Source organism: Paramisgurnus dabryanus, chromosome 15 (assembly GCF_030506205.2).
Source record: "Paramisgurnus dabryanus chromosome 15, PD_genome_1.1, whole genome shotgun sequence".
NCBI classification, from domain to species: Eukaryota; Metazoa; Chordata; class Actinopteri; order Cypriniformes; family Cobitidae; genus Paramisgurnus; species Paramisgurnus dabryanus.
In genome coordinates, this window is record NC_133351.1 from 16,548,975 (window position 1) to 16,785,190 (window position 236,216).

The window sequence follows — 236,216 nt, forward strand, 5'->3', positions numbered from 1 at the left end:
CAATGTGTCATAATGAATTGTAGCGCCTTTACCAGGGGATTCAATTTTCACTCGCTTCAAGGATAACAGCTCAGCCTTGGCAAGAGGAAGACAATTAGACAATTTAGATAGACATAGAGTACATGTGATGCAAGAAACCCCAGGGTCAGTCCCAGGCAACAAATGAATTGATCCAATGGTATAGATTTAATATGAATGCACATGGATAAAGCATTCACCAAATGCATATTCTGAAATTATTTTTTAACAGTGTATATACATGTTTTCACACATAACTCTGAAAAGTAAGTTTAAAAAGTATTTTAAAGGTTACTTCATTCTAAAAATATCTGGGTTATTTTTCACCCATACTGTGTGAATATTAAACGGAACACATGGGTTACAAATGACCAGGTGTTGGATTGTCTTGTAATGCAAACAAGGGGTATGATAACCCATCAGTCGGGTTAAAACAACCCACCATTGCGTCGATTTTAACCCAGCAGTGTGATCTGTCCAATATTTATAACTATTATGCGTCAAAAGTAACCCAGCCATTTTTGTGTGAGTGTTTGTGTTGTCCAACATTACAGAGGAAATACAGTCTTAGAGAGTCAAAGCACCAGAATTTAATGAAGAATGATTTATTTGTAAGAGAACCATATTTGTTTTTTTTGTTTGTTTAATTTTTTTTTTTTATTAAGACTTTAACAAACCATTTCTTTAAGGCATAAGCCAATAAAAAAAGCATTTGCTGAAATGTCTGAAAAACAGTGATAGTGTGACTGCCTCGACCTAAACTAATTTCATAATAGACTAGAAAAAGCGTAGTGTTGTTGACACACCAAGTAATTGCCTTGTCAGATGATGCATGGGCTTAAAGGAAATAGTTAATTGTGTTGCTACTCCATTACACAAACAGTGATAAAGTTTTGATAAAATGACATAATTGACTGAATGTTCAGGTTAGAGGCTAAAACACTTTGCTGTAAATCTACACATATTTGCCGCACCTTCAGAAATCCAATACCCTATCCTATAAATGATTAGTTGTGGTTTAAAAGAGCATATTTTTTTATTTTATTTTTTGTCAAAAATGACAATCGTTTCCCTAGATAAGACCCTCGTTTGGGATCATTTAGAGTCATTTGAAACTCCATTGAAAAAAACTGTTAAGTGTTGAGTTAAGTATTAAATGTTGGGCTCTATTACAGTTTTTTTTATTCGCTTTGGTACTATTTTCACAAGTATGTGGTAAAACTTCAAAACTGTTAGTACAAAACTCAAGGCAGATCATCAAATAGTCAGTTTTTTCAAACATTTAATCACATGTTCAATTGACTTAGTACAACACACAAAATTATACATTCACTTTTTCACAACACTTAATCAATGTGTCATCAAAGAAATACCTTTCATATGAAGTAATTGTCTTTCACAATGCAATGCTCACAATACTTTTGATATGCTTCTCATCTCATTTGCGTAAATACATTTGACCAGCACTAAATCCAACTGATCTTAATGGTTAATCACTGAACCATTTGGTAAACCTATATATTTTCATTTCAACAATATACAGTATATGGATTTTGAGAACTACAGAAATAAAACCTGTGTTTGTGTGTTGGTTTGTACAAACATATAAATTATGTGTAACCACACATGATAAAATACTCTTTATTGCTAATTGATTTTACATAGTGGTAACCAAAGTTGGTCATTACAGTAGATACAGTTTACTGTAAAAGTGGGGGTGAAACACAGGCCATTTATTTTAACATGAAGCAGGACAGACAGCAAGGAATAAGAAGATCTTTTGGACAAGGGATCCGTCAGAGAGGTGGGCATGGGCACCCACAGAGAGGTCAAAGAGGTGTACTGTAATGTAATGTGTGCACTAAATTTTATGTTTTCATTCAGTTACATTATAGAAAGTATAGCTATGTTACAATTATATCTGAAAAATTAAAACTACTGTATTTTGCTCAAATGATTGTAGAGGATGTCTTCATTGATCCTTCACTTGATTACATATAGGATGGATATTTTGGAAATTATAGATTATGTAAGTAATGTAAGTGTATTGCCTAATGTGAAACTGTGTAATATGTATTTTTTTAGTACTGTAGCATATTAATTTCAGCACTTTTAAGGCTGATTTGAAACATGTATCTTGCATTGTTTGCTGTTGGACGAACTGATTGTTAAAAGTACTAAACTGAAAGAAGATCATACCGTTGTGTTTCGGTGATTAAACCAAATGTTCTCATTACATATTACAATAATCTTGAATTTGAAACAATGATTATGTGGACTGAAAACATGTGCAACTTACTGAAAGCATTACATCCAGTTTTGAAAGAATGACTAGCTGCGTTACAAGTGTGATCAGTTTGGATTTTTGTACTAAGAGTTTTGAAAATGTACACCTTACTTGTGAAAATAGTACCAAAGCGAATAAAAAAAACTGTAAAGTCCATTAAAATGAGAAAAATCCTGCAATGTTTTTCTCAAAAAACATAATTTCTTCTCGACTGAACAAAGAAAGACATCAACATTTTGGATGACATGGTGGTGAGTAAATTATCTGGATTTTTCTTTTAAGAAAATTGAATATTCCTTTAATTACAAGTAAACAAGTCTTCAAAAATATGAATTGGCCTTTTTAGTTTGGTGTGTTTTACTGTATGTACCTGGTTATAAGTCAGTGTGGCATATTTTAAGCATGTATATAAGCCTTGAATAAAATTAGCATAAGAACATTATCCTGTCTCAAATAAATGGCAACTTGGTTCAAAAAATTGGTTTTCACTGCAAAAGCATAATTTCTATTATTATGTGGGACGTTTTCCCGGACAGTGATTAGACTAGTCCTAGACTAAAATAAATGTACGTGCTGTCCAAACTGAGAGCAACGTGCACTGACATATCTTAAAGTACATTCATCCCCTTTGTTTAGCCTTAAAATGATAATTAAACTAAGGCCTGGTCCTGGCTTAAGATAATCCCTGTCCGGGAAATCACCCCTTAGACTTGAGTCCTTGGACTTGATCTGATTGCAAATATATCTGTATTTAATTAATGGAAGTCTCAAAAGCATAATTCCTTATTCCTCCCTTTTGTATTAACAGCTAGCTGAAAACAACCTGATGAGTCCATTTCACTCCTTTAACTGTCACTAGCAAAAAACAAATACGACAACATAATCTAATATAATTACAAGTTTGGCTGTTTACATGTTGCTTGCCATTGTTTATCAAAATACATGTTTACTCTGAATGTCTGCCAATGACTCGATGCATTTTGGCAGCAGAATAAATTTGGCAATTAAGCACATTTCTTAAGTCAAATTAAATTCTTGTGACTTTTACTGAGTTTATTTTCAGAGCTCATTAGGTCTGTGTTTAAAGCTTTATACATTTTTACAAAAGTTCAGTTTGTGGGAAAATGAAGGAGACTTCTGGAATGCTATTCTGTTGCTATTGGACATGTGTAGCTCATTATTATTTATTTTTGGATTTTGTCATTATTGTTATTTCTTTATGGTACATACAGAATTAAGATCTTAAAAATATATTATTATTATTATTATTATTATTATGCATGCATTAAAACTCCCTCAATAAAATAATGCCAATTAACAAATTGTCCTTTCAATAAATTGCAATTTTTTTCGCTGGTTATCTAGACTAGAGTTTTGGGGAAGTACAGATCAAGTTTGTGTACAGCTTGAGCCTGTGGCCTTTATGTTCACAACTTTCAAACCTTTACATGGGGTTACAATATAGCAATTATTTTAAAATCAATAAGCCCAACTACTTACCTGGAACCAAAAGCAATTCACATATAAATCATTGGTAGCTGAAAGAGAAGGCAAAGGGGGACTTTATGACATTTGTGGCTTGTGGGGACAATTATTTATTATGTATTATTATACAGGTGAAGAAACAATACCATCTTGCACTCCAGGCTAGGCAAAAATGTTAGTTCATTGTCTAAAATAAAAAGTTACCGTGCAAACTTTGTTGGCATGAATCAGCTGTGTTATTTTTATTTGTCAGTCTATTTACACATCTATAGCACAATTAATTACAACATCTGTTGACTAATGCAGTGGTTCTCAAACTTTTTCAGTGTGCGGCCCCCCTTGTGTACAGTGCATTCCTTTGCGGTCCCCCCAAAGAAAATTTCCGACAAATTTGTTTTAAAAGGTAACATTTTAATTAAACAAAACATATTAAATTCTACAAAATAGTGCTGTTGGTTAGTAGCCTTATTTTTTAAGGTTTAATTACACAGAATTCATGATAAATGAATGTATTTTATAAAATGTAATAAAACTGGGGCCCCCCTGGCACCATCTCGCGGCCCCCCTGGGGGCCCCAGACCCCAGTTTGAGAACCACTGAACTAATGTGCTTTCAAGCAAATAATCAAATAAAAACCACAAGACAAACAGTACAAAGCAAAAACACATGAGAATGACTTTATAATCATGTAAAGCTCAAAACTTGTATGCTTTTGAAAATAAAAAAAACTTTTTGACTTAAAAATATACAGAGAAGGAGCTTGTTTTATATGAAGTGATCAGGAGTTTCAGAGATTGGCTGCAGCAATACAGAGTGCATGATCAACCCTACACTTAAGTATCCACTTAGGGATGAGCAGTAGGGCTTGGCTGGAAGACCTAAGGGATCTGGTGGGTTATACACAGTAATTCAGAGAGATAAATTGACGCTAAAAGATTTGTAGGCAAGTAACAGAATTTTAAATCCACCCTAAAACACACCGGCAACCAATGTAGTAAACATAGAGTAATATTCTCCCTTATTTTGTCCCATTTAGGAGCCAGAGCGCAGCATTTTGCACAAAGTGCACTCTGGCTAATCCCAAAATAAAGTGAGTTGCTGTAGTCCAGCCTAGATGAAATAAAATCATGAATTGCTTTCTCAAAGCCTTTGAAAAAAATAAAAGACTTTGCTTTAAAACATACACAGCAAAAAATAGTAGGCTTTACAACTGAGTGACATCACTCTGACATCACTCACACAGTCACAAAATTTGTTTATTAATTTATAACAAAAAAATGCAACACTTTTCAAACATTGGAGTCCACTTTCTGAAGTGCGTCACACAATATCATTCATTTTTAACAATCACTGCTTGTTACACAACAATAAATGCTAAACTTTATTACTTAATGAAGTTTAATTGGGTTTGAAAGGCTTTTAAAATGAAATAGTTGTTTTGGAACTGGGCCCTCATCTTTATTTGATTCATTTCTTTTAAATTTACAGCTGCAACCCTGACAAATAACATAACAGCAAAGCGAACAAAAACATACCCGACAATTACTAGCTAATAGATTTAGACACAGCCTTTGGCACACATGCTCGACTCAACAGGAGGTCTTTCACTGTTATACAAATCTACATACAATGCACGAAGGTTGGATAATATATAAGTTTTTCTCCATTTTTATTTAACCTGATTTGATAAAGATATCATAGGTCTTGGCAAATAATAGTTTTAAGAAAAATGCAAACACACATTTACAGAAACATCTATTAAAATAGCATTTGTCTTAAAAAAATTATGTGTCCTCTTCACATGAGCTAAAAATAAATATGTTACATCAATTGTGTGAAGACAACTTGATGAACTCCTTTTTAAAGTGGACATCATATTGCGCAGCGAAAAACCATTAGGCCTATAATGTATGAAATATCACATTTCATGGAGGCAGGATTTTACTTACAAATCCTGTCAACATTCTAATTAAAATCTGACACATACATGCAAGAAATGTTCATGTCAGTCCAAGTCTTCTGCTGGACTTAATAAAGTATGTGATGTGTAGTTCAAGACTCTTCCTCATTGCATTAAAGTGGCTGAAAACATGCACTTGCTTGTACATTTATGAAGCAGACTGCTTTTATATTCGAATAAACCTTTTACAGCTAATGGAACGGATATTACCCAGACACATTCAGCCAACTGCTCATTTATTTGGAAATCCTTTTTAAATCCCAAACCATGGAATAGCCTGGGCATCTGGGAAATCTGCGGTACACAACATATGCTATTTCTCACAAGGAAAAACATCAGTTCTCACTGAACCCCCTGAGTTTTTCATTACAGGAAAGAGTGGTCTTAAAATGATGACCCACAACCTCAGTCACGTTACAGCTAGATCATCTAAAAACCAACGTTTTCTCTGTAAGTGCTGAACACTTTACTCACTTTGGCCTTTGCATTATATTCTTCTGTTTGATATAGCATGGATAAATTTGAATACTAAACACAGTATATAATTGCTGCTTCCTTATATTTATTTGTGTTGACAAACGGATTTAAAATTTAAATTTTGTATTAATGCTATTCCTACATCTCTAGCTATATTAATGGTAAGAACTGGTTAATTTGATTGATCTTCGCACGTATGGAAGGTATTTTTGGACTTTTTAAAATTAATTAATTAAATAATACAATAAAAATAAAATTGCAAAATATGTCCCAAATTTGAAAATTAAATGCTAAAATAAAAATTAGAACATTAAATAAAATTTCACTGGGACAGCGACATCCGGCACTCGTGGGTCAGTACAAACGACACAGTAGCCTATCTGTACAGATGTGAAGCCAAGATTAATCCAAACAGGCGCTAAGTTTGTCTAAATGGGCCGGAAAGTCGCTAGATGTGGCAATAAAATCACAGAGTTGGCAACTCTGATTCAGCAAATCCCCCTTTTTTGAGCAAGTAAACCCCACCCACTGTTTAAAGGGACACAAGGCAGCATTTTTATGTTAATAAATCATCTTCGTAAGTCGGTATATGGTTAAATGACTCATTACATGACGAATGAAGACTCTCTCGCCCGCCCCTACCGTCTGTAGGAAGAATACCCCACTTGCAAGTTCGCTGTATCCGACCCGGTGTCCTTCAGTCTCGTATAGTCTTAGACAGAGTCCTGCACGGGTCCATTTTTGGAGACCCGTGTCCGTCCGTACCCGCAAAGTTCAGCACCAGATCCGACCTGTCACCCGTGATAATATCAAAATTAAATCCGCACCCGCCCGGACCCGTTAATATTTGGCCCGTTACCCGACCCGTACCCGCATAAATCACACACTCTAAAATCATTCCAATTAAAGTGCTTTATTTTTTATCTCGTACCTCTCTAAACATCACAACAGCGTCATGAATAGGCTAATGAAACAGGCTAAAGTGCGCTCTGTTTTGTGCCATTTAAGTAGTCTATCGGCACAAATGGAACATGATAACTATACAGAAATAGACATATTAATAAAAATAAAAAAAAACAACCTACCTACACAACCCCTGCTGTGCTCCTAAGTCTCGTCTCGAAATGCTTTCTAAGAGAAGACGTTCAGCTTCCGGCTATCAACAGCAAAACTTTATGCCAGAGTCCCGCAACGCTCGCTTCAACCATAGGGCTCCAAGCATAGACATTAAAAGAAAGGCTCCAACAAACTACGAGAAGAATCAACAAACTGGTCGCGCACTGTTGTAGTGGTGGTGACGTGATGGGTCAAATGTCATATGTTCCGCGTGTAATGGTAATTAGGGCGTGCACACCAAAGCTTTTACCCCCGCGGCCGTTTTTCAAATAAGCCGGCGGTCAGCGGTTTTTCCGCGCTCGGCGCTGAGGGTCGAGAGTTGAAAGAGATTAAAGTTTGGGTGAAATTCTCCGCTCGTCAATGTCAGTTGTCAGTTGTCACACGGCCGTCCAATCACAGTGGAGAAAGGGCGGGACAAGTATCACAACAACCAACCGGCTCACAGCTTAAGTATCACAGCTAAAAAGCGCTTGGCTGAAAAAACAGCCGTGTTTCAAAGTTTGGTGTCACATCATTAGACATACAGATTTTGCACATATTATCATTTGCACTACTACCCGCCCGCGCGGAGTTAATTATCCGCCCGCGGCCCCGCCCGTGAATTTTAGGAATGTCACAATCCACCCGTTTGAGACACTTTTACCCCCGGGTACCCGACCCGTTGCAGGACTCTGGTCTTAGATATAGAACGCATTTACTCCCAGACACTAGGGGGAGCTAGTAGAGAAATAATACTCAGACTTGCCTTGTGTGCCTTTAACATTGAATTTGCATACAAGTTGAAAATGAAAACGAAAATGAAAATGAAAACCAATAAATCAAAGAGAACATTCAATTAAAACTGAACTTTACATTTTAATTTTGTCCCTATTATTGCTTGGGCATGAATAAAAAGCCTTTTGAAAAATGTATTTACAGATTCCTTTTCTTGCCTTTTATTTTAATATTGTCAGTCTTGCCTCAAGATTATATGGAAAATGAAATGTCAAATCAAAAATTTAATTTAATTTTTCAATTTGGCCGGAATGATGCTTCATCATGTTAAAAATGAAAATGAAATTATTTAATATAATGTTTTAATTTTTATTTTATCATTTATTTTTCAAATTTGGGACATATTTTGCAATTTTATTTTTTATTTTATCATTTAATTAATTCATTTAAAAAAGTCCAAAAATACTTTCCATGCATGCTAGGAAAGGGTATCTTAAATTTACCTGCATGTGTCAGGACTTATAAGAGAAAACCAGAGTGACCAAAGTAACCCAGATCCGCACCAGACTTCGGAGTGGATCCGGTGCGGATCTGGGCATAGATTAACCTGAGACATATAATATAGTGGTGGTTTTCAGGACAAGAATTAGCTTAAGCCAGGACTATGCCTTAGTTTAATTAGGAAATATAACTAGGTTTAACAAAGATGCCTTACTAAAAAACATTACTTTTTGAAGCAAATCAAAAGACTCTAATGTATTTTAGTATATGTCAGTGCAAGTTGTTTTCAGTTTGGACAGCTCCATAGTGTTTAAAAAATAATAAAGTCTATAAAATAGTAACTAAATACTGTAGCAACTCCCAAAAGCCAATCAGAGTACTTTAGCAACAGCAGAGCAATATCCTGGCAACCTCTCACAACATCTTTAAATTGTTGTGTTTTAGTCCAGTGGTTCCCAATGCCAGTCCTCGGGGCAGGGGCGTCGCTAGACCCCTTTTACTGGGGCACGTGCCCCACTGTAAATCTTCTGTGCCCCAGTGTAAATCTCAAGTTTACATTTAAGCAGTTAACTTGTGTATTAATTTTCAAATATAATCAAGGCAAAACGGATGTAGTTACCCAATTCACGTTTGAAAAAGCGACGCAGCAGTCGCACTGACGCGTGCATGCACCAATTCATGTCCGTGCGCGTCTATTCAGACATGCGCAGCCGCAAACAAAAGTCACTGTATGAAAACATGACGAGACTAAAAAATAACATGACGAGTTTCTAAATAATAATAATAATAATAATAATCTTTTTTTGACTCGATCGTTATTGGCTCATGTGACGGGCATCATAAATGTTTTGTGCAAAGCAGGGAAAGGGAAGCAAAAACGAGAGATAATGAGTTTCAGAGGAGGTAAGTTAGTTAGTAAGCAGTAACTAAGATAGGTTATTTTGGTAGCAGTCATAAAAAGATTTTTTTTTGTAAAAAAAATAAGTTATTAATCATTTTTATGTAAAATGCAAATGTGCATCAAAATATTTTCTCTGCTGTCATTATTTTCAAACATTTTATGCCTCAAAACAGGTTAATAATGTTAGCATAGATACTTATAGTTATAATACTTAAATATTTTTAAATACATGTTTATCTTTCCCAGTACTTGTTGCAGTGTTGGAATAGTGGGTTAAGCAAAGGAAATTGTATAGAAGTGTTGCACACTTATGGATACTGCAGGCTTTCAAGAAAAAAGTTAAAAAAAAAAATGGGGGGCCTGTGCCCCAGTAGAGCTTTATATCTAGCAACGCCCCTGCCTCGGGGTCCCCCTCCCAGAATATTTAAGATGTCTCCTCCTCATATTAAACACCTGATTTCACTCATCAGGCTCCTTCCAGAATGTTTGAAAAAATTTCTTAATTAACACACTAACAAACTGATGAACTGAATCAGGTGTTTTATATATGGAGACATCTCAAATCTTCTGGGAGGGGGCCATGGGGACTAAAGTTGCGAACCACTGTTTTAGCCTACATAAGCACGCACCACCCACCGACATTTTGATCAGTTGTATGTTTTTGTACAATTTGCTTTCGCCCCTGTGATGCTGGGGGTAGGGTGGTTATGGAAGGGGTTTCATTATTGTTATTGTTTTTTTCCCAAAAAGCGTAAGTTCTTGAACAATTCACCTCGTACGAATTCCTACAAACTAGGCCAACATCCGAACCCTGATAGCAATAAGCTCCGGGACGGATCCGCAACGGATCCAGACCGGAGCTGTCGGCTTCGGAGCAGATCCGTTGCAGATCCGTTCCGGAGCCTATTGCTATCAGGGAATTCCCGTGAGTTTAGGCAACATGCTGAGGAGGCAAAAGGAGGATTTTTGCCGCAAGCAAACTATTGCGTGGACTTTGGGAGCACATTGTTTTCAATTATAGACAGTTGACATCGGACTTGACTGACACTTCATTAATGATGCTTGCAGTGGAGTGCAAACTCGGATAACAGTTTTGTTTGGCACTCCATACCGAAAGCAAAAATCAATGAAAGTAAAATTATTTGATCCCCTGTTTTAGGTATTTTAGAGGACAAAAAGATAATGTGTGCACATGCTGTGGCAATACTAAAGAAAGATTACAGCAGGAATGAGACATTCACCGTGTCAGTCATATGTTATATACAGTTCCCAACAATTCAATAATTCCAATTCAACAGTAAGTAAATGAAGCTTTTCTGCATTATGTATTGCAAAATAATGTAATTGGGGCTGTTTCCCATACAAGGTTTATTCTAGTCTCAGACTAAGATGGATGTTTAAGCTGCCTTAGTTTTGAAACAGGTTGTACTGTGACAAGGCCTGGATTAATCTAAACCTTGTATGAGAAACCGCCCAATAATGTTTGCAGAATTTGCTTCTGTTGCACTAATGTGAGATGCATACTACTAGCATTACTTTTACAATTGCTGCACAGTATGCATATTTTCTATTTTCATAATCCTCTAGATCATGGTGACATAATACGTTTGCAAAATGTGTCACTTTGTTCAGTATTTAATCCTATAATGGAATGCATTTTATCTGACCTTCAATTTCTAGTGAACAGTTCCTGCCAAAATGAAATGTCAACCAGGAGATGTTAGTGACAGCTTCAGTCACACTTTCCATTGATTGTATGAATAAAGAGTAGTCTCAACATTCATCTAAATGTTTTAAACAGACATGAGGGTGAGAGGACTTTCATTTCATTTACACAGATACAGTACTGTGCAAAAGTCTAAGGCCACCATGCCAGAATTAGATTTGTTGCTTTTGCAATGTTGTAGTGATCATATATCATTATTTCTCAGTCTCTTTAATAGACTACATCGAGAAAATACAGGAAATGTGTATAAAGTATTAAAAACCGTATAAAAATGTCAACTGATGTGTAAACTCCCCTTCCACTTGAGCAATAGCAGGAAACTGCAGGATCTCTTAAACCTAAATAAAATTACATCCTAATTAGTTATGCCTAAAGAAGACATTTAGTCCTGAATTTTTTTATTTTTACATAATTCCTGTATTTTCTGTTTGTATCTTAATAAAATAGATTAAAAAATAAATATGGATGGACATTAAAACTTCTAAAACAGCAAATCTGGTGGTGGTGGCCTAAGACTTTTACACAGTACTGTATATGATCATTTATTTTTTAAACCATGCATATCTGTTCAAAATTAACAATGAAGAAAATAAATTAGATCAAACAACTGATATGACTTGCAATGCTAATGAAAGTGAAGAGAAAACGAAACACCCCTAGAAAAAAAACATTTGCCAAGAAAACAAAGTCATCACATTGTCATTTTAATTATTTTTAAAATAAAAAGAATGTATAATACAGTTTCAGGACAATGTTGTTTCTCAATTCCAAGAATGCAAAGAACAATCTTGTGTTCTCATGGAGACTGCTCTTGCCAGGAAACCTTGGAAGAAAGAACTCGGAACGACAGAAAATGCATCTTGAGATGTGCTGTGATCTTCCTGTTGGTTACCTGACCTAATGAGCATATTTTGAACTAAAGTCAACATTAAAAAAATGATAAAGATACTATTATCTACATTATTTATTAGCATTTTTATTGCATGTTATTGTGTCATTTTGTTAATTTTAAATGCATAAATGAAAATAAAAATATGTAGATAATGCTGCAAATGCCTTAAAATTATTTGTGCTTTGCCAAATAAAAAATACATTCAGCAATACATCCCTTATTAAAATGTTTATAAGCAATTGTTTACTTTTGCCATTTACAGTTGCGGCTCGTGACTGCCCATCCGAGGGGCACAAATTCAAAATATGTGTTCGGAGTGTCATGTGTGTTGCTTGTGTTTTCAAAATATGTGTTTGTTGCATCATGCATGTGCATCACGTATTTTGTCAAAATAAGTGCCTGCTACACATGCATAAACCGTTTATGATCAAAGAAACGCTCACGTTTACAAAAAAACACGCAAGATGCTAACAGTAAACTCTGATTACGCATGAGATTATGCGAGTATCTGGCAAATGCGAGCGTCTCTTTTATCATAAACCCTTTAGACGCGTCTGCAGCAGGCACTTTTTTCTGTCATGCACATAGGATCACTCGACGTGCAGAACACATATTTTGAAATTACGAACCACACACATGACGGGCTACATACATGTTGTGATGGACTTCATCGAGCGCCCTCGAAAAAAGAAGTCACCGACCACCACTGGACCACCAGCCTTCTCACTGTAAGTTATGAACTTCTTCCTTTTGTTAAAACAAAAATTACAAATAACAGACTTAATGTAAATAATAGCACAAATAATACATTTATAAGACCAAAGATTGCTTATAAGACATACCAAAAGGGTATGTTAGACCATAAGACATGACAACATTTTGTGACACATAAACAGTAACATATCAAAGATTTGGGTTTTCATTACCGTTCACATAAAATGATTCTGAAAAACTTGCTGTCATATGTCAACACAAGTCACCTCTCAATGCATCTCAATTAAAGGGACAGACAAGTAACACATATGGGAATTTGATGTGAACTTGGGCCACAAGAACAGAAGAACGCATACTGAGAAACGGCCACTGTCTGAAATCCAAGCTAATGTCTTAAAATCTGTTTGAGATTTGGAGCATTAAAGTTTGATTTCATCCATTGATTTTACATTCATTTCAACCATTAGCATGGCCTTACTTATGTCAATATTAAAGGTATCAAGGCTATATTTTCACACAATGATCTTTTCATTATGTGGGATGATTTTCTTTAAAAAAGAAAAAAAAAACTGTAAATCATAAATGATTTCAGCTGAGTTTTCACAGACAGGGTCACATATATGGCCAGTAAACATTCTCAATTCACAGGCCACCGCCAAGTGGCAAAATAAAATTTTAGATCCTGTTCCTACTGCTTCATATATTATTTTAAAGTGAAATAAAAGGTATTCCAGTCCAAACATATATGTCTTTAAATCACATGGAGTCCTATCTCAGTGATTAATGCCTAAATATCTCTCCCCAGCAACCCTAGTTTATACCCCAGGGTGGCAGCTCAAAGTTTGATCAGTGTTGTACTGTTGAATTGGAGAGGCACAGTTGGAAGGCCTGACAAACCTCTTTATGTCTAAACAGAGTCCCGCAGAGGCAATTCAGCTCAACCAGCAACAGAACCACTCCACTTAAAACTCCAGCAACACTATTAGAAACATGGTCTGGTGTATAGTTCACTCAAACAGGAAACTTTTACCACTCTTTACTCTCCCTAACCATATTTTTTCCGTGGATCATGAAAAATTATTTTAGACTAGGGCCAAACTCGGTCCTGGAGAGTTGGTGTCCTGCAGAGTTTAGCTGAAACTTCCCTCAACACATCTTCTTGAAAGTTTCTAGTATGCCTAGTAAGACCTTGATTAGCTGGATCAGGTGTTTGATTATTTGAAGGTTGGAGCAAAACTCTGCACAGACACCGGCCCTCCAGGAGCAGGATTGGACAGCCCTGGACTAAGGAGACAGCATCACTCATGGGATAAACTGCCATACATATTGTATGTGAAGTGAAAGTGACAAGATTGTCAAGTATGGTAGCCCATACTAAAATGTGACCTCTGCATTTAACCATCTCAGTGAGTAGTAAGTCTGTTTTCTTAGACTACAACAAATACACAGACTGTGGGCAACAGTTTACTTCCTGGGATTGTTGACGTAGACAAGGCTGACATTATCATAATTCCTCCCGCTTGGACTTACGGCCTATAAGTTAACTCCTGTAAGCATTGCATAGAGACCGAATCTTTCAAACATAGTAAGGAGCGTCACATTTCCAGGTGACGTCAGAGGTATTCAGGCCAATCACAATTTACAGATTAGCTGGCCAATCAGGTACACAGCGCTTTTCAGATAGATGAGTTTTGTACAAAATCAGTGCGTTTAAGGAAAACTGTATATCTAGAGCTACAAAAATGTACGATATTTGGAAAATAATATGTTGTTTAACCATAAACCATGCAAACACATTGTAACGTTTTTTTTTTTTGTTGCAATGAAATAGGTGAACTTTAATTCATTAAGAAGTAATGCATATGAAAAATGTTACCATTTATACAATGTGAAATTGGAATTAATGCATATGCATTAAAATGGTTTGATTAAGGTGCCTGGAAAGCTTAATATTTTTGGACTTGGCTAAAAAAGAGAAGTTTTCATTGTTGAAACATGGTAAGCATCAATGTGTTTAAAGCTGTACTTTGGATTGTAAAATGACTCTCCTCTCATTTCTGAGCTTTGTGTTTTTTGCTCTCCTTCTCCACCCTGCTGTCTCTGTTATTTCATACCTGCTTTTACACTATATAATCTTGTTCTTTAAAAATCCTAAATGTCTGTCTATGAGTTGAAGAAATGATCTCAGTTTAACAGTATATCAATATAATAATATCAATGTGATGTCATCTGAAAGCATGCCATATGCATATGGATGTATTTATAAGCAACATGAATGGAAGAAATTATATAGCTTTCGAAATACATACTTGTATTATATTACATAGATTACAGTATTCTAAAAGAATAAAAAAGCAACACGATTCTCTGAGGTAAATTACTTCTTGTCCAGTAAAGTGGCATCATCTTAGTTTTGTTCCCACTTCCCAGCAGTAATTATGCCTTTTGTCATTGTTGTCAAAGCAGCAGCTGCATTTGTGCAATTATATTGTGCTTCTAAATATGCATAAAAAGAGTGTCAAACTCATGCTATGAGTGTATAGGGCAGTAAATGCTTTTGTTCATCTATGCATCACGCTTTACTCATGTCTGTCTGTCGGTCTCAATGCTTATCTGTTGAATCTAAAAAAAAAACATCATCCATGCACACATACACAACCTCACGCTATGTAGCCAAATTATTCTAATGCGTTCATAAAATGATGGCAAATTTTAAAATATTAATTCATCTTGAGCAAGATACTAAATATTTACTGCTTGTTTTGATTTACTGCACACAAGCACTTGGTCTTCTTCTTCTATCTACTGTATATTGAGGACACTTATAGACTGTAAAAGCAGGAAGCCCTCAGATGGTAGTGAGGATATTAAATGAAGTACACAAATTTGACAAAAAACTCAATCATGGTTTTATTTAGAAAATGGGACACTTTTGTTTGCATGCACATACACGTTCACCTAGGAAACCGAGCCATATGTTATCACTGCAATCACTAAGCACCGGTTCTTCCAACATTCACCCTGCCACGCTTTCTCTTTTCACAGTATGATCTCTTCTTCTTCGCCTTAACATACCATGCAGTTCTGAGAAGAAACAATATAATTACACAACCAAATACAGCAGGGTTATTATTTTAATAAATGACCATATTGTGTTTTTAAATAGCGCCCTAAAAGGCCCTCAGACGCACAAGAAGCCTTTAAGTTGACATTAAGGACTTACAACAGTATAAAATTATAGGAAGAACTTATGTGGCTTTGAATTGACTTTTGTTCTGTTCAACTGATTTCGATGCAGGCACGTGCACAGATAGGGCTCAACCTGTGCAGAACACATGCCTATGGAATGATATTCCGGACAATATTAAAAAGGAATTGCAAATGGTATTTGCAATTGCGTTTCCTACTTGTGGGTGTAAAAACTGTGACTTAATTCAAACGCAAATGCAAACTGTTTGCATTTCCGTTTACGCGAACGTACAATATATGCCAAATTTCAAATGTAAAATCAAAGTCCATTTGCAATTGAGTTTCCTATGTCTTTCGAGTTATGACCCTGCCATATTTCAATCTCAATTGCAATTCATAATTTGCTATTTCACTTCCTCTAGCATCGCGTACCGATCTTGCCAAAACTCAAATGAAATCGCAATCCTCTTTCCATTTGCGTTTCCAATGCCTGTACTTAAACTTGTCAATCACAGTGTTGGAGGTGGGGTTATATTATAGGGCGTGTTTGGAAGCGACGTCACTCACAGTCGACCACGCTTCACTGCGCTTAAACGGCCACAAGGGGGAGCACAAGAAAAGCTAAAATGATAACGCAGAAAATTTTTTATACATTAAATTATATATTACCTCAGTTATATTGCAGCAATTATTAACCAGATAAGCACCGTTTCAAAAGTGTACGTTTATGAATTAAACGAACGCATCTTAATTAATTGATTATTGACCTTCCCAGCGGGCATATGACCGACCTTCAACGTTGAAATTTGGTTGAAATTAGGTCAGTTGTTTGTTCAACGTTGAAACAACGTTGAAACAACGGTGAATGGTAAACGGTTGAAAAAGGTTAATAAAATGCTTAAAAATCAACGTTGAAATTTGGTTGAAATAACGTCAGTTGTTTGTTCAACGTTGATTCAACGTTGAAACAACGTTGAAACAACAGTGAAGTAAATGGTTGCAGAGAGACAATAAAATAATGTTTTATAATATGTGAATCATTCAGAAAATAAATTTAAAAACTTATTTTATAAAATTGATGACATTATAAAAAAAAATGTAACAAATAATTGAATATACAGGTAGCGACGTAATCTCGCGAGATTACACGAGATTGGACTGTTTTAACGGCTGTCTTCGAGATCTTGCGTATCACACGAGAAAATGCTTCAGAGAAAGAAGAGGTAAGGAAATATAAGTCAATGTAAACGCATAAAGTTATTTTATTCGCATATACAAAGTGGTATGACAAAAAAGCACGATGGCAAATCGGGTTTTTTTCTGTTAGTTGCGAATGTATTCGTTATAGTAGTTAATTTGCTAGTCCACGGGATGTTCCCGCCGAAATTGGACTTCGTTATTATGAATATTAATAAATTAATATGAGGTGTGTTTTTATCAACTTAACCACTTGGTGGTTTTTGCTTCAGAAAAGCAACTAGTTATAAATGTATGGGCTTTTTTGGACAACTTCGGTGAAAAAGTGTTGATTTCGTTGTTCAGTCAGCGTAACTTATATCCGAGAGGTCTTACAGGCGCCACAGACACCTATCAGCCTTTTGTAAGGAGGAGCAGCTCGAGAGTGCGGTGCGGTCAGTGTAAGCTGCTTAGTTTCTCAAATTCATATTACTGATAAAGTGTTAAAACTTAGATGAGATGTTGGTGTTTTATGGCTCACGAATTCGCAATAACGGATACGTATAGCAGTTCGTGTTAATGACATTAATCCAAACTTATTGATGACGTGATAACATGGGCGTCGAATCCAATATTAATCATGCTGAGGTTTTCTCGACGGGGAAATGTGTATAAATGCAGTTATAAAATTAAAAGGGACAAGATAGTCGACGTGACCCTCATGTTTCCATGGCAATCAGTCAATTACATGTTGCGCTTATGACGCTCACCTGCGGTCATTCGCGCAGTATCCATGATGATTTTAAGCGGCATGAAACACTTCAGTTAACTCCTTTGTACGAAAATATCATGTCGTGTAAGTTGGCATGTTCTATTCGAATTGAAATACATTGTAACGGTGTAATTTTGCTTACTTGTTGAATAGTTAGCAAGTTTTAATGGAAATAGAAAATATTGGTTATCTAGACAAATATGCTCTTGTTTTTAGTATATTTTTATAACTCTTTTGTAATGTCTTCGTTATCAGAGCCCTTCAAATTAGAAAAGTGAGGATGATCTTGTCAATGCTGAGATTTTCATGCATCAGCAGCCACTACATCTGGATCAGGTAATATTGTGTTAACCCCGCTATTCTACAATATTTACTTAAATGCAGTATGCAAGTATATGTATTCATGTTCTGATAAAGTCATTATAGAATTCTCTTCCAATATTGCACTAATTTTACTTTTTTATATTTTGTCAAGATTGAACAAGAAACAGACAGCAAGGGTTGTCAGATCAGAAACAGAATGACACACAAACACAAGAAACTTCACAGGTGAGAATTGAGAGTGGCTTTTTAAAAACAACTGCTACTTGTTTCTCAAGACTGGTTTATCATTGTCATTAGGAAAATATAAGAAACTAATTTAGGATACAATGGTTACTTTTCAGCACAGCAATTAATTTCTTTTGTATGCCACTATTCCTTCTACAGTATGTAGGCCTACATATTTCAAACACTTTGTTTTCAGTAGACAGAGACAAAAGTTAATCCAGTTTTCAGAGTGGATGGTGATGCAAGTTTTATAGAGGCTTCATATTGACAGAAAAAAATGGGTCTTTGTGGAGGTGTATTTGACAGCATTTATTTGTTCTTATCTTTATGTATTATGGCTTTAATCATAATTTTTTTAATTGTCAATGAGCTACCACCTACCCTGGTAATGCACCACCAAGATACCATGTTGTAATAGAAATCCGTAATTTACCATTTCTTTTTTGTGAAGCGTCTCCCCTAAAACCTTACAATGCATATTTGTTTTGTAATCAGATCAAATTCTACTAATCCTAATAATTAAGATGCAGTGTTTTGTATTTCACAATTTATGTTTTCTTTTTAAAAGGGGCTATGACTTGTTTTTATTTTATAATGTGTTTTAAATTGTAGGCAGATCAACATGCAATTTGAAGACGTGTGATAAAATACAGAGAGGTGAAGTAGTGTGTCTTTCCAGATGCCCAAATCATTCCCCCTTAAAAGGTAATGAATAGTGTTATGACAAAAAATTTAAACATTCTTAATTTCTTTAAAAGTTGTACTTGGGCCACAGTTTTCTGTATTTCTAACCAAAAGATTACATTTATATTTCTATACTAATGAAATTTGTTTTTCTTTTTCCAAACTTTATCAAATGCAATGATCGCTAAGATGAGCCTGAAGAGGAGATTTGGGAAGATGCTGTTTCGTAAGTCGCTTTGCCAGATCACCTGTGGTAAGTTTGTAAAACATGTATTAAAAATAGGATTAGAACATCTCCTAATCAAAAGTTTTTGATCAGGTCGGGATGTCTGCTAACAAGATGCCTTGCTGGTCTGGGCGAGTTTAAAGGCTTACACAGACAATCCAGAAGTTCTGAAGTCCATCTTCGATTTCATTGGTAAGGGACTACACAAAAGGCTGTTTGACCCACACGTAAAGCAACCTGTCAGTGTTTGCTTTGTTAAGCATCTCTTTTAGGGGTGTTGAAAATATAAAGTTAATATCACTTAAGCATTCAGTATTGGATTCATTTGTAACCACATCGATCAGAAGCACCATTCACTACCATAGTATTCTTTATCCTACTATGTAAGTCAATGGTGCTTCTGGTCAGTTTGGTTGCAGACATTCTTTAATAAATCGTTGTGTTCATCAGGACGATTTAAGGTGTAGAAACATCTCAGCAACCTCAGTTGTTGCAAAGGGTCTGAATATGTATAATGTAAATATGATGTTTTCTTTTTTCATACATTTGCAAAAGTTTCTAAAATTCTGTTTTTACTTTGTAAAAATATCTAAACAATTACAGTATCATGCAACAACATAAAATTGAAAGTGAAAGGTGTATGATTTCTGAATGGACTGTAGATGATCTTAATTGAACCTCATTGTCATCTTCGTAAACACAACAGCTTTGTTCCTTCATCAGATGGCTATGCAATGTTTCAAGTCAGACTATCAAAGAAAACGCATCTTGCCCTGATGTGCAATAACAAGATTTTTTTGTACATGGGCTAAAATGCAGCATTTTTTGAAAATTAAATATCTTGTGTTTTTTTCCCTCCTTAGATGCTGTCATCATATTAAGTACAGCATGAGCCAGAATAGATGGGTGGTGGTGGCCATAAGAAGACTGTCAACTAAACCAACAACAAAATTCATATTTGCAGTTTTTCTTGAATAAAGTTTTTCTATTCAGATTAATAAAATGACTTTTAAACTTAATTTGGTTTTATATTTTATGATTTTATTATATATTTAGAAAATTCCACTTCTGCACTACTAACTGGAAACCTAACTGTTTGAAATAATGTGTTTTATCCATAAAAAAATATTTTTAACAGCTGCTTTCATGTTTATTTGGAAAGGGTAGGCACCTGCCATTTTATTTGTCCACATTTAAACTTTACCTTCCTTAAGTGTTTAGTTTTATGAATGGGGTTGTACTGTAAGTTATGCGTAGCAAGTTGCATTCATATGATAATTGCACTAAAAAGGACACGTTTACAGTAAATCATTTAGTGAGTATTGCAGTGTAAAGTAAAAATCTATATTTAGTGTTAAAAACAACAAGGAAATAGAAGGTTGAAATTGCGTCATGATATCAACCATAATTCACCTATGTTGAAAGTGTGACGTTGAAACAACGTCGTGATTTCAACGTTGAAATTTTTTGCAAAACCGAAAGGTAATCCAACGTTGATTCAACGTTGGTACCTGACGTTGATTCAACGTTGAATCAACGTTGAAATGCCGACTGGGTTCAATTGATTTTGTCAGTAATAATATGGCAGAATGATTTGACATTATCTCATGTCAAACGCTATAAGTGTATTATTAGACGTGTATCATAAGTGTATTATTTTAAACACTTTTGTTTTATTAGAAAAGGTATTATTTTATAAATCAGTCAATGAAGTATGCTAAATGATATTACGATCAGAAAAATAATATGTGAACATTTAGCTGACTTATTGACTAAATGTATTATAAAATTAATGCAGTCTATTATGTATCAAAATATCATATAACCCTTATTTTCTTCAAAAGGTTAACAAAGATTTTGTAACCTTGGTATTTTTAGTAAAACAATATAAAAATGTTAATCTGTCTGACAAAACAAAGAGTGGTCGGTGGCTCAACGGAGTCAGCAATGAGTGACAGCGAGTCGGAAGACGAGTGGTCCCAAAGTTCCCCTTACGAAAATTAACCATGGTTTTATTGTGGTAAAAGTGTAGTAACCATGGTTTTTGGTGTATTGATTACTATCAGCAAAACCATGGTTTTACTACACTAGCATAGTTTAACTATGATTTTTGAAAACCATGGCTGTCAAAACCATCCCAGGTAGCCAGTGCATTCGGGCCAGATCCGGCTGAGTGTCGGCGCACACGGCTGTGTTCTGGCTGCGGCTTACCAGCATTAAGCCAGCACTGGCCCAGCAAAAGTTGCCAGATTCGGCTAGGCTGTGGATATGCGGATTTGGTCCGATTTTGGCTGACAAATGGCATATTTTCCACATATTGGCTTTCACATTTCACGTTTGTTTTAATAAAAATATATTAATTTAACAATTGATATGCATATAATTGTTTCTATTTAATGTTTTGATAATTGTTTTTAGTATTCCTGATTAATGGTAGCCTATGTCAATAAGTGAAAAGTAGTGTGAGGAAAAGTTAAGCTCAGAAATTTTTCCCTAATAAAATAAGGGAAGGGGAGAAGCATATTTTAATGTTAAGAATAGGTTTGTAGAGGCATAAAGTGCCATTAGCCTATTGAATGTAAGTATCTGGGCAATTAAGTTTATCCTGAAATATTTTCTATGTATGTAATATTTCAAAAAACACATATTGTATTAATTAATGGTCAAATACTAAATTGAGATTTTATAAAAACATTTTATAAGCTGTAAACCTTGTCAATTTGTTTACTTTATTACAACTACAATTTTTCAGCCCTTTTCCAGAATTTGAACTAATTTGATCATAAAGATTGATCTATTTATAATTTATCGATTACAATTTTTAGACAATTAAAGCTGGTTAAAGGAACTTTTATTTTGGAAAAAGAACTGCTGCTGTTTCAAGACATGCGCACTAGCTGCGACATCTAGTGACGACATTTACCGGGCTTTAACGGTTGTAGCTGCATGAAGTCTGCTGCAATTTCTCTGAGGTAAGACTTTTTGGAAGTTATTTAACATAATTTTAATGCTTAAAATATTTATACTCTGCACATATTAGATATATGTAAACTTCATTTAAAAGAAGGACAAACTGGTGTGACTGATATAGTATACGTAATTATTTAAATGACCACAATCCCACTTCAACAAATATGTAAATTAGCATTTGAATTTATTATTAAAATACTGAAGTCTTTCTAGATAAATTTGAGTAGAAAATCGATTTTTATAATTTATCTGAGAAGGAGAATTCGGACATAAGAAATGAACTCTGCTCAGTTTAATGAACTTACTTAAACAGTAATATTTCGTTTAGCATAACAAACAAATAATATTTCGCAACTCATAAAACTGGTCTGAGGATTTGCCTCAGCAGTCTATGCAGCAGGCGGGAGTAACTGAGGGATCGTGAAGCTATTCTGCTAAACACTCTTAGCCACCTCAGCCAGTTCCGCTATTATACAGCTGACTGAGGTAATTTTTTTTTACCATGGTATAACTTTGTCTGGTACAGAAAACGTTTTAATTTCACAGAATAGAGAGCATTGCAGCTACAGGACACAGCTAGTAGTTAAACTTCTTTACTTAAAGTGCACCTGCAGTAAAAATATTTCCACCTCACTGTTGCACAACATTATAACCGATTTCATCTATTGAAAGATACTTTGTAGAAAATGAGTGAACCTTAATTATGTAATTATTACTTAACATTTTGTATCTATGATCTGTCTGTCTGTTATACAACTTAACAACTTATTGTGATTGTTTTTGTCACATTTAGATTTCTCAAGATCATCAGTTTGGACAGAATTCATTTGAAGAATTAATGTAAGTAAAAGTACAATATTGGACGGGGCATGGATATTTCTTGGGAATCAGTTTTGTTGCATTGTTAATGTCAGGACTGTCTGAGGGGTCAATTGGGGCCAGAAGTATGATAGGGATTTGTTTAGGGCTACAAATATATATTACAAATAACAAGTCTTTATAAGTCTTTACATTAAGTAGTCTAAACTAAACTTTGATATGTAAACGTTGTTATGTAAACTATAATAACAAGATATTTTATTAGATCACAATTCCAGTTTATGGATTTGGCATTTGCAGTCATTTTGAAAAATAAATATAATGGTAGAGAAAACACAATTATCTGTGGATGTGTGTGATTAAGAGTAAGGAAAACTTACTTTTTTATATAATTGAAAATCTCAAAACAACCCTTAAAAACCAAATTGAGTTCTCTTTTGCTGCATCTTGCAAATATTACAATTTTAAATAGGCAAGGCTTAAAAAGGTATAAAAATAATAATGAACTTTCTCGATAATACAACACTGGCACAATTGGGCATGTAACCGTTTTTTTTTTACCTTAGTGGTGTGCCCTTATTCTAGTACTTATGTTTCTAGTAGCTATGTTTACATGCAACCAATTAATCAGTTTGTAATCGTATTGATGGCTCAATCGTATTAAAAAGCCGTCATGTAAAAACCTTAATCAATACGATTGAGGTAGATTGGATGCAAATTTGAATCGTATTGAAAGGGGTGGTGTAGTCCAATCTGTGATCCGATCAGCAGGAGAAAAGTATGCATGTAAATGCGTGAATCGAAGTATTTTGTCGGATGCAAAAATACATTGTGCATGTGCACAGAAAATTTGTGCTCAAGTTCACGTCGTATATTTACCTCTTATTTGCTTTGGTTTGGCTTTGGGGTGGCATTGCCAAGTCCTCTCTTTTTTTCGTTCAGATTTGGGCTACTGTTTAAACTGTCTTTGCGAGTTGTTTTTTCTGCGGGTCAGATATGAAAGGATTTTGTTCATTAGTTATTGGTATTTGGGCTGTGATAAGTCATTGGGATGCTTTTGGGCTAATTTTGAATGTCCATGGGGATGGTTTTGATATGTGAAGCTGCCAACCCTGGCTGTGCGCTTGCACAGATGTTCGGTTTATATAAAATGTACATGAAAACAAACATTTTGAGGTGCAAACATTTAAACATGTTTAGGGTGCATGTAAACTGTATTGTTGTAACCTTTCATCGGATTAAATTCAGTCGGATTGACAAAATTTTGTGCATGTAAACATGGCCCTTGTGATGACAGTTTGTTCGAGGATAAGAAAACTGCCATCTAGGGTTTCAGAACGAAGCAAGAGCCATCAATATTATATATGTATTGTATGTTTATGTATATATATACATTAGCAAGTAAATGTAATGGTTTTCTGAATAAATATACATAAATAACATAATGTGTCTAAAAATATTACACAAGAAATTCAGATCTTTCATGTGTTTTTCAGAGCACTAGCAGGTTCCAATAAAGGCTGGAACAGAACAGACAGAAAAGGTACAGTATACTTTCTTTCCATGTCCGCCTTGCCCACGCACACATCCGTACCGCTTTAAAAAGTATATATTATTTACAGGACATTCACAAATTTAGAAAAAATGAAGAAAAGTAGCGGCTCCACCACTGCATTGAATATACTGTTCTGTATGAGTGTGCAACTCAGCGTTCCCACAACGCGCACGCTTGACATTTGTTCCTCAGACATGAGGGCTCGCGAAGCACGCACACAGCACGCAGTCAACACATGCGTGATCACTAAACTAAGTTTTCTTTCTTGTTTAAGTGAACATAAACAGCTAGATGTGTCAGTATCAGTATATTAAAGCAGTGCAGTCTTAAAGCTGTTCTGGGTCTTAAAGTGACAATAGCCTACTGCTTTCTGTGTCAGAAATGTTCTTTCCACCCAAAAATGAAAATCACTCACTTTTTTTAACTGAACAACTTTTGCAGCTGCACATTTAATTCATACAGTGAGGACTGTGCAGTGTTTTGTGTGTATTTATTGCTAATGTTAAATCATAGATTCTAATAACTAATATTTTTACATTTAATACAGATGCCTGAAAAGTAAAACAAGATGAGTATAGTGTTATGATAAAAAAAAAACATTTGGTTGCTTGTCAGTAGCATTGTTGTAGTGACAGCCAAAATACATCGGCCTAGGGCTGGGCAATATGGCAAAAATCCATATTGAACGATAATGATATATATTTCGATGTAAGTTGTTAATGCTTCCAGCTTTAAAACAGTATGCCAACAATGACTGAAGCCACAAAAATAAGAGGGTTCATTTATATTTTAATCTGCGCCTCGTCAGTTTTTTAGCTAGCCATACCACTTCCATATAAAGGAATTCGTGCTACCTTTTTGTCCACAATTTATCATCTTTGGATATTCGTTGCCACTTCCACTCATTTTTGTTTAGTTTTTTTGCTGTTGTGTCGAGTTTGCAAAGTAGGAAATGGACTTTGTACTACTCATGTGTATTACATATAGGCCAATGTATTTTGGCTGTCACTACAACAATGCTACTGAAAAGCAACCAAATTTTTTATATTTCCTCTTAATCATAATACTATACTCATCTTGTTTTACTTTTCAGGCATCTGTATTAAATGTAAATATATTAGTTATGAAATTGTCTGTCAACATGATTTTAACATGAACCTTAGCAATAAATACAAATAAAACACTGCACAGTCCTCACTGTATGGATTAAATGTGCAGCTGTGAAATTTATTCAGTTAATAGTAGTGAGGGGTTTTCATTTTTTTTGTGTAATGAACATTGAACACTCAAGACAGCTTTGAACACCCAAGACAGCTTTAAGACGGCACTGCTTCAATATACTAATAAACATACAGCTGTTTATGTTCACTTAAACAAGAAAGAAAACTTAGTGAGCCCTCGTGTCTGAGAACCATATACGAGCTATACATGCTGGTAAACAGGCACGTCACCTTGTGGAAACGCACAGTCGCACACTCATACAGTACAGTATATTCACTGCAGTGGTGGATCTGCTAATTTTCTGTTATGTTTTCAGTTGATAAGATGTGCTTTTTGATTACTGAAATTTAATTTAACCAGAATCCAGAATAAAACGAAAAACACGGAATTTGAGAAAAAATTTAACTGAATCTGGGGATTACAATGTTAATCAATGAAGCTATAAGTCTTCCAACCTAAAGTACCTGTCAATGTTTTTGAAGCAGAATAGCTTGTAGGTAACATTTAACCCTGGAGAACCCACGGGTCAAATGTGGCCAATGTTAATTGATTCTAAGAGAAGGGTTCTTGGGTTCTCCAGGGTTAAACTAACATGCTTGCATTTACCTAATTAAATAATTTTGTTTCTTTTCAAGAATCTGTCAGAAGAAATTCAACTACTGTTCGTGCACCAGATGGTGAAGTAGAAAAGTTCGTAAAAACTTCTGCAGCTTGCATCTGACAGAGATGCAAAAAGAATAAGAGAGCGGGCCTGAAAACAAGCAAATTCAAGGTATTTCAATTGTTGTTAAAGGGATAGTTCAATAGATATTCTTTCATCATTTACTCATCCTCATGTTGTTCTAAATCTGCATGATTTTTTCTGATGAACACAAATTAAGATGTTTTGCGTAATGATGGTAAAAACACAGCACATTGTAACCATTGACTTCCATAGTAGGAAAAAGTATTTTGAAAGTATTGTGATATATGATGAAGAAAATATTTTGATAAATGATGGTTAGCACACAGGTGACGGTACCCATTAAATTCCATCATATTTTTTTATTCCTTCTATGGAAGTCAATGGTTACAATCTGCTGTGTGTTTACCATCATTCCTTAAAAATATCTTCTTTTGTGTTCATCAGAAAAAATTCATACAGGTTTAAAGGTAGGGTAACACATTTTGAAAAATGCTAACGGTAGCCGCCTAGTAATGAAATCACGATCCCACCCTTAAGTCAAATCGCCATCCAAAGTCACGCCTCTTTCAAAACACATGAACATGCACAGATCAGACGGTCACATTTCATGTCTCATTCACCAGTGAGAAAACTTTGCAGTACAAAATGAATAACACTTCCAAAATAACCAACATAAACAACTGGTTTATATCAGAATTAGTTTAAGCACACGTTCGGTTGTGTAGACGTAGTAACTATATCGTTATGCTAATCCGTAAACGAACACAAATTTCATAAGCAACACAATGTTTCATCAAAGTAGAATATCTGAATCCATCTCAATACAAACATATCGCGTACCTACCTTAAAACCAAAATAAACAACGACCCTTTCAGACCCTTTGCCTCCTGCAGCTGTTTGCATCTCGTGCTAAAGCAGTAAAGTTACAGATGTTAATTTGGGTTTTTGCTCTTGCTGATCCAGGCAGTTTTTGCTGTTGTTGTTATAAAAGATGCCTTTCGTTTTGTGGCTCCTGTACAGGTTGTCAATTCAGCAAAAAAGTTTGCTTTTCTTGCTGTTTACAGACAGGAGGTGAGCGCACGTGAAAACGCATCTTAATACCAAGTGTAAACAGCCTCTTAACCAGCATAACTAAAAATCTTTCAGGATCAAATCTGTTACCCTACCTTTAAAACAACATGAGGATGAGTAAATGATGACAGAATTTTTATGTTAGGGTGAACTATTCCTTTAACATTTACCCAATTTAACATTAATGCCTTCAGTCTATCTGATGAAGTAACCATGAGTCATTTTCTGTTCCCCCTCTTATCTCTTTTCTCTCAGTCTTTCCTTCTTTTAGGGTACACTTGAGGAGTGTCCAGATGTTTATTAATGTTTTATTAATGTAATGTTATGTTTCAAATAAACATGTAAACATACTGTATATTTTTCTTTCTTTTTTAAACACCTACAGTAAAGTGTGACACTTAACACATTAAAAGCATCACAAACATTGAGGATAGAACTTCTAGGGCCAGATTTACTAAGCGCTTGCGCCAGCGTAAACCATCATTTTGGCGGTAAATAGCGATGTCGGAATTTACTAAAGACGCGCAGTGGATCATTAGCGCTGAAAAGGTGTGGTCTAGTTCTTTTTGCGACTGACCTGATTGCATATGCATTTCTAGGAGTTTCCCTTTCAGACGCAAACATTTTGGGAGGAGACTATTTAAATGATTCACGCAACGCGATTTACTAATGTTTGCGCATGTGTTATGTATGGCATTTGCGCGACTATTTAACGCCGAAAAAAAGCATGTCTTAAATCATTTTGCGCTCGAAATGGCTGCAATTGTTGTTGCTAGGAGGAGACATCGCAGAAATCAGAGACTGCATGGTAGAAGGGAGAGGATTTCCAGGATCATTTTACCAGATAAGTTCACGCGTCTCTCTGCCTTTATTTATCGGCCTGTATATCACATGCACCTGCAGGAGCATCATCTCTGCTTATTTGCAACCATGCGCTAATTTGCGCTGCTCTTAGTAGATTGGTTGGTCATTATGGAAATCAGCTGTTGCGCCTGTGTTATTTAATTAGCGCTTTTTTAGTAAATAACCCGCAGATATCACCACTCCCATCAGCCATTTTTGGAATTGCGCTCATGCGCTAATTTGCCCTGTTTAGTAAATCTGGCCCCTAATGTGCAGTTTAACTTTTTTTAACTAAATATAATAAAAGTTTTTTTAAGAAGGGATAAGTACATGCCATCTTAAGGGCTAAGGTTATAAAGTATTGTTTTGTGGAAAAAACACTTTAAAAAAAAATTCGGGCTAGTTTCGTCTGAGTGTACAGTTTAACCTGGCATGATTCTGGCACTTTGCTGGCAGTGTCGGCTGACATTAAGCACCCGGACATTGGCCAGTTTTGGCTGAGTGTACAGTTTTAGCTGGCGTGATTCTGGCACTGTGCTGGCAGTGCCGGCTCACTTTAGGCACCCGGACATGGGCCAGTGTACTTGGGCCGATTCTGGGGCGTCATTCATCCCAGAGTTGGCCCTTTTCTGGCAGCCGGAACTGGGCCGTGTTTTTTTTTCTGGCCTGCCGGATTTGGGCCATTATTGGGCCAAACTGTTTTGGCTACCTGGGATGTTTTTTTTTAACTGTAGTAAAACCATGGTTAATTTTCTTAAGGGTCAGGTGCAGCATGAGATGTTTCTCGTCATTAATCGTCGTGGGGAAACAGGATAAAAGCTGCAAATGCGATATTTCTAGAGAGGGTGAGAGAAATATATGTGGACTGGTGCTCTAGAACCCTGAAGAAAGAAAATTTAACCAATAACCAATCACTATTAAAATAAAATGTTATTAGCATGAATTAATGTACCCACATTTACTTGGTACTTCACTAGCTCACATCACATCTGATTAACACAGAATGAGCTCTTTTTTTATTAAAATGCTTTAAAATGGCATCTTTCTTTACTAGCAAGTTAATGCAAGTTTATGCATGCTAATAAACAGTGCTTAAGCTTATTTGGTTAATTGCTGAAATATAACTGAGGTAATATATAATTTAATGTATAAAAATTTTTCTGCGTTATCATTTTAGCTTTTCTTGTGCTCTCCATTGTGGCCGTTTAAGCGCAGTGAAGCGTGGTCGACTGTGAGTGACGTCGCTTCCAAACACGCCCTATAATATAACCCCACCTCCAACACTGTGATTGACAAGTTTAAGTACAGGCATTGGAAACGCAAATGCAAAGAGGATTGCGATTTCATTTGAGTTTTGGCAAGATCGGTAGCGATGCTAGAGGAAGTGAAATAGCAAATTATGAATTGCAATTGAGATTGAAATATGGCAGGGTCATATGGAGGACCACAAGAGTCATGCAAAATGTAATAAAGAACTTCAATATTTAATAACTACCTGGACAATAAAAATAGCAATTAATAGATTTGTTTAAAAATTCATTAATTAATCTATAAATAAATAGACAAAGTTATAAAAAAATCATTTATGTAAGATTTTATTAGGCAATAAAAAGTGAGGTTATAAAAATAACGTAGAAATGAAATATTAATCCATTAATAAATAGTTCAAATTAATATAACAATTTATAAAACAACATAAAATACTCAATAAGTTCATCATTTTAAATTGCATTTATAAATTCTTCATTAAATAATGGAATTTCAAAATGTATTTCAAAAAGCGATTTAAAAAGAGAAATAAATAACTGGATTTATAAATTAAATTACAAATACAGGTTTAAATTAAGCATTTAAAAGGGCATTTCCGTTTAACTTTCCTGTTTTCATTTTCCCAATGATTCTCCTTATTCTTTTCGCTATTGGATTTGCTTTTCGTTTTAGCCTCTCTATTTAGCTTTTCCGTGACTCTTTGGGTCCTCATCTGGGGCATGTTCAATCTCACACCGGTGCGCAACGTTTTGCTACGGTTTCCGGGTTGAACGACATGTTTCCTGGAAACGGTGTGCAACGGAATGCAACAGGTTTTAGAAGCGTTTTCTCTTGTTTGGTGGGTGTGTCAGAAATGTCAGCCCAATCAGCGGCAAGATGTATAAAACCACGCGATAGTAAAGAGACAGCTCTCTCAATGGGTTCAAGTTGGAATGTTGTCTTTCATTTTGGACAGCAAGGTCAGTGACTGTAACATCGAGGGTATTTTACAGTATTAAACACACATTTATAACGATTTCATCAGGCTTTAGAAACATTTAAAAAAGAACACAAAAAATGGCCTCTCAGCTACCGTAGTTGCAACTCTTGCGTCATCACAACAGGGTGTTCAATGCATCACCGTTTCAGTTTAATAAACGTTGTGCAACGTTTTGTCGGGGCTGAACGCAGCCCTGAGATCTATAAATCTGCGCATGACGTACAATCAGAGCCAATCAGCGAGCTTGTTACATCCTCCTGGCCATAGCTAATTTGCATTTCTCATTTGACCATTTGCAAGGACCCAAAGAGTCACGGAAAAGCTAAATAGAGAGGCTAAAACGTAAAGCAAATCCAATAGCGAAAAGAATAAGGAGAATCATTGGGAAAATGAAAACAGAAAAGTTAAACGGAAATGCCCTTTTAAATGCTTAATTTAAACCTGTATTTGTAATTCAATTTATAAATCCAGTTATTTATTTCTCTTTTTAAATCGCTTTTTGAAATACATTTTGAAATTCCATTATTTAATTAAGAATTTATAAATGCAATTTAAAATGATGAACTTATTGAGTATTTTATGTTGTTTTTATAAATTGTTATATTAATTTGAACTATTTATTAATGGATTAATATTTCATTTCTAAGTTATTTTTATAATCTCACTTTTTATTGCCTAATAAAATCTTACATAATGATTTTTTTTATAACTTTGTCTATTTATTTATAGATTAATTAATGAATTTTTAAACAAATCTATTAATTGCTATTTTTATTGTCCAGGTAGTTATTAAATATTGAAGTTCTTTATTACATTTTGCATGACTCTTGTAGTCCTCCATAGGGTCATAACTCGAAAGACATAGGAAACTCAATTGCAAATGGACTTTGATTTTACATTTGAAATTTGGCATATATTGTACGTTCGCGTAAACGGAAATGCAAACAGTTTGCATTTGCGTTTGAATTAAGTCACAGTTTTTACACCCACAAGTAGGAAACGCAATTGCAAATACCATTTGCAATTCCTTTTTAATATTGTCCGGAATATCATTCCATACATGCCCTTTTTGTCCTTACACTCCGAAGTGCCCTTTTTTGGAGGTGTTTTATTATTATTATTTTATATATATAAATTAATGCTATTGTTAAACATTTACCTCTGTCTGTGTGTTTTACAAATATATTTATCAAGTAAAATTATTAAAAAACTAAATATTTTTGGATTCGCTCAAACTGTCTGTCAAACATCTTAACTCCGCCCCCTGAGTGCAGCGAGCTGAAGTTCCACAGCAGTCAGAGGCAGCGGAACGTCTTGCAACGGTAAATAAGTATCTTGTTGTTTGAGTACAATGCTGTCTCATTACGAAAGAAACACTAGTATGTATATAACGGCGCTTGTTTTATAAATTTGAGCAGAGCCGAATTATCCATAGACGGGATTGGTCGAGTGGGCAATCAGGGGGCACTAAGAGCTCCAAACTGCGACCAAATTGAGTTTTTGACAAAGCGCGAGCAGTTTTTAAACAAGTGTTCACCCATGTGAAGGGCATCGTGACAACAATACGGAATGCACGGTCGGGCTTTTACCGCTTTTTTTGCATGACGCGTCTCATTCGTTAAAATGTCTAGCCTACATTAACACCAAAAACATATCAGATTAGAAAGGTCTTAGACATCAGATGCCCAGTTGGGAAAACTGGATAGAGACGAAAAACGTGTAAAGGATACAAGTATGTACATTTTATTGCCCTGTCACTCATTATAGTATGCAATCTGGATATAATTTATTGTATATGCATGTATCTTATGCATTGAATTAGTCAAGGGAGTTGTATGATTGTTGTATGATTATTTGGTTCATAACTTTTTATTCTGAAATCAACTGCATAGAGTTAAGTCTACTTAGTATTTAGTATATTTATTAGTAATGCAGTTATTTGCACCTTCAAAAGACCAAGGTTCCTGGTCCTCAGCACAGTTTTTGCCAGGTAGGCAGAGATACATGTTGAATATGCTAATGGTATGGCTAAAGTATAGTATAATCTCCTATTTTGATCTTTAATCTCCTATTTCCCACTCTTCTCAATCACATACATAAACATGTTAACCAAATAATAAAAATTAGCTTATAAAACAAACAGAATACCTTTTTTTTCTTCAAACATATTTTAATGTAACTTTATGTAAGCAGAGGAAAAAATTAACATTTATATATTCTACAATTAAATAAGAGCGAGTTCACAAGAGCACTTCACAAACACATGACTACAAATAGGCCTAATACAGACAAACACCCAGGATGTAAATTGTTAAAGCCAACTTAAAAGGGCAGATATCGTTTGCACTGTATAATGCCAAGCTATCATAAAATGTCATTTTTCATTCATTAATAGTGATTTTTTTCAATCATTAATAGCGAATAAATATAAAGCTATTAAGATGATTATTAAGTGATATTTATTTGGAGGGGGTGCCCTTTTTCAGTTTCAGCACATGCCCCTCAAAAGGTCTGTGCACGGCCCTGTTTCGATGTATTTCATGTAAAGTCCTCAGGAATAGTTAAGAAGTGAAAAAGAAGTCGGGTTTCCATTCAGAACTTGTACAGCTGTATGAAAGTCGCTGGTTCAGTGAGTCACACGAAGGAAAGTAGAAACGGAGACGTTAACAGATGCTTCACTTGCTCCCTGTGGTTTCTCCTGTGGGGATTTTCTGAGATTCCTCTTACCTGTTTTCCTTAAGGTCATGGCCTCAATCTTTACCTATAATCGCCTCCAACTTACACCACTGAGGTCATTTTTTTTTGCTACGGAAATCTCATTTTTTTAAAGCACATTTAAGTTCAGTAGTCATAATTGTTATGTTAAAGTTTGTTAAATGTTATAGCACTCACGTTGTCGCATGTACAGTAAGAAATGCCTCTATACATTTTTGCTTATAGGTTTAACTTTGAACTGCTTCTCCATGGTGACGACTGGGAACTGCACCGGTTGTGACCACAGAGACTTCATTTTAAGTTGCTTCATCTAAACAGAACTCAAATGCCGAGCTCTTTAAAATTCCATATCCAATTTTACTGCATACTTAGCAGTGGAGATGGATCTTAGAGTTCGAGGAAGGGGAAATTCTCAAAGGAATTGTCAAATCAAAAGTTGGAAAAGTGCTTTGAAGACTCATTCATTTTAGAGCCAAGTGCATAACATATCAAATTAACTTTGCATAATTTTAAATGCTCACATTTGCATTTTATATTCATATAGTTATTTGCCAGACCTATAAAATATTAATATCCATGAATATCAAGACATGGAGCGCAATACTACGCAATATGCAACTATATGGGATTGTACAGAGAGAAATACAACCAAGAGCCCCAATTCAGATATAGAGAAATGACGGCTAATATTAAAGAGATGGCTAAAGACTTAAGACAAAGATAGATTGTTTTCAATCCTGAACAGCTTTCCTCTCTTTGCCATCCAATTATCACAAGCCGAGTTTTCAGGGTCAGCGTTTGAGTTTCAATTTCTGGTAAAGATTTCTAGTCGATGACTGACCTAGCAGTTAGTGAGCATGCTCGGTACGCTGTAATTGAATCTGGCTACCTATTTCCACCAATCTCCTGTTCCTCGAAACTCTGTCTATATAACAGAGACAATGACAGATAAATAGCATCAAACAACAAGATGCAAATTATCCACACCTGTTCCTGCATTCCACAGAAGAAATAGATTTACTTTAAATGAGACAGACACTCTTGTGAGTCATGAATCAAAAACCATTATGTTTCTGAAAACCTCTATGCTTTGCTGCCATCTGCTGTTTGGATTTTATAAATAACATCTACTGCCTGCTGTTCAGATAGGGCTTAAAGGGGACATTTCACAAACAAAAATCTTTGTTGTCCCCAGAGTACATATGTGAAGGTTTAGCTCAAAATACCCCAATGTTAAAATTGCCACTTTGTAGATGTGAGCAAAAATGTGCCGTTTTGGATGTGTCCTTTAAGATGCAAATGAGTATCGCCCTGTCCCAAATGGCACACTCCGGACTTGTGGTCCTCCTCAGAGTCCACACTTTGATGACATCACGTAGTCCAGACTTTAGGGACCCTTGATGCGAGTCCACGTGGGTGCACCGGAGTCGTATTTTGGGACAGACTCGAACATCACACCGGAAATAGGTAGAGAAGTTGCCCGTCAGTGTGAACTCCTCCCTTCCGTCGTCTGATTGGTCTGAATGCCCTTTCGCAAGGACTTCTGGGTTGGCAAAGTGAGCGAAGCCTGCTGCAGTGCGGGCTTCGCTGAAGACCGCATCATGGGGGCAAAGGAGGCGCTAATGAGCACACTTCAAAGCGTAAAAATGACAGATGGGACACCCTACGGACTCGTAGACTAAGCGAGAATGCGCAATTTAAGGCCACGAGACCGAAAGTCCACATGAAGTGCGCCATTTGGGACAGGGCCTTTTTTTGCACTAAATGGCAGTGCAGATTAAGAGGTGTTATTATCCCCTTCTGACATCACAAGGAGAGCCAAATTTCAATGGCCTATTTTTTTCACCTGCTTGTAGAGAATGGTTTACCAAAATAAAGTTACTGGGTTGGTCTTTTTCACATTTCTAGGTTGATAGAAGCACTGGGGACCCAATTATAGCACTTAAACATGGAAAAAGTCAGATTTTTATGATATGTCCTCTTTAAAGGGTCAGTTCCCCCTAAAATGATAAAAAATAATTTTATCATCATTTAATTACCTTTTAGTTGTTTCACACCTGTATAAATCTGTATAAAACATTTTTCAAAATATCATAATTTGTGTTGAGCAGAACAAAGAAATGTATTCAGCTTTGAAACAATTTGAGGGTAAATGATTACAGAATTTTAATTTTTGGTTGAACTACCTCTTAAACAATAACGCTGAGAGGTATGACAGAGGGCTTAGTGTCAAGCTGCACTGTTTGTGAAGAAAACTATATTTAATATTAATAGGCTTTTAAAAATAAAATGTGTGTGACAAAATAGGCAGTACAACTCTCAAAACTGCTTCACTTAGCCAGCAGAAAAATCCTTATTGTTGAGCTCAGCAAAGGCTCAGTTTATTTACTACAGTTTATAAAACAACTCAGTTAAGCTGTAAATGCACACAATAAAAACACTTAATTAAATTACAGCCATTTAAATTCAAAACTCTATAAACAAACAATGGATCATACTCAATAGTCTCACACCAAGGCAACTTGCTGTTTCATTTGCATCTGAGGCACTTCAAACAAAGCATAGCAGCTTTTCATAATGACATAGACATAAAAACACTTTCAATTAGAGTGTAAAAAGAAATAAACAACACCATATCATTAATTGCCATTTGTTGCACAACTATATCAAACCTGACATGTTTATCTGATATAGCAGATGTTTGTTATAATAGTGATGTTTACAAATAACACCTGCAGCATATAAAACGACTCATTAACTTACATTGTGATAATTTTGTAATATATCAAACATAAATTAACATGTCTTGACATTTGTTTACAAATTGAACAAATCTATTGTTTGACCACAGAATGAAACACTTTAATTCTAGCAGTACATGTAAACAATGATTAATGCTCAACAAACCTTGTCTACACTGCAAAAAACTTTCTTACTTAGTATTTTTTCTTGTTTTCAGCAGACATTTCTTAAAATTCTTAAATTAAGATGTATTTTCTTGATGAGCAAAATGACCTAAAAAAATATATGTTTAGACAAAAACTATACAATTTAAGTGAATTTGTGCTTAAAACAAGCAAAATTATCTGCCAATGGGGTGAAAAATATTTGCTTAAATTAAGAGTTTAAGAAAGAAGAAAACTTATTTTAAGATTTTTTTTTCATCCCATTGGTAAATATTTTTGCTTGTTTTAAGTTTTAATTTATTTGAATTGTACATTTTTTGTCTATAAACTAGACTTATTTTCTTAGGCAATTTTGCTCATAAAACTACAGTTTATGATATCATTGGTAGCATGGCTCTTATAAGTTGTTTCATATTATTTACCAATTAAAAGATCAAAATAACATAAGGTATAGCAATAATTGTAAGTATTACATTTCAAATACATTGTTTAAAATAACTTTGTCAATGTTAAATTGTATAAATGTATAAAATCTGGTCCAAATATTCAGGATTATTTCAAGTTATAATTGACCAACATGAATGAACAACACAAGAGATTATGTTTTATTTCATTTTAATGCTACTAAAAATTATTGCACATAGAGATGATTTAAAAATGTTGCGATGAAAAAGGCTGAGTAAGCTAAACACTGTAAGGCAACAGAGCTTCAAGATCAAGTAAAATGTGCAAATTCATTCATAATCAGACATATGTCCACAGTTAAACTGTAACAGAGGATCTGGGTATGTTAAACTTCCTGGCTGAAACCTAATACTATAATAAATCCCAACCAAACACAACCCAACTTAACCAAAAAGTCAAGATACATTGTCGCCTGTACATTAAGCTGTAGTGCACATCACAACATAATTTGGCGTAAAGGTCCCTCATGCTTTTAACTGCAGATGGGATCAATTTCATTGATTTGTCTTTGAGGAACGAGGTTAGAAGAATCTATAGCTACAGTATGAGACTATTTATCACATTGGCACAGGCACATTAAATGGTCCAATGAGGAGGAAACAGAGGCATGAGGTTTAAAAGCCTGCTGAATAATGAAGGTTGATCAGGCATAAAAATCCCCCATCTATCAGCCTATCCATCAATTTTGTATCAGACATCTCTCTAACCTTCAGATATACTGTATACAATAAAAGCAGTTGTAGGTGCAATACACAATTTCCATTTGGTTAGAAAACTGTTATCCAATTAGCACTTGCTGGTATCAAAGCAGCTTTCAAAAGAAATACAAAAGATTGCATGTATTTTTTTCAAGCTACATCATAAATCCCATTATATTTTTTGAGGCGGGTGTTGATTTTTTTCCCTGTTTGTTGGCTTTGAAGTTACAGCAGAATTCACCATTAAAAGGCTTGAGACTATGCGTGCTCTCGGCACAAAGCATTTCACAGACAGGGAGCACCACTAATTGACTATAAAAAAATATAGGGTTGTCCTCTGATGCTTTTGTGAAGTCTAGGGCTGTAACAGAGACAGGTCTGATTTCTTGGAAAGACATCTTTGTATTACAGATATTTTATTGTGCATCACAAAATAAAATGCTTACGGCACCTTTAAGTGTGCAACAAATAAATCCCAAACATTAATGGGTTTTTAACAAAATCACAAACTACCCCATGAGTAAATAACAAGAAAGGCGCCAAATGCACTTATGTGCCAGTGCAATGAGTCCTTCATTTGTGTTAGTACTGTTTGTGCTTAACAGTAAAGGCCATACTGGAGATATTTCAAACTTTCCCATGACACCTAAAGTGTCATTATCATAAACAAGCTCGACTACAACTACACTCCTGCTACAGATTCCTTCAAACATGGCAATAAATATTCATTAGTAAGGCAGACTTCCAATAATCCCTGTATACTGCAAACACAATGTCCAGCAAAACCATCATTCATATATTTAGATGTTAGGAAACTTCAGGCACACAGTTTTTTGTTGGGCTCTTGCTATGCTTACACCCTGAAGTAAGAACCAGCATTTCAAATCGATCACTTATTGTGTGATCTTATCATAATTTTAAATGTTTAATGTGCAAAATCTTACACTATGTCCTAACCACTTGCATGATGAAGCGATGATGTGTATTAACAACAACAGTGTTTCCCAGATGGATGTCATTTGTTTTTGTTTTTAAGAAAGTTAGCATTCAGAAGCTTATTTAACATTTGTGGAGATACAACCAAGTTGATATTACTTTAGCCAAATTTGTAGCCAACTACCAATGAAAATGAAGACAGTGGTCATGTGATCCTTCCTGATATAGTTTAAAATCCAGAACATACTAGCGACCAAGTATTGTTTGAGTGACTGGAACAACCGCAACTTTTATTTGGTTGCATTTTGCTATTGATGTGTCTCGCTGGGAATCCTCGCCCATAGTGAATGGTCCAAAATCCAGTATATTACACATCAACCAAGCATTGACTGGATGTGATTTTGTTCTTCATGTTGATGAGCTTGACACATCGCAGCTGGTTAGGACACAGTGTCTGTACATTTTTTCTTTCAGCTCCCCATCGGCCCGGGTGAACACAGGTACGGTACGCCTCCCTGAGACGTGAAGAGATTGTCTGACCTCATGTCATTGATTTGGATACTCAAAGTCTGTGGTCCTCCAATTAGTGCAGATCTCTTGTCAGTCCGGCAGTTTATCATGCCAAACGCTAATGATGATCTTAACAGGAGAGGTAGTCACAACATTACACAGTGAAGTTTGTGAGAACTCATGGCTCTCTCTCCACGCCATTTCATCTTCTTCTTCTTTTTTAGACTTCGCTCTGGAATGTGTTGTCTAAGAATGTAAAAGCATGAATGAGTTTCAAATCATTTCAAAGGATTGCTTTTTAATAAGATATAACATTTAAATTTAACGTAAAATCTGCATACATAATGACAAGGTGGTATGGTCATTATACTTTCTAACATAACCTTTGACTGTTCACAGAAGTAGGTAATAAGATTTGTATCTTTCACTGTATATCATACTTCTAATACAAGTACACAAGATAAGGTCTTGATAAATACCACATGCATATTTGAGATCATAACTTATTTACCTGATTACTCTGACCAATTCATGAAATGCTCTGTCCACATTCATCGGGGGATCCTTGGCACTTGTTTCAATGTATATAATCTGAAATAATACAATGCAAGAAGTCATCTACATAAACTTTTACTATTCTGAGGCATCACCTTTTAGTCAGCTTAATGAAAAATAAGCTCTATAAAAGTTTATATTTCCATATTACACATATTTTTAATGTTTTTATTTTTTATTTTCTAAAACAGAATCTACCCCAATGTGGTTTCTTTATATAGAAAACTGCCTAATTTCAGTTTTCCATTGAAGAAATAAATTCTGAAACTGAGTAAATCCAGTAATGCAACTGGCTGAGCATTGAGTTAGCAGTACAAAGGTCATGGGTTTGATTCCCAGGAAACACACATACTGATAAAATGTATACCTTTAATAAAAGTGACTGAGCAAATGCATAATGAAGGGACAAATGCTTATAAAACAACAAAAAACTTGAAAAATGTATGAAAGGTAATATAATAAATGAGTTAAAGAACACAAAGTTGACTCTAGCTGGGTTTTCATCACACTGATTTTTATGCACATTTTGAAGTAATGCATAAGAATAGAAAAATGGAAACGCCAAATTTCAAATAAAAATCCTTTAATTCGCAAAAAGTTTCTACACTCACCTGAGGTGGTTTTTGACTTGTGCGAAAAAGAGTAAATGCGAATAATGGGAGATGGAAACACATTTGCCGAATAAATTCTGATGTAGCGAACATTAAAGGATTACTCCACTTTCATTAAAATAAAATCCAGATAATTTACTCACCCCATGTCATTCAAGTTGTTTATGACTTTATTTGTTTAGTCAAGAAGAAATTAAGTTTTTTGAGGAAAACATTTCAGGATTTTTTCTCATTTTAAAGATGTAATTTGTATAATCCACGCCGCTAGAGGGCGCCAGATCAAATCAATAACAATGACGTAGATTAATGATGCTCTGAAGCAGCGTGTACTGATGGGATTTGTTGTCTTTAACTCAAACGCTGATGGTCATCAATCAGACGGGAACGAGAAATCATGTTACACACGTTTTATAAATGTTGTATTTGATAAAGTCTGTTTTTTCCATTATGTAAGGTTTCATGTAATGTTTAAAACGCAATTGTTAGTCATAGATGTTACAGTATTAGTCCAATACGATGGTTTGTTAACACAGCACAGAATTAAGTGTTCAGATGAACAAACTTACCATAAAAAAGTGAGTGGCCCGACAGACGCTACTACTTCCGCATTTGTCCACACTGTTGTCATGTGGTTTTTACGTCAATAAAGGCGGTAACAAAAGGTAACGTAGATATTAACGTCATTTACAGGCGACTGCACTGCCCCGTGTCACTGTTTAGGGCAGCAATTTTCTAATAATTTACAAGTAGTTGAAAACATTATAGATATTGTTAGTAATCAGCTGGAGAAAATATATAACACCGGACTAGTGGTTTGTGGATATTTTACTGCAAATATCTTACAAATTGTACCTTTAATAGACTTTATTGGACGTCAACAGTTTACAGTTTTAATGCAATTTAAAATTGCAATTTCAACGCAGCTTCAAAGAGCTCTAAACAATCCTAAACGATTCATAAGGGCCTTATCTAGCGAAACGATAAGAAAAATACAAAATAAGCACCTTTAAACCACAACATTTTTACCTTACATAAATTGCGTAAGCAGGTCACGTGTTACATTTGTGATACGCACACTTGCGTACCATTTTAAACCATGAACACAAAGACATTAATTAGTGTCATTCCACATACAACAACATCGGATTGGTCCTCTTTTTACACACTTGTAAACACTCGGGCGGTATATGCGCCTACATCATGCGTGACCTTTCGACGTGCTTATGCATTGTGTAAGGTCACGCTGGCACATCACACGGCTAATGTAAGACGAGAAGTTGTGGTTTAAAAATGCTATTTTTTTTTCTTGATTAAAATTGTTTCGCTAGATAAGAATATGCATTCACACGGGACATAAGCATTAACACTTGACGGAAGTTGGCACTAAAAAAGTTGAGAAATGTTCAACTTCTGCCACAAGCAATGGCAATGACCCGACATTGATAGATCCACAATTCAGTTCGGCAACGCATGACATCACACATTAAAAATAAATGAGAAGCATTAATGCTTACGCCCCTTTTTAATGTACCGTTATGCCTCGATTGGAATTGATTAGAGATCTTTGAAACTGCATTTAAACAATAAACTGTCGAGGTCCAATAAAATCTATTTAATAAAGAAAAATTCTGGAATGTTTTTATCAAAAAAAAAAAAAAAAAAAAAACTAATTTCTTCTCGACTAAACAAAGAAAAACATGGAGGTGATTAAATTATCGTGAATTATTTTTTATGAAAGTGGAGTAATCCTTCATACCCACGTGACTGATCATCTAGCTGTATCAGCTGACATACATGGGGCTTGACGTCGTCGGCCTGCCCTTGCTGCTAGTGCCTGCATCAAAATTTCTGCATTTATTTTTCTGTGCACAGCATTCAGTTGGGCAACAACAAGCTGCACTGCTAGTAAGTGTATAAATTGCCAAATCGTAACTAAATGCAGTCCTCGCTCCCTTTTCTAAGCATGCCTTGTTTTATTCCTTGTTGGTTACTAGGTTACCAATACCCCTGTCATTTGCTTAAACAACTTGAAGGGAAGCACCTAATTCGCATTCGTTGGCTTTCTTTTTTTTTGCTAATAGAAAAGATTAGCTTCATGTTTCGATGGAAACCCAGCTTCTGTTAAATCAAATACATTTGTGTGAAGCACCTTAAACACCTGAATTCACTACAAAAGTGATGATTTCCTCATGTGTCAAGCATCTGTTAAATTAATTGTACTCAATGTAGTTTGTTTACCATGCTTGAAAGCTGAACTAAATGTAGTGCTCATGTTTGTGTAATATTAGTTGTGTTATCTCACAGACTCACGTTGTGTTTGGCAGCCATCTCACAGCCCTGTTCATTTGTCACTTTCCTCAGATGAACCAGGTCAACTTTGTTAGCCACCAAAACTATTGGAAATGACTCACTGGTATAGACATGAAACAAACTTAAGATTCTGCTAGGACAAATCTATGTAAAATATATTTCATAAAATAAGATATACAGCCTTTCTGAAGGCACAGTTTAATATCACATTGGTAAATAGTTTTTTGTTGTTGTTGAGTTGTGTATGAGGTACACAGGATTTCTGACCGGTCTTTCACTCGTAGGATGAGCTGGTGAAATCGATCGACATGTTCAAAACTGGCCTTGTCCGTCACAGAGAACACAATGAGGAAACCATCACCGGTCCTCATGTATTGCTCTCGCATGGCACTGAATTCCTCTTGACCCGCTGTGTCTAGAACTGCAATGAACATGAGTTTAGTATTAAAAACAATGTTAGACAAACCTGATGGAAAACCCATCGTTACCAGCTGAGCAGCAAAGCAAAAGCTAATAGACAAGAAATCACCAACTTTTTAACAGATAAAACCAGGATTTTTTAAACTATTGATGAATAAAATAATGTAGCGTACCGTCCAAAATAGCCCACTGGCCATCGATCTCTGTGTGTTTCAAGTAGGAGTCTTCAATAGTAGGATCATAATCTGGCACAAAAATCTTCTGGAAAAACTGGATGGTGAGAGCACTCTTTCCCACGCCTCCATCTCCCACAACCACCAATTTATATGTGGGGAGGTTGTCGCTAGGGACCGCACTGGTTGCCATGTTAACAGCTACACCTATGACAAGAGAAAGAGAGAGGCAGGTGATTGCTGATCATAATTTAGGCCTACGTGTAAAGCTGATGACAGATGATGAGCACTTCTCACATTTTGTGGGAAATAACAAACCTAAAGTTGCTTATTTGAAATGTTGAAATGAGATATTATGTGGGTTGGGAACGGTTTTGCAGTCCACTGAGAGCTAATTTAAGAGAGAGGGATGCATTACTAAGGATATGGTCTAGACGCAGCCAATGTGGTTCTTTGTAATTGCTGCTATTTTCTGCAAAACATCAACTTTTCCAAACCTAAGCAAGCATGTTTTATTTGTTTATTATAGTCACATATAACTTAATTCACAAACACTAAGCTTCAGTAAAGATTGAAAGGAAAGCAGGTTTCCAGTTCAATGATAGCAGTTATGCTTATGTCATGTTTTCTGTATTAAAAAATTTAAAACATTGTTCCTTCCAACACATCTGTAAAAAAGTTTACAAGTCACTCAATTTCATTATGGTTTAAACATATAATAAAAAAACTGTCCTTTATTTATATTAAGGAAGCATACCTAAAGTGACATACTGAAGTCCATTTGTGTGTAAAAGGTGAATTAAACATTTTTTAAATTTTGTATTAAAATTTGCAAATAAAACTATTATAACTTTAATTTTATAGCAAAAAAATACAACAAGTAACAAAAAAATACTGGCAGTCCCAGACAATGCCGAAATATAATCCCATACAGACACGTTAATAAGCATCTGTCTCTTCGCTCTGGAAAATTAAAACACTTTCTCTTACCTAAAAAGATATCCTTTCTCTGACAGAAGGGACTTGTCTTGAGAGCAGCTAGGCTAATGCAGAAATGTTAACTCGGCCTATGAGCAGGGGACTGTGGACCGCTAAGAAGGAAAAGTCTGTCGGTGGGTGACGGCCACCCCTTCCTGCGACCCACAATGTGAGGAAGGAGTAAACTTCCTTCCTAATTCCACCAGGCCTGAGTAAACTGTTAGACACATCTGTCCAGACACACCCCAGAGAAAGTCATCTGTGCTAACCTTACAGTCCTGCTTTTTTGCAAAGGTTAACCCCCCCCCAAAATAAAAAAATCTGATGCCATTCCACCCCTTACCATTAAAACCATTGTTAATTATTTTAAGGGACTTGTGTGGAGATGCTCTAAAGAATGTTCACACAGACCTTTCGATATAATAAAAGCTTGAAGTCACTAGATACATGGTAACATTTAAGGTGATATTGAAAATCTTTCCTGTACCATATATATATATTTGTACTTTTATCATGATTTTATGGCCTTTTGGAGCTTTTTGGTCACTATTTGGTATAAAAGACAGCAACAATCTTCTGTAAATCCTGTATCCTATTTGTCTCCTATTTCCAGTCTGAACTGTGACTAGTATGAGGTGCAAAGTAGGCTTATATTGACTGAAGCTCTGTTATAGGCTATTCCAAATATTATCTTAGTTGTGGGAAAGTAAATCATAACAGGGTAACACTTAGGTTATTTTAAAGTACAGTATAGCAGGTACATTATTATAACATTTATAAACTGATCAGGTCTTAGCAAAAGGAATATTAATAAGAAATTAACGTAGTAGCAGGAGAGAATTTTGTTGTTTTTCTAAGAAGTTTATTGCGCCCTTGATCAGAAATGACTCGGCTGTTTCTGACGTAATCTGTTACATCACAACATAAGTCATTCAATTCAGAGTTATCTGATGAATTTACATATACGCAGACCAATACAAGGGGTTAAAATGGGCAGTTATGAAACAGCCATGTCTGAAATAACACATATGAATGCGACTATTATTAAATGAAAATAAAACTTTGAGTAAGAAACTTACCAGTGATGGGTTGGATAATTTGCCAACTGTGCAAATATCCCAATACCTCATCGACATCCCAGTATCATTTACGTAAGGGTAGTCATGTTCTGAATAAATACCGGATGTGTCCTTAAGAGTAAATGAGCAAATAAAGATAAATCCTCCGCCTTTTTGAAATTACAACGTAACAATCTTCACATCGCAACTGCTGATACTATGAATAGAATGGTTTCGACGGGGTGGATGTGTTTGTGGCAACTTTTATAATGCATCAATGTTTTATTTTGCCGGCAGTATTGCACATATGTTACATACTATTTTGAGTATCCTGCAGTTATTTTCTTACAAACACGGTCTTATTCAAAACACGCAGTCTCAGATTAAAATGCAAAATATTCCCCACAAATACAAATGGACTGTTCCTCTATGATGAAAGTCACATCATCACTTTTAAAGGGGCAGCTTAGTTTATGTGCAAAATAAATAATTAGCTTATTATAATTGAATCTGAGCAATTCCAACGGGAAATCAGAAGTAATTTGCTTTTGCATATCTTTAGGCTGCATTTAGCATCGAATCATCAGCACCATAGAGGCTTATTTAAATACATGAATGATGGAAATCTGTTACATTTAAAGACTAATACAAATTTAAACAAAGTTATAGTTTAATGTCTATCTAATTTTAAGAGGATGAAACTTGGATTTGCAATATATTTGTGTTAATTAATAGCGTTAATTTAATGTATTAACACATTAATACTTTAATATTACTTTAATAATTATTATTACGTTGAACAACGCTCTGTTTATTTTTTGAAGATTAAAGATCTTGAAATTCTTGATAGAAGTAGCATTCATAAAGTCTTCAGCCCATAACTGATTTTTTTGAGCCCAAAGTGTCCTACAGGAGGCGCCGGTGGCTCAAAAATCCCCCGTTGGACAATTGTTTCTGATTGACATTTGTATCTGATTGAATCGAAACATTTGTACATAAGAATCATACAGAGATACTGTAAAATGATTAAATACTGTAAAATGTCAAATTTATTAGACTGTGACCAGCGCTGACAAAAATAGCATGCATTGACAAACTGGCCAAATTAAATTGGTCCTGGCAGCATATCCTTAATAACATTATTTTTTTTTTACTTTTTTTTCATAAATTATATGCACAAACAACATGGCAAAAAAAAAATCGAATAATAGAAGGTTCAGGAAAGGCTTATGTAAATCATATTCTTTTTCTATTATGGTTTTTAGATTAATTGCATTTTTATTTCTCATCAAATTCACGTCCATCCGCTTCTCAAAAAGAAGACTGCATACGTCATCAAGCCTGTTTTGTTTTAGTTAATCCAGCATTACATTGTCAATTCATAAGCATATTACAACAATTTACAATTAACTAAGAATAATAGTCAACTTTATAATTGTTAATATTCTGAAATAAGACAAATGCGACATCCAAAGGATGCCTTCCGTTTGAGAAACGGCCTCTATCTTATCTATCGGAAAGCTGCAGCCTACGGAGGTAGCATATGAAGGCTGCATACGTCATAAAGACGGTCTTGTTTCAGAGTATTAACAATTATAAAGTTGACTATTATTCTTAGTTAATCGTAAATTGTTGTAATATGCTTATGACTTGCGAATGTAATGCTCAGTTAACCCGACTTGATGACGTATGCAGCCTGCATATGCGACCATAGATATGTATATAAAGGCTAGATGGCTCGTCCGCGCTGATGGCCAATTGAGTGGAACGTCCGCATTTTGGCGGCCATCTTAGGACAGGGCGCTCGCTCACTCGTAGCATTGAGTTTTAATGATGCAGGTACTTTTAAATGACCATAACTTGCTTAATTTTTTACCGATTTTCAAACGGATTGGTTTGTTATAAACGTCAAAGATGTACCTATGACACTAAATACGTATACTAAAAATAAATAAAAAATTCATGAAACATGTTAAAGCATCCAGAATTATAGCCACGTTAATAACGTTTGTAAAAAACCAAACCGTTTGTAAATCCGTCAAGAATTCAGCAAGTTACGAGCATTTTAGTTGGCGTATGTCACTCACCTTCCGTCCACAGCAGCAGGGAGCAGCACTATGGCAGCACTGACCTAAGATGGCCACCAAGTGACGACACAGCTGACTCCGCCTTGAGCCATCTAGCCTTTATATACATATCTATGTATGCGACCTCCGACGGCTGCAGCCTTCCGATTGAGAAACAGCCATCGTCAGTGCTGTCGTAAAACTGTCGTAATGTGTTCTTACCTTACGGCAGATGTCTTACCATAACAGTCAGCGTGCTGTCCTTGTGAGAATGAACCTATAATAACAAGTAAGAAAATGCTTATGCACTTTAAAGGTCGGTTGTTTATAACGTTTTTAAACATATATGTTTAGACAAAAGCTCTAAATCAAAAATGTTAATTTTAGATTGTAAATGCCTTGGTTTTACTGTACACTACGTTAATACTGCTAGTAACGTTAGGCAAGGTAAGACATGATTATCTTTCATAGTAGACACAGTACATATACTGCATACATAAAAACTTTATAGACAATGATTTTACATTCATAAATATGTAATTTTTCATTTTGCCATTTGTCTTTTCAGTCTATCTCTGTGCCCAATAAAAGAGAAAAATGGCTTCACGTTTTCTGAGATTCTCCGTGCTGATTCAGAAGTATCGGACACCTCTGCTCCTTGTTGGATGTGGTGGCGTCTTTTCTGCCAACATTTTCTATCACGTCTTCCCAGATCACACATACAGAAAAGTGTACCAGGCCTGGTACAAAGGAGAACCAGTCACCCTTTCCGAGAAGCTCAATAATGTCTTTCAAGAGGTACTGAAAGATTATGCTGTCAGCTGCACTGATAACTTCCATGCTTTTGCTGCTTTTGGATTTCATCCGGTAGGAGCAGGTGTGCCATGGCTTCCCTCTGGAGCACAGATTGGTATTCCAGCCAACTTCAACAGCACCACTGATGATCCATCAGGCATCATCACCCGCACTATTCTAATCAATGGACAAGAGGTGGAATGGGACAGTGATCAGGGTGCTGCCCTCAAAAATTCATTGGTGTTCTCTCCAGAGGCGCAGAAATTTGCTATAGCACGAGAAGTAGCCCGGTTGGCGGCCGGGGGTCCAGTGTTACATGCAGCCGTTGCTCCAGCATGTCTTGCAGGGGCTTGTGTATATAGCGTGGCCCTTAAACAGATCTTTGGTCTCCATGTTGGATCCATCATCTCCCGAGCTTGTGTTAATGTAGTTGCTCTGGGTTTGGGAGTCGTCTCGTATATCTTGACCTCTGATGCTCTTAGTCAGTGGTTGGACTACAGCTCGGACCGTCGTGCAGCGAGCCTGTCAAGCAACTATGCAAAAGGTGGTGTAGAGTTTTATGATAAAATCTTGACAAGGAACAAAACCCTTCGTGCACTGATGGGACCTAAAGGCCAAGAGTTGTACGCCCCCAGTGGAAATTTGTTTCCTGGTCACCTGCTGAAACTCAGACACGCCCCATACACATCTCGACGAGATGGGATTTTAAATTTTTTAAAAAATGAAAAACTGTAAACGGGTTTTTGTTTTTTAAAAACATATATGTGAGAGAATGGCTTATGGTGCCTACCGTGTGAAAATTTTGTCTGGCGGGATCTTGATAAATATTTCTCTGATAAAAAATATAAATTTGAATAAATAATTTATTAGCATATTGTGTCAATTTAAATGCATTAAGTGGTTCACAAATAGAATCTGGTAACAATAATTGAGGTTACTTTTTACATTTCAGCATTGCCATAAGCCAATGATAACTGAAAAGAAGGATTTATTTGCTCTGATCAATTTCATTGGTCCTGAGTTTAAATTTGATATCATAAATGTACTGAATGGAGATTATCAGTGAAAACTGATGTTGTTTCTATTATAGTGTTTCAGTTAAATATTTAAGGACAGTGGCACATTTAAAATTCATTAAAAAGTTTTTTTGGAAAGTCTTTTTGAAGCTCACTTTAATTTTTTTCTTTATTGTCAGTTCTCAAATAAATTCTAAAACAAAACTTTTTACAAAACATATTTATAAACTTTGCTCTAATGTTAAGACTAACCTTGAGAAAGCTCTTTATTGTAAAGTGTAGATACACAATATATAATAATTCTTAGATCTTCAATGATTGAGCTATTTAAAGTTAATCAACTCTATAATAAGTGTCAAAACTGCCATAACATTATTACCACTTGTAATATAGGTCTCCCTTTTGCCACCAAAACAGCCCTGACCAGTTGAAGCATGGACTCCACTAGACCTTTCTATCAGAACCAGCAATACATTACCTACATTTTTCAGCAAGTTTAGCTCGTCTGTTGGCTCGGACCACACGGGCCAGCCTTCGCTCCCCAGGTGCAATAGTGGGCCTTGTCCGCCTATCACCCTGTCGCCAGTTCACTGCTTTTCCTTCCTTGGACCACTTTTGCTATGTACTGACCAATGAGGACCGGGAACACCTCACAAGAGCTGCAGTTTTGGAGATGCTCTGACCCAGTTGTCAATTTGGCCCTTTTTTTTAAAGTCACTCAGATCCTTACGCTTGTCCATTTTTTCTGCATTTCCTGCAAGTGAAGTTCTCAAAGTTGATGTGTTAGAAGCAGGAAAACGAGTGTAAGGATCTAAGCGACTTTGACAAGGGACAAATTTTGATGGCTAGACTGGGCTCTTTTGGTGGCAAAAGGGGAACCTACACAATATTAGGCATGTGGTCATAATGTTATGGCTGATTGGTGCACATTAATCATTAGCAGAATCCGGCCACAAGATGTCGCTATTGTCAAAATAAACACTCTTCACCTCTTATGTGGTATCTAACCCTATTTTTTACAGTCTGCAATCTAGCCCCAGTATTAAAACGCTTTGCATCAGAGTGTGGTTTTACAAGATAACAGCAAGTCATCAATGTTAAACCGACTATATCCACTCTCATTAAATTGGCCTATAAACAGCATGATTGTTTTCATAGATAGCTTTTAAATACCAAGGTGTATATCAAAGTACCATGGTTTCAAGTTCTTACAGTTGGTTTCACTGTACCAACACAGAAATGAGTTCTTCAGGTTTATGAGCAGCTGGGCATTTAAAACCTCTTTACTTAAAAAGTAATAATTTTTTTTTCAATTTAACCAATATAATTTTGGTCCAAATATGTACCATTTTGTTACAGATATGTACCTTTGAGGTACAAAAGTGTATTTGTTTTGTAAAGGTACTGCCCCAGTGACAACTTTTTATCTGAGAGTGTACTTTACACAACCGGGATAAAAAACTTTTTAGAGTGTAATGAATAAAAAGTAAAAAAAAAATAGAAAAATGATAATGCAAAAATAAATAAAAAACTATTTGTTTATAGATTGAATACAGCATGCTACAGTACGGCTAGAGAAAATGCCACGCCTCTCCAGGTTGTGACTCCACCCCCGACCTCTAGTGGCGCTGTTGAGAGTTGTTGCGCCATGTTACAATGTAACACTCAGCACTGCTGTTGCTTCTGCTGCTGGTACAATGTAACAGATCCGTGAACGAGACACAGCTGAGAAAGTGACCGATTCCCATGAGTCGACCTACGGAGTGGGAAATGCGTTATTATTGTCCTGCGATATCTCTTCCATCGCCCTAGCGGTCCATTCACTGGATTGTAACGCGTCGTTGGGTTTACAGAACTGAGTTTATGTGTGGATTATTTGAGGCCCCGTTGAATGTGAGTGTCGCTGGGCTGGAGTGGGTCGGTATGAGGCTTCTGCTGGTCTGAGCGGGGGTCTCCGCTCCTGTGCCGTGGGTCTCTTACGAAATAATATTTACTTAAAAAACTGGACGCCTCTGGAGCAGTTTATGACGGTAAGATTCGTCCTGTCACTTTGCTTTTGCTTTCCACCGTACGAAAAGGCGGTCTTGCTTTGCTGTACACACTAAAACAAAGTTAATTGTTTTCTGCATTACAAGCAGTTACAAATTCTTTACAGTAAGTAATTACATTGCGTTATATCGTACGTGTCTGTTTGACTGGACTCGCTTTCTCTGTTGTTGAGGGCGTTAAAACCAGCATGGGGTTTCTGGCGCTTCAGATGCTCTGAGGGACAATTTTACAGTAGTGTTTTGATAGGAGATATGTTATTATTTACGTCCTTTAAGTGTTTTACTTTTCTCGCAAATAGTTCACACACTAACTTGGTTGGATTGGTAAAAACTAACAAAAAATTGAATAGATTTGAAAGGCAAGGACGTGTTTATGCGACTAGTCATTTATCACAGTCATTTTATTTCTGTCATTGGTTGTCTACATGCCAATGACGTCATCGTTTTTGTCAGGGATTATGAGGCACGTGACGACTCGATTGTTGCGACGTCATGGGGATAGGTAAAACACGAGGCAAAATAACCAGTTATTCATACTTAGAATTCTTATAAATTCATGTGGACATGAGTATGATAGATAGATAGATAGATAGATAGATAGATAGATAGATAGATAGATAGATAGATAGATAGATAGATAGTTAGTACAATATATAGGTCTTCAGTGACATACTTTTATGCAGAAACATCAAAGAAATACTGTACAAGACATAATACAGTACACTTCACAACATACAATGCATATACAGTACAGTTGCCTGTACAAAATCTCTAAAGTGAACTTAATGCCAGGTGGTGTGCAAAAGGATAATTTAAAGGTATCTGTATATGTTTTCTTTTTCTGGTTCATTGGGACCTATGTAGGTAATCCTATTGAGCGGGAGGAATTTTATACAGGAGCAGTGCTGTTCATATTTAGGGTGTCAGCTGTTAGGGGCGCGAGGCCTGCACCAAGGGCCCTGGCAGGCGTTTCTGTGCACCTGAGCCAAAGCTCAATTGGGGGGTTTGAAGAGGGGTTAACAGGAGGCAGGTGTCCAGACAGTTGGAAATGGCAACACCTGCCCATCTCAATATAGGAAACCACATTGCCTGACCTAGCACATTGCAGTGCGAGTTCAAACCTTGTGAGCGCAATCCGTAGCCAAGTTAAGCACCTCATTGTGTGGAGTTTTAAGGGGAATATTAGCCCCACGTATTCCCAGACTGAGCTATTATTTCTTGTAAAGCTGAAGGGCTTTCTTTTACACAGTCTTTCAGGTTGGACTAAGTGATGATCATCTGCAAGAAGCCTTTGTGTCAGTTGTTAAAGTATTTTTATATATGGCATGTTATAAAGACCAGAACTTGCTTAACAGAACTTTTCTGTGAGAAATTGTAGTATATAATGCGAGATTTGGTTGCTGTACCGTTGTTGTGTTTCTGCATTCTTGTTTGACCGCAGTATTCTTCTATATAAGTTGCCAGTTCCTGTGAACTTCACAGTCTGCACTCCAATTAGTCGTTTTGCATCGCTGCACATTTGCCTAAAGTTGAACTCGGCTCAACCTTGGTCCATCGCCAATGTTTTTTATTCACTCGCATCACCAGTTCTCATTGAAAATTAATGACTTGCAGTCTTTTCATCACTGCAAACTTATTGTCAGTGTGTGAACTCCTGCGGTTATAAAAGGAACTTACAAACTTACAGCCACAGTTACACAGTAATCTTATACAAACTATAATGAAAAAAGATATGTTTTAAATTTGGTCAATTAATACAAACAAAGATTTAATGGCAGATTAAAAAACTTTTAACTAAAAGCAATTTTTGGAAGTTACTATGGAATGGCTTTCCAAAATGGCAGATCAGCTTAGCTGTAAGACAACAGATGTCTTTTGAGCACCAACTTCATTTTTGTTAATACGTGAAGCAAGCAGGAAATTACCCTCGTGCCTTTAACCACCAACATGTTTGATTACAAACCACCCATCTCATTTACCTCAGTGGTAGGTAGTTCATTTAGGTACCATAGACCAAGGGCCTCATTTATAAAGCGTGCGTACGCAAAAAAACAGGAGCGGAAACATGCGTATACATTGCTTTGTCTTTAATATTTTTTGGTGTATGCCATTTTTGGCTTTTGTGTTTATGTGGACTTTGAGTAAGGATCCTACCCTGAGTTATATAAATAAGACCCCATGCATCTCATCTCATAGCAGGGGTCTTTTCAGGTCAAACTGAGACGTCCCTAAAGGAGCCAATGTTTCGACAGCTTAACAAGAATAACTTCTGTCTGAGATGGCACAAGGTGCATGACTGGCATTGGTGTCAGTAGAGACTGTTTTGTCAGCACAGTTGTAGTGACTACTCATGTGGCAATCCAAAACAGATCGCCAGCGCCCAGCCACATATCACATGAGTTCTTGATGAAATCACAGAAGCAAAACACAGCTGTGTGTAAAATTCATCCGTGACAGACGCAGGGTTTCACCAGAACTGTGATGCATTTTATTTTGTGAGGCATAGCTTGTTTAATATTCGACTGTCTGATGCTTTAGTAGGATATACTTCTGCATCCTCATCGTAGATTTAGTTAATTATAAAGTTCAGTTACTTTTTTTCTGTTGTCACCAACACACACTCAGCCCTGAGAAAATCACTGACAGCATCACATTTTTGTGGCGAGTATACCAAAATTAAAGGGAGAAGGGGGCTCAAGCTTTCCATTTACTTTGAGATTTAAATCACACTGTGGACAGGAAGACAAAGCATTTATCTCTTAGATTATATTTAACGCTTATTATAGATATAGATGTAAGGGTGAGAGATGACAGATTTTGCCAGAGTAGCATAATTATGTAGCGGTATCTTACCATCTTTTGTTTCTGAAAAGAACTGAGTCAGTAAACTTTACAGCAACAGACAAGTGTAATACACTTCCAAAATAGTGTAATTTCCCTCCTGAATGATCTTTTTTTTTAAGTCAGTAGTAAACATAAATAATGCAGGGTTACAATAAAGTGCTAAGCTGAACTTGCCACTTAAAGATTGTATCATGAAAGACACAGACTAATGTGATTTTTAAAGTCATGTCTGCATCAGAATAAAGGATATGTTGATGCTACTTCTTTAAAATATTCCCTACTGTGTGTCATTGGTTTCTTTTGCATGTCTGCAACTAAACTCAGACAGATAAAAATAGACGGCCTCCTTTTTTCGCTCATTTTTAATGCAAGGTTCGTGACACATCTCAAACAGACAATGAGATGTTTTAAGTATTAATGACTGAAGTTCTTGTGTGTTTAAAGAAAGAGGAAGAAAATCCCACTGTGTTGGTATGTGCTTCGTGTTCCTTTGATTTAACAGTGTGTCTCTCTGTTTGACTTTTTTACAATATGCTTATGTCTGTTGCTTTGAACTAGGGCTGCACGATTAATCGCATACGGTTGTCACGCGCATCTCGTCAATAAAGCTGGTTCCTTTATTAGTAATAAATCGCCATCAGCTGCTTTCAGATGGAGTGGCATTCACTACACAGAGCTGAAGTTCACTAACAAGAGGGGAAATATTGCATTCATAATCGCAGGCGATTCATCTGCAATTATGAATGCGATATTTCCCCTCATGTCATTGGCTCTTTGTAGTAAATGCTGCACCATCTGAAAGCAGCTGATGTCGATTTATTACTAATTAGGGATGGGCATGATTAATCGACGATCGATAATTGATCGTTAAGAATTTAGTCGATGACGTTAATTTGTTATTGATTAATCGAATACTTTATCTAATGCAGGTTGCGTTGCCTAGCGTAGCGTGTGTCTTGAAGCAATTAAATGAATTTCACTGTGTGGCAGCAATTCAACATTTTACCACCAGGGTGCAATATTTGACACCATACTCCGTTATCTGTGACCTTCCGTTTTGATTTCAAAAAAATAATCATGAAGAGGTCATGATTTTTTTGAACAAATGAGGTCTCTGTTTAAGAATGCGGCTCGCAGCTGCAGGTTCCGCTGCTTTAGAGTGCCGCATATTCAAGCGCGTATATGGTCCGTTTGTCTAACTAAATGTAGTTTAACTGTTTGCCACAAGTTGATCTTGTAATAAAGGTCTCATGGAGGAAAACACGCTGTATTTTTGTATTCAACATTTTTGAATAATAAGTTAAATAATTATTTTTATTATAAAAATATTAATGATTAATCGATAGTCGATCGTTAATTCTCCCGACAATCGACTAAAAAAATGTAATCGAATGCCCATCCCTATTACTAATAAAGGAACCAGCTTTACTGACAAGATGCACATGACAATCGCATGCGATTTATCAATGAGCCCTACTTTTGACTTGTGGGAATCAATCATCCAGTTCAGATGTAAAAATTTCATTATTTACTCTGCATCATGCCAGTCCACATGTATTTGACTTCCTTTTTTTAGTTAAAAACAAACAAATTTATATTAATATGCTCTTTATGTGCAGGACTCAAAATGGTAAAGCTGCAGAAAGCACACAAATCCTTCAAAGAAATAATCTAAACCAATCCAGTGGGTTTATGTTTAATGCAGGGTTTCCCGCAGCATATTTCAGTTAAGGCGGCCTGCCTAAGCTAGGAAACCCTACCGCCTTATCTAGGTCGTCCGAAAAAATAAAAATAAATCACTGCACAAAAGGCCGTTAAGTGCATCTCGGAGAATAGCGGGGACGCGCGCCACACGGCCGAAATGAGAAAGACGTGGTCCGGACCATCACTGTCTGGAGAATAACTAGCCAGTTGATAAAACATCTCGGAGAATAGCGCAGACGCGCTTCACACCGCGAGCGTGCACGCGCACCACATGGCTAAAATGAGATAAGATGTAGTCCGTCATGTCTAAAGGATAGCCATTTGATAAAACACGTGTCCGTGAGAACTGTAAGTGGAGTTATGTTTTGGGGTTATTTAAGCCTGTTATTGTATTAGTCTATAAATATTTTATTTATTTATTTTATTAAAATATTTTAATTTTCATCATGACGGATACGCCCCGCCCCTTTGATTGCCACGCCCTCCGCCACACCCACCCGCACAACCCTGCTACCTTAAAGAGTAACTAAACCCCTGGTCAGAGCCTGACTACACCCACTGCAATATTTGAAAAATGCAAGAAAAGTGGGCAGATCCCAATGGAGAGAGAGGGGACGAACTAAGTGTGTGGTGCGATCGTAACAAGGGCGTGGTGAGCTTGAACCTGCTTACGTCACGAGTCATTTTTTGGACACAACATCCAATAGGAAAATTCAACTGCAGTAGCCACCGTTCAACCTGAAGAGGGCAGCACTCAGACGTTTTTACACCATATATTGTAGTATTGAAACACTTTATATCCAAATGTCAAAAAACTTACTAAAATCAATGAACAGCACTAATAAAGCATCATTCTTACAGATCATTAACTAAAAAAAGTTGGTTTAGGGTTTAGTTACTCTTAAACTAACAAATTTTCTGCGGGAAACCCTGTAATGTATGTATTTGTTTTGGTTTTAAATAATGAAAAACCTTAAAATCTGAATAATTTTCTCATACAAATCAATTGTTTCACTTTATACGGCATTTATTAACTCTTTCACCGCCAGCATTTTTCAAAAAAGTTGCCAGCCAGCGTTTTTCATGATTTTCACCAAAGTTTAATGCCTTCCAGAAAATGTTCTTCTTTAAATATATAAACATACAATATAACAAATGAAAGAACAGACCCTCTGCTTTCAAAAAAAAAAAAAAACGTTTCATCCTACCTTCAGTGGTTCTTTTCTAATCAGCTTTTGAATATGGGTAGGTTTCTGCAAAAACACCACATTTTGAGCAAAAAGCAGAGATAATTCCATTTTTGTGACTGACTTTTCATAGGGATCCCATTCAGAGCGATCTTTAAAACAGACACAGACATGCAGCAGCTTGCCATTGGGCAATACTTCCGGGTTTAAAAAGTTGCGGAAGGGCGCCACCTGGTGGATAATAGCGGTATTGGGGAAAGACAGAAAATCTCGTCATTGGCGGGGAAGCGTTTTCTCTTAATTGACGAGATATCTCGTAAATGGCGGTGAAAGAGTTAACATTTAACCAATGCTGTGCTCCATGTTTGTTGCAAACTTTCCTGTTAGTTCATTTATAGCTTATAGTTTGTGCAACATTATATAATATACTATCTTGCATGGATTAATTTCTGTGCGCTTTTTTACTGAGTACCGTAGATAGTGCATTGGTCATGTGTCACCTCAAAAAGCTGCATGATTTAAAGGCAGGGTATTTGATTTTGAAAAATGCAAACTTACCAGACCAGAAGCCCTTTCATGTCTCATTCAACAGCAGTGGCAGCCGGTGACTTATTTTTTTGGAGGGCGCACGATGCAAAGTTTGTTACAACATGTATGTGTGACGCGTGTGCAGCAGGCACTTATTTTGACAAAACGCATGATGCACATGGTTCACATGATGCAACAAACTCATTTTTTTTTAAAACACGAGCAACACACAGATTTTGAATTTGCGCCCCTCGGAAGAGCAGTCACGTGCCACCACTGTTCAACAGTGAGAAAAATTTGCCTCTGTTTACATGCAGGAGGTGAGCGCATGTGAACGCGCTGATGACGTGCAGTATGAATTCTGCGTGAACAAGGCATGCAAAGCACGTTCACAGATAGGCATGGGCCGGTAACTGGTTTCAAGGTTACCGGGGTTTTAAAGACTCAAGGTTTCAAAACCACCAACATTTTATGTGATACCATTTCCAAGGTATGAGCTTTGTTTACACAAAAATAATGAAAGCATGTCATGTAATTTATTTGATGTTTACTTTTAATATATACTAAAGAATATTATAATTTAAGTGCTTTATTTTAACCTGGCATACATGTGTTGCTTAAAAATAAAATGTATTGTGTCCAGTTGAAAAGTTGTTTGTATACACAGACGTTTGAAAATAACATGTTTTAGTGTTGCAATGGCAATCCCGCACCCCTGTGAAATTGTGGGGCCCATGCCTATTCACAGAAGAGGAGCAAAATTGCATGCGTCCAATGCGTTCGATCCGAGTTCAATGATTTGTGGAACATTTTTTGGTCCTACGCCTTTCACAAATAACAAATATTTATAAAAATACATTTAGACAATTTAACGTAGTGTTTGCTATCAGGATGTGAGAAGACTTTCAACCAGCATAACAAAAAAATTTCTGGATCAAATATATGCCTTTAAGTTATATTTGGTGTTCTTCACACAAGCGAATGAGTAATGTGCTAAATGTAATACTTCAGATTAGGTGTTTGTTCAGTTCGCCAGCCGAGTCCGTGCCAATGCAACTAAAAATATCTGCATTTAAAGGAAACAATGTATGCTATATGAAATGACAAAACCAAATGTATTCCATATTAACAAGAACGAACCACAACATTTCATGTAGCCACCATGGCTTTGTTTTCAATATAAAATTGAGAAAATTGTTCTCTCTATATGTGCAGTTATTGAGTGGGTTGAATTAAGTGTTGTTTTATTGCCCTTTTAAATGAGATGGTAGATGTGATGTTTTACAATTAAAGTTGTAAAGCCTTGATGCCTCAGTGACTGATTTTAATTACAAGGCTGTGAATGGAAATCATAAAAGTACTGTTTGGAGTTTTGCTACTTAGTTTATTTGAACGTTTGCAAACTGATTACAGATGCTATCTGTGTGCTTAACTGCAAATGAGACTCATAACCGTAAGGAAGGACGCACTCACATTATCCCAACCAAACCGTGTCCGAACGTGTTTGACCCCCAAAGCTTGGTTTGTTTAACTTGTGTGATCTCTCTGTACTGTGCCCGGGTGTGGTTTGGTAAATCTTAAGTACTTCAAGCTTTGTTGATATGGACAGATAGGCATACATGGATGAAAACAAACACTCATCACATAGATAAAACTGAACAACTTGAATTGTCGTGTTAATTATAAGTCTGTCATAGCTGATATTTGCATCACTACCGTACATGAATTGTAATGGATCTTGTGGTAAGGTAAAATAAAAATCGTGCTTTCCCTTATAATCTCATGTCCGAGTAATTTTTTTGTTTCCCCGTCCCCATTTAAACTGTTTTTGAAGCAGAGTGGTTGGAAAATCACTTGTTTTCTCTTTTTTACTTCCTCCATTAGTTGCATTTGTGGTTACTGTGCCAAATGTAGCCAGAGGCTGCAAAAAATGTCAAGCTCTGTCAGAGATCGGCTTGGTCGTGCCGTGCGTGTAAGATCTGGTTACAAACTCCTGCGGACATAGTTGTACTTACCTGAGTCAGAAGATACGTCCGCTTCCCCACCTTCCAGAAAACACCCTCATTGTACAGTACAGTACAGTTTATGTGGGCTGCTGTTGGCCATCCGCTACAGAGGAAAGGTCTATGTTTGTTCTCCCGAACTGGGAATTAAACAAACTGCAACCCGGCCAACTTGCAAAATGCAGTAGCTATTATTATAGCTTATGTTGGCTATTCTATGCTTTTTCATTTTCTGACTTCATGTTGCAGATGTCTTTATAGAAAGGTGATTTGAAGAAAGATCTGCTGTATTTTTGTTTATTTTACCGTGGTCAGCTGTACTAATATGAATGTAAACCTCTGACAATAGGCATATAGAGACCTTCTACAATAAAGGAAAATTAGTGCTAAAAAGCAGGCACTTTTAAATAAATAATGAGAAACATTTCTCTTGGGAAAATGAATTTTTTTCCTCCAAATTTCAAAATCAAGAACTTTTATAACTTCATATGTGATATTTATATTGACTACTACATTTACATACACCTCCGATTATGCTTAATAAACTCATAACTTGTAAGGTCATGTAAACGTGTGAAACGTTTCATTTTATCAAGGAAAGATCAAATAACGGCTAAAGCAAACTGGATGATTTCTGCTCTTTACTAGGGCTGGGCAAAAAAAATAGATTTTTCGATTAATCGTTTTTTAAAACGTGGTCGATTAAAAATCGATTCTCAAAGAGCAGAATCGATTTTTTTTTTTCATATTTATTTCCGCAAACATTGAACGGAGGAATGGAAGCATTTTAGATTTCGCAAGCAAGACGTGTTGTGGCTTTTAATTTCTTTTTATTAATTACCCACTTGTAAACTGCTGTTCACTGTTCTTTTTTATTAATATAGTATTTGTATTAAATATATATTCATTGAGATGAATCGAGAATCGGGTATAAAAACCTACCTGAGAACCAGAATCGAAAATTTAATCGAGAATCGGAACCGAATCGATTTCACAGATGTAAAGCCACTGCACCGCCATACTGGTACTTCCAAACATTCTATTAAATCTATGGACGTTATCAGATTTTAATGATATAACATCACTTTACTAGTCTTCGTTTTTATATCTGAAGTCTCCCTGTACATTATTACAACGCAAATGTGCTAAGCATGTACATAGTTATTTACTGAAAGTTGTAAATTTTGCTTTTTAAACAATAAGTTAAAATACATTCATCTTCATTACAGGATCAGATCAGAGGACAGACCGCAGCATATTTAGTATTAATGACAAACATGCTCATTCTGAAATCTAAATAATCATGCTTTGTACCGTATGTGCATGCAATTTGCTGGTTTTGTAATTATGTTATCTTTACAAGTTAACTAAACTTATTCAGAGAACGCTTAGGTTACTCACGTAACCCCGGTTCCCTGAAATAACGGGAACGAAGCATTGCGTCAGTTTGCTGACGCTATGGGGGAAACTCCTGTTTACTCCGTGATTGAAGCCTATTGGTTAACGTCTGTAGAAAATACAGACCAATGACGTTTGAGCCCGCGCGGGGGCGTGGCACACGTCCCTATATAAGCCGGTGAAATACGTCAAGAGCTCATTATTATTCGACTGAAGCGCGCAGCCGAATAACACTCGCTGCGTAGACGTTTGTAGCACGGCCAGCGACGCAATGCTTCGTTCCCGTTATTTCAGGGAACCGGGGTTACGTGAGTAACCTAAGCGTTCCCTTTCAATACGGTTCACTTCGCATTGCGTCAGTTTGCTGACGCTATGGGGGAACGTAATCCCATCCCGCCGTGCATACACAACGGACTGAGGTGCCCTTACCGGAGAGACACTGCATGTGGCCCTAACCCAGCATATACATAGCTCTAGCGAGCGCAAGTGTAAGCACCATATATGAGACAGTAATACGCATACAGTGAAGTTTCTAAACGCACCATGATGCATATACAATAGAGCACGAGACGGCGGGTTCCCTGAGCGCGCCGCGAGCTGTGCGTGAATTATTAATAGGTAGCCATGACGGTGAGCTAGCAACGCACCGTGAAAGCATACAGAAACGCAGTCGTGTGAATCATTAAGCCGATAAGACCTGTGCTTGTAAGGCAGGGACATCCAGGCTATAAAATCTGACAAACGTAGACGGCGAGGACCAGCCGGCCGCGTTACAAATGTCAACGATAGAAATCCCTGTAGACCAAGCCCAAGATGAAGCCATACCCCTCGTGGAGTGAGCTTTTAAACCAACTGGACAATGTTCATTCAGGGAGGCGTAAGCCAAAGCAATGGCTTCGACGATCCATTTAGATAGCCTCTGTTTAGTGAGCGGCATACCTAAGGAATGTTGCGCGAAGCTTACGAACAGCTGATCTGACTTGCGGTATGAGGCAGAACGGTCCGTGTATATTCTTAACGCTCTGACGGGGCAGAGCGTGTTCGGGGTTTGTTCGCCGTCCGCCGTCGGAAGGGCGAGAAGTGAAACCACCTGAACTCTAAATGGCGTGGTCAAAACTTTAGGAATGTATCCCGCTCTCGGTCTAAGGATCACTTTGCTATCGTTAGGACCGAATTCCAGACACGACGGGTCAATTGAAAACGCGTGTAAATCGCCCACTCGTTTAACCGATGCCAACGCCAGGAGGAGAGCGGTTTTAAACGAGAGAGCGCGCAGGTCAGCCTGTTCGAGGGGCTCGAAAGGGGGACCGCGCAGCGCTTTCAGGACCGTGGACAGATCCCAAGACGGGACCGTGTTAGGTCGCGGTGGGTTTAGTCTGCGAGCGCCTCTGAGGAATTTAATGATGAGATCATGTTTTCCCACGGTGCGACCGGCGATAAGGGCGTGATTCGCCGTTATCGCCGCCACATACACTTTAAGCGTCGAGAGCGCGCGACCGCTGTCCAGCATTTCCTGCAGAAAGGAGAGAATATGCTCCACTTCACAGGTGTTTGGGTTTAAGTCTTTCGTCGTGCACCAATCAGAAAAAATAGACCACTTTTGAGCGTAAAGGCGCCTGGTAGATGGGGCCCTAGCTTCAGTTAGAGTATTTAACACTCGTCCTGAAAGGCGTGATGGTTGCCGTTCAGAGACCAAACGTGTAGATTCCATAGCTCCGGCTGTGGATGCCATATCGTCCCTCTCGCCTGAGATAGGAGGTCTTTCCTCAGCGGTACTGGCCATGGTGCTGATGTTTTCAGCTGCCATAGGTCGGGGAGCCATGGTTGATTGTGCCAAAACGGGGCGACCAGAATTATCGCGCATTTCGTCTCTCTTATCCTCTGAAGGACCTGTGGTAACAGGGCCACCGGAGGAAAAGCATACAGAAGACACGCCGGCCATGCTTGCGACAGGGCATCGTGATGTCTCGAGAAGAAGATCGGGCAATGCGCGTTCTCGTCTGATGCAAACAGATCGATCTCCGCCCGGCCGAAGACGGTCCATATTCTCTCGACCGTCTGAGGATGCAGTCTCCATTCTCCCGGCGGCGGACCGTTGCGCGAGAGAATGTCTGCACCCGTATTGGCTACACCCGGTACGTGAGTCGCTTTTAACGAACGTACGTTCGCGTGAGCCCATAATAAAAGCCGTTTCGCCAGCCTGGATAGGGAGCGAGATCTCAGCCCTCCTTGGTGGTTTATGAACGAAACCACCGTCATACTGTCCGACCGCACTAGAACGTGTTGATGTTGGAGTTTCGGTCGAAAGTGTCGTAGCGCCAAGATAACCGCCCTAATCTCGAGGTGGTTGATATGTAGCTGAGACAACTGGTTGTTCCACGCACCGAAGGCGAGCTCGCCGTCGCAGTGAGCGCCCCAACCCGTCGCAGATGCATCCGTAGTCACCACTTTCCTCCTGCTCACGGAGCCGAGCTCCGTGCCCGAGAGGAAAAGGTGAGGGGATGTCCATATCGAAAGCGCTTTCACGCAGCTGTACGTGATTTTGATTAATAAGCGGCCCGACAACCAAGCACGGGGCGGAACTTTCGCTTTCAACCAAAACTGAAGCGGCCTCATGAACAGCATTCCCAACGGTATTAGTGGGGATGCTGCTGCCATCAGACCCAACATTTTTTGGAATCGTTTGAGAGGGAGATGTGAACCCGCTTTGAACGATGCCGCCTCGCGTCTGACCGTGAGCGCGCGTTCCTGTGTAAGCCATGCCCGCATCTTTAATGAGTCGAGCGTCGTGCCTAAGAACGCGATTCGCTGCGTGGGGGTGAGCAAACTCTTCTGGAGGTTGATTTTGAACCCCAAATTCTCCAAATGCTGGAGTACAACGGTCTTGTGCGCAGTAATTTCCCTCTCTGACTGTGCTAGAATAAGCCAATCGTCGAGGTAATTCAATATGCGGATGCCGCTCTGTCTGAGAGGGGCGAGAGCCGCATCCGCACATTTGGTAAATGTGCGTGGTGCCAGAGATAATCCGAAGGGCAGAACTTTGTACTGGTATGCTGTCCCGTCGAGCGCGAATCTTAGGAACGGCCTGTGACGTGGCGCTATCGGAATGTGAAAGTAAGCGTCTTTCAGATCCACTGATATGAACCAATCGCCCGGTCGAATTAACGCCATGATTCGTCTGGCTGTAAGCATTTTGAACGGCCGTTTGGCAAGAGCGCGATTCAAAACGCGTAGATCCAATATCGGTCTGAGGCCGCCGTCTTTCTTTGGAACGAGAAAATAACGACTGTAAAAGCCTGATTCGCTTTGATCCGCCGGGACCGTCTCTATCGCGTCTTTTAGTAATAAAGAACGCACCTCTTCCCTGAGGATCTGCATACGATCGTCTGGGACAGTGGTGTAGAGAACGCCGCGAAAACGGGGTGGTCTCCGGGCGAATTGGAGTGAATAACCGTGTTGGATTACGTTTAGAATCCAGCCCGGCATACCGGGGGTGGATTGCCAAACGTGAAATTTGACGGCGAGCGTCGATATGCTTATGGATGTTAAGCCGTGTGTGTGTGTTTGTGTGTACAGAGGAGGAAATTTGCTCTTTTTGTGAAAAGGTAAAAATTTGTGTTTCGCTGTTACAGCGAGGGTGTGTCCAGCGCCCGAGGGGACTGAAACACGCAGAACTTTCGAGGGCGGGCCGGCCGAAGTGGGACCAGAGCCTCTTTTCCTCCTCAGACTCTCTTCAGGGAGGCGGCGCCGGCGTCGGGTCCAGCGTAATCCGAGGACGGGGACCGCGGCGTCGAGGCGGGCCAGCCGGTCGTGCAGGACGCTGGCGCTTGACCTCCGGTTCAGCTCTCTGCTGGGGCTGAGCTGGTGCTGGCTTAGGGCGTTGAGCTGGCGGCGGTTTTGGGCGGCCGGTCTCAGACGCTGAGGCAGATCGTTTAGGTAGAAAATGCCGCATAGCCTGCGACGATTTCTGTGCCTCAGAGAAGCGCTGGGTGAACCCCTCCACAGCGGAGCCGAAGAGCCCCGACGGTGACACGGGCGAGTCAAGAAGGGCAACCCGATCCGTGTCCTTTATCTCCGTCAAGTTCAGCCACAGATGTCTCTCCAGAACAACCAGGCTGGCCATGGCTCTTCCTACAGCCTGAGTGGCGACTTTAGTGGCGCGAAGGGCCAGATCAGTCGCGCTGCGCAGGTTCTGAAAGGTCGACGGGTCCGGACCTGTCTCGTCCATGTCACGGAGGAGCTTTGCCTGGTATACCTGCAGCACCGCCATCGTATGGAGAGCGGATGCAGCGTGGCCGTCAGCGGCGTAAGATTTTGACGCCAGGGTCGATGTCAGGCGACAGGGCTTTGATGGATGGTTCAACTTCGCCCTCCATCCGCCGGCTGAAGACGGGCAGAGATGGGCGGCGACAGTTTCCTCGAGCGGCGGCATCTTGGAGTAGCCGTGTTCGTCGGCGCCGTCCACTACGGAGAGGACGTGGGAGACGGCGCTCTGAGCTCGGGTGGAGTGGGGAGCACGCCAAGATTTGGTGAGCTCCTGGTGAACCTCAGGGAAAAACGGCGCCGGCCGTTGGCGGGACGATTGACGGCGCCCGGGCTGCAGAAACCACTCGTCCAACAGGCTGAGTTGAGGCTCTGACGGCGGCGACCACTTGATGTTGAGCTCCGCCGTAGCTTGCGTCAAGATGCGGATGAGCTCAGAGTCGTGAGGACGCGACTCGGTAGGTTCATCAGCGGCGGCTGCGTGGGCGTCGTCATCCGAAGCCGCCCAATCCTCTAACTCCTCAGAGGATGACATCACTTCCAAGTTGTCACCGGACCCAAAGGAAACCATGCCGCTAGCACTCGGCAGGGGGCGCAGGTCTTCATGGGCGAAGGTGACAGGGTGACGGCGGGGAGACAGAGCACGCGGGGGATGAGCCGGCGTGGACTCGGTCTCAGGGCGTCTTCCAGCTTCACGGCTCCGCTGCTGTTTAGGCGGGAGAGCACGGGAAGCCTTCCGTTTAAAGATCTCGAGGCGGGAGCGCAGCACCGCGATAGGAAGGAGCTTGCAGTGGGCGCAGCCCGCCTCGGCGAGTACGGCCTCGGCGTGGGCAGGACCCAGACAGATGACGCACTCCTTGTGGAAATCCTCCACAGGCAAAGGGGCTCGGCAGGAGCCGCAATGCCGAAGCGACATTATCTCAACGCGCTTCTGCTCTTTTAGATACTCTCTTTTAGGCTCACCGGAAAGCGGCAGGGGAACACGCTGGTGTGTTGTAGTCCGCTGCAGTGCTTGGATCGACGGCGAGTAAGGGCTTCTTCTTCGGAGCAGCGAGAAGGTTCGCGCTGAAGGAGAAAAGTAATGAGCTCTTGACGTATTTCACCGGCTTATATAGGGACGTGTGCCACGCCCCCGCGCGGGCTCAAACGTCATTGGTCTGTATTTTCTACAGACGTTAACCAATAGGCTTCAATCACGGAGTAAACAGGAGTTTCCCCCATAGCGTCAGCAAACTGACGCAATGCGAAGTGAACCGTATTGAAAGGGAACTAACGCTGACCTTGTAGCTTAATATCAAAAAACTTTATTTTTACCCGTGTCATTAACAAAATGCAGCAGACACACTCACCTTAACATTTTTATACATCCCTTATCCTGCCCGATTAAAACATAAACATGGCAAATAACACCAGATGTAACAATTAATTTACTTATACATATCCTAAAAATTAATTTTGTGTGACTGATACGCTGTAAACCAGGTACATTTACATCATGATTTTGAATGTAAGTCAATGACGCCCTCTTGCCAGTTGGGAATACCAAGACGGCCGCTCGTACTCTGTGCTGGCTGTTACGTTAAGTGTTCTCTGCACAATCCAGTCATTTATATAGATCAGTGGACAAATCTCATGTAAAAGCAGGATTTAAATGTAAACGCATAAAAACTGTTTTCTATAATAAGCAGATTTTTTTAAATGCACTCAATGTTATAAGATTGTTAAATTACTGTATATGTGTCTCATTATTATGGCGGTATTAAATTTTTAATACTCTGAAATGTTAAATAAATAAACAAAAATGAATTGCACATTGCAATTAATAGCAAATGCATTACACATGTATTCAACGAAGTTACCATTCCCAATGTTTCATAAAAACTTGGGATGCACCGATAGGATTTTTTTGGGCCGATACCGATTTAAACAGACAACTTCTGGCCGATACCGATGCCGATACCGATATTAAATACTTGTATACAATACTATACAGCTGGTCTATTAGCTAGTTTATTTCTGCATCAAATTATTTTTACTGAACATGGATTGGATCTAATTAACATTCAACTGACCAACATAATAAGAGAGACACAAATTAAGCTTAAACAAATATAATAAGACAGCATGACAACCTTCAAAGGTGGTTTTTGCTATTCAGCATTTATTTTATTAACAACATTAACTCGTTTTTTTACATATAATGGATTTCTTTATGCAGTTAATTAATAGGCCGATACCGATTGTTTTTCTCATGCTATTGTCGATATGCCGATGGTTTCAAATTCATCAAAAATCGGCCGATAAATATCGGCGGCCGATACATCGGTGCATCACTAATAAAAACAATTTACGTATATCAGCCGATATAGCAATTTTTATCTCAGCATTTGATGACGACCTCTTGTAATGTGATTTTTGGTGTGAAATTATCCAGTTTCTCTGTTTGATGAGTCACACATCTATTAAGATGCTGCGGGCTAATGTACAGAGTAACACGCTTGTCTCCTGAGTCATCTGTGTCTTATGCAAGATCAATAGAAGGAAATGTCATTGGGGGTTTCCAACATGCAATGAATCCCTACAAAAGGCTCAAGGCTCAAGTTGACCGGCTAGTCGCACACAGCTTCTATTGATTTGCGCGTCCCTCGTCTGGAGACGTATAATGAATACAGAACATCTCACTTGGGCTAACCTTCTTCTCGGCTTTAGAGTCTCCATTACTAAAGTGCTTTAAAGCCTTTCTGCTGTCTCCAGCCCAAGGGAGGCATTCTTGGGTCTAATGAAGTGAAGTAGATTCATTTACAGGATATTGATTGCTGTGGTAGGAGTCCTTTTATTCAACAGATGTGCGTTCCTGGTTAGTGCTTGCATCTCGGTGGAGACGGCCGGTGTATGAGCAGGAATGTGCAGGGTCCATGTCTCAAGAAATTCACAATTTGATAACAGTGTACAGCCTTTTAACTTTAACTTACTACGGTAAACAGTGCAGGATTGTCCGAACCGTACAGATTTTTTTTATATTAGTTAAACTGGTTGGATTTAGAACTGTAACTTATGGGAAACAAGGTGTAACTTTTCCAGGTCTTTCTGTTTGTACCTGAAAATACATAAAAGTCGTCTTGTGTAAGCTGCTAATAGTTTCAGTTTCTCACCTGGTATGGCAAATATGGTTAGCAGTTTCTGTGTATTTTTCCTTACTATCCACATCCTCATGTTTATAGGGGAAATATGTACTTTTTTTAAAAGTTAAAATACTTTTTTGAGATACTTAATTTATCCCTTTTAACATGCAGAGGAACCCCTTTGCTTGTTTAACCAGTCCAATGTGTACCAAATATGTGAGTATGGTGTGGGACTACCTATTTGGTAAGCAATGGAAGACGCAGTGAATTTTTCAGACGCCTGCTTTTTCTGTTACATACATTTGATGTTTTTAAGTAGCATAATAAAGCATAGAAACATTCATTATTGTTTTTTTTAACCAATATTCATCTTAAGTCTTTTATCAATAAAGGTGAGATTTCCAACATTAAGACTTCCAAAATTCCGTGTTTTCTGTCTATATATGCCAATAATTATTAAAGTTTAGAAAGGAAAAGGATGAGTTATGTTGAATGTAACAGAAGCCTATTCAAGCATGCTTATTTGATTAGGTGACATGCCTCGAGGGATTGGATGGATGAAGTTTGGCTAATGTAGCAGGGATAAAGGTATGCAGAGGACACCTGGGCTTTGCAGTCGCTGTTGTGTTTGCTAACCTTTGCACTCCGTTTATGTGCTTGGAATGCATTAAAGCTGATGTTTTTGGAAAGCAGCAAAGTAAACCATTAAAGTTGGCGTTTCCCTTTTGCTTACGGTTTAGGAGTGGAATTATGTCTCAACATTATACATTGCACAGCATCTGTCTTGCATTTGTAAACTGTATCTGTCTTTGGTTTTGCACTGCTGTTGTGTTTCTTTAATTTATTAACTTTGAGCGGTGCAAAAGAAAGCTACTTTCTAAGCGGCTGATGAATTATGGTGAAATGCCGCTACATCCAAAAGCCAGAGGGCGCTCATGTGCAGAAACACAATATGAGTAGAAGAAAAACCATTACACACGCAGCTACAGGAAATGGCTGAAGCACATATTTATATTGCTGTTCTTCCTTTTTCAGGTTTTTTATGATAATAAAGATTAAAGAATATGTATAATGATTATGTTTGATGGTTAGTGATCGTTAAGAACTTAAGGGCTCATTATAATTGTGCGTAGGTCCTACGTCGTAGCCGCGACGGCGTAGGATTCGCGTCGGTTTTCATTTATACTTTTGCGTCGTCGTCCACGTTGACGTTGTGCATACACGCGCGCAGACCGCTGGTAGGCAGTAACCACGCGTGTAACTACAGTAGCAGCGCGACCGTCAAAGAAGAAGCAGCTTGGCAAGTTAACCCACAAACGAAGAAGAAACAGCAACTTGTTGTGTATGCTTTGAGAAGACCAGCAATGATGGAAGTAAATAAACAGCGACGTTTGTTGCACTTTAACTTAAATCACTCCTCAACTTCAGGGCTCCAGACTGCCCCCAAATGGTCGCATTTTGCCTCCAAAATTTGAGAGTGTGCGACTGAATTTTACATCCAGTCGCACATGTGCGACCAGTAAATTTGACCTTTTTTTTACATGTTAAATGTGAAAGGGACGCGTCAATGAATCCGGAATCTGTGGCAGGCCAATGAGTGTGAGAAGGATAGGGAATGGGCACTGTAAGTGGCTAATGTGTGGAGGGCAGGGCCTGAAATTAACACCCGACCACGTGCCAAATGCGGGTGGATTTTGCAATTGGCGGGTAACACTGTCAATCTACCGGCCACATTGGCGGGTAGCCAATGTGAATCAGTGATGTGCGGGTCAATGTATAAACAACCCGTTTTAAACTAACTTGCCCGCAACTCGGACCGCAAAGTAGTAATTGTTTAAAATAGTTAGCTGGCATCTTAATTTCAAACGACCCGACCGAACCTGGTTCAAACATCATTACAAATATTTTTGGAAGACTCGTAACCGTGGGTGACAGCAGAAACCCGCATATTTCGAATCAACCCGCGCATCACTGAAGCGAATTGAGTGATTCATTGAGAGGATGTGACTGCTGTTTAGCAATGTTTATGTGATTGGAAAGAAGATGAGGCACTTCTCTGACTACGTTTGGAATGTATTAAACTGTTGGTGAGATGGGATGAGAATGCAATGCTGACATAGGCTACAGTACAATGACAATCACAGGTGCACAGATGTGTAGTGCTGTGACGGATCAGAACTCTTGATGTGTAAACTTTAGAGAGAGTTGCGCTACTATGCCTTACATTAACATAGATTTTGCAAATAGAGTAATGAAAAACAACGTATGTGGGGCGACTGTTTATGTGCACAGTTAGGAATTCCCCCTCCGTCTGTGTGTGTGCAGTAGGGATGCACCGAATATTCGGCCACCGAAAATTTTCGGCCGAAAATAGCCCAAAAGAGCATTTTCGGCTTTCGGCCGAAAGACTTTTATCACCGAAACAATACGGCCGAAATGTTGTGATGAGGCAAACAGAAACCGCGCCCTGCACATGCTTGTCTGAAGCAACATGTATGCGGCGTGGATGTATTTAACCGCAAAAAGGCGCTAAAGTACGCACAGAGGCACATGCGGTTGTGTCCGGTCCAGACGTGATCATCACAGTAAGTACGCCCTTCAAAGATCAGAACTCTTGATGTGTAAACTTTAGAGAGAGTCGCGCAAATGTGTCTCATACTGTATAGTCCATTAACATACATGTGCCGAATAAAGCAATGAAAAACAACGTAACGTTTTTATGCTGCGCTGTTTGGGATTCGCCTTCGTTCTCTGTGTGCGCGCGCGTTTAAGTGCCCTCAATAGTGCACACACGAGTGAGACGCAAACAAGCGAACGTAAAATCTTTCTGTTATTGACATGGCACATATAAACAAAATGATCTCCAAAGTATTATTTTTCTAATAAAAACATTTGTTTATGTCTTAAGTGTATGTATAGATTACAGTCAGAAACCAGTCTCTGCTTATTTAAAGAGACACCTCTATTACTTAAGTCTAACAAAGAGACAAATAGCTCTAAAAATAAGAATATATTTAATTTATACATTAAAGACAGTGTTATGACTCATTTAATTCGATTTCTGTACCTAATGCTAATGTTAGCCCTTATTAATGTGCAGCTTTATTCTTTTTTATAAATGTTTGTAATTTCTTTATTTGTTATTAGATTTTCCCCACCCCCTTTTTGCTGATCTGAAAAATAATCCGATCCGTGCCTCAAAAACTGTAATGTGATCTGAACCGTGAGTTCTGTGATCTGTCACACACCCCTAGTAAAGGTAGTACACAGTGATAGCCATAAATGCATTTGTACTAATAATTGGCATAATAATTTATTTCGGTGTTTCGGTTTCGGTTTTTCGGCCTTGGTTTCCTCGTTTTCGGTTTCGGCCAAGAATTTTCATTTCGGTGCATCCCTAGTGTGCAGGTTTAAGGGCACTCAATAGTGCACATACGGAGAGACGCGTTCCAAAAAATCTGCGTACATAAAGTAGTAGGGATGGGCACGAGTACTCGATTGCTCGAGTACTCGAACGTGGCATCGATGATCGATCACGAAAACGATGATCATGTGGGTTTATTAATTTATTTATTGTGGATATGGCGGCATTTGGATGTCTGGTTAGCATTACGAGCGCATATGGTAGTAAAGACTGGGTCTGGAGATGCGTGTTTGACGTCGTGTCAAGCTACGCAGACCGACGTATGACATCAGTAACATTACCATGCGTGATTCAAAAACAAACAGATAATTCCGCGCGACCGCACCGCAGAAACCCGCCGATCCGCGCAGCCCGCGAGCCCGCGAAGCCGGTCACACCTCACATCACTGAGGCACTATGGTTTAAAAGGATGTCGTGATTTTCGGAAATACAGTCAGTCAGGTGCAAAATGTACAGCGCCGTCAAAAGTTCAATGGATTATCATCTCATATTTAAACATCAAATGTCAAGAGATACCAGAGAGCCATACTAGCATTACCATTACATCTTGACTGAGGTAAGAGGACGACACGACACAGCTAAACGCTAAAATGATAGCAAAACACTTAAAGCTGCATAATGTTATGAAGCTTGAGCTTTGACTGGACGTGTTTAAAAGTGCGCCGTTTATGATGCACATCCACAAAGGGAGTTAAACTTTCCTTTCTTTTTTTTTTAGATAACTTGGTTGAAACCTTAGTTGAAGTCTTGCATTTTATGCAGATAGATGCACGTTGTACATTTATGTTGTATAAAGGCTTAATATTATGCAGAGTGCGTCAAATAGAAAGGGCTTCGGTTTGTGTTTATTAACCCTTTAGTTTCACTTCATCACGCAGCTTTTCTGTTAGAGGTTTCTGTTAAAAACATTTGATTAATTAGGAATCTAGTATGTGTTCATTGTTCTGTCAAAGTTTCTTCAAAATTAAGTTTTATTTGAGTGTTTTAATGAAAATATTTTCATTTTCACCATGACGTGTACGCCCCGCCCCTTTGATTGCCCCGCCCCCAGTTAATCGAGTACTCGTTCTTCAGACCTATGGATTAATCGAAATGAAAAAATGACATAAATGCACATCCCTATAAAGTAGTACGGTGTGTGCTCCTAAATTTTCTGGTTGCGCCCCTAAAATTTTCAGTTTGGCCTTTCTTTGTTTTCACCGTCGCAAACGGAAATACTTTTTTTTTACCTGACGGGAGGGGTTCTGGTGGACCAATCACAGCGCTTGCGGTCCGCATAGAACTGATGCGCTGTTTAAAATTTTGCGAGGTGCACGTCAGGCTATGCACAGGCTACGGATAGCCTACGGCGTAGAACTTACGCACGACTATAAATTGGGCTTTACTGGTAAAAAGCCGTAGTACATGAAATAGCTGTGCATATTATTGGCTGTGTGATTCAGAATAGTTATCGGCCACATATTATTAGTGTATATCGGCATTTATTGTCGCATCCCTACTACTTTCATTCAGATGCCTCTACTAAATCAATAATGAATGAGTGTGAATGGCTGGATTTTAATATTTGTTTTAGATGCAGGGGTAGTTGAGATGCTTTATCTTCTGCAAAGTGACTTCAGTAAAATTCAGACATTTTTCATCAAAACTGTTTGAAGGATGAACTTTTGATGGCTCGTTAAGCTAAAACATAAGCTTTCCTGTGTAGCTGGTGTATTAGTTTTATTATCACAAAATGATAAGAAGGTGTCTGTGGTTGGTTTGTGAACTTATATTGCACATGATCTTACTTTGATCTTAAACATGATGCCATCAAAACAATTTGTAGCTTTTGCTATTAACTCTTTCACCGCCAGCATTTTTCATGATTTTCACAAAAGTTTAATGCCTTCCAGAAAATGCTCCTTTTTAAATATAAACATATAATATATGAAATAAAGAACAGACCCTCTGCTTTCAAACAAAAAAATTTGTTTCATCCTACCTTCATGTGTTCTGTTTTTATCACCTCTCAAATATGTGTAGGTTTCATCAAAAACACAAAATTTTGAGCAAAAAGCTGAGATAATTCCATTTTTGTGAAGGACTTTTGATAGACATCAGATGCAGAGTGATCTTTAAAACATACACGGACATACAGCTGTTTGCCCTAGGGCAATACTTCCGGTTTTTATAAGTTGCTGAAGAGCGCCACCTGGTGGATAATAGCGGTATTGTAGATTGACAAGATATCTCGTCAATGGCGGGGAAAGAGTTAAAGTAATATGTGTGTTATGGGCTTTTATAATAATAAAGCAAAGATCAGTAGAAAATCAATGCGTCCTAGTCTTTCTCAAAAATCCTTTGAGGCAGAATGTCCAAATATCCCTGTGAGCTGCTTTGAAGGTCAGAGATATTTCACTGTGACCTTTGCATGACTGAAGATCTATGAATGAGCATGAGAGAAGTTCAGGGGTCGCTGTGGTGGCTCTGATGTTTCTTCCACATAAACCACTCAACCTGCCCACGTGAACTTAAGGATAATAGATTTATCACAGTAGGATCACCAGAAAGTTCATTAAAATATAGAAATATATATGATGCTGTAATTACCATGTAAAGGTTAGTTCACATGAGGTTTTGGCCCCAGTAAAGCATTTCTTTTGTGATGAGCTGAAAAGTGTGTGCAACCAGAATATTTCATATTTTGTCAAATATTTGAATTATTAACAAATTATTTTAAAATTAAAAGTAATGCAGGATATTTTTGGTTAATGTAACCTGTTTACCGTAATGTTTACCGTAATGTAACCAGATATGGTAAATATGCTAAAGTCTCCAAAAGTTGCAGTGTTCCTTTAAGCACTGCATTTTATTTATATTCTGCAAAAAAACTTATTTTGGACACCTTTGTTTTGTAGAGGGGTTATATTAGCTTTGCAACATTTATTTCTGTGGACATTTATGTTTTTTTGATCAACTAAGGTTTTTATTATCTGACCATCAGTGGTGTGTGGCAAAATGAAGGCTGTATAAAAAATGTCAATTTGTCTTGTTTGAGGTGGATCTCAATATGAGACCTCAATGAATGGCAATTAGACAAAATCCTCTTTTTTTAATCATGTCAGTGCTTGTGCAAGCTTTACAGTAATAACAAAAAAGATGTTAAGTAGAAACTGTTTTTGTAGCCGTGGGTGTTTGATGCTGGGAACAGTGGTGCTCAGGGCCCTGTTTGTTGTAAAGGGCTCTAATCTTAAATAAAGTGCTCTAAAAAGTTCTTCATGATTGTAATTACAACAAATTTTAAAATGTTTGATGGGGATGCCTTGTGTTACAGACTCTGGTTGGAGCGTAATGACCGCACGCTTCCGGTTGCCCCCTGGCAGATCCTACAATGTCCGGGCGACGGAGCTGGCACGTGACAGGCAGCGCACCGAAGTGGTCTGCAACGTTCTTCTTTTGGACAACACTGTCCAGCCTTTTAAAGTCAATGTGAGTACCACTTTATAATTAATGCATTGGTATTTGTGGTAGGGGTTTTTTCTAATTCCATGTACAAATAATAAGTAAGTAATGCCTCTCTTAACAAATACCAGATTAAATATTATTAAATATATGGGTATGCTGTACAGCAGTGGTTTTCAAACTGGGGGCCGCGAAATGCTGCCAGGGGGTCCCAGTTTTATGTCATTTTATGAAATACATTAATTTATCATAAATTCTGTGTAATTAAACCTAAAAAAATAAGGCTACTAACTACTTTTTCGTATAATTTAATTTTTTTTACTGTTTTAGAACAGTTTTTTGTCACAAATTTTCTTTGGGGGGGGGGGCGCGAAGGAATGCACTCTACACAAGGGGGGCCACACGCTGAAAAAGTTTTGGAACCACTGCTGTACAGTATGTTATTTTCCTGCATCACAAAAACCCAGCTATTACAGTCGATTGCTTTTGTTCCCCCATTAATCTTCAGCAAGCACCACAAACTTAACCATGTGTTTAAATATTTATAAATCTCATTAAATTTGGAATCAAATGCATTTTCATACCTTGACATTTGATTGATTAAGTGAGGTTTTATTTCTACATTTTTTTAATATAGGGAAGAACTGGGGCGAAAGGTATGCAGGACGAAAGTAACAAAGCGATTTTCTCCGAGCCCTGATTACATTTGCATTCTAAAAACAATGATAGCATCTTAAACAAGCAACCCTTAACAGAGCTGAAAAATATCGTGTAATTTTGTCACCGTTTTGCGCATGTAGGTCCGGAAAGCTGTTTTCAACCACAATAAGTAAATTCCTAAAGTGTCATTTTGTTTTTTTTAAGTAGTTTTTTTCTAATAACACGTTGTGTGTCTCGTTTTATGTGTTAAAGTACAGATCAATCTACATGTTATTTAGTTCTGTAACACATCCTGAAGTTTGCTTTCAAAATAATTTTTCTAAATAAAAGTAAATCGGGTTTAAATGTTCAGAGGTCCTGTCGGGACGAAAGTAACACTTATTGCTTTTGTCCCTCTGCTAATACTGTTGCATTATGTTGAACATTTATATTATTCTAATGTGATTTTAATTACATTTTCATAGTGTTTAAACGGTTGAAAAAATGTTTTATTCTTAACAATTCAACTGTCAGGTTGCTTTTGAAACATTTGATAAAACTGAAATTTTAAATGAAAAATGTAATTTTATTATTTTTTGCAAAGATAAACAATAAAATATGTTTGCAGTTACATACTAATAAGGTCATAGTCATGTATATTTACTAAAAAAAATGTAACACAAAAATCTTATGTTGTGTTACTTTTGACCCACCTGTGTGTTACTTTTGTCCCAAAGTACGAATGAGCTACTTATGTTCAAAGTGAAATTATACTACAGTCGTTTTACATTTGTTCTAACTTTCACCTGGTATTAATAGACCACACTTGTGAGTTATTGACCACAGCAAAAATATATCTCTGTCTGAAACATTTTCTTTTAAAATTAAGTTTTTCTGAAAAGGGTACTTTCGCTCCTGCTCTCCCCTATACTTTGTTACGTAATGTTTGTGCTTGTCATTTATGTAAGTTTCATGTGTAAGCATCTATCATCATTTATCTAGTGCTCCTGTTCCAGCTAGGTTAGTGGTGTTAGTTCTGGTTATAGAAGAAATGCATGCCTGAAATTCCATTGGGATAAAAAGTGTCCTTCAGGGCTCTAAAGATTCAAGTACACACCTGCAATATAGAATTGCTAAGACACGCCCCCACACACGCGACAAATCCACTGCTCTTTTGTTTGCTGTGCTCAATGCAAAACCCATATGTTTATCCCTCCTTTTTTCCTCATTGTAAAAAGTGTTGTGCAAAAGCGTCCTTACAGAAAGCTAGCATAGGTCCTGACATGAAGTAAAGCATAGTGCAAGTTGTGGGTTGTTGGAGGGTTGCTCTGGTTGGTTATATGGAGGGTTATAGAGGTTTGCTCTGGTCATGATCTTTTCTATTAGTTGCATAACCTAAAATGAATCCCTGTGCATCAAGAAGTATTTCCACATATGTATTAAAGTGGGGGATAAACCTGTGACATTATAGCAGTGCCTTTCCCACCCACATTAAACAGATGCTTGTCTGTTATATAAGTCAAGTCTTTCTTTCCATGTTTGTCTGTCATGTTGCGCTTTGATTTGTAACCAACATTTCCAGGAAAGCCAGTCCTCATTGATCATATTTACTTGCTCTTTAGCCTACTAGATTTCTGCACTAAACATCTTAGTGACCTAGATAGTCCTGCAGCAGCAGTGCAGCTAGTCCAGCGGTCCTCCCCTTTATGAGGATAAGGTACATGTGAACAGAAGCATGCACTTTAATGTAAGGAGAGAGGGAGGACCAGAGGCGGATAATCAGGAGGGGGGTGAGGTGTAGAAAACAGGAAGGCTATTATTTGTGTAATGGGTTTTGATGTTGTTGATGTTACAGAGGGCCTATAAAGAATATGTCTTGTCTTTTTGTGTGAAGAGGTGCATGTCTGAAATGCAGAGAGATGGAAGTTTGTTAAAATTAAAAATCGGTTCACTTTATAATTTTCTCTCTATTAAAGTTGTTTGCAATTTCCGAAGTTATGTGATGTACACTAATTTAATGGCATTGTCCTTAAAAGATGTAGTAACAATGCTGCCATAATAAACCACGATAAAGAACTGAATCTGAGGGTATATAGCACTGATCCTCTTCTTTACTTTGCTATGTGTGCACAGTAAGGCCATAAGTATGCATTAAAAATGTAAATAGGGTCTGTTTTGAGATCAGCTTAATTTGTGTTAAAGACTGCTAATCTTCCCTTGATATCAAAACGCGTCACATGTTTAGCCATGAATAGATTGTGTCTCTTTGCCTGGTTGCCGTGTTTAGAGCTGTCTGAGACTTCCTACAGACCTCCTCTAGACAAGCTGCCGCATGTTTGCTTGCATTTCTGTCATACCACTGCTCAAACTCCTCTACCCTTCAGTCCACTTTTTTGAAGATTTGTCATGACTGCTATTGAAATGAAAAGGCAAACGGAAAAAAAACAAATTCCCATGTCATTTACTATTATTAACATTACTGTAAATTCTAGTTACATTTGTGTCTGTGTTATACATGTGCCGCGTTTCATTCTAAAGTAAAGCTTTGCCAGACCGTTTCCTTTTACTCCCAGCTGGTCTGTCATTCAGTTTTGCTCACGTGACTGTTGCCATATTTTGTTTTTCTACAACACTGTGTACATGGGCTGCTCTGTTTGTCTGTGTTTATCGGGGTGCCAGGTGTAAAGATTATGCTGTCTTGGCAGCCCTGGGGCCATTTAAAAGTGCAGAAAAGGGAAGTGAAAGCACGCTAAATGTGCTAATGCTTCGGCTCTGCTGTCGAGATGTTGTAACGGATACGACAGCTAATAAAACCAGCCAGTAAACTTCTGACTGTTTTTAGCTGCTGTAAAGCCCTTGGCTTTTCTTAATATATCTAGATACTTCCTGTCCTGTTTGTGTCCTTTGCTGCTATGCTTTCTATAGATGTTGTCTGAATGGTCATCCTTTTCTGTGAAACGCTCACAGGTGTGCCCAGATACTTGGTAATCATGGTATGATCACACAGATCAGAAAGTCATGCATCATGTTATTACTTTGCTTATCAAAGGTCCCTCGCGATGTCATAGAAGAAACATTTTGGTAGGGCTGGCCGATGTTGACCAAAATTCATATTTCAGTAATTTTGGGATTAATATCTATATATTATTCTGCATAGTGGAATAAATGTTTACATGCAATTTAAGAAAACCTCATGTGACAATTACTTTTATTGAATGAACTGTGCTTACTATGATTCACCCAAATATATTTGATAACGTCCTAACTTTTGTTTCTTTGTGTGCATGCTCTGTAGAAGCACGATCAAGGACAGATCCTGCTCGACGCTGTCTTCAAGCATCTGGAACTGACCGAGAGAGATTATTTTGGGTTACTCCAGGCCGACGATTCCTCTGACAGCCCGGTGAGTTCAAAGGTCAAGCTCAAAGAGGTGATGGAGTCATGCTGTTTTTCTTTCTGGGGTTCATTTGGGAGTTGGATGTAGCATTTGAAGTGTAACTGTAAAAATGTGCAAAAATCGGGTCCCAGAAATAGGTCCATGTTTAAAAATTTGGGACATAATTTGGGTTTAAATAACCTATGTAGATTATCCCCTATTTCTCATTGATAACTGTTTCGTTTTGTAAATTTTAAAATAATCTGAAAGAAATGCATATAAAAAAGTCACAATAGCTGCAGTGTCCAGTAAAAAAAAACACATCAAATAGATGCTGTAGTCTTTATTAGCATTTAAGTTGCATCTTTCATCCATGTACCACCAGTCAGACGAGAGACCAATTTGAGACATGGTTGCATCGGTTTATTTGTAATTAGATCAAAGTTTATTTTAGTCTACAAAACAACAATTTGTCTCTTTGTGTTGTAACTGCAGATAAGTACATTCCTGCCTCCACCATAGCAGAAAACACAAGCCTATTGAATTATTGAATGGCATTAGGTTGTGTTGGACTGTTGCCATGTTATTAAAGGTTCTTCTTCCTCTCACTCTATCTCTGTTTCTCTCCTCCTTTTATCTCCATCTCATCAATACTTTATAGAGGTGGCTGGATCCAAATAAACCCATAAGGAAGCAATTAAAAAGTAAGTCAGTGTATACGAACCTCTAAACTATGATGTTGTTTAGCACAAGATATTGATTATTCTGTCTCTTTTCTTTGTCTTTGTACTGACTCATTCTGATGAATGAAATGACAGGGGGCTCCCCACATCATCTGAAATTCCGGGTGAAATTTTTTGTGAGTGACCCCAACAAACTTCAGGAAGAATATACACGGTAAGTGTGTGGATTTTAAATGAACTGCAAGCCACAGTTTTTATTTACACTCTCAGAAATAAGGTCCAAAAGTTGTTACTGGTGCTGTACATTTTTAAAAATGACACTTTTGTACCGAAAGGTGCATATTATTGGTACATCAAAGGTACATACTTTCTGTACCAAAATGGTACATATTAGGACCTTTTTAAAAGGGACAGTCCCATTGACAACATTGTACATTTTCTCTGAGAGTGAACTTAAATATAAAGATTTAAATAAATGATGTTGCTGACTTGGCTGAAATTGTACACTTGAAAATTTCATGCAGATTCACATTGAAATATTAAATGGTTTTTTTTCTTTTTTTGCCTTTTTCCTAATGCAAATAATTCTTAAACATCGAGGCTCAAGATTATAATAATTTGTCCTATGTTTTTTCATCTTTGTAGGTACCAGTATTTTCTGCAGATTAAGCAGGACATACTTAGTGGAAGGTAAGAGTGATGACTATTTGAATGTAATTTTTTTCCTAAGTCCGTCTTCATTATGGGTTCATTGCAAATGATTTATAACTGATACTTGGACCTCAATTCATATTCCCTTCCTAATGGCCCGTGATTACTTGTTCAATACACATTCCTAATAGTTACTAGAATACAGTAATTTGCGACTAAGTTGACTTTTGGCTTTATCTCCATCAAATTACATGGTTCATTTAATATAATTTATGTTCTTCCTAGACTGCCCTGTCCGCACAATACTGCCGCGCTTCTGGCATCGTACGCCGTTCAGTGTAAGTATGAACCCATTAATGTAGGATCTGATTTTATTATCCATGTAAGTTCTGAAGTTTTTTAAATAAAACTAGATTTGAAACATTGCATGATTGTTTATTTATGGTGTATGTATGGTGTATTAACTTAAAATGTAAACAAGTCAAATCTAGGTGAAAATGCATTTTCCACACCATTGTTTACACAAGAAAAACATTTAATACTTTTCATCTATTTACACCTATTTAACAACACATGATAAAAAGTAAAATCTTTCTACATTGTTAAACAAAACTTACTTACTGAAATATTTTTGTGAAATGATACAAATAAATTATTGATTTTCATTATTATCGAATCACTGAAGCCATACCATTGCAGCAGAATTTAGTTATTTTTCTGTTCCCATTTTGCTCATTTTCCTTTCAGGCAGTATATTAAAGACGTAAGAGCCTACGATTTATACCAAAGTCTATTATTGAGCTTCACAGGAAACTCTGTGTGCAAACCACCAAAATACAAGCATGCAAACTCAGCACGTCACATTCCATCTGTGCATCTCAACGCTCAACAAGCACTAGCTTGTAAAACACATACATGCAAGCAAGAAATCGCTCTGAAGTACAGCAGGAACTAATGGCGCCCAGCACATCATATCAAACCTAACAGCAGTGACGTTGTGTATGCAAGCATGTGTGTGGGTTTGTGTGCTGACGTTTACATATCCCCTGCCCTCAGGGGTCCGCTCGCCAGATTGACCTCAGCAATAATGACTCTTGACAGATTGGCATAGTGAGCACATTTGCTTCGGTCTCTCCGGGGCCTTTAACATGCAGTTTGGGCGCTAAATAGGTCAGAGGGCATTCTGGTGAGCCTTGGACGACACTATCCATTGCAGCCCGTTTTATGTTTGTTTAAAGCTTATTTGACAAGCTATTATAGTGGCAGAACTGATGCTTATTTTTGGTTCGTGTTTGCAGTTTGGAAAGCATTACCAAGCCCTTAAGTATTTTACCTGACAACAGATCATGTAACAGGTGTTTAGTAATGCTAAACCTCTGAATAGCTTTAAGCACGCTGGTAAACCCTTGAAAAGCTTTTATTTTAAATCAGGATGAGTGCAATACTTGGATTATCGGTACGTGGAACTGAACTAATGCTTTTGGGCATTTAAGTCAGTAAAATCCTAGATTACTGTCTGAACACGTTTGCACTGACAACATTTTGACCCCAGGTCAATGATGAATAAGCATGAAGATGATGTAATCTTTGTGTTCATGTAGGTTTTGCATGTTAAAAAAAGAAAATTTTTACAATTTTTAACACGTATTAGTCATTTAGCTTGCAAATATATTTAACAAGGTCAAATGATAAAAAGTCATTTTTCAATACACATTTTGAAATAAAGTGTAAGATTAAATAATACTGCGAGTACCTTACTGTTATTTAATTTATTTGGTTAGCCACACAGATTATGCCAATGACTTACTGTTCATACTTTTGTATACTTGTGTATATATTGGTCCTTTTTTGGCAAAAATGCCACATTATAGTGTGTGTATATGTGTGCGTGTGTGTGTGGGCAACACACAAAGTGATGGATAAAGAGATTTGCCAAACAACTGATCCTGTGCTTTATGCGCGTTTTATGTGCATGTTGTTCTGTCGTGAAACTGGCCTGTTATTCCTAACACTGTTGTTGTAATGTGTGTTTCAGCTGAGCTGGGCGATTACAATGAAGCTGAAAATTCACTGGGATACCTGTCTGAATTCTGCTTCATCCCCAACCAGCCCCAGGGTTTCGAAAAAGAAGTCGCCAAACATCACCAGCAACACAGGTGTGGATTAGACCCTTAACACTACATGCTACTCGAATCAAATATTTCACATTCTGCACTTTACTTTGGAAAAATTATTTGTTGTAATGGGTAGTCTTGTTGACAAGGTCCAGAATTAGTCATTATTATCTTTTAGCTTCTTTGCATAGCTTTTCTAGCCATATGCTGTTGCATGGATTTCTGGAATTATGCCAATAAATGGAAAATTTTTTTTTTGGATTTTACTAGATCATTTCTGTTAATTCAAAAAAAGGTCAAATGAAAAAGGAAGATCTATTTTTGATGTGTTCTACAATCATATTTTGTTGCAATTAAATTATCACAAGTTCCTGTCCAGCTGCTAGGTAACAGTTTCATTTCCTCACCAAGTTTTTATTCTCAGTTGGTGCTTGGAGGGGTACATTTTTGATCCTACCTGTTGATTTCACATTTAGATTGATAAATATGAATTGAAACCCACAAGCTTCCTCAGCACTCATTTCTCAGTATTCCTTCTCTAGCGCTGTGCTGAGAACAGAAAGCTCATTGTGCATCAGGGCTCAGCCACACCGACAAATCGCTGAATTTGCACACTTGCCAATCTGTGCAGTTTTTTACTTTGGTTGTGTACAGAACACCTACAGTACCTGTGCTGCTCTGTCATGTGATCTGATGCCCATTTTAACACTTTATTCTACCTATAGTGGTCTTACACCAGCACAGTCTGAATTCAACTACCTGAACAGTGCACGGATGCTGGAGCTCTATGGGGTGGAACTGCACTATGCAAGGGTGAGTGTAGCAGTTTCATGAGCTTTTACACACATACAGCCTTCATAGTAAATTTAAAAGTTTATATAGGATACTAAAAGGGCCTTGTGGGAAACTGACCACAGGGGTCTCTTTAAACCAGTTTCTGGGTTAAACTGAGCTCTTTTAACAGCATCTTTAAAGGGAAACTCCACTTCTTTTGAAAATATGTTTATTAAAGAGTTAAACATTTTGATTGTTACCGTTTTAGAATCCATTCAGCTGATCTACGGGTCTGACTGTACCATTTTTAGCATAGCTTAGCATAATTCATTGAATCCGATTAGACCATTAGCATTGGGCTAAAAAATAACCAAAGAGTTTTGATATTTTTCCTATTTAAAGCTTGAATCTTCTGTAGTTACATCGTGTACTAAGACTGACAGAAAATGTACAGTTGCGATTTTCTAGGCAGATATGGCTAGGAGCTATACTCTCATTCATGCCGTAATAATCAAGGACTTAGCTGCTGTAACATGGCTGCAGCAGGCGCAATGATATTATGCAGCGCCTGAAAATAGTCCCCTGCTATTGAAAGTAACCAAGGGGACTATTTTCAGACAGTGCCTAATATCACTACACCTGCTGCAGTCATGTTACAGCAGCAAAGTCCTTGATTATTACGCCAGAATGAGAGCATAGTTCCTAGCCATATCGGCCTAAAAAACGTTTAATTTTCTGTCTGTCTTAGTACACGATGTAAGTACAGAAGAGTCAAGTTTTAAATAGGAAAATATCCAAACTCTTTGGTTATTTTTTAGCGCAATGCTTATGGTCTAATCAAATTCAATGGATTATGCTAAAAGTGGTACCGCCAGTCTCGGAGATCACTTGAATGGAAAATCAAATGTTTAACTCTATGGGAGCTGGAAAATGAGCATATTTTCCAAAAAGTGGAGTGTCCCTTTAACATGCAGTCAATAACTAGAGAAAACTGCTTTGATCCCTGAGTTTATAAAAATTATGCATGTCAGACACAAAAATCTATAGGGGTGGTTTCCCGGACAGGGATTATCTTAAACCAGGACTAGGCCTTAGTTTAATTAGGAAATATAGCTAATTTTAACAAACATACCTTACTAAAACATTACTTGCATTTTAAGGTATAACAAAGGGCACTGATGTTTTAAGATCGATGTTTTTAATTTGGACAGCTCATTTATTTTAATCTAGGACTAGTCTAATCCCCATCCGGTAAACCGCCCCATAGGGTCTATAGGGTGATCATACTAGGTTTAAACCAAAATACTTTTTTATTATTTTCTTATTATTTATTGTATTATATACAATTTTTTATGTGTCATGTAAACGAATAAAATAAATAATTTGTTATTATTATTATTATAAAATATGAATTTATTTATTATTTAATCTCTGAGTTGTCTCGAAAGACGTTTGTGGTGGGACCACTTTACTAGGTGACTATGAATTTGCTTCATGTCATTGTAAAATAACGCGCCACATCCATTCCAGGTGTCATCGTAGTCCTGGCATCATGTGTTTAAAACGGCATTATAGCCCTTTGAACACACAGATTGGATACACTGCCAATGATTTTCTGGAATCTCTGCGTGCATTCACACACATCCCATAAAGATCCCGTAAAGAAGCGTGACGTATTTAAAGTCATGCACTTGATAGTTCGTTCCGCAGCATCTAAAGTTGACTTTCTCGCTCGAGAAATAACAACCAAGCATTTTTGTTTAGAATAAGATCATAAAGGAGTGCTTGACGCGCTGTTCTGTCATGCTGGTGAATGATTTCGGCTTGCTGACCTTTCTCGTCGTAAATGTTTATCTGCATTTAAAACCCTTGTGTCAAAGAGCTAAACGATAACTTATTGTTCGGACGGCATTGGGCATCCTCACTACGGCACGCCACTTATGCCACTATTTCAGGGATCAGCATGCTGTGTAAATGAGGTTTAATATAAATAGTGTTTTCGTTTTTGGATAAAGCACTCCTTTGAAAGCTGGGCACCACGCATAGAAAATTTCCTCATTCATTATTTCTCTTCCTCTTCTTGCTTTAGGATCAAAGCAACACAGAGATTTTTATCGGGGTGAACTCGGCTGGCATAGGCATCTTCAAGAACAGGGTACGAATCAACTACTTTCCATGGTAAGTGAGCTTGTTTTATTTGCGTCACTCAAAATTATTCATTGGTAAAGTGTAATGGCTGCGGTTTGGGTCATGAGGTTATATGAGCGTTTTTAGAGCACTGAATGTTATGCACGTTAATAATATCCCTGTGACATCCTATCCAAATATCTAGTTCAACAGCTATCTTCTTTTGCTTTGATTTTTATATTATGTCGATGGTTTATGAACACCTGTTCAACTGCATGCCAAATTCCAGCAAGACGTCATTTGCGTGTCTACGCTGAGATCCTGCATGACGCATCAAAATAACAGCTGATTTATGCATATTCGATGTCAGTTTTACGGTGCAGGACTTTGGACCTCTTTACTATGCACAGTTTTTATGTTGCCTACAATATAGTGATATAAAGAGTTTCCCATATTTTTGTTGCCATTCTAATTTAAATTAGTGTCACTGCATTATAAAAATATCAGAGTGGCTTCTGCATACAAATGAAATTAGATCTTGCAATGATTATTTAGTATTTTCAATGATGTATCGTGCTTGTATGAGTAAAAAAGTGGTTTGTAAGTGCTCAGTTTTTTCCTCATCAGACAAAGCATTAATATCCAACACACAAACACACACCAGGCTGTTCTTTAGACACACAGACCAGCTGCTCTAGCTGTAGTTCAAGCATCTCTTATTTGAAATAGATGCACAGATGCTTTCCAGACCAACTATGTTTAGCCCACAAAAACGGGGTCGTCTGTCACAGACGTTCATAGTGAGATCTCAGGGCAAACGGTTGCGCTTATCAAGGATTCTATCAATCAACCCTGCACTATAAACACAGCAATAGAAAAACATATAAAAAATGCCTGCACTGACTGTTGGCATGTTGCAAGCAAAGGTTGACACTGATGATGAACGTTTTTTACAGACATATGACTTTAGTTCAACTAGCTTGAGTCATGGACCTTGTGTTTGTGTGTGTACTGCAGCATGTGACAGAATGTGTCATAAGTAGGTGACGTTGCGCCGACATGTGTTTGTTCGGACATTGGAGTGTGTTTTTGTGTGTGTGTGTGCTCTGTGGAATATATTTAGCTTTGCGGTGACTCATGTTTTAATACGAGTGGAGTTTACACACACACTAAAATGGGTCAGGAAACTTTAGCAGCTTAAAATGTGTATTTGTTGCTGCCCTTGAAAATGTGTTTTCATTTTACCAACCCCATTATATAATTTTATTCGTTTTTCTCCGTTTCAGGTTGAAGATTGTGAAAATATCTTTTAAATGCAAGCAGTTTTTCATCCAGCTGAGAAAAGAGGCGGTGAGTAAAACAGTTTTCCCCATTTAATTTCTAAATCCCTACAGCGATTAAGATTTAAAGACAACATAAAATGGCATCCGCCAGATTATTAACTTCTGCAATGTAATGTAATGTATTACACAAAGTGAAACCGGACGTATAGCAGGAAGCAATAGAGAGGGCATGACTTAATTTTATTACTCGTGGTTTGACTGAATCACGAGTAGATTATGATACTGCTTTGATCATTGCTTAATATTGTTTTCCCATTGGGCCCATAGCCTTATGTATAGCTGTCTGTCATATTTCATAAAAACATATACCTTCTAATGCACTATGGATAAAAGCATCTGCCAAATGCATGAATGTAATCTTTAAAATAATGTGCATTGAAGAATTGATATAACAACATAACATCTGCATTTTTAAGATGTGTACATGTTATTTCAATATTATGTGATATTATTTGTGTGTTTACTATGTGTGACAAGATGTGTGTTTGTTTACCCAATGCCAGTTTAACTGATTACCATTTGTAAGATCTGATGTCTCCAACAGACATCGTCATTCCCATTAACTCACTGCAGGGAGCTTTCATTTCTATTAATAAACCATCCTGCTCATGCAATATCAAATGATAGAGCATATTGGCTCTGGTAGCACCACCGATCTTTGTTTATTGGAAAGCTTTCTGTAATTACTACCCCGCCGTCAGTGGAGGTGAAATGAGAGAGCCTCTTTACAGCTTATTAATTATGGAGAGTAGATAATGCAGTTCGCTTGTGGGGGAGCGGGACACGACCTGATGTTGAAATCGTGCCATTTGCTGAGGATCAGTGGGAGCCTGCATCCCTAAACCGATTCTCTGTGGCATCAGACCTCAGATCACCCCGGCGATGTGAATAATGCACAGAGACCTTTCAAAGGCAGTTGTACTAAAAGCAGGATTTAATGATGTCATGATCCATAATTGATGCCCAGATGGCACAGCTTGGCTGAGTGGGTCAGATTTCTTTGGAACTGGGTGGTAGCCCTGGCGATTTGCACTACCAAAAACAGAGCGGGAAGTGCATTCCGGAGTCCCCGGTGACCAATGGAGTCTTGCAGTTTGGACTGTCAGTGCTAATAGGTCTCTACAGAGCAGAGCCTTCTGGGTACTTTGGCAAGGTTTCAAATGGAGCCCCTTGTTTTTCATAGTATAACAAGACAGCTGTAGCAAGCAAGAACAGGAGGGTTTTAGCATGCAAACTGACATCTTACAGCTAAAGCGCAGCACGCTGTCAGCGCACGGATTAAAGCACCACCCCTAAAATATCACAACTTAAATACAACAAAAATCTAGATAAACTAGTTGATCATCCTGACCCATCCCTAGTTGTAACCGGTATAATGTGAAACACCTTTGCACCAACCAAGTGTGTGTATCACTGCATAGGACTCACAAGGACCAATAGAACTGTACTTTCTAGAAAGGTCATATTAAATAGAATTTCCACTTTTTTGAAAATACACTCATTTTTTCAGCTCCCCTAGAGTTAAACATTTGATTCTGGAATCCATTCAGCTGATCTCCGGGTCTGGCGCTAGCACTTTTAGCATAGCTTAGCACAATCCATAGAATCTGATTAGGTCATTAGCATAGTGCTAAAAAATAACCAAAGAGTTTCAACATTTTCCTATTTAAAACTTGACTCTTCTGTAGTTACATCGTGTACTAAGACAGACGGAAATTAAAAATTGCGATTAGGCAGATCTGGTTAGGACTATACTCATTTAACTCTTTCACCGCCATTGACGAGATATCTCGTCAATTAAGAGAAAACGCTTCCCCGCCAATGACGAGATTTTCTGTCTTTCCGCAAAACCGCTATTATCCACCAGGTGGCGCCCTTCCGCAACTTTTTAAACCCGGAAGTATTGCCCTATGGCAAGCGGCTGCATGTCCGTGTCTGTTTTAAAGATCGCTCTGAATGGGATCTCTATGAAAAGTCCGTCACAAAAATGGAATTATCTCTGGTTTTTGCTCAAAATGTGGTGTTTTTGCAGAAACCTACCCATATTCAAAAGATGATTACAAAAGAACCACTGAAGGTAGGATGAAACGTTTTTTTTTTTTGAAAGCAGAGGGTCTGTTCTTTCTTTTGATATATTGTACGTTTATATATTTAAAGAAAATTTTCTGGAAGGCATTAAACTTTGGTGAAAATCATGAAAAACGCTGGCGCTGGCTGGCAACTTTTTTAAAAAAACCGCTGGCGGTGAAAGAGTTAATAGTCCCCTGCCATTGAAAGTAAATATTTCATTGCCATTGGGCAGTGCGTAATATCACTACGCCTGCTGCAGCCATGTTACAGCAGCAAAGTTCTTGATTATTACGCCAGAATGAGAGTATAGTTCCTAGCCATATCTGCCTAGAAAATTTCAGCTTTTAATTTTCGTTTGTCTTAGTACACGATGTAACTACAGAAGAGTCAAGTATTAAATAGGAAAAGTGGAGTGTCCCTTTAATAAATGTGACCCTGCTTGTTTTGTTATTTACTGTTTTCTGCATAAAATCATTCAGTACATTCTGTGCAAATATAACCTTGATATCTTAAATATTTACTGAGTAAGGCCATATCAAACATTTAAATCAATTTAAAACCAAAATTGAAATCAAACTTTGGTGTTCCTATTCCAAAATTTGATTTTGAGGCTTTAATCTGGATTAAAGAAGATTTTTTGAAAAATTATGGTAACCACACAGCTGATTGTAATCATTGACTTCCATAGTAGGAAAAACAAATACGATGGAATTTAATGGGAACCATCAACTGTTTGCTTACCGTCATTTATCAAAATATTGTCATCATTTATTACAATACTTCCATAATATGTGTTTTTCCTACTTTGGAAGTCAATAGTTACAATCAGCTGTGTGCTTACCATCATTTATTAAAAAATCTTCTTTTGTGTTCATCAGAAAAAAAATTCATACAGGTTTATAACAACATGAGGATGAGAAAATGATGACAGAATTTTCATTTTTGGGTGAACTATTCCTTTAACACCATAAAGTGTACTTTTTAGAATTTCCTTCCTATTGTATTGCTTGTAAAGACAGTGCAATTTATGTATATTAAATAAAACAGTTTAACTGGGCTTTATTTATTTTATATAAAAATTTTATGGATACAGCATGTTTGATGTTGTATGCATTTAAGTTCATTTTGCTAACCCCTTGCTTTTTCTTTGCCTCTTCTGTGGTTTTGCATACAGAATGAGGTGAGAGATACAATGCTAGGTTTCAACATGGTAAACTACAGGGCCTGTAAGAACCTCTGGAAGGCCTGTGTAGAACATCACACCTTCTTTCGGCTCGACCGTCCTGTTCCCCCGGAGAAGAACTTCTTTGTGCACTACTTCAGTTTAGGCTCAAGGTTTCGTTACTGGTAAGCTTCTTCACTGGTTTTCATTTATCAGAACAACACACATTTATATGTTTTTATATGTTCACTTTTTTATACTGATTTGCAGTTTCAAAAAAGCCTGACTTTAGTCAACACTAGCAAATGCTCTACTAAATTCTTAGGGATAAATCCTGAAAAATTCATGATGCTCTTTTAGGCAATTTTAGATGTTTGGAAACATATTAATAATTTATTTCCCTGTGCTTTTAGATTTATGTTGGTGCCGACTGCCTTATTTTATAGTGTTTTTATTGAATACCATATTTATACAAAACCAGTAAATGTTACAGATACTTTATCATGCAATGTTACAAGCTTAGGTTGAATTGTCATTTGTATCCTGACCAACATTGTTCATTTTCTCACAGCGGGAGGACGGAAGCACAGTCTGTTCAGTACGGGAAGGAAAAGGGAGTCAAGGACAGAATTTTTGCAAGGTATTAATCTGTGCATCTGCTTTGGGTTTTGACTCTGTCCGTCCACCCATCTTCACTACCGTTTTTCTTACAGTATGTATTACAATAACAGTGAGTGTTAGGATCACACACGTTTTATTATTGTTTAGCTTGAATAGCAAGTCTTTTCACTGTGTTTCTTTTACATATTTAATGTGATGCAATCATAATCATGATAAAGTATCAGCCAAGGGACACTGTCATCACATCTGTTTGTTTTTATTCCCAAGAATCGAATGAATTGGAAAGTTATCTAAAGCAATATTTAACCTGGAAGTACAACTATAACATGTTAATTTGTATTTTATGATTGAAAATTAAATAAATACTTTACTAGAGGTTGCTTGTCAAAATGTAACCTGTGCACCAGCACTGAAACATTTAAAATTTTAGGAGATCATTGTAGAGGAACATTGTAAGAGCAAAGGTAAAACTAAAATTTCTAAGAAATATCTGCTTCCGTTTCACAGAAATGTAGACTGGTCTCTTAACTTCTGAACAGTTGCAATCACTTTCATTTTAGCATTTGAGCAAAGGACAAAAAATCCTTTCAAAATCACCATTTGTGCGTTTGTGAGTCACTCTGGTTTGTCAATAGAGGAACTTTTGATAACAGGCCGCTATTTATCTTCCAGATCTCCAAGCAAGCCTCTGGGCAGGAAGTTGATGGGTGTGACAGGTTGGGAAACAGTGAGCAGGACCTCGCTGTCTGAGGAGAGGCTGGAGACCCGCAGCCTGCCCACCCGCTCACCCCCTGGGACGCCCAACCAGTAAGTGTCTCTCGGTTTCAGTTTAAATTGTTGACAACACTAAACTTATATAATCTTCAATTAATCACCCATCAGAGATATTCTTATATAAAGCATAAAAAAGACGATGACTGCAGCAGCTATGATTGCTCTGTCAACAGTAGGAACTGCTTGTATGTGCAAGAGGGTCCCCGTTTACGGCCCTCCTCCATGGGTCACCTGGTGGACCACATCATTCATGCATCACCCAGCCTTCCTGTGTTCTCCAATCACAAATCAGCCTTGTCTACGCAAGCCAATAGCATCAGTCTGGAGTCTACGCCGTGAGTACATCCTATTCTTTCAAGAACTGCTTTGTTTAATGACGTTCCAAAATGTATAACTGATTAAGAAATGTGTTAATATGAAATAAGTTTTGGTAGCACTTTGACTGTCATTTAGTAATCCATTTAATGTTGCTCATATTTGTTTGAACAGTCCCTTAATCATTGGTATAAAAGTTTGACTTTCTTATTCTGCACCCTGCTACAGACATGATGCAGGTAAAATCAGGTGTGCTATTCTCGATGCTCTACTCTTTAACTGTTGTTTAGGTAACCAGGACTACTTGTATCATTTAACCCTTCGTGGCTAATTAGTCAATGGATATTTCAAGTATTACTGCTCAGTCAAACATTATGTAATCTTGTTAATGACTTATGAAAGTGTTTAAGTGTTCTACTTTGCCGAATGAATGAAATTCAGACATTATTATTATGTGAAGCAATGTAATTTTAATCCTACAGTTCCTGAAGCAAAAAAGTCAACAGTATCTTTACATATATTTGTGCCTGGTTATTGTCCTGAAGGAAAATACCACTAAATAGTTTAAACAGAACATTGGTTTTCTTTTTCATTTTAATAGTGTGCTTTATAATGCTTTTCAAGTCTTTATTTTTTGATAGTTTTAACCGCAGAGCAACTGTAGGTTATTGAAGCATTAAATCAATTTAGTTATTTTAAAATGCCATTTGGAGAAGCCACATAGTATAGAGTAAAAAAAGAAAGCGCAAATGTGTTTCTCAAATGTGAACGTGGTTTAAATGGTCTTTTATTGGGTGTTTGTTTTGTCTGGCCATCCAATCGCCACCCTCTGTCTGCAACCCAAACCAGGCCCAAATGGAAACTAAACGCACGCTGCGCTGCTGTAAAACGTGTTTACCGCTTTGAGGGGTGGGCACAATGCTTGGATTTAATGGGTCTGTGGTAAATATGTCAAGGCCTTTGTGCTCTTGAATAGATGTGCAGTATACTTAAGCTTAATGACATGGCCAGCGGTAGATGTTTGCATGGCATGTGGTTGTTTCTGCTTTTGTTCGCTCAGCATGTTCAATGGAAAGGTATCGCTCCCTCCCCCTTTCCTTTGTATTAATCTTTAAGCTGTTGCAGAAGCATCCTGTTTATGATCAACACATTAACGGGCTGTGTCACAAAAGATGCTATTGTTAGTCAGTGGCTATTCATTTATATGAGTCATTTGATTGTCCCTATAAAGTCACAGAATTGCTTAAGATCATTTTGATCAAAGGAATCGGCTTTTGTTTATTCACGTCTTTTAAAGGGTACCTCAACTATGAAGACTTGTAAGCTTTAATACTTTATATTTGTCTTCAACTACTACAATTCCTTGATAGAAACACATTCAAGTAGGTATGTTGACAACATTTCAAAAACCCCAAAGCTCAAAATGTATCACATGACTAGAGCGGACATTCCCATTTGCAAAGATACCTGGATTGTAAATCTGTTGAGGATTGAGAAAGTTATGATATTTTTAATATTAGTAATCAGAGGAAAAAGATATATATGGATGTCAATGGAAGATGTGTGACCGAAAGTGCTGCTTATTCGCATGGTTTTTGCTTGCAACATCAGATATTTGCATGAAATTTTAACAGAAGGTAGAATTTTGTTAGTTCTTTTAAATGAAATCATGAAAATTTACTGTTTTAGTTGGAATGGGCCATTTAGTTGGAATTAGTTTGTCATATTCAGACTCGGACCCATGGTTTTTAGAACGATGCCTGCAGTTCAGGACGTTCGCTAATCTACCACCACAAACGTGACCAAATTTCCGCGATTTATTTAATACCTTCTCCTCCATTTAAGATGAAATTTTGTCAGTACCAAGATAAAATATATGTATTTTGTCACACCTCCTTTTCAGCAGTGCCCCAAATCTAGCGGAAACACACCGTCCGGTTGAAAGTGACACACATTTTCAAACAGTTTCTGTAAAATAAAAACACCTCAGGACTGAAAGCTCAAAATATCAAACGCTCCAGTGGTTCTTCTTCACGTATTTATTGTAGTATTTAGTAAAAAAAAATACTACAACCATGCGGCGAGAAGTGGATATTGAATGACACATTTTAAAGTAACAAGCCGGATGAAACAGAAATTCGATGTGACAATTGCCCGTGATGTCAGCATTGCTAATTAAAGGAGGTGTATGTAGGTTTTTGATTGTACTAAATAAGAAAAATACTATAATATATCTGTACATATTCGTACACCATTTCCAATATTTTTAATTTAGACCAAAGGTACCAAGTTTAACCATTATTCTGCGTTCCGACCAGCCACGGTAGAGGATGCACGTCTGTAGGTCTCACAGCGCGAATGAGGCCACATACCGCCACCTACTGTCTGTTGCATTTATGACTATTATCTTCTGTTTTAAATCATTTTTTGACGTCATGTATTGTGATGTCAACAAAATGGCAGCCTTTTTTTACTAAAGCTTTGACATTTTTACTGTTTTTAATTTCACATTTATATAACCAATCCCAGTGTTAATCTGTAACACCATACATATTTTTATAGTCGGGGTACCCTTTAAATGTTTACTAGACTGAGTAATATCATTCAGTGAATTTAAACACCAAAATTCACATTTCACAGAAGTACACATTATTCAAGTAATGCATAACTATCTTTCTTTCATTCTAAACCGTAGACAAATACACATCTATGCTCTTTTTGTTTGTCACGGTTCCAAATAATGGCATAACCACCTGGTGCCTATCCTGAGAAGTCAGCAAAATTCTGCATGTGCCTTGTAAACAAACAACACATGTTGTCTGTTTTTTGTGTTGTTTAGAATGAAAAATTAAGACTGTCTATAAATATAACCTTTTTTTCTGTTATCTTTTTTACTGCTGCTTGCACGCTTTTGTATTTCAGCGTATGTTAATGTCTTCACTCTTTGGTGGGGGCCACAGCTTCTGTAGTGATGTAAATAAAGAGACAATTCCTACATGTGGCCTTTGACCTGCAGAGCCAGTCTGTTCAGACGCGATGTGTTTAGTTTGCGTCACTTTATCACACCATGCTTGGGTGAGAACACAGCTAGAAATAGACACAAAAAATTAAACAGGGTCACTGTTGAGCCACACATTCAAAACGTTTCCCATGCACCAACCACACGCAATCAGATGCTCGTAAGCCCCCATGTGCTAGTGTTCTTTGGAACCGTGCACTCGCGTGTCACAGCTAAAACACATTGCATTGCGTAATTGAATTGTGAAAGTTCTGTACGTGTTTAGTTCAACCAAATATAACTGAAATATGCTGAACCAGTTTGATGGTTGGTTAAATTCTAGGAATACTGCAAAACATTTGGTGATGCATCATTTATTTTACGTCGGTGAAACTGGGATTTATTAAAGGAATAGTTCTCCCAAAAAAAACAAAACAAAAACAATGAACTACACTCTCAGAAAAAAGGTACAAAAGTTGTCACTAGGACAGCATTTTTAAAAAATGTTTCTAATATGTACCATTTAGGTACAGATATGTACATTTGAGGTACCAGTATGTTCCTCTAAGGTACCAATGTGTACCTTTGAGGTACTAATATGCACCTTTAGGTACAAAAGCGTACTTTATCTGCACCCGGTGACAATCTTGTAACTTTTTTCTGAGAGTGTACTGTTATGAATTGTATGGTCTAGTGGATAACTTATCCTTTTTACCAGCCCTTGGTTACTTTATACTTTCCACAACATAAGGCTAAATTGTCATTAACTAAATGTCGTTTTCTCAGGGTTCTGTTAACATTTCAGCTTAGGAACACACTTTCAAAGCTTTTTTGTCATTTCCGAATGCATTAGGTCTCCAGAAGGTGTTGAAGGTCTGCCCCCTGCACTCCCTCCAAAACAGTCTCGGAAGAACCTGAGCCAACTTATACTGTCCCACTCACAACAGGACTTGGATAACCACATCAACGAAATGTATGATGTCCCCACAGCGACAGAAAAGACTACGGTAATACTACATCCACTGACTCACTTAGCCCAGTCTGTCTATGTGGCGGTTTTTTGTTCCTCTTGACCGGTACTCATCATAGCCTTGTATGCTGCTAAAATAATCGAAACAAGTGATGTAACTTAGGTCTTTGTTTGTAACTCATTTAATTATGTTGGTGTGAACTAAAATTTAAGTTTAAAAAACATTTAAATTCAGTTAATATAACATGCAAATGTTTACTTTGTTTGTTTGCTGCATGTTTAGCCCAATGGAGTCATTCCACATGACAATCTTGTCCTGATCAAGATGAAACCAGATGAGAATGGAAGATTTGGGTTTAATGTGAAGGTAAAATGTTCAGTGTCTAAGACATTTTCTGAAAATTAAATTGTTGATGATTTTGTTGCCTCATTATTGGATCCCTGTCTCCCTCTCTCACACACACACTCTCTTTTTTTCTCTCTCTGTCTCTTTCAGGGTGGTTTTGATCAAAAGATGCCTATTATTGTGTCTCGGGTAGCACCTGGAACACCGGTATGTTTAAATAGTTGTTAATTTTTGTAAATGTTGCAGTATTATTTTCTATAGAGCATCTGGGATTTAAGGGAACAGGCTTACTGAAGAGTGACCCCTAAAGGACCAAGAGTGAACTTTCTTAAAACTTATTTTTGTTGTGTTCGCAAAATGATCTTTTGGATATCTCCTGGTTTTCGACCATACAGGTGTTCAATACCTTAAAGGTGATATATAAAAAACAAAATGGCAGTAACAGATGGTTTAGCGATCTATGGTTCTCAAAAGGACAGATAAATTTGTATTTACTAGGGGTGTCCTCGACTAAGGATTTACATATTCGAATCAGAATTGTCGAATCTTTCCATAGTCGACCGATAGTCGAATCATCTATGTTTGTGTGCATGGGTTGGGAGGGGGCCAGACCAGGTACAAATTGGTAACTTTTATTTTCTTTCACAAGCAGCACACATAAACAACTTTCTGATAAAGTGACCAAAACTGTCTTTCAAGTAATAAACGAAGACAAAACTGACGATGCATTTATATATATATTTTTTAAGGTCGAATGTAAGGCAACATTTGTTTAATTATTCCTCATAACATTTTAAAGCCAGGATCTACAGAACATCACACAAAAATACATTTTGATAACTAAACCTAAAAAAATAACAAAGGGGATCCTACCTTGGAAACTCCGGCTACAATTAAGTGTTTTTATTTAATTTGGAGATAGCGCGTCAAAGCAGTCATGACCAAAAAAACCCGACAAATGAGAAATGACAAATAATTTGTGATTGTGACTGTAAATGATAAAAACTTATCTTTATATACAATTCATTAAACGTTAATTTATAACAAGAAAAACACTGAAATTAATGATTTTATAGACACTACGCGTTATTATTTGGCACAGAAATACCTGCTTGCTTGCTTTGACTTTGATCATCTCTGTATTAACTTTAGATACAGAAAGACCGGATGATATTATTTATTTCAGGAATCTCTTTGCTATCATTTGAAAGTAAACACCGACCCACCATAATATTAAATCACAAGAAAGACATTCGTGTCAGGCAGAAATAGGTTCGGTGCAGATACTAGTTTCCGTTTTATCACCGAAATAAAATAAAAACGGCTTACCTGTTTTGACAAGATAACCACTATGTTTTAAATACATAAATACATACTCGTCGAAAAACATCCGTTTTTTAACGTTTAGTTTGATGAACTCCTAAATATGAGACGCAGAGCACCTAGCCCATTCGGCTAAATTACATGCGCAAGCATGGCCAGCACGCAATAGCGCAAAATCGAAAAGCTATCCAAAATTTACAGACTTAAATTAGATCACAATTTACGTTTATAATAAATATTTTTTTTAAAATAAAATAAGGTCAGAAGTTACAAAGTGCAGAACAAATATGCAAAATGCCTCAAGTGCACGGAAACAAAACACAAGCCAAATAGTTAAATCTGACAACACAAAGTGATTTATAAATAAAATAAAATATAGAAATTATTAAAAGAACGAAAGGCATAATATAATTTGCCAGCTTTGTCTTTTAATGTAGAAACAAAGAGGCAATGGTTTATTAACATAGAAACCTCTTATGGACGTGGTCACAGGGATTGTTGGATTTATTAATGCATTTTAAAAATATTTATTGAAAGCTGCTACTCCACATATTATTTGCAGCATTATCATAATATGCAGTATATTAATATACTGTGAGAAAGCTGTTATATGTGAAATCAGATAATGTGTGCACCCATATACGGCCAAAATTGAATGATCCTCATTTCATAACACATCTGCGACTTCTATAGGGGTTGTAAACATTTAAAGCATAAAAATATTACGGTATACTTCAGTATTTACTGCAGTTTATCAAGTCACAATATTTAATACTATAAAATACTATAATATACATTGACAAATCGAAATTACTATAATATACTAAAGTATATTAAACTGTGTTATTTATTCCAGTTTACTATAGTATATTCTCAAGTGTATTACAGTATTTTTTCTGTTTGTGTTTGTTTGCTTAAAAGTGAATGTGTGGTTTAGGTCGGGTTGGGTCAGCTTTGTTTTTGGGGGCTTTTCCACTGTATGCAGTACAAAGTATCCGATACTTTTTTTAGTACCACCTTGGTCCCTAGCGACCCAAACTGATACCAAAACGTGACGCGAAAACACTGTAGTCAACTGATTGGTCTGAGAGAATCTTCACTACCAGCGTCATTGCTATAATGTAAAAGATTAGCTTTACCTTCATGCTAGCTTGCGCTGTCTCGAGTAAACCTGTTGTCATCTGTGCTCTGCTATAAGTTCTCAAATTCCCTTTTGGCGATGAAAAACATCAGGAACTCCCGACTTGAAGTTTGTGGTGGCACAGTCGCGACGCGCACGTCTGCATATGCTTAAATGCAACTTAAATGGCTTAGAGAAGCGTGTCGACTGACGCAACAGGTGTGTTTGTACAAAAACTGTTATTTGATACAGTGATAAACGCGATGTGCAAACATCTATTTGTGGTGGTATATTTAAATTTTGTGGCGGACTGAGAAATAAATGTATGGGAATGTACAACAACGCTCTCACTTGTATGATGTCAGAGCAGTAGGCAGTGCAAATATAACGACACGCCTATAATCCCTCCCGCTTCGAAGTGTTACTAAACTCAATGGAAAAGCTAACCAAGCCAAAGTGAGATGAGCTGACTCGACCTGACCCAAACCAAACCATGGGGTACTATGCAATGGAAAAGTGGCATAAATGGTACATATCAGGAAAATTTTAAAAGATACCATTCCAGTGAAAAAAAGGTTAAACTTTTGTACATTTTTTTTCTGAGAGTGTGCCTATGTGCCACCATCTTGGCATGGTATCATTTGATTTTGTTGTTAGGCCAAATTCACATGCTATTGTATTGCATTTCTCGTGTTTCTCCTCTAGGCTGATTTGTGTGTGCCTCGTCTCAATGAAGGCGATCAGGTTGTGCTCATCAATGGAAGAGATATTTCCGAGCACACGCACGATCAGGTTGTCATGTTTATCAAAGCCAGCTGTGAGAGCCATCTAGGGGAGCTTATTCTGTTGGTGCGGCCCAATGGTAAGCATTGGTTCTGTGTTTTGATGAGATCTTAATACACTAGCATTTACTGTACCTCCTTCAATTCATGTATACACCTTACAGGCTCAGTTGACGACGTAGCATTAATAATCTCTCTTTGCAGCCATCTATGATGTCGTTGAGGAGAAATTGGAGTCTGAGCCTGATTTTCAGTATATCCCAGAGAAATCTCCCACAAACCCATCTCAGCTGGACCAGGATGCTTGGAGAGACTCCATGTTGCAGCTAAAGGAGGGTCTTCACAGTGGTACTATATTGGCCCATTTTGATGTGAGTCAAGAGTTCACATGATATATAGGTTTAGTATTTAGATTTGTTTGACAATCAACAGTATTGCACCATAAGTTGATGACCATTTTAAAGCCCAAATTTGGGATTGTTTTCTGAAGTAACAAATGGTGGACCTGTTTGATTTAAGGATTTTAAAATAATAATTTAGTTGTGTAAAAGAATTACATTTACTTTTGCCAATTTTGTATGTTTTGATATTGCAGACTTTTTTAAATTTAAAACCTGTAAAAGAAGCTAATGCTTATGTAAACGCATCACTCTAACATACTGTGAAATCCAATATAATCAGGGTCATTCAGGATGTGGTCATATCTGCAAGAACTTTTTATTACTTCCTGTCATTCATCAGTCAGACCTAATGTCTTCCTGTTATTGTGTGTGTGTGCATATGGTGAGCAATGTGTGCATTGCATTGAAAATATGCTCATTTTCCAGCTCCCCAAGAGTTAAACATTTGATTCTTACTGTTTTGGAATCCATTCAGCTGATCTCCAGGTCTGGCGCTACCACTTTTCGCATAGCTTAGCACAATCCATTGAATCTGATTAGTCCATTAGCATTGCGCCTAAAAAATAACCAAAGATTTTCGATATTTTTCCTATTTAAAACGTGACTCTTCTGTAGTAACGTCGTGTACTAAGACCGACAGAAAATTTAAAGTTGCGAAAATTAAAACTTTAAAAACTTTTAATTTTCCGTTGAACTTAGTACACGACGTACCTACAGAATAGTCAAGTTTTAAATAGGAAAAAACTCTTTGGTTATTTTTTAGGTGTGATGCTAATGGACTAATCAGATTCTATGGATTGTGCTAAGCTATGCTAAAAGTGCTAGTGCCACACCCAGAGATCAGCTGAATGGATTCCAAAACAGTAAGAATCAAATGTTTAACTCTAGTGGAGCTGGAAAAAGAGCATATTTTCAAAAAAGTCTCCCTAATGCATAGAATTGCTCATTTTAAGTTTTTACACAGGTTGTTATACAAGCTTTTAAATGTTTGTTTTTATTTTAAAGCAACTGTACCGGAAAAGGCCTGGGATGACAATGTCATGTGCCAAATTACCTCAGAATATTTCCAAAAACCGCTACCGAGACATCTCACCCTGTGAGTATCACTGCATGACATTATGTGTCCATAACCGGTGGAAGTGATAAAAGCCAAATGAGTGCGTGTTTGTTCTCTTATCAGATGATGCAACTCGAGTCATCCTGCAAGGCACAGACGACTATATCAATGCAAATTACATCAATGTGAGTGGCTCATAATTGCTTGGTTATCTTGCACACAAACTCAGACTCTCAAAGGAAGGCCGACTTTGATTTATTGCCTCTCAGCATGTTGTTCTGTTATTTAAAAATTTGCAGATGGAAATCCCTGCCTCCAGTCTTATAAACCGCTATATAGCCTGCCAGGGCCCACTGCCCAACACTTGCCCTGACTTCTGGCAGATGACGTGGGAGCAGGGCTCCTCTATGGTGGTCATGCTTACCACTCAGGTCGAGCGAGGACGTGTATGTGCAACTCCTGATCTTTGAAATTATACCTCGCATAGTGCTTTGATTTTAACAAGGATAGATTGTGCCATGTCTTATTTTAAAACACTTTTTTCTAATGCTGTCTTCACTGCAGGTGAAGTGCCATCAATACTGGCCGAACCCCTCAGGTAGCGCTACATATGGAGGCTTTCAGGTTTCCTGCCAATTGGAGGAGGGAAACTCTGCTTTCTTGGTTAGAGATATGATTCTTACTCACATAGAGGTAAGTGTATTTGAGATTTCAGCATTATTACAACTAAAGTGTGATAGGTTGGACTTTTGTTGCTTTTTTACATTTACAGCTGGTTGCTTGTTGATCATTTTAAAGATGCCATAGTTTGCAATTTATTTTAAACTGTGTTGCAGCTGCTTTTTTGACCCCAGGAAGACTAAATTTACAGTGATCTTTTGTCATAATGTGGTATTTATTTTTTTGCGTTTTTGCTGTTCTGTGTCCTGGTAGAGTGGGGAGGACAGGGAGTTGACCCAGATCCAGTACCTGGCTTGGCCTGATCACGGTGTACCAGACGACTCAACAGATTTCCTGGATTTTGTGTCTCTCGTCCGAAGTAAACGAGCTGGAAAGGATGAGCCTGTTGTGGTCCACTGCAGGTAAATTATAAAGCTTTGGTCCTTTTTATATAATTTTATATTTTGCCTTTATGTTTTACAGGACAATAGCTCACATGTCAATTTTGATAAGCTTTGGTCTTTTTATTATGACGTGATTATAGATACAATGCACAATGAAGTATCTAAGTGTAGTTGTGTGAGATATGTTTAGATGTAAAACATCTTAAAATGAGTGAATTACAGTTGAACTCTCCCTATTTTTCCAGTGCTGGGATAGGCCGGACAGGAGTTCTTATCACCATGGAGACGTCAATGTGTCTGATGGAGTGTGGTCAGCCTGTATATCCACTGGACATCGTCAGAACCATGAGGGATCAAAGGGCCATGATGATTCAGACACCTGTAGGTCCCTATTTATTCTCCTCATATATGATGAGTATTGCACAGCTTTCCCAGTCCTAATAGACCCTTTTACAGCCCATAATTTATTAATATATGTATACACAGTGAGGAAAATAAGTATTTGAACACCCTGCAATTTTGCAAGTTCTCCCACTTAGAAATCATGAATGTGTCTGAAATTGTCATCGTAGGTGCATGTCCACTGTGAGAGACATAATCCAAAAAATAAAAATCCAGAAATCACAATGTATGATTTTTTTTTAACTATTTATGTGTATGATACAGCTGCAAATAAGTATTTGAACAGAAAATCAATGTTAATATTTGGTACAGTAGCCTTTGTTTACAATTGCAGAGGTCAAACATTTCCTGTAGTTTTTCACCAGGTTTGCACACACTGCAGGAGGAATTTTGGCCCACTCCTTCACACAGATCTCTAGATCAGTCAGGTTTCTGGCCTGTCGCTGAGAAACCCCCCCTCCCTCCAAAGATTCTCTATTGGGTTTAGGTCTGGAGACTGGCTAGGTCACGCCAGAACCTTGATATGCTTCATACAGAGCCACTCATTGGTTATCCTGGCTGTGTGCTCCGGGTCATTGTCATATTGTAAGACCCAGCCTTGACCCATCTTCAATGCGCTAACTGAGGGAAACTTAAGACGGGCCTGGACATGTGCTGGTTTAAGCAGGGGAACCTTCCGTGCCATGCATGATTTCAAACTGTGACGTCTTAGTGTATTACCAACGGTAACCTTGGAAACGGTGCTTCCAGCTCTTTTCAGGTCATTGACCAGCTCGTCCCTTGTAGTTCTAGGCTCATTTTTCACCTTTCTAAGGATCATTGAGACCCCACGAAGTGAGATCTTGCATGGAGCCCCAGTCCGAAGGAGATTGAGAGTCATGTTTAGCTTCTTACATTTTCTAATGATTGCTCCAGCAGTGGACCTTTTTTCACCAAGCTGCTTGGCAATTTCCCCGTAGCCCTTTCCAGCCTTGTGGAGGTGTACAATTTTGTCTCTAGTGTCTTTGGACCGCTCTTTGGTCTTGGCCATTTTAGTACTTGGATTCTTACTGATTGTATGTGGTGGACAGGTGTCTTTATGATGCTAACGACCTTAAACGGGTACATCTAATTTAGGATAATAAATGGAGTGGAGGTGGACATTTTAAAGGGAGACTAACATGTCTTTGATAGACAGGTGTTCAAATACTTATTTGCAGCTGTATCATTCAAATAAATAGTTAAAAAATCATACATTGTGATTTCAGGATTTTTTTTCAGACCCCTCCATGATTTCTAAGTGGGAGAACTTGCAAAATAGCAGGGTGTTCAAATACTTATTTTCCTCACTGTATATCTCGCCACTTTATATTTGGCCATCTGCTAACGTGTTCTATCTGTACCAGTATTGTACATATATAAATGCCCCCTTATTTACATTTACTTATGTACATAAAAATACCATGGTGTTAACATCATCTAGTTTCTTTCAGTCCACATCCTGTCATCTGTTTTCTAAAATAGAAGCATGTCTTTTGGTTCACACAGTGATTCTGTAGTCATTATGATTCTTTTCCTCTCACTCTCATGCTCTCACTCACACGCACACACACATACACGCCGCCTGTGAATTATTCTCTTTATTCAACATGACTTCCTCTCTGTTCTGTGTCCTCTCAGAGCCAGTTTAAGTTTGTGTGCGAGGCCATCCTGAGGGTTTACGAGGAGGGCCCGGTGAGATCGCTCAAGTCCATGTTGTATGAATCAAACTGATGTGATGCCAGCTTTTCCCGAAATCAATGCTGAAGTTCAGTGACTCGACCTTCTCCACGCGATGATATCACGGATCGCTGGAGTACTTTCTCGGGTCAGGAACACAGGACATTAAGAAAGCACTGCTGCACTTTAGGCTGGCAAGAAAGACAATATGCCAAGCTTCAATGAGAAAAAAACAAAACAAAAAAATCTAACAAAGGTGAATTTGGTACATGTTGGGACTTAAGTGTTCAGGGTTTTGCTAAATATATATGTTAATAATGAATATAGTTGAGACTTCTGGTGCCAAATGTAAGTGTGTAAGGGCAGGCCCGTGAATGAATGAGTTTTTATATGTGGTCACCTCCATTATTCGGAAACAAAACGCAGAACAGAAATGACACAAGACAATTCACATCCAGGCCTGTGCTGCAAATCAGTTTTATGTTTATTAGTATTTATTGTTTTAATCTTAAATGCTGAGCTCTGCTTATTGAACAAAACTAACTACTTACAAATCAAGATCTGCTTTTCCTAAAACAATGATAGTGGATCATTATTATTCTGTTTGCTTTGTTCTCTTTTTATATGCGAATGAAATTAACTTTTATTTATTGTGCTTTTTGTTTATTTTAGCGATCATTCAGCTAAAATGAATGCTGTCAACAAGGTTTTTGAAGCACTTTGCATTACAGTTGCTTCTCAAGTGCTCTGTGTCTGCAGAATATAGCATTGAATCAAGCCTGACACAGTCAGGATGGACTATAAAGCAAAATATTTACCACCCGTTACTCATAAGTTTTGTCTGTAGTGCAGATGTTAAAGGAATAGTTCATCATTTACCTCTATGACTCAATGAAACACATATTTTAAAAAGAATTACATTGTTTTATTCCATACAATGTACACATTTTGGACAAACATAACAAAAACACAAAGTATTCCATATGATTCATTGGGTATTTTTCAAAATTTTCGGAAGCCATACAATATTTAAGTTTAAGGAACAGAGTAAAGTGTAAATCTTTATTTGCTCACGTAGCTCTTAAATCTCATTTGTGCCTCTGTTTATTCAAGCTCATCATCGCAGTCACTCCGTTTACATTAGACTTATGCATTTGGCATACGCTTTCATCCAATGTTGCTTTGCAGAGCATTTTGGTTTATCAGTATCTGCATTTTTGGGATCTAAGCCCATGAGCTTGCCATTGCCATCACTATGTACTACTAGTTGAGCTATAGGAAAGCAATAAGTTACACGGCACTATAGATGTTTGCATATTTACATGCTCAAATGATATTTGAGAGCTTAAGTAAATAAGATTTATAAAGAAATGTAAGTTTCATTTGGTTTTTACACAGACCTGTTCAAGAGAGTGGGGATTTTTTTCCCTTTTTATGCTTACTCTCTTCCGCAGGTTAAATCCGATGTCCTCTTGTGCTGTGCATATGTGTAACATCCCTTTATCTAACATGCAATTAACAAACTAAGACTGTGTGTGTGTTTGTGTGTGTATGCGTGCGCGTTACTGTATGTTTCTGTCTGTATGTGTGCAATTGTTTGAATGTCATAGTCTAATTCACATTCAGGTTTGACCTAGGCCTGGCTCAAAACTTAAGATCTAATGTTTTTCATGTTTATTGTGTTTATTTAACTGAGCCCTACTTTTATGATAAGTGTTGTGTTTAGAAGCCGTCAGATCCGACATTGGCTTTGAATCTGACAAAATAGCATTGGCCCCTAAGATGCTTGCAGATATACATTTTTGACATTTATTACATTTGTGACCCATTACAAAGTTTTTAACAGAATATGTTTAGTTGAATGCTGAGTCTAATTAGTCCATGCCTATACTCTTTGTAAGATACTATATTTTTACAGGCATTACTGTCATTTCTTTGTAGTCATACTTGCTGGAGAAACTAGGTTTTAGGACCAAATTATTCCCTATTATGTTTATTACACAGCAGTAAATTACTACATTTTACTAAAAGATATTATTCAAAAGCAAAACAGGAAAGCAAAGTCATGCAATTTTGGAGAAACAAAATGCCTCATGCCTTGTGGGAAAGACAGCACTTTTTCAAAAAAACATACTATTACAAAGTGGTGTTAACATTTTATTTGCTGCAAGTAACAGGAAGGTTGTTACACTTGTCAATTTTTATGAAAATATTAAAAAGTGTAAATACAATATATTAAAAAGAAAATCTTTAAATAAAATGTGTGCTGTGGATTGTTATTTTATTTGAACTTTGTCTTCAAAGGTGCTATGATGAATGATACAATTGCAACCATTTATCTGTTAAAATGAAGACGTGATTTTAGTTGTAATGAGAGTTTCTGGATTTACCGCATTATTACCTGTGGGTGGTGCTGTTGTAAAAATACGGAGCACCTGTAAAAACCTAACAACCTGATGGCAGGATAATTAACTTCCAAGACTGTCTTCTCATTCTGCCAATATCAACAAAATACTTATCTAGTTAGATTTAACTTAACATTTTAATCATCAGTTTGTGCAAACAACATTCAGTACATTACAGAACAGAAGTTGGCAAGACATTAAAACGCGTATGTTTGTGAACATCAAGTCCTGTACATTTTGACTACCAAATCAAATAACTTCATTGTCACATCCTTGACACAGGAGTACAAGGAGGAGTGTTGTTTGCATAGTCCTGGCAGCAGTGTAGTTAAGATGGCGATGCACAGTTACAACAATAAATACAGTACAGATATCAGTAAGTACACAAATCTAGTTCCAATGTGTAAAATACAGTATGGTACAGCATACACAGAAATACACAAATGATTCAGGACAGACTGTAGCATAGTGAAGTGATGGGAGTTGTTTACCATAGTACATTACTAAAATAGCCAATAGTAACAAAACATTATACCATCACAGTACTTTTTGTAATATTTTAAGAGTGTCATTCATGTTTTTATTTATAACAGTCATTTCATTGTCATTTCACAGCTGAATTGGGAAAACACATTTCTTAATATCTATTGGTTTGCTTTAAATGGTCATTCAGCTAATTTAACTCAATACTAAGTCGCAACGAATAATAGTTTACTGAAAGATAATAAAGAAAAGTTGTGTAATAATAACTAGGTAATAATGTTCACATAACACCGGCCCTTTAAATGAAATCCACTTTTGGGGATTTACATGACGTCATTTCCGGAGGGAAAACAGCCATCCCAGAGTCCTGCGGAGCAGGGAGAACGTCGCTTACACTTATCAACACAAAAAAGGCGGTGAAAGCAGACTGCGGCTTAGAAGATGGATAATTCAAAACACAAAGTAGTTTTTTGATAAAAGGCAATGCGAGAGGATCTTTTCATCAGTGAAATATTCTTAAATCTGCAGTAAGTATCGCTTTGTCTCTGGACTGATGGAGGATCAACAAGTGCTTGCGCCGCTAGAGCGTGAATGTCTGAGTGGGACGCTTTTCATAACAAGCAAGCACCAAAAACCGACATGAAATCCAACAAAAACAGTATAGACTTGTTGTGAAGGAAGGCTGGCTATTTTTGGCTACAAGTAAATAGCTTACTTTGTATTGTTTTGACGTTTAATGTTAAAAGTGCGTACTAGTTTAGTCTGTTAAGCAAACAGGTGTCACAGGAGTTTAGCGCGTGTCCGAGTTCATACCGCGCGTATAATCTGACAGTTACGTTAAACAATCGAAGTTCTCTTCACGTTTCAAGCTTATTTTTTCCTTTCAAATATCGTTATCAGTGTTTGTGAACTGGATATGAAGGACTAAGTTACCAGTTGCAGGAAGCTTATCATGGTGCTGTTAAAGTAAGACTATCAATAGTACTTTGGTGGAAAAAGAGTAAAAATACATGTTATGCTATATGTTATGTTTAAATTATGCTGCTATAGACTTCTATTGTAACAAATGTTTGTTTAAAAACGAGAAGCCATTCATGGTACTGTGGTCTTACTCCAAATGCTTCAGTTGAACCATGGTTGCTATTCAAAAGCTGTGGTCAATTTCATAAGGACATTAAAAGCTTTGGTCTTCCACAAAAACTACTGTCACCATGCAAATGTGGTGAATTTTCATATTGGTTGGCCAGAGTCTGCAATTTAACTGTGGTGTTGTCATGTTTCTTCCAGGCTGGACTAACGAATCTTCCCGATCATGCTCAGTTTTCTGCGCCGGACTCTGGGCCGGCGGTCCATACGCAAGCATGCTGAGAAAACGCGTCTCCGGGAAGCCCAGCGAGCTACAACACACATCCCTGCTGCTGGAGATGCCAAGTCCATCATCACTTGCCGAGTGTCTTTGTTGGATGGCACAGATGTCAGTGTTGACTTGCCGGTGAGTTGATTTTAGGACTGGAAAATGGGCATTTCTTCTGGAAAGTGTACATGATGATCCAACTTGCGTTAAGTCATCAGATCTAAGATTTTCATGTTGGCAGTTGTACTAACAGAGAAACTTGTTTTGTTGTATCATGAGTTTCACAATTTGAGGTGACCTTGATTTGATAAAAGCTTAGTTAAACCCAATGCATTAGTTTTCAGTACGTGCTGTGGTAGAAACATCCTTGTCTACTGAGTCACGTACAACACGGCAACTGCTCCTCTTTGTAAATTGCTGTTAGAGGCTGTTTTCTTCTTACACTTTTTCTCTTACAATCATCTGAGAAAATCTGGGAAAAGGATAGTAAAGTAAAACCCAAAATGTAGATGCAGCTGTACCCTAGTCATACTCTTTACACTTTGTAAGACCTTAGGCTTTGCAAGCTGGCAGTTATGAAAAAATTAGTGCTGCACAATTAATCGCATCGCAATCGCAATCGCAATGTCAGCTTGTGCAATTATATGACAGCAAAATGTTGCAATTATATTAAATAAATAAATGTGTGGACTTAACACAAACTTTCTGATAACAGTTTGATAATTGTCCTTGCCGTTTAAAAAAAGAAAGACAAACGAACAAAAAAGGCAGTGCACGTGTGGCATGCACGTGTGTGGTGTGCATCGTCACTTATACCAGAGCGAAGATGGATGCAGAGGAGATTGACAGTGATCTGGTAGCTAAAAAAAAAAAAAACTCTATGTTTGTTGTATGGTGGTATTTTGGATTTAGGATTACTGACACTGAGCAGTTGCTACATCACGTGGCAATACGAAAACATTTCTAGTTTTAAAAATACACATTTTAGCTAAACTGTGTGTGGATTTTCCTTAAAACCCATCAAGTTGACTCATGATACCATTTAGTATAATCGCAATCGCACATCGCAATATTAGCATCAATAACCGCAATGGGAAAAATTACCCAAATCGTGCAGCCCTAGAAAAAATTGAGACTTATTATTGTAACTTGACTTGAAAATAAGTTTATTCAAAGGTTGCTGGTCTTACAGATGTATTGATGCATAATAGAATAATGTTTAGATGAAGAATCATGGATGTATGGATATCTGTATGTTATTTGTATAAACAAAAACTATATCCACCTATAGTATATAGACAGAATAGTATTGAATAAATATTTTTGTTGCAGATGTTACAACAAACCCTCTGACTGTTATAAGTAAGCCCATCCAGTGTTGTAGTCAAGTCCTACCTATAGATGGTTTCTGTGATAACAACATAAACAAATGGCTTTCGTGGAACACAAGTAACTTCCGGTAAACTCAGCTAAGAATCAATAACAGCAAGGTCCTTTTAGAGTAGTTTATTTCTGATAACAAGCAAAATAAACAAGATGTGGATTACCTTAGTTCAAATGATAGCTAAAGCGTATCAAAAACCACACTTAGCTAACGTTACTGTGTAAAATGTGTACTATATAATGTATGCAATCTTAACTACAGATCAGCTGTCAAACCTCCAATCAAATAGCAGTAATCCATGATCACCGTCTTCCCTTGTCTTTAGAAACCCAAAACTTTTGTTATTGTCGAAGAGGTATTTGTTCCAGAGTTAAGTTTAAACACTAGTCCGATCATTAAACAAACTGAGACCGGAAGTTGAAGGAGTAGTCCACTTTGGGGATGGGGTCCATTTACTTTTCATAGTAGGACATAAAAATACTATGGTAAGTCAATGGGCCCCATCTTTAAAGTGGACTACTAAAGTTCCACTCAGACGCGTAATAGCATCACTGCACGTGCGTCCAGTAAAACCGTCTATATGTTTAGATTTCTTTCACTTGTTAAAGTGTTCATTTGTAGCAGGTATGCATGTACAGCTTATGTATGTATGAACTCGAAAACTCAAATATTTTTTTAAATAACCAACATCTGGTGTGCCTGGTTGTGCCTTGCTTTTCTTTGCATATGACTTGACTTCCCAAATTATATAATTGTGACCTGATGTCACTTGAAGTGAAATCTTAAGTTTAATTTTGCCATGTCTTGATGTCTCCTAGCTTTAAGACAGATGTTTGTCTTTCTGTTTATTGATTATTGGCATCATCGCTCTTATAGGCATGTGGTCATTGGATTGTGGACAGTGAATTTCTTCCCCTCCGCTTCTTAATACCTTTGTTTATGCTGTGGGTGAGGAATTTTTGTGACCTTTAGCAGAATGTGTGTTATGTGCTTGAGGACTTCAGTTTGTTGTTGTTGTTGAATTGATGACTCAGGGCTTTATGCTCACATGTTTGTTTAGAAGAACTCATACTCGCTCAAGTTATCCTCCTAAATTACGTTCCTATGTCCTGAGGAACTTCAGAAAAATGAAACGTTTTTTGAATTCCTAATAATAATTTATTATTGGTATTTGGTTGTTAATCTTGTTATTTCCCCTATTTTTTTGTTGTTGCTAGCATTGATTTTCACATATTATTGCTCATCATATCTGTTTGTTCAAGTTTATGAATCCTATCCTGGCTGGTATCTAATGTTCTGTTTAAACTAAGGACATTATCAATAAACGCAGGACTCACATGGAGGGATGGGTACCAAAAATTTTACAGTTTAAAATTTGCAATAACATTGAAAAGCTTATCTTGACTCATGTTTGTTATTCCCAAACCAGGAGAGCATGCATCCTGTGTATCTCATGCTGCATGTGTCTACCGTGCTACAGCGGACACACACACAAGAAAGACACTGCTTGCAATTAGCGACAATAGCAGAAAGCACTTAACATTCAAATGTGGGATTACACTTTTGTCGATGCTGACAATGCAACAAAACTTTAGCTTAGAGTAATATGTATTAGGGGTATGCATTGGCACTGCCCACACAATTCGATTCAATTACGATTCACCAGGTAACGATTCAATTCAATTTGATTCTACAATGCATTGCGATGCATCAGAATTCTACTGTACACAACAAGGCAAATTTTTCATCAGTCAAGTAGTAAAGTCAAGTGCAACTATTCTCAACAAAAACGGAAGCTTAGCAGCTTTAAGACAATGACAATTATATACCCGAGATGAGAATTTTACACACAGCGTAAGTCTTGTCTAGTTTTCCATTAACTTCGTAGAATCCGAAATGTGCCCATATGTCTGCTTTCCATGGAAAAGGTGCGTTTTTATTGTCCATTTGAGGCCAGACAATAAACAGTGACATAATCGATTATGGCACTTTGCTGCATCGATGCTGAATCGGGCATGCGCGCATTGCGATGCATCGCCGAATCGATTATTGTTGACACCCCTAATATGTATTGTGTACTTTTTATCAGATATGTTCAGTACTATGGTCAACACTCGTTGTAATAAATAAAATGATAATACAATACAATAATAATATAATTAAAATCTTAATAATACCCATCCTTACATCTCACGTCAGCCATACTAGTTTACTCTGAGATCGTAATGTTTTTTGTTGTTCTGTTCCTATTGTAGATGGCTTACAGTGTTTTGTTTTGGTTTTCAACAGTTTCCTTTGATCTGTTACAAAGGAAATAATCTGCATACATTTGCATGGTGTAGACAACATATAAATGAAAATATTTGGATTTATAGCATTGAGTTAGAAATCCCAGCAAAGATATCAGATGAATTGTCAGTATTGTTTACTTAACATAAACTCTTCTGTTCAAATGAGCCCAGGTGAAGATTTTCATTAACATTTTAAATTTGATTTATTCTTCAGCTCCCCAAAGCTGTTGTAAAGCTGTATACGTTCTTGTGTATTGCTTTAAAAGTTTGAAAAAACATATATATAATATTTAGATAAACTTTTTCCTTTTAATTAACTTAATGAAAGAGAGAGAATGTTTATCTTTTTCCTCTCCTCCCACATTTCACAAGGTTCACACACACACAAGGTTCAGACTTACCGAAAACAAACCACTGCACCTCTGTAAAGACACTGCAAAACCCACGTGTACACTGCTATGCTGCCGAAAGGAATAAAAGACTTAAAATATTGTTACGGTCAACAGGCTGCACAAACATGCATTAACCATCTGTAGCATCTCCAAGGAAAAGCCAGTCAGACAGTCACCCCTAGAAACCCATAAATGCTGAATTGGTCTTTCACTGCCCAGGCTCCAAGTTAAACAGTTTATTTCCAGGCTTGACATGGCCCCTTGATTTTGATAAAAGCCTAGACTACAGAGAAGCCCCATGTTACAAATCTTGTGAAGTGCACACTATGGGTGGGTCATCAGGATAGTCAGCTATTCAACTGGTTGATCTGAATTAAGGATTTTCTTTTTTTAATTTTTTTCTGTAAATGCAAATTAACTTAATTTAGTTTTATGGAAAACACTGCAGTATTATTCGGTGGATTAGGGCTGAATTTACTTCTTTTGTATCTTAAGTCATTTTCACACTAGACTGTGCTTGAAAACTAAGGTTTGGGGTATAGTGAATGCTGATGCTAATACGCTTCGCAACTGGCAATAAAGCAGCCCTGCTGATACTACTATAGGGTATACTGAGCCTATTATTATTGTAATGCATTAGAATAATGCATCTGTTATTGCTGCTTGTCTCTACAGAAATTACCTTTGGGAAGCAGCTTGCTTTCTTTGCATTTTTTCACTGCATCCAAAGCAGACAGATTCAAAACTGAGTGTGTGTTGTTATCTAAGTGAAAGCATGGAAGATTTGGGTTCAGACCAGAGAGTCGAACCAAGTTTTTGTCCTGCCTGCTGGATGCAGGCTGAGGAATGTAACTGCGCCTCCAAAGGCTGAGCCCTGGCCTAGCAGGCTGGAAAACCTCAGCTGAACAATGTGAGGCCTGAGTCCGGGGTTCACTCAAGCACACAATGGATTCTTTGTCTGCATTCTTGTAGCTTGCTGGGATGCTTTATACGCTATGCCAACTCACTGGGGCCTCCGTGAGTATCCGGTGCGCAGTGCCCAGGCTGATGCTACACACGCCTTCCCAACTCGGAGCACAACAGTTGGGTGAGCTGTTCGTGAGTCAGCTCTCTTCGGTTTCTACATGTGACAGTGGTTTGAAGCTGTCTGCCAGATCTTTGATATCAAGAAACAAAAACTGAACTTATTTTGATTTAACGCTGAGAACCCACAAATTGGTCCAAGTAATGGTGGTAACATTTGGCACTTCTTTAAAAAAAAAAACTTGTGAAATGTTTGACTATTTGCCTTTTGGTTTATGTCTCTAGTGTTTATAGGCCAGGCGCTCTTTTCTTTGTAATGGGCCAGGGTACGGCTCATTGGCTTAATAGGATGATGCAGAATGAATTGTTGAGGCAATACCCGGTTATCATGGTTACACACAGAAGTTTGTATACAGAACATGTAGTCCAGCATTTTAAAGTGATAAATAAAAGTGAAGCTGGCAAAGATAAACTTCATATTGGTTCCAAAGGTTTTCCTGCAAACTACACTTTTGATTTGAATCTTATCTTTTTCTCCAGAAAAAAGCCAAAGGTGCAGAGCTGTTTGATCAGATCATGTACCACCTGGATATTGTAGAAACAGATTACTTCGGCCTGCGCTTCATGGATTCAGCCCAAGTCCCGGTAAGAGCTGAATAACTTAGATGGTGTATGCAGGGTGTGCTTTAAAATGTTTTCTGATTTGACTGACACAATAGTCATGTTAAAGTAATACTTTCACCTGTTTCACACTGCAAAATCTGTCAATTTTACTGTGCAAAAGTCTTATCCTGTGTTTACACCAGCCTACCGCGTCTAGTTTGCCGCTTGAACATTTTGAATGCATTCGCACATCTACAGCAAAGTAGACGCACGGAAAAAGCAAGCATTTGACGCGCATCAGAGGCGAAATCCGCTTCTTGTGGGAGGGGCAAGTGCTATGCGGTTGTCTGTTTACAAGATGGCTGATGTTGATCGTGCATTCATCGAGAGAGTTACCGGTTTGTATTTGGTAACCTTACTATAGGGGGAAAATAGTAAAAAAATGGCAGGGATGTTGTGGGTCAATAAACGTCACGTGACTCAAAAATGAAATGCGGATTTACAACTTACCAGGTTGCCCAATGTCCTCACTGACACTCTTCCAAGCGAGGTCCTTTTTATTCCTGTCTCTATAAAAATAAGAACTTGTGTCGTATAGCTCCGGGTGACTGCTCACGGACAATATCAAGCGTTCCTCCGTGTTGGCCGCTCAGCAGCAAACAGGCTCCTGATTGGTTAAAGCGGCGTGAACATTCGCCAAAGTTCAAATTTTTTCAACTCGGGGGTCAGCCACAAATTCGCATCACACACAAAATGCACAAAGCACCATTCGCGTGTGCTGCGCCAGACGCTCAATTTGCGCGATCGAGGAGAAATCGCGCCTACCGCGCCGCGAGACCTCCAGACGCGCATCAACGCGTCTTCACATTGACTTAACATTGAAATCACTCGCACTTGACGCCTCTACTGCAGCTGGTGTAAACACAGCATTAGGCCACCATTCCAGAATTAGATTTGATGTTTTTGCAATGTTAAAGTGATCATATATAATTGCTTTTCAGTCTCTATAATAGAACACATTCGGAAAATACAGGAAATGTGTATGCAGTATTAAAAACTGTATAAAAATATAAACTGATTTATCAGGTTTTTAAGGTAAACTCCCCTTCCACTTGTGCAATAGCAGGATCTCTTAAACCTAAATTAAATCCTAATTTTTAATTTGAAATAAATTAGTCTTTTTACTTCATTCTGCTCAAAAACGCTGTGTTTAGTGCCAAGAAAGGTCACACTAAACACCGACGATGCCTAAAGAAGATGTATATAATTTGTTTTTCATAAAAAGTTGCATTGCAAGTTATGTATTGAGTGTTGAAAGAAATGTGTCTAGACATTTCTCACTCACTGTTGCCTGGGTGGAGCTAGGAAGATAATTTCTCTATCAAAGCAGCATGCTCATAGTTTCTTATCTTACTGATGTTTAACAATGCCAGTCTGCTTGACTATGTGGTCTTTGTCATGTGGTAGTTAATGCAGTTTTTTAAGTTGATTCAAACTTGTATTAAACTAAATGGAAAGCTTATTTGTAACTTTAATGGTGACAAAATTCTGCAATATATTATCAAATAGTGCTGAAGGTAGTGTAGAGACTGGAGAGAGGAAGAGTAAAGTGTGTGTGGAATGTGTGGGAGAGTACATTGAAACTTTTCCATCAACATGAGTGCCTCCACCCTCCCTACCTCCCTCCACATTGTTCATGCATCACCCCATTAGAGAAGCCCAGCCATAGACAGGGCACAGAAAGTTGCTTTCTATTAAAAGAGTGTCTGTTTGTAAAAAAGCATTATTTCACGCTTGACATTGTCTATGGAGCTAGAAGAGTCTCAATAAAGATAAATGCACACACTACATTCACATATGCACACACAGGATTCATAAATACACATGCAGGATACACAAATGCACACAAAATTCACAAATGCACACACAAAATTTAAGAAGCACAGAAGATTCACAAATGCACACAAAATTCAGAAATGCACACAAAATTCATAAATACACAACCAATTCAGAAATGCAAACAACATTTACAAATGCACTCAAGATTCACAAATGCACAGGACAAGATTCAGAAATGTATTTCTGATGCACACACAAATATATCTTGATTTACAAACTGTTTTTGGTCTGTGAACTTTACTGCATTTTTTTAATGCCTTTTTTTAAACAGGGAATGATCTGCAACCAATCAGATATCTCCTCCTTGTTTTAGCCAATCACAATCTTTTTCGGTTTTATTGGCGGTTGGCAAACCAGCTTAAAGGTCATGTGATTGGCTTATAAGTAAACAATCCCTCATGTGGGGTGCGTTCTTGTGATTGGCTAAAACAAGGGGGAGATATCTGATTGGTTGCAGATCATTCCCTGTTTAAAAAAAGGCATTTGTGTGTCGAGCCAAGTCAGGGGAGTCTCAAAATTCACACACAAATGCAGTAAAGTTCACAGACCAAAAACAGTTTGTAAATCAAGATATATTTGTGTGTGCATCAGAAATACATTTCTGAATCTTGTCCTGTGCATTTGTGAATCTTGAGTGCATTTGTAAATGTTGTTTGCATTTCTGAATTGGTTGTGTATTTATGAATTTTGTGTGCATTTCTGAATTTTGTGTGCATTTGTGAATCTTCTGTGCTTCTAAAATTTTGTGTGTGCATTTGTGAATTTTGTGTGCATTTGTGTATCCTGCATGTGTATTTATGAATCCTGTGTGTGCATATGTGAATGTAGTGTGTGCATTTATCTTTATTGAGACTCTTCTAGCTCCATAATTGTCACTCTACACATAATGAAGAGTGTATTGTATGCCAATATCTAATCAATGATTTAACCTATTAATGAATGTATATAAAACTACTGTGCCTTTTTTACATTTACAGCATTGGCTTGATGTCACCAAAAGCATTAAAAAACAAGTCAAAAGTAAGTAGAAAGTGTTTTGTTATCCAAGCAGTTCTATTGACAAGGTTTTGGAATAGAGCTAGATATGTATTACTCTCAGAAATAACTGTTTGTGAAAGTTTAATGATTAACCATGTCTGTGAAGTCGAGGCTGTAGTGAACCATGAAAACAAGACTTTGTATCTCATTCCTTGCATGACAAATTCTTTCTCAAATTCCATTTCTATTATGCAACGGCCTTTGTGTCTTGGCAAAAAAAGATCTGTGTCACTTAATACAAATCATCAGATCAATTGTCCTTGTAGAAAGTGTATATTTTATTTGGTGCTTTGTCTTATGTTTTAGTTGGACCACCATATTGCCTCCATATGAGAGTAAAGTTTTATTCCTCTGAGCCCAACAACCTGCATGAAGAACTAACACGGTTTGTTGCCCATTAGAAATTTAGTATTAAATACATAAGGTTGAGTGAAACATACTTATCACAACTAATTATTTTTTTTTTCACAATATTTCTTTATTTAGATACCTTTTTGTACTACAATTAAAGCAGGACATTCTCAGTGGCAAGTAAGTTTATTATTAAGGTTCATTCATCTTTTATTAAAGACATAATATTACAAACCTTCTTTATGGTCTTGATGATCTGATGATCTTGTTGAACATATAGGTTGGAGTGCCCTTTTGACACAGCTGTGGAGTTGGCTGCATACTCTTTGCAGGGTAAGAGTAATGCAAATTTCCTCAGTTCATTAATACTGTACATTTACACAGTTCTGTTTTATAAAATGTTTAAGTGCTATAATTGGGGCCCCAGTGCTTCTATCAATCTAGAAAATATGACAAAAATCAACCCAGTAACTTAGTTTTGGTAAACCACTCTTTGCAAGCATGAGAAAAATATGTAATTGAAATTTGGCTCCCCTTGTGATGTCAGAAGGGGTTATACTGCCCCTTAATCTGCAACTATCCAACCATGCCACTGCCATTTAGTGCAGAGTTCAGCTCATTTGACACACCCAAAATTGGCACATTTTTGCTCACACCTACAAAGTGGCAATTTTAACTTACTATAATAAATTATCTATATGGTGTTTTGAGCTAAAAAATTACCTACTTTGGGGACACCAGATTTATTTGATTTATTTATTTGACATCTTAAAGTCCTGTGAAATGTCCCCTTTAAAAGAGTTTAATGTATTATTCATATATAATTTAAGAGTTTATATATAATTTAAAGAGTTAAATGTATAAATCATACTTTCTCCTGTTATTCACATACACACAGCTGCTTAAACTTGTATTGTGCTGTTTTAGTTGCTTCTGTTTTAATTCTTTCCCCGCCAGTGCAAAATTTTTTTTAATGATTTTTACAAAAGTTTAATACCTTCCAGAAAATGTTCTTATTTAAATAAACGAACATACAATATATTAAATTAAAGAATTTACCCACTGTAACTTTCATCCTATCTTAATTTGTTTTTTTATCACCTTTTAAATATTGGTATGTTTCTTAAAAATATCACTGTTTGAGCAAAAAGCTTTCAGTAAGTAAATTTTCAGAATGATAATCAAAACATACAAAGAGTTTTTACTATTTTTGGATCAGTGGATGCTTCAGTGCTTTATAACTTGGGATAATAGCGGAAATATGGATTGCCATAAAAACTCGTCATTGGCTGGGAAGCATGTTCTCTTAATTGACCACATAGCTCATCAATGGCTGGGAAAGAGTTAACTTCTTACACCCTGAAGCTATTTTGGGGATTTTCGCCTGGATTTGGCCTACCCAATTTCAAAAGCTTCCCATACCCACATGCAGAGGTTTACATACAAAAGTTTGGTATCATTTTACAGGAAACCCTTTGAAATTACATAAAACACTGTTGAAAGTGCTAAACATGGTTGTATGTGATGTCAGGCCTCTAATAAACACAAAAATAAATAGGCGCTTTTTATGTTTTTTTTCTAAAGTTTTTATTTGAAAGTATATAACTCTGGTCCTGGGTATCTCAGGTCCCTGCAGACAGTTTTGTTTGATTCCAGCAATTGTCAGCTTACAGAGGAAAAAGGAATTTTTTCTCTATCATAATATATGCAAAAGTTATTTTACTCCAACTGATGGGAGGAATAATACGCTTATGGTGTACAATTTCTGCCAAAAAACATTTGAAGTGCTCCCATAACCACATACAGTGGAATAAATGCAATTTCTTTATATCATTTTAAAGAAAACCCTTTGAAGTTACATAAAAAGCTGCTGTTTGTGACAAATATTGTTATTTATGTTGTTTTTCATATGATGAAACACCAAATTTTATTTTTTATGTTGTAAACACTGTCTTTGATAGTGTATAACTCTGGTTCTGGGTGCTCTAGCAGACTGCAGACAGTTCTGGTTGTTACCAGCAGCAGACAGTAAACATCCAAAAAAAGAATGAACTCTTTATCATGTCGCATTCAAAAGATATTCTTATTTTACTGAAGGGTGCGGAAATACATTTTTCATAAAAATATTAATTTTTTGTTTTGCACATATAATAAAAAGCTAGGGATTAAATATGCAAACAACCAAAGAAAATGCTGTGAATGGACTCATTGTTTAGAGTAGGACCTAAAATAAAAGATGGTGTATCATTTGTGGCTATATGTGCTATCTGAGGCAGTTCACACTCAAGTTTCACATATGTTTACAAAAGACCATTTTTTACCTTATTATTCATTCGATGATTGTTGGATATGTGTTGATATTAGAACAAAAATAATGATGTAGCCTTATTCCTGAGAGTGAGAGCTTTCATTTGATATAAGACTTGCCCATGTTTGTCATTTTTGAAAAATATGAAATATGTGAATATTATATGATATCAAAAAATATTGGGGGGGTGATAGTGTAAATTAAGTGTAAATAACTTTCTTACAGTAAAAGATATGTCAAAGTGATGCATATCTGCAGAAAGTAGAGACTCTAAGCTTTCAAACAGTATCTCATATGTGTTACTGGGGTCCATGATGGAGCATTAAAGATTAAAAGAATCTTTTATATTAAGTCAAAATACGAAATTTTGGACCCGGGACAGGGTCCTCAGGGTTGAAGAGGTTAATGCCATTTTTAGGCCATTTTCAGCATGGCTTTAAATCCGATATACATCTTAAAATGTTTGATTCTCCCTGTAATTTAAAATATGTAATTATTATAGCACAAATGATAGCAAACAGCAAATAAAAGAAGTAGATAAAGGTAGCACATTTTGAATTTTCTGAACACTTTCATTCATCTTTCATTTCTTTACCTTTTAGCTGAAATGGGTGATTTTGACCCTGCCGAGCATGCACTTGATCTAGTGTCCGAATTCCGCTTTATCCCAAACCAGACAGAAGAAATGGAAGAAGCTTTCTTTAATGCCTGGAAGGAGTGCAGGTACAAATGAGAGGGAGTGCTTATACTGTATAAAAGTTATAGTCATACATAATGACTCCTCTTTAGGTAGACTTTAAGAGGAAATCTAAATGTAAAGCAGACTGATAAATGTCAATATGCAGGTCACCACCTCTATCTCTGCTTGGATGTCTTCTGTCTACTCAGCCAAAGCTCTACTGTTGACCCTGACCTTTTTTTTGTGTGATTTATGAACTATCACTGTAACCTCGACAAGATGTAATCTACAGCAGATGTAGAGCACCTCGCGTTGATTCTGTAGCAAAGCGAAAGCCTTTGTTGATGTCTTCTGCATGTTGCCACTGTGTAGTTGCTACTGCAAGATCAGTCTTGTTCATTGCATTCATCCTCAATACACTGTCCTTTGCCTCAAATTTCATTTAACGCTGTTACAGAGGCCAGACGCCAGCACAAGCTGAGATTAACTACCTAAACAAGGCCAAATGGCTGGAGATGTATGGAGTGGACATGCATATGGTCAAGGTCAGCAAATCATTTGTTTTTTAACAGGCTTCCTTGCAAATAAAGCATGCTTGCGCTTAATAAAATCAGGATGGAGTGGGACAACGTGTATGTTTCATATGACTTTAATCCAGCTACATCCAGGTACTTATCTGTTCTTTATGTCGATGCCTCCTTCAGGCACGAGACGGAAATGAATACAGCCTGGGTCTGACCCCCACTGGAGTGCTCGTGTTTGAGGGGGAAACTAAAATTGGCTTATTTTTCTGGTGAGTGCTTTTCGAAGTAATTATGCTGCACTGTCAGCTCAAAAGAGTATTTTAAAAAAATAACTACATTTTTTATTATATCTATAATATTCTGGTCCCCTTTTTAAACAAATAGGTTACATTATTAACTATTTTGTTAGTTATTGAATGTTTTGTAGCTTCTACACATTAAAATTAAGAATGTTAACACTTTAGCACACTTTTCTTTTAACTATTATGGTTCAGTAAATGCAATTTAACACACAAAAGCAATTTCATCTAAAGCAAACTGGTTGTCTGCACAGGCCTAAGATCACACGTCTGGACTTCAAGAAGAGCAAACTCACCCTGGTGGTAGTGGAGGATGATGAACAGGTAATGCAGGAGACAGAAGAGGTAAAAACACACACAAATATTCTGCACCACATGAGTTTGCACTTTGCTCAGATTTAGATTGTGAAACATGTTTTCCTTATGCAGAAAGTGAACATATTTGATACATTGTATTGTGCTGACAAATTTGAAGCTCATACCATCTTAAAGGGGTTTTGATAAGAGTTGGTTCTGTGGAATTCAGCCACCTGTAGCACCCCAGCACTTTTTTGACATACCAGTTTCTCTGTGTACGACTGCCAGTTATGTTACACACTAACCTCATTAACACAGACCTCTGGTCCCAGAAAATACCCGTAAAATTGCCAGACAAGCGTCTGTGTGAACAAAAACTCGTTCCGTAAATCTTCTGGGATCGTTGCCGGAAAGAGGACCTAGTAAGATACACGGGTAACCCTCTGTGTGAACAAGAACATTTTATTGGCATATTTGTTTTAAATTAACATTTTTATCCTTCCGTGAAACTTTGCACAGATGCATAAAATGATTGTAAAACCTTATTAACTCTTTCACCGCCAGAGTTTTTTTAAAAAGTTGCCAGCCAGCGCCAGCGTTTTTCATGATTTTCACCAAAGTTTAATGCCTTCCAGAAAATGTTCTTCTTTAAATATATAAACATACAATATACCAAATGAAAGAACAGACCCTCTGCTTTCAAACAAAAAAAAAACGTTTCTTCCTACCTTCAGTGGTTCTTTTGTAATCAGCTATTGAATATGGGTAGGTTTCTGCAAAAACACCACATTTTGAGCAAAAAGCAGAGATAATTCCATTTTTGTGACGGACTTTTCATAGAGATCCCATTCAGAGCGATCTTTAAAACAGACACGGACATGCTGCCGCTTGCCATAGGGAAATACTTCCGGGGTTTAAAAAGTTTCGGAAGGGCGCCACCTGGTGGATAATAGCGGTATTGCGGAAAGACGGAAAATCTTGTCATTGGCGGGGAAGCGTTTTCTCTCAATTGACGAGATATCTCGTCAATGGCGGTGAAAGAGTTAAGATCCTCTGCTTCATACTTGTCTGTCTCCATTTTTTTCTGTTTTAGCTAGTCTTTGAGAAGTTTTAATCCCCATTCTGTTTTTTTTTTGGGTGTTGGCTTCGTAGCTGTCATGCTCTATTTTGTCAAGTTCAGTCTCAGTAAGCTCTCTGTGTCTTGTCGTTGTTCGTGTTTCTATCCACTGTTTAAATGTTTAGTTTTTTCCGTACATGTTAAAATAAAATTAAATTAATAAATGTTCCATTCTTAATTGTGGTTGTCCAGTGTTTGTCACAAGATGGCGCCAAACAGTAATCTTTGTTGGCGCGAAGGGATTTTAAACATACAAGTAGTACCGGCTATGCGTTATTACTTTGGAGCGGTTATTATTTGAAAAGAACAAACCTGCAAATGTCTCAACTGACCAATCAGAATCAAGCATTCCAGAGAGCCGTGTAATAACTGCCTATAATAGATAGATATACACACAATAATCCATTCATGATACTTCATTATTACCATCCTTACATTATGCATCAATGTATATAAATAGATTATTTTGAAAGGGCTGCACAATTAAGACAAAAAAATCATAGTTGTCAGTTATTTCCCCTGATATTATATTAAGAGTTGTCATTTTAATTAATAGTTTTTACATTGTTATCATTCTCATTGTATACCTGAGGCTTAATTGTAACACTGTGTTACAACTAACCATGCTGTACTGTGTGAAATGTTTTCAATCACAGCTATAAGTTACTAGGAGTTGCTGACATGTTTCAAAATGGTGTTATGTTTTAGGTAAAAAGACTGATTAAAATAACATAAGGTTGGATTTGGTGACTTACATATCCAACTCAGAAATCAAAGAAAACATAAGATGAAGAAATATACTTCCATCCCCCCAAAACACTCTTTGTTCAATATCTTAATGACAATGCATCAAAACTAAGAGAAAAAGACCAAAAGCACAGATTGCTCGGCCCTGTATAAATATGTAAATTAGCCATGTTAAAATTAACCCCGCTTTAGTTTGTGCCCTGCTCAGACTGGTATTGCTGTATTGTTATGGCTTGTAACATCTTGTGATCCATGACAGTTAGTACCAAATTATTAAAATAATAAAAAATGTAACCATGTAAAAAAGCAAATGATTTGGGACACAAATTTAGATTTTACCCATATGTTCTCGCTGAGGCTTTTGGTATCTCTCCAGCTTAGGTTAATAAATGACAGTCTGACTTCAGGCATGCTTGGCATCTGGAGCACTTAACACTTTATAAAGCACAGAAGCTGCTAACGTGAGGACAGAAATGGCCCTTACTCTTTTCAGTATGATCACGTGTCAGCCTCAACCTGTGTTTTGACCTGGAATTTTGTAGATCTGAACTGATTGAAACTTTTTTAATTTATCTATATGTTTGTGGTCAATAAAATATTTATTCTAGCCACAGAAATCTCGCTAGGATTATTTGTTCTGTAAAACAGTCTAGTCTCTATTGGATAATAGTTCTCTCTTTGTCCTCTTATGTCGCGTGTCATTGATAACGGTACAGAAACCACAGGTCACTGATGGTATTGTTCTACAGTGGTTCAGCTGATAAAAGCCTCAGACGGTATTTGATTTGCCTCAGATAGGTCAGACAGAGGTTAGATTGAACAACTGATAACTGCTAGGATGGTATGGGGATCTGTTTTTTATCTTTTGCTACTAGTCAAAAACTATAGAATAGAGACATTAATAGAAGACGAATAACACACGGATCTGTTTTAAAACTGACGGCTGACTTCCTACATAGATTTTAAGTTAAATTTTTATGGTTTACGGTTAAGGAACAGGCTTAACGTTGAGACTAGTGCCAATATGATGTCTTACAATGCCGACTTAGCACATTGCAAGCTAAATTTTGGTGCAGAGCTATTGTTTACACTAAAAGATAAACTTGTAGCCTAAACAGGATGTTGTTCGTCATTTTATTAATTGTCTTATCTAGTGATAACACTTTTATTATTCCAAGCCTAATTTGCTTATCTTAAAGCTTGTACTTAATATATACTTTTATCACACCAACGTATAAATGAGTTATTCACTGCTCTTACATATTGTCTTTTGTCATAGGGAAAAGAGCAGGAGCACACGTTTGTTTTCCGCATGGACCATCCAAAGGCTTGCAAGCATCTATGGAAATGTGCTGTAGAGCACCATGCCTTCTTCCGCCTCCGTGGCCCTGTCCAAAAGGGCTCAGCCCGCTCTGGATTTATCCGCATGGGCTCACGTTTCAGATACAGGTAAACTGAAATGTTGTGTAATTTTTATTTGTTAGACATGAACATGCAGGAATCGCACGATGAGTAAGCCTATGCTTTTTTTTATTAATAGCTCGGTGTTAAGTGTTTTCTTCCCTGCATTTAAACAAGATTTACTGCTTTTCATACTGTAGTTGTCTTTTTAACTGTATCCGCTGCTGAGTTGTAAATTGTAACACGGCTTCGTCTGTGCAGTGTTGCTTTTGAATGGTGTGCATGTGGAATTACATCTTATCTCCAGCTGCCAGCCTGGTGCTTTGATGCTGTCCAGTTTGGCTCCTTGTTGGATAGGCTTTTTGTTTGCCTGCTCTTATTTTAGCACCTCTCTTGGATTAGAATGAACCTATTTTTTATGTTAATTAGTTAACTTATCTTTGGATTCACCTGTGCGTGTGTGATTGTTTTCTTTGCGTATGCTGCAAAGTCTGTTTATCCTTCAGGAAAAATGTGTTTTTACTGTGAAATGAATCTGATAACATTTACTTTAATGGCCTTGGAGTAATAAAAGTCTAATGTCTGTAGACTTCCCGATCTTATCTCAAAGATTTATCTGTGTAACTGACATTAATTTGGTTTTTTTTTGTAAGTGGGAAGACAGAATATCAGACCACTAAGGCTAACAAAGCCAGAAGATCTGCATCTTTTGAAAGAAGACCAAGTCGCCGTTACTCAAGAAGGACCATGCAAAACAGAGGTGAGAACTTGCACCCCAGCAGCAGGGAGTAAATTGTTTTTGTGTCCAGTAGAATTGTGTTTTCATGCTTGATTGTTCAAAATGTTTTCATGCTTCATTTCTCCTTTTTTTGTTTATACCGGTACCATGGGTGGGAATTATTCAAAGAAGTGCGATGTTGTACGAATGAGTTTTTAGGAGTTTGTTGAAGTGTTTCCTTTATAGAATATATGAAGAGTTTGATTCCAAAACGCCATAAATCCATTTTGATTCATTTCAGTCAAAAACACTATTTTCTGTTACAAACTTTCACATAGCATCTTTAGGTTATAAAAACATTAAAAATTAAAATCCATAATTTGATTTTCAAAGATTTATTAGTAAAACTTATAATTTTTTTTCACAAAATGCAATAAATCTATTGAATCAATATATAAATGTGAATTCATCTTTGCTTTGTTATATTCATTTAGTTGAACAGTGGTATACACTAATAAAAAAATAAACATTAATGGCATTAATCGAAACACTTACTTTGTCATATTAAGAACACTGTCATTGCTGCGGTTATACTTGGGACGTTGTCGCTGAACTTTTTTGACAGCGATCAACTGTAAAATGTATTGGTCCTGCTCAATTTTCGTTGCCTTTAAGTAAAATAATGGAAAGTTTTTCATAAGATCCCCTGGGGTCAATGTGTTAGCATGACAAAAGCTTGATGCTGTCGGGAGAACAAGCAACAGACAACATTTTCCTTCGTCCGAGTGCCTCTTGCGTAAATTATTCGATTTTGATGGCTTACATTTCTTCCCTGTCAAAGAAAACCACCACAGGTTTATCAATGCCAACAAAAATTTTATTTTGTTTTTGTTTGTTTGTTGATCACGAGGAACAAAGTAAATGAGGAAAACTAGAATTCAGTGTGTATTAAACGCGACACCATATTCTTCACAATGGTGCGCTGTGATTTGTTAAATGGATTTATTGCATTCTGCAGAGAAGGAAGACTCTCTTTTTGGAAAAAAGGGAGTAAAGATGACAGAATAACACAGCAGATATTGGAACTTGAAAAAAATTAAGAATTTACTTTTAAATATTGACCTGATACAATACTGATTTTGTCGGCAACTCATTTAAAAAAATAAAGGCGTTTATCGTGTTTTGGAACCAAACTCTTCATATCCATGTGGAGGTTTTGTAACTTTGCAGACCCCTTATATAATTTAACAGCAACATTACACACTAAATTTAGTTGAACATTTAAGAAAAGCATAAGACGACCCCTTTCTTTTTTTTTAGTTCAGCATTATTTCTGCTTTTCCCATGAAGTTCCAAGAAGTAAATTGATGTCAAAAAAGTCACATTATAGTGTTAAAATGTCTTCATTTATTGTGTAATTGTTCTAATTAGTCATTGTGGAGCATTTAATGTTGTTTTTTTTTTTTTTTTTTTTTGCAAAATTAAAGCATATTGGCTCTGGAAAAAATTTATTAAGATAGTTCTTAAGCACCTTTTCTAAAAATCTTCACTTAAACCGTAAAAGCCACTCCGAGTATACTCCATACCGGTTTAAGCCCTATGTGTGTCATTCTGCTATGATGTCAGTAGCATGTGATGTCTAATATAGTGTTTTACTTTTTTAACTTGTGTTTCTACAGGTCCTGGCAAATCCTCAGAGTAAGTACTTTATATTCCTAAATTGTGCAGTTGAATGTTTATGGTGTCTTCATGAATAACAGTGATGTGACTTGAAGTGTCAACATCTGTCGTATTCGTAATTAGACATACAGGCTTAAGAAGGTTGTGGTCGTGACCGTGTTGCCAGCTCCCCTTAGAATAAATCAGCTTCTGTTTTTTTCCACCAATCCAGTGGCTTGTCATAAATTAATAAAAAATGAACAAAAAATAAATAAATGAGTAAACTTGCCCCCCCTCCCGACACTATCGTGTATTGGCGATCTCACAGGCTGACGATAGTACGATCTCACTATGGGGCATATTGCGCAACACTTTTATACATCCATGTAGTAATCTTGTTGCTTCTACTATAATTAAGTTGATGAAGATGCAAACATGAAAAACAAGAGTGTACATACAAGAATGTGCTTGTACTTCTTTTACATTCATTAATAGGGTGTTTTTAACACTTGTGCTGCGACTACTACTATACTTTAAAATGAGTAATAAATAGTTCTATTTTCATTGTGTTTCTACAAATCACATGCTGAAAACAGTGTCAGTAAGTTATCATGGCTCATTCTGATCCCGAAAAACTAATGCGGCGTAAGATGACCTCTATGAAAATGACAGTCACTGAGATCAGTCAGCACTAGCTCATAAACCCTTGTATAAGTTATTTGATTAAATTTCTTTCCTCTTTTCACAGCAGCCACAATAATGGAGTGAACCCAAGCTTAGAAACAAAGGTACTGCCATCCTACAGTTATATTATAGAAATACAAAAACTAAATTTGTTATTGTACAAATACAATGGTAGTTACAGATGAAGCTCTTGCTATGTAAGTTAGTTGGGTAAGTGTTAAAAATAAATATATTTTTCACGTATCAAAGAAAATGGTAGATTTTACATAAAGAAAATTAAGCATTATATTAATATTCTCACACAGAAATTTGATTGGTTGAAATGAGAATGTGGTGAGTGGTGGGATTGGATTACGACTTTGTATAAAACGTTTTAGATTTTTTACTATATTTATTTTGTGATACAGTTAGGTTTCAGTGGCTGGTACCAATTTAATTTCATGTACACCTTGTTATCGTAACGAGTCAACAAGTTAAGCATAGTATAGTATTACTACAGATCTTTCACTAGGTTAATTTGTTTTAATTTCATTTATGTGATTTACATCATGTCCTAATATCTTTGAATAGGCATGTTTTTTTTTCAGTACTAAATCTAACCTGCTCATCTTTTTTAGCCCACTCAAACAAGGCCTCCTTGGTCTGGTATGCCTGTTGTCAACAGCCCGCCCTCCGTTCCAAGCCCCATTGAAATCGAAACCCTTCCCAGGAGCCCTGGTGCCAGCCACTCGGACAAGAGAAGGTGAGCTACTCACTAGTTTAATTCAATAAGACCTCTAAGCTGGTTAATCTGATGTCCTGCTGTTACCTGCACAGGCCCTTAACCTTATTTTGGCAGAGTGCAATACTTACATATCTGTTATGCTTGGGTTATTTGGTGCTGGTCTGTTGGAAAGCTGTTGTAAGGTTGTAGTGCTGGCTGGTGACTGGCGCTAAAGGTAGTTCAGGCTGTTTAGCTTTGACGTTGAGCAGATGGCTGCTTCGGCACAGGAGCGGATGCCTGCTGGGCTGACGACAACAAACTTTCTCTTGATGTTAAAAAGTGCTTACTCGCTCCATCTTTCTGTCTTGCTTTGTCTCCTGAGGCTGTCTTTGGGTTATTGCGCTAGTATGCAGAGCTTTGCCTTAAACTTGCTGAAATATTGAAAAGAAATTGGGAAAGGTAGTTGGGATTTGTGTATGTGTGTGTGCGCAAGCATGAGTAGTTGGTCTATTTTCCTGCCTCGTGGAAGTTTGATTCTCATTCCTTAATCTTCTGAATGTTTTAACTTTGTTCTAGTCTGATGTTCTGAAACCCAGTGGCCTTTTCATAAGGCAAGGTATGTACACTCATGTTTTCAAGCTTCAACCAATCAGTGCTTCTCTTGGGGAATAATGATTGGCTTTTGATTGGTAAACCTTCATCTGGCTGGGCAAATCAGTATTTATATCAAATCTTCAGTTTATTGATTCTGGTCAAAACCAACCCAATCAGTGGGTTAAACACAGGTCTGTGATTTTGAGCTAGGTCATTAGTATGGTGCGGTGTAACAAGGTGCTTCTAATACTAGTATGCTGGAGCATGCAGTCTCCTCTTCATGACTTCTTTACTGTCCCTTCCTCTTCCTTCTCAATGCTGAAACTAATACAGATATCATTTCTAGTCAATCTAGTACCTTAAATAAAATCAGGGTATGTGACATTCAAATAATGGTTTTCTTTTTGGTGCTAATATATCCACTTGCTTTATATTCTCTGCCTATATAGAAAAATCTATGACAATATTGTAGGATAAATGGTAATTGGTCATCCTTTTTCTCCTCCTGTCTGGTGATCTGATTTGTAGTTTTTGTTGTTCTTATCTTTTGATACCAGATTTGGCACTGAGCATAAATTCTCTTTATTAACCAAACATAACCCTTTTCTACCTAACTTAGTAAATAGGCTAAAAACACATTTCATTTATTCAAGTATGTTTTATTTCTTTAGACATTTGTTGTTTCTTTATTTATTTATTTTTTATATTGCTGAACTTACTGTTGCTGTACATCTGCCTTACTATCTTCTCCTCTTTGACCTTAATTTCTCACTTAATCGTTTATATTGGCACATTGTCCAAAAAAAATTCAGCTTCCAATGCCTAAGTAGCTGCCTGAATTTTATTTATTTTTTGTTTTAAGGAACACGCCCACATTTTGGGAATTTAGTTTTTTTAACGTATCCCCCAGAGTTAGATAAGTCCATACATACCTTTCTCATCTCCGTGCGTGCTGTAACTCTGTCTGACGCAGCCCCCACTTGCTTAGCTTAGCACAAAGACCATGTGAAAGGCTCCAGCTAGCATACTGCTCCCAATAAGTGACAAAATAACGTGAACTATATTCTCAGAAGGCGAAGCACTTCTACTTGGGCGGAGTGATTTGCACAACTCTGAGCGAACTCTCTGCTTCTCACCAGGGGGCTTCTTGGGTGCTGCGAGCAAATCACTCCGCCCAAGTAGAAGTGCTTCGCCTTCTGAGAATATAGTTCCCAGTATGTATACTGTTGAAAGATGGTTGTGTCTCAGATGACCTTGTTATTTGTACACGATGTGACTATACATATCACAACACATAAATAGGAAAATGTCAGCGTTATTTTGTCTCTTACTGGGAGCAGTTTGCTAGCTGAAGCCATTCACTTCCAGTCTTTGTGCTAAGCTAAGTTAGCGGGGGCTGCGTCAGATAGAGTTACAGCATGCACGGAGATGAGAAAGGTATGTATGGACTTATCTAACTCTGGGGGATATGGTGAATAAGCTAAATTCCCAAAATGTGGGCGTGTTCCTTTAAGCACTGAGGATGAATGACTATAAATAAAATGCAGTAAAGCAACTTCATTGCCCCAGGGCTTTATGCTAAAAATTACAATGGAGCCACTGGACTCTGAAATATTAAAACATGCTATTTAACCAACAATCTCTGTCATGTGCTGTGATAAATAATATATATATATTTATCAACGTAGGTTATTGATTTCTCTCGATTATACTGGGGAGTTTAAAGGAATATAAAGTTGCATCACAACACTGCACTCAACATAAATTGAGTCAGCTAAGCATTAAAACCAAAAAATACATCAAGTGCCTTCATTAGGATCATCTATAAGATGATGAGAGTTAGTGCCTTCTCTACTTATTTTGCCCTCTACTGTAAATTTCTATAACTGTTCCTCTACTCCTTTATTTTTTCCCTACTCTTTTGGTTCCCTTTCCAACTTCCCCACATCAAACTCTACAGCATTCCTGTCCTCTCATGCTAACACTCCCCCCTCCACTGACCCATCCAGGCTTCACCCCCTCCCCAATCCCACCACTTACAGCAGAGTGACCGGCAGGCACCCCCCTGCACCTCCTCTCCGACACGGATGCTGCCACAGTCCCTCCACCCTCGCATTCCTCAGATACAAACTCAGCGCCAGGAAGCATCAGGATGAAAGGCGTGTTCTCTGCCTGATCTCAAGCGAAACTACCTGGGCTGAAGTATTGCCCTCATTTTTATTACAGAAACTATTCTGTGTCCCTCCCTTCTGAGAACGAAACTAGCCAGTGATGAGATAATCCATCTGTTCATGGGAGAAAGTGCTTGGAGTAAGACTTGGCTATCAACTAACCAGCTCTGTTACACAGGAAATATTCTGATGACATTTTTTACATTTTTGTCTTTTTTTAAATGTGATTAATTACAACAAGATTTCATTTTTAATTGCTTAAAGTATACAGGACTTATTGATCTATATAGCTCAAACTATACACTTTCCACAAATGGGGTACAAAACAAGCTTTTTAAAAATAAGTGCTCTTCCTAAAAAGTTGTTCCTCCACCTCAGGAGGACAAACTAAATTATTATATAAAATGTTTTATTTCAAATTTTTGTTTAAAGAGGACCATTGTGCCTTGTCTTGTTTTAACATTTTAAATTATTTTATTGCTTAACTTTTACCCAATGCACAAAAAGTGCCTTTAAGATTATTAATTAATATTGAATCATTAATATTAATATTATTTTGTTTCAGTATTGCTACATGTAATCAGATTGGACTAAACATTTACATAGCTTTTAAGTATTGGACATAATGTTCTGCATGTTCTCTATATCAGGGGTTATCTCAGTGGGGTCCGGGATCCTTAGTCTGGGGGTCGGCAGATTGATTTGTTATAAATTACACAATTGTGATGTATTATTAAAAATGGCAAATTTATTCATGGGGACCATCTGTGAACTATGCCAGTCTTGCTACTGTTGACTTCATAAAAGCTTGTAAGATTTTAAATTTAAATTTAGTGGCGGCTAGTGACTGCTTATCCGAGGGGCGCAAATTCAAAATAATTGTTCGGAGTGTCGTGTGTAGCTTGTGTTTTCAAAATATGTGTTTGTTGCGTCATGTAAACCATGTGCATCACGTGTTTTGTTAAAATAAGTGTTGGCTGCACACACGTCGAAACCGTTTATGGAAAAAAAGAGACGATCACATTCACAAAATACACGCGAGACACTCACTCAATAGTACCAAATAATACCCATAAGATTATGGCAAATGCAAGCCTCTTTTTTTTATCATAAACCCTTTAGACGCGTGTGCAGCAGGCACTAATTTTGAAAGAGACGTGATGCACATAGGAGCACTCGACGCACAGAACACATTACGAACCACACACATGACGGGCTACATACATTTTGTAACAAACTTTGCATCGAGCGCCCTCGAAAAGGAAGTCAAGGCTACCACTGGTTAAATTACATTTTGACTTAAACGGGTCAAAAGCGTTTAGGTTCACTTTTTAATTCTAAGGGGTCCTTGAAAGATTTTCTCCCCTGTAAGGGGCCCCCGACCCCAAATAGTTTGAGAACCCCTACTCTATATGGCGATTAACAGTTTTAACCAACTGACTGTATTTATTGTAACTGTATCAACATACATCTGTAATGACATTATGACCAAAGAAGTCTGTGTTTTACATGGCTTAGTTGTTTGATTAAATCAAGTAGTCAAAAGCATCTCTTTAATGATTTAATGACACATTTATTCTTATAGTGACAATAATCCTATATTTCTGCAAATGCTATGTTCATGCTGTGTCATGTTCGTGACTGGAATCGTACTGTATTTTGCACAGCCTGTTGGGATTAGTCATTGTGGCAAGGAGTGACCCGTTTAAAGTGAAGTCTACTTTGAGCTTAATCAAATTCCAGAAGTTTATGGAATGTGACTCGGTTCCCTCCCACCTTTCACTTAAGTGTATTAGCAATATGTTTCTTTTTGTGACTTGTACTTGCATTGCTATCACTACTGAAATACATGGTTATGTGTGTGGCCTTTCAATCTAGATCTTTGGCATGTGGGTGGTCAGTTGGTCGTACATTTAGTTTAACAGTACTATTTTTTTTGCCTGAGGCTTGAGTAATGAGGATTTTTTTTAGCAATGCTTGCTCTAATTTAGTTTTGATGTGAATGCTAAAGATTTGCTTATACTTATAGGGCTGTACATTGAATTTTTAGAATACAATCATATTCATGTGTTACTTGGGTGTATATTGAGCATTAGTATTTTACAGCTTTATTTTATTAATATTTTAATATATAAAATTAATATACAGTACTGTGCAAAAGTCTTAGGCCACTATGCTACTATTAGATGTGTTGTTTTTGCATTTGTATAGGAGGATCATATATATACATATATATTATATAGGATCATATATAACTATTTCTCAGTCTCATTATTAGAATACAACCAGAATATATAGGGGGAAAAAGTATAAGCTGAAGTGTCAAGTATTTAGGGTAAACTCCCCTTCCATTTGAACAATAGCAGGCAGCTGCAGGATCTCTTAAACCTAAATGAAATTAAATCCTAATTTCTAATTCTAATCGATTTAATTCAGGACTTCAGTCCCCTCAAAAAAGCTCAAGATGTGTTTTGTACAAAGAGAGGTCACACTAAATACTGACTGATGTCTGAAGAAGACATTTACTTCTGAAAAAGTTTTTAATTTTGTGTACATATTTTCTGTTTGTTTCTTGCAGTATCTTATCTTTGCACAGTACTGTACATTTTACATTTTTTATAACATTGCCCTAGCCATAATGTAAGTAAAACGGTAGCTTTATCATCATATTTCTATAGTATTAACTCTATTTAAGGTCACAGTGTATTTTGTGAGAACTATAAATGTATTGGCCAAGCATGAAGGATTTTTTCGTCCAGGTGAGTTGCATGTCATCTATCAATGAAGACCCTGAACAACAGCCCCACTTATATGGGGTACATTCTGTGTTTGGAAGATGGTGATTAACGCTTTCATTCTTCATAGCTTGCCCTTGGTGACTGACCTCCTGGAGACATGTGTAGATGAGGTTCTTCAGGCCTCTGCTCCCATGGTGACACCAGAAGAGCTGGTGCCCAATACAGTCACTGAAGAAACTCTTCCTTTGATCGGTGAGTTAATACATGCATTTGCAACTTTTCATTATTAAGTGATGCAAACTAAATGAATGTGATGCAAACTAAATGAATGTGCTCCCATCTACAGAGGCTGCAGCTCGGCTCAAGCAACTGGAGATTGAAAGTACACCAGTCTCTGCTCCAGCCAGATCTAATATCAACCTCAACATGAACAACCAGGTCAGTTTAACCATCCAGAACACCACATACACACTTTGAGAATAAAGCTTTTTGGAAATTGTGTTTATCCCATGTAACTAAGATGGTGAAGATGGTAGATCCTAATGCTTTGCGCCTTGTGTTAATCTATGTAGGAAGATGTGATGAAGCTGATAGACAAGAGTTTGAATAGCGTGAGCAACAGTCCGGTTTTGAACCAGCTCAAAGCTCCTGATGAACTCAAGAGTAACATCCTTAAGGCTCAGGCAGAGGCAGCGCTCAAGGTATTTTACTACTCCTAAGTCCCCATTGACACCTGGTATGAACTGTCACCTGTCTTAGGTGATCTTATCACAAATTATCATTCACATCTGTTTTTTAAACACACTTTGTGTCTTCTTTGACCTGTGTCATTGCATGTTCATGCCAGGCATAAAAGATATTGTCCATAAAGTTTTGTGCTGGCAGATGTTGAAAGTTTTCCCACATTGTCCGTATAGTCTTCGTTTAAAAAATAAAGCTTTCGATGATTGTACTGAATTAAATTAAATAGAATTTTAATTTTATTATAAAACATCTTTGACTGGAGATTCCTTGTTTTGAAATGTTATACCTTTGTTCAGGATACTAGAGATGAGCTTGGATTGACAGCAGACAAGAACTGCAACCTGCAAGAGGCAGCAGCCAGGTATTATACGTCTTTTACTGATGTTATGATGGCTAAAGTCATCTTTTAGTGATATACTGTTTTCACAAAGATCATTTTACATAATTTTAAGAACATTCTGCAAAAAAAACCTTGATACAGTTTTATTTAAAGCAAGTCACACACTGCAGGTCTGTGTTTGACAATTGAAGTCATCATTTTACATAATGACCTGAGTCAATGGTAGATGGTAATTTCTGTCTGTTTCATATTCATCAGACTGACAGGTCATAGCGGGCGGATGGGAAGTACCAGCTCTCTGCCTGTGAGTGGGCGAGCAGAGCGACAGGAGTCCTGGGATCTACTCAGACAGCCCAGCCTGCCTTGCTCTACCAGCAGGTGAGACAGTTCTCAACACCTGGTTCGAGAACCAGAACAAAATAGTTTCAGGTCCAATGAGAGATTATTTTCTCAAGAAACATTGCTTTGTTGGTTGAGTTTGTGGTTTAAGGCAGTAGTGCCATGTGAGCAAATCTGTAGGCCTCTAATCCTCCTGGGAGAGTATCTGAAGCAGAGGAACCCAAGCAGGCAGGCATTAAATGGGGCACACCCAGATTAAAGGGGCCACCCGGCTCTCCCATCACTTTGACCTAGGGAATCAAGAGTTGATTTTATTTCATCTGCATGTGATCACATGGTCACTATGGTGGTACTAACGGTAACAAAAATTTATTTTTAATGTGTTTGTCATGCAGAATTGAAGAAACTTGTCCATCACTGGAATCTCAAATGCCAGTATTTTAGATTTACAGTCAGTGGGATAATTTGAGTACCATAGAAATTGATAAATAAGGTCACCACTCTGGAGGGTCTAAAAAAAAAATGGGCATCTTGTATTTTTGTTGGAGCTCTTACAATAATAATTTAAAGGGGACATTTCACAAGACTTTTTTTAAGGTGTCCCCAGAGTACGTATGTGAAGTTCTAGCTCAAAATGCCTCACAGATGTTAAAATTGCCACTTTGTAGGTGTGAGCAAAAATGTGTCATTTTGGGTGTGTCCTTTAAAATGCAAATAAGCTGATCTCTGCACTAAATGGCAGTGTCATGGTTGGATTGTGCAGATTATGGGGCAGTATTATCCCCTTCTGACATCACAGGGGAGCCATATTTCAATTACCTATTTTTTTACATGCTTGCAGAGAATGGTTTACCAAAACTAAGTTACTGGGTTGATCTTTTTCACATTTTCTGGGTTGATAGAAGCTCTGGGGACCCACTTAGAGCACTTAAACATGGGATTTTCATGATATGTCCCCTTTAATTACTGGTATGTGGCCCAATATACCTCCATTGTTAATGCTTTCCTGGAACCCTGATATTTGCCTGGCAAAAAAATACCAGATTCAAATACAGTAATGAACATTGTGACATCTGAAGTAGATGTTAACATTTGCATTTAAAGCACTCTGCTGCCATCTAGGGGAACTTGTAATCACAGATGGGACATGTGACCAGCTCACCCTGGAAATACATTTTACTGTATAAAACCACATGCTCTCATGTGATGTATTGGCTGTACAGTTATTACAGATGTTTACACTGACATGGCAACAAAATATGTCTTAAAGATTTTCCTCATCTTAAATCATTGTACATCAGAAGATTATAGTGACTTTTGGCATTAAAATGTATTATCAGTTGGTAATTATATGCACACATTAGCAACTCGAAAATCCATAAAAAAATTTTTTTTAAATAAACAATGTTAAAGTACAGGGATTTTCACATAAAAGAGGTTTTTAGGCATACACTTTGTCTAATGATACCACTTTCCCATAGTAAAATAATCACTGGAATGTGTTGCATGGAGTGGATATTTTAAAAAAGTATGCTCCACATTTTTATAATGCCAACTAAATTGTAATTGAATTTTTTTAATTTTGTATTGATGTAAAAGGGCCTGTCTGCGCAATTAACTCCCTAATCTACAATTAAATGTCTATACAATAAACATCAAATGGCTTAGAGAGCATTTACTCTCCCTTAATCTCAAAATGAATTAAAACGGTAATATCATATTTAAAGAGGCACATCAGTATTATTATTAATTCAATATGATAATCCATTGTCATTATAGGACCACTTTGCTCTGCTCCACACACACACCCTCAAACGTGTGTGTGTGTGTGTGTGTGTGTGTGTGTGTGTGTGTGTGTGTGTGTTTGTGTGTGCACTTCATAAGAGGCTTTTATAAGATTTTATTGAGGGTTAACCTTGTGATTTCCTGTGTGTCTTCATCTTTGTGCACTTCAGATCAAGAGGTTTTTCACTCTGCCATACTTCATTACAACTGAAAGGATTTGCATATTAAATTTTTATTGGCTTAACTCGATCACCATTATGTTAACACAGCATCTTTGACTGGTAGTGCATCTGAATTCAATTGATCTATTTGTTATTGTCTCCACAGCCTTGAAGCAAAGGCGGACGACTTCATTTCTTCTGTGCCCCCTTTGTCATCAGATCCAGTGAATGAAACCCAGTCATCCAAGGTAACAAAGGGTGGCTGAATGCCAGTTAAGCTGCTGGCACTCTGTAATGAGTCAACAACAGCTGTTAACATAACGCCATTATTCACTGACACATGCCTTTTATTTAAAGGGAAAATAGAATGAATTTGTACTTTTTTGGTGTCTAAAAATCATAACAGTGTGACGTGATGGTTTGAAAGGGGGGTTAGTACACCATGCAGTGTCGTGTTTAAATAAATCCAGTGAAAAAACTCACACTCTTACATTGAAGAAGAGACATGAGCCAAACTATGGATCAGAAAGTCATTCAAAGCCTCAATAACCATTCAGGGCACAGTAACAACAGCAGCAAAGACTGTTTACCTTTTCCTCTCCAGTTTTCTTAACATACATACTCCATTCAAACTTGGTTTTATAGTAAATATCTGACCCTTGTGTATGCGGTTTATTAAATTTTGAAGGCCCTGGTGGTAATACAAATCTGAATGTTCTTCTAGTTTAAAGTAGCCTTTAAAGTATGTGGCTTTGACAATGCAGGTAAAAGTTCAAGATCCTGAGCTGCTGACAGCCTCTCATGCTGAAAACCTAATAGACTTCACAGACCCCATCCCTCTAGTAAGTTTTTGACTAGATAAGCTCAGCTGTTTTATTTACCATTCCATTAAAGTATTTGATGAATACATGATTCATTTGACACAGGTAACTGCACCTAAACCCACAATAACTCCTCGATGGATCATTCCAGCCTCACCACCTATAGTGAGTTTACTTTTAAACTTACCTCCATGACGACGTTTAGTATAACTTCTACAATGTATAATTGCCGTTTGATTACCAATGCCACTCAACATTTGTTTCACATAATTAAATAATTTAAATATTAATGATGTGGGATGTGACTCAACACAGTTTAGTGTAGTATACATCATCACTTGTGGTCTTTCTAATAGTTTAGTTTTAACTGACCGCTGGCTATCTCTCCTCTTTCTCCTCTAGCTCTCTGGCACCTTTACTAATGGCCTCCTTGACTGTACAACAAAGACACCATCTCACCATTCAGAGGAGTCTGCTATTTCTCCACCCATCCACATTTCTCAAACTCACAATGTGATTGCAACCAGGTTTGTTTCAGTCCCCTTTATTTTCCTCTTTAGATTAATCAGACCTTTGTTTGCCTAAATGTTTCTCAGAGCCAATTTGTTTAACTGCTGAATTGGTTTCTTTGTTATTGACAGTATTGTCACTATCCCAACCAAGGACGACAACCACAAGCCTAAGGGTCTGCTGACCACTGAACTCTGAGAACGACACCTGTCACCAGACCATCCGTATTTTTTTCTCTCTCTACTACATTCCAGTTAGACACATTCCAGCACCCTTATAGTACAGGCACGAACAACTGGACCCGGGGATGCATCAACTCGATCTTCAACAACACTGACTTTGAACAGATGGTGTCCTGACCCTGTAGGTCGTGACATTTACACTTACAGTTTCAGAATAGTTTTAAAGGGCTAACAGCAGGCATGGGGCCAGCCACATTGCTTTTATTTCTTTTATAGCTCTTTTAAGTTCTGATTCCCAAGTAGCACCAGCATTTGTATCTCTGCGAGATGTTATCAGATGTTGCGATTTTTAAATGTTTGATCATCATGAAATAGTGTTTCTCTACCACTTCCTGTCAACTTCCTGTTTAGATGCTGCCTGATTGGACAACGGTGAGAAGCTTGTGAATCCACAGTGCATCAATGACTTCGTACAGTACTTTTGGTTTTGTCTTTGCCTTTTTTTTGTGCTCTGCTTTCATTGTGATGACACACAGTTGCATTCAGTATTAAGTACTGTACTTTAAACTGCACTGTTGTTTATATTATTGTGTAGCATTGGGGAACATGCAGTTATGAAGTCACTGAGCCAAGTGTCTGTCTTCTATCAGTTCTGTTTTTATTCAGACTTTGTAGTTATGGCCTGCCTTATTTTAGTGATTCATTTTAACATTTAAATTGTCATATAGCTGTGCTAAATGTATGCTGTTTATGATGAAAATTTTACAACATAGAATTTTATTTGAATGTAATTTGCATCTACATCGGGAGTTATTCACTGGATGTTTTGTATAGTATGTAATAGCAGCTTTTACAGTATGTGTTCTTTTACACTGTTTATTAATGCTGTTATGGATGTTATGTAAGACACAGGAGCAGCTGAGACCTCTTGTTAACTTCTGGCTTATACATTATGAAAACCGAAAGCTTGGATAATGTAGACATACTAAGGGTTTTCATTATAACACAATGGATTTAAACATTACAGTTTATGCCAGCAGTTACTGGAAAAGAGAGGCCTTTGGACCCTTCCTCCCTCGCATTTCACAAGCATTTGCTGCTATTTATCACTATACTAAAGACTGCATTGGTATATTCACTGGATCAGAAATCACTGGGATAAAATGAAAATATCTTAGATTTCTGTGGATTATGTTTGGAGGCCCAACACCAACTTTTATACAATCATGTTTATGTGAATGGTTAGACATCCTGAAAGTTGTTTAAATGATCTACACTGGTTTCAACTGAACTGAATGTCTGAAAGTGCATCCGTAGCTGGAATTTTTTGATATGCTTATCACTGTTTTCATTCTCACTTTTTAGATTTATAAATTTATGTCATCTGTAGACGATACAACAATCTCTTATGTATACTCACTGTAATCTTTCTGTCATTTCATATGTGAGGCTCTCTATAAGTAAAATGTATTTTAACAATGCTTTTAAAACTTTAGTGCTTTTTTGTGCTGGACATTTTATTAGATTTTTGATTTGTAAGATTTTTACTTGATATGTAATGTAATCAAATATAACATGCAAGAAATGCCAACATGTCCTTATGCTATGCATCTTACAATGCATCTTATAATAAGCATTTTATTCGGACCTAAAATTTAGACTATAATGGATCTGGCCAGACGTGACACAAGTCATCAAGCTGTGAAAAAGGAAGTGACTTATTTTCCAAACAGACTTCTGAGGCAATGTATATGTAATGAAATCATTGCATGTTAAAATTATACATTATGTAAGATTTAATGTTAAAGTGGTTAAATGCAGTTACCAGTTTCTGGAGTGACACAGTAGTAGATGGTTATAACCGTACTTCTCCTTTTGATTGATTAAATCTGGTAAAGCTGCAGTCATTCTCTTAACATTCTCAAGGATGTGTTCATCAGTCAAACATCGACCATAAGCATATACTGTAAGGGAGACTTCACACAGTGAGAGTGAGTAATGAGGGGATGGAAAAAAAATATTTCACTGTTATGAAAATACAGTTTATTTGTAAAAAAAATTTAATTGTCTATTTTCTTCACTCCCTCTCTTCCCTTGCGGTGTGGCTGGGGTTTCCAGTAAACCACCAGGTGGCGATATGGGTCTATGGTTGATCCCCATAGAGCAGGGGTGGGGAACCCTGGTCTTGGAGGGCCATTGTCCTGCAGAGTTTAGTTCCAACCCTAATTAAACACACCTGAAAAATCTTCAGGATTACTTGGAATTGAAATTCAGGTGTGTTTGGTTAGGGTTGGAACTAAACTCTGCAGGACAGTGGCCCTCCAGGACCCAGGGTTCCCCACTCCTGCCATAGAGGTACAGCAAACTTGTGCTATGATCCCAAGGCAAGAACATCAACTTTTAGGTTTGGTGGGAACTAAATTAAGAAAAAAAATATTATTACTATTTTAAAAAGGAGAACTAATAACTGAACTTGTGCTTTATTTTGGAGTTGTGTTTTTTGTATGACATTCTTATATTTATAAAATCCAAACATTAGTAACATATTAGTTATTCTCGCCCTTTAATAGCAGAAATAATGCTGATTTCTCACAGCTTAATGAACTATTGCTCATCTGTAATGTCACTAAAGTAATGAAGCAAATAAATCAAATGAATTGTAATACAGCTCTTTACCACAGATGGCGCCAAACGTCATTCGGCTCTGCTCGATATTACCTTTCATTTAATATGGAGATATCTGTATGTATCTTTCAATATTTGTTTCGGGTAAGTTGAATTATTTTACATGGTTGGATATAAAAGCGTGTTTTCTTTTATATGATGTTGATATTAAATGTTTTATATGAATATGATTATGGTTTATTTATATCTCATCAAAATAGTACACTACTCTTGGAGTCTCTTTAAAATTACCTGTAAATAATTTTAATTCTATTTTTTCTGGCTGTAATGTCCCCTTCCCTGATGAATTTTCACGTTTATTATTAGCCAGTACAAGTTGATGAGGCATGAACCCTCCCTCGCTGGATTAACTATTTCCACAGCAGTTGTGCGCTGGAGCGAAGCGCGCGACTCTACAACAGCCACTTCAGACAGCGCGTGCTGCCGAGCTCAGGCACGCTTCACAGGGGATATTTCACAGTTATTAAGGTTTTATTGGCGACGCTTCTTTACCCTATAAACAGGGCATGGTGACAGGGGAGCTGGGGAGTACTTCCTCATGTGTCTTCAATGGGAATTCGGCTTTAAGGTGAATGAAACTGTGCGCGTAATTACCTGCCAGAAGTGAAGATGTGTCGAGCTGTGAGAGAATAGCGTCGTTTAATCGATTCTGAAACGAGCTCAAGTCTTCGCAAACTTCTGCTTCTTCTGACTGACATAAGACGTCATGGCATCTGTGTACTGGAGACACGCGCTTGCCTTCTTGGTAATTGGTAAGTTTAACTCGTTTGTCCTGTTTTATACTGTACGCAAGAAAATCTACTGTTTATTTCAGGTTACTTGGTTGTTAAATGCAAGTATATATCTAAAATTGTAATTGATATAATAACCTTGTTATCATCAATTTATTAACTTAAAAAGTTTTGACAGTCATCCCTAAACGTTCCACCGGAATTTACTTCATCATATATGTATCTTATATGAATTATGAGACAAAATTGGTTTCTGTATTTTGCATAAATGCTTATATATGATGATGAAAAACATGTTGACCATTTACAACACTGACCACAATCCCTACAACACTTTTCTTATGCATCCAAATAAAATGTAACAAAATTAAATGTTAAATAAAGTTACCAGATATATTTCCAAATTAAGCCAAGTTTAATAATCTTAAAGAATTACAAACTGGATCGAAATGGGTTGCATCAAAACCAATTTATTTAAATCTCCTAATAGTCATTTTCAATTAAGATTGAAAATTTCCTTTGGATAATCCAAAACTCGCAACCCTATGGGTCAATTATCAAATTTTCTAATTAATAATGCATGACAACCTCTTTCTGTAGAAAAGCATTTATTTTACACTCACCTTAACAAGCTCACTGAGGTGTACTGAACATCAATAACAAGCTCCTATCTGTTTGCCTTGATGTCCTGTCACCACTCATGTGGAATGACTATATTTACCTTGTTGTGTTATTTAGGAGGAGTTTATGTGAAGAATATAAATGATGTTAAGTTTTTCAAAACTTTATATAGTTTCACACAACAAAATGGCATTAGGCAGATAAAGAATTATATTGCTTAGGGTAAATTCATCTGCTATAAGTGTCACTACCAAGAAAACATGCAGAATCTTACTGCTGACTGTATTTTAACTTGTCTCTGAAATTATTGTTGTTATTATTTTTTTTGCAAAAGTATGTTGTGTATGTATAAGCATGCAAGTTCGATTTCACACATTGTTGCATTCTGAAATGTCTCAGAATGCAATTCATAAATGCATTCAGCTTTCTATTTTTGCTTAAGTAAAGCAAGTTAGGCTGCCAATATGGTTGTATTTCACCAAACACTAAAGTTAATGGGACAGACATTTGATAACTCTATCACTGTTTTGAATACTGAGGTTTGTTACACAAGAACACACCTTAAGTATATATAATGTAACTTGGCACTTACAAAGTGTTCATGTCTGAGTCTGTGTTCTTACCCGCTATACGTTTCTGGCCTGTAATCCTTCCTCTGCCAGTTGATATTAACATTGAACAAGTCCAAGCAATCAGAATCCTTAAAGGCATAGTTTTTCCTTTTTTCCCCTTTCCATTATGTTTTCTCATTTCTCTTTTCCCTTTATCCCTCTCTTGCTCTCTCCATCATGTCAGATTATGTCAGGTGCTGTGATATGGAAGGGTTTCTTAGTTGTCCCCAGATATTGATGGGAGCATGACTGTTTATTGCTGGCACAGAGAACAAAGGTGGCTTGACACTAATGTTGCAAGCTAAAAGATAAATATCAAGCACACTTTTAAATCTGAACAAAGCATTCACTGTGTTGAGCCCAGAACCGAATGCTATCTTTTGAAACCCGTTTAGATTTATTGCGCTCATGTGTTTGACAATTGAAAGTCTCCTACAGATTAAAACACTAAATCCACCGTAAACAGTAAAGGACACTTCTGAATGAAGAGAAGCACAAGGATGTGTTTTACTCAAGTTGTCTTAATACAGAATAGCAGGTTGCATTTCTCTGATTGAGGTGAATAAGCTGATGGCAGTGGGTGGGGAGATCTGGACAGCCGTAAGAAGAGGAGATAAATATATGGGCGCTTTATTTCTTTGCGGTTGTCAGGACCGCTTTGTATTTCATTCCCAATGTCCCGCCTTAAGCAGTTCTACCCTTGTGTGGGATAATTCAATTCAGAAGGTTTTGCAAGTGCATTTATGAGCTTTGTGTGCAAAGACTTTTTTCCTTGGTAAATCGTAATGGGTATAAAATTCATCTAACCAACGAAGCATTTAGGATTACACCCAGAGGGCGGTTATACCACAAAGAATATTGAGGCGTTGATTCAAATATAGCAATTTCTGTGCCAGCCTTAGATCTGTTTATTGCATTAAGAAACAAGTGCAAAACTAAAATCAATGCATTTTTATTTGATGCCTACCTAACTTGTCGTGTGACGTCAGCAGGGAATTAACATGCTGGAATGTGCAGCAATGTTGGGTGGCTTGGATCTCCTCCCTGCATTAGCTGATTATTCATTATGCAGATCGACCGCCCCTACGAACAGCGGTGCATCGCTGTGGTATAAATTAGCTTCAATAAAAAACAAGTGGAGGATGGATTTTATTGGTTTGGCATGTAATGTCCTTTCTATTGTGCTGGCAGGTTTGAGATTGAAGGCTCTGCTGGCCTTTCATTTCAACTGAAGGCCAGACTACTTGACACATGTGCCCCACTGTGGTGTAATCTGCTTTGAAGTGTCATTCTGGGGCCCATGGTTTTACTGTATAAAGATGTCCAAAGTACTGTATTGCTGCAAAACCCAATGTGGCCGCCTTATCACCTCTTTGACAGCTAAAGCACCAGAAACAAAATCTTTCTTGGCTCTTGAGAGGGAATATTTTTCTCAAAGACAATAGCTTGCCTTCGAGTTGTAAACCAGACACTTGAGCAAGTCAAAAAAAGTATATTTTTAAAGGGATAATTCACCCAAAAATAAAAAATTCTGTCATCATCCTATCCTCCTCGTGTTGTTCTAAACCTGCATGAATTTCTTTTTTTCTGACACAAAAGAAGATATTTTGATAAATGATGGTAACCATGAGACTCACAGTAGGACAAACAATATGATGGAATACAATGGGCACCGTCAACTGTGTGCTTCCCATCATTTATCATAATATCTTTTTCATCATTTATCACAAAACATCCATAATATTTGTTTTCCTACTATGGAAGTCAATGGTTATAACCAGCTGTGTGCTTACCATCATTTCTGAAAATATTTTCTTTTGTGTTCATCAGAAAAAAGAAATTCATGCAGGTTTGGAACAACATGAGCTGAACTATCCCTTTAATTTACATTTATGCATTTAGCAGACGGTCTTATCCAAATCGAACTGCAGTGCATGTATGCTATACATCAGTATATGTGTTCCCTGGATGTCAAAGCCCATGACCTTTGCGTCGTGATCACAATGGTCTAACAACTAAGCTACATTAACCAATAAAGGTATCACACTCCCCCCCCCCCTTTGGATTCTACATGGAAAACTCATTAATGTCAAAGCATGCCATCTATTAATAAACACCCCGATTGGGAGTAATAGGTCATAATTTTGTAATTGTTTATATAGTTTTTCAGAGTTTCCGCAGAAAATTTGTTAGTTAAGGTGGTAGGATTGGTTGGGGGCGTGGCAATCAAAGGGGCGTGGGTACGCGTTATGATGAAAATTAAAATATTTGTATTTAAAACACTCAAATAAAACTTAATTTTGAAAAACTATGACAGAAAATGAATACATACTACATTATTAATGAATTAAAGGTTTTTAACAGATACCTCTAATAGGATTAGCTGCGTGATGAATTGAAACTAAATGGTTAATAAACACAAACTGAAGCAGATGTTGTAGAACGTCTGGCGAATGATGATAGATAGCGCGAAGATTGTAAAAACTGATTATTTCCCACTATTAATTACATTATCTTAAAGGAGTGTAACTACTATAGCATGTAAATAATGCACATGAATAACGTGAGCAGTGCGCTCAACAATTATTCACCGAGATGCACTTGACGGCCTTTTTTGCAGCAAATGTTTTTTTTTTTTTTTTTTTTAACGACCTAGTTAAGGCGGTAGGGTTTCCCAGCTTAGGCGGGCCGCCCGAACTGAAAAGTGCTGCAGGAAACCCTGGTTTTGTCTAACGTATAATATGGACTTGATGCGTGCGTATGTGAAATGAGTACCAGTGCTGTGCTGGGCACCGGCTGAAGGTTTATTCTAGTTTGAACTGCTCCATCTTTCAATAAAAGCTTCTTTGCAATGCGTAATTGCTTGACAGCATCACAAAACTAGAAGCACTGAAATGTGCAGTGCAAACTGTTAAGATCAGACTAAAATGATTAAAGACATTGTTAAAAATAAACTGCCAATCTGGCAATTACTTTAAAGAGCCCCTATTTTCTTTTTCATGGTTTGTCTTTTTTTGTGTGTAAGTGTGTGTTAGTACATGTTAACGATATGCAGAGTTACAAATCTCAAAGTCTATGATGACGCGAGTTATCATCTCCTCCTGAAATTTATTTTCTTAGACTACAATGAACACGAGGATTCTTCCGTAATGAGTCGATGTGGACTCAATGCACATTATCATAAATCTGCCCACTTTTGACTCACGGCCTGTAAGTGACCTATGTTTTTATATTATAAATATTTTTACTGACACTTCAAATGTGAGTTTTGAGCAGTGTAGAGTGGCGCTTGTTGTTTCTACAATCACAAATGCAGACATGGTTTTATTTTTTTTTGTATTCTTAAAGGGACAATTCACCCATTTGCATAAAGCTTTGTATAGTTAGAACCCCAGACATGTTTTTGAATGGTCATGCATCATTTCCTCAGTTGCCGCTGAGACAGGAGAAATACAGATTTCAGTGTTGCACTTCCTTCTTTCAATGATGTAAAAATCATCATTTTGCATCATTGAAAGCAGGAAGTCCAATATCTTTGTTGAGGGGGTGAGACTAAAAACACCCCTTTTCTCGGTCAAATAAGCACCAAATTCTAAATGTATGTTACATTTCGTCTACAAATATGTACACTTTCAATAAAGATGGGACAAACTATCTTTGGAGCTTTGTTTCAGTGAATGGTTTTTTGAATTGATGTAAATGGGAACTATTGGGTAAATATTTCATTTTGTGATCACTCTAATGTGCAGAGCCTAAAAATGAGGTCAGTACATTTCTGCTTATAATGCATTAAGACATGTATACCTGCTAAATAGTCATTGTATTAGAAGTATCTAATAATTAGTATTCTAACAGGAGTGGGCAGAGAAACAGCAGAGATTTCATGTTTTTATTTCTATCACGGTATAAAATTGTCATCAGTGCTAAAGAACCGGTTGGGTTGTACGTCTATGCAAATTCTGATGCGAACCATTTTCTCTTTCTGCATCACTGGCACTTGATATAAAGTGCACTTCAATTACTGGCTCTGTCAAATTACAGCAGAAGGTGTCGATTAACTCTTTCAGCAGTGAGTCATGGTGACCCACAGCAAATGACCCTTGTTAATGGGAAGCAGCCGTTGGTATAATAGCCATAAGTGATCCATCACCTGTACGGCCAGATGCACTGACACTCGTGGCTCCTGTAATTGCTTGATCACAAAGGGCTGGTGCCATGTAGATTATTTTGGAACGTCATAAATGGATGCTTTGCGTGTTTGTGTGTGATAAGCATAAGGTGTAATAGTGGCATTTTTCTTTATCAGTGATCGTCAAACATGCTACACAAATAAAAACATGGAATGAATGGGAAAAGCAAACCTGGGCAATTGCTTCCCGCACTTTGCTCCACAAACGCCAGATGTTCGCTGCATGTATCTCCGTTAATATCAGTTTAAAGCAGCCTGCTTGGCCAGTCAGCAAGGGAGCCAGTACGTGTTTGCTTATACTACACAAGGTTTTTATGTGAGGCTTTCGACTGAGAGTGCCGTACTTGACTGTTGCCATGTTTTCCCTGCAGCAGATTGCAGGCTATAATGCATCTCTGTGGCATTAATGCAGATGCTGGCGCGGGCTCATGAAGTTGCCGCAGGCTGTTATTGTTCATACTAGGTTGGCAGCATCCTAGCATCTCTACACACTTATGTCATGGCAGGACACACAGAAATATCATTGTCCTACGATTACCTGTGATGCATTAATGTTGTTTTTAGTTTTTTTATCTGTCACTTTTTACTCGTTTGTCACTTGTAGAGGCAGTAAAGTGTACAAAGGTATTATGACATGAATCTGTCCTAAACATTGCAGTTCAGCGTTTCTTAAAAACATGTAGTAACATGTAGACGGCCTAACTGTTGTACAAGTTATGAAATGGTTTATGATAAAAAAAATTTATATATGAAGATCACAGATGCAATAGCCACTAAACGCCACCTCATACCTGAATGTTCTTGGCATGTGATACATGTTCATCAAATATCTACGCTTTAAATCCACTTTATCCTTGCCTCGTGCCATATACTGCATTGTTGTCAGCCAACATCAACTTTGTGCACTTCCTCTAAAGGCACGAAAAATTAATTACATGAAGGATGATGTGCAAAAGTATTGTGGATCAAATTCAAGCTTGATTCCATTGTGAGTAGTTCCTAAATACAACTTGTTTGTGGCAGACACATAGAACACAACTTTACCTAATGTGTGGTCCAGTTTCTTAATTTTTACAATGTGGCTTTGATTATTTACAATGTTTCTAGTTGCATATTTTGTAGGGATGCACCGATAGGAATTTTTTGGGCCGATACCGATTTAAACAGACAACTTCTGGCCGATGCCGATACCGATATTAAACACTTGTATACAATACTATATAGTTGGTCTATTAGCTAGTTTATTTCTGCATCAAATTATTTTTACTGAACATGGATTTGATCTAATTAACATTCAACTGACCAACATAATAAGAGAGGCACAAATTAAGCTTAAACAAATATAATAAGACAACATGACAACCTTCAAAGGTGGTTTTTGCCATTCAGCATTTATTTTATTAACAAAATTAACAAATTTTAACATATAATGGATTTCTTTATGCATTTAATTAATAAACAAGCAGTATCTGCCTTTTTTCGTGCTATTGCCGATATGCCGATGGTTTCAAATTCATCAAAAATCGGCCGATAAATATCGGCGGCCGATACATCGGTGCATCACTAATATTTTGTGATTTTGCAACTGTTTACTGCCTTGTCCAAAGAAGTGGATTTTTTTATTATTATTAGTTTTTTCCTCAAAAGCAATGAAATGACTAAAGTGAAATTTGTGAAAATAAGGCATTTCAATACTCACTAATAATCTTTTCATTGTCATTAACTCTAAAGTTGCCCACCAGCATTTTTTTGATTTTCACAAGTTTCACAAAATGCCTTCCAGGAAAATTTTCTTCTAAAAATATATAAACATACAAATATATCAAATGAAATAACAGACACTCTGTTTTCAAACAAACAATAAACAGACAAACAAAACAAAAAAAAAAAACAGGGGGAGGGACATTTCATCCTATCTATATTTTTTCTCTGCTTATATATTCTTAAATATGGGTATTTTTCTTTAAAAATGAATTTTTTAGCAAAAAGCTGAAATAATTGCATTTTTTGACAAGGAATTTTGTTAGAGATCAGATTCAGAATGATTATCAAAACATGCATTGTTTAAAATTTGTAAACAAAGTTTAGGCTTCAGTTTTTTCATAAACGGGGTAAGTGCATCTTACTGTGGCGGCTCGTGACTGCTCATCCGAGGGGCGCTAATTCAAAATAAGTGTTTGAAGTGTCATGTGTGTTGCTTGCGTTTTCAAAATATGTGTTTGTTGTGTCATGTAAACCATGTGCATCACGTGTTTTGTAAAATACGTGCCTGCTGCACACGCGTCAAAACCGTTTATGATAAAAGAGACGCTCACGTTCACAAAATACACGCAAGCACTCCCTTAACAGTAAACTCTGATTACGCATGAGATTATGCAAGCATCTCTTTTATCATAAACCCTTTAGACACGTCTGCAGCAGGCACTTATTTTGACAAGACACGTGATGCACACAGGATCTCTCGATGTGCAGAACACATATTTTGAAAAAAAGGAACCACACACATGACGGGCTACACACATGTTGTGACGAACTTCATATTGAGCTCCCTCGAAAAAAAAAGTCACCGGCCGCCACTGGAATCTTACTTGTGGATTATCTAGTGGATAAACGCGGTATTGCAGATTAACATAAAAGTTCTTCAGAACCTTTTTTTATGCAAATGTTTTCTCTTAATTGATGAAATAAATCGTCAACTGTCAGACGCACTTTTCTGAACTCTTCATGTCTTCCCATATGAGTATTTCATAAAAGTCATTGTCATTTGCCTCTTCAGGGATAATGCATTTCACAAGTGCTCCACTTTAGTTACACTTACAGTCTACTATATATATATATATATAGCAGCGTGATTACCTATAGAGATACATACGCATAATCTGTCAATCTGCCTACATCTGTTTACTTACAGGAGACATTGGCTGTGCTAGTTATTAATTTGACCAATTATGTGCCTGTTAAACTTTAAAAGAACATGACAGAATGACAGCAGCACAAAAAGCATGAAGGGGAAAGAACTTAGTTTGGAGCAATTTCAGTATAATGTGTGCGTCTGTCAGGTGCAGTGTTAAGTGCTTGAACTTGTCAGAAGCAAGTTTTAAATGACATAAGAGTCCCTATTATGCTATTATTCTCATTTTCAAGTTCATAATTGTATTTTTTGGAGCCCTTTAGAAAGCATTTACATTTTTTACAAGTATAAAAAATACATTACTTTTCTCATACTGTTCATTTATAGCCTTGAGGTTAGATGGTCTGGCTTGTTACCCAAAGGTCGCCGGCTCAAGTCTCACGGCTGGCAGGTTGTGACTGAGGTGCCCTTGAGCAAGGCACCTTAACCCCAATTGCTCCCCGGGCGCTGTAGGTATAGATAGTAGATAGATGTGTGTGTGTGTGTTCACGACTTGCAGTGCGTGTGTTCACTACTCACTGGGATGGGTTAAATGCAGAGGTCACATTTTGAGTACAGTATTCGTTCCACACTTGACAAACATGTCACTTTCACTTAATGCAAAACCTCTTTTCACCCTCTGCCTGAAATTCTCTATCCCCCATACTGAACCACTCCATCTGTTCTGACTGGTTGGCTTGATTTGTCAACCACTTCCAGCATGTCCTTTCAATTTACTTTATGTAACACAAATAAATGCCCGAATATATTCAGCACCAGGTACACTGGATTGTTGTGAACCTAACATAGCTTCAATGAATAAACATATATGTACATTGCATACAATGTAGTCATCTTTGCTTAAATGTGTTTAAGCTATGAACGGAAAGCAAAAACATACTCCTTGGTGAACAATACTGAGGACAGCTTTGTGTATATTGGTCATAACATTTCCAATTGTAGTTATAACTAAACCTCTGTTTATCACTAATAAAGAATCAGAGATGTGCAATACTGTTACTCTTTTTTTTAAGTATATATACCCACAGCTTAATGGAAAACTTTAAGAAAACAGTGTTTACATAGCATGTTAGCTAAGTACTACCATGGATTGCATTTCGTTTGGTGCTTGAGCCGATTCCGAGTCTGCGTTTGCATTCACATGAACTTGAAACGCGAAAGTGCACACCATGACAACCGTTATAACAACCGTCACAGCCCCAAGTGGGTGTGCCATCTGAGACTAAGCAGATGTAAGATAAATAAAAATAAATCCAGTGTTTTAACTTCAATGTAACAACCATGAAAAGACTGGATACCTGGTAACTTTCACATGATACATGCAAGGATACAAAACTGGATATCACTGTGCATGCCCATGTGTCATTGTTTGGAAAACAGGACCAATATCAGCTATATAAACACACAAATGAATACAGAGCCTCACAGGGTTATTTCATGTTTGGTTAGGCATAATAGAGACAATGACACAGGAAAGAGAGAAGGACACAGTGTTGAACCAGCAGCTGGACTAGAAATAATAGTTCATGTGTCCTGTTAAGTAAGCTGTTTAATTTAATAAAACTAACAGGCACTGCTGAGTCTTAAGGTCTACAGTCACCTTTAGGTCAGGATGACTTAAGGGTAGGAAATGTGCTTGGTTTTTTGAAAAGTGACGCAAATGCAGAACACACTATTTTTAAAGCTATCAATCGTATAGATTAGTTCTCCAACAAATGAAAATGTACACACCCTCCTGTCAAGATATGACTGATTTGACCATTGTCCATGGAACACAAAGGGAGATGTACATTCAACAAACAAGTTTGTTGGCATTTGCGAATTAGCCTTTAGGAAACTTGCTTTGTGTGAAGACAAAGTCATTATTCACAAAAAATCTCTTGCACCATATCCCTCACATGCATGAGCTATACACTACACAAAAATAAATGCATATAAACAGTAGATGCATTTGTGTTCCAATAAAATGGAAATGACATACTGGATTTAGAATAAGTAAATGATAATTTAAATAAACTATTCCTTTAACAGTTACATTAACACCAAATAAGGCTGGAAAGAGTGTTTGGAGAAAAATTTGATGAATATAACAAACCAGTCGAAGCCACAGAGATGATCAAGGAGGGCAAACTCAGGAAGCGCTCATTCAGTTATCCGCCCTCTCAAAAGTCAGCTTAGAGACTTCACGCTTCATTTATTTTCTTTGGCAAGGTTTATGTGGTAATGCAGTAACCATTCAAGATAAAAAAGCACAAACATCACAGTAAACTGACTGTTGGAAGAGTACTGTAGCAAATTATGGCCATGTGTCAGCATTTCGAAAAATGTCACTCCAGTGTGGTAAAATTCACATTATCTGTTATATAATAGTCATAATTAGTCTATAGTTATAATGCAGTAAGTGGCTTGCATGCCTGTGACATTGAAGATGTTGTGTTTTGTTTTGAAAACTCTTGTTTGTGAGTTTACTAATTTGAAGAGACTAAAACAGATGGATGAGATGAGGTTTGTCCCTGCACCCTCCTACACGCTCCAGACTTCACTTGACTTCAGTATTCACCTCAATTATTCATAGTTTTGCACAGAATGTCTCCCATAAACTTCTGCAGTTTTTTCTCTATGTACTTTTCCATATATTTTCCCAAGTTAATATGAATGTTTAAATGTTTATTGGCATTTAATTTAAATTTGTTGTCCATGCAGTAGTTGTTCATTTGTGATTTTTGTAAAGCAAAACATTTGTGTAAAGCAAAACAAACATTTACCGGATATTACAGGATAGTGGTTTATAAATCTCTTATTTTGTAATCCTGCCATTGATTTATTAATGGCTGCCTGTTGTAATATAGGCCTATTCTGTATGTTTCAACAGGTATGACAGCAACACACTTAGAGCACCAATTATCCGATATACAATTTTCCTTTTCCTTTGGTGTGTAAGTGTGTATTAGTACATTTTAACGATAAGCAAAAGGTATAAATCCCAGAGTAAATGATGATGCGAGTTATCATTAACAACTTAAATCCCTTTTCTTGGACTATAACACACACACGGATTGTAGGCAACAGTTAACTTCCATGGCCTGTTGACATGGACACGGCGGTCATTATCATAATTCCTCCTGCTTTTGACTTACAGTGTGTAAGTATCCTATATTAACTCCTGTTAGCATTGCATTGGGAGCAAATCTTCCAAACATGGTAAGGAGCGTCACATTTCTAGCTGACGTCATATTCAGGCCAATCACAATGTTCTGGTTAGCTGGACAATCAGTGGACACCTTTTTTTTGAGTAAGAAAATTTGACACTTGGTGGTATTGTAATACACAAAGCAAGAACAGCTTTCTTTTGTGTTATTATATTTTACTTTCAGCCATCTTCAGTAAAGTAAAGCAAATCTTCTGCTTGCTAGCATCGCTTTTGAAACTGAACTGCTCTGCTTTGGATGCAAGAGAGTCTGGGTTTGGTTTCAACGTTCCAAGATACTGTTTGTGTGGGATCACAACACACAATACAATGCAGTGAGGACAGTAACATTTTATTCTCGCTTTATGTGCTAACATCATGTTATTATGCTCACATCTGTGCACACAAAGTAATGCAATTAGATATTACTGACTAACAGACTCTGAAGGATCCTGGATATCCTCCAAATTACAGCATATTGCAGATGTGAAGTACACACACACACACACACACACACGCGCACACACAAATACACGAATGTTGTTATTTTTATCTGTTCAGCAATATCTCATTAATTAATTCATCTCAAAGGTTTCTGTCACATTAATAATTAATGTTGGCATTAACAGTCGTGAAAATGACATGCTTGATGTTTTTCTTTTGCTCTTTAAAGAGACTGTGTGCATGAGAGAAGATGGGGTGTGTGTCATATAAAGCCTGATATCTCACTGAGACTTTGACTGCTTAGCTGGAATTAAATAGCTTAGTCACTTTTCCCTCGGTTTTGTTTATCCTAAAAGATCTTATTTTATTCCCACAAGATATGCATTATTATGCTTAAGGATTAGTTATACGTACATCAAGATTCTGACAGGAATCCTTTTTTTCTGTTCAATACAAGCAGAAATCAATAGCATTTGCTGCATAATTTTACCAACAAAAAGTGATTTCAATTTCCCTTATTTATTTAAAAGTCTCAGTTGGGGTAAGGCACTTGTAATAGAAATGAATGGGACCAGTTTATAAATGTAAGGTAACACTGTCTTTACAAGAAGGTTGCATGTTAATAATTAGTTAATGCATTAGCTAACAATGAATAATCTTATTTCATGTCAATTTTGGCATTTACCAATACATTTATAAAATCAAGCATTTTAACTGTTAGCATTAATTAATGCACCATGAACTAACTTGAAGAATTGTATTGACATTAACTATAGCCTTAACAAGAGTTTATGCTGAAAAACTATAATTTATTGTTTGTTCATGTTAGTTTAATGCATTTTCTAATGCTTACTTATGCAACCTATTATTACCAAATGTTTTAAATACACAGTTTTAAAAGTACAGTACTTGTTAACATGAGTTTAGTTTGATAAAAACGCTTGCCTTCCTGTGTGTAAAAAAAAAATCAAATTTTACCTTCCCAGTTTTACGTCGTCAAGGAAACAATTAGCAATTTTGTCTGTAACATCACACAGATAAGGTTAGACAGGTCGATTTTGTATAGTTATCTACATCATCCCACAAATGCTGTTGATTGAGCTTAATGTGTGCCGAATGTGTGTTGTTGTGACGAACCTCAAATGTTTCTTTCATTATTTTTGGACTACATCACACACACGCACATACACAAACATGCACACATGTTGGCATATGTGGTTTACAGGGACAATTCCATAGATGCAATGCATTTTATACTGTACAACCTGTAATGTATATTGTATTCCCCTAACCCCAACCATCATAAAAACCTATGAAAAAGTACCATTTAGTATGTTTTTTAAGACGTTCAGTTTATGGGGACACTTCCTATAAACCATATTTATAGCATAAACATGTCATGATACACTATTCATCGTAAACCACATATACCCACACACCTAAAGCATGTTTCTTTCTCTCAACTTTATCTTTAGGGAGACTCACCTGTCACATAATTGATGTGATAGAGCTGTTGTTGACTAACAATGAGCCGAGGGGAGCACCCGTCACCGCTGCTCTAACCATGAGCCCATCTCTCATGCTGACCAGTTACTTTCCTTTACAGCACTGGGGGCGAGTGCCAAAGCAAATCTCTGTGTAGAGGGAGAATAAAACAATAAGAGAGAGAGAACAGAGGACATGGAAGGAAAGGACAAGCTGACAATGGCCGTTCCATTTACAAGACAATTGTTTTTTCCAAGAGCTGAACATTAATCCCATTATGTCAATGTTAATGAAATGACTCATTGTTCAAGTTCTTTTCTCATTCTGCACCATTCAGGACCTTGTTAGTGTCCGACACACTTTTAATCTTTTACTTGCTGTGGAGCAGAGTATTGTTTATGTTAAAAAAATTTAAGGTGACAAATTAATAAAAACATGATAATCTGTAGTAATGTTCAGTTATAAAGACATATAAAAAACATTGAAATGATCAATGTTTTAGTGGAGATTATAAAAAAATTAGAAACTATTTGCACCTAAAGGTTTAAGGGCCAAATCAGAAATGTGCAGCATGACTTTGCTTAAAATGTTTAATTCTGACAGATATGTGACCCTGTCTGTGAAATCCAGGCTAAAGTATTGTTAAATATGTATGACATTAGAAGCATCAGAAGTTTGATTTCAATCATTGATTTCACATTAATTTTTAAATATCAAGGTTTTATTTTCACAGAATGTTCTTAACATTATGTGAAATGATTTCATGTAGAAACCGTAAATCACAAAAAATGACTTTCGCTGGCTTTTTACAGACTCTGGGACTCAGTCATCTGTGGGGTCTACAAGGATGAGTTTAGACGTTTCTACTCCTTCATACTTATCTAGATCTTCTCTTTCTCTTATAGCGAATCTATCTGTGTTAACAACAGCATGCAGCAACCACTATGAATTTGCTATTGAGGAATTCTGCTTGGCCAAATTCAAGCTGGATATGGAGGTTCTTGATCAGCATCAGTGGTGCAGTTGGGAGGACACCGTTGAGTAAGTGTTCAGTATTTTAATCCTTAGCCTTTATTATGTTTTTATAATATCATAATGTTAAATTCGTTATTCTAATTATCTGACACGCAATGCAATTTTTTTTCATATATTTTTTTTAATAAGTCACAATTACTTGAGTAGCAAAACAGTATAAGAAAGAAATGCAGATGGGTTATGAAAAATAAATATATCATGATAAAAATATACTATGGTATTTGTGAAAAAAAGACCCCACTATTAAATAGTTGTACGTTACTGTGAGAGCAGATTCACACCGGATGCGTGGCATGAGCGTCTCAGCTGCGTGGCCTGTCTGTTTTTATTTAGGCTCCCATGTTAGCAGGTTTGACCATGCACACCGCCTGCATGACACACACGCCGCGCCGAAACTGCATGCATGCTAGGAATAGGACCGACGCCTATTTTTCACGCCACACGCAAGCTTCTTGGAAGCGTCAGGTCAGTTTATCAATAGGAAACGTACATGTATACAGAATAGGCTAGCAGCAGCAGCGCCGCCGCGTCAGAATTGCTTCTGGTAAGCAAGGGCATAGAAAACGCCACGCAGCTGCCATGAGAAAGACACGCAACAGACACGCCACACATCCGGTGTGAATCGGCCGTAACATTTACTAACTTCTCAGCTTGGTCTATGAATGCATTACAGCTCAAGCGTGCATTCATTTTCAATAATCTATTCCTGTCTAGTCTATTCTTATAATCATGATTTTGATGCACAGCCATGAGAAAATCAGCTTACAGTACACAATATCTTGGAGGTCCTGTGATGCGTGAAAAATGATTTCAGAGAACTTTGAAATTGTAATGATTTCTGCCATGTTAAAGCCACTTTAGAGTGCCCCCAAAATACTGTAGGCTATAAATATTAAAAAAAGACTTTTTCACTACTTCCTCTAGACATTACAGACAATGGTTCAGCACTCATTTTACAGTGTTTCTCCGTGTACTGACACGCTTGCATGTATATTTGAACACCTCATGACAAAGTCAGTAAAGGGCAGAGTTTTCTTGGTAAAAGGAAAGACGGAGGTCCCCATGTAATCCCATGCTTCCATGGATTTAGACCACCATGTGGCACAGCTCCAGGCGTATGCCGTTCCTCCAGCTGTCTGTGTGACATAATGGAGGAGGTTATTCGCGGTGCTCCAAAAACACATGATACGGAAGAACTTTCACTTTCCAGAGTTAACAACATGAACTGTCCTCCTTTTTACGTCTGTGCTGGTGACAACTGTCCTCAGACCAACTATAGCGTTAGACTAAAGCTCCTGCTAGAGTAAGAAAGAAATAATCAAGAAAAGTGACACTGATGTCCAATCTGTCGGTTCAGGAACAGCACGGTCTGCCAGGTCCTGTCATTGACACTGCAGGCACAGTTTGTCCCCTGTGACCCAAGCGTATCATTTTGTCAAGACACAAATCGCTTACAGTACTGCAAATGATTGTACCAAATACTGTGCCAAATAGATTTATGCCCGTCAGTGAAATACTATAGTCATAAACGTGAGATTAAAGTTGTGATTTTACAAAATAAAGTTGAAGCATTATGGTAAGTTTTTATGATTTTTAAAATACGTCATAGTGCAGTGTTCAGAGACTAATGATAGGTCATTGCGGATTAATTTGTTGGTAAACCGTTAGATCTTTCACATTCCCATTAATGAAGCTGATACCTGCTCACACCTGGTAATAAGGGGCTTCATTTATAAAGTGTGCATATGCACAGATTTGATCGTAAAGTGTCCATATTTATAAAAACTGTCTTTGATGTTGAAAGTGCTTAGCGCCATGTCAGGGTCTGAGCAGACGTACACACTTTTGCTTGTCCCATTGCTGCAGGTTTTTGGTAATATAAGCCATTCTTGCTGCTCGAAATTGGGTTTAAACATTGAAAAGCGCTCTTTTATATGTCTATGACATTAATTAGGCATCGTTTAAAGGCGGAGATCTAAAGTGCTCAGCTGCGCACAAGTTCAAGATCATTTGCAATTTACAGATTTCACATCTGAAAGAAAGGGGTATGCGCGTTTTCTGTTCGTACGTTCGTTTTATGAATCACACGTACCCATTTTTGATAAATGATCATAAGATCAAATGTAGGATGGCTTCTATGCAGCGTTTTATAAATGAGGCCCCTGGTGATAAGTTTACACACAGATTTGACCGTAAAGTGTGCGTATGCAAAAATCTATGTGAGGTGTAAACACGTTTTATAAGCATACATTAGTTTAATGAATCACACATGCATGCTTTTAAGAAATTATCGTAAGATCTAATTTAGGATGTTTTCTATGCAGCATTTTATAAATAAGGCCCCTGAGGTTTGATAATATTAGCCTTGAAGTTCACAGTTGAAAAGTGAATTTATTACAGAAGCACAGATTTGGCTGTTTATTGACTAACAGTCTGACAGTATCTTAAAATAGTAATAGGTTCATTTCCAATAGGATGTTGTTTAGGTTGAACTAGACTGATCAGGTCCGAGTTATTATTATACGGAAATACATTCAGCCTCATGTTCAATAAGCAAAACGCTGTCTGTGTCATCATTCAGACTGAAAGCTCAGACGTTTGCCTGAAGGTTGCAAACACAATGTTACTTGTTAAAGTAACCCAGAACTGTGTTTAGGAGGATGAATGATTCATGCAGTTGAGTAAACACAAATGTAATACTCATATCACCTGCTAAATGTGTCAGTTTCTAAATCCTGCTTGCTCATTATTTTGTGAAATTCTTTTGATAATTGATAGTGAATTATATCTGCATGCTTTTTGTACAACATATACAGTGAGGAACATAAGTATTTGAACACCTTGCTATTTTGCAAGTTCTCCCACTTAGAAATAGAAATCATGGAGGGTTTGAAATCACCCCTCTGTGAGAGACATCATAAAAAAAATCCAGAAATCACAATGTATGATTTTTTAACTATTTATTGTATGATACAGCTGCAAATAAGTATTTGAACACCTGAGAAAATCAATGTTAATATTTGGTACAGTAGCCTTTGTTTGCAATTACAGAGGTCAAAGGTTTCCTGTAGTTTTTCACCAGGTTTGCACCCACACACATCTTCTCTAGATCAGTCAGGTTTCTGGCCTGTCGCTGAGAAACACAGAGTTTGAGCTCCCTCCATCTGACGACATGACTTTCTCCCATGACTCCTCTGGATCATCCAAATGGCCATTGGCAAACTTAAGACGGGCCTGGACATGTGCTGGTTTAAGCAGGGGAACCTTCCGTGCCATACGTGATTTCAAACCATGACGTCTTAGTGTATTACCAGCAGTAACCTTGGAAACGGTGCTCCCAGCTCTTTTCAGGTCATTGAGCAGCTCCTCTCGTGTAGTTCTGGGCTGATTTCTCACCTTTCTTAGGATCATTGAGAACCCACGAGGTGAGATCTTGCATGGAGCCCCAGTCCGAGGGAGATTGACAGTCATGTTTAGCTTCTTCCATTTTCTAATGATTGCTCCAGCTGTGGACCTTTTTTCACCAAGCTGCTTGGCAATTTCCCCGTAGCCCTTTCCTGCCTTGTGGAGGTGTACAGTTTTGTATCTAGTGTCTTTGGACAGCTCTTTGGTCTTGGCCATGTTAGTAGTTGGATTCTTACTGATTGTATGGGGTGGACAGGTGTCTTTATGCAGCTAACAACCTCAAACAGGTGCGTCTAATTTAGGATAATAAATGGACTGGAGGTGGACATTTTAAAGGCAGACTAACAGGTCTTTGAGGGGCAGAATTCTAGCTGATAGACAGGTGTTCAAATACTTACAGTATTTGCAGCTGTATTATACAAATAAATAGTAAAAAAAATCATACATTGTGATTTCTGGATTTTTTTTTAGATAATGTCTCTCACAGTGGACATGCACCTACGATGACAATTTCAGACCTCTTCATGATTTTTAAGTGGGAGAACTGGCAAAATAGCAGGGTGTTCAAATACTTATTTTCCTCACTGTACCTTGATCTTTGGCATTTTGTTAGTTGTTTCCTCTAGCACTACTGCATTTCCCACAAAATCTGCACATTGAGAGATCTAAAGCCTTATCATCCTACCGAAAATGCTACCTTTAATATATTGAGAAAAATTATTTAAGCTGATGCGTCCGGAGGCAACAGCTTTGCTGTTTTAACTAATATGGATTTCTTGCAGGCTACTGTACAGCAGTTTGCGTACTGTTTTGTTTGTAATGTTTCATGCATCAAATGTAACTCCAACCATTCAGGTGTGTGATCTTTATTTATTGTTCTCTTTGCAAATTCTTCTTTTTAGTTTACCGTAGATTAGTAAACATGTATACATATTTTGTCTGTAAAAACTCAAGGCTCACAAGTAGATTGGAAGTAAAGAAAAGCATTTCTGATCTTGGCGCAGGTTCAAGTCCCACTCGTACCTGTGAAAAGCACTCATTAAAGTATGCATGGCCCCTGAGCTCCCTCCATGAGGTCATTTAACTCCATTGCTCAATAATGCACAAAGCACTGTCTAGGGACAGCCACAGGTCTGGAATCATGCCTAAGCAGTACTGTAGTACAGCATGTGGTCTCCAATGAGCCCTAAAAATGGTGCAGCAAGAGTTGTGGAACTCTGAGGGAAGTCAAATGCAGGTAATTAAGGTTATACAGAAATGAACAGAGAAGCCAAACACTATTGCACTTCAGCAAATTGTCTCACCTGGTCAATAGAGCATTAAACAACATCAGTTGGGAACCAGCGATTTACAAACGCGTTCTTCCACGGGTCCTTCTTGTGTCTGTTGGTTCTGTATGCCTATAAAATTCCTTATAAAACTACATTTGGTAATATATACAAAATGCCAGGGATGAGCCTATAGGATTATGGGCAGTGTCTATATAAAACATAATATCCACTCTTTAGAGCTTAGCTCACTTTAATAAAGTGTTTTGAGAGACAAGTGTATTGTTACAAGCACAGATCATATTCCAGTAGGAATTTAATAAGGTTCATGGATCAGACTGGATACATAAACTCAGCTTCTTGAGCTATTGCTGTGATATCAGGTTATTTAAGGATTTTGACTCTACTGCAAAACCCAAAGTAAATGATACTTTGGGGAACAAGTTATTACTTGTTGTTAACATATATTACGTAACACCAGATACAGTAACAAGTGTTTGAAATCTTTGATTGGTTGATATTAGGGGTGTTACAATACAGTACATCAATATGGATCGATATACATCAGTCACACTCTCAAAAGAGACCACTGCGGTACTTGTTTGACTGTTAGATCGGATGTTGTTTAACAGCTTTATTTGTTAAATAATTTTTTTATTTAATTACATTTTTTCTTAAACTACCTCAATGATTGTCCCTTTTGCACATTTTGGCACAAAAAAAGACTTTGACTGTTGCCATCATAAACTTGATTTTATGTGACATTTTGATGTGACTCATTATTAATTTTTCTTTATTTAAAAAGTGTATTTTTTTAGTTAGTTGTTGTAAATGTTCCATTTGGGACAGAGACTCAATTTTCAAATTGTTTAATTAAATGTTCATGTTATATATTTTGGTTGCATTTGAAAGTAAAACATATAACTGCTTAACTAGGCATGTAATATATAGATATAGATAAATTTATAGAATCAGATTGAATCGTAATCGCATCTGTGTTTGATGTATCGAAGTGTTTGATGTATCGGCAAAAATTGCATTGCTGGCTTAGAACAAGGGCTCTATCATACACCCGGCGCAGTGTCTTTTGCTAGTTTCATCTCGGCACAATTATCATTTTCATGTTTAGCACCACGTTGAGAGATAGCAAGCATAACTTAAGAGGAGAGTCAGTTTTTCAAAAGAAACATATTAGAACAAATGCCAAATATCACTGTGTTACAACTAAAGGAGTTAATGTATGGAATAGCTGCAGTGACAAGATGAAATCATGTACAACAATTAGTAAATTCAAGAGATTATTTAAAAATCATGTATTGAATGGCTATAAAAAGGACTTGAGGTTATAGTATGGTATATTGAAAGAAATGAAAATAGTGTTGTAGGTATGTATGCATGTTTGCATCTGTCTGTGGTCTATGTATGTATGGGTATATGTGAGCTGTAGGTAGGTAGATATGAGGTGAATATTTATGTAAATAAGAATTGTGTGGAATCCTTGTGTATTTATCTAATTGATAAAACTAGAGAAAGGGGGTGGGATTTGAAAAGTTTATGAACTTCTTCCTACTCCTTTTGAACATGGGAATATATTTGTGTTTTTGAATTATTTATTATTTATAATAATTTTGGTTGAAAGTGCTGAGAAGTACATGTCCTAATTTATCTGTTATTTTATTTTTATTTTATTTTTTTTGTTTGTTTTGTATGTATGTATACACAGTATAAATACTTATTATAATATATATGTATATTTTTGTATTTTATTACATGTTCAAATAAACTTATTATTATTATTACGTTGTTGCACGTTGTGCAAATGCATTTGCGTCCAATTTTGCGCTCATGGGCGTTCGTTTTGGTCTGAAAACGAGGTGTGTTCAGGCGCATTGTTGGCGCGTTGCTATTTTGAGGCAACTAAAATAGACCACGCAATATTGTTTTTGTTATTTAATGAGAGGGTTAGTAATATGTCCCTATAAACTGGATGCGCAGCAGCACATAAACGTTTTAAAATATAAAAATTAAAGCTTTAAAATGTAAAAGATTATTATTGAGTCTCTTGGACGATTATGAGACAAGAGCGGCAAATGCAAATATTGCATATATTTTTTTACGTTTTTTTAAAATGCTACCACACAGATTTATTGTATATGATGACTTTGTACCTGTGGATAGGATGAGATGAGAATCGTTTAATGTAATGCTTTTCAAAGCACTCATCATGGCACTGTCCAAGTTCTGATGTTTGTAAATTCATTTTCTTCTGTTTGTTACAAATAAAGTATTTTTAGAGTACATATCTTTTCTTGCATATTTGTAAATTATTTTTTAAGATAACACAGATAATGTAGACCATCCATTCATTTACAGCAATTAAAAGCCTGCAAATATTACTTCCATGACTGAAAGAAAACGACTTTTAAAGGTTTTAATACAAAAAAAATAACAGTTTCAATACAAATGAAAACAACACAATTTTTTAAAATCAATCCTAAACTGGTGGTCTTCCTCCGCTTAGTTTTTCAGTTTACAAATTCCGCCATCAAAATAGGAAATTGGCATGGTGCCAGCGCAACTGGCTTTAAAAGGGGATGAGAGCTGAGACTCTCATTGGTTTATTGCACGTTACGCCCAAAACACACCCATTACTCATTACGAGAATAGGAACAACCCTTTTAGGCCGTGCGCTTAGAGCACAAACCATTTTCCCATCGTTAAATTAGCAAAAGTGGAATCGAACACACCCGTTTAGACAATGTGCTTAGATCATTAAAGTAGGGCCCCAACTGTCCGATTTACACCTCTAGTTGATATACTGTAGGTACTTTTGTTAAAACTGATTGGATCTATCAATACTAAAATGATCTGGTTAGCAGAGAGGAAAATGCACACACGCACACACACACACACACACACACACATGCGCGCACATACATATTTTAGGTCACAAGTGCCAAGTCAAGCTATGAAGGAAAATATTTTTGGACGTTCCCCTTTGGCCTCTCTAAAAATTTGTTCCATGTTCTCTTTGAACCAGTAATACCTCTCCTGTAACTTCAGCTCAGGTCTCCTCACTCAATTCACCTCTTTTCCATGTGCAAGGTCTGCCACGTGTTTAAGCACTTCTGACTCTTTGGACTTACTGTGACCTGTTGTTAAAAAAATATAAATAGGGGTTTAGGTATACTGTTAGTATACTGTAAGTATAATAAACAGCCATTATTGAGGTTAATGTACTATATTGAGACACCATGAACTAAAATGTGCTTTTAACATATATCTCTGTATTAAAAAATGTATTTAGTTAACACTTGTATTAGACTTCAACCCAACTTTGAAGTAGTCATTGAACTAGTTTAATACAAGTGGTACCTAAATACATTTTTAGTGCATTTTTAATTCATAATAATGCTGTTTCAAAATAGCACAGATATGTACGTACACTTATATGCTCTCAAGGTTACCTTAAGAAGTATTAAAGAAAATGTGTAGTATATTAAGTACAAAATTAGTGCATGAAAATACAGCACTTTAAGTACACTATGAAAGTGTACTTCTTTTCACTTGGGTTGACATTTATTTAGCAAAATGAGGGACCATTTCATATTTAAAAATATTAACAGCATGTAAATAACACAAATGTTTCATGTGCTTACATGAAAAATACAAGCTTCACATTCTGCAATAATCTTCTAGAATGCCTTGCCCCTTAGACCTTTAAAAAAATTTTTAGGTTTGTTTTTATTAACCGAGGGGCGAGTTGAAAGCCCTTTATGGCAGTTGTCAGGGTCACAGATCCAACCTGGAACATTTCTTTAATACTGATCTCCGGTCTCAGGCTTAAGGTCCATCTGCTCGGCGAGGCACGCAGCAGTCCCACATTACAGTGCAGGTGCTTATGAAATTGTTTCCAGTAGCTCTGTGGATTGTAAATGTTCTTCAAAGCATTTAACCCCTTTGTATTGTCTGATGACACTTACAGTAATGAGAAACACAATGAGAGGGTGTCATTCATAGCATTTCAGTTATTCACATCTCCTTTTGCATCTCATGGACAGACATCAGCTGCAGTTTTCTGCCATATATTTAATAAATCTTGAATGTATCATTGCACACTAGTGTTCTTCTCAAGGTGACAAAACAACTCCTCAGCTAAATGATGTTTCTTTAGAGATAAAGAAATCTGTCCAGTGGCATATTTTTTAAAACATGCCTGACAGTAAAATGGGTTTACTCTTGCATGATAGTCAGAGAAGATTTTTACTGTGTCACAATAGACACGACTGTTGATAAAGAAGACTTTGCGGAAATAGGACTCTATTTCTTACTATTAAAGAGGTCATGAAAAATAACCTTTACCTTAGTCCTTTGAAATGAAATTCAATGAACTCTGGAGATGTACTAACATTTCCAGAGGTAAAAATGTCATACTTTAGAAATTAGGTTGCAAATAAATGGCATACTTATATATAATACTTATTATACATATTTTTGGAATTTGACATAAATGAACAAAGTACATTGGTGCAGCCAACGAAATTGGTCTTACAGCAAAACTAAGTAAATGTGACCACAGCAGAGCACTAATTCACATTTACAGACGCTGTTATCAGAGATAGTATCATTCGAAAAACATGAAAAACTAACTTTCTGCTTACAGCACATTATAATATTTATATACAGTTGAGCTCATGAATTTAAAATGTATGAGCTCAACTGTATATATGACATGCAATAAAATATCCATCAGCCTGTTGTCTGCAGCCTTTAATACCCAGCTGTTAGTTATTGGGTATTAATGAAATCTGATCTTGTTTACAAGAGATACAGTAACATGTCCCAAGAGCAGTGAGTGTGTGCTGTAGTCATGGCCTCTGCGGATGTTTGTCCCTGCCGCTCTCTGTGCTCTCTCACAGGTTATATTTTTAGTGGTGTTAAACCATTTTGAAATTCAATCTGATGTCTCACACGACTGAATGCTTCGGGAAGACTTTCCCACCACATGAACATCAGAGAAAAACACCTGCAGTTCACAGATTCATTCGTTTTAAATGGAAAGACTCACAGTGTGAGAACATCTATATGTCTCCCAGTGCAGAACAAGAGACTTTCTTTTGAAACATGTTTGAACATTTTTCTACTTGATTTTTCCATTATCGCGAAAGACCTAGTTATATATTACTCTTAAATCCAAGTTGATCTGAAAATAAATTATTATTATATTAATAATTATTTGGAGAATTTTTTTTTATTAAACTGTATATTTAGGATGCAGGAAGTAAATGGTAGTTTAGGAAACATTAATCTCTATCAAAATGTTAACATTTCACATGTGAATGGAATTACATTTATTCCTGATTGTTCTATAGTCTGATTGAAGTATAATGTACTTCAAATGTTTTACAAAATCCTAATTGCACCTATAGTTCAACCAAAAATAAATATTATGCATGCAACATTTTCTTGCCTTGGTCATTTTAATCTTTTATGACTTTTGTCTAAAGGAGGTGGAAGACTCTACACAATGTAAGTGTATAGGTCTGTCAAGCCTTAAAGTCCACCTGTACACTCTCAGAAATAAAGGTACAAACACTGTCACTGGGACAGTACCCTTTCAAAAAGGTACACATTTGTACCCAAAAAGCGCATATTAATACTTCAAAGATACATATTTGTAAGTTAAATAAACATATTTGTACCTCAGAGAGCATGTGGGTGTAATTTGAAAAAAACTTAAGAGAATGACCTTCTCAAAGTTCTTTAAAACAACTATTTCAAATGTTGAAGTGATTTTCTTTTTTATTTGTTAGTTAGAATATGTATAACTTAATGTTTTAACTAACTGAAAAAGCTGAATAATCAATCCAAACATACTGATTAGTCATCAAAATAATCAGTGATTAGCCGATTAATCGGTCTAATAATCGATAGATTAATCGATGATCAAAATAATTGTTTGTTGCAGCCCTAATATGATGTGCGTTTGAAGCACTTTTTTCCCAACACCCATACATATCTGTGGCTCGAACTAATGATCCACTCATTTAGTTGGGCTGACGTGATTAATAACTTTAATTTTCAATTCAAAACACGGCGATTCAAACCGTGTTTTTCAGAACACTCAAGTTTTATGGAGAAAATACTTAGCAATGGTGTTGAATAATGAATTTCCACCTGCATTGTCTTAAAGCATATTAAAAACATCACTTAAACATAAAAACTGATTGACTTTCACCACAAAGAGATGTTAAGACTGACAAGATACAAAAAACTACAAGTGCTTCATATGACTCACAAGTAGTTCATATGACTTTCAAAGTATTTTCCAAGGTCTTCTGAAGCCAATTTGTAGCTTTTATAGCAATTTATAGATTTTTTTTATTCTATGTCATGTAAGATAGAAAGTCGTACAGATTTGCAATTAAAGGAGGATGAGTGATGTGAATGATAGCTGACTTTTATTATTGGATGAATAATTCCTACTTTTATTAAGCACCACTGCCACAAAATCTGTAACAAAAGTGTCTTCATAAAAAGCCTTTCTGGATTTGATGAGTCTCATCTGCAGTCAAAATATATTAACTAGACCAAACGTTCCTTTTGAAGCCCCACTATTCTCACTATATAAAACCGCACTATTATCCATGGTGCAGTCTTATCTGTATTAACTTCTTAATTGCATGATACTATTGTAGGTCCTGACAGGGTATTATGGAAGCTCCCAGGATTGAATATTTAAATTAAAATTTTTCGATGTATTATTTGACCAACACTGATAAGAAGACTGAATGTTGCTTCAGTATCTGATATTGCCAGGGGTGATGATTCACATGACTTCTTCCTCATCACACTGTATGGTTGGATGAAGAAACTAAATGTTAACAGAAAACTTGTCGACCTACTTGTTTCATATTTCTCTTCAACAGAGCAGAAAGTAATTTTTCAGTTTGTTGAACACGTCCCGTTCTGATGTGAATTTGCTTAATGAACAAGGCAGATGGTCTTGCAACTAAAATGGATTGCAGATTATGTCATGTAGTTTTTATGGGGTTGTGCATGATAATGTTTGAAAAAATTACACATCAGAGAGAACACAACACATTTCAAATGGCACATTCAGACAATGTGACGGCCAGTTCAGAGAATCATTGTAAATGCCCTGTGTGCACCCGTATGCACGTAGTGTAGGATTAATACATAAGCCATCATTCTGGACAGGATATGATATTATTAGAATCTCATTTTCCCCTGTTCCTGGTGACCTCTTCAGTGCCCCTATGAAATGCCATCAGGGGACTGGTGAGCATTTGTTAGGTTTGTATGAGGATCCATCTTTTAACCTTTTCAAAAGTGCTGCTGTGTGGTTTCAAATGAGACCTGTTGTCCTGCGCACCCCACGACCTCATGAAATAGCAAAGACCTGTCATATATTTTTAACCATCTGTATATGTTGTACTTTACAAAGTTAATACCATCTCTCACCCTTACTAAAAGTTTATACTTCAGCTTACTTCAGGGCATTTTAGTTAACATAAATGTTTTGATTTCAAGTTTACAAACAGGTTTTGCTGTGTACTGGAGGCGTCTACCTAGTGATGAGTAATTTATGATTTATTGCAAAGATTTATTATTATTGCATTATTTATTTAATGTTCCTCTGATTTTTTTATTATAAAAAAGTAAGACAAAAAATTTAATTAACATGTATAGAGGTAAATACCAGTGATTTCTAAAGAAGAAGATGTATAGTGTTGAAGTTTCAGGTAAACTTGTTTTTAGGTTTTGGTTTGAGGACGCTTGCTGTCATGATACTCAGCATATGTCTTGCTTTCTGTTTGCTATTCAAACACACACCACAACATAGCCTACAACTAAATTATTTGAATGGATATGTTACTGAATGATTAGTTTAAGCAAAAATAATTGCAGAAATGTATACTCTACTACAGAAAAAAAGGTAGGTTTAAAAAAAGTCAGAAAAAGCTTTAATGGGATAGTTTACCTAATAATGAAAATGTTCTTCTTTAAATATATAAACATACCAAATTTCATCCTATCTTCAGTGGTTCTTTTGTAATCAGCTTTTGAATATGGGTAGGTTTCTGCAAAAACACCATATTTTGAGCAAAAAGCAGAGATAATTCCATTTTTGTGACGGACTTTTCATAGAGATCCCATTCAGAGCGATCTTTAAAACAGACACGGACATGCAGCCGCTTGCCATAGGGCAATACTTCCGGGTTTAAAAAGTTGCGGACACCTGGTGGATAATAGCGGTATTGCGGAAAGACTGAATATCTCGTCAATGGCGGTGAAAGAGTTAAGTGAGCACACCTTCAACTAAGCGTTCTCTCCAATCAGCACTGCCATAGTTAACTGTGTAAACACCCACCTTAAAACAACAATAACAGGAAGACATGGGATGCGTCCAAAAATCGCGTGCTGTAACAGTAGGTACTGAATTAGATAAAGTACCTACTCAATGAGAGTTAAAACAGTACGTTCTATATTATGAATATGGATGGTATGAATGAATTCGGATGTACTACATTCTTCATGTTGAAACTTCATGTGACATACGTCGTCATAACAACAAGTAAGTCATTAACTGGAATGACGTCTTTTTCTTTGTTGGTTAATAAATATGGATAGTAAAGTGTCCATCGAATGAACAATTCTGGATCTTGCAGGAAGTAGTAGGTCATCCAGGTCCTTTTCGCCTACTGATTTTGGAATACTATAGCCGTTTCTCAATATGCGTTCTTGTCTGTACTTGTGTTCTTGTGGACTTGTGAAACGTCATCAGTCGCGGCCCAAGTACTGTTCCAATTCAAAGTTCGCATCAAGCCCAAGTTCACATAAAATCCCCGGATGTGTTCTTGATCCGCCCATTTTATCGAGGATGCATCAGAGGAGACTTGTGTGGACTTATGACAGCGAAGTTTCCCAGAATGCATTTCGCGTCAGGAGTTCGTTCTTCCGAGTCTGAACTTGCAAGTTTGAACTACGAAGGACACAAGTCCGAGTTCGGCGTGCTTGGTTTTGAGAAACGGCTTATGAATTCGGGCATACTACAAGCCTCGCCTACTGCTATTCACCTAGTGTATAGTATGGAAGTATAGGTGGCTTCAGAAGAAGCCGCGGAGTCGGCATCTTCGGAGCAAGATCAAGTGTTATGCGAATTAATGCCAAAAAAAATGCACATCTGTAAACAAGGATTATTTTGGACTTGAGGTGACAGGCACGGAACAAAAGAAGGTCATTTGCAAGACCTGTCGTAGAAGTGTTGTCACATTGTGTGGTAAGACAACAAATCTCCACCAGCACTTTAAAAAGCACCACAGGTGGATTTTTGAGGGGGCATTGCTAGTAAAGTCGATGGAAGGTACAATTTCAGAGTTGTTTGCAGCTGTTACACCATATGAAAAGACCTCACAGAAGCATCATTGGCAGCCTTTACTCTGTAAAGAAAATGTTATATTTAAATATCAATATTTGTACTTAAATGTGTGCTGTGCAATATTTTAAATGTTGGTTATCAGTCTTGACAGTTTTAGTTGATTGGGATTTTTTGTTTACTAGCATTTGTAATATGTTTACAAAAATGTAACGATTTTATTTGTTTTTAATGGAAATTGTTTGAACTAAAGAAAAGTGAGTAATAAATGCTGAAACCAGTTCATATCTTTTCTTTTTCTTGAATAAGAATGCATACTGTGGCAACACTGACTGCATTTTAACAGCAAGAAGCTAACCATTTATTTGACAGAAATGCATACTGCATGGATTTATTGCGTTTTGGAACTAAACTCTTCATTTGTAGCAAAAGCCAAAAATACATTGTTTGGGTCAGAATTATAGATGTATTATTTTATGCCAAAACCATTAGGATATTATGTAAAGATCATGTTCCATAAAGATATTTTATGCACATATATATACTGTAGATCGCTCAAAACTTTATTTTTGTGAGTGGATACAGTTGCTTATGGATTCTTTTGGACAACTTTAAATGCAATATTCTCAATACTTAGATTTTTTTGCACCCTCAGATTTTAAATAGTTGTATCTTTTCCATCAATGGAAAGCTTATTTATCCAACTTTCAGATGATGTATAAATCTCAATTTCAAAAAATGACCCTTATGACATATGAGCAGGGCTGATGCGATACTCACTAAAATAAAACTTTAAGGTACATAAATAAAGTGCTGCGCTACAAGCATTGTAATGATTAGTGTATTACTTAACCAGCCATTTGTTGAGATAGACTGGTATGGGTTCTTTGAATATTTCAGGCTTTAATGTGAACACACATTATATGCTATAAATATCGAGGAAGACAGAGACAGTGAGGTCTATGAGCTCAGGGTCAGTCCATTAACAGACAGGGTTTAACACAGTAGCAGTAATACTGCCTCACTCCAACCAACAGTGAATGTTTATCATACGTCTGTATTTGTCATTCATTTTACTTTAGGGCAGAACAAGTTTACTTAAGCCTAAACACAGCATTTTATGCATGATTTTGGTAGATACATTGCATTTCTCCAAAGGTACTGTATACAAAAGGTACAGTTCATGCTTCCCTGAGAATTGAACCTTTGGCATTGCAAGCGGAATAAATTACTGTTTGAGCTACAGGAATGATAGAAAGTCATTATAAAAAACTTAAACGTCACGAAATTAAACCTTAGTCTAGAACTTGATTAAAATGAATAATGAGGGAGGAAAAGCATAGGAAAAGTCAATCGTTTCAACCCCTCCATTAAATTTATAGCAGTTCTCGGTTTAGCTTTTTTAATTTACTCTTTTTATCCCTCCATCATCTTAACCTTCTACCCCCCAGCTGTGCACACGATGGTAACCCAGACATTCATTTGTGTCACACATGCCTGTCTCCGAAGATGAGATGTGCTTTTTTGCCTGGCCCGAGTGCCATCTTTATCCCTCCGGGTGAAATGTGAGAGGAGGAGGCGTGCAGCCTGCTTCAGCCCCTAAAACAGACCCGGAAGAGAGCTCTTGATTAAAAGTCTGCACCGGTTATGCAAGGCATCCCACGCTAGGCTGACCAGGTTTATAAATAGAAAGCTAAGGGTGGGGGGTCGGGGTGTAACACGCACACAGGGGCCTATTAGGAGGAGAACAGTTTTTTCTTCAGCTTCTCACATCAGCATCACCATCATCATTATTATCAGGGTGGTTTGACTTCATCATAGTCCGTAAAGGCCAATGAAAGAATTATTTGAGCTAATAAATCGAGCAGCGTTTGGCCACGTGCATATGCGCACACGACGGTTATCATGCACGCCATCTCTCTCACGCAGCATGCAGATGTGTGTTTAGGGGATGATTATGAACAGGAGCAGAGATATTGATGTAATCTCACTTGTTAAGAACTAATGGTTAGCAGATGTGTTCTGTAGCTCATTGTGTTAGGAACACATTGTGAGTTTGACTGCAAAAAACACATACTAATAAAAACGTATAGTTTGTAATGCACTGTAAATTGCTTTGGATTAAAGTGTCTGCCAAATGCATATATATATATTATATCAATATTATACATTTTAAAATGCAATGAACCAGTATGATACTAAAATGACAGTGATCCCCCATTTGCTTCTTAAAGGTCTTACGGAGAGCTGACAAACTGCACGTTCCTGGTGGCTCTGAAGATGAATTGTTTCTGGCCCAACCGACTTGTGGACGAGTTTTTCATCCGTGTGCACAGGCACTACTTCCACGACTGTTCGTTGTCTGGACGGCTGCTTCACGACCCACCCAATCGGATCCTAGGGCCTTTTATCGTGGTGCCTATTCTGGTGACCCTGCTCATGACTGCTCTAGTGGTATGGAGGAGTAAACGCAGCGAGGGAATAGTATAAGGCCACTGCTTCTAACCAAGCAATCCCACGCCGAACGAGTTATTTCGAACAGACTGTAAACACTAAAAGTGTCATTAAATGGTTGGATATGGAACTAGAGAACACTTTCACTGTGTTATTGGCAACAGGTAACAAACAAGTCAATTGAAAAGATTTCATATAGGTCGTTTTTGATTACATATCATGTCATGATGACACTTCATCGATAAAATCAATCTCCAATCTGAATGTTAAACATTATTGTGATGGTGGATTACCTGTAAGCTTAGATGTAAAAATCTGAAGCTTTAAGAAAGACGCCACTATTCTTAAGTGTTTTGTAAACACTGGACATTTCGTTTCACGCATCAGCCTCACTACGTTTCACACTAATCTTTTACATCTTAAATCTTTTGTTATGCTTTGTGCCAAATGCTGCCAGCAGTAGTAATGATTTACATTATTATTCTGTGATGATCACAATTATGTAAATATGGATTAAAAACAATAATAAAAGAGTTATTGTATTAATATCCTGTGGGTTCTTAGATGCAGTACACATATTTTTACCATATTTGCCAAAATTAGATAGCATCATTAAAGCTCTCCAATATAGTTTACTTAGACATGTTAAAGGTATAGTTCACTCAAAAATCATCATTTAGTCACCCTCATGTTGTTCCAAACCTGTACAATTGCTTTGTTCGGCTAAACACAGAAGAAAATATTTGTTATTAGGCATATATACAGTACTGTGCAAAAGTCTTAGGCCACCATGCTACCATTAGATTTGTTGTTTTTGCAATTGTATAGTGATCATATATAATTATTTCACCTTATTAGAATACAACCAGAAAGTACAGGAAATGTGTATGTAGTATTTAAAACAGTATAAAAGTTTAAGCTGAAGTGTCAATTATTTAGGGTAAACTCCCCTTCCACTTGAGCAATAGCACGCAGCTGCATGATCTCTTAAACCTAAATGAAATTAAATCCTAAAAAAAAATCCTCCTCAAAAAAGCTCAAGATGTGTTTCGTGCCAAGAGAGGTCACACTAAATACTGACTGATGCCTGAAGAAAACATTTAGTTCTGAAAATGTATTTGTTTTTAATTTTGTGTTCATATTTCCTGTATTTTCTGTTTGTATCTAAATAAAAAGAGTGAAAAATAAATATGGATGAACATTAAAACTTTGCTAAAACAACAAAGCTGGTGATATATATACAGTACACACATATAAGTGCATTGGTTGTATGCATGCAGTAGACAGCAAAGAACTCAGCAGGCTTTAAAAACCACGTGTTATTTTTGTGTACTGAGACCACATACTATCAGATAAGATTAAACAGTAAACAGAGGGAATTGCTTGGTATCTCAAGGGCTCTCATAAGGTCATTATGTCAAGGGAAATGTGTTTTCTTTAAGTAGAGAACAGCAGTACTGTATCTGTCATCAGCACTGAAAGGATGTTTTCATTCAGATTGTTTTGATTATTTCTGTTTCGGATATACGTCTCTGAAAATATCTGAACCTCTGGAGCGCAGTGCCCACAGTGACTGGTTTAAAAGCCAATGGTATTTACCTGTCGTGGCTTATTATAGCAAAGAGAAAGCAGATCCTTTTATTATCAGTTGAGCTTCGGTAGCCTCTGATTTCTGTGCAGTTGTGCAAGTCATTTTGCCTTCAACTCTTTTATTCCACGCGTACCCTCATTATGGCTTTGCTAGAAAGCCCACAGAGCTGTGAGGTGAGTAAATGGAAACAGGGGAAGGCATGTGGTTATGAGTCAGCAGAGATTTAGGTGGTCAATTACAGCCGGTCAGTTAAAAAGATAACCACTCTGCTGCTATATATAGCAAACTAATTTGATGCAGCTTTCCAGTAAATGCATAGTACAGGCAGACATAAAAATGTATGGTATTATTACTAAATACAAGTAAATAAGCAATCCTAATAATTGGCTGTAGTATTAAAAAAAAGATGACTAAATGGATAGCTTATAGCCTGACAAATGTTGCAACCACACCAAAAGTATAGATAAAATGCACATTTAGCATTAAATAAGAAGAAGTTGATGACTATAAGGTTGTAGCCAGACATTTAATTTTTTATATTTTCAAATGATAAAACCTTAAACCTTATATCAGCAATCTTCCAGATATCTTACATAATGTAAAATTACAGAAAAAAAATGTATTTGTGTATTACGGAAAATTTCTATAATTTATTGTTCCCGTTATTTTAAGGTATTTTTCCGGTACCCCAGCTGCTGGAATTTTACATTTTTTTACAGATTTGTTACAGTGTTAATGTAAAAAATACTGAAAAAAATGTATTTTGTATTACAAATTTTTTTGTAATTTACTGTGCCCGTTGTTTTACTGTATTTTTCTGGCACCCCACCTGCCGGAATTTTTACGTTTTTTTTAGTACATGTGATGCTTATATAACAAACAAAATGATGTACATCACCTCATAAAGTGGATATAGGGCAATGCACATTTTGTTTCATTTTGTATCTGAAGTGCACCAAAACATTATAAGTGGTGTTTGGTCTGCCCATAACATTAACACAATTCTACCATTTTTTTTTTTCAGATTTAACAATGATTTACTAATGCTTTATTAAGTTCATCTCTCGTGGGAAACATTAATTAAAAAAGCTGTATGTGCAATCAATAAGGGACCTCAGTTCACTGGCTTTCTACACAGATTATTGATCACAAACAAAGTGCAAAGTATTGAATAAATCTTTGCAATTTTATCACATTACACAGGAGCCCATATTCAATACTTGCTAATAGCAGGATTCCTTTCATACCAAACAATAAATGACCATACTATAATATTGACAGAACAGACACCAGCGTCACCATTCCAGAAAGGACTGGATTACTTTGGTGGATGCAATCAACATGTATCACTTTTCTAACAAACAACTATATATGTACTATACACAATTATAATCTCAAATAAGTGTTTTAAGTCAGCTTGAAAGTATGAGTGGTAATCAAATGACACCAGGACTCTGCACAGACTCTGGTAATGAGACAAATTCGTCCTTCATCTCTGGAGACACACTGGAGTTAATAGACATTACAAGAGAGTTATTTTCAACTATACTCACAGTGTTACAGTAAGTAATGCACCAATTACAGGAGCCCTTGTCCCAAAGGGTTAGGAAATCTGTAAACACATCATTACACATACTTGAACTCATAACAAACTACACTAGTCAATATTTGAAGTGGACAAATCAAAACAATTAATAAAAGTTGTCTTACAACCAATACACAATACATGTTTTGTTTTAAGGCAACTTTGATTAACCTTTTTGATCCACTACAAATGTTCACTAGTATATTTTATTATTGATTGATAAGTCAAATATATGATTTTATTTTAAAGCTTTTATGCAATATAATGTGTTATCAAACAATTTTTTTAAAATGACGGATACCAAATTTCCACTAACACACGCTAGTCATTGAACCTGTAAAAAGATTTGCTGGTTCAATTTAAAAAAATAGTAAGTTACCTGATTGCCTAAAAAATGTGTCAATTGAACTTAATGTAAACAATATGTTGTGTCCTTTTTTTAAGTTGACTTAACCAGGTAACTTTTTTTAAGTTAAACCAAAAATCTTTTTTTACAGTGGTGCCACAGTTGTAATACCTACAGAACAAATGATTAACCTATACAGTACACGTGTCAACATATTAATAGTATAATAGTAAAATAACAGATAAAACAGCACACTTTAGCTTTAAAACTATACAGCAACAGCTATAACAACAGGAGGCGGGTTGTATAACTTGCATGTCTATTAAAGTAAAACAGAAATAGCTGCATTTCATTTTAATCACTCCCCCCATAATTGTATAGCTGCTGCTATTCTGATGTAAAACATGCAAATAAGTGCTCACCCCATGGGATGCATGCAATCTTTTGGGTGCATCTGAGACACAATGTTCCTTTGACTTCAGATAACCTCAAGCCAATCACATGTGCTCAGTTGAGGTGACATCACATTGAAAGTTAACTAAAACAGAGCGTTTACCAATATGCATTCAGGACAAGAACGTCATACTGTATTTTATAAAAGGCATTTTAAGCAAAACAATGCCCAGCCAATTCCAGACCAGAAAGGCAAAGCAAGTCATATCCTTCACTGCAAAAATTTTTTTTTTACTTAATATTTTTGTCTTGTTTTCAGTAGAAATATCTAAAAATTCTTAAATTAAGATGCTTTTTCTTAATGAGCAAAATGACCTAGAAAATAAGTTTAGTTTTTAGACAAAAAATATACAATTTAAGCTTAAAACAAGCAAAAATATGTGCCAATGCGGAGAGAACAAATCTTGAAATAAATTTCTTTTTTCTTAAACTCTTAATTCAAGCTAAATTTTCTCAGCACACTGGCAGATATTTTATCTTGTTTTAAGCACACATTCACTTAAATTATATGTTTTTTGTCTAAAATCTAAACTTATTTTTTAGGTAATTTTGCTCAACAAGAAAATACATTTTGGTTTAAGAATTTTTTGATATTTCTACTGAAAACAAGACAAAAATACTAAGTTAGAAAGTCATTTTTTGCTGTGTTTAGCATGCACTTATATAAAGAGTGATATCATTCCTTCAAATTTCTGTTCTCTGTAATGATTCTGATTCAGTCATTGAGCTTCAGTCTAGGACTCATTAGCTGCTTTCAATCCCCACAATGTTTTATAAGTTAGTATATTTCCATTAATGATAAAAATGTAGTTGTCTAAAACCCTGTCTGACAGCAGGGGATTCACTCATTTCTGAAGGGTATAATATCATATCTCAGCATGACAATTACATCCTTAATGAGCCAAGTTAAGAAGACGCTCCATTTCTCTCATATTGTAACCTTCAACAATGATATTAGGAAGTTAAAACGATAAGGAGTGAACTTTTCAAGATTATTGGATCTTCATTAAATTATCATTCACTTGTCTATTCTGAGACCTCTGTGTCTCGGTCGCTCATGTATGATATTAAAAGTTAACGACTTTGCAAATCCACATGAAGGAGTGGCCTATAGTACATTGTAGTATAGTTGTATTTTTATTCAGGTTTTTATTCATGTGACCCGTGCTGTCTAAATGAGTTGGTACAAGCACAGTTTAATTTTGAGCTACAGGCAAATAAGTAAAAAGGTGTTGATTTTGGTCGAAATTGAAGTTTTAATAAAAATAAAGAAAGTCTAGTGAGCCTAATGCTCCAGATAAACATCTAAAATAATCTTTATTTGTACATTTTCTGAGAGGTGTATTGTTCTAAATATTTTCTAATACAAATGATGTGTGGCCATCGAACACAAAGCACTGAGTCTTGACGTTTTGGTTTTAAAACATGATGAAATGAAAAAATAAAGTGCAGGACTTGTTTGATGTTAAAAGAGTTATTAACAGAGATAAGTGCGGGACCTGATTGATGTAAAGAGAGTTATTAAGAGCGACAAGACATGAAAACGATCTTACTCACGCTGACTATAACTTGATTTTTCTCAAAATTGACTTTGCTTTCTATCACTGTCATTTTTGTCCAACAAATCATGCATCTTTTTGAAGGTTTTTTAATAAATAACAACTGTAAATTTTTTTGAAATTTGCTCATTGCACCTCAGTTTGGAGGGGTCACATACAGTATAGCAGTGATTCTCAAACTTTTTCGCTGTATGCCCCTCTTGTTTATGGTGCATCCCTTCGTGCCCCCCCCCCCCAAAGAAAATGTATGACATAAAACATTTTAAAACTTAACATTTGAATTAAACTAATTTAAATATTAAATTGGACAGTAGCATTATTTTTCTGAGGTTTAATTACACAGAGTTATTGATAAATAAATGTATTTTTCAAAATGGTATAAAACTGCCATAAAATCCTTTGATCTAAAAGTGAATATTAAAAGTTTAAAATGACTTTCAATAAACCAAAATATAATTGTGCTAATATATTAATTTCTTTCATTAGAAAACTAAACTAAATATTTTTTTGAAATATATGACTTTCACCAAAGAAAGAAGATAAACTTTCAAATAAGAGCCCACAGTAGATATAAATTTTTTCAGTACCGTTTAAAAAACAACCCGTCAGACCTTAACAAGCTTCTTAATAGAATGCTAAGAGTATATTTTGTAAACTCTAGGCATAGGGTGACTATAATATAAGTTTTATTTATTTAAGATGCTTTAGTCACAAAATAATTTACATAGTTACATGTTGTTCCATAGTTTTGATGAGTTTACTATTACGCTAAAATGTAGCAAAATAGCAGTGTTTTGAACATTTGAAAAAGTATTGTACTATAATATTCTGCAACCTCTGTACAACGTGTGGTTTACCAGAAAGAGATCAGTAGGAAAAAGGTTAGCTCTATTTAAAATAAATCAGACTTATTTCCAATTCTGTCTTGTCATGATGGGAAAGTAAAAGACTTATTTCATCTACAGTATTCCCTTTGAAATACTTAAAGCAGCACCTGCTGAATCAGAAATAGAGCTACTTCCATATTTACCAAATGAAGAGTTTGGTTTCAAAACGAGATAACTCTGTTTTTTTTAAATATTTGTCAAAACATTTATTATTATGTTATCATGCTATTATTTTGTTTTATGGTGCTTCTTAGCTGTATTTTTTAAGTTATGAAGGTTTAAATAAACAAACCAACTGTAGTTTTATTGATATTAATTGGAATGCACAACCAAAAAACTAGATTTCTGAAAAAATTATCTTGAGATATCTCGAACCAAACTCTTCAAATGTAACATCACTAAAAAACCCTGCTGGAAAATCCAGGTACTTTAAGATGCTGGTACATCTAAACTGGTCATTAACTGAGTTACACTAGTTTCGATGATTGACTAGGTCAAGGACAGTCTGGTTAATGAATATATAACTTCTGATTATGTCAAATTTTATCATTAAAGGGGACAGAGAATGAAAAAACATTTTTACCTTGTCTTTGTTGAATAATGGACGTCTACCCGCATTCACAAACATACAAAAAGTGCTAGACATGCTAAACATCTCAGTCTCATAGAAATTCCTCTTTTAGAAATGTCAGCCAGAAAACGGCCCAATCTGAAAAACTGATGCTTATGACATCACAGGCATCTCACTGCCCCTCTACTTTAAAATAATTGGCTACATTTTTTGAGTGGCAGCAAAGTCAGCCAATCAGTAATGAGATTGAAAGTTAAGCCAGTAGGGGGGTGGCAAATAGGTGCAAAACCACTTGTTTAAAATCTCCCACCCTAATAGAGCTATCTGAGAGAGGTTTTTATGAAGCTTCTAAGGCATTACAGACCCAAACAAAAACATGTTTGTCACATAACAGAACAAGGATAAATACCCCGTTCAATCATTCTATGTCACCTTTAAGTCATTCATGAAAACGAGTCTTCTGAACAGTTTTCAATTTTCCATTCTCAGATTGTTTTTAGCCATTCAGGCATGATATGAGTCAATTGAACCAATTTTCTGCCCCATTTTCTGTGTTTAATTTGGCACCACTGATAGGTGTTTGTTGCATGAAGTGAAATCGCTTTATAATGCCTCCCACGTGTAAAGTAAGCGTGTGGGTTTGTTCACCAAAGTAGAACGAGTTCATGCTACCAAGTGCTCTTAATGTGGGTGGGTTTCACGATTTAAAGCAAAGTACACAGACTCAAAGGCTTGGAAAAAAAACAACTATTCTAAGTCTAACAAAACAATAGCTTGTGGCTGCTGTTTTTATCATCTTTAAAGCTTATTCATTTGACCAATGGTGCAAAACCTGACATTCAAGAGAACACTTGGCTGGGTTATTTTTGGGTAAATATTGGACAGAACACACCGCTGGGTTGACCCAATGCTGGGTTGTAATAACCCAACTGCTGGACTATTATAACTTATGGTTGCATATAACAACAACCCAACATTGAGTCATTTTAACCCAGCACATGTTCTGGTCAATATTTACTGGTGCTGGGCAAAGATTAATCGCTATTAATCGCATACAATGAATATTGAATAATATATGTGTGTGTACTGTGTGTAACTATTATGTTTATTTAAACACACATACACACACATACCTGTATACATTTCTCTGGATCATACAGCTATAGCAATGAGCTTTCAAATGAAGTCTTACTTCTGAATAAATGCCCTTCGATGTAAGTGACAGGTCTGGGATTTGACTAGCAGCTCTGTCATAAACATGTTTTATTCTTGAATATCAGATGTGCTTGAACAAACAATGATATTAGCTTCACTGACCATTAAAAATATCTGTGATTCAACAACAGTACTGTAAATAAAGAACCCTAGAGGATTTTATTTCATTAGCCTAAAAATTGCACTCTCATGTCTCTGGAGACTTAATGGAGCTTTCCATGATGTTACAATTTCCCTTGGAGAAATAAATAAAAGATCCAAATGAGACAATAACTTTACAGTAAACACCTGTGGATAGCCTTAAAAAGACTATTGAAGACTAATAATTTAGTATTTATTTTGTATTGATTTCCTATTGAAATTTCAACACACATTAGAAGAGCATATATTGTATTGTGTCATTTCTGATCTTAAGATTCTGATATCTTCTGAAAATCTAGTGAAGACAACTCAGTTTCTCCATAGGTTCTCCATTTGCTCTCAATTACATAATTGTCTAAGAGAAACGGTTAAAATGCATAATTATTCAGGCTATTTTTTTCCTACTGCTGTTGACTTAGAAATCTTATTAAATAACAAACATTTGCATTAGATCACAAAATAATGTACTGTTAAAGATAAAGTACATCCTCATAAATATTAATGCTGCATTGCTTGTAGTAAAAGACAAACATGCAGGTTTCTGCAAGCCTAAAGACTTTTGGCAAAATTTGACTGACAGCTTAAGACAAAAGGAAGACACTTTGCTACTTAGTGTTTGGTCTACATGCTCTTCCAGATTATCGTGTCAAATGTTTGACCCAAACAAAAAGAGAAATAGCCTGGTCTCCTGGGTAAGTTATTTGCAGCTAACGGCTCCATATGGTTTTGGCAGGAAACAAATAACAAAAATGTCTTTCGTCATCGCCTCCCCAGCTTGGCAAGATTAGTAAATGATCCATAAAAGGGAGCATCTGTTTATTCCACTTTCTAAAATAAAAGTATCAGTTAATCAACCAAACAAACAAACAAATAATGTATCCCCTTTGAAAGTAAAGCCACGATGAAGATGTCATCCAGACTTAAATGAATAGTTCAGCTAAAAAAATAAAAATATTGCCACTGGTTACCATTTTCCCACTATTTATCCAAACCTGTCTCAGACAGCAGACGACTCCGGGCCGGATTCAGGCCGGATCTGTACCGGAACTACTGTCTTCGGCGCGGATCTGGCACGCCTGCGTCTGCTTTCATTCTTCTGTGTAACCCAAAAGAAGATGTTAGGGAGTATGTTAGTGGAGGACAGTTTCAGTCACAATTCACGTTCAATGTATCGAAAAGAGCAGCATCAACATTTTCCATATTCGTGTTCATTTACGGAATGCAAGAAAAACAGGTTTGGAACCACATGGAGTAAATGATGATAGAACTTCCATTTTTGGATGAAATAACAGTTAAAGCTACTAACCTGTCAAAGTGAAAGATTACAATATCAGTGTAGAACTGCTCTTTTATAACAGCATGTGTTATAATATCGAGAGTGCGGTTGGCTCTGAACCTTGGTAGAGATTAAAGCTATTCTTAGTTTTAAGGGCAGTAAGGATGAGCAATAGGCGGTTCTATTTAGAAACTCAAGTGGAATTGAATGAAGGTCTTACAGTTTCAAAGTTGATACAGGTGAATATGAGTCATCGGTTGGTGCAATATTTTGTTAATGGAATGCAATAAACATGATTTTGCTGTCACTGCCGTCCCCTCTGCTACAGAGTAATTGTACATTTCGGAAAAATAATGTTCTGAATATTTGGGTAGTGATTGATATTCTAAACATGTTTCCATCCTAGAATATCCAGATGGGTTATCTGACGACGGCATTGGGAATTGATTTGAATAACTGATTTTATTTGCACTAAAGTGAATTATAGACTCATTCGGGTTACAATAGCAACATATATTAACATAAATTAGTAAGGAGATATATATTCCAACAAGACCAAAATCCTACACTCAAAAAAAACCTTTTTTAACCCAGTGTTGGGTCAAAAGGGGACAAACCCAGCCGTTTGGTTTATATTAACCCAGGAAATGTTTATTTGACCCAAGAATAGTTTAAAACAACTCAGCATTTTGGGTTGAAACTACCAAGTATAGACGGTTTCATCGGATGCACGTGTGGTGACGCGATACGCGTCTGGTCCGAACATTACTCCCGGTTTAGTTTTTTTAAGGCTCTGACTAGTTGCTAAACTTAACGTCGAAAATAACAAATGTTTTGGTTTCCTATGTAATCTACGTTGTGTTTATTTTGCTTGTTATATAAATAAACTAAGTTTAAAGTACTTTGTTGTTATTTATTCTTAGTTACGTGTTGATCACGAAAGCCGCTTGTTTATGTTGTTACTGCTGAAACCATCTATAGGTATAATTAAAACTCAGTGGGGCTAGGCTCACACTTTTTTGATCCAACGCTGGGTTAAAAAGTGACCCAGTCAGGATGATATTTTAAAACTATTCCAAATATATTTTTAACAAAATGATTTTAAAGACTAGTTCACCCAAAATGAAAATTCTTTCATTACTCAGCCTCATGTTTTTTGCCAGAGTGTGACGGTTACCTATAAAAATACTGAGATGAGATTCATACATTTTAGAAATTTTTACTTAAAATGTTAAGAATTTAAAATACGCATCTTAAAAACATTTAATATTTTCTAGTTACATTGGTAAACTGTTTTTATAAGCATACACTCTAAAAAATGCTTTTTCAACCCAGTGTTGGATTAGAAGGGACAAGCCTGTTGAGTAAAATTAACCCAGAAAATGTTTATGTTTGATTCAATAATGGGTAAAAACAACCCAGCATAGGTTAAATTACACCCCAATAGTTTGTGTTTGTCCCATTTGGACCCATCATATTTTACTAAAAAGTCCACACTATGAATATAAGTTTTGTGGACATTGCAATTTATTTCCTTTTTTTGTGTGTTCAGTGAAAGAACGCAATACAGGTTTGGAAAAATATAAAGCTGAGTCATTAATGCCAGACATTTCATTTTGGTCAAAATGTTCCATATCAGTAAAAAAACCCTAAAAGAACTACTAGATCAAGCTGCTCAACACGTAGTGTTTCTTTACAAGGTGACATCGCCATCTACTGGCCTGAAACCCATAATTTAGTGGGCTAAACCGAGACCAAGACATGACCAAGACCAAGACAGTCCGAGACAGAGACAAGACCAAGACTTTAAGCTGAAATTAACTTAACCATTTATTCTGAACTGTCTTTCCATGCCATTCACTTGCACAATGCAGGTGTTTTTAGTAATAAAATTAAAAAAATTGTCATTGGGAGAAACTTAAACAATGCCAACGTCATATGCCAAACTCTGAATAAACTGCATAAAATTAATGATAAAAAATAAATTTGTGATGTGCCATCAGTTGTGGTCTTGACCGATCTTGAAATAAAATTCCGAGTCCTCTTTGTCTGAGACCGAGACGAGACCGAGTCAAAATGTGGTCAATTCCAAGACGAGACCAAGACCTTTAAAAATTGCTCTCGAGACCAGTCTCGAGACCGAGACCGGTCTCGAGAACTACAACACTATTGTGTACGTACATTTTTTTTAAAACCACAGTGTTTTTTACTACATTGTTGCCGTGTAACCATAGCCTCAGTCTGACAGCTCTTACTGATACTGATAAGACTCAAGGACTCTGGGGCCAAAGTGAGTCTAGAGAGAAATAAGTGTGGATGGAGGAAACGGTGTATGTATTTATCTGCTGTCCCTGGAGATCCTGCAGAGGACGCCATTAAAGCTCAAAACATTAAGCTGATACTGTATGTATGTTCATGAGAGAACAAGGACAATCTTTTTGGCTGCTCTTCACTGAACATCTTAATTACACTATCTCATTCCTGAAACAGTGAATGCACTGAGAATGAGGCTTTAAGGACACTGATGGCCTCATCAAGTTAATTACTGCCATGGTCTCATTGTTTTGGATCTTGTTTTTGGTAAGGATAGACAGCAATATAACAATAATCCTAGTATAACATCACAAATGTGTTTTTGATACATAACTGTAATAATCTGAGGAACAAATAAAATCGTATTATAACATGTAAAAAGTGAGTTTACTCTTCCTCATGTTGCTGGATTTCTTTTCCGGGAACAAAAACGAGATCCAGCAGAAGTTTAAGGTTGCTCAGATGGACTCTACAAGATGCTACAAATGAATGCAGCTGTGTCATAGCAATGCATATGTAAGTCTTTTCATTCACAGGGTAAAACGCACAGAGCAAAGGCCAGCACAGCAGTTAAAGGCTGGATTGAGATTAAAAGATGTGTAGAGGTGAAAATTGACCACCTCTCTTAATGTAAAATATGTTAAAGGTGATATTCAACTGTCTATATTAAGCACTGACACATAAGGTCATGTCACCAGTGGCGGCCGGTGACTTGTTTTTATTCGAGGGCGCTCAATGCGAGGTTTGTCACAATATGTATGTAGCCCAATGTGTGTGGTTCATAATTTCAAAATATGTGTTCTGTACATCGAGTAATCCTATGTGCATCACATGTCTTGTCAAAATAAGTGCCTGCTGCAGACGCGTCTAAAGCGTTTATGATAAAAGAGACGCCAGATACTTTCATAATATCATGCATAATCAGTGTTTAATGAGTGTCTTGCTTGTATTTTGTGAACGTAAGAGTCTCTTTTATCATAAACAGTTTTGACGCGTGTGCAGCAGGCCCTTATTTTGACAAAACACCTGATGTACATGGTTCACATGACGCAACAAACACATATTTTGAAAACACAATCAACACACATGACACTTATTTTTAATTTGTGCCCCTCTGATGAGCAGTCACGAGCTGCCACTGCATGTTACTATGTTTTTTTGAAAATTGTGGTTGTCAAACCCATGTTTTTTGTGGTAACTACTGTATGGTTTTACTATAGCAACCATGTTTTTTTACTGTAGTAAAACCATGGTTAATTTTCGTAAGGGTGGTACTGCAGAAACATACTGTAGCAGACATACTCAATACTTGCAAAATGTATCTTTTATCCCAAATTGCTTTTTCAGTAAGAATGACATAAAATAGCACTCAATGCACTTGCATGACAACTTTCTCAGCTTTAAATGTAAACTGCTTTCAAATGGTTGATACATGGATGTGTCTCTCTGAGGATTACTAGATGACAACTAAAGTCATGGCTACAGTAAATGGACAAGCTGTAATGTAGAAACTATACTAGAGGGAGAACAGTGATTGAAAATAGCATCATGTTTACTTCAGTTATATATTGTAAGAGTGATGGTGCAGCATTACTTGGTGGAGAAATACAAGTCTACTGTAGCTTTCCATGGATCTTTATCCAAAAAAGGCAGGGTCTTTAGAGAGGGACTTTCATGTCTGAGCACTAGTTACATTTTTCAACATAAATGTCAATAAATGTTTTATATAGCAATGTATTCAAAGGTAAAATTTCTCCCAGGATTCCAGGGGGAATGCTTCATAGGCGAGCAGCATGTTTTAGGAAAATTCATATGGGAATTTGGCAATTCCTTTCAGGGTAATTCCTTGTATGCAACATGCTCAGTAATATAGCCTTTTAACACAAGCGCTATTATATTTAACCAGATTACTGGCACTATAAACTTTATTCATCAGTATAGCAGGTGGCTGATCTCTGATGCCTAGTGACCGAGCTTCGGTTACAGCTGTTCTGGTCATTAGATAAATCCAGACGGTGACTGGTGTATCAAGTGTGAGATGATAAACTAACTGTGACCAGTTGAGTGTATCCACAGCCCGGGGTTAAAAACTCCCATGCACTTAATATTTTCCCACAGGTCTTTCCCGGATATTAAATGTCACACCGGTTCAGTGGGACGCACTGATTTTTGGCCTGAAAGAACAGCTGGCAAAAAAACATCTACAATGACAAGTGACTCATAACCATGTGTCATTGGGTGACGTGATAAATATTTCACCTAAAAAAAAAATGGTCATAATTTACTTTCCCTGATGTCATTCTGAAACCCTTTGACTTCAGCAAACAAACTACAGTTATGGTTTGTTTATGAAGTGAACGGTCTGTATTACTTCAGAGACCGTCCGGTGAAATAAGAGGTCTTTCTCTGCTGCTGTGTAATTACAGCATTTGATTCTTGGATGTCTCCCAGACAGACAGAAAGAGATGATCGGCAGTTAATTTGGCCCTTGCAGGGAGTTAAACCGCCTGGATCAGGATGACAGAATTACAGTTTTCACAAATCGCCTCTTGAGATCTTTATTTCTCCACCCAGAGTTTGCTGCTAACACACTGTAACATAAATATTCCCAGGGATGTGGGGGATTTAAATAGTATCATTACAAATCTGGCTAATAATTTATGAACTGGGTTGTTTTGGTATTGATGAATGAAAATATACTGAATAATGATACAGTTGGAAGCATCACAATGCATCAAATAATTTTATAGTGGACACAGATGCTATTTATGACTTTAACAAATAAAGGTTGAATAGAAGAACCATTTAATTTATTTAATCCCCCCAAAAAACTTTTAAATCAAAAATTCTTAAAAAAATTCTTCATTTTTTTAAAAAACCCACTACAAATACAAGTAATTTGGATTTTAAAGGTTCTTTATGTGACCAGAAATGGCTCATCTGAATGCTGGGTTGTGTTTAACCCATGGCTGGGTAAATATTGTCAGGAACACACTTAATTAAAAAATACCCAATGCTTGTTACCCAATTATGGGTTGTAATAACCTAGTAATTGGGTTGAAACAACTGTGTGTTCACTCCAATATTTACCCAGCCATGGGTTAATAACTATACAGCATTTTTTGAGTGTATACAGCATTGTAAAAGGTTTGTAACTATAGCTTTTCTGTCACAGGGTTGTTCCATTTATACCTTTACAGGTATATCAAAAATACAATGTTGTACTTGGGTACATTACGGTACCTTAAGGCCCTATTGTGTAACATTTAACTGGTATAACATTGGCCCTTAAAGGTATATAATAGGTTCGTAGGGTATACATTGTACATTTCAATAGCCCTTTTCACACAGACATTATGGAAAATGCACAGAAAATGCATCTGGGATTTGTCTGGGACTGTTTGATTTTTGGTTCATTCACACTGCCGATGATTTTCCGGAATCTGTGTGTGCATTCCGGTAAAGACACGTGACATGTTTAAAGTCTTGCACTTAGTAGTTTTTTTTTCTAAAGTGTGCTTATAATCCATTATTTCTCTTTCCAGAAACCACTCACGTGCATTTTTGTTTATGATAAGACTATAAAAGGAGCGTGTGATGTGTTGTTCTGTTATGCTTGTGAATGATCTCAGCTTCAGAGGGGATATTTGATGAGCTCCATGATCTTTGCTTAATTCCAGTTTGCAGACATTTCTCATCTTGAATGTTAATGTACATTTAAAACCCCCATTTTTAAGAGCTGAAAGATATATCTTGTTGCGATGACACACATGCATGTTTGTTCACTATTCGCTTATATGAGCACATGACGTGCTATTCCGTTATGCTGCTGAATGATGCAGTTTGCCATCATTTTTTGTCATAAATATTAATCTGCATGTAAACCCCTTGTTTTAAAGAGCTGAACCATAACCTTATGTTGTCATGACATGTGCGCCTTCACTACAACACACCCCTTATGGGATCGTTTCCGGTTCTCATTCACGAATAGGGCTTTTCCGGGTATCTTACAGCAATGTTACTAGGTCCTCTTTCTGGGAGCAATCCCACAACAACATGTACGGGACGTTTGCATTCACACAGAAGCCTGACTGCCAATTTTATCGGTATTTTCTGGGACCAAAGTGCTGTGTGAATGAGGTTAATGTGTCGTATACTCATAAAGGTACAGAAAATAACCTTTGAGGGTAACATCCGAGTGAAAGAAAAGGTACAGTTTTTTTTTTTATTCTGACAGTGCACCATCAAGACTCTATGGTTTAAGTAATGAATTGTCTTGTCCTTTCCTATTTGATTAGAAAGCTAATCCTATTTAATAACAACCTTTGGCTTATGTCACAGGACAGACAATCATGATCTGCTATTTACTTTTGTGCCATTTAAACCACCAAATACTAATTTAAGTTTTTATGAATGGTAAACTATAAAAGGTCACTTTAATGCAGTGATTCTTAAACGGCAGTGGTACAATACTGCCAAATAAATGTTTTGTATTTGACAGCATTTTCAATAAACAAATCTTGTTATTTTTGCATCAAATGCTCAGTTAAAATCTAAAAGCCCATTTATGTTTCAATATTGTAAAACCCAATCATGTCACTATGGCATAGGCATCACTTTTTAACGCAAAGGGTCTCTCATTTAGGGGGACTTTTTAATATGCTTTCTGCTTCAAATTTTGATGCGCAGGCTTTCCCCAGCATCATTTTTTGATGTGCAGGGTAGTTTTAGTTGTTTGGCTTGTGTCAAATAAAGACTTTGTAATATATTTTTACTATAAAGATTCTCAAAGGTGGAATTTTCAATAGCTTTTTTTTCCACTGGAATTGACACCTGTGTTATTCTGTGTTCATCCTATCACATTTGGTAAGGTGGACCTCTGAATAAAAAATTAAAAACATATTGGGCCAAAAAGTTTAATGCACAACTACCAGTGACTGAACTGCTTTCACAATAACATGGAGTTTATTTCTTCATTAACAATTGGAAGCTTTAGGGATAACACCAAAACAAACTGCAGCTTATTCCTGGGGAACTGTGCGGTTTCAAACTGTGTCATGCTCCCCTGACGCACTTCACACCAGACTGCATGAGTCAAGACATCAGTGATTAGACTAACAAGGGTAGAACCAATCAATTATAATGCTATTCCTGTCCTGTTCTCCTGGTATCTTTTCTTTACAACAGGCACTAATTTGATAAGCAGATCATATGAGCCTGTGGGAATGAGCTTTCAGCTCTAATCACAGAAATTTCAGGTACTGTGCTATCAGGACCATCACACATAATACCCATGACAATAAACAGTTACAGTGACAAGTACAGAAAACTTATGTAAACAGGATGTAGCCATGGAGTGTTTAAACTTTAGATTTATTGGATTGTGTTCCATATTCACTGGTTTACTGTTTCCAACTTATCTTAGTCAAGAAATCATAAAGCAACACTAATAGGATTTCTATTGTCGTGTAGAAGCATTCTTAAGAAATTGAAATATCCTCCAAAATTCAAACTAAATCCCACTGGAGGAACAGAAATTCTGTAGTCCAAGATGATCAGTTTTCTGTGGTAAAGGAATAGGACAGTTAGGATTAGCAACACTGAGGTATGTAGCAAAACACACCTGAGTATTAGAAAAGACCGATTCAGGTCAAATCACATCATTATGTGGTAGCAGCACCACAATGCACACAGTGAAGCAGTGGCTGGTCTGAAGGAGAAAGGCTGTAAATAAGAACTGGTGTGATTTATGAAAATTTACAGGGCCTGGAAGGAATGACCTTTAAGATGGATTGCGCTGCTCAATAAGGTCCGTTTCCACAAACAAAACTCAACAGAATGTGCTTTATTGCTTTTTGTGTTGTTTTATTACTTCGTGACCAAATCCTGCGAAAACCCATGTGACTAATTTGTGGTTATAAGCAAACATGCACAAAAAGTGCAGGGCTATTTGTAACCCACGCTGGGTAAATATTGGATGGAACACAAAACTGTTAACACGTATGATATAGGTTGGAAACTATTACTTTAAATGTATTAAACCATTGACATTAATCTTAAACGTTTAGGGGCGGTTTCCCTGACAGGTTTTAGATTAATCCAGGACTAGGCCTTTGTTATATTAGATAATTTAAGTCGTTTTTATAAACCAACCTTGCAAAAAACAATACTGGTGTGCATCTTGAGAAAACAATGGCACTGATATATGTTAAAAAATGTCAGTACAAATTGTTTTTAAATTAAGGCAGCTCAAATATGCACTTTAGGATAAGCCCTATCTGGTAAACAGCCCCATAATGTGCTTGTGCATTGTGTAAAAATTAAAACAGACACAAAAATATGGTCACTTCTCAGTAGATTAAGCACAGGTAAACCTGATATAAGAAAAACAAAAACAATTTTTCTTCACAAAGATCATAATCATTAAATTGTTTTTTCTTTACACAATATTTTTTTCTGTGATATACAGCCTTGGAAAAAAATAAGATACTACTGCAGACTTGTCTTCAATCATTATTTTTGTATTGTGACCATTTCAGTCCAGTGTCTGTTGAATTCCAACAAAAGCAAAACAATGAAGCAAAGTCTCCCAACAGCAATGTGAAAGACTGAGAGCATGCCAAGACACACAAAATATGTGATTAAAAATCACAGTTATTCAGTCAAATATTGATTTTTGAAATGTTCCTAAAATGTAAAAACATTAGCATTGTGTTTTTTTAAAAACGAAAATAAACTTTTCCTTTCTTTGCAGTGTTCAATATCTGAAAACATGCATTTTTGTTAGTTTGTCTAGTCTCAGTTTTTTTGCAAATGCAAATAAAAGCATTATTTTTATTAGTAATGTCTTAGAAATTATGTCGGTAGTCGACAGAATATAACAAAACTTAAACACATTTAAATACCAGTAATACATTTAGAGAAACTGAAAGTATTCTTGAAGTGGTCTCTTACATTTTTGTGTATAAAGGTGGTACTTGTCTTTGACTATCCACACAAAACAAAAGTTCAGGCTGAAACTATTCTGTCCAATGAGGCTCTAAAGTCAGAGCCTTGTGCTGCAAAAGAGAGAAAATCTGACAAGTTGTAACTAATTTACAGTACTACATTCACCTGCACTTGACTTCATATTTTTGTGAATAGCTTCCAATTAATCAACTATTGTGAGTCACGGTCTTACAAGGCTGATTTCCCTCATAAATAACCGACACTGAAATAACAAAGAAACACCATATTAATGATGTATGAAGGCCATGTAAATTCCATTGCTTGATTACAGGCTACTTGTTTATGTCTGTTTATATAAAGAACACAAGGTAATTAAAGTGAACAAAAAGAAACAAAATGCAGAGCTCTTTGGAGGACGTTTAATCACATAGTAATGAGAACTATAGTAATCTTGTGGTTGCTTTTGGCCATGTAAAAAACATGAAAAGATGACGACAAACACATTTGTTAGTAGCATTCCTATTATTATTTATTTATTTAGTTAATTTCTGGACCTGCACAATCAACAATGAGAACTGCAGAAGTAATGATTTTTTTAGAACGGTTACCAATCCCTCTTTTCATCATTCATTGCTGAGACCAATTAGACCTGCCCAAAAATAATCCCAGACATTGAACCAACAAAAAGAAAAAAGTTATTGCAATTCCATTCAGTGCCATTTGCATTATCACATAAATTAAATATTTTAAAAAATATAGAAAATTATAATAAAATACATTGTATGTGTTATTGAAATCAACCTAAACTTACTTTTAACCCTATTTATTTGTGCCTAAAAGCAAATTTCGTTTTCGAAGAAAAACACCACACATACAATATTTCCATTTAGTGAATCTAGCTTGTTGAGTCAATAAACAGATAATCATTGTAGACCAGTTTGAGACTGATTGTCGCATGTTTTTTTCCAAGAAGCTCTAATATCAATACAGTAGCACTCATTGAACACCAAGGCCAAGATAGACTAAACCCAACTGGGTAACACAGAGGAAAGCCACATGGAGCTCCATGGGACTTATTCCACTAAAGAGAATAAATACTAACACAAACGTCGAAGACTCTATACTTAGAGAATCGATGCTCTCTGAGGACTTCTGTTTTTCTGTTCAACAAGATGAAAGTTTAATGGTTGGTTCAATATCTGCAGTTGAAACTGTAATAGACCCAACTACAGTTAGAATACCCAGATATTTTAATTTCAAATAAGCAGCTGCAGCAATTTAATGCCTTTATACAAAGAGGGGTTGACAATATGTGAAGTCATCAATTATCAGTTGCGTAAGGTTACAGTTATAATGCTTCCAAAAAGATTAACATACCTTTGCTACTTCAGAAATGGTCACACATATTGTGCATCTAGCTGTCATTAAGAAAATGATAATAGCTATCTGGACAACAGCACAAGATGAAAGGAGAGATCTAATTATAATGGTTACTTGGCACCTTGACAACCCTTGTGAGATGTTATGTGGTGGCACAAAACTAATTAGATACCCGAGGATAACTCTAACATATGCAGTCCGAAAAATTCATTTCCAGATTACAAAGACTTCATTAACAAATATTTCCAGACGCTATGCAAGACAGCCCTGTTTAGCAATTGTTTTGATTTTAGAATGCAGTATTAACGTTTTCATCATATACAGTACATGCAAATTTCCTCGATTACACCTGAACCAAAGTAAAAATGATAGTTTGGCCAAAAATTTAAATTCACCCTCAAGCCATCCAAGTTAAATATGTCCATCCTTTTATTAAACATATTCAGATATTTTTGAAAATGTTCTAGCTCTTCCAATGTTTATAATGGATAATTTATGGGGTCTGTCTCCTTTAAGCCCAAAGAATGTGCATCTATCCTTCGCAAAAGTAATCCACATGGCTCAGGGGGAATAAGTAATGGCTTTCTGAAGGTAATCAATGCGATTTTGTAAGAGAAATATACATATTTAAAACTTTACAAACAAAAATAACTAGCTTGCAGGAACACTGCCATCTTTGGCTGCCCTGCAATTTTCGTAGTGAAGTATGACGAATGCGAAGGGCAGGTGCACAGAGCAGGAAGTAAGATAAGCTCTGCATTAATTAATTTAAAAATATCTGAACATGTGTTTATATGAAAAAGGATGGGCACGTAATTCAAATTGCTTAAAGCTCTACCTTGTACTTTATTGAGTTAATTCTTAACAAAGAACACGAGGACGAGGACATTCCTGAAATTCAAGCTCCGCCTTTCGCGCTTTCTCTCTACACTCACGCTGGCCGATAGCTGAAGCCTCCGGAGGTTGCATGTGTAGGCGGTATACGTCATCAAGGCAGTCTTATTTCAGAATATTAACAATTATAAAGCTGAGAATTATTCTTAGTTAATTGTAAATTGATGTAATATGCGTATGACTTGCGAATGTAATGCTCAGTTGATTTAAATAAACCAGGCTTGATGACGTATCCAGCCTGTGACCTGCGTAGCTGAATCCTTCGGCTGCGACAGCTGCAAACCGTGATGAACCTGCGATCTAATGCTTTGATTTGAAAGCCTGTTGAAGACATATTCTCGAGGACATTAAAACAAATCGCCAAGGAAGCGAAACGGGGATTTTAAACGAAAAAGTGACAGGAAAAAAATCAAGACCTAAGTCAATATTGGAGTTAGTTTTCCAAGATGGGGCTCAAGGGACACTGAAGTTGCACTTTATATCTTCTCCACAGGTAATTTAGCATATTCGTTTACATCGATACAGTCCATGTTGTAAACTTGAAGTTTTATAGTTCCTTGGCTAACTTTAGCATGATTATGCATAACACTTGTTAGTGTAAACATGCATGTGGTTTAATGTGTTCGAACAGCCACACGCCGTCTCTCCGCCCATTTATGTAATCTGAGGTACTGAGAAAAATGTTTTTCATCTTTTCTGACCTCTAAGTTAGCACAAACACACGGTGACAGCGCTATTTTTAGCCTTTCATTGATAAAAGCGTCTGATCTGCGCGTCTTTCGTTTCATTTTACAAGCGTGTGAAAGTTGCGCGATCTTTTTTCACCAATATGAGAGAAAGCTCTTACATACTGTATACACGGACATGTAACGTTTACTTAAAACATAAGCATTGTACTTTGACATAATATTAGTTCGCGTCCATTTGAACCCGTCATGGTTGCTTTTTGTATGTGATTTTAAGCGGACATATCATGACAATCAGACTTTTTTCATGTTAAACATAAATCTGTGTGCTTTGATGGATCACAGGCAAAGGACATTGCAAATTGTTCATTTTTTTCTCATTGCTTTTGCTTTGTAGCTACTGGAAGCCATGTTAACCTTGACATGACACGGCCGGGCCATCGTACGAGTTAAAACGCGTTCCGAATGGGGGGGGGGCTAGAAAGTAATATACAGTTGCTAGTCATATAGACTTTCACCGCTAGATGGGAGTAGATCCTACACAGTGGAGCTTTAAGTAAATAATGGAGTGATTTTCATTTTTGGCTGAATTCTCTCTTTAACTTCCAATCTGTGTTTATTTATTGGTCTGGCAAGTGGATAAACACCAGGTATCACGAAATGATGTACCTATAGTCACGTAAATCTTTTATTCTTTTCTGTGACATTGTCACGTTTTTCCGCGTTTTTACATGACCGTATCACGCATTTCTGTTTACGGGTCATTGTCAGGTATTGGTTACTCAACTGCTTTTTCCTATTTTCAAACCATTGTCACTTCGGTTCAGGGTTATATTTGGTGTGTCACTTTAAGTATTGGTTTATAATTTTTTTTCTGATTTATTTTTTATATTTTCTGATTTTTAAACCGTTGTTGCCTGGCGTTAGGGTTAGAGTTGGGTTTGGGTAAGGATGTCATTTTATGTAAATCTAACCCTAAATCGAAGCGACAATGGTAAGAAAATATTACAAAACAGTTGAACAAATACGTGACAGTGACACGTAAACAGAAATGCGTAATACGGTCACATAAAAACGCGGAAAAACGTGACAGTGTCAAAAAAATGTAAAAAATTAAGTGACTATAGGTACATAATTTCGTGATACTGGGTTGGGATAAACTGATCTCTGACACAAAAACCTTATTGAAAATAAAATGTTCCTTAAGATGAGACAGCGAGCATAGATCACCACTGTGAAGAGAAGTTTGGCAGCCAGGCAAAGATTCAAGGACCTGCACCTAACACTGTATTCATTTAACACAGTAACGTTAGCTCTGTATAGTTGATAAGCGTTAGATATGCTATATGAACAAAGGTAAAATTCTCTTTTTATTGTGGCTTGTTATCAGAAATAAACTCTAAAAGTTAAAAAGATAACTAAATGTGACCCTGTCTGTGAAATCCAGTCTAAAGTCTCAATCTAATTATGAGATTAGGAGCATCAAAGTTTTGATTTCACTCGTTGGCCTTACATGGCCTTACTCTCAATATTAAATATATCAAGGTTATATTTTCTAGATTATATAAAGAAGTACATTACATAAATATTAGCGGGGTCATCACAGGCAGGGTCACAAATGTGCAAAAACTACTTAAATCAAATAAAAAACCTAATTCACAAAGACTATGAATAGCACACAGATATCACAAAACATTAATAGCAAACCAAGATCATGAAAACACCATTAGCAAACAGATCTTCAAAACATGTATAACACACAAAAGCAAAACATACTGTATCTCAGGTTTTTGGTAAAAGCTGATTTTTACCAAACAACCATGCTCAACTTTCCTCATTTCAAAAGGCCATTAAGTGCTGATGCTGTTTTAAAAGAAATTAGAGTTTTATTTATTCTGGTTAGGAGAATTGAAGATCTGCTCTTACAAACTATGATAAATATGCAGTCTGATAGCAACGCTTGTCTTTTTCTGATTAAACTCAGAGCTAGGGGCACGACAAAGCATTTGTGCAATAAGAATGGGACACCCGAGTAAGAAGCCATTAATATCCTGTCTCTTTTCCTCAAAACAACCCGCTGTCCTCTGCATTTAAGACACATTCCCCTCTGCTGCTTTCACAGCCAAATCTCGTGCAACCTTGCATATTCACCACAAAGAAAATCAATACCCAATAAACAACTGAGCACTGTTTAATTGCACATATTAAAAGGAAAATAACAACAAGAAATACCTAGTCTACTTCTAATCACATTTTAATAGTTAAATTTAATACCTGTGGTCCCTACAATTGAATGTCATTGTTTCTGGATAGGAGTTTAATTATCTAGACTCCAGGCAATGCATTTAATGAGAACAACAACACTTTTGGCAGCCTTAATGGATCTGCCTCATGGCACAGTCGTGCAACTTTTCCTTTATGATCAAAGCTGGGAAGTATACTAGGATTTAATTAGCATGTTTATTATACAAATCTTGGCTATCTGCAGAAAGCAGAAGTGTTTCTGAACGTGAAGAGAATGATGCATCGGTGGACCTGCTGTGATGGAAAGTTGTTTCATCTGACACTTGCATAACCCTCTGACAGACGCACATATCTCTTACTGTCCAGAAAACAATACTGTACATGCATTATAAAAAAAAAAAATCTTGATATTTTGAAATAAAACTTCAGATATACTCTTTTCCCCTGCTTTTTTTTAAACTAAGCTACAAAAAGTGTCTGTGACATTAATGACTACTCACATTAACAGGTTAATGATGTCATTTGGTGTTCAGAAATGTGGTCCAGCCAGTCATGGTGAAGAATTGTAATAAATACTATCATTTTCTCGAGTCTTATAAATAGAACAGAGACTATACGGGGAGAAAATAAATAGGATGGATCTGTGACATGACAGCAAGGAGATAGAATGTGGTTTGAGGTAAAAGGTTATTAATCTGTCAACTGCAAATCTATTGCCATCACAGTGCACGCTATCTTTGAGCAAAATGCTTCACATTAATGCCGCTCTGGGGAGACTGGCCCTTTGAGTTGATCTGGAGGAAAAGTTAACCTGCTAAATGGCAGAGAATATGATTTAACAGATACTGACAACAGCGTCCCTTGCCAGAGACTATTATGAATGATCAAACATGCTGTTATGCAAGCCATTTAGAGATTGATGATACTTCACAGACACACATCACTGGGTGAAAACTGGCAATGCATTAACCAGGTTTCTACTCCATGAACAGGTGCTCAAAACAGATTATGGTACGCCAATGTGTTTATTGCGGGTAAAAGCACACATTTGTTTTGCCACGCTGATGAGATGAAAACAGCCACCTTGTAGAAAACAAAAGCTAATGGAAAAATTGAGTGAATGTTTCAATTATTCAATTTTGAAAATGAAAAGAAAATTGAGCTGGAGAAACTTGTTATGTGCAAAAAGATTGAAAAAACTTGGGAAACTATTATATTGTTAATAATGATATATTTACCTCCACCAAACAAAATAACATAAACACTAAATATAAGGGCTGTAACGATTTATCGCGTGTACATTAAAAATGAAATGGAATCTGAATCGCAAGGCTGCGATTTTGTGTTTCATGCACAGCTTGTAGGAAGTCCTCATCAATCTAAAATCATTATGAGTGGGAGTCATTTATAACATGCATTTAAAAAAAGCTTGTTAAAAGAAAATATCAAAATATTCTTTATTATCATGAAAATACCTAAAACTATTTGAAGAACATATATATTAAATATTCCTATAGACATTTCCTGGAATAGCGTTTGTAATGCTACTTCTTCTGTGGCACAAAATACGTTTCTGCACGAGAGCGCCCCCTGGCTTTAGGATGTGCCGAGATTTCACCGTAATTCATTAAAATTCATTCATTGAGTAAACTTGCATTTGCACGATTAATCGTTACAGCCCTACTAAATATGAATTAAAGAAACAAGTAATAGAGGAACTACTTTCTTCCGTGGCGGAAGAAAGTAGTTCCTCAATGAAGAGGCTTTTAAAATCACATCGTTGTTGTTTTGTAGTTTTCAAACTTGTGCCGTCGAACTGTTGTATAAAAGCAACATCGCTCTCGGAGTCATGTGATACGGCTCTATATCATCGACGGCACAAGTTTGATATAGGAAGTTCTAAGCATCCACCTATGAGAGAACATGTGCTGCAATGATTTTACCCCAATTAAAGTGTTCGTCTCCCTGAGTTTTTGTATGTGGTAAAATCACTTTAACACTTCATCCTTACTATATGCCTTTTATAGTTGCCATGCAATGTATTAATGTATGGTGACAGGGGTACTTATATCTGCATTTTACAACTGCTTTGTTGCATCTGTAATTAACTTATTTTATAATTAACAAATACAACACACTCAAATAAACAGAGAGAAGCTAGTTTTGTTAACAAGGTCTTGAGTTTGTATGTGTTCATGGTTTTACAGAGAGTAGGAGGCTGTGGGTTGAGAGTGGAGCTGACGGATGATTGGTGATGTGATGTGATGGATGTGTGGGCCGCAGCTATAGGAAACAGTGAGTCTATCACTCAAAGCATACACACTCATTCCCTGCAGACAAAAACAATATGAGTGTCATTTGTCATAAAGTTTACACAAATTGTGATTTCTTACATCTTGTGTTAATGATGGTCTTAACTAAAAGGGGCTTGGCCTATAAGAAGGCGTTGTTTCTTTGTTCTTATAGTGTTGGGTATGTATTCATCTCTTGGGCACTGTAAAATAAACATCACTTTTACATCTTTGTGAGCATTGCCATCATTTTTTTTTACCCCTGACAGCGGATCTGCAAAGACCTGTTGTCTGACATATAGGCTACCAGCATACAAACTCATTGACTACACTGAGGAGGACAACAAATACCTCATACTCCATATCTTAATCTGACCACTTACAGCCTTCATTTATTGATTTACATTTAATTATGCATTTGCCAAAGCTTAATAAAGCAATAAACCCCGAGAAGCAGTGGGTTACCAGTGCATTTTATAACAGCTAAGGGGCGTTGTTAGGCACGACGCGAAGTGGCACTGGTAACCCAACGCTTCGAGGGGTTTATTGCGTTTATAAAACGGTTACTTCATATGCATAACGTTAGCGGGATTTTACAAAATAAAACCCAAAAAAGTTGTAATTATATTAGTACAAATATTACTCTTCCGCCAAACAAAGTAGTTCCTCAGAATCAAGTGTGACTGAAACAGAGCGCAGTTCCCAACCAACACAGACACAGCAAAGACACAATGAAAATATGATTTAAGACTGTGGTGTTTATTTTATAAATCACCATTCATCTAATTTATACATTAACATTTGTACGCCAACGTCTGCCGCACAGCATTCTTCCATCTTAGAAATATCTCAAAAATACGCCATATACTGTCTACATCTGACGCAGAGAAGCTTATTCATGCTTTTATGACCTCTAGAATAGACTATTGTAACTCGCTACTCGGGGGATGCCATTCAAATCAGGTCAACAAGCTTCAGCTAGTTCAAAACGCTTCTGCAAGGGTACTTACTCGATCTAAGAAGTATGACCACATAAGCCCAATTCTGGCATCTTTACACTGGCTACCAGTTAAATATCGCATCCAATTTAAAATATCATTAATCACCTACAAAGCTTTAAATGGCTTAGCACCCTCATATCTTAGAGAATTACTATCAGAATACAATCCATCACGCACACTACGGTCGCAAAATTCTGGCCTATTGATTATCCCTAGACTATCAAAAGTGTCTAAAAGTGGAAGATCCTTTTCCTACTTAGCCCCTAAGCTCTGGAATGATTTACCAACCGATGTCCGAGAATCAGACACAGTCGATCATTTTAAATCTAGACTTAAAACTTTTCTCTTCAACAAAGCATTCGCATAATTTGTCTAGTAAAGGTTCTTAACTCGCAATAGTTATTTTCACGGAACAAAGCACTCACGGTCATAACACAGACCAACCAAATAAATAAATAAAAACCTTTTCTACATGAACACTTAAAATGAATTGCATTAAATAGTTTGCCACCGTTTGCCACTGAACCTGCATTAACGACGACAGTGGGGCTTTCGGCCTTAGTCAAACGGTTTGGCACGTATGGTCGGGTTGCGATTTTGGTGCTTTCGTGTGTCTTGTGAATAGTATGCCATACAGACCCGTTTGCCACTGAACCTGCATTAACGACGACAGTGGGGCCTCCAGCCTTAGTCAAACGGGTTGGTATGTATGGTCGGGTTGCGTTTTTCGCGCTTTCGTGTGTCTTGTGAATAGTATGCCATACATACCCGTTTGCCACTGAACCTGCATTAACGACGACAGTGGGGCCTCCAGCCTTAGTCAAACGGGTTGGCACGTATGGTCGGGTTGCAATTTTGGCGCTATCGTAAGTCTTATGAATAGTATGCCATACAGACCCGTTTGCCACTGAACCTGCATTAACGACGACAGTGGGGCCTCCAGCCTTAGTCAAACGGGTTGGTATGTATGGTCGGGTTGCGTTTTTCGCGCTTTCGTGTGTCTTGTGAATAGTATGCCATACAGACCCGTTTGCCACTGAACCTGCATTAACGACGACAGTGGGGCCTCCAGCCTTAGTCAAACGGGTTGGCACGTATGGTCGGGTTGCGATTTTGGCGCTATCGTAAGTCTTATGAATAGTATGCCATACAGACCCGTTTGCCACTGAACCTGCATTAACGACGACAGTGGGGCTTCCGGCCTTAGTCAAACGGGATAACACGTATGGTCGGGTTGCGATGTTTTTGGCGTCTTCTCCTGGTCCTGTAAATGGTATACAATATAGACCCGTTTGCCACTGAACCTGCATTAACGACGACAGTGGGGCTTTAGGCCTTAGTCAAACGGGTCGTCAGGTTTCATTTTCTCTTAAAGATCGGAAGGTGACCCTTATTTACCATATATACCCTCGCATTGGGCCCCCAATTTGCTAAATCCTCAACTGTGGATAATATAATTATGCCGCAATAGTTAGTCTGTCTGGAACTAAGCTGAGTTAAACCACATCACTGTGTGACACTTCAATACATATGAACGGCTGCTACGCTAATACGATTTTGTTTTTCTCTCCCTGTCTCGTCCTCGACCCGAGGACGAGACAAACAGACCCAGTCCCGGTAGATGTGAAAGTCGGCACACCTCTGATCTACTGGCTGTCCTTCAACGTTATGCCCAGCTGATACCTGACCAACGATCACCGGCAGAACCGCTTAATCTCCGCTAAATCTCCGTTTCCGTTCTCCCAAGGGTTTTTCCCTCCTAGGACTTATTTTTCCTCGGATAAAAGCCCGGGGTTCCCTTTCAATACGGTTCACTTCGCATTGCGTCAGTTTGCTGACGCTATGGGGGAAACTCCTGTTTACTCCGTGATTGAAGCCTATTGGTTAACGTCTGTAGAAAATACAGACCAATGACGTTTGAGCCCGCGCGGGGGCGTGGCACACGTCCCTATATAAGCCGGTGAAATACGTCAAGAGCTCATTACTTTTCTCCTTCAGCGCGAACCTTCTCGCTGCTCCGAAGAAGAAGCCCTTACTCGCCGTCGATCCAAGCACTGCAGCGGACTACAACACACCAGCGTGTTCCCCTGCCGCTTTCCGGTGAGCCTAAAAGAGAGTATCTAAAAGAGCAGAAGCGCGTTGAGATAATGTCGCTTCGGCATTGCGGCTCCTGCCGAGCCCCTTTGCCTGTGGAGGATTTCCACAAGGAGTGCGTCATCTGTCTGGGTCCTGCCCACGCCGAGGCCGTACTCGCCGAGGCGGGCTGCGCCCACTGCGAGCTCCTTCCTATCGCGGTGCTGCGCTCCCGCCTCGAGATCTTTAAACGGAAGGCTTCCCGTGCTCTCCCGCCTAAACAGCAGCGGAGCCGTGAAGCTGGAAGACGCCCTGAGACCGAGTCCACGCCGGCTCATCCCCCGCGTGCTCTGTCTCCCCGCCGTCACCCTGTCACCTTCGCCCATGAAGACCTGCGCCCCCTGCCGAGTGCTAGCGGCATGGTTTCCTTTGGGTCCGGTGACAACTTGGAAGTGATGTCATCCTCTGAGGAGTTAGAGGATTGGGCGGCTTCGGATGACGACGCCCACGCAGCCGCCGCTGATGAACCTACCGAGTCGCGTCCTCACGACTCTGAGCTCATCCGCATCTTGACGCAAGCTACGGCGGAGCTCAACATCAAGTGGTCGCCGCCGTCAGAGCCTCAACTCAGCCGGTTGGACGAGTGGTTTCTGCAGCCCGGGCGCCGTCAATCGTCCCGCCAACGGCCGGCGCCGTTTTTCCCTGAGGTTCACCAGGAGCTCACCAAATCTTGGCGTGCTCCCCACTCCACCCGAGCTCAGAGCGCCGTCTCCCACGTCCTCTCCGTAGTGGACGGCGCCGACGAACACGGCTACTCCAAGATGCCGCCGCTCGAGGAAACTGTCGCCGCCCATCTCTGCCCGTCTTCAGCCGGCGGATGGAGGGCGAAGTTGAACCATCCATCAAAGCCCTGTCGCCTGACATCGACCCTGGCGTCAAAATCTTACGCCGCTGACGGCCACGCTGCATCCGCTCTCCATACGATGGCGGTGCTGCAGGTATACCAGGCAAAGCTCCTCCGTGACATGGACGAGACAGGTCCGGACCCGTCGACCTTTCAGAACCTGCGCAGCGCGACTGATCTGGCCCTTCGCGCCACTAAAGTCGCCACTCAGGCTGTAGGAAGAGCCATGGCCAGCCTGGTTGTTCTGGAGAGACATCTGTGGCTGAACTTGACGGAGATAAAGGACACGGATCGGGTTGCCCTTCTTGACTCGCCCGTGTCACCGTCGGGGCTCTTCGGCTCCGCTGTGGAGGGGTTCACCCAGCGCTTCACTGAGGCACAGAAATCGTCGCAGGCTATGCGGCATTTTCTACCTAAACGATCTGCCTCAGCGTCTGAGACCGGCCGCCCAAAACCGCCGCCAGCTCAACGCCCTAAGCCAGCTCCAGCTCAGCCCCAGCAGAGAGCTGAACCGGAGGTCAAGCGCCAGCGTCCTGCACGACCGGCTGGCCCGCCTCGACGCCGCGGTCCCCGTCCTCGGATTACGCTGGACCCGACGCCGGCGCCGCCTCCCTGAAGAGAGTCTGAGGAGGAAAAGAGGCTCTGGTCCCGCTTCGGCCGGCCCGCCCTCGAAAGTTCTGCGTGTTTCAGTCCCCTCGGGCGCTGGACACACCCTCGCTGTAACAGCGAAACACAAATTTTTACCTTTTCACAAAAAGAGCAAATTTCCTCCTCTGTACACACAAACACACACACACGGCTTAACGTCCATAAGCATATCGACGCTCGCCGTCAAATTTCACGTTTGGCAATCCACCCCCGGTATGCCGGGCTGGATTCTAAACGTAATCCAACACGGTTATTCACTCCAATTCGCCCGGAGACCACCCCGGTTTCGCGGCGTTCTCTACACCACTGTCCCAGACGATCGTATGCAGATCCTCAGGGAAGAGGTGCGTTCTTTATTACTAAAAGACGCGATAGAGACGGTCCCGGCGGATCAAAGCGAATCAGGCTTTTACAGTCGTTATTTTCTCGTTCCAAAGAAAGACGGCGGCCTCAGACCGATATTGGATCTACGCGTTTTGAATCGCGCTCTTGCCAAACGGCCGTTCAAAATGCTTACAGCCAGACGAATCATGGCGTTAATTCGACCGGGCGATTGGTTCATATCAGTGGATCTGAAAGACGCTTACTTTCACATTCCGATAGCGCCACGTCACAGGCCGTTCCTAAGATTCGCGCTCGACGGGACAGCATACCAGTACAAAGTTCTGCCCTTCGGATTATCTCTGGCACCACGCACATTTACCAAATGTGCGGATGCGGCTCTCGCCCCTCTCAGACAGAGCGGCATCCGCATATTGAATTACCTCGACGATTGGCTTATTCTAGCACAGTCAGAGAGGGAAATTACTGCGCACAAGACCGTTGTACTCCAGCATTTGGAGAATTTGGGGTTCAAAATCAACCTCCAGAAGAGTTTGCTCACCCCCACGCAGCGAATCGCGTTCTTAGGCACGACGCTCGACTCATTAAAGATGCGGGCATGGCTTACACAGGAACGCGCGCTCACGGTCAGACGCGAGGCGGCATCGTTCAAAGCGGGTTCACATCTCCCTCTCAAACGATTCCAAAAAATGTTGGGTCTGATGGCAGCAGCATCCCCACTAATACCGTTGGGAATGCTGTTCATGAGGCCGCTTCAGTTTTGGTTGAAAGCGAAAGTTCCGCCCCGTGCTTGGTTGTCGGGCCGCTTATTAATCAAAATCACGTACAGCTGCGTGAAAGCGCTTTCGATATGGACATCCCCTCACCTTTTCCTCTCGGGCACGGAGCTCGGCTCCGTGAGCAGGAGGAAAGTGGTGACTACGGATGCGTCTGCGACGGGTTGGGGCGCTCACTGCGACGGCGAGCTCGCCTTCGGTGCGTGGAACAACCAGTTGTCTCAGCTACATATCAACCACCTCGAGATGTGGGCGGTTATCTTGGCGCTACGACACTTTCGACCGAAACTCCAACATCAACACGTTCTAGTGCGGTCGGACAGTATGACGGTGGTTTCGTTCATAAACCACCAAGGAGGGCTGAGATCTCGCTCCCTATCCAGGCTGGCGAAACGGCTTTTATTATGGGCTCACGCGAACGTACGTTCGTTAAAAGCGACTCACGTACCGGGTGTAGCCAATACGGGTGCAGACATTCTCTCGCGCAACGGTCCGCCGCCGGGAGAATGGAGACTGCATCCTCAGACGGTCGAGAGAATATGGACCGTCTTCGGCCGGGCGGAGATCGATCTGTTTGCATCAGACGAGAACGCGCATTGCCCGATCTTCTTCTCGAGACATCACGATGCCCTGTCGCAAGCATGGCCGGCGTGTCTTCTGTATGCTTTTCCTCCGGTGGCCCTGTTACCACAGGTCCTTCAGAGGATAAGAGAGACGAAATGCGCGATAATTCTGGTCGCCCCGTTTTGGCACAATCAACCATGGCTCCCCGACCTATGGCAGCTGAAAACATCAGCACCATGGCCAGTACCGCTGAGGAAAGACCTCCTATCTCAGGCGAGAGGGACGATATGGCATCCACAGCCGGAGCTATGGAATCTACACGTTTGGTCTCTGAACGGCAACCATCACGCCTTTCAGGACGAGTGTTAAATACTCTAACTGAAGCTAGGGCCCCATCTACCAGGCGCCTTTACGCTCAAAAGTGGTCTATTTTTTCTGATTGGTGCACGACGAAAGACTTAAACCCAAACACCTGTGAAGTGGAGCATATTCTCTCCTTTCTGCAGGAAATGCTGGACAGCGGTCGCGCGCCCTCGACGCTTAAAGTGTATGTGGCGGCGATAACGGCGAATCACGCCCTTATCGCCGGTTGCACCGTGGGAAAACATGATCTCATCATTAAATTCCTCAGAGGCGCTCGCAGACTAAACCCACCGCGACCTAACACGGTCCCGTCTTGGGATCTGTCCACGGTCCTGAAAGCGCTGCGCGGTCCCCCTTTCGAGCCCCTCGAACAGGCTGACCTGCGCGCTCTCTCGTTTAAAACCGCTCTCCTCCTGGCGTTGGCATCGGTTAAACGAGTGGGCGATTTACACGCGTTTTCAATTGACCCGTCGTGTCTGGAATTCGGTCCTAACGATAGCAAAGTGATCCTTAGACCGAGAGCGGGATACATTCCTAAAGTTTTGACCACGCCATTTAGAGTTCAGGTGGTTTCACTTCTCGCCCTTCCGACGGCGGACGGCGAACAAACCCCGAACACGCTCTGCCCCGTCAGAGCGTTAAGAATATACACGGACCGTTCTGCCTCATACCGCAAGTCAGATCAGCTGTTCGTAAGCTTCGCGCAACATTCCTTAGGTATGCCGCTCACTAAACAGAGGCTATCTAAATGGATCGTCGAAGCCATTGCTTTGGCTTACGCCTCCCTGAATGAACATTGTCCAGTTGGTTTAAAAGCTCACTCCACAAGGGGTATGGCTTCATCTTGGGCTTGGTCTACAGGGATTTCTATCGTTGACATTTGTAACGCGGCCGGCTGGTCCTCGCCGTCTACGTTTGTCAGATTTTATAGCCTGGATGTCCCTGCCTTACAAGCACAGGTCTTATCGGCTTAATGATTCACGCGACTGCGTTTCTGTATGCTTTCACGGTGCGTTGCTAGCTCACCGTCATGGCTACCTATTAATAATTCACGCACAGCTCGCGGCGCGCTCAGGGAACCCGCCGTCTCGTGCTCTATTGTATATGCATCATGGTGCGTTTAGAAACTTCACTGTATGCGTATTACTGTCTCATATATGGTGCTTACACTTGCGCTCGCTAGAGCTATGTATATGCTGGGTTAGGGCCACATGCAGTGTCTCTCCGGTAAGGGCACCTCAGTCCGTTGTGTATGCACGGCGGGATGGGATTACGTTCCCCCATAGCGTCAGCAAACTGACGCAATGCGAAGTGAACCGTATTGAAAGGGAACGCTTAGGTTACTCACGTAACCCCGGTTCCCTGAAATAACGGGAACGAAGCATTGCGTCGCTGGCCGTGCTACAAACGTCTACGCAGCGAGTGTTATTCGGCTGCGCGCTTCAGTCGAATAATAATGAGCTCTTGACGTATTTCACCGGCTTATATAGGGACGTGTGCCACGCCCCCGCGCGGGCTCAAACGTCATTGGTCTGTATTTTCTACAGACGTTAACCAATAGGCTTCAATCACGGAGTAAACAGGAGTTTCCCCCATAGCGTCAGCAAACTGACGCAATGCTTCGTTCCCGTTATTTCAGGGAACCGGGGTTACGTGAGTAACCTAAGCGTTTTTTTTTCTCCTAGGGGGTTTTTCACCCCGGGGAGGCAGCCTTTTTGGGCTTTACCTAGCTTCCTCTTCTATACGTTGCTTTAGTAATACGTGCAATTATAATATTGAGTCATAGCCGCAGCAAATTTAACTGCTCATGCTATCATGTATTCTGTTGTGCTATCTGTCGTTTTCTGTGCTTTTCACTGCTTCTATTTATGTAAAGCTGCTTTGAAACAATTGACTTTTGTGAAAAGCGCTATATAAATAAAATTGAATTGAATTGAATTGAATTGAATTGATATCGTGCAACTGTTGAAGTGATGATCAAATATGCTTGGAAGCATGCTGAACTCTTTCCCCGTCAGCGTTTTTTTTTTTTAAGTTGCCACCCAGTTTTAGTTTAATGCCTTGCAGAAAATTATCTTCTTTATATAAACATAAAATATCAAATGAAAGAACAGACCATCCGCTTTGAAACAAAAACAAACAAAAAAACATTTCATCCTACCTTCATTTGATCTCTTATCACCTCTCAAATTTTTTTATTAAAAGCGGAGATAATTCCATTTTTGTGAAGAACTTTAGTAAGAGATCGGAGCCATGAACAGTACTACACGGTGTTTTCTTCTTCTTCTTCTTCTTCTTCTTCTCTTATTTATTGGCGGCCACGGTGTTTTCAGTGAATGCGTCAGTGTTTAAGTTGGGTAAGATCGCCACCCAGTGGATAATAGCGGACGTATGAACTTGAGTTATAAAATCCTTAGACAACGTTTTCTCTTTATCGACGAGATGACTCAACAATATTTATTGACATTCATCTGGATATCGCCATTAATTGTGCAATTGTAGACAAATAAAAAATATGATTTAAGACTGTGGTGTTTATTTTCATAAATCAATACGCAGTAACAGTGGCGCAGTGATACTTATGTAATGTGGTCTGAACCGTGAGGTTACCGGTGTATTTTATCACGGCTTAGAACGCGTTTCAACCAATCAGAATGGAGAACCAGAACTGCCCGTTTTATAGACCCTTTTACAGTTGGTAAACATTGTGACGTATTTGTGTGGGCGGGGCTTAGCTGGAGGCAGAAAGAGCCGCAGAGGCTATGTTGACAAGCTTAAACGAGCATGTTTTAGGAGGGATTTATTAAACATGGATGCAGAATTAGTTTCGGATCTGTCCGAATATGTACAGTCACTGATTCTGCGGGACCGTGACAGGTATTTTTGTAAATTAACTCTTGCGATTTTAACCAGGTTTTAGATATTTCATAGACAACATATGAATTACTTTCAGGTGGATTTGGGTAATTTTGTCTAGGCTTACTGTCTTATGTAACCTATCACTGGGCTAACTATGATTAGCAATGTGGATTATTTTAAGAGAATATTCAAACGATGGCATACACATCTATCGCTGTATGTTTGTTTAACATTTAAGCTAAACAATAGCGCGGTTGGCGACTTTTCACCAATAAAACAGAAACTTGCTGATTTGTACTAGATAAAACCAACACAACAGTACATATGCATAGATTATTTTACCTGATATGAAGTGTGCACTGCAAACACGAGTATTATTTATGATCGTCTCCGTCTAGTCTGTGCGCCGTATTGCATTCAACCACAATTGTCTTCTTGATTTCTGTGAAGAAATGTCTGCCGGGATCCGATAAAACTTTATTTTTGAACCAAAAGTGCTGTTCCTTCTAATCTGGCAGCCAAAAACACAACAAGATGACATTTTAAAGTCAAAAACTCAAACTTTTAGCGCGCCGGCTATAAGTTCCTACTTATTTTTTGCCTCCAGCTAGAGCGGTGACGTCACAGTGACGTGGGCTGTAAAAGGGTCTATAACAAGCATTTTATGCTTGAATGTTTTCAGAGAATTGAACCCATGATCTTTAAACTGTGCTACAGGAACACAGAGCTACACAATACAAAAGCCTTTGTGCTGAACCACTTTAGTACAGAAACTATAATCAGTATGTCTCAAACAATCAGCAGTATGCTATATGTGTGAATGCAGGTGCCATGACCCCATTTTCTTCCCGTAAATCTCAGGACTAGAGGTTAACCAGACCAGCATCTAAGAAACCTCCCCTTTGCCCTCATCTCCCACTACACGACACGACAGATAGCTGTTAAATTCTGAGTAGATACATTATTAAAAACTTATTACCATCACTATAAATTATTAAAGTCCACCATTTATGTAACACTATTTGATGTACTATGAAAATACATATCAGATAGATTACTACCAAGACAGGAAAACACCATAATCACCCAGTTAACTAATCAAAGTCTTTAATAAAAGATCAATGCTGGTGAGCCACTATCGCAAATGTTTCAGTAAAGCAATGCAAAGTTGTAAAAGCGTGTTGAATGAAATGCATTTTTATTAAAAGATAGTAAGACAGTGGATGGAGACCGGAGACTCTTTATCTAACACAGGACACTACAAGTGATAGATCGCTTTATCTATCCATTCATTTCCCAGCAGAAATGCACACCTATTCATTCCAGCTCTTTCTGCATAGCTCATTGATTCAGACACACGGGAGTCAATGGAGTGATTTATTAAATATGTAGAGGTTAGACCAGGCTGCCCCAAGGCACATGTCCAGCAGGGACAGCAGTGCCAATCACAGAGACAGGGACACGACCGCATTGTTTATCCTGGAACAACGAGGGAAGCTGTGGCAGATGTTGTGGTAATAAGTAAAAATACAGATCCAAGGGCCTAAAGCAAAATCGACAATGACAAACTGTATGATCAAATGAGCCCGATTTACCACACATTTATGTCTGGTGGGTCTCGGTAAAGGAGCCAAGCAAACAAGCAAGCGGTAAAAGAGACTGGAATGAATGGATAATTTGTACAGCTAATCGTGTTATACAGTCTGAGGAGCAACATTCACAAATTGCATTCAGTTCAGGTTTTGTGTGTGCTGTTTGCTGATTTGTCCAATTTCTGTAGTGAATCGGTTGCTAAACGACTCAAGGTGTGCAAATAAACAGTGCTAACAGGCACAATTCATTCTGAGTAAAACATATTTCACTGCATCCATTCACCTGGAATTGAAAACTTCTCCAAGATACAACATAAAGACCTAAAATGAAGATTTTGGAGATTACCACTATGGAAATGAGTAGTGAGACCGATTATAACAACTACATCACCTTCACTTCAAGCTTCATTTTAGGGAATATAACTCGTTTGAGATGCAGAGCTGAACTGCCGCTAACGCTAACAACCACGCTGGCTCTCCAGCCTCCAAAAATAGTCATCATCTCCATTATCTGAGCTCGCCGGCGGAGAGGTTGGGGAACCGAGCTGGCAAACGGGAGGAATTGAAATCAAGACAGCTTTATCAGCAGCGACTGCCGCGACAGATAACTATGAAAGGGTTTGACGTGAGCCGAGCGTTTCACTAGTGCACTTATCTTCTCTACTGCAGATTTAATGAGGTGATACAGCCTTGAGTTCACAGATACGCACACGTATACATTTTTGGCCTACTCTTTTTTTGGTTAAGTGCTTCCAGAGCAGAATTAACTAAGGTGACGTTTCGATGGTGTCAATGGCGGATGTGATCTAGGATAGGCTACAGACGGAGGTTTTTCATCGAAAGGAACTTTATTTGCCATAATTTTATAAAAAATCCTTTTAAAAAATCCTTAAATCCCCTTAAAGGGGAAACCATAACCGGAGAAAGCCATTAGTTATCTACCTCAATAAGAATAAATTACACATCCTTCATGCTTCATTTTGTTGCATTAGCACTAATAGCTTCCTGTCTTCATCAATAAGTGAAAATGTCTGAGAGTATCAAAGCACACTACTAAAAATGCATGAAGTCTCATAATCTAATTTTGAGATTAGGAAGATCAAGGTTTAATTTTACTCACTGATTTCACATTGATTTCAATCTTAGATTCATTCAGTCAAAATTAAAGATGTCAAGGTTCAATGTACATTTAATCACTATTATTCAATTTGTGTGACCACACAAATTACTGGGCGCATACGTGTACAGTCTTGACCTTACAAAATACACTTAATGCAACTTTGTTGGATTGCTTTTGGCTCTATAATTCACACCACGATAAGCCGTTTATTAGCGGGTGACTGACATGTACAGGAAGACGCCAGAATAACCGTCTTTTAATTAGATAAGCAGTCATTAGACACACATATATCGTCAGAAACTGAGTGCTGTAATGAGCTCCAGTTATTCTAAGGGCTCTTTTTATTACCTAAGTTCCCATCTGCTTTTGATGGGCCTTCGACATTGCAGAAGGCTAATTAACCTTGATGTACAGTCAGACCCCTCAGAGGCAGTACAGGGGCAAATGAATAACTAAACTTTCACACAAATCACCGCTAGCTTAGGGAATGAGGAACGTTCAGTATTGATAAGCAGATGTGCTATTACAAGCCCCGATATGTAGGTCGAATTGCATGGCAAACTTTATTATTCTCAGATCATTCTGGTGACAGGCCCCTTGGTGTATTTTTGCACCATCAGCTTTATTTCTGAGGTTCAAAGATGCCTTTTGAGTCATTTTTTCAGCCTTCAGATATACATCACGCTGCTTTCATCTCATTGATCTTGTCATCTGACCATCCTCTTTGCTATCAGTGAAGCTGAACATCACCTGTATGTCTGCTCCACATTGAAGCTTTTGATCTCCATCTCCCTATGACTTTTAAAACAACATTCACTCTATAGCGCAATGGCAGACATGTTTATTCATCAATCTTTAAGAACACCAAAGCGGGTGCATTTTTACGAACTTTATAATATAGGCCTACAATCATGTCTTAAAGCAGTCAACATCCTTTTTACGGCCAAGATCCACAACCTCGGCCTTGGTGAAAGGAAAGACCCCTTTAAAGGGCCCAGACTGATATTATAATATTTAAGGTTTCCACTTTCCATTTGGCAAAATGAGGGGAAAACATTGATTGACAAAGCTCTTAACAAACACTAGGATGTCATTGAAATGTGACACTTTATCATAATAAAAATGGCAGCTCATGACTGCTCATCCGAGGGGTGCAAATTCAAAATATGTGTTCGGAGTAGAGGTCTACACGGGTCCAAAAATTCCTACCCGAACCCGATCAGACCCGCAAATGTGCTACACTGAACCGACCCGGACCCGTCTGTTGTTTTGAAAGCTGGACCCGGACCCGACCCGGACCCGTCTATTATTTAAAAGCTGGACCCGGATCCGACGAAGACCCGTCTATTATTTAAAATCTGGACCCGAACCCGTCCGGAAAGACACAGACCCGACCGGCAAATATTCTTAGCTAAATGTTATTAATAAGTCAATAAACAAGTAGCGAAAATTAAACTTTTTGTCTTACCCATAGAAGTTCTTCTCCCTCCTTGTACCTGTCTGTGTGATGCACAATCCTTATTTCCAAGAAAGTTCCATCCATGTTATTCCTTGACGATTGAAATGTTTAATGCTTATTCCAGCTTTTAAAGTCCACTTTACAGTCATGGTGATTAATAACGCAGTCTTACATCGGGTCAACTTGCTTAATAATATTTGCCCATATGGATTATAATAACGATTGCTCGTTCAGTGTCATGGCTGGTTTCGTTAGCTTTGCTTCTTTGCTATCATCTCTGTGCTCTTTGAGTCGCGAAAACTTTAGATATAACAGACGGTCAATTTATAATATTATTATAAAAATTAGAGAAGTCAGTAAAAAATGCGCGGTATGGCGGGATAGGTCCCGCCTTCTAAATAAAAGAGCCAATTGTCAAAGGTAAAGTCATTGCGTCTCACTGCAGAAGCTCCTGACTGGTAGCCAGAGACACATTAAAAGAGCACATGCGCGTTAGCTGCCTGGTTGGAGCAACCAAATATAAACTTTTTAACGCAATTTTAGCGTCATAGAAAAAATTTATGCGACAGTTCATCTAAGTTTTGAAATAGTTCCTCAAAAATGAAAATTCTGTCATCATTTACTAACCCTTATGTTGTTACAAACCTGAATTAAATTTTTTGTTATGCTGAACACAAAGGAGGTGTTGAGCAATGTTGGTACCACCATCCACCACCATTGACTTCCATAGTAGTTTTTGTTCGTACTGTGGAAGTAAATGGTGCTTTTGTTTCCTGCTTGATTATATATATCTTCCTTCGTGTTTAAACAGGTTTGTAAAAACATGATGGTAAATAAATTATGACGGCAGTTTTGTGTGAACTATCCCTTTAAAGATTTTATGATGAGCAAGTGTTTTGCCCATAATGCTTTGCAATTACTTGCAATGAGTCTATCACAGCATCCCAGGCTGCAGATACACCCTAAATAGATGGGCTCTGGGATAGATAAGATTTTATTTATGACTAATTTAACACATTCGCATAATGCTACAGATATTAGCTTTCACATTTTATGGCGCTCTTACAGACAGTTTACAGCAAACATTAAACCCTCAATAAATCCATAGAGCAATAAACACTGCCATTTACTGCCTGATAACATGCCATTAATATAAAGCCCTGCTGCTGATGCCTTCATAAAGTTCGCTGTAAATTTATTGGAATGACAGCTCGATCAATAGCCCTCTTGATCAAAATCACCACATCAACTAATAAGACCAAAGATCTAAGATTAAACTCTAAAGATTGATGGTTTACAGCAAGAAAAGTGGTCTAGTGCTAATAAAACTCTGTTGAGTAATACAAGTTCATTTTTTTGTGCACATGGAGCGAAGCGAGACAAAACCAGAATGCATCTGTCATAATCAACAAAACTGTCAACAACCGGAGTGTTTTTGGGTCATGTTGCATGCTTGAAATGAAGATAGATATTTATTCCCTGTTTATTCATTTAAAAAGACATTTATTGTATAGTTAATGTTAGCACTGGAACTAATCCGTTCTGTGGTGCATAGTTTGGATCATTGAACGTCCATATCTGATTTTTTTTTGGGATGAATGGGGATATGGGATAAATATGTTAGTATTTTCTACAAAGTGAAATAAATGTTTATATGCAAGACAATACCTCATGTGATGTCACAAACACTTAAAAAAGCTGGTTGGAAAGCTTACGTCTGACCTCAGTGCACATTTCTGGCAGAGCTTCTGTTGCACGAGGGTCATATCAGATCATACCGATGTAGACGTATCGTCTCATCCTGTATCCCTCTCGGAAAAAATACCTATATATATATATATATAACCAGAACTTAATATACCGTCAAACCCTATGACACTGGAGTTTAAATTCAGCTAACTGCTGCCTTCTTACCCCCTCATGACTCAAGAAAGCAACAATCACACTTTAAATGTAAATTACCATCTGTTAATCCTTAAAACAACACATAGAGATAAACTTTTTTCCTAAGTTTTAAACTGCTTAAACGTATTCAACAATGCCGCATGTGTTTGAGAGACTCTTGTGAAGAAATAAATAAATAAAACAGACCACATTTGAGGAACTACAATTTCATCTTTTGACAGGCACATCCTCTGGCAGGCACATTTCCTGACAGGCACATCTCCCAATGGTCTCCATCTATACTCTGGAGAACAGTTTCGAGTATTAAGTGATAGTGGCATGAGCCAAGTGTACATGTAAATTAACTGGCAAATCCATTAAAATCTATGAAAGCATTAAAGACTTGCTAAATCCAATAAAAAAAGCAAATGCTAAATCAATAAGCTGTAGTTCTTTATTTTCAAAATCTAATAAGTCATATGCTACAGAATTGCAAAATAGTGTCTAAGCATCAAGAAAAATATAATGCCATACTACAATATAGATAGAGATGCTGGGATAAACTATAAAACAGCAGGTCTTCTGGCACTGAAAAATAGGTGATTATTTGAAGATGCAGTAAAGCGAGAAGAAAAATGTCAAGCCCAAATAATATGCACAGCCAATGAACAACAGATGCAAACATGGCATGATATAAAACATGGAATCTGAAATATTCAGTGCCTGTGTTTCAACGCCTTCACTTTCTACCAAATAATTAATCTGAGATGACATTTGTTGTTATATCCAGGTGGGTTTTGTACCTTGGTAGTGACTACAATCAGCCCCTTTTATGCACACCCTCAATGATTCATTTAGTGTAGGGTGTAGTAAAATGCATGATGGTGGATTATAACCAGAAAACTATGCTGCAGAACACAAAAATAATCACAAATAACATTCAAAATATACAGCGAGGAAAACGTCTCGGTTACGTATGTAACCCTCGTTCCCTGAAGGAAGGGAACGGAGACGTCACGTCGTGACCGACGAATTGGGAACTCGCTTAGAGAGACCAATCTGCTTCGTACTCTACTAAAACGCCAATGAACTTGGCATTGAGATATTTGCATAATGCTGGCGCCGCCCCGCCAGGTGCGTATATAAGCCACAGGTGCAAATATGGAAATTAGCTTCATTTCGCTGAGAAAGCCGGAAAGTGTGACCGGCCGATAAACAGCAGGGAGCAGCCCTGTGGCGACGGGACGTGACGTCTCCGTTCCCTTCCTTCAGGGAACGAGGGTTACATACGTAACCGAGACGTTCCCTTTCAGTCGGTCACTACGACGTCACGTCGTGACCGACGAATTGGGAATCCCTACCAAAACGCCACTGAGGGCTGACCTCTTCCAGTGTCTGCGTAAAGCCCTCCGGTTCCACTTAAGGATAAGGAGAATTAGGTTTTAAGGCAGAAGGCCGGGCACTAGATGTTCCTTTAACCCCACAGTAGTGCCAGCGACTGGGAAGCGCCCTATCTGAGCGGTATAGGGACGCTGCGGAAGCCACCGCCCCGTTAAGGGCTATTGGTGGGTGAAAGTCAACCGTAGTTGAGGTATAAATGACAGCCGTGGCTGTGTAAGCAAAGCAGTGCTCTGCTGAGGGAAACGTGGGCTAGTAGGATTAACCCCACGGAAAAATACTCACAAAGGAACCCGGTGGGACGCAATGTGGATGCCCGAGCCAAACACAGGTTCGCGAGGATGCAGCTAGTGAGAGGCTGGCAGCGGATGCTCCGCAACATCAGGCTGCCAAGGCAGCGGAGGAAGGCAAAACAAATTATTACGCGTTTTTGCCTTGATGGCCTTCCATACTGAGCTCAGTTTGGAGCAGCAGTCGGAGGCTGCAAGCCGACCTGCGAGCCTGTTCTCTGTGCTTCCCCTAACGAGGAAAGAACACGAGAGGAGACAGGCTCGACACGAACACTGTAAAATCTAATGAACGTATTAGGTGTCGCCCAACCAGCAGCTCTGCAGATGTCTGTTAGCGAGGAACCACGAGCGAATGCCCAAAATGAGGCAACACTTCTAGTAGAGTGAGCTCTCAAATTAAATGGACAAGGAATGCCCTGCAGATTATAAGCAAGGGCGATAGTATCAACTATCCAATGAGACATCCTCTGCTTAGTGACAGCTTTCCCTCTCTGCTGGCCACCATAACAAACAAGAGCTGGTCTGAGGTCCTGAGGCTTTGTGTGCGATCCACGTAGATGCGTAACGCTCGTACGGGGCATAATAAAGCCATGGTTGGGTCTGCCCTCCTCCGGGGAGCAGCGCTTGCAAGCTCACCACCTTATCTCTGAAGGGAGTGGTGGGAACTTTGGGCACGTAGCCTGGTCTGGGTCTCAGTGAGACAGCAGGACCAAACTGAAGGCACGAATCGTCAACAGAGAATGCATGTAAATTCCTTACTCTCTTCACGGAGACCAATGCTAGCAGGGTCAGAGTTTTCATTGACAAAAACTTCAGACTCGCAGACTGCAAAGGCTCGAACGCGGAACCTGTAGTAGGGCTTCAGCACCATGGACAGGTCTCAGGAGGAATAGAGGGAGGGCGCGAGGGGTTTAGCCTGCGAGCGCCTCTTAAAATCTAATAACCAAATCATGCTGCCAACTGATCTGCCGTTAATAAGCGAGTGATGAGCAGAAATAGCAGCGATATCAACTTTAATGGTGGAGGGTGACAGCCTACCATCTAACCTATGTTGAAGATATATAAAAGCACAATGTTAAGCATTCTCTGGGGTCCTCGCGTTGCGAAGAGCACCAGGTGACGAAAAAGGGTTTCATTTAAGCGCGTAAGCCCGTCTTGTGGACGGTGCTCGTACCGCGTCGATGGTGTTAGATACCGCTTGCGATAAATCACCTAAACCTTGCGCGCGCTCAACGACCATACATGGAAATCGCACAGGTCGGGGCGCGGGTGCCAAAATGTGCCCCTTTCCTTAAGAAAGAAAGTCCTTCCTCAGGGGAATTCGCCAGGGAGGGGCTGTCGCGAGGAGCATTAACTCTGAAAACCAATTCCTGGTCGTCCAGTACGGGGCGACTAATAAAAGGCTCTCCTCGTCCTGCCTCAAGCTCACTGGAGTGAATGCGTATTTGCGCATCCCCCGCGGTCAGCTGTGTGTCAGCGCATCCACGCCGAGGCTGCCCTCGGTTAGTGAATAAAACAGGCGACAGTGGGTATCGTCCGGCGACGCAAACAGATATAATCTGCGCACGACCGAACTTCTTCCAAATTAGCTGGACCGTCTGGGGGTGGAGTCGCCATTCACCGGGGCGCGCAGCTCGGGAAAGCGCGTCTGCCGCTGTATTGAGCGAACCCGGGATGTAAATGGCACGAAGGGACCTCAGATGCTTCTGACTCCAAAGGAGGAGATGACGAGCGAGATGCGACAGGTGACGAGAGCGCAAAAACCGCCTTAACGGTAAATAACGCAACAGTCGCAATGTTGTCGGTGTCGGCTAATACATCCTTCCCTCGCATCTCCATAGCGGAGCGTACAAGTCCCAGATATACAGCGCACCGCTCGCGGCAGTTGGGGTGCTATGCACACCCCTGAGACTGCAAGCCCGTCATACGTGGCTGCTCATCCCGTGCTGGGGGCATTGTATGTGCTACATAATGCCAGGAGACCCGACTCAGGGGCATATCTTGCTATCAGAAATGCTGGGTCTGCCACGGGGTAAAATTGAAATGACACGCAGGTGTAATGGTTACACAGTGTATGCCGTTGCGCCACGCTCTCCTCGAGACTCGATCGTAAAACCAATGCTGAAGCGGTCTCATATGAAGCAGCTTGAGCAGTGTCACAGCCGCAGCATGCTGTCATATGTCCAGGAGCTTCTGAAATTGTTTCAGAGGGACCGCGTCCTTCCCTCGAATTAAACCGAGGCAAGTCAGAACTGACTGGTTGCGCGCTCTTGTAAAACACGCCAATAAATCGATCGAGTCTATTTCCATACTGAGAAAAGGATCCTCTGCACGGGGCAAAGTTGCTCTTTTCCCAGCTGACCTGATGACTTAAACGAGCGAGATGCTGAAGCATTAAATCTCTGTGTTCGCGCACGTCTGCCGAGAACGAGCCATTATAGTTGACGTAAATATAAGCAGAATGCGAACAACGCTCTCTCTCTCTCTGAGATTTTAATGCCATGACTAGCACTTTCATGGAGACACGGGGAGAGAGAGACAGCTCGAATGGTGTACTTAGTATTAGTATGTCCACTCCATGAACGCAGAGCGAAAAACGGTCTAAGGCGAGGGGAGATGGACACATGAAGTACACGTCTACAGGTCTATGCTGCAAACCGATCTGAATATTGAAATACGAGCCTCGGCGTATCATCCTAAAGGATCACATTTGTAGAGCCGGTGCGTAAATAAATCGGTCGTAACCCACCGCGTATTTTGGGTACTATGAGATAAAGGCTGGAAAAACCCTATCATCATTCTCGGTAAGAGGGACCGGCTCGAAACGTCCTTCGCCAGCAGGACATCGACTTTTGCACGCAGTACATGTGCATTGGACCCTTTCACTATAGTGAAACGAATGCCCGAGAATTTGGGGGAGTGCCGGTAATTGTATTACGTAACCGAGGCGGATAGTGCGTAAAACCCAACGAGACGGGCTGGGAACTGAAGCGAAGCATCCCGGGACCGTACGAGGAGAATTAACGACACTACCGAAGTACCTGCGATGGGGCAGCGAAGCGAGACAGGTGATACTGCCGGTGCGACTGCTGTAACAGCATAAACATCTACAGTATGTGTGTGTGAGACACTGACCTGAGCCCGCTGAGGGTGACGGTCGTCTGGTCTCCTCTGCGGAGAGCGCAGACTCCGATGAGGGTGCTGGTGGTCCGGTCTCCTCAGTGGAGAGTTCGGACTCCTCAGGACACCCGCTGGCGATAGAGGAGAGGTAGGGTGAGCAGGTGTACGCTCACGGCTCTCTCGATCCTCCGGAGACCTGGAGAGGAAAGAGGAATGCACTCTTATGTGTGGTTAAGTGGGTACCGGCTGGACAGCCGGTGGAACATATGCAAACCAAGGATTTTCCACCCGACCCTCTACCGGGGGAAGGAGCGAATCACTGTCTCCTGAAGAGTGATCCTCTGCCACTCCGGGTCGCCCGTCTCTGGCCACTTAAACTCCCGATTTTCACGGGAAGCGGCTAAGCGGGCGGGGCGAGCTGCTGACGACCGGTTCCCCTGCGCTGCCGAGATTGGGTCCGAGGAGGGGAACGGAGGTGGCCGCCGCAGGACGCCGACGGCGAGAGGCAGACTGAGGAGCCGGCGTTGGTGGACCAGGGCAGCTCTCATCCGCCGGGGCACGACCTAGGAGATCGCCTCAGTCTGCGCAGCGGAGCTGTACGACTCCCCGGGATCGCCGAAGAGGCCGGTCTGTGAGACAGGAGCATTCATGAAGTTGTTCCGTCATATAAGCCATACATAGCCAAAGGTGGCGATCTTGAACACTGTGGTGGACATCGCACGACTGAAGGTCGCGGCTTCCCTCGTATATCTCTAAAGCCTTCGTTTGGTGAACCTGCAGTACGTTAATGCGTGCAGGGCTGAAGCCGCGTCTCCGCATGCCTGATGGGCAGCGCCCGTAACCGGACGACTGTCTATACAAACACGGGAGGGAAGGGTTGGGTGGTCCCTCCAGGAACGCAGCTGCATCGCAACCCCCCGCTCAACTGAAGGGATCCCCCCTTAGCGGCTCCGTTAGTGAGGGAGATGAGGGGTGAAGCTGAACGGCCGAGACGGCCGCAAATCACGTCAGCTCTTCGTGCCGTCGGGAAAGGCAGGCACAGGAGGTGAGGACCGTAGAGGCCCGGGCAGCTCCGAAGTACCAATCATGTGGCCGGGACGGTTCGGGCGGAGAGGAATTAACCCCTCCAACTCTACCGTTTCCGCCGCTTGAGCGGGCACGGCCGCCATCTCCGGGACGACTCCGCCTCGGAGGGAAAAAATGGGCACCCCTCTGATGCTGTAGAAGTGACGGGACCAGAAGGAGGTCCAATGGATTCGGCAGAAATCGCAGAACACGACTCTGCAGTCTCCACCGGAGCCTCAACCGGCTGAGGATGAGAAGGCCGGTAGGTGAAGGACGCATCCTCCGTCCTACTCAGCGTAATGATGCGAAGAGCGTCCTGCGAGCGCTTGACAGCCGCACCATGGCGGCGTTCAGCACTGCAAAGGCGCGGACGCCGTTCCCGTAGAAACGACAGTCGTCTCCGCAATCCAAGAGGGTTATGCTCTCACAGAGAGAGCAAAAGCTCTCCACGAACGCAGCCTCGAAGTGCTCGATGCCATAGCACGAAGACAGCGCTCGTGACCGTCACTGGAATCCCTGTACTTCTTGCATCCAAGATCGCACGGAGGAAAAGCTATCCTGAAAAGGACGCTGATCTCCGAATATACGAGAGAGTGGCTGTCTTTAAAAAGACACAGAGCTCTCACGTATCACTCTTTAGGGAAATCACTCTTAGGTGCTCAGCTGATGATGCGCACAGGGAGAGGCAACGCACACACTAAACTCAAAACAAAAAAGATGCAGAGCAGTGGAATACTGCGAGTGTCCGCTGTGTCAGTACTGCTTGTCAATCAACTTCAGCAACCGTTCCCAGAAGAGCAGAGAGTAGCTTCTCAGTAGCAGATAATGCCGGCTTTCGAAGCGAAAAAACTAATTTCCATATTTGCACCTGTGGCTTATATACGCACCTGGCGGGGCGGCGCCAGCATTATGCAAATATCTCAATGCCAAGTTCATTGGCGTTTTAGTAGAGTACGAAGCAGATTAGTCTCTCTAAGCGAGTTCCCAATTCGTCGGTCACGACGTGACGTCGTAGTGACCGACTGAAAGGGAACAAGTATTTGACAAATAGGCATTTTTTATCAGTAAGGGGATTTCAAATCAGAACATTTAAGTATACAAGTTAAGTCATAATAATCCCTGCTGTATTTGTGTGAAGATAAGAGTAGCAAAACTCAAAACTTACAGTTAAATTCCCTCCCAGACCCACTGTGAAATGTTTCTACTTTCTAGAAGACAACCATTGACTTCTATAGTAGGAAAACAAATATTATGAAAGTATTGTGATAAATGATGAAGAAGATATTTTGATAAATTATGCACCCAGTTGACGGTACCCATTTAATTTCATTGTTTTTGTTTTTCCTACTATGGAAGGCAATACAATCAGCTGTGTGCTTACCATCATTTATCAAAATATCTCCTTTTGTGTTCATCAGAATAAAGAAATTCATACAGGTTTAGAACAACATGAGGATGAGAAAATGACAGAATTTTAAGTTTTGCTTGAACAATCCCTTTAAAACTATGTAATTGTAAAAAGCAGTATATACAAAATACTTTAATCAGTTGCTAAAAACACACAATGTGTTGTGTCAACGTTATGTCATATTTAGGATATCAATAAAATCTGGCTACCCAGACAGCAGTAGTTCAGGTCAGGATCAGTCGGTAGCTCCGGATCTCGGTATGTTTCTACGATCCTTGGTTAATGAAAAGGATTAAAGTTGTTTAACATGACATAATCCCACTTTCTCTTCACACAAACAAAGGCTACAAACAAAAGACCATAAGAAGAGCGTATCTGGGGTTTTTGCCAGAGTTTGTTTGGCAGAGTCAACAGTAAAGGTCTTTGGAGTGATACACAATGACTTCTGGACCAACGCTCAGCACATCCGTAACTGCAACTCTGGCTGGCTGTAACCCAGCTAACAGCTGTGAGGAACTCCTGTATGGAAACCAAGATAAATGGACCTGACTGCATAAACAAAAAAAAATGTAATCTTGTGGTAGCTCGTATCTGTTTTGATTTTGGCAAAGCAGCATATAAGATAACCTCTTATTTAGATGATGGCGTTTGTTTGAAAATAACAGATGGAAAAATAAGATCATGATGTGAGCCAAAGGCTTTCAGTCACAATCAGCACACAGTGGGTCCTCCTGTAAGAAAAAGACGCTCGGGTCACATATAAGCCAATTGATCTACAGTGTGGCTGAGCTGAGAGTGACAGTAACATAGAAATGAAAATAACAACGGGTTGCACAAAAAAATCCATTATCCCCTGCTGGAAATGAGAAAGAATCCTCTGGAATAATGCCTTCGGTTTAGGCTCATAAATAAGTAATGCAGTGCACATAATCAATCAGCTTTCCATCAGCGCAATGGTGTCATATTTCACGTTTAGCGTTCTATAGAGAAGGGCAGTGTTGTGATAAATATTCATGTACGTCATCGGGCCAAAAACAGGCCAGGGGGCTTCCTATTGAGTTTCATATCACTCTCAACAGGTGACTCGTGAGGTTTTACATGTAAAGTTTTAGGCAACCAGCATAGGACACCGACGATTCCTGGAACACAATGGCTGCTGCTGTATCATTTAAATGGTTATTCATGACTGTTTCATGCACAATGCACATTTAATCTAAAAATTGGAAGTGTAAAGACTTTATAGCAATGCAGGTTTTTCTTTTAGATTTACATGCATCCAGCAGACACTTTTATCTGAAGTGACGTACAGTGCATTTATTGTCCATACTGTATCAGTATGCTCCATGGGATCAACCCCACAGCCTTTTGTACTGCTAATGCAATGCCCTAACATTTTATTTTGTGTGAATATGTTAATCATTCAGTATAATATTACAAGATGATACCATCAGTAAACCATGTTATCACCAGCATACATTTTATGTGTCAGATATTCACAGAAACAGTAATTGTACTTAGCTTCATACTGCTGGCAGAGCCTAACACAAAGAGCATCCAAGTTCAAGGGATTACATGCCAAAAAACGCAAAGACACTTTTTAGACACGTGCCAGAAAATTCAGATAGTTACTAAACTTACTTTGGATGAAATCACTTGCCAAATAATAACTTTTGATGGAAAGTCACTTAGCTCCTGTTTTCTCTGAAGATGCCAAACAGCTAATGGACCGTAGCCATCAACTCTCCAAGTATTGTTCCCAAGTAAGAAACAACACAATTGCAGAGATAAGTCACACATTACACATCAGTGTGGAAAACCACAAGGAACACTTATCACAATATACCACAAATTGAAAGACTGGAAAGACTAACAAATGTCCTAGGAAAATGTATTTGGTCACCATATTGTAGACTGCAAACAAATAGAATGTGCAAGAAAAAGTAAATTCACATTTACTGTACAAATAATACAGTTTAAACTGCTATGCTGCATGTTTGCGCAACCATGTTGAATTAAAGGGGACATATTACAAGACTTTATTAAGATGTCAAATAAATCTAAAATACCATATAGATAATTATTATACCATGTTTGTAGGTGTGAATAAAACCTGTGACGTTCTTGTCCTTTTAAATATAAATGAGCTGAACTCTGCACTTAATGGCAGTGTCGTGGTTGAATTGTGCAAATTAAGGGGAAGTATTTCCCCTTCTGACATCACAAGGGAGCCAAATTTCAATGACCTATTTTTGTTCCTTGGAGAGAATGGTTTACCAAAACTAAGTTACTGGGTTGCTCTTTTTCCCATTTTTAGGATGATAGAAGCACTATGGACCCAATTATAGCATTTAAACATGGATAAAGTCAGATTCTCATGATATGTCCCCTTTAAACAAATTAAAAACCAAGGATCTTGTGATTTTGGAGAGCAATCAACTTTGTAGTTCTGTAGTTTGCACAAGTGCATTCATTTTTCATTGGAACAAAAGGGGAACGGAGTGTGAATAATAAGCAAAGACCATTGAAGCTTGTAGGTGGGAGCAAATTAAAAGCAGAATGACTGTTTGGCTTCTGCTTGATGAAATAATATCAGAGGTCGATGGCAGTTTTTACAGAACAACAATTATGGGCGAGGGGCATTTGCTGCACAGTAAAGGCTGATTTATAGTTCTGTGTAGGATCAGTTTTCGGTTATATTTCTGTGTTGTTATGACATGCACATTGAAAGCCCAAAGAAAAGGAGACAGGGTGTCCTGACCAAAAGGTGCAACCTTTTCTCAGAACATAAACAAAGAACATCCCCTAATGCTGTGGGGGATGTGGACAAAGAAAACACACTTTTTTGAGGAATCAACAAGCCTCCTCCAATAAAGCTAACCCCCACTGAGTTTTTTCAATCCTAAAACAGATACCGTGATCCACAGATTCACATTTCATCATTGCACCTAAGATGTGTCCCTGATTTGCCAGCTAATCTGTACGTTGTGATTGGCCTGAAAACAAGTGACATGTCAGCCGGAAATGTGACGCTCATTACCATGTTTGAAAGATTAGCCAACATTGCTATGATGACAGGAGTTCAGGTTGAGTCAGAAACGGGATGAATTATGATAATGTCAGTCTTGTCAACAGGCACAGGAAGTAAACTGTTGCCTACAATCCACGTGTTTATTGTAGTCCAAAAAAAGAGATTTACGTTGGCGTCATCATTTACTATGGGGTTTGTGTCTTTTGCATATCGTTAACATGTACTAATACACACTTACACACCAAAGAAAATGTAAAATCGTGAATTGGACCATAATGTACTTTCTCTATAAGCTGAGATCCTCCTTCTATTAGAAGTAAAAAGTGATTGAACAACCATTATATTTGTTGCACTTTATTTTAAAGCAGCTTTCAGAGCATAATACTAAAGCAATAAAAATAGTACTATAGCATAAAACTACATTTTTACATGGAGATTTACACAGGGTTAATGTTATACAGTTCTCTTATTTACAACTTGCAAAGATATGTTGATGGTACTTTTTTGATTTGAAAACAAGTCAAGCTCTGAAAACACATTTTTTTGATAAATATTATTGTTGAAAAGCATGCACCAATGCTAGATATAAACCTACAATATTCTCTAAATAGCTATCTCCTTTGATTCATGGATCTATAGATTTAAGGAGGTTAGTGTGAAGTCTATCCAGTACTAAGAGCTGCTCGCTGGTGAGAAATGCATCAACGCAGATATAAAGTGGGAGTTGAGAGGGACAGAAGTTGACAGAGCGATGAGAGTTATCTATTTCCTGTTCCAGACAGTAGCTGTCAAAAAGACAATATCGCTGAGCATTTCCTGATTACCTCCTGATATATTATACAAGCCTCATGATGAGACCAGCTCTCAACCATGAAAAAAAAAAAATTAATAACTGACCAAACAAACTCAGACATGTGGGATGACCCATAATCATCCATCTGGCCTTTCATGTTGTGTACATCTGCAGGCAGATCAGCCAGAATCTTATAATGCATTATTGATTTTAATGCCTTGGGGTTCAATACAAACAATAATTTGAATTAAGGCAATAGAGATAAGTAAGGGTGGATTATTGTATTATAGAGAGAGCACTTGGGTTTGTATTGCACCATTGTTATTGTGCTACAATGTGATGTAATTTTAACAGCACAGTTTGCATATCTCAGTTCATGTGAATGAGTATTTAATTACATAAATACCACATCTAATTCAATAAGTTCAAATAAAATGTATATCTTGTAATCCACTGTACTGTAAGTCACTTCGGATAAAAAGTAGTTGTGCACGGGGCAATACTATAATGCGGCGTTAGTTGCAGGCCCGGGGTGGGTAATCGGGAGAACCGGGAGAATTCCCGGTGGGCCGCTTCACTTTTGGGCCGGTCGAGTTTTTTTATTTTTTACATTTGTCACGTTAATGAGTCTACCTTCTCTTAAATGACACTTCACACGTTTCGCATTGACAGCGCGAAGCCTCTGCATAGGTTGTACCATGTGAGGGAGTCTTCCCCTCCCCTCCTATAGAGTTGGTTCGATCCATAGCACGTCCCAGAAAACTTTTCTCCGGTAGGCTGGGCCGGTGTTCCGACGATCTGTGCTACCTCTCAGAATGAGCTACCTACACACTCTGCGCATGCGCATTACGTTGAAACACTTGGAAGGCTCTCATCTGAAGTCCCGCCCATAATTTTGAGCTACCTTGCCTCACATCTGGATAACTGTGTAAGTAATAAATCCTGTTGAATTAAAATACTGTTTTAACACAGAGAAATAAGCCTAGTAATGATTAGCATTAGCAACGTAATTATTCGGCTAATACTGTTGTCAAACTATTTACAAGCCAACATTTTTTTTAGTTAAAATATTAGCCTTTTGTGTATACATGACGATTCATAGACTTTGCAAATATTATGCAAGCAGCTTCTGAGCAGTAGATAAGCCAGTTCCCCGCTGAAAATGAGGAGGCCATGAGTAAACAATATGAATTAAAGTTATTTAACCCTCAGGTTGTGTTCAGAACCCTATAACACCTTTTGTGTTCCCAGTCAAAAATGACCAGCCGAAAAAAAGCTTATAAATCACTTGTTATGCAATATATTTACCCAATATTGGATTCATTTTTTTTGTCAAATTGTTTTCTTTTTTTAATTAAGACTGGGTTATATATTTCTATTTGCATCTGATTAATCATAGGCCTCATAGCATTAGCAATGCTAATAATTTATCAACCTTTCCTTGTGGAATAGACTCCAAAAAGGGCTGGATTATTTTTGACCCATAATGGGTAAATATTGGACAGAACACGCTACTGGGTTAAAATTGACCCAATGCTGGGTTGTTTTAACCCAACTGTTGGGTTATTATAATCCATGGTTGCATAACAACAACCCAACATTGGGTTATTTTTAACCCAGCAGCGTGCTCTGTCCAATATTTACCCATTAGGGGTCAAAAATAACACAGCCTTTTTTAGAGTGTAGAGGAATATTTTTGTTAACTTCTCATCTTAAGTGAAATATTATTTAACTTTTACCTTATTTGTTTAACCATGATATTAATAAAAACTATAGTAATAGCTGAACTGTTGCTTTATTTGTTCAATTTGAAAAAAGTGCTAATTTGGGATAAGACTATGGAAAAAGTGGGCCGGTCTTGGGCCTAAAACTCCCGGGCTGAAAAGTGGCCCCACTCCGGCCCTGGTTAGTTGTAACACAGACTGTTTACATTGTTGCACAAGGTTGAGCATTTTGTCTTTCCAGTATTTTTTCACGTTGCTAAAAGATGGTCTTCCGCAAATTATTGGAAATGTAAAATGTTTTTTCAGAGAGTTATTGATGAACGAGTGTTTTGGTGGCATGTATTGTTTTTCATCATATGTTTTTTTTTTCGGTTTCTAAGTTGGGTGTGTAAGATAACTAATCCAATGCTATGTCATTTTAATCAGTGTCTTGTTGACTAAAACATTGCATCGTTTAAAAAAATATGTCTGCAGCTCTTTGCAACTTTTTTGGTAGGCATGAAAATATTTTGACCCCGCTGTGGTACAACTAACCCCTCAGCACTTACGATATGAAAATCGCTATATTTAGCCTAATTCTTGACATTGTTTTAAATAGGCTACACACGAATGATTGCTAGCGGCCAACAAAATAAATGTGCCCGTCTTATCAAAAACCGTGTGTCAAATTTATTTTTGTTCTTTAATATTAATTAAATAAGTCACGTCAATAATTAAAATAATAATGAAATGAATGGCTAAAATCAGACTTTGATGCTCATTATCTCAGAATTTGATTTTTAAACTGTAGTATGGTTATTACAGACTGGGTCACATATAAAAAAATTTTGTCATAATTGTGCTGCTTTTTCTCACAGATTTATACATTTGTATCAATTTATAATTGAACTATTGTTAGAAAAGGGCTGGATGAATGAATACAGTGTGGATACCTTATAGACAGATATATAAACAATATCCACTTCAAGTATATAGACAAAATAGTATTAAAATATTTGCCTGCAAACTTAATTTTTGGCAGTGTTACAACTAACCCCCTGCCTGTTACAATGAACCCCACCTATGGGGTAAGTTGTACCGTTTGCTCTTCTGTCACGTTTGGTGTAATTGTCCAAGAATGGTAAGTACTAGAAACAAACTTCAACTGTTCATTTGTAGCAAAGATGTGCGTGTTGCTTGTGTAAAAATATAATTAATCAAACTAAAATATTTTTTGAATGATTGAGCCAAAACCAAAAAGCATTAGGTTGTGCCCCGCTCTCCCCTATCTACTGTAGCAAAGATGTAGCAAGATGTAAAAATGTAAATATGGATGTTCTCTCTGAAAAATGAAAGTGGTAGGCATATTACCACATTTTTAGTGGCATACTATTTTTACTGCTTTTACTATTTTATTTCATTGTTTTTTCTTTTATTACCTGCACTGTAAAAAAAACCGTAGAAATTGCAGCTGGGTTGCCGGTAATTTACCGTAGATTTAAATTTATGTTATTTACTGGCAACATTTTGTTCAAAGTTGAATGAACAAGTCTTTGTCTTTACAGAGTAAAACTAAAAAAACAGCATCAAGCAAAACGCTCTGGGAAACAAAATCTGAAGCAAAAAACAGAAAAAAGGTTGATGATGATTTCTGGTTCCCAGAATGCTTTGCATGAGGCTGTTATTGTATAGTTTTATTCTGTAAAGATAAAGACTTGTTAATATTTAAAATTTATTTAACTTTGAACAAACTCTTGCCAGTAAATAACATAAATTTAAATCTACGGTAAATTACCGGCAACCCAGCTGCAATAACATTGTAATTTCTACTGATTTTTTTTACAGTGTGTCTAATTTACAGCCTGGTGGTATGAAGGAATGAAATTACCTATTCTGAATAAGTAAAATAATCATCATGTTAAAGGTAGGGATAATTTATTTTGCAAAACACATTAAAACAAATACCATCTTTGATGCCTCCCACTAGCTTAATTTTTCGAAAAAAAAGTAGGGACAATTATTATAAAAGCTGTAATAACTTTAATAGAAACTCATGATAAATTATCCGGAAAATTATACAAAATAAAAAACACATAATAGTATAAATGCCATTACTACCTTTTGATTCCACTGGCATATAAAGTGATAGTTTACCCAAGAATGCATTTTAAAAAATGTGTTTTATCAACACCATCAACTACAACTGATTTCAAAGCTGCTCGACAATGTCCAAAACTGCCTGTCCATGGCAATAAAACCACTCATGTTTAGCAACAGCATAATTGCTTTGCACAAGCACTGGATTATGTCAGCACCAGAAGACCAACTGACACCAAAATGTGTGTGGTGCCACGTTACAGACTGGGGCTCGCGGCCATTACTAGCGCTGACAGCACAGCAAATCGACAATGCTTCCCAAAAGCAGTCTGCAATGACAGCTCCGCGGCAATTGCCTCAGAGTACGCTGCATTTAAATCATGAAATCCCTGCTCTAAATCTCACTGAGCCATGCTGGCAGGTCTTCAGAGATGTGTGCCACAACCATAATGAGGACTCTGAGTGTAGAGACTTCAATTATTCATTGGTGAAGTGTTAAAATGCTATAGCAATAGTGCATAAAGAGTTCTTCAAAAGGAGAGAGAAGGAACACATCAAGGGACATCATGGCACATTTTTACCTGTGTGGTTTGACAGCCTGTACCCCAGTGTCACGGTACTCAGAAAACCTTTAAAAAAAAAACTATAGTAAGGGTTAAAAGATAGCTAAATAATACATATTCTGTATTTCTACAATAACAACAGAAAAAGGAACATATAGAGGATACGTACAATGCCATATTCTAGTAGCTTAATGGTTAATGAGCCATTCTGCAGACATGAAGTTCATAGATCCAAAAGAGGGCAACCTTTGAACACAAAGGTTACAGAGACACCCAGTGCTATTACAAGTACGCCAAAGCACTTCAAAGCTGTTCAAATATACACAGAAAATAAGATGTTTGTTTTGACGTGTTCTCAGAATGAGTGAAGAAGAAAGGAAAAAGAAAGATTGTGAAATGAAGACAAACGTCCTCTTCACAAAGAGCGAGAAAGGGCACCAAAATGCATTTAGACAGAAAACGCACCAGTATTCAAATTTAGTAATAAATGCACAAACAATATCTAACTTGAGTCTCCTGACAAAATGTTGTGATGTCTGTCATGATAGTGAGTGACCTGAACAAATAAACTCACTGTAATCACTTCACACCAATGCCTGCAATAGTGCCTTTCACAGAAATACAGAGAATACAACACAAAGTTTTGTTGTGTTATGAACACTAAGAGCACAGTGACACATTTTTGAAAGCAACATTGTGTGAAATCAACCTCATATAGCTAGAAGCATTTGTATTCACATACAGTAGTTGGGTATGGTACTGTATGTTTCACACTTCTATTGCTTTAAGGGTTGGAAAACAAAGCTTGGATCCTACGGCATGCGTACGTCTGCACTCCAATTATCTTCAAACTGTCGCTCAGGAAAAACTCAAGACCAACACTGCAGAACCGGCAGAACCAATCCTCCAGAGAGCAAATTATTTCAGTAAAGACTCCCGGGGAATACAGCAAGACTGGGCTACTAGAAGAGCACAAAGTACAAACATGTAAAGATACAAAACTGAGAATCACCAGAGTACAATTTAGGACAGTTACAGAATAATAACAGCAAACACACACAATATAGGCACCTACAAAGTCTTCACAACAGCTTAGCTTACATTCCTTTTATACATAAACAGTAAGTAATGAGGTGCAAAACATGATTTATTCTCCTGTGAGAATCTGTGCATAACATTTGGGTGGTCCTATATTTCTGCAACCTTTGCAGAATAGCAGTGAGAAAGTGAGAAATCAATTAGTCTTGTGCAGTGCTGGGCAGCTTCACTACAAGTAGCGAAGCTATAGTTTAACTAAATTTTTCAGTAGCTTGGTGGTAGCTTAGCTGTTTTTTAAATCAATAGCTTTTCAGTAGCTAAGCTCTTTTTTTGACCAAGTAGTGAGGTAGCTTCCACACAAGCTACAATTTTCCAAACATTTCTGAAGTCGTCCTGAATTTGAGAATAAGCGCGTCATTTTGAATCGACACAGGACGTCGTTTGTCCCGTATGTTCGAGTTGTGCAGCCTTCCTTCATTCATACAAAACATTACCACTCGCATTCTGTGAAGACTCGTGCTCTACCTCTGACTGGGTTATGTCATCAAGCCAAGCTAATATAAAAAAATGTAATAAATATTACAATTGAAACTATTAATATAGTGTGCTTTGGCGGGCACCTCACAGACTCTGTGCAGGCTACCTACTGCCCGCGGGCACCACGTTGGAGACCCTTGTGTTAAGATATGTCAGGGCCAGGTTTTTTTTTTAATTAAGGCAGCTCAAACATGCATTTTATTCTGGGAGAAGGATAAGACCTGTCCAGCAAACCACCCCATAATGTGAAGTACCTAGGCATACATTATGCTTGTATAGCCTATAATTACCAAAATGCTAAATGGAAACTGAATAAATAATTACATAATAAAACTGGTTAAAAATAAAAAAGTAGCTTGGATGTAGCAAGCTACTATTGATGTAGCTTAGCTTGCTACATTTCCCAGGGGGGTAGCTTCAGTGTAGTGAAGCTTCATTTAATGTGAAGTAACTGCAGCTTAGCTCACTACATTTTCCAAGTAGCTTGCCCAGCACTTGTCTTGTGAGTGTGGATCATAACAACAATAGACAGAGAAGTGTCTATAAATGCATATTTTGTGGCTGGACATCAGTGAAAAAATCTGTACTAAATTATACAGTTTTTTTATTTTTATTTATTTATTTTAGGATAGCCCCTTAAGATGCATTATCTCTTTTTCAAGGGGGTCCTAGTTTAATAATCCTGATTATTTTTAACCCTCATAAGCCCCAATATTCCTGTATAAGTTCCTGAGTTCCGTGGGGGTAAAAATGACCCCAGAAATTAAAAGAGTGATTAAAAAAAAAAAATTTGTTTAATTAATAATTATAATTAGTTACATTTATATAGCGCTTTTCTGCAGCACTCAAAGCACTTTACATATGAAAGGGGGTTTCTTCTCAACCACCACCAATGTGTAGCATCCACCTGGATGATGCGATGGCAGCAATATTGCGTCAGAATGCCCACCACACAGCAGCTTATTAGTGGAGAGGAGACAGAGTGATATAGCCAATTAGTATGAGGGGATGATTAGTAGGCCAACGGTTTAGTTGGGCCAGGATGCCGGGGCACACCCCTACTCTTTTTTTAAGGACCTCCTGGGATTTTTAATGACCACAGAGAGTCAGGACCTGGGTTTAACGTCTCATCCGAAGGACGGGAATTGCCATCTATACATTAATGCTGTGTTTTGGGAGATATGAAGTACTTTTGTCAACTACACCATTAGCTTGCCTGTTAAATATAATTTTTTAATGAAAAATTCAAATAAATGATGATACAAATTTTATTTAAATAGTTTTTAGATATTGATCTAGATGTTATGTGTTAAATTTGGTCATCAGGGGCCACATTTATAAAGCATGCGTACGCACAGATTTGATAAAATGTGCATACGCAAAAATCCACGGCAAAGTCGATATTTATAAAAAAAAGTGCTTAGCGCCACGTCAGGGTCTGAGCAGACGTACGCACTTTTGATTTTGTGTCTTTATGTGTGTGTCTGTGTCTTTATGTGTGTGTAAGTTTTACTGTGACTGTGTTTGTGTGTGCACGCACCTATGTGAGCATTAGAGCCCACCAATTTTACATCTTTGTTTTGCATCTGTGGCTGTTTCTTTGCCAAATTCTGTAAGAAATGCTCTCTGTGGCAGACATTCCTTTGTGTGTTTGTGTGTGTGTGAGATTGAGCATGTCTTTTCTATATTGCATTTGTGCTCTAGTACCAGGCCTACTTTTCTGTGTTGAAATTTTCAGATTTATTCAAGATGCATTGATTTTTTTTTTTTTGACAAATAAAAAGATATTTTTTGCATTTCCAATTTATTTTTCAATTGGAGTCATTTTTACCCCCAAAGGGCCTCTTTTGGTAAAATTTGGTAAAAACATCTTTAGAACGACCAAATCAAGCCTAGTTTTTTATATGAATATTGACAGATAGTCTAGAAAAGTCACAAAATCTTATTCCACTGAGATGAACGGAACCAAGTTAAAGAAAAGTGGCTTGGGGGTAAGGGTTAAAGGCATATGCGCAAACACAACAATGGTTATTTAAAGAGAAAAGTGAGAACACCAAAATCTATTTTAAAGAAACTTCAGTTTCCTATGATTGATCCTCTTTGTGCTAAACGTATTGTGTCCACCTGCCAGAGCTAATGTTAACATAAATAAATTACACCTTGCTACATCTAATAATATTCAGTCTCTATTACAACACTATTTAACTCTTAATAAGGTAATAAAAACTAAATTTCAAAATATAAAAGCATGATGTGTGTGTGTGTGTGTGTGTTTTTTTTTTTAAGTAAACTTTCATGGGTGATAAGGATCTTAATTTGTGTGTTTATCCCTTTATGTAATTTGGACTACTGTATGTCAGCAAAAAAGACGTTTAGGAAAAAAATGTCAAAGTTTGAAAAATTTACCAGCATGCATATTCTTACAAATGTTGACTTCTTATGTTTTATTCAAAAGCAAATAGCAATAAAGGACTGAATTTTGCTGAACAAAGCTGACATTGCACGCAAGCTTCCCTAAAACATTCCCATTTTGTGGAACAGACCAGTCACCAGGTGCCTCTCAAAACCATATGAATGTGTGTATTCTGTAAACAATCTCAGCATAAGTAATATTGTGGAAACTGACCCCACCAAGATCCCAACGGGAGAAGCTGGTGTCATCTGTGCTCCAGAGATTTTCTTACTGAATCGAGAGGCATGCGGTCCCACATTGCACAGCCCACCCAAAGATGAGGTTATGTTTCTAAACTAAGGAGGTCCCAAAGTCCTCTGCTTTTACACAAAGTTATCCTCTAACATACATATAAAACATTTTCTAGAAAAAGAAAAAAAAATAGATACTATCATCAAATGCCATATCAATGAAAATCTCAGAGCAAGGCTGAAGGCCAACATCTGACTGGTCTACAAGCTTTGAAAACATCCTGAGCAAAAAAAGAGATGCTGATTAAATGTGCTATGGGTCTCTGGGAGTATAGTGGAAATTATGGTAATACAAAAAAAAAACATATGCTGGAAACTGGCAGATGTGAGTGTCAAAGAGTTTAGAGAGAAATTGTAAAAACATTCATAATTGAACTCCAGCAAGCCAAGAAAAACTTTATACATCTAAAATTGCAACATGTACAGCATTTTAGAGCGGATCATTACTTATTTAGTGTCGGTTTGAAGATTTACAGTACAAATAAATAAATAACCTTATTTTGAATAATTATTCTAATTTCAAATTATTTTTAGTTATAAATCGAAACAACATCCAGAAAACAGGTTATAAAAACGACAGAAAAATTACAGAAAAAACTTGAGTTATTTTAAAACATGGAAAGGCAAAAAGAAAAGATAGTAAAAGATTGAGCTGGGTATTTCTTATAACATGTTCCCAAATACACAGAAGCTGTCACAGCATCATGTCAAGAGAGATTTGAGCAGAGCAGATCTGAGTTAGGAAATGAGATATAAAAAACGCAATGGCACATGATATTTTATCTATTGGTACCAAGAGCATTTAATTTACTTGTGTTCAATTAGCTATATTGTTAAATAATTATAAAAAAAAAATTATAGCATTATAATATCATCTGCAGCTCTGATAAACTAATGTTTTGTATTAAAACAAACTATTTTTATTTTGTATTATTTATTTTGGTGTGGCAGCACAGACAATATCATTTATATCAAGTCAGAAGTAGTTGCATTTTCTTGCTGTTCAATTTTCTCTTTTTACTTAATACAACTAAAAGATACAAAAAACAAACCAAATTACAGATACAAAAACGCAATAACAATAATAACAAAAGTTTTACAACTTGGGTGAGGGCAAATCTATACTAAATGTTCCAACTATATGTTGAGGGTGTTAATTAAAGGGGACCTGTCACAAGATTTTTTAAGATGTAAAATAAATCTTTGGTGTCCCCAGAGTACATTAGTGAAGTTTTAGCTCAAAGTACCATATAGATAATTTATTATAACATGTTAAAATTGCCACTTTGTAGGTGCGTTCAAAAATGTGCCGTTTTGGGTGTGTCCTCTAAAATGCAAATGAGCTGATGAACTGCAAACACTGATCACAATGATGGTGGTTTGTTGCAATTGAAACTCAATTGTGCTGTAAATTATATTTTTTTCTTTCTCTTTTTCTCAGCACTAAATGACAAGATAATTCAGATTAAGAGGCAGTATTATTATAATAGGATCTCCTTATGACATCATAAGGGGAGCCAAATTTCAATGACCTAATTTTTCACGTGCTTGCAG

General features: G+C 37.8%; 5 protein-coding genes and 2 long non-coding RNA genes across 15 annotated transcripts; 6 read left to right on the top strand and 1 right to left on the bottom strand.

The window, feature by feature from the left end:
- Positions 1-17,054: 17,054 nt before the first annotated feature.
- LOC135733048 (uncharacterized) lies at positions 17,055-20,388 on the top strand. 5 transcript variants are annotated; one of them, XR_010526873.2, is made up of 7 exons: positions 17,055-17,203; positions 18,184-18,264; positions 18,404-18,477; positions 19,090-19,182; positions 19,351-19,414; positions 19,481-19,579; positions 20,251-20,388. It is a non-coding gene; the product is annotated as an uncharacterized lncRNA (long non-coding RNA). The 5 variants fall into 5 exon arrangements; XR_012335140.1 differs by lacking the exon at positions 17,055-17,203 and adding an exon at positions 17,576-17,611; XR_010526874.2 differs by lacking the exon at positions 17,055-17,203 and adding an exon at positions 17,588-17,617 and having other exon boundaries at positions 19,351-19,418.
- A 1,786-nt stretch (positions 20,389-22,174) lies between these two features.
- Positions 22,175-28,089, top strand: LOC135733047 (uncharacterized). Its single transcript, XR_010526869.2, has 5 exons — positions 22,175-22,359; positions 23,151-23,197; positions 24,673-24,719; positions 26,588-26,724; positions 27,965-28,089. It is a non-coding gene; the product is annotated as an uncharacterized lncRNA (long non-coding RNA).
- An 8,620-nt stretch (positions 28,090-36,709) lies between these two features.
- Positions 36,710-45,391, bottom strand: mrasa (muscle RAS oncogene homolog a). Of its 2 annotated transcripts, none has more exons than XM_065251669.1 (6): positions 44,090-44,181; positions 43,100-43,306; positions 42,774-42,927; positions 42,507-42,606; positions 39,542-39,621; positions 36,710-39,276 (listed from the first exon to the last, which is right to left on the bottom strand). In XM_065251669.1, exons 2-6 carry the CDS (start codon positions 43,290-43,292, stop codon positions 39,177-39,179), a joined length of 627 nt encoding a protein of 208 aa, XP_065107741.1. In that variant the 5' UTR covers positions 43,293-43,306; positions 44,090-44,181; the 3' UTR covers positions 36,710-39,176. The 2 variants fall into 2 exon arrangements, with proteins under 2 accessions (XP_065107741.1, XP_065107740.1); XM_065251668.2 differs by lacking the exon at positions 44,090-44,181 and adding an exon at positions 45,157-45,391 and having other exon boundaries at positions 36,712-39,276.
- A 2,024-nt stretch (positions 45,392-47,415) lies between these two features.
- tmem177 (transmembrane protein 177) lies at positions 47,416-49,153 on the top strand. 3 transcript variants are annotated; one of them, XM_065251365.2, is made up of 3 exons: positions 47,438-47,490; positions 47,589-47,648; positions 47,770-49,153. In XM_065251365.2, exon 3 carries the CDS (start codon positions 47,799-47,801, stop codon positions 48,729-48,731), a length of 933 nt encoding a protein of 310 aa, XP_065107437.1. In that variant the 5' UTR covers positions 47,438-47,490; positions 47,589-47,648; positions 47,770-47,798; the 3' UTR covers positions 48,732-49,153. The 3 variants fall into 3 exon arrangements, with proteins under 3 accessions (XP_065107434.1, XP_065107436.1, XP_065107437.1); XM_065251362.1 differs by lacking the exon at positions 47,589-47,648 and having other exon boundaries at positions 47,416-47,490; XM_065251364.1 differs by lacking the exon at positions 47,589-47,648 and having other exon boundaries at positions 47,419-47,517.
- A 1,513-nt stretch (positions 49,154-50,666) lies between these two features.
- On the top strand, positions 50,667-106,044 carry ptpn4a (protein tyrosine phosphatase non-receptor type 4a). The gene is made up of 27 exons (XM_065251667.2): positions 50,667-51,042; positions 74,847-75,001; positions 78,909-79,016; positions 79,651-79,693; positions 79,808-79,886; positions 80,318-80,362; positions 80,609-80,661; positions 82,359-82,479; positions 83,163-83,250; positions 85,301-85,389; positions 86,625-86,688; positions 89,926-90,098; positions 90,485-90,553; positions 91,207-91,341; positions 91,482-91,643; positions 95,475-95,628; positions 95,875-95,958; positions 96,088-96,144; positions 99,086-99,242; positions 99,367-99,533; positions 100,569-100,659; positions 100,744-100,805; positions 100,920-101,066; positions 101,185-101,313; positions 101,554-101,702; positions 101,930-102,065; positions 103,746-106,044. Exons 2-27 carry the CDS (start codon positions 74,864-74,866, stop codon positions 103,836-103,838), a joined length of 2,793 nt encoding a protein of 930 aa, XP_065107739.1. The 5' UTR covers positions 50,667-51,042; positions 74,847-74,863; the 3' UTR covers positions 103,839-106,044.
- A 980-nt stretch (positions 106,045-107,024) lies between these two features.
- epb41l5 (erythrocyte membrane protein band 4.1 like 5) lies at positions 107,025-140,008 on the top strand. 2 transcript variants are annotated; one of them, XM_065251664.1, is made up of 26 exons: positions 107,025-107,199; positions 107,960-108,164; positions 113,657-113,761; positions 116,596-116,638; positions 116,963-117,041; positions 117,143-117,187; positions 117,288-117,340; positions 119,918-120,038; positions 120,452-120,539; positions 120,699-120,787; positions 121,072-121,162; positions 124,258-124,427; positions 125,033-125,139; positions 126,777-126,795; positions 127,505-127,544; positions 128,058-128,182; positions 133,774-133,898; positions 133,993-134,084; positions 134,219-134,347; positions 134,687-134,751; positions 134,989-135,108; positions 137,182-137,263; positions 137,780-137,857; positions 137,942-138,001; positions 138,239-138,363; positions 138,478-140,008. In XM_065251664.1, the coding sequence occupies exons 2-26, from the start codon at positions 107,985-107,987 to the stop codon at positions 138,542-138,544; spliced, it is 2,298 nt and encodes a 765-aa protein (XP_065107736.1). In that variant the 5' UTR covers positions 107,025-107,199; positions 107,960-107,984; the 3' UTR covers positions 138,545-140,008. The 2 variants fall into 2 exon arrangements, with proteins under 2 accessions (XP_065107736.1, XP_065107738.1); XM_065251666.1 differs by having other exon boundaries at positions 121,072-121,141.
- Positions 140,009-141,560: 1,552 nt separating this feature from the next.
- Positions 141,561-173,496, top strand: ramp1 (receptor activity modifying protein 1). The gene is made up of 3 exons (XM_065251663.2): positions 141,561-141,965; positions 156,298-156,433; positions 172,735-173,496. Exons 1-3 carry the CDS (start codon positions 141,920-141,922, stop codon positions 172,988-172,990), a joined length of 438 nt encoding a protein of 145 aa, XP_065107735.1. The 5' UTR covers positions 141,561-141,919; the 3' UTR covers positions 172,991-173,496.
- The last annotated feature ends 62,720 nt before the right edge of the window (positions 173,497-236,216 follow it).

What these genes read in the sequence shown, in the direction of transcription:
- tmem177 (XM_065251362.1), top strand. Translation starts at nt 47,799, where the DNA reads ATGGCTTCACGTTTTCTGAGATTCTCCGTGCTGATTCAGAAGTATCGG.
- epb41l5 (XM_065251664.1), top strand. Translation starts at nt 107,985, where the DNA reads ATGCTCAGTTTTCTGCGCCGGACTCTGGGCCGGCGGTCCATACGCAAG. An exon ending in CATTAAAAAACAAGTCAAAA is followed by an intron (nt 116,639 to 116,962) that starts GTAAGTAGAAAG and finishes CTTATGTTTTAG; the next exon opens with TTGGACCACCATATTGCCTC. An exon ending in TGGACATGCATATGGTCAAG is followed by an intron (nt 120,540 to 120,698) that starts GTCAGCAAATCA and finishes TGCCTCCTTCAG; the next exon opens with GCACGAGACGGAAATGAATA.
- mrasa (XM_065251669.1), bottom strand. Translation starts at nt 43,292, where the DNA reads ATGGCAACCAGTGCGGTCCCTAGCGACAACCTCCCCACATATAAATTG. An exon ending in ATCCTACGAGTGAAAGACCG is followed by an intron (nt 42,607 to 42,773) that starts GTCAGAAATCCT and finishes TGTCTATACCAG; the next exon opens with TGAGTCATTTCCAATAGTTT. An exon ending in GAATTGGTCAGAGTAATCAG is followed by an intron (nt 39,277 to 39,541) that starts GTAAATAAGTTA and finishes TTACATTCTTAG; the next exon opens with ACAACACATTCCAGAGCGAA.
- ptpn4a (XM_065251667.2), top strand. Translation starts at nt 74,864, where the DNA reads ATGACCGCACGCTTCCGGTTGCCCCCTGGCAGATCCTACAATGTCCGG. An exon ending in TCTGTTGGTGCGGCCCAATG is followed by an intron (nt 99,243 to 99,366) that starts GTAAGCATTGGT and finishes CTCTCTTTGCAG; the next exon opens with CCATCTATGATGTCGTTGAG. An exon ending in CTACCGAGACATCTCACCCT is followed by an intron (nt 100,660 to 100,743) that starts GTGAGTATCACT and finishes TTCTCTTATCAG; the next exon opens with ATGATGCAACTCGAGTCATC.
- ramp1 (XM_065251663.2), top strand. Translation starts at nt 141,920, where the DNA reads ATGGCATCTGTGTACTGGAGACACGCGCTTGCCTTCTTGGTAATTG. An exon ending in GCTTGCCTTCTTGGTAATTG is followed by an intron (nt 141,966 to 156,297) that starts GTAAGTTTAACT and finishes TTTCTCTTATAG; the next exon opens with CGAATCTATCTGTGTTAACA. An exon ending in AGTTGGGAGGACACCGTTGA is followed by an intron (nt 156,434 to 172,734) that starts GTAAGTGTTCAG and finishes TGCTTCTTAAAG; the next exon opens with GTCTTACGGAGAGCTGACAA.